The 288,358-nt window shown below is 40.9% G+C and overlaps 5 protein-coding genes across 8 annotated transcripts; 3 read left to right on the top strand and 2 right to left on the bottom strand.

The window, feature by feature from the left end:
• Positions 1–63,046: 63,046 nt before the first annotated feature.
• On the bottom strand, positions 63,047–218,028 carry col12a1b (collagen, type XII, alpha 1b). Its single transcript, XM_087852439.1, has 77 exons — positions 217,859–218,028; positions 217,061–217,176; positions 213,089–213,205; positions 210,852–210,995; positions 208,355–208,414; positions 206,814–207,077; positions 205,590–205,754; positions 204,214–204,387; positions 203,699–203,989; positions 202,378–202,980; positions 198,137–198,415; positions 197,533–197,808; positions 183,689–183,958; positions 178,819–179,085; positions 177,707–177,899; positions 176,128–176,252; positions 173,773–173,922; positions 173,367–173,486; positions 172,079–172,243; positions 171,753–171,899; positions 170,135–170,280; positions 165,613–165,742; positions 162,155–162,300; positions 161,077–161,203; positions 159,870–160,006; positions 157,224–157,353; positions 156,703–156,842; positions 154,600–154,732; positions 154,466–154,486; positions 152,042–152,181; positions 144,318–144,447; positions 143,474–143,613; positions 143,052–143,181; positions 142,103–142,242; positions 141,870–141,999; positions 141,646–141,785; positions 138,078–138,207; positions 137,009–137,148; positions 136,040–136,169; positions 134,861–135,000; positions 134,609–134,738; positions 132,241–132,380; positions 130,596–130,725; positions 129,884–130,023; positions 129,343–129,472; positions 125,471–125,613; positions 118,998–119,127; positions 117,191–117,333; positions 115,212–115,341; positions 112,932–113,051; positions 112,636–112,782; positions 111,859–111,975; positions 109,461–109,613; positions 108,228–108,302; positions 106,775–106,914; positions 102,863–102,986; positions 102,641–102,784; positions 102,207–102,371; positions 102,089–102,127; positions 101,858–101,996; positions 99,370–99,512; positions 97,585–97,694; positions 86,766–86,924; positions 84,789–84,866; positions 82,035–82,121; positions 78,843–78,896; positions 78,435–78,530; positions 77,539–77,592; positions 71,971–72,024; positions 71,815–71,868; positions 71,548–71,619; positions 71,427–71,462; positions 70,142–70,208; positions 69,845–70,030; positions 68,972–69,040; positions 66,176–66,346; positions 63,047–63,950 (listed from the first exon to the last, which is right to left on the bottom strand). The coding sequence occupies exons 2-77, from the start codon at positions 217,137–217,139 to the stop codon at positions 63,829–63,831; spliced, it is 10,680 nt and encodes a 3,559-aa protein (XP_087708565.1). The 5' UTR covers positions 217,140–217,176; positions 217,859–218,028; the 3' UTR covers positions 63,047–63,828.
• Positions 218,029–224,262: 6,234 nt separating this feature from the next.
• Positions 224,263–227,692, top strand: naa20 (N-alpha-acetyltransferase 20, NatB catalytic subunit). Its single transcript, XM_006793489.3, has 6 exons — positions 224,263–224,383; positions 224,952–224,976; positions 225,148–225,238; positions 226,021–226,156; positions 226,252–226,397; positions 227,406–227,692. Exons 1-6 carry the CDS (start codon positions 224,331–224,333, stop codon positions 227,489–227,491), a joined length of 537 nt encoding a protein of 178 aa, XP_006793552.1. The 5' UTR covers positions 224,263–224,330; the 3' UTR covers positions 227,492–227,692.
• Positions 227,435–235,015, bottom strand: crnkl1 (crooked neck pre-mRNA splicing factor 1). Its single transcript, XM_006793488.3, has 14 exons — positions 234,582–235,015; positions 233,194–233,346; positions 232,817–232,908; positions 232,448–232,606; positions 231,915–232,081; positions 231,189–231,367; positions 230,917–231,087; positions 230,463–230,654; positions 230,245–230,304; positions 230,055–230,135; positions 229,401–229,640; positions 228,712–228,813; positions 228,326–228,574; positions 227,435–228,161 (listed from the first exon to the last, which is right to left on the bottom strand). The coding sequence occupies exons 1-14, from the start codon at positions 234,627–234,629 to the stop codon at positions 227,784–227,786; spliced, it is 2,271 nt and encodes a 756-aa protein (XP_006793551.2). The 5' UTR covers positions 234,630–235,015; the 3' UTR covers positions 227,435–227,783.
• cfap61 (cilia and flagella associated protein 61) lies at positions 234,726–279,984 on the top strand. 4 transcript variants are annotated; one of them, XM_006793484.3, is made up of 25 exons: positions 234,726–235,085; positions 235,223–235,359; positions 236,451–236,601; positions 236,728–236,804; positions 236,988–237,055; positions 237,144–237,264; positions 240,508–240,640; positions 241,734–241,907; positions 242,121–242,263; positions 244,693–244,732; positions 245,911–246,047; positions 246,872–246,998; positions 249,261–249,338; positions 250,018–250,224; positions 251,866–251,994; positions 257,122–257,249; positions 262,914–263,006; positions 264,232–264,400; positions 265,518–265,689; positions 271,336–271,628; positions 272,569–272,896; positions 275,625–275,707; positions 276,266–276,477; positions 278,512–278,599; positions 279,333–279,984. In XM_006793484.3, the coding sequence occupies exons 1-25, from the start codon at positions 235,059–235,061 to the stop codon at positions 279,456–279,458; spliced, it is 3,441 nt and encodes a 1,146-aa protein (XP_006793547.2). In that variant the 5' UTR covers positions 234,726–235,058; the 3' UTR covers positions 279,459–279,984. The 4 variants fall into 4 exon arrangements, with proteins under 4 accessions (XP_006793547.2, XP_006793548.2, XP_006793549.2 ...); XM_006793486.3 differs by having other exon boundaries at positions 234,728–235,085; positions 242,181–242,263; XM_006793485.3 differs by having other exon boundaries at positions 234,727–235,359.
• A 2,058-nt stretch (positions 279,985–282,042) lies between these two features.
• On the top strand, positions 282,043–285,022 carry insm1a (insulinoma-associated 1a). The gene has a single exon (XM_006793490.3). The coding sequence runs from the start codon at positions 282,468–282,470 to the stop codon at positions 283,809–283,811; it is 1,344 nt and encodes a 447-aa protein (XP_006793553.1). The 5' UTR covers positions 282,043–282,467; the 3' UTR covers positions 283,812–285,022.
• Positions 285,023–288,358: the final 3,336 nt, after the last annotated feature.

Here is a 288,358-nt window from a genome sequence, read left to right as displayed (position 1 = left end):
TTTTAGGGTGAAGGCTTGAGTCAGGGTTAGGGTAAGGTTCAGGCAGGGACTTGTGATGGGTAGAGTCAGGATAAGTCTCCAGGAAATGAATGTAAGTTAATGTAATGTCCCCAAAAGTGATGGAAACACAACGTGTGTGTGTGTGTGTGTGTGTGTGTGTGTGTGTGTGTGTGTGTGTGTGTGTGTGTGTGTGTGTGTGTGCGCGCGCGCGCACGTGCATGCATGCATGGGGTTACGGTCAAATGTTGGATGTATTTTGGTGTTTTATTGTTCTGTGAAATGTTTGCATTGTTTATTTGTTGTTTATTTATTTGTTCATCCTTGTTGTACTAATACAACTTATTATAGAATAACTTGGAATTTTACTACCCTTGTCGCACAGTGTTGCCTTGAAGCAACAAACCCATATCTGTTTGGGGGGGGGCAGGGTGTCAAATTTTATGATTGATATATTATTAGGGACCCTAAAGCTCCCCCAAAATAGGGAGAAATATTTTTTTCCCAAAAAATTAAAAAGTCATGCAGTAGAGGGTTAAGTCAAAACTCGCTAGTACACCCGTGGACTTTGTATGAAAACCCTTGCGAGCGTAGATAAACCTGCTAACCTGAGTGTGTTTGTGTAATCCCAGAAACTGGAGAGAGGAGTGTGTTTTGGGAGTCACAGTGTGGAAACGGGAGTTTTTGGAGTTGCTACTTTCCCATATGGTAAAGATATATATAAATCTTATAAAGTTTGTATCTGTCTTGTGTGAAACTTGTATGAAAAGCATACAAGAGTGAAAACAGATATAAGATCCCTTGAAAAATTATATAATGAAACTTGTATGTTTTGGATACTTACTAAAACAATATATGAAAGTAATGAGAAAGTGGCCACTTTCATGAGTAAATCATATAAGTTTTTACTATTTCTTTTCCATATGGGTTTTCCCCTTTCATGGACATCTGCACTGTGTGTGGGATTCAGGAAGAATTTCCACAGGGGCCACAGTATTGGGATTTGTATATAGTTGTGTTTTTTTCCACTCACTAGTAATAAATTCACTGCTCATCATAAGAGTCCTGCATTTTGGGTCCTCCTTCACACTGTTACTCCACAGTCTGCCACTGACCGTGACAGAAAGGCTATTTATACTCAAAAGGGGAAGTGGAAACAGGAGGGTAACGAAATACAGCTGAACTGAATCTAGACAATTACACAAGGAGCTGAGAAAAACTGAAAGGAAGGCATGAGAAATAAACTTTCAAAGTAAAACAGGAAATAACCAAAAATATATAACTTCTACTACACTGTGGTTGTGTCCCAATTCAGGGTCTGCACGCTTGAAGTACGCGCACTACGCGTACTACGTACGGTGCGTACTATTTGTACGAGAAGTGCAGAAGTGAGAGGCTTGTGAAATGGGACGGTCTAGCCTCCGTCGCGCTGTTCAGGTTGCCTAGCAACCATGATACTAACCGCGAGAAACACTATATTCAGCTTTGTTTGACAGAAATGAAGGAGAAAAAAATGTTTGTTTGTTAGTTCATTTTTGTCATGACATCACTTTGATTAATTGAGTATCTGAGGCTGAGACCACAGGACTGTAAAACATGATTGTTGGGCTTCATTTCTGTACTGAACAGTCATTTTAAGATTAGTTAGTAAATAACAATTAGCTAATGTTGTTCATGAGACTAAAATCATCTCACTGTGGTAATGTATAATATTATATGTATTGTCAGATTATTATGATATATTTATATTACAGGATATATTACAGCAGTGAGCTTGAACTCTGGGTCAAAGATCCAAGTTGCAGTTATTTATATTTCCTATCACCTTAAATCTTCACTCAAAGACAAGTATCTTTGACAGTGTATATACAGATGTATTATATATAAGAGAAATATTGTTCGTTTAATACATTGGCATCATTACATTTGGCTCAATGCTTACATATATGTATAAAAAGAAAATGTACGAGCTGTGAAAACTGTTTCTGATAGAATGAAGAGTAGACTGATATATTAAATATTCCTTTATTGGGTGAGAAAATCAGACCATGTCATAACTGCTTTAAGTCATACAGAATAGATATCAGAGCCTTAAACAGGCTGACTTCTGCTAAATGGGTCAAACTGGGCAGAAAGTCTACAAACACATAACATCCTTATAGAATATGATGTAACACTATAGATCAACTTACCTGAGAATATAAAAAGCATATAAACAATTACAGCAATATGATGCAACAAACACAGCAGTGCTACTAATCCAAAATACTCAAAGCTTCATAGAACTGAAACAAACATTTATTTTTAGATCCATTCTGCTGCTGATACATACTTTAGGTTTCTGAATATTAAACTTGTTGCTGCCTTTCATAGTGTGTAACTTGAAGGCCCTGAGTACTTTCTCCCACACTGCAAACACTGGAATGATAAAATTATTTGAACATTACCTAATAAGACTGATTCAGGACAGACAATTAGTTATGTTAAACTTTCCTAGCAGTCCTTCACAAACAGGGAACAGTCTGTCTATTCTCTCCATCTGTCAGCTGCTGCTGGCTCTTCCTCCTCCTCTTCCTCACACACTGCTGAGTTTGTCCTGGTGGATCATCAGGGGTGCAAAGCCTCACAGATGATGTGCAGCAGTGGGTCCCTCAGTCTGTCCTCACTCTGGATACTTGCAGTTGTCACACATGGAAATCAAATGTGTGATAGGCTGCAGGATTTAAACACAAGTGTAACTTATAAATACATGTTCATACTTTTATTCCACAATCAGAGAGAAAGAAACAGAGAGAGAGTGCAGGACAGACAGACAGATGACAGTCTCAGGTGTACAAACTGCTACAAAACAGCACCAGAGAAGGAGGATTTAGTGTTTGTGTTATTACGAGTGCTAAACAAGAAGAGTTTCCAGATGGTACAGTGGACACATGTGTGACTCCTGTGATTAAAGCATCTTTCTTTCAGCTTAACGAGTGAACCGTCAGCATTGGAAACATTTTAAGAGATACTTATTATTCTTAACATCTTAACAGATACTCTGCTCCGTAACTATCGTAAAACGCTTCGACCGGAAGTAGACACCTTTCGCGCATGCGGGGTACCGATCGGGTTTCCGGTACGGATCGGGTCCATATTGCTATGATAAAGATTTAAAGTGGCAAATTATTGTTGTACAGATGGATTATGTGTCCAGTAAAGGTCATTTGCATACAACTAATCATTAACAGCAGACGCATGTTTAAACTTTTCTTCTGTTAACCATTACAAAACTACAATGACTGATTCGTAGTCATATCGTGATTTCTTGTCTGTTTCTTGAAGGAATTGAACAGGTGGACATCATGTCCTAGTCCTACGTTTTAAGCTTTGTTTCTAGTTACTATATTCAAGTGTAAGTTTCAGATGTTTATATTTTCCTCCTGTTTTCTGTTGTAGTTTTTACAGAGTTTTATCATATTACTCTGGTGATGAGTTTTCAGTCTTGTAATGTTATTCCTCCTTGGTTTCTTTCATGACTTTGTTATTTTAGCTTCCTGGGTGTTCCCTCTGCGTCATGTTTCAGTGGGAGTCTCTGGCTGTGTCCCAATTCAGGGTCTGCACGCTTGAAGTACGCATTTTAAGTGCAATTACGTCACCGCCACGCGTCGACGGCTGTCCCAATTCGAAGTGTATGTCGCTACCCGATCCGTACCGGAAACCCGATCCGTACCCCGCATGCGCAAATATTATGTCACCTCCTCTCTTTGCCAGCATTGCGACATTCAATATATTTGAATGATACGGTTAGCGCCCAGTTAGCTCCTAGCACTTCTCAACAGCTCTGCCTCCTTTTCGACTACCGGGACATTTAAACTATGGATAATCCGTATACAAGCAAATTTATGCTTTTCTCCTCAACAGAGAGCGTCCCCCGATTGAACAACAGCGCCGTAAAATAAGAAGAATGGCGCCTAATTACAGAATTAATAATACAGACTTTGTAATATGTCACGTGAAGATTCAGCAGCCAGATTAAGTGTTTACTGGCAATTGACAGTGTAAGCGGACATCATCATCACTATTCCAACAATCCTCTCCACACAGACAAGCATAAACACACTCGACTATCACTAAATCAAATTTAACACACGTTTGTAATGACGCTAATTCAGTTTACAATAGGGTTCATTCGCTCGGTCAGCAGGTGGCAGTATCCTCGTACACTGGGGAATAAACTGCCATTAAACGAACAGAAGAAGAAGAAAACCCCTGCACATGCGCGGTAGGGATCGGGTAGACCCGATTTGAACGGTCCGACTTTGCACATGCATGGTAAGAATCGGGGAGTACTGATCCTTAACTATCTTTTTATTTTTCGTTTTTGTCTACATTATATTGAAATGTTTCATTATTGGAAACATTTTAAGAGATACTTATTATTCTTAACATCTTAACAGATACTCTGCTCCGTAACTATCGTAAAACGCTTCGACCGGAAGTAGACACCTTTCGCGCATGCGGGGTACCGATCGGGTTTCCGGTACGGATCGGGTAGCGACAGGCGCATTTGGAGTATGCATTTGAAGTACACTGTCGCTACCCGATCCGTACCGGAAACCCGATCGGTACCCCGCATGCGCGAAAGGTGTCTACTTCCGGTCGAAGCGTTTTACGATAGTTACGGAGCAGAGTATCTGTTAAGATGTTAAGAATAATAAGTATCTCTTAAAATGTTTCCAATAATGAAACATTTCAATATAATGTAGACAAAAACGAAAAATAAAAAGATAGTTAAGGATCAGTACTCCCCGATTCTTACCATGCATGTGCAAAGTCGGACCGTTCAAATCGGGTCTACCCGATCCCTACCGCGCATGTGCAGGGGTTTTCTTCTTCTTCTGTTCGTTTAATGGCAGTTTATTCCCCAGTGTACGAGGATACTGCCACCTGCTGACCGAGCGAATGAACCCTATTGTAAACTGAATTAGCGTCATTACAAACGTGTGTTAAATTTGATTTAGTGATAGTCGAGTGTGTTTATGCTTGTCTGTGTGGAGAGGATTGTTGGAATAGTGATGATGATGTCCGCTTACACTGTCAATTGCCAGTAAACACTTAATCTGGCTGCTGAATCTTCACGTGACATATTACAAAGTCTGTATTATTAATTCTGTAATTAGGCGCCATTCTTCTTATTTTACGGCGCTGTTGTTCAATCGGGGGACGCTCTCTGTTGAGGAGAAAAGCATAAATTTGCTTGTATACGGATTATCCATAGTTTAAATGTCCCGGTAGTCGAAAAGGAGGCAGAGCTGTTGAGAAGTGCTAGGAGCTAACTGGGCGCTAACCGTATCATTCAAATATATTGAATGTCGCAATGCTGGCAAAGAGAGGAGGTGACATAATATTTGCGCATGCGGGGTACGGATCGGGTTTCCGGTACGGATCGGGTAGCGACATACACTTCGAATTGGGACAGCCGTCGACGCGTGGCGGTGACGTAATTGCACTTAAAATGCGTACTTCAAGCGTGCAGACCCTGAATTGGGACACAGCCAGAGACTCCCACTGAAACATGACGCAGAGGGAACACCCAGGAAGCTAAAATAACAAAGTCATGAAAGAAACCAAGGAGGAATAACATTACAAGACTGAAAACTCATCACCAGAGTAATATGATAAAACTCTGTAAAAACTACAACAGAAAACAGGAGGAAAATATAAACATCTGAAACTTACACTTGAATATAGTAACTAGAAACAAAGCTTAAAACGTAGGACTAGGACATGATGTCCACCTGTTCAATTCCTTCAAGAAACAGACAAGAAATCACGATATGACTACGAATCAGTCATTGTAGTTTTGTAATGGTTAACAGAAGAAAAGTTTAAACATGCGTCTGCTGTTAATGATTAGTTGTATGCAAATGACCTTTACTGGACACATAATCCATCTGTACAACAATAATTTGCCACTTTAAATCTTTATCATAGCAATATGGAACAATGAAATATTAGAGCTGTTTTAAAAGCTCAGTTCAATGAAGAAGCTCAACTTTTTCTCTACTGGTTCAAAACAAAGGATTCATTTCAAAACCTGCATTAACCTCATTTGCAGAGTTTACCTTTAGCAGTTTTAGCAGCTCTGTGACATCAAAGTCATACAGGTTGTTTCTTTGCTTTAGGTCATCTTTCATCAAAGACCGATACAGTTACTGTTTAAATAAGAGGACTGTGTGCGATTTATTGTGACAGAGGTAAAACAGCACCTGGGTCACTCCTGCAGAATCAGGTTGCTATTTTCTGACTAAACCGGTAAAAAATGAGGAGGAGACTATTTGACTCAATCTCAAAAGAAAACACACTGTGTGAGAATCTAATACAAGAAATCCTGTCTCTGGTTAACGCTTTCCCTGGAGGCTGTCCGGAGTTAAACGAATGTTTGCATGCACTTGCAGGCTGAGCTTTACTCTCAGCAGGATGCAGGTTTGGTGAGAAGAATTTCTTAGAATTTAAAAGAACAGCTATTTTGATACCAGATGCTTGAATTTACAACCTCATTAGAGAGTTCTTTCACCAGACTGGATAAAAGAGATCCTCTCTGCTGCTACTTCCCATTGAAACATGCTCAGACATTTTTGTGGTTGAGATGGTGTGTGGCATAGGCTTTACTAACATTAGATTGGGTATTTTCATGAGTTTGACAAAATAATCTAAAAGCTTTTGTTTCATTCTTGTAGCTCAGAGTTGGTCATTCACAGTATGATGCCTTTAAAATCACCATCACGCAGATTTCAAGAGTCATCTAAGCAAAACCAAGAAAACAGACAACTTTTCCCAAATATGTATAAAAAATTCTAGAGTATTACCAAAAATATGGTCATTGCTAATTAACTAATAAGTATACCAGTAACACCTGGAATAAAAGCAATTTGGTGTCTTTAAGTCCTCAAAACAAGTGACCTAAAATGATGACCTCAGGGTTAGCACTCGACAACGTCACTGTCAACATCTTCTATAACTGCTGAATTTTCTGATTTTCTAAAATCAATTTTTATTTATTTTTGGTTTCTTTTTCTAAACCTAACTGAGTATTTTAAGTGCCAAAACCCGAATAATGAACAGAATTATTTAAGAATATGCAAAAATGGTTAGTTTCATGTTGGACTCAAATTTTGACCAATTTAAGTCTCATCCAGCCTCCAAATTTGCTATGGTTTATTAAAAAATAATAATAATAATAACATTTTGCTGTGATGAGCTCACTGTTTGCCAGCTGGTCAAAGACTGCCGCAGGATTGTTGTAGCTTGTTGGACAGAAATGGTGAGGTAAAAACAAAAATACCAAAAAGAGATTCAGTTATTCCTGTTTTTACTCTCTGATGCTTTGATATGGGAAATCTATAAATTTGTTGTGTCCTTGAGTTGAAAACCATAAAACTCATTTCTAAAGGTTTCATTCTGTGTTGTTAAACCACCACCTGCTGTGATTGGCGGAACATACAGTTTTCATGCTTTCAACAACAGATGTTGGCTGCTGTATTAAAGGACAAAGCTGTTCATATTTTATATTGTTTACAGTCTGATTTGACAAAAACACCAACATTAAATGTTTCTGTCCATCTTTTATACTGTGTGGCTCTTAGCTTCAACTTCATGGTTCTTACTGAAGACGTGGATCTTTAAATTCGTCACACGCATGCAGTTTAATATAAAAAGTATGTGGTAATATTAACTTCTCATTGACTTGGTATTTTCAAAAAAAATTTATTTTTGATCTTTCATCTTTGCAGTGGAATCTGGTCACAGATTCCACTGCCTCAGGTTTCACCCTAACGCAGGTATATTATACTGTAAGTGATTATTACTGAGCCAAATAATTAGCTCGAGGTTAGCAAAGTTGAAAAGGCTTGAATGTGTTTGAAAGCAGCAGATTCCATATTACAAAAATGATGTGTCGCATAAATCTCACTGTAATAAAAGTAAGTTGTTAACTATTCCTGTGTTATTAATACATGAATTGCATTGCATACATGATGATTTGACTAGGGACTGAGCCTCCCTAAAGATCCGTTCCTAGAATTGCCCCTTAGATGCCTATCTTACCAAGATTGTGGAGACTTGTTAAATTGCTGCCTTAGATTAGAAATGACAAATTACAGTGCACCCTGCTTGGTTTACATATACAGCCGAATGTGATTATCAAAATCCAAATGTTCAAATGTCAGGGTTGCTTGTCCCAGTTTGGATTTTTGCTAGATAACCTGCTTTTGCTCCACTGTGCTGTTTGGTTTTACGTGACAAACAGCAGACTGCTCAGTTTAGACTCAGGGGGGGGAAAGGACCACCTCTTGACTGGGGCCAAGATTTCTTTCTTTGTTGCTATTTTTGTCAGCTGCCATTTTTGATTTCCAAGGTCAGGTATGGGTGCAGGTGGGACGCTCACTGCTGCACTCCGCCCTGATTTGTCCTCATAGATGTGATGCTGGACCAAAGATGCTTCACCAGCTCTCTTGTCTTGTGCTTCCATCTTGAGCACAGCCACGGCAAGTAGATTTGACAATTATTTACAGCATACAACTAATTTTGAACATTTTAAACAGCCAAGTAATGAACAAGAAACAGGAGTCTGCACTGTTATTTACAGTGGATTAACCTGAGTCGCCCTGTCCTGAACAGTTCAGCAGACAAAACAGTTTAACAAAGCGCTTTAAAGAAAAAAGAATCCTAGATTTGCATTGTTTTATTTGCTTGCTAACAACAATCAAGGTCTGGAAGGACCTCCACTGGGGCAGACACCTCCACAGGCAGTTGATCCCACAAGAGAGCACAACTGGCTGCATCCAGATAGGTTCATCCTCTGCCAAATTCCAGAAGGGGAGAGAGAGTACTGTGCAGAAGTCCAATCAGCCCTCCTTTTGTTAAATTTTCCTTCCAAGGAGCCGTTTAAAAAACCCGGTCTTGAGCAACAGTTTGTAGGCTTTAAGGACTTAAACAGTCTTTCTTTGGACATTGGCTTCTGGTTTGAAAAACAGAAGAATTTTTTTATTTACCCACGATTCACTGAAGCAGGAAAAGTTCTCCTAACTCATGTCATGTTGACAACTTTTGAATTCTATCGTCATTAATCGTAGCTTTTAACATAAACACATTATTTTTTCTCATTCCTTTCGTGGAATCTATGGAAAATGCCAAAGGCAACACAGCCATGTGTTCTCTCCAGGTACTCCAGCTTCCTCCCACAATCCAAAGACATGCAGTTAGTCAGGTTAGATTAACTGGAAACTCTAAATTGCCCATAGGTGTGAGTACGAATGGTTATCTGTGTCTATCTGTTAGCCCTGCTACAGACTGGCAACCTGTCCAGGGTGTGCCCTGCCTCTCATTCTAAGGCCCTATGACCCTGAAAAGGATAAGTGGAAGAGAATGGATGGATATGTGTTGAATATATGTTTGTGTTTTAACTTTAATATTCTATCCTCCCATGTGTCCTTGTATTAAGCTTTAGATTATAGTGTGTACTCTTTGAGGTTTTGGATTTGTGGTCATCTTTAGGAATTTCCAGTGATTCTCTAGTCTTGGAATGTTTTGCTTTTCACTTGAGATTTTTTACTTTTTATATTTTATTTATATTTTTGTGTTTTGTAACATATAATTGTTGTAATTAAATGTTCTTGTTTAGTGATTTTTGAATGTATGGCTCGTATTTAGACTTTGTTATTACAGATTATTTTCAGCATTAAAGCTTACTTTTTGTCAGAGGTTGGTCCTCATCTTCTATCACAGTCTGCAATATATTAGAAAAAAAAGGGATATTAATACCATCTGGAAGGAACCTGATTGGCAAAGGCTTAGCATGGCAATGACCCAAAACATGCTGGCAATGAAGTAAAAGTATACATGGAAAGAAAAACCACACAATGGACCACTATCAGTCCCAAACGTCAGGATTATTGATCCCAGTCACCTAAAGAATAGCTTTGAATGTCCTTCCGTAAGCCTGGAGAACTATTATATGCTCTGTACTAAATAGTCTATACTAAATTGTTAGATTTCAAGGTTGTTTGAATTCCACAAACTCTGTTTTAAATGCTAAATACACTTTATATTTTGCTTGAGAAGATATATAGCTATATAAGAAATCAATGGTGGCTAAAGACTACACTTTGTGTTTGAGCAACTTTTGCATTTCCACAATAACAAAACCATGACGATTTGTTTGATCGTGCTTTTAATAAATCTTTGTTTTTTATCCTTTTCTTTGGTGTCATGGTTTAGAAATTTATCTGAAAAGAACAGAGACTCACTCAAGCTGTTAAACCATCTAACAGGCTAATTAGCGAGTCACAGCTGAGCCCAGCATCCCTGTGTACCAGACAGTTACAGCGGCTGGCTGGTTCAATTTAACTTGATGACCTGCACACTTTGCATAGAGAGTTTCAGTTTCTTCCCCCTGGATGAAGGTTCCCAGCCCCAAAGCACAGAGCAATGTGGTGTAAAAACAGCTTTCTTCCAGCAGCCATCACTCAGATGAACAAATCCCACTTTGCTGTCCTACGTGATGCTGTGTGGATTCTCGGTTATTTATTTGCATAACGGATGGATAACTCAATCACTACTGTAGACCAAATGTACCCACAGCTACACGTAGAGTAAACCGAAGCTGAACCTGCTGGGTGGGGACTCCAGTTTGTGTTGTTTGGCCACTGCAGAGACATCCCTGGCAACTAAACCATGCCAGTATGGTTCACAGTGCTGCTGCGCTGCAGATGCTTCAATAAATTAAATGTATTTGTCACAGATGAAAGCATTCTGCTGCTGGTACAAAGTTTACAACTGATGACAATTTGTTCTTTCAGTCACTGGAACAAACTCAATATACTGACAATTATTCCAGCTGCTAAATGAACAGTACTTTTTGTCTTCCCTCCATCCTTTGATTGGCTTACTGAAAACTTTGATGATCACTGATCTACCGTAAATACAAGTTCTCAGAAATTGGTAATCCTTTGTCTATTTTTAGTAAGTTAATATGTGTATTTGGAAGTTTGGGGTTTCTTTAATATTGTTTTGTATCTTTTTGTTAATTTTTGAGAGTTTTTGTTTGTATTTTTTACATTTTCCTTGTGACCAATTCAAATAGAAACCTGCTTTTAATGAGTTTGTTGACTTTAAGAAATATAGCATGTCACCAGACTTGTGATTTAACATGAAACCTTTTGCAGGGTGGTTATCTGATCGTCACCCTTCGAGCAGCCTCACGGTGACAAAGCCAAACCAAGTTTCGTGTTTATTATAGTCTAGACACTGATCCGAGGTAACAGGATGATTTAAACTCAGGGATTTAAAAGATCGAGCCAAAACTCAGAGTGACTGAAAGCATCAGTTTCCTGAAGCCTTATCTCTCCTCGGTGCTTATCCAGCTGATAAAGTCTGTCTGCAGATTTCTGGAGCCTTGGATAAGCAGTTTAAATCATAAACCCTAAATGAACCCTAAGAAATTAACATCTTTAGTCTTTAAGCGTTTTTATGAGCACTTCCTTGGCAGCCAAACAAGATAACAATGCAAAAGTAAAAGCCTCCATTACATAAACTGCACTGACTGATTCTGCTGTTTTATTGTATATATGTGCTGCAGAGTTACAAGGTGCTGTGCAGTAAAGACTCCATAACATGCACAATATGACATACCACAACTTTATTACATCATAAAAACAAGCAACATAAACACATCATGAAGGCCACGTAAGTATTGTTTACATTGCAAGCCATAAAGTCAGTTTATCATATTATACAGGCTGCACAAGGAAACAGGTGGGTGGTTTTATCTACTTGCAGACGTTATTATATGACAATTTTACCATTTGATTTTTTGGGGCATGTATTAGAATTAGGAGTAGGTTCAGTTTTTTCATCGTCTAATTTTTCTTTCCCTGGTTCTCCAGAGGTGAATCTGGTGCATCTTTGGTGCATTCTAAAACTAATCAGTAGTTTTTAGTTCCTTACTCCAATCACTAAAATCACTACACTTAACCATGTAAAAAAAAAAAAAATTAACATATTTAAAAACAATACAATTGGTCTGATAACATTTGTGAGGTCTATGAGCTTTGGTCTCTGATATGAATGGTGAGATTGTTTGCTCCAAATTAGAACCTGTGACTTTTAAAAGTTGAAGGTTTTGCCATCCAGGAGTTGCTCATTCATTTTGTGAACCTCATCATCATGATCGTCACTATTAGTAAATATGAGATCAATCTGATGAAGTTATATTTAGGGACACAAAACATATGACAATGACTATGTTACAAACTGCCATGTGTTGAATTGTGATTAATCATGATTATACAGGTCTGTATTATGATCTCAGTTGTGTAACACAATTGTTCATCAACTTAAACATCATGCAGTTAGTGAACTTGATGCCCTTTTACACAGGATTTTACTGAACTTTAAATATACACTCAGCCATGTCACTGGGCACAGATTCAACAAGGTGCTATCATGTCAATATGGACCAAGGTTTCCGGTGATATTGACAGGAAAACATCACAGTTGTTGTGCAGTTTACATGGCTGCACATCCACAGTAAAAAACTCCAATTCTACCACGTCACAAAGGTCCTCTACTAGATTGAGATCTGGACACTGTGGAGGTTTTGGGGTAAATAATTTTTAGATCCTGCTGGAATCCTGCCCTTATGGGAACACAGTGGGCAGCTCATACTAAGGGGTCCAGAGAGTGCTAAGAAAATATCCTCCACATCATTACATCAGCCAACCAAACCATAAATAAAAGGCACAATGGATCCATGCTCTTTACGCCAAATTTTGACCATACCATCCGAATGTTGCAGCAGAAATTAAGATTCAGATAAGACAATTTTTCTCATTTTCTGTTGTCCAATTTTGGAGTGTGTGAATTGTAGCCTCAGTTTTCCTGTTCTTTGCTGGCATGATTGGCACCCAGCATAGTCTAAAATTTGGCTACAGTGTGTCCCAGGGGAGTAATTTCCAGGGAGGTTAAGGGGGTTATGACCCTCCCAATAATCAGACCCAACCAATATAACCCCGCCAATAAAATTATGAATTATCTTGCATACATAGACTGTGGATTTTCTTTTCTGCAGAATCTGCATATCTAATGAAATAAAGATGAACTGGGAAACTGGCCTGTTACTGAAGCCAGACAACATTAACCAGACAAGGAAAAATGCGGCACATTAGGAAAAAAAAAACCAAAAGGCAAAATGCTCCAACAAAATATCAAAACAGCAGGAGAAAGGGTGAAATAAAGTTGTGCAGTAATCTAATAAAACAGCATTAGATAAAAGGACTGAATGATATTTCAAAACCGGCATGATATCGATTGCTGTCAGAAGCAAAAAGTTTCCACTATTATGGTTGATAATAGAGCACAACTGTAGTTTCAATCGTTCAGCAGGTAAAAAAATGCAAATAAACTTCTGGAATAATCTCAAAAATACAAACCTCTCTTTTGACTTAATGAACTGCTGAGTTTACCCAGTCATTTACGGATTTACCTTTCGGCTGTAAAAGGCTGAGGAGGTATGTCATCACAGACACCCAAGTTTGTGAAAGTGATAACAAGGTGAGGTGGGATTTTGAAGGTATTGGCAGAACAAGCGAAACGCAGCTCAGGCAGTGGCTGAAGTAAAAACTTGGGTGTGGAAGGAGTTCAGAGAGGCCAGGAAAAAAGACTTCTTTGACTCCCTGGAAGTGATTCTGGCAAACTGTCAGGTGACTCATGAGGAAAAAGTGGTGCTCTACCTGCACTGTGTATAGTCCGGGTGGAGAGCTGCTGACTTCAACTGAGGGGGTGTATCAGAGCCCATGGAGATTTATTTTGTCATTAGCAGCCTCCTTAATACAGACACAAGGTATGTTTATGATGAAGATAAGGAACACCTCCTCCGGCTAGGGAGAGGGAAGTCTGAGCTTCTCTTAGGCTGCTGCCCCAGCGACCTGTCTCAAGATAAGTGGAAGATAATGGATTTTATGTAGAAGGTTACTTTATGTTGTAAAGATTTACAGTTGTATGGATTTTTAACTTACACACTGTTTTTGTATATACATCCCCAGCTCTTACGGTGAGATTGAGGGTTTATTGCCATTAAACCTGAAAACTTCATCAGTTAAAGTGTTATCCTTCATTCGGGGGAGGGGGTGTGGGGGGGAGGGGGTGGGGTCGTTACACAACCATTGCAGGAGCTCTGCTAGGGCTGCCCTTTGTCACTAATTCTGTTCATAATATTTATGGACAGAATTTCTAGGTATATTCTAGGTATATAGTTAATTGGTGGAAGGCTTCCATTTAGGTGATCTCAGAATCTTGCCTCTGCTTTTTACGATGATGTTGTTCTTTTGGCTTCAGGTAGTGGCTTTCACCTCACCCTCGAGTGGTTTGCAGTCGAGTCTGAAGTGGCGGGAATGAGAATCAGCACCTCAATCTGAGTGCCCACTCCAGGTTAGGGACGAGTTCTTGCCCCAAGTGGAGGGTTTTAAGTATCACAGATGCGAATGGCAGAAATTAGCTTTCTCTCTGAAGGGTGGATCATTCGAGTTTGGCCATCCGGGAGTAGCTCAGAGTGGAGGCGTTGCTCCTCCACATCGAAAGGGAGCCATTTAAGTTGGTTGAATTGATAAGAATGCCTCCTGGGTGATGTGCTCCTGCCCCAGGGCAGACCTAGGGCATGCTGGAGAGATTATATTTCTCAGCTGGCCTGGGAACGCCAAGGCGTTATCCTAGATAAGCTGGAGGAGGTGGCTAGGGAGAGGGAAGTCTGAGCTTCTCTTCTTAGGCTGCTGCCCCAGCGACCTGGCCCAAGAAAAGTGGAAGATAATGGATAGATGGAGTTTGAATCCCAGTGACTCTGATAAGGTCAGAGGTCAACTTTTCTGACAATTCATTTCAATTTGATTTGATTTATAAAGCATGAAATCACAACAACAGTCGCCTCAAGGTGCTTTATATTGTAAGGTAGACCCTACAATAATACATACAGAGAAAAATCCAACAATCATATGACCCCCTATGAACAAGTACTTTGGCGACAGTGGGAAGGAAAAACTCCCTTTTAACAGGAAGAAACCTCCGACAGAACCAGGCTCAGGTAGGGGCGGCCATCTGCTGCGACCGGTTGGGGTGAGAGAAGAAAGAAAGCATAAAAGACATGCAGTGCAAGAGAGCCAGAGATTAATAACAAGTATGATTCAGTGTAGAGAGGTCTATTAACACATAGTGAGTGAGAAGGGTAACTAAAGAAGAAATACTCAATGCATCATGGGTAACTGAGACCTTTCAAGTTTATACCATAAATAAATCTACTAGGAGGCTGAGGGTTAGTATTTTTAAACCCCCCAAAAAGGAGATTCAACTTCCTAAGATGAATAGTAATTAGAAGAAAATATCCTGAAGACTAAGTTTTTATTATGAATAGCTAATCATTCTTGGTTGTATCCAATCATAATCGTGTCCTTGTTGTTTCATCCAAGTAAGAAACAGTTATTCTGCTGTTTCTCTAACTTGTGCCTCCTCTCTCCTCCTGCCTGTGTTCTGTAAATTAACCTCAGCACCATATGCTAAAGGATGTCTCACATTGCTAATAAGAGAAGGAAAAGCTATACACAATCACTACAAGTGTCATGGTCCTGAGTCTGTCGACTCAGTGTTTTGTGTTTCTTTATGCTTTTGTTTATTCTGAGTATGTTTTCTGTTATGATTTGCCATTTGTTAGGTTTCTGTTCTGTGCCTGCCCTGGTCACACTGTCTGCTTGTGAATCTGTCTGTTTAGTTCAGTGTCGTGTCTGGTTCTCTGTGTGAGTTTCCTGTTTTATTCTGAAGGTCCCCGTCTCATGTGAGTGTGTTCAGTTTACTTTTCCCTGTCCCGTCAGCTCCGATTTCTCCCAGCTGTGTTGCCCTCCTGTCTCTCATCCCCTGATTACCGGTGTGTGTATTTAAGCCCTGTGTGTTCTCCTGCCTGTGTTCAGTTCCTCTGTCTGCGTCTCTCTGCCCCACACCCCGTTTCTTATGCTCTCAGGTTTGCCATTTAGTTTTCCCAGTTTAGGTTTCTCCAGTCGTTTGTCATTCCTCACCGCCTGTTCTGTCACTGCCACTTCTGTAAATAAACATCACTCTCATCACCAGTCTGCCTGCATTTTTGGTCCTTTTCCTCCTTCACCACACGGCTCGCCCCGGCAGCTGTGACAACAAGTACAGAAACTAGTGTTAAAATACTCTAGTCAGAGTAAGTGCTGATTCAACTTCAAGTAAAAGTGAAAGAATTCAGGCTCTGAACTCAACATAAAAAAGTAAACAGCAGCTCTTTGGAGGATATTTGTTTCAGGTAATGGCTGCCCAGCTAACTGGACCTCATGCCATATTAATAAAGTAGTAAAATGAACACCAGTACAAGAAAATACAAACTGTATTTCATCCTAAATTTAAATTCTTCAGTTTGAACATCTGGTATCCAGAACACAAAGAAAGAAAAAAGGGAATTAAAGAGCTATATTTGCTGTTGCCTACATTGTAGATGACTTCGTCTCCACAGCCAAACAGGTTCGACATGTGTGGGAAACCTAAGATCGGGTGTAGTGGTGGATAAAAAACAAAACAAAAAAACCCCACAGAAATAAGTAGCAAAGCATTTCTACTGTGACCTTCAGTAGATTTTGTGTACAGGCTATACTGTGCTGAGCTGCTTCTGGCTTTTGTGGATTTAGTCAAGTGAATTCGACAAGATAAAAGCAGATGTTTAACAAACCATCATGATTTCCCAACACCGGGCAGTGTAGAGCTGGTATAAAATGGGAAAACAGTGAGTGGCTCTAATCAGCATCATCAGTTTTAATTTAAATTGATGTCTGCTATGTAACCTAACACTGACGATGAAGAACACAGCCGCTTTGTTTTAAGACCGGCTGTGTGGCGGACAGGAGCAGGACTCACAAAGCAGAACTAAGAGACAAAGGAAGAACTAAAAGCAACTTTTTCAAGGTACAAATTAATGGAGGTCAAACACAGAACCCAAAACTATCAAATGTCGAGGGAAACAAGGAACACACGACGCACACCGCATGAAGGACAACACAACAAAGGACAAAGGAAGACTGAAACAACACACACAGTAATGAGGGAACATGCAACAGGTGGGAGAAAAGCTGAAACCAATTACTGAAGAGAAGAGAGAACAAAATACAAAGAAAAATAGACAGGCGGTCACCAAAATAAAACAGGAAATGACTGACACTGAGACCCATACTGAGACACACAAGCTTAACACAGGCAGAAAAAACACAGAGAAGACCGAGGGAACGGAGTGGTAACGCCAGAGGGGCTGACCTAAGGATTCAGAAACTAAGAACTAAAGGCATTAAACCACAGCATTGAATGGGACTGGTACCAGGTTTAAGGGGGGAAAAAACCCAAAACACATTAAAAGTACAAAACCAGAAAATCCCTCAAACATCACAAAACTCAAAACCAAGATTTTGCCCAGCAGTTTCATGTATTTAGAACAACAACATGTGAGTATCCTTCAGTTTCTTTTGCATGAATATTAAGAATAAGGATAAAACATAATTTAGCAACATGTTGTGTATCAATCCAATATTTATTTAAAATGACTGAGGACATCAATGAGCAGTCCTCATCTCCTCTTCCTCTCCTGTCTTACATTCATCATAGTACTATAAACGATGCACCTTTGTATGTGATAAGTACTGGCGATGGATACACCAATACGATTGCCTTTTATGTGTTTTTGCTCTGTTTAGGATTAAATTTTTGTTTGCTGTTAAGTGACATAAAATAATAGGTCCTCTCAAATTTCTTAAACCTAAAGTAATGAGGAGTACAATTATTTAGTTACAAGGGGCTAAAAATCCATAATTATTAAATGTTTTTGCATTATTCCTCTGACTTATTTAAACAAAACTTGGTGTGGGAGTAAGAGGCTGAATGTTACGGTACCACCTCAATAAACCTTGGGTGAGAGCGATACATCTGGTGCTTGGGAGTCTACACAAACTTCACGATATTCAGTGGAAAGCTGTTGTCTTTCATTCCTGTTAAATTAAATCAGCTATTTTCCTAACAGGTCTGGGGTCCGTTCCCAAAAAATGAATCACTGGAAACAATGAAGTTGTATTCGAAGTCAGCTTAAGTTCTTAATGCCAACTGAATCAGGTTTTCTCATATATGAGATAAACTTAATTCACATTTTCAGAGTTTTTGAATCAACTTTGACGCTTAAAGCCAAGAATTGGCTGAATGTTGTCTGACTATTTTAGAGGGAAAAGAAAGTTTTAATTGGAGATAAGTCCAACATGAAAAAAGGAAAAATTCATGTCTTTTGTCCTCATCCTTCCCTCACCCCCTGACGATTCACGCCTCCCTGAACCTGGTTCCACTGGAGGTTGCTTCCTGTTAAAAGGGCCGGTTAAAAAGTTTTATTTTCCCACTGTTGATAGGTGCTTGCTCATTGGGAATCATCTGATTGTTGGGATTTCTCTGTATTTTTGTGGGGTCTTTAACTTACCTTAGGCACCTTGGAGCGACTTTTGTTGTGATTTGGTGCTGTATAAATAAAACTTAATTAAACAGCACTGAAAAATGCAGAGACAGAAGGAACTAAAACTGCTACTACTAAAACAAAAAAGTACAAAAAAATTGAATCAGCACTTTAATTTATGTGTTATAATTCGGGAGATTCTTTGACTTTTCTTTTAGTGCCAACTCTGTAATCAGCTCAGTGTCTGCCAACCTTTCATTACACTGGCAGAAAGAGAACGGTTCCACAAATCTACAAAACCACTGAGAAGATATGAACACCATCTGGTAACAGCATACGAAGCCCCCACATGTGAAAGAATAACTCAGACATGGTTGTGAAAGATTTGCTTTCATCTTCTTTCAGCTCTAGGTTGCTCTTCTAATTTCCTTGATTTAATTTACATTAACACAGACTTTCACAGCCTGTTGGATTTCTTATCTTAACCTTTGATCTAATTTCAAACACATGCAAACTTTCCCCTCTGCAGTAATGTGATCTCACTCCTTATTTCTCGTCTATGTGCGGCACCTGTGTCACACATGATCCAAATTGGCGAACTGGAAATCCCAGATGGAAGTTTACTCATCGGGTGACGGCTGATTTGAGCTTATTTGTTTGTTTGCTTGAATTTATGATGACAGTTTGTTCAAACCCGAGGAATGAAGGCAGCTTTTCCTATCATCATATGCATAACTATGCAATGATGGAAGGTCTAAAATGAAAACTTCACAGAAACCCACTCTGGGTTCTCATCTGAGTAACCGGCAGGTAAGATGGTGGGGATTATATTTTAGTTTTAAACAGTCCAAATGCGGACTTTGTGTTCTTCTATAACATTGTTTCATCACAGGAATGACATTAGGGAAAACCCATTAAACATCTGTCTGATCATTTTACTTCCCACACATTCATCTCTCCAAATTTCCCATAATTTATACTCCTGCATTTTAGAAGCCTTGTGAAAGGATACAAACTCTAATGATGAAACCTCAATCAGCACGAGCCTACAACTACACCAGATGTGGATCAAATACCCTGCTGAAAGTAGTCTGAACCTAAAAAGAAACATTTGTGTGTAATTTTTTTATTTTTTAACAGCTTTTTTTCTTTTATAACTGCTTTATTTATTCTTTCATTTATAGTTAGTATGTTGACAATTTGTATGTTGTATTTTTCATACAATGCTTGGTCTCAGTTTTTCATAATGTTTGTTTTTATGTCGAAGCCGTTGTAAAGCATCTTTGTAGTATTATTATTATTATTATTATTATTATTATTATTATTATCCCTGCACTGAATCATACTTGTTATTAATCTCTGGCTCTCTTGTTATTAATCTCTGTCTTTTTATCCCATCTTCCTTCTCTCACCCCAACTGGTCGCAGCAGATGGCCGCCCCTCCCTGAGTCTGGTTCTGTCGGAGGTTTCTTCCTGTTAAAAGGGAGTTTTTCCTTCCCACTGTCGCCCAAGTGGTAGCTCATATGGCGGACACATGATTGTTGAATTATTCTCTGTATGTATTATTGTAGGGTCTACTTTACAATACCTTACAATTGAGCACAAGGAAAGCGGCGGGGCCAGACGGCATCACCGGCCATCTGCTGCGGTGCTGTGCTAACCAGCTAGCAGGTGTGTTCACTTCAATTTTCAACGAGTCCCTGGCTAAGTCTGTGGTCCCCACATGCTTCAAGAGATCTACCATCATCCCTGTCCCCAAAAACAACAAGCCCTCATGCCTGAATGACTACCAGACAGTTGCACTGACCTCGGTGGTTATGAAAGTGTTTGAGAGGCTGTTGAAGAAAACCATTTCCTCTTCCATCCCAGACACCACAGATCCGCTCCTGTTCGCCTACCGACCCAACAGATCCACTGAGTACGCAATCACCCATGTCCTGCACACCACCCTCAGCCACGTGGACATGAAACAGGGTAACTATGTGAGAATGCTGTTTGTTGATTACAGCTCAGCATTCAACACAATAGTGCCCGGTAGACTGTTCACAAAGCTGAGGGATCTACTGTAGGACTCAACAGCCATCTGTGTGCATGGGTGTTGGACTTCCTCACTGGCAGAACTCAGGTGGTGAGGGTGGGTAGGTGCATCTCCAACACCATCAGCACCAGCACGGGAGTGCCACAGGGGTGTGTCCTCTTGCCACTGCTGGTGGCGGACTTCAGAAGGAGTCAGCACAGAGACTACAAGCCCATTATCATTGATGGAGCTCCAGTGGAGAGGGTGCAGTCCTTCAAGTATCTCGGTGTCCACATCTCCTCAGACCTGACATGGTCTGCCCACATTCAGGTCCAGACCAAAAAGGTTAGGCAGCGCCTGTACCACCTACGACAACTGAGGAAGTTCAGGGTCTCTCCAGTGATCCTCAGGACTTTCTATACAGGCGCTGTGGAGAGCATCCTCACACAGAACATCCCATCCTGGTATGGAAACAGCTGTGTCAAGGATAAAAAAGCTCTTCAGAGAGTGATCCGTATGGCAGAATGCTGCTGCAGGACTGCTCTCCCTTCCCTATAGGACATTTACTTCAGGAGATGATGGACTAGAGCAACTCAGATTTTGAAGGACCCGTCCCATCCCAGTAACGAACTGTTCCAGCTTCTGAAATCAGGCAGAAGCTTCCGCACCTTCCGAAGAAGAACAGAGAGGCTCAAGAGGAGTTTTTACCCTCAGGCCATTCGTGTGTGGAATCGGAAATGGAATCGACAGTTATCAGTGAGGGGGGGGCGACCACCCTCAGGACAAAAAACAGCTTTTTGTGTCAGTTGTAAGTTATTACATTTATTCTACTGTACAGTTGAACATTTAAACCTGGGTGTTTCTGGGGGATTGACTCATTTTTGGGTCCAGCCATGAGTGGCCTCTAGAACTGCAGTTTTCTGTTGTTGTTGGGGTTTCTTTTTTTTGGCTCTTCCACGTTGGCTTCACTTTTTTCAGCGTGTACAGCGCTGAATCATAAGTTTATGAGAAGAAAGTGTAATTTTTTTCTGGCTTTTTTTGGAAATGCATCCGCAGTTGCTCCTGAGCTTTCCCCCCCAATCCTTTTATGTTGAAAACGTTCGGTCCAGTGAAGCCATTTGTGGTGGGTGTGCGGTGAGAAACTGAACGCGCTGTAAGTAAACCATGAGTCACTGACGGAGTGGTCGGACCACAAGCATCTCCACAGGTAGCGTGTTCACCAGTTTTGTTTGGGAGCTTTGGTCTCCACGGAGATTGCTAAACACCTGACTCGACTTGGGTTTACTCAGCAGTTCTGTGTTTAACTCGCAGCAGATGGGAATGGACTCCAGAGCAGTCGGAAACTATAACAGACTCAAATTCTGTGTAACTAAGCTTTGTTGTGTCCTAATGTAAACACGGCCATTTCCTGTAAATTATTCCACATGTCATCTGACACCTGCGGTTTATTTCCAGAAAAAGGTTGACCAGAAAAAAAAAAATTCTGAGCTCACAAAACACTTTGTCTCATTTGGGCCTTTTATCAGATTTCACTTTTCTCTGCAAAAGGCAGCTCTCTCCTGAATTTAAATTTATCATTTGGTTTCATTTATTCAACTCTTTGATTACAACGCAAGCAAAACACCAAGCAGGCCCAAAAGCAAATGCACTGCAGTCTGAAACACAATTTGCCTTTTTGCAATTAAAAGCATTTGAGTATTTGAAAACTTGGCTTGAAAAAGTTTCAAATTTCTTGACAGAATAGATATCTGTAACAGAGTTAAAAATGCTGATGTTATTGATCAAGCTGTGGATTTAAAGTGCCGTGTTGTGTTCGGTACTTCTTTGTGCAGGTTTAAATGAGTTTTCATGGATCAGGACAAGATTAAGTGTAGCTATCCTGCTCTCCTTGTGTGTGTACGCTACACAATTCAGCAGTAGCCTAACTCCACTTGAAATAACGCGCGAAGTCAGGATGTAGCGTCCAACTCCTTTTAATTAGTAAGTATTTCCTCATGGAGTAAAACTGAAATACAAATAACATAGCTAAAATTAACCTAGCATCATTAGCACAACAAAATTAGATTCCAATACACATCCATTAGCATTAGCACGCAACTACTAAAGTATTCATCTACAGCAAATATTTTCACAAAATATACATAAAATACAATCCTACAATTCAATACAGATGAAAACTTACAGACGGTGGTGTCGATGGCACAAACAAAAGGCAGATGTCGCCGGATCAAATATCTCCACATGTGATCCGCTAGGAACTAAACAAAACATGGCTGACTTCCGGTCACTTCCCGAAACTGGTTTTCAAAATAAAACGAATTTCAAAATAAAATTAGCTCACTGCAAAGAGCGCCTGTATTGCAATAAAATTAAGAGCGGAACACTCCCCGTCTGGTATCTGTTAAGATGCCATATATCAATATTCAGACCACAACATAACCTTTTCAGTCCTGGTTCTTTAAAACCATAACAACCTCCGTTATAGGCCTGAGGAACACTTTGGCCACTCCGTCTTTGACGACCCGGATCTCGATCTTGCGGACCTTTCCATCACCGCCGGGGAAAGTGTTTGTTACAAGAGCCATGGGCCAGTCGTTCCGGCATGTACTATCATCTTTCATCAAGACAACGTCGCCTCTTTCGATGTTTGGGCTGGTCTCCTGCCATTTACGACGAAGTTGCAGTGTCTGCAAGTATTCGCGTTTCCAACGATTCCAGAATTGGTCGGCCAATCTTTGCACTTGGCGCCACTGCTGTTTATACAGGTCCTTCTCAGTGAATGTCCCTGGAGGAGGTGGAACACTCTGCTTCTGAGTGAGAAGCATTGCCGGGGTAAGTATCTGAGGGATGTCAGGATCTGAAGAGACAGAGACAAGCGGTCTGGAGTTGATGATGGCCGTCACCTCCGCCATCAGGGTGCACAGGACTTCGTGGGTCAAACTGGAGGAGGGAGTACGCATCAGCATTGAGTCTAGGATTCTCCTTGCAACTCCTATCATGCGTTCCCACGCACCGCCCATGTGCGAGGAGTGAGGTGGGTTGAAATGCCATGTACATCCGTGATTGTTGGTGTATCTCTGAACTTCTGACTTTGATACAACTTTTTGGAACTCCAACTCTTTGCAAGCACCAACGAAATTGGTTCCACAATCTGAGTATAGGTGTTCAGAAGGACCTCGGATTGCAAAGAATCTTCTCAAGGAGTTGATGAACGAAGAGGTGTCTAAAGACTCTATCACTTCTATGTGGACTGCACGTGTGCTCATGCAAGTGAAGAGAACGGCCCAACGCTTACTCTGAGCAATGCCTCCTCTTGTGCGCCTGGCTATCACGGCCCAAGGACCGAAAATGTCCACACCAGTGTAGGTAAAGGGTGGTGAAGTGCTTAGTCTCTCTTGCGGCAGGTCTGACATCTTTTGTTTCTCTCTTTTCCCACGAAGCTTTCGACAGGTGACACATCCGTGAAGAACAGTACTCACGCATCGCTTGCCGCCAACTAGCCATATGCCAGCAGCTCGAATGGCACCTTCTGTGATGGTACGACCTTGATGCTCGACCTGCTCATGATAGTGTTTGATGAGCAACGTGGATACATGGTGTTTGCCTGGAAGAATGATGGGATGCCTTTCTTTGTCGCTTAAGTCAGCTAATGTCAACCTGCCTCCAACCTTTAGCAGACCATCTGCATCCATGATCGGGTTGAGTTTCGTTAGAGAGCTTCTCTTGGAAACATCGGCTCCCTTGGAGAGAGCATCTAGCTCTACAAGGAAAGAAGCTTGTTGCACAGCAAGAAGAATCACTGTAGTTGCCTTGGACAACTTGTCAGCTGTGACAGGTTTACGGCACCAATGCCAACCATTACATCCGTTGGTTCCTCGGCTGCTTGCCTTAAAAGAACAAACCACATGGATGAGTGTTGCAACTCCTCTCCGTATGGCCTTCCAGGAAGAGAATTTTGTGAACCTCTTACAACCCAGCAACTTGTCCTTTTGACTTGTAACACAGGTTGTAACTTGTGGTCGTATCTCAACATCTGCGTCAGGGTTGATAAGCTCAAAGGTCTCATGTTGCTCGTCGCTTGGCTGTGACTTGTATAGAAATGTTGGACCCGTGAACCAGTTGGTTCTGGTGAGATGTGAGGCTTGAACAGACCTAGAAGCATGGTCAGCTGGGTTATGCTCCGTAGGTACATACCTCCACTGATTCGGTTGTGTGGACTGGCGGATTCTCTGGACCCTGTTGTGGACGTACACATAGAAACGTTTGGACTGATTATGAATGTAGCCCAGCACCACTTTACTGTCACAGTAGAAGGTGACCACATCAATTTGGATATCGATCTCTTGAACGATAAACTCAGCAATTTCTACGGCTAGCACTGCCGCACACAGCTCCAGTCTGGGTATGGTAGGTTCAGTTGGTGGTGCAAGTTTAGCTTTCCCAAGAATGAAACCCACATGAACCTGGTCATTTGCATCTGTTGTCTTGAGGTACGCCACCGCACCAATCGCTTTGGTTGAAGCGTCTGAAAAGATGCATATCTCTTTACGACTGCCATTGGAACAGGAGGTGGTGGTATACGCTCGAGGGATATGAAGATGTTGCAGTTCTTGAAGCGAATTTTTCCATGTCTCCCAAACCTTACATTTGTCTTGAGGGAGTGGACTGTCCCAGTCGGTTCCATCTAAGGTCAACTCTCTCAGCAACGACTTGCCTTGAACGGTCACAGGAGCGACGAAGCCGAGAGGGTCAAAAAGACTGTTTATGGTGGAGAGAATCCCACGTCGTGTGAATGGCTTGTCACTGACTGACACTTGGAAGGTGAACGTGTCCCTTTTAACATCCCAACTCAATCCAAGGCTTCGCTGTGTGGGTACTGCGCTTCCATCCAAGTAAAGATCTTTAATGCCCTTAGCATGATCTCCTGCAGGGAAGGCTTCCAAGACGTCAACGCTGTTGGACGTGATCTTGTGCAGTCTCAGGTTTGACTCAGAGAGAGATGCTTGGGTTCTCTGTAGCAGAGAAATTGCCTCTTCCTCTGTGGATGTGGAAACAAGACCATCGTCTACATAGAACTCGCGTTCCACAAAATGTCTGGTGTCTGACCCGTACTGCCGTTCTCCTTCCTTTGCAGCTCTTCTGAGACAGTATATTGCTACAGCTGGAGAAGGACTGTTGCCGAATACGTGAACCCTCATCCTGTATTCAACAATGTCTTTGCTGGGATCATTATCTCTATACCACAGAAAGCGTAAGTAGTCTCGGTGGTCTTCTCTCACGACAAAACAATGAAACATCTGTTCGATGTCAGCCATGATTGCTACTCGCTCTCTCCTGAAACGAATAAGGACTCCCATTAGACTGTTATTCAAGTCTGGTCCGGTGAGTAGCACGTTGTTCAGCGAGATGCCATTGCATTGTGCGCTTGAATCAAAAACAACTCTGATTTGGTCGGGTTTCCTGGGATGATAGACCCCAAACATCGGCAAATACCAGCACTCTTTACCTTTAAGAAGTGGAGGGGCTGGTTCTGCGTGATTGTTGTAGAAGATCTTGTGCATGAAGGCAATGAACTGGTCCTTCATCTGTGGTTTACGTTCTAGTGTGCGCAGTAATGAGAAGAGGCGGTTCATTGCTTGCTCACGATTGTTGGGCAAAGGTGGTCTGGGGGGCCTGAAGGGAAGAGGAGCCACCCAACTATTCGAATCGTCCTGAAAAACCTCATCACCCATTATCTGCAGAAACTGTTCGTCCTCTATGGAGAAGGCACGCTTGTCATCATCCGCTGTTCTTGCAAAGACTGTGTTGCCGAGTGAGTCGTCGTCCATTGTAGTGCTACGGCAACTGTGTGAGAGTCCCTTGACTTGACTGGAGTTGACCGTTTGCTTGAGAAGGATGTGGCTCGTACAAGGTCTGAATAATGATGGTCTTCCGTCTTCCAGTATGTTCGTTTTATAACAGTGGACAATGGGCTTATGAACCTTTCCCAAACACACATCACCTACTAAGACCCATCCAAGGTCAAGCCTTTGAGCAAAAGGTGCATCACCAGGACCGTTGATTTGCTGCCTCACCTTGTGAACCTGGAGAATGTCTCTCCCAAGCAAAAGAAGGATCTTGGCATCATTATCAAGAGGCGGGATTTTGCTAGCAAGGCTCTTGAGGTGCGGGTGATGGAGGGCAGCTTCAGGTGTCGGTATTTCATCACGATTATCTGGTAAGTCGTCACATTCGATCAGTGTTGGTAACATGAGGCTAACTTCACCATTTACTGCTTCAATTTCATAGCCATTTGCTCTCCTGCCGGAGGTTGCGGCTAAGCCAGCACAAGTTTTCAGGGTGTAGGGGTATGAGCCAACTTTGATTCCAAATAAGTTGGAGAACTCTGACCTGGCTAGAGACTTGTTGCTCTGGTCATCGAGCATAGCATACATTTTGATAGCTTGTTGTGGGCACTCTTTAGGGTAAACCTTAACAAGACATATCTTAGAACAAGATTTTGACCTGGCGCAATCGCCACAAACTTCAGTGCACAGAGGGCTTGCAACTGGTTCTGGGATAGTGTCCTCTTTTTCCGGCTCCCCGCCGTCACCTGTTGGGGGACTTGAGGCCTTGGTGGACAGTTGTGGTGGACCAGGATGAAGAGCTGTGATGTGCTTGTCACTGTTGCACTCATCACATCTCAGGACAACTTTGCAGTCTCGTGCGAGATGAGATGTGGATGCACAGCATTTGAAACAAACGCCTTGATCTTTCAAGTACGTTTTGCGTTCTTCAATGGTCTTTAGCCTGAAACCACGGCATTTCTTTAAGGGGTGGGATTTTTTATGGATGGGGCAATGCTTGGATATATCCTCTCTAGGATCTGGATCACATTGTGGGGCATCAGAAACGACTTTGGTCGTATGCACTGAGACTGGGTTTCTTAAATTTGTGTGGCGTGAGATAGGCTTTTCTGTGACAGGACTGCTTCCAGAAAGAGCAAAGCTGGGATCGTTTCTTGTTTTAGCTTGATAGCAGATGAAGGAAGTGAAAAAGGAAAAGGGGGGATAACCAACCTTGTAGTCCTCTTTGTATTTTGACCCTTGGGTGATCCATTTTTCTTGCAGGTTGTATGGCAGTTTTTCCACGATGGGTTTGATGCCACGGGCGGTATCCAGGTAAGCTAAGCCGGGCAAGTAGCCATCCTCTTTTGCTGAAAGTAATTCCATCAATAGATCGCCAAGATCCCTTAACCTGTAATTGTCCTTGTTTGTTATTTTAGGAAAGCTGTCCAACTTCCTAAAGAGAGCACTTTCGATGACTTCTGGAGCACCGTAGCATTCATCGAGCCTGTCCCAGACCATTTTGAGTGCAGTATTTGGGTTGTCAATATGAACTGCTCTTAGGCGCTTGACATATGCAGAAGATTCCTTCCCAAGCCATTTTGAGAGTAAATCCAGCTGTTCACTTGCAGTAAGGTCCAAACCCTTAATGGTATTGGAGAAGGCAGATTTCCATGCTCTGTATGACTCTGGATGATCATCAAAGTGGGTTAAGCCAGTGCTCACAAGCTCTTTTCGTGCCAGGTACTTCGCCATGTCCATCATCACTGAAGACTCTGGAGGGTGTGTATGAGAAGTGCTGGGGTACTGAGGAAAAGTTAGCTCTGGTTTAGGGTAGGGCGTATTGCTCTTTTGTTCTTGCAGGAGTCCCTCACTGTTAACTTGGAGGCGAGCATTTATATCTGGCTGAGCTGATGGGATAGGGGTGTGAGCGGTTTGGTATGCATGCGTTACCTCGGAACTTGGTTGTGGCTGGAAAGGTGTGGGCCATGAGTCTTTCACAATATACTCATCTTTAATGATGTACTTAGCCGATGGTGGAGGGCTCTTCTCGATGGGATGCTCTGATATTGAGAGATTGACTGGTTCATTGCGTTGGTTAAGCTGCATAGTTTGGTCTCTGATATAGTCGCTTACACGTTCATGTGTACTCTGCACCATAACTGGGAGACTTTTCCAACTAGGATGTGCTTCAACCTCTATCTCTGCCGCTGCTTCCAAAACTTCTGCTTGGGCAATTGCGGCTGCAGCTTCCTTTTCCAGATTTAAGGCTTCGAGATTAGCTTCTAATCTTGCTTTGTCGACTTTAATGCTGATCTCTCTCTGTGCGAAGGCAACACGTGCACGAGCAGCTTCTGCCTTGGCTCTCGCGTGTGCTGCTGCTGCACTGACATTTGATCTACTTGAATATCTGGAAACTGAACCAGTGCTTTTAACTGATGCTCCGTCTTGAGGAGGCTTTGGCTCTTTAGGTCTTGCACCTTCGGGGTGTGCTTCGTCCATGTTTGTTGACATAGCTTGCTGTCGTGGAGTTGTTTTGCCAGCTGCTAACCGTCTTTTTACTATCCTGCTCTCCTTGTGTGTGTACGCTACACAATTCAGCAGTAGCCTAACTCCACTTGAAATAACGCGCGAAGTCAGGATGTAGCGTCCAACTCCTTTTAATTAGTAAGTATTTCCTCATGGAGTAAAACTGAAATACAAATAACATAGCTAAAATTAACCTAGCATCATTAGCACAACAAAATTAGATTCCAATACACATCCATTAGCATTAGCACGCAACTACTAAAGTATTCATCTACAGCAAATATTTTCACAAAATATACATAAAATACAATCCTACAATTCAATACAGATGAAAACTTACAGACGGTGGTGTCGATGGCACAAACAAAAGGCAGATGTCGCCGGATCAAATATCTCCACATGTGATCCGCTAGGAACTAAACAAAACATGGCTGACTTCCGGTCACTTCCCGAAACTGGTTTTCAAAATAAAACGAATTTCAAAATAAAATTAGCTCACTGCAAAGAGCGCCTGTATTGCAATAAAATTAAGAGCGGAACAGTAGCTTGTAATAAAAGTGAGGTCTAGACAGCGTTTAGTCAAAGACATTTCTTTAGTAATGCAACCCTGAAGTACCTACAGCAACAATGAGAGCTGCTTGAATTCTCCAAATTTGAAGTTTCTTCACTCATGTCTTTGCACACCCCTACTGCATCCAGTCATTAGCAATTATTCATCTCCGGCTCTTTCTGCCATAGCCGGCTTTTTGTCTCGTCTCCCTCCCATCACCCTCAACGGGTCGTGGCAGATGACTGTCCCCCTGAGCCTGGTTCTGCCGGAGGTTTCTTCCTGTTAAAAGGGAGTTTTCCTTTCCCACTGTTGCCAGCGGTGGTTCACTGCTGTTTTACTCCCTAAAAAAGACATTTTGAAAAAAATAAACAAATGTTCTTGTGACCCGTGGTAGGTACCTATTTAAAATAGGACAGAGCCGTAGGCGCACAGTCAGTTAAAAAGTTTAATTTTTAATACAAAATAAAAGTAACAATGTAACAGCAGCACCTAAAACCAATTAAAAACTTTACTTTATTAAAAACGATAAAACTGTATGATTGCCCGTGAGACAGGACAAGCGCTGCCGGGAACAGTTTAAGAAGAAATCGACATATCACACGTTAAAAAGGGACGGCAACTCACACGTGACCCCAAATGGGCAAGACACTATAGAAAAAGAGAGCAAACCTTCGGTGCAGTCTTCACTCAGGCCCACCGCTGTGCATGCAAAACGCCGCAAGACAAAAATGATTTGTTTTCCACGCAGTGCCTTCGCCGTCTGCAGCGATATACACATATAAAAAAGATAAAACACTGAAAACCATCAATATCTGCGGTGCCTACTGATACAGAAAAATAAAATAAAAAACAAAATCGACAGCCGCAGCAGTCACAGTCTGTCGAATTACACCAGTTTAAAACAAGTTAAACACACTGATGTGTCCGGTCCTTTGCCCGCAGCCAGAAATCCACTTGGCAAAGCAGCAGCTCGGTACTCTGTCCACAAGTTTGCGTCACACCCTAATAAATGTGGGTCAGTGGCGGTGAAGTCCACTACTCCCACAGGAACGCAATGTTTCCCACCATTCTAACAGAAGTTTAGTGGGACACGCATCAAGCGTTCATAGAAAGGAATTAAAAACACCAACTTGCCCAGCTTGGACCAAGCACTCACAGCTTCAGGTTTGCTAGAGGATAGCTAATTACCCACACCTGAGCTTATGAAGGGGCAAAGACCAGCTCTGCCCTCCAGGGGCGGTTCCCAGACTCAAGTCTCACCTGTCACATTCTGCTTTATGCCTCCAGACTTCTGACATGGAGATATGATCCCTGATGAACCCCCCAGTCCTTCTATCTCTGACACAGTCGTGCATTTCCACTGGTTTTTTTTGTTTGTTTGTTTTTTTGTTACAAAAACTGAAAACTAATGATATTGAAGCTTTGTGTCTTTGTGGTTATTTGCATAGATGTTCGCCATTGGTTGTTTTTGTGTGTTTTCATTCTTTCTAAGTAAATTTCTCAGGTTTAAAGCTTTTTCTTTTTTTTTTATTCTTTTTTGTGTTTGTCTGTTTGTTCCCAGTCATCATCATCTATTTCCATATTTTGTTGTTTTACATCTTTTTGCGTATTATGTCTGTTTTAAATCATTTTTTGGTTTTTATTTTAGTTCACTGTCTCTTTTGCAACCTTAAACACAAACAAACATTTCTGTGTTTGGAATATTAAATACATATAGACCAAGGCTGCTTTTTATTTCCTGTGTAAGTCAAAGTGTGCAGACGTTCTGGTTGGTTTTGTTCCTTCTTTCCTCTCCCATCAATCACCTCACCATCACACTTTGGATGACACGACCGTTTATATCAGGGGTGGGCAATTCCAGGCCCCGAGGGCCGGTGTCCTGCAGGTTTTAGATCTCACCTTGGGTCAACACACCTGAATCACATGATTAGTTTGTTACCAGGCCTCTGGAGAACTTCAGGACATATTGAGGAGCTAATTTAGCCATTTAAATCAGCTGTGTTGGTTCAAGGACACATCTAAAACTTGCATGGACACCGGCCCTCGGGGCCTGGAATTGCCCACCCCTGGTTTAGATTGCGTCTTCTGCGAAGCATAAACAGCTAAAAGTAACTTTCAATTAAAAGTTTCACTTGTAGTGAAACTACTAAATGTTTTTCTTAATTTCTTAATTAGGAAAACCTTTTAAATGAATTACTCGCTTTGCTTATGTTCAGCTTGTTTTAAAGTTTTCAGTTTTATTGTTGTTTTAACTTTCTCTGGTGTTACTTCTGCTTTCCAGATGTGTCATTTTACAAGCATTAATTTCACTAAAAGCAAAAGAAACAACATTTTTCAAGAGCGCTTTTGGGCCTCCATTTCAAAGAAAGACACCAATGTTACCATTTTATATTAATCTTATTACTTGAGACACATGTTCTACTTGGAAGTTTATGTAAGTGCTGTGTCCCCCTTGTTAAATGATGAGTTACAGGCCCTTCAATAATCCCATGTCCTTGCCCCAGCGTCTCCCGTATTGATTTTTTTTGTTTTATTTAAATAAGTTGTCACGCTCATATCACAGTACAGTTTTGCAGGTGCTCCAGACACCAGATATTTTAACACTTAAGTAATGATGACTCACTGTGTGGCCAAAGGCTTCAGTGTGCAGATTAAGCTCATCTTAATTTTTGTTTTTTTGGAGCCAAATAATCCAAACCATGCAGCAAAGATTAATGACTCAACTGTTACAGATGGATCATTTTAAACACTTTTTTGCATCTGCCCTCTGACTCTCGGTATCAAACACACCACAGATATTAAACAACAAATTGTTTTCAATTAGACAAACCTCAAACAATGTAAATGATTAAAATCATATTTTTCCCAGTTGAAGCAGAAGGCAAAAAATGGAAATGTCTTGTAAAATGAGGCTGCTGGCTGTTACACCTGTTACATCTGACTACATCATTACGAGTGAAGTCCAACACAGAGTGTGGAAGAAGATAAATCGGCTGTGTCTAACATCTGGAGCAAGTACAAACAAATCAAACTTTTAAGGTTATAAAAGGAAAACATGGGTAACATCATGCACACAATGTTCCACGTTCAAATCACAGATTTGTATGCTTTCACGTTTCACGAACAAATATCAACCTGTCTGTAATAGGACATTTAAAAATCAATACTACTACTAATAAGATTTATAATCATCATCATCATCATCACCTTTTGATGATTATTTGCAGTTTTCCAAAACATAAGCCAGAAAATGCTCATCAGTATCAATTAAATAACAAAAACTAAATTCCACATAGAGAAAATAAACCCTAAATGGACCGGTGTCTGTTTTAACATTTTAATTTAAACATATAACTCATCTCCTTTTAAATGATCATATCTGTCATTAAAATGACTTCTGTCATTGCTGCTTGTCATGATTCTAGTTTCTTGGTACCATTTCAGAGACGCAATATCTTCGTTATTTATTTTATTTGATTCTCGTTGCAGTGAGTTGATCCTCTGGCAGCGACGGATCACGTACTCGTTGTCCTCGAGTTTTCTTCTTTTTCTTGTAGACTGTTAAATCTGTTTTTCCATATTAACTTTGAAGTGAAGTCACAGTGAGAGTGTCAGTGTGAAATAAAATGTGGAAATTATTTCAGCCCAAGTGTGCCTATTAAATATTTTTGAAATGGTCGTCACTCCCGTTCTCACGCCTCGTTCTCACCTCCGGTTTTATTTTCTTTCTTCATGCTGGAGTTTTCTTTGTCACTGTCTGCTCTGCCTCTTTAGTTTCACCTGTGTTTGATTGGAATCAGGCCCTCGGAGCATAAAGCCTCTCTCTCTGTAGCCTTTCTCTGTTTGTTCCTGTTTTGGTTTAATCAACCGCTTAGATGGCAGCCATAGCATGTCTTTGTCCATTGGGCCTTCATGGGTGCTTTTCCTCACTGACTGACCCTTAAGCTGTGTTGTTCTAGGATAAAAGAAGCTGTCATTTCCGAAAGAGCAGCGAATAAAGGCTTGAGAAACACTGAAGGCACTTTATGAACAGAAAGTCAGGAAATATGGAGGAAGAAATGAGGGTGGGACAAGATATAGAGTGACTGTTGGAGTTGTATATTTAAAAAAGCCAAATGTGCCTCTTCTCAAAACCATGCAAAGACATAATTCATCTGTGTTCTTAGGAAAAAGGTTTACTGTGTGGTACCATCTGTGTATTTCATTATGGAATAAAGATGGTTAAAATTCGGAAACTCATTTACAGTGAAGTTGTCTAATGAGCATGTGCGAGCAAAGACAATATTAAACTTTAACCTGTAGGTCTCTTAATCATGTCCTTTTTCCCGGCTGGTTGATATTCGGAGTTTAAGATCAAGAAGTTCTCTCACAAGCTCTACTGTTGTCCCCTGATCTAATATTGCTAAACATTATAGTTTCACATCCGATACTTCAGTAATGTTGACGGTGAGCATACAGCTTCCAGTGGCGTTGGAAAAACTGCAGCGTATGGGGAAACGGTAGTACCAAGCGAGCCAATCGGTTGTTGCCGGCTGCATTTGCATGACGTAATTGCATCTCAAGGGAGGTGCGCATGAGGTCACGGTGTAGTGTTTCAGAAGGAATTTGCGGGTACAATTACATATGGTATGAACTTGCCACAAAAGCATAAGTCCCAGTGAAACATTTGACTGTTGCAGTGAAGAGACTGGAAAGAAAAGATGGAATAAATGGTGCAGCTGGATTTTTAGCCTCCTAACTCTACATTGATTAAAGAAACTGTTTAACACACTAAACATCGATATGACGGCAAAGGTTTGCTTTGTAAAGGGAGTAATACAGAGAAGAGTCACATGGTAAAACAAAGCAGAGAGCTGCTGCCTTAATGATGGTGAACTAGACAGCAGCTGGATTATAGCATGGTTTATACTGAATAACTACCTAACCTGATCCTGATTTATCTTCCTCTCCTCTTCTGCTTGTAAAGCATCTCGTCCTTCTCAGTTACAAACGCCACCTTCTGTGTTTTAAACACTTACTGTAGTTTACAGATGATGTTTAAATATTTCTGGTAGGTCTGTCACTTACAGTTGAATTCTTATGAAATTTGGGATATTGAAAAAACAAACCTGACCATAAGTTATACTGCCAGTAGTATTTGGTTTCATTCACCCGCTGTCGTCTCATTAGGAGGAAAGGTAGCTACAGGCATGTCTGAAAAGTCAACATCAACCCCCAGAGTGACAGCTTATGTTTCCAAAAACATTGGAGATGGATATTTATCTGTTTTCTTAACCCACCTCTGTGGTTTAAAGTAATTTTAACTTAAGGGGGTAAAAACAAAGAATTAGAGTACTTTAAAAAAATTAAAATAAAATAAAAACGAAATAAATGTTTTTACTAGAGCAGTGGCTCATCACTGGGATAGAGGCATATTGGGGTCAATAACACACTAACTACTTCAACTGAGAATAATATTGCGAGGTTGGCCTTGCATTATGTTCATTCCGGTGCAATGAATCCCTCTGTGTACACTTCCTACTACTTTTGAATATAAGCTTGGCTGCTTGCCTGTCTGTGTTCACCCTGCAACAGACCAAGGACCTGCCCAGGGTGTACCCTGCCTCCAGAAAAAAAAAAAACCTGCCATCTTATTTGCAGGAGTTCTAAGCCCACAGCAAAAAAAAAAGTCTTTGACTACCTGGCGAGACACAGCATGTCAAAGTGGCTTTTCAAGAACACTGGGGGAAATTAGTTTTGACACAAATGTTTAATGGACTCGAAACAAAGTAATCAACTGTTTTTCATTTCTCGTACCAAACTTTAAGAACAGAGGGTCGCTGCACCATTTACTGATACATTTCTTCTATGGAAGTCTGCAGTATAACACAAGATATCTACAGTCGTTCATCACGGGAGATCATACACAGCAGGTCAAACTTGAGTAAATGGTATCCCTCTTGGGTTGGGCTGAGTTTTCACTTAAAACAGTTCCTTCACCAGCGATCAGACTGAACTCTTAATGGTTTGTGACAAGGATGACCTGCACCACGAGGGCACACATGGTTGTATGGGCCATATCCCTCAGAGGTTCATATTTTTCTCCAGACTAAATCAACCTCTGATTTGTGGGAGTGATCTAACTCGTCTTCATTCATGTCAGCAAAGCTGAGCTGAAGGTTTTTGTCTTTTCCCCACAGAAACTTAAAAATGGGCAACTCCGTGCATGGCAGCTGCATTCATTGGTTTGAGGTGTCACAGGGTCAGCCTCTTGTCTTTTTGAGGGTATTCAACATAGATGTTTCAGAAGTAACAGTCCACGCTTGATTCATCACTTACAAAATAATTCTCAAATTTGTTTGTTTTAATGGAGAGAGATTGACAGAATATATAAAATCAATACCAATTTACAATAGTGCAGTTCCAAGAAATAGATATAATAAATGGAGCCATTTATATATATTTTTCTACATGGACAGAAGAGCAATGACCACAGCAGACCTAGGTGTCCTTTTTTTGGACACCTAGTCAGGTGTCTCATTGCCTCATTGCTGGTATTGGCAGTCTAAGATTGCAGTGGTTTCCCCCACACTAACTCAAGCGACATGGAGCTCTGCAGAGACAGACTACCCCTCCACCATGCCGGTGTGTCGCGATTGCTGTCATCACTCCAGGGTTCCGGTGGTGATGGCTGTTTGGCCAGGATGCATATATTCACCATGCGTCTTACCAAGCTGACTTTTTTCTCTCTTTAATAAAAATTGACATGTGAGTGGTCTCTAACAGCCGTATCTTACTGACTGAAATAATAACGGGAAATATTCAACAGAAAACATCTGAATCTTCATTGGGGATACTTTCACTGCTTCTGCACATCAGTGAGTCCCTTAACAGTAAATCAAAATGGACTTATTTTCACTGGACCTCAGCAGAGAAGAGAGGGCCATCCTTTTATCCAAGAGGCCCATTCATTTAAAAAAGTAAAAGTTTCCAGTGGCATGGTGTCCAGTTTGGAAGCACACAGTGCAAATTTCAGTGATCAGCGTCACTCACTGATTCAAGACGAACCAGCTGTGGACTTGTTGGCACGCAGTCTCATTATTTCCACTTTTAACTCGTCCTCAGCAAAGCAAATTTGACGTGCAACAGCCAAAGAAGCTCAGATTTAAGCATAATGAGCTTGTTGCTCTTGCTGAGGTGCCAGACATATGTACAAAGATCATAAATCATCACTGGACTGTGTGAAATACCGCTTGGATAAACATTTAAAAGTGATTGTATGTATTGTACCCTCACACACAGTGATCACATGTCCAACAGCTGGAAACACTTTGTGCTCCAAAGCTTAAATTCATTTGTACAAATCCTCCTTTTATTCTCATTTAAAAAAGACCCCCCTTGAGTCCGTCTCCAGTCAGTCCCCAAAGACTAACACGTTAAAATGTCCAAGTTTACACCAGAAATAAACATGTTTGAAGCCTGCTAATAAAGCTGTTTTAACCTCCTATAGATTATTTGACCCTTCATATCACCTGAATGGGATAATTCAAGCACCTGTTTGAATTCAATCTTAACATTATGGGTTGTTGTCAAGTTGCCAGGTTTTGGGTACCCATAGTTGTCTGCAAGGCCTCACCCTAGCTAACTGGACTCTCCCGGGCAAGAAGACATTTTGCCACGCCCACATGCCTTGTCAATTAAAATATGAAAGATGTTAAAATGTCTGAGGTGTTTTTCAAAGAACTCAAATGTTAGTATGAATACTGGTTCTAAATATCTGATTGTTCCCTTTAACTCTCATGGCTGTAATCTGAAGTACTTACTGGTTCAGCTGAGGGAAGTTCCTTTCATCGCGGCTCCTCATTGTGGTGGAGCCACACGCTAGTTTATGTCTACACTGCAGCTCAAGCAAAAAAATTCAGTCAACCACAGCAAAGCAATTCAAGCTCAATTTAACTTACTTTTCTCCAATTGTCATTTCACCTCACCCTCTCTGTTGTGGTAAGCCCCACCCACTGGGGGTGTCACTGTACCTTGGAGCAAATAAACAGCTTGAGTCAGAGTTGGACAAACGTTGTGAGCCCACATACAGAATAGATGCATTGGGGCGTGCATGCACACATCCTGAGTAAGAGCCAGTGTTGTGTTGAGGGGAAAATTTGGGCCAGTGAAAGTCAAATGCATCATGCATCTATTTAATAAACCATCAACCATACAAACCTCACAGTGAGACTGGTTTGTTGAAAGGATGTCACTGTTGGTGTGCAGAAACCACCTCTCTGGAAAAGTGAGACTAATCTGCATCAACCACCCACAAAACTGAGCTGCTACTAAAATCAAAGCCCAATAATGATCACGTTTAGTAGTGTTTAGTAGTACAATTTCAAAGAGGAAAATCCAAATTATAAAATGTAGTTTCCAGTGACAACTCAATCTTCAAATTTTCATGAACATCTCACATTAACATGCTGCTGAAAAGCGCTCTTATGGTCAAACCACTTGAAGGCAAAAAGAGTTCCTTAATCCCTTTTGGGAAACATAGGAGTCCACAAACTCAACCATTAGAATCAAAGAGAGGCTGAACATATTTACAGGCATCACATTTCAAAATGTTAAGAGCTTCTCCACCCATCTCAATTTGTCTCTCCCTGACAAGCCGTTATGGATGTGTTTGTGAGTGCTGCCGCTGCACAAGCGGTCCAGTCAGCACGGGTCATGCGGTGATGCTCTTAGATGGTGCCGAATGAACAACCCTGCTTATTTACACATCAGATAAACAAAGTGTTAACATGGTGAACTAAAAAACACCAAAAAAGTCAGGTAGGGAAGCTCGGCAACTGTTTATGCTCTGAAATGATATGATAAGCTAGAAGTAGTATTTGCATGACTGCACAGTGTGCAGCTGTGGGGTTATGTTCATGCTTGATTTGGCTGTTTGATCTGTCAAAACAACATCAGTCATGTTCATTTTTGTCAGTTAATATCAATATCTGCTCATGCAGTGTAATCCATCAGCCTGGCAATGAATCACGATTTTCCAAAAGGTAAAAATGTTCAGTTTATGTTGAAAACTGTATCATAGAGAGAACGCTCTGGTCAGTTTGTGATGTGAGTATTGATAATGTTTACACTGCGCTACTTGGGAGGATTTTTCCTGGCTCAGAATGCGATCTCACGGGACTGGTTCTTGTAAAATGACCGCAATCAGTCATTTTGATGAATTATGTATTCTTCCGTTACTTCTGACTATTTGTTAAACAAAATGCCTTTTGTCAGCATTACATGGTTGGGGCTTTTTGGTTTTTCTTTGGCTTCAAGCTAAAACCAACAATTCTTTGCATGGAAATTGATGATTGACACAAATGATGAACTTGAAACCAACTCTAACCTCCATCCTCAGAAACGGCCGTCTATCATAGTCTTGATGCCGACTTGTATCAGATATACTTACTACAAATAAGCAGGGTTAATGTATGCCTACCAAGAGGAAATTGGTGCTGTTTTAGCTGTTGTTGGTACATGATGGGGTGCCATTCAAAATCAATTGTTTCACTGCTATCCCCAGAGCAAAATACAAGGAGCCTAATTCTTAGTCCAGTCCTTAAAGGCAGTACACACAATCCTCAAATCTCCAGGAAGCAACCAATCCAGATCATAGTGAAGATGCCTCTCTTTACCTCGGTTCTCCCAGAGTCAAACATTTAATATTCCAGCCAGTAGACTCGAAGTACTCAAAACTTACTGAAAGTAAAGATACTCTAGAGTAGGTTGTCAGAAAGACTCATGACCTAGACTCATGACCAATACCTGGATAAGTTGCGGATTTGTGGATGGATGTATTCTTAATGAGGAAGACTGCTAAATCTGCAAAATGAGATGGCAAAAATCACCAAGAGCAGATTGCCAATGTGTCTGTACAATCACTCAACCCTGGGAATAGAAATATTGCTTTTGACTATGAGCTTTTTAGACACCTAATCAGTACTGCAGTACAGACTGCCTGATTACTTTTACCACATCAAATAAGACTTTAAGATTGATCTGGTAAATGTGAAGCTTATATTACATATATTTATTTACTTTGGACAAAATTAGAACAACATATCATTCAAGCACAGACGGTACGATCACTGAAAGGATTATATTACAGTATGAAGTCAGAAAGAGGTCCTTGTGAGTCACATCTGTGGGTACATTACTGCAGAAGGGAAAGGATGTAACATACCCTCAGATTTATTTTTCGCTCCTGCTGCAGAAAAGAGTAGTTTGGCCAGATGGTCACAACCTTCCATTGTGCAAATTTCCTGAATTATTATAATCTATTTAGTTCACTCACCACTTTTTAGTTAAACTGGAACAACATAGTGAGGGCCTCCCAGAAGTTTGACCTTTCAGAAGAGCCTCGAGGTTTACATAAAAAAGGACCCAAGCACATCCTCATGACGTAATGGGCAAAAGGGATGGATTTAATATCAACACCTTTTCTTTTTTCAAACTATTAATTGCATCTAATTTTAGCTCAGATTAAAGCAGATTAAAGAGCCACTTTTAGTGAGCATTGTGCCAGCTGCAGGTCTATTTTATGACTGCAATAACAAAGACAAGGAGGCGCCTGAATGCAACCCATCATCATGGAGACACTGATCAATTAAGGCCAAGAAGAGCAACATCTGGCATTTACTGCATCCAAACAGCTGTGTTTGTCCCACTTGTATTAAAACTCACCAGCAATGAAGCTTTTCAGACGAATCTGACTCTGGGTAGGAGTCATCTTTGCTTTAATCAAGTGCAAGCTTGTGTCCTCCATGAACAGAATGATAAATACTTGAGAGTAAACTCTGAAAGTGTACAGAGATGATGAAACTAAATAAAGGTTTAACATTTTCAGAGCCAATGTTGCTGCCATGACTTTTTTTTTCTCTGACAATAATATTGTCTCTTTAAATGTGACGTTTTTATGTGCCAGAAGTGAAAAATGTGGTTTGGCAAAAGTTGTCCTAATTTTCCGGGCTGGTCTCTTGACATTAATCTTTTCTTGACTGATGCACCTGCAGTTTGGACATCCAGTCAGTGATTTATTCTCTTGAGGAGTCGGTTGCCTTCAATTGGCTTGCATATCCACTGCTGATTGCTGAATTCTTTAGTGCTGATGATATTTCTGATAGCTGGCGCTGAACCTGATATGCCCCACCTTCTTTTTACAGTGTGGTTTTAGTTGTACATGTTTACATCAGTTTCTCTTGTATTGTTGGTGGAGATTTAGACTTGTAGAGTTTCCAGCCCAAGGCAGAGACATAAAAACTGTTTGCATAAGCACGGATAACAAGAAGTCTGCATTACGGAAGGATTTAAATCCCAAATGTAGTTATAAAGAAGACGGGGCATCTTGTTCTCAGCATTTTGAAGAATTTCAAACTGGTATACATCAAATTACTGAGAGGTGAATAACACTGACATGTTTTTGCAGTGGGGGTTTTCTCCACCTATGCGTTGGGTGGATTCATGTGGATGCTATCTCTCCCCAAAATACGACCATGTTGACATATACATGCCCATCTCTATATCCATGGGTGTAGCCATGTTTTGAAGACCAGAAAGCCAATGGTGACGGGTTATCAGGAAATGAAGGCTTGGCTTTCAAAATGGTCTATGCTTTACTTAGATTTATTGTTCCGGGGGTTTGAAGTGAATCTATTCTGCTCATTTTCAGCTCCATATTTTTTATTTAGTTTTATTCCACAAAAATGGGAAATATTGGTTTAAACTTGTTGGACAACCAACAATCCCCTATATAGCTTATTTTCAACTAAGATTTATCCTGACTGATTTTTAAAGTTTAGCTTAATCAGTTATCCAGGACTAACTTTAATTGGAACATGTTGGTAAAAGGTGAATCCACCAGATATTCCTTAACTTTTGTTCTACAAACCTTGCGGGGGGGGGGACCCCAGCTTCAGAACTACTCCATATTTTGATTTAATGTTTTAGTTTATAAAATCTGGAAGCCAGAACATAAAATAACATCTTCACATCATTATCTTTGCTTTTTGGAAAGAAAATCAGATTACAAGCATGTAAAACAAAACGCCAGCAAGGCCTCACACTTGAGAACACAGAGATGTCAGGCATTTTTTTTCCTCTTGATGAATGAATTAAACAATGAATCAGTTACAGAAATTGCAGCCAGGGTGCATGATTGATCACCTGATTGCATCACTGTGTTTTGGTATGCTAGAGCTTGGAAAACCAAGCTCTAGCATACCAAAACACAAGAACTAGGAAATGTTATCTGCAGCACACTGACTGGGATTTGCCAGAATTGGTTACAGGAAGTTAACGCCAGTGTGTACTGCCCTTATCAGATGTGACCATGAGGAGGTTTTGAGCTGCTGCCTCTGTCAGCTCCATCCAGAGACGCAACAGCTGGCTTCTCCTGGGAGGTCAGCCTGCGAGGTTTCCCTTTGGCAGCAGGTTCATGAGAGGAAGTGGGGATGAAAGACAGTCTGTGTTTTTTTGTTTTGTTTAGTTTTTTTCCCTCATACTACACATGGCAACTAAATCTTCACAATCACTGAGAGCGTGCTCAAGAGTTGAGAGTTTAACACAATAAACCCTTGAGTGTTCAAGCACTGACACAATCCAGCACGTTTGGATTGTTTGAGATAATATCTACCAGCCCTGTGGTCTACGTCTGTGGCTTGGTCAGCAGTGAATCATTGCCATTAGCTCAAAGAAGCCCATTAATCACATAAATTAGTCTTGTGAAAGGTCATGACATTCAAGCGGACAGAGGTGACCACAGGTGAGTCAAATCTAAAACTCAGACATTAATTAAAATAAACCAGAGTGAAAGCAAGCAAACTGTTATGAAGCTTCTTGCCCGTTTGTGTCCATCCTTAGATCAATTACAAGCTACACTTTGTGGAAACACAGCTAGGGTGAGAAGTTTGAAAAAGTTTTTAATAACTTCTAATAAAGTGTAATAAATAAAACATGCAAGTGTTTAAATTCATATTGACAGTTAGGGGCCAGGTTTCACAATGAGCTCACCCGAAACCCTGGCCGATTGGGACCCACACCCAGTTTCACACCTTGGCTCAGGCGATTAGAGGATCGTTAGGGGGTCCTTTTGTCCCTCTGTGGGGGGATACTCCCACTAGGTTTAAATCTGGGACTCTCCACCATTTGACCTTAGAACTGAAGAAGCTTCTTGGATGAGAGGTGAAACGTCTTCAAGCTTTTCTTTGCAAGCTCCTTTAACTACGATGACTTGGATGACTGAGAACCTTCACAGACAGACAGTTAATCACCACTAAGCACTAATTAGCAGATAAGTGCATTGTGCTTTTGCAGACTTAGTTTAGGGATGCAGCTTGATAACAATGTTAGCTAGCATTACCTGATGACTTATCACTCCTACCTTTTCATTTACATGTGATCACTCCTGGGTGAAAAACCACCATGATGGTCAGTACAGTAACTTTGGATTGGGCTGCATTTTGAAGCATCAAAGGGTGAAGTCACATTAGTCCCGTAGTCAACAACAGACTGTATATATTAGCTAAGTAGCAGAGCAATTTTAACTGACTAAACTTTGTTGAAGGTCAAAACCATTCTGTTAGAAATTAATTGTGTGATTTGTTTATCGAAATCTGCAAATCACTCAGTGGTTGGAGTTGAAAAATGTCCCGTCTGTGGCTGTAGGGTCAGTAGCCCTGATACCAAAAACATCTGGAAGTGACGTAACGCTGCTGCCTCCTCACACTCAGCATCACATTACAGACACAAAGATGTCCTGGAAGCTTGACCAACTTCACACAACACAGTGTTTTTTTTTCTCTTTCTCTTTTGTTTGGTTTTTTTTTTCTGTGTAACCCTTAAAAGTTGCATGATTAATACCACTCTGCTTTTAAGCCAAACCATGAAATTTACAAGACAGGTAGCAAAGCGGCACCCTTCTAATCTTCCACTTGAGCATTTTTTATGTTTTTGGCTTGTGATTAGTTCTTTAACTAACATTATTTTCATTAAGTGATTTGCCAATTGTTTTTTGTTTTTGTTTTTAAATAATGTTAAGAGAAATGTCCACCACCCATTTGCAAAAGGCCACATCTTTCTTTGTAAACTGAAAATCTTTGGGTTCATCAATCATACAGAGAACAGTTTAAAGAAGCGTCAACCAGAAGATTTGTTTTGTTTTTCTTGTTTTTTTCTGGGTGAAAATATGGCCAAAAAAATATTATAAAGAGTTCGAGAATAATTTTCTATCCATCAAATAACTGAATGGACTAACTGGTTGCAGAACAACCGAGACTGTCTAAGCCGGGGCTCAAACTGGCAACCTTCCGATTACAAGGCGAACTCCCAACTCTTGATCGTCCCGTAGTAAGTAAGTGGATTATAAAATTGAGTCTTGATTTCCATCCCATTTGGATCTCTGCACATCACGTGCACCTTCTTCTCTCACTGATTTTTTGCTTGTTCATCATTTTCTACTTTGATTTTTACATTATGGTTAGCTGGAGGTAAAAAAAAATCTACTAGGTTAGGTTTGTTCATAGGGAGCCATTTCAAGGAATACCTTTCAGTGTTCACTAGGAAGTATTTGTGTCACGGTCCTGGGTCTTTTGACCCAGCGTTTTGAGTTTTAGTTTATGGTTTATGTTTAAGCCCTTCAGGTTTTCTAAGTTCATTTGTTATCATGCCTAGGTTGCTATAGTTCTTTATTTTTATATTCCCCTTGTGTCTTCCACCCCTGTTAAGTCTTCCTTGCCCTTCATGTGTTTCATGCCTGTGTCTTACGTTGTCAAGTTCAGGTTGTCATGTCTGCGTCTTATGTTTCCTGTTTTATTTTGAAGAGGTCTTATGTTCCTGTGTTTATCGTGTTTAATTTACTCTTCCACTGTGACATCGTTATGTTCATGTGTGTCAGCTGTTCCCTCATGTGTTCCCACTTCTCTCATTAGCCTCCTGTGTGTATTTAGTCTGTGCCTTCTCATTCAGTCTTTGTCGGATCGTCTGCGTTTTCCCTTGTCATGTCCTGCTTTCAGGGTTTCCTCATCACTTGTGAGACACAAAAACATTAGCATCCGCTGTTCACTGCGTGGGAAGAAAACTTCTTTTTACAGTGAAAACCCCCCCCCTAAACTTCCAAGCAAGCACGACAGTACGCTGCCATGGGAATGTGAAACTCCCAGATCCTTCCACTGACCGCTATCACACACCTGCACCAGGGTAAACCTCCGCCTGCCTCACTCCTGCTATACAGGTGAAAATAGAGCAACAGGACTGCTGAGTCTTTGATTTTATTTATTTTCTGGTGTGTTTTACATGCATTTATTTGAAAGAGTGAGTGTAAACACAAAAAACTATTTTATGTTATGTGCTGGAATATGCAGAAAATAGGTTTAAATGTTAAACAAATTTCTTCCAGTCAGAGAATGTTGCATATAATTTAATGTTTGCTTCATGCGTAAAGTTAAAAGATTAAAACTAACAAAACTAGTTTCAAAAAGAGACTTTTTCATTTGATTATATTTTATGTGATGGATTATGCAGAAAAAATAGAATTGGGCTGAAAGATCTATTGCTTTATTACCTATTCAGGTTGTAAATCGTGTTTTTAAAAAGGTAACTAAGTAAATGGACTGGTTCTTATATAGCGCTTTTCTACTCTTCTGAGCACTCAAAGCGCTTTACATAACTTGTGCATTCACCCATTCACACCCAGCACATTGTTCTAAGTGCTTTCTAAGTAACATTCACACTCCGATGGATGCATCAGAGAGCAATTTGGGGTTAATATCTTGCCCAAGGATATTTGGCATGCAGACTAGGGGAAGCCAGGAATCGAACCACCAACCTTCCGATCAGTAGATGACCTGCTCTACCGCCTGAGCTACAGCCAAGTAACTTATTACTTTTGAAAATAAGTAATCAGTAAAGTAATGGTATTACTTTTTTGGGGGAAGTAATCAGCAATTAGATACTGATTACTTTTTTCAAGTAACTTGACCAAAACTGGTGGCTACATTGCCCTTCCTGTCTCCCAGCAAGTTTGTTATTTAAGTTCAGTTGATTGACATTCCAAAAGAGAAGTTTCTCCACGTGAAATTTGAGGTCCTCTATAGAGGACTTTGTCACATTGTCTGTTCCAACCTAAAAGACACGCCACAGCTACTTTACAATTTAATACAGCTTTTCAAAGCTTGTTTGGAAAAAATGCTGCTACTCACTGACATCCCTGTAAATTAAATTGTTTACCCTGTCATGTTTTTGACTTTGAAGTGGACGCCACGGGCTTAGGGGGATGAAAATTTTGCCCCTCCTGCAAAATTACTACACAGCAGAAGGAACTAAGATTTTGGATCACCACCATACGGGATTTACAGTCACAGCCAATTGTCCACACCCTCTAAACAAAGGTAAATTAAAACCCATTTAGGTTTGCCCCCCTACTGAAGAGAAAAAAACAAACTGACAATGTTGGAGATTCTGTTTACTTTATGCATGTTAACATTTTCAGATATTTTTCCTCTGGTAAAAGATTTTTTAGAGGTAATACGAACAACTTTCCAGAGCTGAAATTCTTTAAGCTTTATAACCTTCTCAGGTCAGACTCGTGCATGAGCAGCACAAGTCTGAACTGAGAATCCAAGTCATCCAGGCACCAGCTGCCAATGAAAGAGGGGTGGGAGGAAAAAGCTGTGAACCGGGCATCGGTGTGTTTATTTCAGGAGTGATTCACTAATAATTTGGACTTGGAATGGTGTTTTCCAATCCTCTGCATTCATCAGTAGGGAAGTGACTTTCTCCTTTAGTCATGGTGAACATGTGTCCTGGAACACTGTCACCACATTTGCAGAATCTACAGCAGGATAACAAGATACTGACTGTTGGGTTTACACTCCTTCGTCACTGTTGTTCATGCCAGTTTACAGGTTTAAATGTAACATACAAAGTCGTAAATGAAAACAAACGACTCACAAGAATAAAGACAAACTCTCTGGTGACGTCCTGTGGTGTCTGACAAAAGGAGGTTTGCAGCAGATCTTCTGGGTAATGTGGGTTGGGCTTGTTCCAGTGCATCCCGCATCTGCTTGATCAAATCTTGGGAGGCTGAAAGCCTTTGTGGTGTGGTGGAAGTGGATTGTTCCACTGTAGGAGATCGTTGCAGTGGTTGGTGTGCTTGCTCTGCAAAAGCGTTTACGTGGGTGGCATTTGACAACGTAACCTCCAGACGAATGCCAGGAGTCAAGGTTTCCCCAGCTAAATGTTGCATTGTAACAGGGTCCTTAAAGGCTGTGGTGGATCAGTGTACACAACAAAAAAGCAAAGCATTAAGGGAAAAAAAGGCTGAGGAAATGTAACTTTTAAAATCGTATGTCATATTCTTTTATTTTACAGTACATTATAAATTTACTGTCTGTCTGCATATATACTTGCTTTTTCACTTTCTCCTTTTTACAAATTGCTTTCTCTTCAGTGTTTTGTGTCTCTGAGGAAGCAGCTGAACTATATTGAACTCACAATGGTGACTTGGCCAGTAAGAGCTACCTCTTAAATAAGTACAAGGTGATCATCCAGCATTAACAAGTGAGGAAGGCATCGCTGTCTTAGGAGGACAGACTGCTATAGGGTTATGTGAAGCAGCAGCCACCTGTGGCTAGGGACAAACGTGTATTTGTTAGACAGTTGGCTAGTTGGTGGAGGTTGCTGGACTTGCAAGGCAAAATTGGTTATAATGCTGCACTTGTGATTAGGGATGGGTATCGTTTAGGTTTTATCTGATACCGGTGCCAAATTGGTACTTTTGAAACGGTGCCCGTGCTTAAACAGGTGAATAAAGTCCGGCGTGAACTTCCTCAACTTGCAAAAGATACTGCAAAGCGAGAGGTATTCTCCACTTCAGTGCTTAGAAGTGGCGGTGTCTCCTTGACAATTTATGCACCTAAAATAAACAAGACTGTGTGTGTTCTAAGTTCCATGCACCAAGACGTGATGATCGGTGACGGCAGAAAGAGGAAACCCAACATGATAACAGACTAAAACCACATGAAGGTATGTGAATGTGTGTACAATTTTACACCAGTGCTACAATGTTTCTGATGTGTGCTATACAGGCCTATAGAAAAAAACATATACTCATGACTCTCTCTCTCTGCTTTTACAGTGTGGTGTAGACGTGTTGGACCAAATGGCACGGATGTATTCCGTAAGAGCAGCAACACGCAGGTGGCCAGTAGCAGTTTTCTACAATATGCTGGACCTGGCGGCGGTGAATGCCTACATTTTGTACAAGGCATGTACAGGGTAGACAGGCAAAAGAAGATTGTTTCTGAGTCTTCTAGCTCAGCAACTTCGTTGCCGATTCATGCAGCACAAGGAAATATTAGCACAGAGGCAGGCTGCTGAAGCTGCTGCAGCTGCTGTGCCAGGGACTGTAAAGACAACGCAGTGCCAGGTGCAAGAGAGCTGCAACAGGAATCGCAGCAGGTTTACCTGTGCAACATGTCAGAAATTCACCTGTGCCAAATGCAGGGATGATGGACACTGGGTCTGCAAACGCTGTAAAGTTTGAAACACTTTGAAATAAAACAGACTTGTGTACCCATATATTGTGAATGTGCGTCTTTTGTATGTAGGTTGTAACACAGAGGTTTGGCCTGCCTTGGATCTGAGTAAACCAATGCCAATGTTGCGCACACACACACACATATATACACACACATATATATATGTGTGTGTGTGTGTGTATAACTAGACTTTATGCATATTATGTAAGGTGTGGCTATATAAATATATGTACAACTCTGTGTATATGTGTTTATGGACAGGCATGCAATGTAATGACAAGGATTGACAAGAACTAACATGATGTATTGTACGCTGCAGGTAAGGAAAGAAAGTAGCCTTGCAGGGAAGGAAAGACCTGAATCTCTCATGGTTGGGGGAGGGTGTCTTTGCACAACAAAAGCAGGAGAACAATGGAGCTGAAGACCTGTGAAAATCTCAGCGGGGTGCCAAGAGGTGTTAGGGTCAGGGGGAATTTACGCAAATTTGCGCAGGCTAGTAAATCTAGTAGTAGGGACTGCACCAGGGAAAAAAAGGCTCAGTAATTCTAGTGTTAAAGCACTTGTTGCAGGCTGCTGAGTTTGCATCTTTTGCTGTGAAGTACAGTCAGACTTTTGACCGCTTTGCCTTGGGCATTTTTAATCTGTAGCTCTGCTCTAAAAGAATGTACATACATGGGCCTGGCTACTATCCTTGGAAAGGTAAAATGATTGGCTAGAATCCAAAGTGTATGACATCTCAGTGGAAAAAAAGCACCGAAATGTGCGCTGCTTTTTGGTCTGGTTACTACCGTTTATGTCAGAACCGTGAGATTTTGGATCACCATGAGATTTTGGTGCCATAATGGCACCGGATACCGGTACCGATCCCTACTTGTGATTGCTTTAGTTGCTAGCAGATTTTTTTTGCATGGCTCCCTGGCCTGGCAAATTGCCCTCATCCCTTTTTAAGAGGGTGACCATCCAGGAAAATGGGAAAGGAAGGTGGAGCAAAGGAAAGGGAACAGCTGGGTGTGGAGTTAGTCATTCATATAAGTGTTTGAGACAATGCATAATACAAAGACTTTTGTGGAGCTCAAAGTTCATGTTTTTTTGTGGTTGCTGCGCAAGAGGTCCAGTGGTGGAGGAACAATAAAAGTTGGTATGAAAGTATTAAAATCAAACAATTACACTGGAAATTTTGCTAAAATGTTTGGATTATACAATGTTGTGATTCCCAGATGTCCAGAGTTAAATGTTTATAATTTGTAACTTTAACGCCTTTGTTGGTAGTAAAAATGGATTTATACTGACTTTTATGATTAGTAGGTGATCTGGAGTTTGTCCTGTTTGTTACAAGCTGTTTTCTACTTTGTTAGGATTTAAACACATTTGTGTGAAATTACACTTCCAAAGGTGATTTCATTACAGCAGGAGCAGTCGATCTGCCAGTCGCACTTTATGGAAAGAAGACGTAAAACTTTGACTGAAACTCCAAAAAACCTTAATGTCATCACTTTAACCAGATTTTATTGGCGAATAAAACTCCCAAGTGTTTACCTGCAGTGTGTCAGGTCTGTTTACGGTCTGTGTGCTGTGATCTGCCAGGAATGCGAGGCGTCTGTCAGCCTCTCCTCAGATTATGACAGGAGGCCATAAATGATAATGGACAAAAATATACAGCCATTAAACCTCTGCCTGTTTGTTTAATATGAGCATTTATTGGAGCTGGAGTGTTAATCCTATATGAGCAGTAAACTAAAACGTATAAACACGAGAGCAGGAAGAGAAGCCAGGCTCTGACCTTGAATACCCTGAAGCCTGGTGATGGTTCTGCAGAGGGACGAAACACTGGGGCAGAGGGAGAAACTGTTTACGTCCATGATGGTTTATGTGCTTAATGTCATGACGGATGAACATCTTATAATGTCTGTAGGAAAAGGCACAATAGGTTTATGCATAAGCCGCCAGGCCCTAACCCAGGGGTGGGCAACTCCAGACCTCGAGGGCCGGTGTCCCTGCAGGTTTTATGTGTCCTTGAACCAACACAGCTGATTTAAATGGCTAAATTAGCTCCTCAACATGTCCTGAAGTTCTCCAGAGGCCTGGTAATGAACTAATCATGTGATTCAGGTGTGTTGACCCAAAGTGAGATCTAAAACCTGCAGGACACCGGCCCTCGAGGCCTGGAATTGCCCACCCCTGCCCTAACCACTGCAGTGGATTTTCAATGAAATGACTAAGACCTAAGTGTATTACAGAGTTTTGGCTTTAGTTCAAGGTCCAGAACAGAAAAGTTCAAGACTCGTCATTTGAAATGGTGGAACTGTTTTGAGAGAAAATGATCATGAATGCATTTAACAACGCTATCTTTTTAGCCATTTTTAACTAAAAATTAGACATGGTGCTGAATCTTTTTGAAACATTTACATCTTTGTATTTTGGTGAAGAGACACAAACCTGGACTGTACCATCATCAGTCAGTTGAAAAAGGTGTGCCGAGGCAGGTTGGCGTCCTGTCTGCACCTGACGTGGGTTAATGTTATGGCAACGTGGCTGAAGCACCTGAAAAGTGACTGTTGGAAAAAGATGTCCAAACAGTTTGGCCTTCCCCAGGTTTACGACGACTGACTGCTCCTGTGGCCAACAGGGTGCCGATGGAAGCACTACTCCTGGTGGTGGAAGATGACGGAATAGGCAAAGGGGGAAGGTATGTAAGAAGGCAGCAAGGCCAAGAGAGGCAGAGCTGGTGTCAATGTGGAGGAAGTCCAATGGATGACCCAAGTCCAGATGTAAGATTAAACATAACCAAAGTTTCAAATAATGAGGTACAAGTGTGACCCGTTTGAACGAACCTAGAAGTCATAATGGATTCCCTTTCTCAGGAAAATCGCAAGCTCCAGGCAACTTCAATCTACCATCAACAGTGTCCCACCAGGCCGTCTCTACATGCCATCAATGCTCGCCTGCAAGCTGTGGAGCGTGCACCGCATCCATACATCTTCTAACTCTCCTGCTCATAGGCTCATAGTCTACATCCTTGACTCTAGCATCTGCATTTCCTCCTTCATTGGGTCCCCCTTACAATCCTCAGGTTGCAAGCGTCTTTACCTTGGAGAATGTTTGTGCATAGAAAAATAAATTAATTTGTCCTTTTCTCATTCTACAAATGTGAGGTTACTTCTAATGCTAACATAGCAGCTGTGCTCATCATCTGTTTAGAAATCTGTCAATTGGTGATGACCTAGTCGCCATAGAAATGCGATTTGCACATGGGAAACTGGTTTGCTTCATCTCAATCTTCTACCCAGTGATATATTTCACAAAGACATAGCAATGCTATATTTGGTGTCCGTTTATGAAGAGTTGGCAATTCAAATGACAGTGAAACTGCTGTTGGCTAGATGAGTAAAATGACTCTTCTCCTGCAATAATACCCTTTGATGCTTTCCCAGATTTTGTTTCTCCACATTTCTACAGTCACAACTGATCTTTCTCAGCTTTTCAACATCCTGTGCTTAGATGCAAATCCATCTCCATCAGTCATTCATCCCTTTTCAACTAATCCTGTCTTAACTGACCTGCTTGTATCCAATTTACTTCTACATGACACTAAGAGAAAAGGTTTAACGTCTTCTCTTAGATTCCTATAATTTCACATGGAGAACACCTCTCCTGACTCTTGGTTGGCATGTCACTTCATCCCATCCAAATTTCTACAGTCCTGTGCAATTCCAGCTTCTATAATGCCAAATAGATGGCATAGTAAAAATGTATATAGTTTGAAGCCTTTCTTGCATTGTAGTTTGTTACATCTTGGTCTGAACTGTATTCCAGCAATCAGAGGTTTCTGTATTTCTTAACCTCAGGAAAGTTACCGTCTTCTCCCTTTATCCCCATGTCGGAATCCTGGTCTACTCAGTACTTCAGTCGAGTGTTTGTCAGGTACCGTCTTTTAGAATAGGCACTGCTACTTCAGCAGCCATGTAGTGCATTTCCTTTTCAACAACTAGACTGCTGGTCATCTTCAGCCTCTTCATCAGACACCTCAGCTCAAAAATCCACAAACCTTAGTCACAGTAAGCTGACACACAGCTGGTGCTGGCATCCATTTCTCTTCCATCTTTGTTCACATTTCTGCTTCTCCCCCCTCCCTCCCACTCCTATTTTCCCCCTTTAGGCTGAAGGCCAGAGAGTCTCTGCAGTAAGGGCTCTCTTGGCCTCAGATGGCCTTCCAGACTTATCACAGACTCATTTTCTGTGTACTTTGGTCTTTCGCTATCTGGACTCATTCATGTTGTGTGTATTCTTTACGTTTTGGCTAATGCTGCAGCTAAATTTAGATGTTTTCATATTCTAGAGTCAAACTTCCATGCCACAATGAAACTGCTTCATTTGATTTGGATGATCAAACCACCTCAACTGGCTTTTTTACATACCCCATTGGCCCACCATCATTGGGGGCATTGGGTTTGGGTGCAGTGTAAACATAAAAATAAAACAAAAAATAATCCCAAAACTTTTTGTTGTTGTTTTTCAGCTTATCTGACGATTTCAAATTCAGTGTAGCTGTTGTTTTTGTTGTTGTTTTTTGGGGGTTGTGCTTGCACAAACAGAAAATGGGTGGATGTTCTTGTGCACATGATTTCCACATTTTTGTTCATCTCAGATCAGAGTTTACAGATAATTCTTCATGTCTTTAATGCTGTTCAAACTTAAGAGATGTGACATTTAACTGCTGTGTTTCCTGTTCTTTCAGAAGTAGAAACCTCATCCCATAGAACAGGGAATTTTACCAACTTCCTTTAGACCACTGGACTGCAATTCAAAACTAAATGGTTTTAAAATGACTTTTAAAAAAAATGTAAATTATTAAATTATGTTTTCAGTCTTACAAAATGCTTTAAGAGCAGTTTCCAACACCATATTGGTAAAATGCACGAGTCTGGATTCACTAAAAGAACAAAATTAACCGGTGTTGATTGAAATCTCTCAAATGTGCAAGTTTCACATTTCCAGGAATACGGTCCACTTTTCATCCAAACAGGATGGAACGGTGTTTTGGTTAGGGTTTATTTTAAGTAGTAAATTAATCAACCTTCTGGTTTTTATTTGTAGCTGCACGGTGGTGACTGACTCAGAATAAACGATGCATGTGTCAGCACTATGACTCACTGATGTCTTTTTAATAGGTTTTGGATGACAGTGAAGCTTTTAAGATATCGGCCTACACGCACACTTAAAATCCATCCCGAGTGTCCTTTTAATGCATGAGACAATATTAATGCCACAACAGAAGACAATAAACTTGTTCATATCATCTCAAACAATATATTCAAAATATTCTTGATCTGATCATTTCCTTCATTTTTTCTATCATGCTGATCGTAACATTTTACAGTGCAGGATGTTCTTTGTTTGACCTACAGCCCAAAACCTAAAGATGTTCAGATTATCATGAAAAAAAGTGTCAAAAGTGTCACTCTGAAGTTTACAAAGGATTGAATATATATTAATTTAATGAAGTGATGCTTAAAGGTCCAAAAGAGTCCAGTAGAGTCCACCTCTACTGTACATCACACCTTGTGTTCATCCTTGTGTTTATTCACAGAACCCTAGGCAGCACATTGGTGCCTCACAGCAGATGGTCACCGGGTTTGAATATGCCAATCGTCGCAGGGGTTTTGAAAAGGTTTTTACTTTTTCACGAAACGTTGTTGTTGCTAGGTGGACTGTGTGGCTTTACTGAACGAAATATTCAACTGATTATCAAAAGTAATATCTGCTGAACAAATAAGATCAGGAGATGGTTTTTCCTTTTTAATTCATTTGTTTTATTAGATTGAATTCATGAAAAGGTAGGATCTCTTTGCTATGACAACCACCAGAGTTGTTTCAGAGACCCTGAATATGTTGTTATCAGATGTGGAAGACGTGGGTGTTTTCCCATAAATAGAAATGTAAATACTGAGCCGACGTTTGTTAATTTCCTCTGGAGATCATTTGACTTTTCTTTGGAGCTGCAGCTGCTGATTTGACTCATTTGGTTAAAGTTCATTAATGACTATCATTCGACGAAACTCACAACACCAGCAGACGTTTTCTTTGGGCTCCGTTTCAGGCAGTTTTATTTCACTGATAAATTAACGGATTTTAGCAGCCATAACTCCTCAGTAAATAACACAGGAGCGCATTAAGTGTGGAAAACTGCATAATCCCTCCAGAGGCGCTCCAGCTGATCAGATTGCTGAAAGATTAACGTGGCCTGATTGGAAAAATTACACCAAAATGGCTCTTAACCTGCTTGACATTAACTTTATTTTTTTAGCAGTGAAGACTTTGTGTCTCGGGAAGGTAAGAGATAAATCGCACGGGCTGCCTTTTCGGATTGTGTTGTTGTGTTTTCCACATAACGCTTTTCACACGACGTAAACTGCATCTAGGTGCAAGTAGTTAATTTTTACAAACGTATAAAGCCTAAAGTTCATGTCTGATCAGCGTGTTTACAAACTTTTAGGACCTTGAGTAAATTAAACGCTCTTCAACCTTGTTTGTTTTAAGGTAAAACAAATTCGACTCACACTTGCTTTGGAAGCTTTTCCAGACACTAGCTTTAACCACCAAAAGTAATTCCTTATTTCCAAGCCATTTATGGTTAAACTAACAGGCAGACCAGCTAACAAGATCTTGTTTTTCTGTATTCATCCTGAGGATTTCTGCAGGTTTATTACAGAATTACAGCCCCGTTGCATGGGGCTGCAGGGCGTCAATGCATTAGCATATTTAGCTCATCAAAGCGTTAGCGCTGTGCAGCCCCACGCAAGAGGCAATCCGCGCTAACTCGCTAACGGAGATTTGCCGCCTTAATGCGGCTATGATATTAACGTCATTTTAACGAGATTAATGCTGACAGCACTAATATTAACTCAATAGGCCCAATTTAAGGTTTCCTCAAGTTCATTGAATACTTGCACTTACATCAACTTGATGATTTGACTACTACAGCCATCGTCAATCTGAAGATGGAACAAGAGATTTAACAGAAAATAACGAAAAGCAGAAAAGGTCTTATTAAAAGAAGTGATCTGCACCAAAATGCCAGAATTTGTTTTGTTACTGATGCTGAGGAGGTTCTCTCAGCTAAACTGAGGCAGAGGTAGCCTACTGTTTAAATTCCCTTTGCATACTTTACTGATAATAAGAGATGACTAGGCGGAATTTTAAAAAGTGAAGCACTGCAAACAATGAAACCCACTGAAACAGCAGAAAAGTCAGAGAAAGCTGAGGAGGAAGCAAGAGCACCAGGAATCCATAACAAGTACGGACCTGGAACTGATCTGTTATCTCGGTCTTCGTATAATAAGACATGTTAAACAGCTGTCAGGTGTCGTGTTCTGCTGTTAGAAGAAAACTACATGCACCATAGTGAGGTTTCCCTGATCTGTGAAGTCGATAAGTCATGCAAATTGATACATTAGCAGGGAAAGAGTGATGATGGCGATAGCTCAGCTTGTGAAATGCTTTTGTTCTCTTTGATGAGTTTTCACAATATTCCAGCGGCGGTGACGACATCTGGCAGTAAAGCAAGAGTCTGCATGCGTCCGAGCTGCTGCCTATTCAGAGACCTCAGAGAAATGGAGTAACACCTCCTCTCACTCCATGAAGAACAAAACCATCAGTCTACTGTTAAACAAAAGTTTTTGTGAATTTTATTAGACACTTTTGAACACCTGCTGACATTAGCAGCCACATCTAAAGTCCACTTTAGGCTGGGCTCTGTTTGTTTTTCTTACCTTCAAGTTTTTCAAGTTTATCTTTTCAAACTGAGCTATGGAACAGCAGAGATCTGTTTAAACATGGAGACTCTTTCGTATCAAACTGTTCTTGACCATCCAGGAGACTTTCAGAGTATCTCTCCACAGTCTGCAAGAAATCATTTATAGTTGTGCTCAAAAGTTTTAATATTCATCATGAGCATTATTATCATTGTAATTTGGGGCTTTAAAGTGTTTATTTAAACTGTTATTTTTCCAGGCTGGAATACTTGTACAGCATAATGATTTTGTCTTATACTTCCTTTTTCAATCTCATTACCATATAAAGAGGTAGATGTGAACCACCCCAACACTGAACAGGTCACTGGTGACCTGATGGAGACTGAAAGATTTCTTGGAGACTGTGGAGAGTTTGTCAGATAAAATCTTAATAAAACATTAATTTACCCTGAGTTTTCCTTGGAAAATTAGCAGTGACTCCTGTCTCTCTGGTAATGCTACGTTCCACTTACACATCATTACTTTACATCATTGCCTTGAACTAACCCTGTGATTTACGGGTAAGTCGCTAATTAGTTGCTGAGGATTTTTTCCTTGGAAAAATTACGTTTTCAAGATGCAGATGTGTGCCATTTGTTATAAATATAAGGGGTTTTTTTTGTTTGTTTTTTTCTAATCATCTGTCAAAATATTACAAATCACAAACAACTGTAAAATTTTGTCCAAAAATTAAAAAACAACAAGAGGGACGTCTTTTATTAGGTTGCACAGATGCCTATCAGTGCCTATACAGTTCAGCAAATACCAAAAAGTTGATTCTCTTCATCTGGATGTAGTGTTTTCCCCTCGATTCAATTTATATATGGCCCAATCACAACAACGGTTTTCTCAAAGCATTTTATATTAGATGGTAAATGTAAATGAAGTCTTGGATTTGTGTTAGTTTCAGTTCTGCGGTTTTCCCCTCAGAGTTGAAGCTTGTTCCCTCATCCAGTTTATTTCCTGTTGGATTCTGTGGGTGTTTACTCCCCTCATTTTCTTGCCCTCATTAGAGGCTGATTTCTACCTGTTCCTTGTTAAACCTCCCTCCCCGGTGTGCATTTAATCCGTATCTTTTTACTCAGCCTTTGGCCATTGTCACCCCTCATTTTCTCTTGCTGACCCACTTTTAATAGAGTCATCCTTTTTCTAACTTTTACTACCCAAAGAAAAAAGAAACAAACCTGGAAATAAATGTAATTTTGGGGTCTTGGTCTTTGTTATTTTGCCAATTAAGTAGTCCTTCTTTGGAATTTGAGCAGACAAAATCTTTTGAAGCGTGATTGGTGAAGAGTGCTACAATGTGGTGTCTACTTTTTGTCTTGGAAACCTAGCACTGTGTAATTGATAGTGGAAGTACTGTAGAACAAAGCAGCAGTGTGGAAGACTGTGTTCTTGTGCCTTGCTAGTGTCAGCACTAACGAGTTTTCCCAGAGGCTGAGCACGGTCTTTGTTCTTAAACGTGCTGTGAGCACACAGCACTCAGATCATTTATTAGCGTCACAGCCTCTCCAGTGTATTACTTTAGATAACAGACAACAGGTTATGTTCAGGGTTTCAATTTAAAGACGACTGGAAACGCCTCATTTCACCAATTCTTGTATTTATAGCATATTTTAAGTGCACTATAAAACATATACCCCCACCCCACTGGCACAGAATTTACAATCTGATAAACTGTACCTTACTAACAGGTAGAGTTACAGCAGTACACACTGTGTCACAGGAATGTGCTTCTATTCATTTGATGATGCAGACATGTATGAATGATTCTAACTTGCTGCCAGGTCTCTCTGACGTGCTGAAACTTCAGCTTTTGGAATACAGAACATGTATTAAGAATATCTACAGTGATTTTCACGTTTCTGTGATTAGGTTGTGGGACTGATTTTTTGCAGACTATCGCCTAGGAAATAAACACCAGCACAGAAAGCACACAGCCATAAATATGTCTGTTTTATACTCTGTGATAACTAGATTAATAATTTAATGCAGATTTCTTATTTTCAGTATTATATTTCACTGAAAAATTGCCTTTCCTACTGATTTTCTTTAGTAATTGTTTCATAGTCAGTGGAGCTTAACTTTTCTGAAACTAAGATTTAAAAAAAAATAAAAATCTCAACAGTTTCTCGTGGCTTTTTGGTTTTTACTTTCCTGATTTGTGCTTTTCCCACCTTCATTAGTTCACCTGCTCCTGATTCCCCTTCCTTCCCTGGCATGTATTTAGTTGGTGTCCGTTCCTTCAGTCCTCCTCAGCACTGTTGTTATCAGCCCTGCTGGCTCTCTGAGGTCCTCTGAGTAATGAAATGCTATTTTAACTCCTCCAAAGCTCAACACTCTTTTCAACATGATGGTTTTCTAAAAACATTAGTCTGTTAAACATCAAGAAGACTGCATAAACGCACTACAAAACTGAAATGGGGATAAAAATATTTTAAAGGTGAACCTAAAATGAAAATCAGTATTTGCAGTCGTGGGGTCCTGCCCAGTGTTGGACTTTTGACACAGCAGAATGGAAAACCTGATAATCGAGCTGACTTTATTATCATTTGTACCAGAAATTACAGAACTAAGTGAAGCTGGATTACAGTGACATATCAATTTTTTTAAGCACATTTGATTGCGACATGTGGAAACATATCAGTGTATTTGTACGGAAAACTTCTTCTCATTGAATATTTATTAAAAGTCTCTTTTGGACTAATCCAGTAAATCCTGACAAATCAACATAATAAATCTGTCCCACAAATAAATGATGTCAGCGGTTAATTCAACAGTCATTGGATGAAACACAAACTCTCGATCCTTAATGTGTGTCTGCTTTCATCATTTATGGCTCTGCCTGCTAGAAATACTACAAATTAAACTACACAGCGTCTCGTGTTTCTCAGCAGACAAACCTCTGACATAAGTAAAGCTGTTGACTGGAGAGATACCGGTTTGGTTTCTGAATGGCAGCAGCTGGCTAAACACCTCAAACTGAGGAAACTGTTGTAGCTGCCAGTATTTCCATGAGGTCATCTCTGGCCAGTCAACCTCTCCGGGTTTATGGTCCTGCTATGAGCTTGAAAAGGCGACTGGAGGATGAGTTTTTATTGCACTTAACAGCAACATAAACAGTGGTCTACTCTGTTCTTTCCGCATTAACGCTGCGCTCTGAACACAGCAAGGCGTCAAACGGATCTGGATTGAGCGTCCTACGTTTTCACCTCGCATGTTCCAGAAAGTTCAGACTTCTCTGGTGGAAGATGATTGAGACATCAAATACTAAGAAAAGTGGCATAAATGGGTTTTAAAACAATAAAATGAGTAATCTGGATGTCCTCATAAATATGATATGAATGCAAGTAGTAGTACAATACAATAGACTTGCCAGAGTTTCTCAAAGTCATTGTCTAGTCAGCCCAAGGTGTCACCAAGTACTACACATCCTTGTGGTTTCCCTGTGAATCAGTCCCACTAAGAACTGTTATATTCTGCCAGCACAGCCTTCAAGCTCCCAACTTTAGTGGTTCTTGATTTTGACATGCCATTGTGCAGAACCTGCTTTCTGTTAAAGTATCCAAGCTTAACAAAAAAAAAAAAAAAAAAAGCTCTGACATCACTTAGCAGAATAACCATGTCAGCATTTCCACTACAAACTCAAACGGAAACCCCTCATTCAAAGAACCGGAGAGCCTCCTTAAAAGTTGAAACGAGATTTATGCAAAGTTGCCTTAATTTTGCAGATTAATATGCGCTGCTAGAGATAACAACAGCTGTCCGTCATCTTCAGCTCTGTTAGATTTGTTGCAGTTTAATGCAGTAGAAAGTCCCATAGCCCTCTTTATTTGGGCCGCAAAGTGCCTGTTGAGTTTGTCACTCAACAGGTTGAGAGGAATGTGCATGCAGTTCAGTTTTTTCGTCTTTTTTTAAAGTCCCAGAACATGTTTTAAATTCTTCCACCATCAAAGGTTGTATTTGAGCCTTCTGCGAGCTCCGAGGAGGAATTTCAAAGCTGCCGATAAGCTTAACCGTGGGAGGGAATAAAGGTGTTCCGCCCACTTCATCTGGCTCTAATTAGACTGCAGGAAAGTGCATTTTCTGCAGCACTTGGTTTCCTTTATTTCCAGATACTTTTGTTCTGTGGTCACTGTTCTCAGTTTTCTGACTCAACAAGTAAGGAAAGTATGTAAGCTGCAGTTTAGTCTGTAAACCTTAGCCATGACTCTCATTTGCCAGAAAACCTCCAAACTTTATTTACAGCCCTGCTTTAAAAAAAATTGTCAGGTTTTTTTTTTATGATGAATTGTTCCAACCTGATTCTCTCAACATTATTCAAGTATGTCAGACACATTTAATCTTATGGAAATACTCTGATGTAGTAGAGGGAGCTTCCAGGATACGTGACATCCATTTGCAAGGAGATCATAACACAGGAAGCTTGCTGAACTGTTTGCACATTGGTTCATTCAGACATCACACAGACTGCAGGAGAGGTCACAATTTGGGCCATTCTAATCAGTCATTTGCATATATGAAGCCGTTAGGCTGGCAAAAGCTGTAATGTTTAAAGACTGTCCACTTGCAAAACGCATATTCAATAAATTTTATGTGCATATTTACTGCAAAAATGGTGCTTTTTGTGACCGACTGATGGCTATGATCTATTTATTCCTTTTAAAAATGTGAAGCAAATGTTGTGAATAATTAACAATAACAGAAAGCATAACTTATTTAGGCTCATCAAAAGTTCAAACTGTATTTATTCTCGGGCGGTCATTCCCTATGGGTTAAAACCTTTTTGAGTTTACAGTCGTAACTACCATCCAGTATCAATCAGATATTTGAGTTTGGCGATGAGCACTAATCAAAAGTTCAGCCAAACGCTGATTGTTGATTGGCTGGCTGTTGTTGTTGCCTTAGCTTTCCATATGAGATTAAACCACCTCAGCACATACAAGCTCTTTAAACATCCATTCTGATATATCTGTTGAACAAAACAAGTAATTATAAAAGTAATCACTAACACTTTTTCTATAAAAGCATAATTTGGTAAAAAATGCATTTTTCAGTGGCTAATCTGGCAGACAGGAGAAGGAATTTGTTTTTTGTAATCCAGCATTGGTTCTACAACCCTGAGTGCAGACGTGATGTTAAGTCCAGCAGCCATCATTCATTCTCTCCCCTTCAATAATTTAAACTGTCTTCTTGGGAAGACTATTATAACTGGTAGCTCCAGATGAGTCACACTCGAGTAGAGATGAACTCATCTGAACAGTCAAACACCGATGATGATGTGTTTCCATGGCCCAGAACTGATGTTTACAGCTTATAGATAATTAGTACCTCTCACTCGTGTGCTTGGCTATTAAGCTTCATGTTTGTGGCAATGATTCAGGGGGAAAATATCTGAAGAGAAAATAGCAGTGAATAAATCAAGGAAGTGAAGTTAGCTGATTCTCAAACGCTCCTGGCTTTGGGGTTGTAAAAAGTGAGTGTTCAAAGAAGCTGAAGAGAACAGCGCTTTATGACACTTTCCCCAATTTCCTGATTGCTATATTCTTGTCTGCTTTTCCAAGTTTCCACTCAAAGATGGAGGTCTTTGCCCTGAGGGAGATGAAACAGCTGGATTATCGGCTCCATCCCAGGCTGCTGATTCTGTTTTTAAAAAGCTTTCTGCTGAAACCAGGTCTGAGTCCCTGTTGGAGCTTCAGGTTTGGACAAACAGCAACAGTTAAGCTGCACATGTTCCTCTGGGGTTCATGGACACTTCAAGTAGAGGAGAATTTTGACTAACCAATAAGGGAATTGGTAAATTTGGAACCATTAAGCAGGCTATAGTCTAAACACCCCAGATTCCATTCTAATTAGCCCAGAAGGTCATAAATCAAGCCAGGCGCACACAGTTTTCTGGGAAGTGCTCATTTCACCAGGTGTAGTGTCTTGTGAATGGCCATAATGTACTAAGACAATGAGTGGAGACAAACTCATCAGAAAGAAATCTAGGCCAACTACTAAGAAACTTGAAGCATTTGCTCTAGGTACAAAGCCTTTTAAGACCTTTACAGTATCCTGAAGTTGGCATTACCCCTTTTGGTAAGCTGTGTCTTATTTTACAGTTTTTGTTGTAGTTAGTATAAACACTGCTCTAGAACTTACCCCCAATGTATATCAAAAGGGCACTTGATCCAGGTCCTAGAGTTGATCCAAGTCCTTGTCTACTCACTACTGGTACCCTTAAGGTTAATTACATGATCCTTGAGTCAATCCCAATATGGATAATTTTTTTAAAGTCTGCTAGATTTGCCTTCAATTGTCCAACTGGCGCTGTTCCACATGACTGAGATGCCCTTTTAATATTTGATCGAGAGAGACATTGAAACCAGTGCCTCTGCAGTTCTTGGTGGCATTTTCCAGTCTGGCCTGGCTAGAGAATATTTCATTTATTTACACTTTTGGAGCACTATGTAGTATCAAAAGGCACCAAATGTCAAAGTCCATGTATAGTCGGCCCAAGTGGTTCTAGCTGCTCTAACAAATCGCCAATCTTCAATTGCTCATCTTGTGCTGTTCCTGATAGCCCATGTGCCCTTCAAGTTAATCTGCCAAATCTCCCAAACTCGTTACCAAGTAACTTAGTAAAAGCAATCCACTTTGCTGTGATGTAAAGCTTAACCCTTTAGTTTAGCTCTTGTTCCTTGGCCTCACAAGTAACTTCACACTCTTTCCTACCCCTTAATTAGTCCAAATGCTCAAGTGAACCTATTAAACCCACTTGCTTTCCAAAACGTGCAAATTGATCCAAGTATCAGTGCAGAAACTCCTTTTTTGTTCCTCTTACCTTATGTCTACTTCTGCTTAGTCAAAGAGGCTTTTCCTTAAGTTGGCCCAGGTACCACTAATTATTGTGTCCCAGTTGGCATAGGCACTGCTGCTTTACGCCACCACTGTGTATCAAAAGTGCACCAAGGTCACTTAAGTGAATCAAAGCCCTTATCTACTTAGCCCAAGTAATCCTAACCCTTCTACCACATTGTACACTTTTGGTTGTTCAAAATGCTCCTTGAATCAGTCCAAGGACTAACTCTTCTTAGTGGGTTAGAGCATAAACAACTTAGGATAGAAGTTGGTGGCCAAGGTATCCTTCAAGTCAGTGTACAATAGGAAACCCAGTCCTGCTTGTTAAGAACTCAACCCAAGTCTGCTTTGGTGTGATCTGAAGTACACTTGCTTTATTTTGGCTTCTGTCCTTTAACATGAAATGAACACACCAAAGTGGATTTTCAGTAGTTTTATTGAAAAATGCCTCTTCTGTTTTCAGAAATAAATAAGAAAATAAGGCTGTGGAATTCACAATCTGCAGTTAAAACATGAAGCAGCAAGACCATTTCCATAGTCTTGCACGCAGGTTTTGACCGCATTTGATACGATGAGAATGACGATGACAAATATTCTGATTAAAACAAGATGAAATGTAGTGAACATGTACTAAATATACACCACAGACATGCAATTCCACCTTTGGTAAAAATTAGCTGTGACAGAATAAAGGAAAACTGATAAATATAAAGATACAAAATGAAAGCGGTGTTTAACTGAACTTCCTAAAAGATGAACTGAATGAGGAAGGTTATACTGAACATACTGGATGAAGTGTGAAAGCAAAACAATAAACATTTCATATGTGATGTCCTGACACTGAACATTTTCCTTCCTGCTGTACTATTGCTAGCCTTGTTACCATGAGTGCACTGTTGAACACTGCTAGTCAATACAAACTCAATGCAAATATGTTACAAGCAAAAAGACAAATGGTAAAGGAAAGCTCACAGGTTTTTGTAGTTTGTTTTTTGTCTATTTTAAAATTGTGCCAGTCACCCCCGAACATCATCAGTCTAAACCCTTCGCCTGACACAAAAAAGAATATTCACATAGATTTTAAGGCATTGAAATGTATTACCCAATAAATTTGAGGTGTCAAACCCCATTTTTATTTATAATTTCATGAACAAACACAGGTTAAGGTGAAGAAAATTAAACGGATAAAGAAAACGCTACTTGTCTTTATGATGTTAGCCTGCTGGTTGTCTTTCTTGGTAGTGATCTCTTTTGACGCTGGTTTTGCAACTCGCCGTCCTCCTCGGGGAACTGGACTACTTGGGTGTCAGGTTCAGATGGGTATTGGCCTGCTTGGAGATAGCATTTGGGCCAATTGGCAAAGTAAGTTGGCACATTTTCTCTTGATTTTTCTCAACATGCACAAGAAGAACTGGTTAAAAGTTGTGTTTCTTTCTGATTCCACCTAAACCACTGACACAGCTAGTTAGTAAACAGCAGGGGTGTGGCCAGTATTGGTGGGGGGTCATAGGTGGCTCGTGTGACACAGAGGGGGAAATGGTTGTCACCAATACAGCTACACAGCAACAAACTGGTTTGAGTTGTTTGTCTTATCATCGTAGTGTAATTTATTCATTCTTTAGAGGGGAGGTCTCAATAGTGAAGGTTTGCCATTATTTATCTTGGTAAACCAATAAATTTGCAGGCGAAATGAACGTTACTTCAAAAATACTATCTGCACTACAAAAAAGCCTTTATGAGACAGTTTTTATCACTTAAACATGGCCCGGGTCACCCAAGGCACCCTTTGGGCACGCCCCTGCTATACATTTCAGTGCATTCATATTCTCCTTTTTTGTTGGTAGAATTTCAGGTGTTAGTCTGATAACCACAAGCATTACCAGCAATCAATTCCATCACATACATTCACAAAATGCAACAAAACATGAGATCATCAACCACCCGACTAGAAAGAATTTGTGAAAGCTTTGTTAGTATTTTAAACCAGATGTAGTTTGGATGGGGTTTCTTTGTTGTTGTTGTTTTTTTGTTTTTGTTTTTTTGGGGGGGGGGACATGAAGACATGAAGTGGTGAATCTGAGCCTGAAGGGTCACACGTGTAGGACAGACCAGCATGACCCCAAGCAGTTTAAAATGGCTACAAGCACATGGGTGGGAAGACTAAAAATAACAAAAAAAAAAACCAACCAAAAAGACAATAGAAATAACACAATGTGTTCTGTCGGCGTTTGAGCAAGCAGCAGGTTTGTTTTGCAAGGCACAAGCTTTAAAACTACAGATGTTAAGACTAAATTTAGTGGACTTGATTCAAATATCATTTACAAGGCACAAATTAGTTTATTTACATGTCACATGGAGAGAAATGCTGTTAACAGAGTTGCTGCTGCTGCTGCGGGTGGTGATGCTGAGGTGGCTGCACTGGTTTCTCTGGTACAAGTCCACCTTTGTTAGTATTTGTTTTGGCTTGTCGGTGGTGTTGTTTGCTGCATGCTCCTCCACTGAACAAGGCTTCTTTGTTTGGTCTTTGGCTTCAAGATGCAAACAGGCCACTAAAGAGGTCGGTGCCATCACCGCTGCTGCTGGTGTTTTGCTCTACTGTCTGTGAGTCGTTAGTACTCGTTCCCTCTTTGTTGTTGTGATGTTTTCAGCACAGTTTGTTAATTGTTTCCTTTGGTGGTTATCCCTTTAAACAGCTTTAGAGCATATGAGTGATTCAGTTACAGGACTTTTTGTTTTGTGTTTTCAGATGGTCAGTGAAAGCAGCACAGGCGGTATAAAAAGTCTACTATGGTGAACCTGAAACGGGCCAAAGAGGATGGAAGGTGTCAGTCAGGTCAGAGCAGAAGACAGCAAATCAATAACCTCTATGTGCTTATTAGTTGACTACAAGTTTCACACATGCACTAATCCCCCCACAACAGAGTGCTCAGACATTTTGGGAAGTGCATTTTCTCCCTTTTTATAAACCAGAGTCAGGGAGTATTGGCCCAGCTTAGAATAAAGACTGGAAGCAGATTTAAGCTGTTGAGGTGGTTTGAAGTAATTGCTTCACATCAAGCTCAGTCTTCTGTTTCCAGACTACTAGATGTCCTTTTCCCCAGCGATACTTCCCAGCTTATCTTGAGGACTCCCGAGGAATTCCCAGGCCAGGTGAGAAATAGAATCTCTCCAACGGGCTCTGGTCTACTCCAGGGTTTCTGCCCAGTTGAATGTGCCCAGGAGGCATCTTTAGCATCTTTAACTGGCTCCTTGCTTTTATAAATTACTTTCTATCTTATACCTTTTTTGCTGTTTTAATCTACAGAGATTTCTGAGTTATCACAAAGCATGCATTGGCTTTGCAGGTATCATTTTATACCATGCCCTGTCAGAATCCATCAGCCTAACCCTTAAGTTTCTGTTTTCAGTGTTATTCTAAAGTCATCACATCCCGGACTCATGAACAGGAAAGTGCATCTCCCAAAATGTTGGCGTGTTCTTTTACTGTTGCATTTAATCCCAGATTGCCAAACAGAACTAATGTCTCTGATCACAGACAGGATGCTTTACATACCTATGTATCCCTGCCCATTGTAAGGAATACCGACACACTGAGAGGAATCGCAGTATCCAGGAGGTCCAGGAGGCCCACGGACTCCGGCGTATCCTGGACGTCCAGGTGGTCCGCGAGATCCAGCAGAGCCTGAAGGGCCTGGGGGTCCAGTCCTGCTCTCTCCTGATGGACCTGATGTGTTTAATTAAAAAAAAAAAAAAAAAAAGTTATCATGATCAGTAGCATTTCAAAGAGGGAGGAAATAGACAACACACCCATGTGTGTTCAACTGTCAGTGTTACCAGACTGCAATCACAGCAGGCTGAAGATAGTTTATGGAATCATATTTATATCATCCTATGTGCAAGAGCAAAAAAACATAATACCAGCAAATAATTCAGTTGCACTTGCGGAATTAAATTCCTCGTGCGTAAATTCAGCAACGCGCAGCCGTGCACACGACTGTGTCAGCTTTACACACGCTGCTACAGTTTCACGCTGTCACTGGTAGCACTCTGCACTCGGAGAAATCCTGCTCATTTGACGGTCTGGAGGAGGAGCCCAAATACGGAAAGGGTCCTAATGTGATTGGACACTTCAGGTTGCTGCATTAAACTCAGTTACACTGTGGCAGTGACAGAAATGCTAAAAATAAAGTTTTCTGAATTAATTATTAACAGTTATTTAGGCAAGTTCTGAAGCCTCTGCACAGATCAGACTCTCTTGCATGCACGAAGGCTTCTTTGTGCATGTAAAATGAAATTTGCTTTGCCTTGTTATGATATAAATATAATTCCCCAATAGCCAATTGCCACATGACCTTTGACATGAGGTGGAATAGTTATCTAACTCAGCTTCACACACTCCCATCCTGCATGGATAATAGGTTACAGTTACAGCTCTGAGACAGTCCTGATTAGGCCACAAGCCAGAATCATAACCAAGGATAACGGTCTCTAAATAAGAACTGTTGCTGGACGCCAATAATTAACGTGGTACAGACCAAGAACAGCCCTACATATAAGATAACTGGAGTCATAGCCAGGTCGGGGATAGATGATGGTTGGAGTGATTGGCTTTTCAATCAAGGTGATTTTTAGCTTATTCCATTAATACATGGAATGACATTTAGATTATTTGCACTCTTCCTCGCTATAGCTCCATGACATGGCTTTAGACACAAATGTGTGTGTAGTCACAAATTCGTGCTTGAACTGCTTCCCTTTTAGAAATAAATGTCCATCATCTCAAGACGATACAAAAACAGGAGCAGGTCTATCATCTTTTTCCCCCCTCTGGGTCTGTTTATTACTAAAAAAAAACTGCATTAAGGGGATTCACTTCAACTTCATCTGCAGCCCCCACCCCAGTGGTGCAGATATTGGAGATCACACAGGGGGATAATGGAATATCTGCAAATAGTTACCAAACCCTACATTCAAACTACATGGATAAATCACATCAACATAATGCAGCACGGACAAAGGTGGTAGCAACATGTCTTTTATTTTTATAAACTTTGCCTCAAACGAAGGGCGGGACTGATTCTCCAGTAAAAGCAACGTTTATAAAAATAAAAAGATGAAACTGTTCAAATGGTGCAGATCAAAGGCCGGCTGCTTTTCATTTTCTCAGATGTGAACGCTTTCATGAAGTGCGTTTTGCTTTGAGCCAGCGTGTTTCTAAGAATCAGAATTTTTAAAAGCCTTCCATGTGCTTTTATACCATTAGAACTAATAAAAACTACAGTTACACTCTTGTATTTGATGTAAACAGAGATGAGAACATTTTATGATATTGTTGTTAGACTACTGCGACTCAACGCAGCTGGAAACAAAATGAATTGAAAGGTGTCGCGCTGCTGCTGACTGTCCCGGGCACGGAATGAAATGATGTAAACTATGATGGGGAAAAAGAAGTAGGATGTGCTGATCCTCCCCTCCCCTCTGAATTTTGTCTAGACTTGGACAGAAAAAGATTGGAAAGTTTCCTGCCCGACTGTCTCCTCGGCGTCCTCGGCATGTCCTCCAGGCTGACTCACTGCTCTCCTCTCCCTCCTCAACTCTAACTGCTTCTGTCTGACAGCTGGGACCGTCACAAAGTGGCAGGGCTGCAGTCGCGGAGGATGGAGTGCGATTACATAAGCAGTTGCTAGTGAAACTGCTTTTTCAGGACCAAAGTTTGTGTTTTTCTTTAACAATGCTGCACCACCACCTGGCTAAATCACTACTTTAAGGGTAACTAAGCACAGTTTTAAGGAGCAAGAAGACATGGTTAACTGAGACAAATTCAAACCTCTCAGTGAAATATACTCATAGGAGACGGGACGGGGGGTATCTTGCTGTCAAATATGTGTCAACATAGTGTCATAACACTGGTGCCAGAGACTAACAGGAATGGCAGCAAACAAAGCTTTAAGCATTTGAATCAGCCGACATCTTTGAGTGGGTGGGGGTGGGGTGTGAATAAGGTGAGACACTCAATAAGATGAGTGACAAAGTCAGGTAAAAATCAAGGTTTACATCATCAAGGTAGATTGTTATATGCAAAGGCTCCATTTCCATCATCTTGGCTCAAACATTGAGTGTGTTTGGGTTGTTTTAGTGGCAAATGTGACGAGACAAGAGTTCTGTTTTGCTGAAACATAAATTATTTATCTTTTTTAAGCCTTACAAATCTGTAGGGGCAGTTCAGATGATGGTTTCATCAACGATGATAAATTATGGACTTAGGAATCAGCTTTGCCTGTTAACTTTAGCTGTCAGCGATCTCACCAACATTTTAAGTATTTTTGGTGTCTTGCTAAAGAGTGTGTACCTGGAGGTCCCCTCGGTCCTTTCGCTCCAACTACTGAAGTTCCTCGATCGCCTTTCTCTCCTGGGGGACCTGAAGGGGGGGAAAGTCAAGTATCATTAGGCTGGGAGCTCGGAGGTCTCAATCCTGTAGTTGCAGAATAAAATAAGACATTTTTTCTGTCTCCCCTTACATAAGAGCTCCTACTTAAAAGGTCCTCCCTGTGGTAGAACTTGGCTTTGGAACTTTTTTTTGCCTCTTCTGAAATATGTTTCCTGAATTTTTGTTACATAAAGTGAGACAGGAATGTCAGACTTCAAAAAGGGTCCTTAATGAGCAGAAGGTGAGGGTGCAATGCAAATACATTTAATTTCTGATTCTGCCCGGCAACATCTTCAGTAGTTATTCCGTTTTCTTTAATAAGACTGAACACAGGGATGAATGCACTAGCAGCCATGTTCATGATCATTTAGATCAGAGTTTTCTAAGTTTTGTTGAGTGCCAGTAGTCTATCTGGATAAATGAAACATGCAGTGTGCAGTGGCCATTCTCCTTAGATTACAATTTGCTGTTTGTGGATCAAAAAAAAAGATGTAAGTGTCTCTGGGTCATTAGAAGTACTTTTTTCACTGCAGTATTTTTACATTTTGGCATCAGCAGCTTTATTTGATTCGATCTGGACTGAAATTCAGATTAACGATGATGCCAGGCCTTTCTCGCATTCTGTGATGGTTTGGTGCGTCTTAGGTAAACGTTCTGCAGAGTAAATAATCACTTTGCTGCCTTCTGTGTTCCCATTTTAGAAATCATTTGACTTCATGTTTATTTTTCTAACTCCATTTGTTCATGATGTCAGCCTCTCCTGCCGTGCAGCAACTTCTCAGGGGTGGCTCGTACCTCTCTCTCCCTGCTGGCCGGGCAATCCGGAACTTCCGGGGAATCCGTTCCTTCCTGTGGCGCCCGGCTCTCCACGGGGTCCCTGATTGCCAGGAGGTCCAGGAGGGCCCGGAGGGCCTGGGTTATTGTTGCGGTACATGTTGCTGGGGATTTGATTCAATAACGAGTTCACCCGAGTCATTTGTTCTGCAACAGCAGGGTGAAGAGAAAGCAAGAACATTACAAACCACATCGTGAAAGCCAAGAGGCAGAGATTTCTAAATCCATGTCAGGAGGGGGAAAATGTGTTCTACGTACCTTGGACTAACTGTCCGCAAACCTGTCTGGCAATGGATCGCATCATGTTCTGAGGAGCAAAGTCACCCTGGGTGCAGACAGGCAGGATTTAAAATTGGAAAACAGTAAAGAATGGAATAGAATAGTTCTTTATTGTCATTGTGCACAGACTTTATATGAGTCAGAAAAATGTTTCTCTGAAACTTTTCAATGAAATGTGGCTCAATCAGGATTTTTGTGACCACCTGCTGCTTTTGCACTAAGGAGCATTTGCAACGGCTGTAATGACCCCCACCTTTATCTCAAAGGTTGAGGCTATAGAGACCAAACAGCAGTCTAGCAGGGGAAGAGCTGTCGAAAGTCCAAAGTCCTGGTCAAAAGGTTTGCAGAGTTGGGAGCTCTAACAGAAGCTGGCTACTCGTTTTTCTCCAGGTGGTTCAGTGAATTCATCCCACATGAAGCTTTGGATTGTCCATACCAAGTTCTACTTTAACATCCTAGGAGAACCTATTGCACAAACAAACTCAACAGTGGTGCGATGCAAATGGGTGCTCCATTATGGAGAATATGGGGTGCACTAATATGAATATCTCCATTCGTTCCCTGCTACTTCGCTCTTCAAAAAAAATTGAAATTCAAGTTAAAGGTTGGCAAACTGAAGCGGATCCAACATGCACTACCGATGGTGCTTGACGTCCTGACAGAACAGGACTTCCAGGAAGTGTTCCCAGTGTTGGAAGCACGGCAGCTCTGGACAAGATGACTACTTCGAGGATGGCGTCCAATTTCTGTGTGTATATTTTTGGTTTCTGTTGAATGTTCTCCCTTAGATGCCTCAGAGCATTTCAACACCTCAGCACTGATGCAATCCAATAAATGTCCAAAAAGAAAAATTCCTCGTCTCTCTCTGAACCTGAAGTTAAAATTGTCTATGTTGAAATCGGGCTTCAGACTAAAATTTAGAATGGCAACCGCACTGGATGCCAGATGAACATGCACATGAAGACAATCCAGAAGCAGACACATTTAAAATGGTGCAGTTTCTTTCATGGACTTTTTGGTCACACGTTGTACATCAGGAAAATACTCCAAACAACTCGTAATGCTAGGTGATAAGTTCCCAGCATTTCCTACTGTTTGCTCCATTTGTCATTTCTCAAGTCACTTATATGTAAATGTATTATTAGAAATTTCCTGAAACGTGAAACTGCACAGGGAATCTAGCCTCTTGTTTTCATCAGCTTGTTGTAGGATATTTTTAATATCATCACTTGTGGACAAAAACATTTGATGTAGGTTTACTCACTCTCTCTCCCTTGTCTCCCTTTGGACCGTTGGGACCCTAGAACCAGAGAAACAAAACTGTTAAGAACTCTTCAGGCCCAACGTGCTGCTCAATGAACACACAACCCTGCCAGCAAACTTACAGGAGGACCAGAGTCTCCAGGATTTCCTGGTTTTCCTGTGGTACCTGGTACTCCAGGAGATCCTGGAGGTCCCTGCAAGGAAAAAGAGAAGGGTAAGAAAAATAATGATGAGTGATGAGTGGGAAAGAGGACAAAGATGACTCTTGGGAAATATGCCTGCAAAGACTCGGTAGTACAAAGCTCTTTGGAAAGGCAATTAAATGCCTCAATTGTTCGCATGGTTTGCAGCTCTGAGGTGTGCATGTGTCAAACCATTAGACGTCTTACCATGGGCCCTGGGGCTCCTCTAGGTCCAGCTGGGCCTTCCTTTCCTTGAGGGCCCTGGAAATATAAGATCAGGACTGAAACCCTAAAGCCATACAGTTCATGTTTAAAGAATTCAGACCGCATGGATGCCATTAAAAGCAGCCTGGCTATACTCACCCTCACTCCGGCGGGTCCCAATGGGCCAACAGGACCAGGAGGACCACGAGAACCCTGCAAACATGAGAAGACCCCTCAGAAAAAAGTATTTTATGCTCATCATCTGTAACAGAAAGTCCACCTTTCCTCTGATTGACCAACTCGAGCTGGTTTGTTTCAGCGTCGTGCCGGACAGTAAACGTCTTTTTCTCCCCCCCTGCTCATTTGCTCAGAAACCCTGCTCACTATTTTTATTGTCTCTGGTCTTTGATGCCTTGGCATAAGATTTACAAGGAACATAATATATTCCAGAACCGTTTTATTGGCCATTATAAACCAGGACCGCATGGTCTGCAACTCATTAAATGCATGTTGCTATAGCATCTGCTCCAACATGGTCACCTGCAGCCTCGTCGCTCCAATACGGTCCACGTGGATTTTGTTTTACTGGCATAAAAAGCTGATTAATCAGTCTTACTCATGAGTCTGAAGCTCTGCATGAAGACTGCGGGTGAAGGGTTGAAGGTTTAATTCCCAATTGTGCATGCTGTTCCAGTGCAACAACACTTTGAGCAGGGCAGTAAATTGTTCCAGTCGTTTAACTAGTTGAGCTGACTGGAAGAAATAAATTATTGAATAAAGGATTTGAAGTAGGTAGCACTAATTACTCTTGTTTTTCCATCTAATTCGTTGTCTTTTGGGAAATTCTACTTACAAACACTGAATTAGTTGAAATAAAATAAGTAAGCAAGGGCTTTTAACTAAAGTCGTCATCACCCAGGTGGCGTTCAGTACCGATAAATAATTGGGGAAAAAAAACACTCTTTGAAACAGCGTGTTGAACTCACTGACACATTACCCAAGCACTACACCAGTGGCAGTTATATAATCTGCCTGTTTCATTCACTGCTGACTAACAACTCTGACACACACACAGAAAACATACCATACGTGTTGCACACTTTTTTAAGGAAATATGGATGTTAAATGTGAACATGGTGGCAAAACGTTGCCTACTGTTTCCAAGTTTTTGAAGGTGACCCAGAGTTTATTAAAACTCTCAGATGAGTTTTCAGTGACAAGCCTAACAAATTTTTACCAGAAATGATCTAAAAAAATGACAGTTTAATCTGTTATTTCAAGGCCTTCCATGTTCAACCTTGGACATGAAGCTCTGATTTCCAACCAAGAGTAGCAACTGTGAATTTTTGACATGATTTCATTCCCAACACTTGTCACATCCCAACACTTGCTCAAGACCTATTGGCACTGCATTTAAATGTTCCAGGTACCATTCAGCCTCATCTATCAAAATTTACAGTTAGGCCCATTCGCAACACTTAATCATAACCTTTTTGTGAGTAAAAAATAAAGCAGTGTCCAGCTGTTTCATAACCTTTCTATTCATCCCCTTCCTTTCTACACAAGTTGGTTGCACGTTCACACAAGACCAACTGCTCCTGGTGCTCAACATTACATCAAAGCACCAACAATAAGGAACATCTTATCTCAGAATAGTAACGGCTTTGATAAAACGGTAGATTTAGGTGTTTTGGCAAAGCGGTCATTTTTTTAAAACTTGGATTGGATCGATTCTTCACCACTCTACCCAGGTTTGGATTCAGTTCTTATTAAACACAAGAAAAGACCTGCGCAGGTACACGTAGTCCCTGTGATCACAAAGCTCAAACATCAGTTTAATACTGGTTTCATTTTTAGTCTTGGATCTGTATGATGTCAAAGAATGTGGTAATCTCACAGAAGCACCAACCAACCTTTTGTTTATGAGGGGTAATAATAATAATAATAATAATAAACTTTATTTATAAAGCACACTTAAAAACCAAGGTGTGGTGGGGCGTGGTCTGCGGTGGCGTGCAGGGAGGGCGGACGCACCTGCACGGCATCCGCAATCACGCCCGCCACGTTAAAACACGGAGACTCAGGTGTGTGTGTGGGTGGTGTGTGGTGTCGTGAATAAAATGTCCGAAAACACTGATCCCTGGACCCGCCGTGCCTTATTCCTGCCACACAAGGGTATGCCAAGGTGCTTAACAAGTAAGATAGAGAATAGGAGGAGGATAATAGAAATAGGACCAAAGCAAGTGCTAAGTATGCCAGCAGGTAGCTGTCACTGATACATAGGAAAGCAACAGGTACAGAGCAAACAAGAATTTAAATGAGCATAAAAGTGCATAATATAAAATCATGAAAAAAAATATTAACTAGAGGGAAAGGCAAGATTGAATAAGTGGGTTTTTAGTCGTGATTTGAACAGTGCAATGGAATCAGATGCGCGGAGGTCGAGAGGAAGGGTATTCCACAGTACCGGGGCAGCCAGAGCAAACGCACGGTCACCCCGGGACTTCAGCCGAGATCTGGGTTGGGTCAGAAGTAGTTGAGTGGCAGATCTGAGTGTTCTAGCAGGAGTATGTGGTTTGAGAAGTTCACTAAGATAACTTGGCACTAATTTATTAATAGTTTTGAATGTAAAGAGTAATATTTTAAATTGAATATGGTACTTTATGGGCAGCCAATGCAAGCTAGCTAGAACAGGAGTAATATGGCAAAATTTCCTGGTACCAGTCAAGAGCCGGGCTGCTGCATTTTGGACTGTTTGCAGTCTAAGAAGAAGAGAAGAGGGAAGACCGTAGTACAAAGAGTTACAATTATCCAACCTGGAGGTCACAAAAGCGTGAATAAGCTTCTCCAGGTCCTCATGTGGAACATAATGCCTAGCCTTAGATATAAGGCGCAGTTGGTGGAAGCTAGATCTCACTACAGCAGAGCGAGCAGTACACCCAAGTTACTGACATAGTCACAGGAAGAGCTAGCAAAGGAACCCAGGGCAGCACAGAGTTGGGCACGAGGGATTTTACTGTTGAACACCACAATCTCAGTCTTCTTATCATTCAAAACAAGAGAATTACTCAGGAACCATTCTTTGACCTCCCGCATGCATTCTTGAAAGTAGTGCAGGGACACAGCAAGGTCGTCAGTAAGTTCATAATAGATCTGTATGTCGTCGGCATAACAGTGGAAGGCGATATTCTATTTTTCAAAGATTGCGCCTAGAGGGAGCAAATACAACGAGAAAAGAATAGGGCCTAAAACTGATCCTTGAGGCACACCACAACAGACCGGAGCGGAGGAAGAGGAGAAGGTGCCTAAATTAACTGATAAGGATCTATCAGCGAGATATGATTTAAACCAGTCGAGGGCAGTGCCTCTAATACCCACAGTGTGCTCAAGTCTTAGTAATAAAATGTTATGGTCCAGCATATCAAAGGCCGAAGAGAGGTCCAGTAAAACTAGGACCATAGAGCGTCCAGTATCAGTGATTACAAGAATATCATTAAGAACTCTAACCAATGCTGTTTCAGTGCTATGCAATGGCTTAAAGGCAGATTGAAATTTCTCAGCAATATTGTTCGTGTCCAAGTACGCCTGGAGCTGGGAGAGAACTAGTCTCTCCAGGATCTTGGACAAGAACGAAAGCTTAGAGATCGGTCTGTAGTTTGAAAGGTCATAACAGTCAGAGTTTCTTTTTTTAAGAATCAGGTGGACTACAGCATGCTTAAAGGCCGAAGGAACACAGCCTGAGAGCAAGGAAAAGTTCATAAGAAATAGGATACTAGGTCCGATTACATCAAAACAGTCCTTAGCTAAACGAGATGGAAGAATGTCAAGCACAGTATTGGTGTTATTCATTTGAACAACTAGCTGCTTAAGAGTCAAAAGTGACACAGGCTCAAACTGGTGGAAAGTTGAAATGCACTCAGGAATGGTGAGAGGATATAAAACAGGGGGAAGGGAGGACTTAAGAGATGAGACCTTCTTTAAAAAGTGAATTTGAAATCGCTCACAAAGAGCCTGAGAATAAATTAAAGGCATGTCCGGGGAAGGGTTAACCACAGAGTTAAAAATTTTAAATAAGGTACGGGGGTTATGGTCATTGACCAGGATGATTTTGGTAGCCAATCAGATGGCCGTAATGGAGAGGCGTTGATGATTGGTTTCAGACAGAGGATGATCCGAGTAGCTGCATTGAGGCCCAATATAAGCTAAATATGGATTATTCTGAACTGTGAATCATGTAAAGCTACTCTGGTAGGTCCAAGGATAAAAATAATGACTATAAGGGGGAAAAAAAACATAATAGGTCCACTTTATTTGATTTACAACACTGTTTTGACAAAGCAACTAACAATTTTCCACCAGGTTTGTGCAGCCAAATCTCAATAGACCAAAAATAAATAAATCTGATGGTAATAATTTCCACATTGACAATTTGATGAGATTATCTTACTCCAATTTCAAGACAAGTAGAAAAAAACGTTTTTGTTTTGTTTTTTCTGTGTGTGCGTCTTTACTTATTCCAGTAGATAAGAAAACATAACGGATTACAGGGAAATTCAGATCGGCTGACCCAAGGAGGGGACTATGCTACAAACTATTCACTATATGCCTATCATTTAGGGTAACTTTTTATCTAACTGTTCAGTGGGGGAAGAATATGTTTGTGATTAAATCAGAAGGCAAGCATGGACAGATGGAGAGCCAAACATCCGTTCCAAGCTGCTGATTTCCTTGTTTTCTTTCAATCAGACTATAAACAAACTTTTGGTTTCCCCGAATTTCTACAGAGGAAGAGAGCATAAAGTTACCATGAAATAAACCACAATTATTCTTTAAATGATTGCTCCACTTTGTCTGAACCTTTATTTTTCCTGATATCTATTGGAAATAATTTGTCAACCATTGATTATCGTACAACTTTTTGCACGTTTTAGCTGTTAGCAGAACCTGCACTCAATTGGTTGATCACGCCTTTTCTGCAGCTCTGCTTCAAAAATGTTTTTGTGCAGTTTGACATGGAACCTTTAAGGTTGGAAGCTGCACTCTGTTTAAATTAAAGGTCGAGCTTGAAGCTATAAACAAACACCATTCCACATTTAAGCCAGGAACACCTGAGCAGGTCAACCAAACTGAGGCCGAAGATGGCCTGGAGAAAACCAATTAGAGGTTTTAGGCATTTCAGGGGCCTACTTGCTTATGGCTTCATCTTAACACAAGCACACCTTTGACCTCTGGTCAGTATCACGTTTCTTTACCTTCTGTCTGTTTGGCCTGGATTCTTCTTTTCAATTCAGCCTACACGAGAGATGCTTCCTTCCAGGAAGAAATGAAAGCACCATCTGATATCTGTAACTTAATATTTCACACAGACTGCTTTCGCTTTCATGCCAACAAAGTTAAGGTGTCACGTCTGTCTTCAGGCAGCTCATGCGTTCCCAGATAAAACAGTTTTCAATGAGAGGAGGATGTAGTGGCTGGCCGCGGGTTGACACTTATCCAGCACTGTTAATCAAGGCGACTTGTTCTTGGCTCGAATGTACGCAGAAACTTAATTTAAAAGTAATATTCAGAAACCTGCAGTGGAGGCACGGTCTGCCTCTTCTCTCTCTGAATTCTCCCCAGCTGGAAAAGCATCTGCGTGCAGCCAATATGGCCGCGTGCCAGACCAGTAGTCAAAATGTGAATTATCCCCAGTTTCCTGCTTTCAAACACAAACTGAGCTGCCCTTACTTTCTGCCCAGGTAAGCCGGAATCACCGGGGTCTCCCTTTGGTCCAGGACGGCCCTGAAAACAGAAAGCAACATCATTAATGAATGAAGACGGTGACTCGGAGGGACAGAACAATTAGAGATGGAGCTGTGACTGATGTAGATGATAGCAATATTAACCAGATTAAGACTTGCTAAATAAATCAAAACTCTTGTGCTTTCCACAAATTCCACCCTGTACGGATGTTGCAAGGAGAAAACCATGCTTAAAGACCAAAACCATTTTCATTGGCTATAAACTTACTAGTATTTTAAAGTTAACATGGGCATCAATAGGGACTGACTCCCCAGAGGACATTAGAGGAACTGCATTTTTTGGCACATCTGGAAACTCAGAAGTGAAATATAAATATTTAAACTACATTATGATTTATAGTTGCACAAGAGTTTTGAAGCTTGAAGGTAATGTAAAAAAAAAAAAAAAGCATTAGCTGTATCTCCCAGCATCTGAAATCAAACCTACAGCCTCAATCGAGTGGATGTTTTAATCCATAAAACCTGTTTAATCCACTGTAACCTTTAACAATATCGTCAGATTAATGGAGTACTAAGCAGCAGAAACTGTCCAGTACTTTCCACAAACCTCTATTTCGTGGGACCTTTCTGGAAAGTGATCTCAGTTTAATCTGGGTACATCTAATCTCTGAGACGGAAATCCAAGCTGCGATTTATTAACATTCAGTGATACTGACGTTCGGAGGCTTCTTGGTATCGCTTCTTTCCCTCAGACATGAAAGAATGTGAGTCCTTGCCACAGATACTCCCCAGCTTGTAAATTCTCTTTATAATAAATCACTAAGTAATCCCCCTCACTCTGCTCTGTGTGTGTGTTGATGTCAGGTGTGTTTACAGACTTACAGCTTCTCCTGGAATCGACAGCCCGCTCGGTCCTTGAGGGCCGGGCAGACCCATGGGCCCAGGTGGTCCAATTTCTCCCCGCGGGCCCAACGGTCCCTGCAAAATACAGACAAGAGAAATATTTAAACATGGGAGGAATTTATTGTTGATATCTCTTGTCCCAGTTGAAGTGTACTACTGTTGAAATATTTGGAAAAGGCCGGCAGGAGACAAGGAATGCTAATAGAACCGAGCCTTCATATCAAGGACAAGGAGAGCACAAACACTCAATCAGTAAGTGGAATCAGATGTGCTTCTCAAAGCTCTTGCACTTGTACCATCTTTTATTTTCTTCAGCCTGCAGGAAAATGTGAAGCAGCAAGTGTTGAAGGGAAATGCGATAGAGAATTTTTTTTCCCAGGAACTTACAGCAGAACCGGGCTCTCCTCTTTCACCTCTGGGACCTTTGCTGCCGGGGGCACCCTGAAAAGAAAAAGATTTTCTAGTTAACACAACAAGGATAAGAAGGACGCAAGAGATGCACGAAGTGGAAGTTAGTCTGAACATGCCACAAGAGAGCCTGTCTGGAAGAAAACCCTGAGGACAAATGTGAAGCAGAGTAAGGCCTTACATGAATGCAGTCACAACCCACAGACACTAGCCCCTAACAGCCTGTGTGGGAAAACTGCTTCCTCCCGAAGGACAAGAGATAGTTGGAGTTATTCAGCAGTTAACACAGTGATTCAGAAAGCACAAAGCTCACTTATAAAAGCTGCAGGCGGCAGGAGAGCCTAGTCCCTCTCACCTGATCAGGTTTTACAACACTGCGTGAAGCCGGATTATTTTTTTCATTAAAGCTGAAATATTAACTTGCAGAGTCTTTGCACGGTCTGTGTATGCATTTTGCATGCTCTAATGAGCATTTGATTTCTAATTTTAGTATATTTTGAGATTTTTTTTTATTAAATTTCATTTCAGTTAGTTCCCGGGGAGAATTTTCTGATGTCTGTTTAGTTTTTGTTTGTTTTTTTCATTAATTTCAGTGTTGATTTTAGTCTTTTTAATTATCATTGTGGAGGAGGGCTTAAGTCAGAGGTAAGATTTAGAAAAATCTGTGCAGGATACAATTTTAAAAAACTTTTTTTGAAAGCAGTCAACTCAGTCTTGCAGACATCCAGACTCTCAAAAACATGTCCAATTTTTTTTATATTTGTATTTTATCTTAATTTTCCAAGTTTTCAATCTCTTTTAATTACTTTCATGTTTTTTTCTTAGAAGTCTAGTTTTTATTTTAGCTAAATATAATAACAATAACCTTGGCCTGAATGCACAGTAAGCAATCATTAATGCTGTTGAAAGGGGGCATTTTAATCCAAACAATGAGCGTTGCCTCTTGAGAACCAATTCTGCTTTTCTTTATTTTCTGTCATTTTCAGACCTTTCATTTACGAGGGGCAGCCAGTCAGAAGAAAGTCGACTTGAAAGGAGAGGAGGCCCAGGATGAGATAAAGAAGGATTATTATTGAACTGTGAGTCATGCAAAGCTATTCTAATACCATCCAAGAATAAAAAAATATATGGTTAAGAATGGTCAAAGGAGCTTGCAAAGAAAAGCGTCTGGACTTCTTTAAGTTGCTTGAAGACGTTTCACCTCTCATCCGAGAAGCTTCTTCAGTTCTAAGGTCAAATGGTGGGGAGTCCCAGATTTAAACCTAGTGGGAGTATCCCCCCACAGAGGGACAAAAGGACCCCCTTTTGTCCCTCTGTGGGGGGACAAAATCTGAATCATGTTTACATGTCCAAAGTTTACATTCGATCAATTAAGAAAGAACTGGGAACATTTTAGTCAGAACTGAGATTGTGTAGCTAGAATTTGGTGGTGTCAGCTCCTAACTTCTAACTCTCCACCTTTTATTTTTCTTTCTCAGACTTGTACGTTTGTCAGAGTGACAGACGGCGAGTGATGAGACGTCACTGGAGGACGTTGGTCTGACAGATGGAGCTCGGTGTCTGCGAGCTGTGTGAAGTTTCCCTTTCAGAGAGAAATGTGGTTTTGGTTAATGAGCGCTTTGAGCTGCCCGAGCAGAGCCATGAAATGATTTTATGATTTAGCTGCCACCATCATATGTAAATATTTCGTGACTCTGCAGATAAATGCACGAAGAACATTTCCTCCTGAGGTTCATTTAAAAACAACCAACACCCCCCCCACACACACACACACACACATACATCTTGGCAGCTTTACGTTTATTTTCATGTTTTTTTCTGTTACTAATTAGGTTTTTATAAACAAACTAGTTTCAGATTTTGTATTCAACGTTGATGTAAATAATGAATTTCCAGCCTTGTATAGTTTTAACAGCATTTTCAGACCCTGCAGAAAAGCATTCTGTTTCAAGCTCTCAGTCCATTTATCGGGCGATTTAACGATGAGTATGTTCATCTTTTTTAAAGTGAAATCTATTTTAACTAAAAAGTATCTTCCCTGAGAAAAGTAATGCTGGGCTTGTATTCTGTAGTGAAACACGTTTCCACAGTGGTTGTGCTATCATGTAACGCATAAGTCAAAGCTCTGGCCTTCCTGGTTATTTATGGCCACTTATGCGCTGTATGTTGTACGAGGGAGAATACCTCGTCCTGAAGCACATTAACCACAGGAAACCTCTTTGCAATGCCTCATAAAATCTTTTAAGAGAGTGGAGAAAGTAAACTGTGGTGCCTGTCTGACAGCTGATGGATGAACCTACAGCAGCCGCCTCCTCCCTCTGACTGCTTGTACGTGAGGATAACAGCTGACGTTTCTCTATACATTCCTTTTTATTGCAGTACTCCCCACTTCCCTGCGCTGTCTGCGACTTCCATGAGTCTGAAAGTGTAAAGGCCTCATACCATTCTGTATGAATATCAGTGAGTTCTGCTGAGATAAGGTGGTCCTGAGTCTGTAAAAAGCTGCCCTGAGTGAAAATTGTTTGAAGCAGTAAATGATAAATTTAAAAACAAATGTGCTTGAAATGTAATTTAAAAGATAATTTAAATTAGAAACTGAGCACTGCTTTTACCATCATCATGACTGTGTTAGAGGCTAACTGGGTGTAGCAAACCACCTTTAAGGATTTTATACGTGTAGCCATTTGTGAGTGTTTTTGCTAACTTCAGCAGGTGTCTCTAAATGTGTCTCTTTGCTCACATTATCCTCATAAAGGCCTAAAGATTTCACAATAAAAGCATTATCTCTACTATATCTACCAAGCCACTTGATGCTGCCTTGCCCTCCTGACAGCTCTTTCCTCATCCTGCCATCCACCAAAGCTGATTGGACCACAGGACTGGGGCAGTGGTCCAATCAAACTGGAGCCCCAGAAATAGTACCTGCTTTTGAATGACCTTCCAATTCCTCCAGGCCCTGAGTTTCACAATCAGGGAGCTGACAAGTTACCGGCTGTCTGGTTCTTCATTTATAACCGATCGCACCGTAGAGACCTCACATGGCATAGGGCACCATCCACCTGTCCTACGCTCTCGATTTTATGCATTTCATTTGTGTACACTGGTTAACATTCACAGTTGTCTTTAGAATAGAAAAGAGCCCTACAAAAATGGATAACAGTTTGTTCTCACCACTGGTCCCTGAGGTCCTGGCGGCCCGTTGGCCTCCGAGGTGCAGGTGCAGGCGTTAGGAAGAGACGGACACTTCATCTCATCTCTCTGTTTGTGAAAGAAGAAAACAATTTAACTGTCAAAACAATGGTAAAAATGCAAAAGTAAGGCACGGATTGCGAATCATGCGAGGTCAAATGAAATTCCTTTTGAAATCGCTGCTGAACAGTCACACGACTCTCATTGCACAAAGACTCTGCACAGGATGTCTGCAAGTAAAAAGTCTTCCACGAGGTGTTGAGCAGAGCCAAAACTGTGCTGTGTGGCGCCCTGTGGTATCATTTATTGGTATCGGCTTCACTGACAAAGACAGTGAAAGTAAACTACAGGCTTCATGTAGTTCATATAAGCTTCTTACATGAACTTTCTGTTCACGAAGCTCTAAAATCCCATCAGTGTAAGGGAAGCATGGCCCATAGTACAACTGATAAGAAAAATCCTGTGTTGTGAGTATTTCTGAATAATGATGACATCCTTTCCTATTCACGCCGACTGGGAATGCTAACTATGATGTTCACAGAGTTGCTTGGATTTAAAGCATTTGCTAAACACTCATCTTGGACCCGATGTGTGGATATTTCAGCTCACGCAGGACTTTCACATGGATGTGAAACTCCTCTTGTCTGGGTGGATATTTCCACCGAGTCCTCGCAGATCGCCTCAGTTTGGATCATTTAACCAATCAAGCAGCTGTCCCTGCTCGGCAGCAATTTAGATAATAATCCGCTGGAGTTGAAGCACTTTTCAAAATGTTTTGTACATCCAGCTGCAGACATACTGCGCTCAAACAAAGCTCCATTTGTTGCTGCGTCTCTGGAGATCTCTGCTGGGACCGAAGTGAGAAACCGTCACACTGAGAGAGGGCAGCCGCTTAACCACAGCCTGAGCTGTTCTTACTGTAGATTTGTTCTTACTGTGTTCTTACACAGATTTTCACCCCACAAAGAGCTTGACAAACACCAGAAAGCATTTTCACAAACAACATTTGGACCTGCCCTGGATGAATGAGATTCATATGTTCTCGAGTTCTCTACGGCCTAAAAATTAAGATCTCCAAACACTACTGTTGTTCCTCCTTCTCTTTCTGATCACCATCTAACTGTCCGCCATCAGAATGAGGCTAAGGGAGGGGCGGTCCCTTCCTGTTAAAAAAGGAATTCTTCCTCCCCACAGTCGTCAAGTGCTGCTCACAGTGGATCGTCTGTTTGTTGGACTGTTCTCTTGCTAATATTCGCGGGTCTTCGGCATACAGTGTAAAACCATTTGAGAGGACTGATTTGTGAGTTGGTGCTCACTAAAGCATGTATTTGGAGTACGTGCAGAATGTGGTTTGGCACAGTCCTGCTGAAATTCATCAAGATTTTCTCCAAAGTCTTCTGCCATGTAGCATTAATGGTGCCTTCATAGATGTGCAAGTTACCTGTACTGTACCATACTTTGAACTTTGCTCAACAAGTTTTTGTCTCTTTAGTGGATAGGATGCAGCGTCTATGAACAATTTGATCGACCACAGGACTTTTAAAAAAATGTTTTTAAATTTTGAGTCCGTGTTAAAAGGGATAAGTCCACAAAAGATGGTTTCATTTCTGAATCTCACTCCTATATATATCTTTTTTCTTTTTTTCACAATTTTTAATTAAATAAAAATTAAATTACATGTCAAATCAATGTTTTTTTGCACTTCAGTTTCTTTGGAAACCTAGCTATGATAACGGGACACCCAGTTCATGTTGTTGTTGTTGTTGTTGTTGTTGTTTTTTAATAAAATGTAAGTACTGAACATAATTTAGCTTAGATTATTAAATAAATCAGTTTTTACGTTTAATAAACATTTTATTTTCCCATAATTCACTGTGCTTTTTTTTTTTTAGGCTCACACGCCACTGCATATCATATATACCCAGTTTATTTCCCTCTGTGATTCGAGCCGGTTCTGACTCTGATTACGAGTCCTCTGCTTTGATCTGCTGCTGGGTCTAAAAATCCCTTCAAAGGCAAATCAAGGTCACACTTCTCCCTGCTGAGTGTTACAGTACAAACACACTCGTCTGTGTTTTACCATCACTTTTAACTGTGACTAAATGCATCAATAAAGTTTTTGTGCATTTTTCCTTGGTCTGGTTTCTTTCAGAGAACCAGCTGGCCTGATAGCACCCCTTTATGAGATGATCAACATCCCCAAGATGCTCCATAGATGGAAAAAAAGCCAAAGACAGAAAAGTGTACACTTACAAGCCAGTGTGAGTTTCTGAGATATATGGGTCGTTTATTGCTGGACGTAGAAATTAAATTGATCTTCGTGTACCAAGACAACCTCACTACAACCTCTTCTTCACTTTCAGACTTAAAGAAAACCCAAAGTGTGCATGTGTCCAATCAGGCTGTGAAAACAGCAAACACTTTATTTTTCCAATAACTCAGATGGGTTTTTTGGTGTGGGGTTTTCAAGGTTGAATAAAAAAATTATATCTGGGAAGGAAATCTTTGCACCCTATCGGCCAAAACTTCATCAGCTGTTTCTATATTCTTTAATCCCAGTAGACGTTCGGAGGATATACTCCCCAGCACAGCTGATTATCTGGAGTCGAAGCTAGCGCCAGTTTATCGTCGTCACTCAGCTGCCGGTTTGAGGCTAAAGGAGCGACGGCGTGCCAAAGTGGGCACATGCTAAATATGTTAGGCTCAAAGGCTTTGTGGAGGTCGGGGTTCCCTTACCCTCGATGGGAGGTCACAGCATCTGTCTCGGCTGGTCCAGGCCAAGTTGCAGACAATGTCGAACATCTGGAGCTGGAACTGTGGAGAAGGAGGGGAGAAAAAAACAAAAACATGGATATGGCGTAGTGGTACATGTGTCTGTGATACACCCTCCACAGCTCCCAGAGGACATGCAGAAAAACAGCAGAGAATGAGGCACTGCCGAGTCCCATCAGCCCCGGGGAGAAAGGCTCGCATTACAACCCTGCTGATTGATTTACATGTGGCGCCGTGTAAAACTCATTTCACTGTCTGTTTGAATTATCTACAACCTCTCTGTATCCCCCCCCCCCCCCCCCCCCCAAAAAAAAAGAAACAACAAAACTTTAAATTAATTACAAAATGTTCAAAATGCTGTGGATTGTGTTCAGTTCGCTCTCTGCTCAGAGTTTGTTCAGTATTCAAACTAAATGTACGGCAACGAATAAGAATACTGCTGACAGCAATGCTACCCCTCAGCCTCCTAGCAGACACACCTCAGGTATCAATTTCAAAATCCTACATCGTTATCAAATCCACAAGATTCTCAGAAAACTGAGATTCAAACGATTTTTGGTATCTGCACTGATTGTGTCAATTTGAAAATATACGTGGCTACCTGCTCCAGTTATCACATTCACAAACGTAGGGGTGATGACAATACCCCACCAGCCTTTTACAGCTAAGGTAAAAAGCTGCACTGTTTGTTTTGCGCTGATAAAGTCAGCAGCAGCTAACATTTTATAATTGTGCTACTTCATTTTTCTCCACCTCAGCTTTCACCTTGGTTCTTGATTTTTGTCTGTCATTCACCAAGATAACACAAATCTACCAGGCTGAATTTCATAGAACGTGTTGGTAGGGTGGTTGCCTCACAGCAATAAGGTCCTGAGTTCAATTCCGCAATCAGCCTGGGATCTTCCTGTGTGAAGTTTGCATGTTCTCCCCGTGTTTGCGTGGGTCCTCCGGCTTCCTCCCACAGTCCAAAGACTTGCACTTAGTGGGGATAGGTTAATTGGAAACTCTAAATTGCCCAAAGGTGTGAATGTGGGAGTGAATGTGAGTGCGAATGGTTGTGTTTGTCTATGTGTTAGCCCTGCAACAGACTGGCAACCTGTCCAGGGAGTAAACTGCCTCTCACCCTAAAACAGCTGGGATAGGCTCCAGCACCCCTCACAACCCTGAAAAGGATAAGCGGAAGCGAATGGATGGATGGTGTTGGGAGGGTTGGGTGTCGGAACTAGTAAATAAACCCCAGTTTTAAGTTTTAGTTTTGGCGGAAATTTTTTATTTGTTATTCAGTTTTTTTGCCAGTTTAGTGAGAATTCAACACTGTACAATGCGAACTTGTGAGACTGCTGAACAAAGCATCTTTAAACAGAGAGTTCAAACACAGACACAGACATCAGCATGATGGTGAATGTAGTGCTGTAGAGAACTGACACTTACGTGGAAGCCTCACTTCCTGTTTTTTGTAACTCTCCGAGGTAACAAGTCTTCTCGACAGCTAGTTCAGTTAGCCACGTATTGCTAAACTCTTCTGTCACCCAGTTTATAAGCTGTGCACCCTGATTGTTTAATATCTAACTGCTGGTAAATGATTTAGAGTGGAAGGCGTGCATCAACTGAAGAAACCTAACAAGGTGATTTTGCATGTGAAGTATGTGAGCAGTAAGGGAAAGCAGGCTGCAAACAAAGGCTGTTTTTTTTGTCTGATGGCGTGTTAGAAAAGTCTTACTGTATCACCCAACCCTACTTTAAAAGTAGGACCAGAAGATGCTAAAGATCAACAAACTCTTATTGGTTACCTGGATTATATAAAGAAACAGATGAAATCTGTGTCAATTTAATTTGCTTTGAAATTTTTGTACTATTTGCAGTCAAAGTAAAATAGAGATAAAATCATTTGTCGGTAGATAACGTCAGTCTCCTGTTTGTGTGAACGCAGAGTTCACTTACAGTTGCCGATTCTCCTTTGGAGCCGATGGATTTGGACATCTTGCCCAGGACCTGGTAGCCGTCGCTGGACATGTTTCCAGCGGCCTTGATCTGCTTCTCGGCCACTACCTGGCAGTCGATGTTGAGCTGGACGTTGGTGGGTGAAACCAGGATGTGCAGCTTCAGACAGAAAGAGAAAGGAAGGAGAGATTTTATTGGCGCATTCTTTGTTCTACGACCATGTGCCATGTCTGGTTTTCATTCTCGCAGCCTGCACATTATTAGGTTTTGCCGAGCCCATGGCGGAGGCTGTGGATGAACAGGCTCGATCATGCAGAAGTATACGAGCGCTCACATGGAGGGAAAACAGCACTTCCCCTCTGTCCATTCAGAAAGAGGGGTATCTCCATCATGTTCTAAAGACATCCCTGCAGTGCTTTGGATTTTGACCTTTTAAACTCTTTCTTGTTACTGCCCTGCAAATATGAGTATTTCACAAGGAAACATCCGTTTTTCATTTTTCTTGTCCTTACGGGATCATGTTTAAAGATGTCAAATAAAAGGAAATCCTCAACTTTTATAAATGCTGCTTCCATTTTCCTCGTGACATGCCAAGAATGAGAATGTGTTGAAACTCCCAAATAATAAACCAAATATTTACCACTTACATTTTAAACATCCCATGTGTTTATACTACAGGTTTACTTTGCACAGGAAGTCTATGGAACTTTTGGGTAAATGGTAACCATCTTAACCACCACCACCGTCCTATCTCATTTTAAATAGTTCCAACCTATTTACAACATTATTATTAAACTATTAAACTCTGTTATTAAACCTTTTTTACCATGTCCTGACTCGAGGGCAGACGAGTCATCCTGCTAAACTGAGCAAACTGGAGGGCTCTTCGCTGACGCTGCACTCTGGTAGTCAGAGGCGACGTTAAAGCAAAAGCCTTCAATAATTACACCTAATCCACTTAATTACAAGCATCTACATAAAACTCAGCTGCTAATGAGCTCCTCAGCATTTGTTTAAGTGCAGCTGCATAGAATGTGTCTGAAAGATGAATGTCAGTCTGAGTTTTGTGCGGTTCTGGCCAACACCAGGGGAATAATGTGAAATCAAACCAAAAACCATTAGACCCAAGGTGTGAATGTGCCTTTAGGCACCGATGTTCTAACAGGTTTTTTTTTTAAATTGTAAAACATTTATTGTTTCACTTCAACGCGACACCTAAATATTTCTGACATTCATGCTACATTTTCTTACTTTTTGAAGCTATTAAACAGATTATTTTGAATTAAATTAAACTATTGTGGGATAATTAATAACCACAAGGAAAACGGCTCTCTCAGCTTTCATCTGTCCAAACACTCCAAGCGTTTCATTCAGTAACTTTTTGCTTTTCTGATAAATACCCACCACTGGCATCATTATTTATACCAGTGTACTGTGAAGTCAGCAGGTTTGCAGAGTTAAAGTTGTTCACTGTAAGCCAGAGAATTTTTAAAGGTACGCGTCGGTGTAGATGCAGGTCCAGAGACTTGTGAACAAATCGTTTTATCTGCTGAAAGATTCCTCCATCTAATTGAAATATTCCAGATTCAGCTGGAAATGCTCATCGAGAGGCCAAATCTACCCTGAATTCTTTCCTTCTATCTCACCGATGGACTTTGTACAACTCCAAACAGTAAAATAACTGTGGCAGCTTCGCCGTACACACAACACCACAATTTGCATTTCTCCTCAGTCACGTCACCCTCGCCGCATCATGTCGTCATTTTGTGGTGGAGCATCAGAGCCGCCTTTGCAGCGGCTTTTCATCGAAGCGAGTCGGGATGCATGGAGGGAAAACGTGACCTCTACAAAGCCACAGAGTGGCGGCGGCGAGGGCAGCTCGCTGCTTGTGGTCAGTCATGTTTAACAGAACGCAGAAGCACCGAGGTGTCCAAGAAACACTTCATGGAGGGAAACGCAGCGTTTATCTGCTTTTCATGAAGTCAGCAGGTACCATTAAAGCTTTCAGCATGTCAACGCTTTAACTGGACTCGCTCTTCTGTTAAATTTAAAGGATTTTAAAAGCCAGTAAGAGCACTGATATGATCACACTGAAGCTGCCAGTATTGAAACATGAACAGCTTTGTGCCAAAAGTGAGAGCATACAGTATTTCATTCTCTTCAGGCTGGAAAAATCCTCAGAGATTCAGAGGAAGGTCTGATACATGGTTCCTGTAAAACAAGAGCTGATGTATTGTCCTTGTGTGGATGCTGTTGTGGTTAATATCAGCTATTACAGGAAGGAGACCTGCCAAAATAAAGGCGCTGCTGAAGACGGGACTTCATGATTGAAACTGAAACACGGTTCCATAAAGCTTTAATTCCATAAATAATTAACCCTGTACACGCCACTCTGCAGAAACATGCGAGTGTATTTTATGATGATGTGATCTATGAATGTTTTGTTCATCTTTCTAAACATTAAACGTGTGCAATCTTTGTTTGGAAAGCATCTATATCATTAGTTTTATGGGTTTCTTTGAAGAGATTTGTCTTCAGGAGGTGCAAAGAGTAACAGACAATCCAGCAACCTTCCTTATTCTTTACAAAATACTCAAAGTTTGGTAACAGCAGTAAATCGTAGCAACGACAAGTCATGAAACCAGAGTGTCTGACTAAACGCTCTTCTTCCCTCCTTTACTTACGATGAAAAATGGACCAATTACAGCTGCCAGTTTACAAGCTCCTCTGCCATTGTTGGAAAGCCCCTTAAACCATTCATACCAAAGTCTGGATGTAACGTTTGAGCTCCAGGCTGACGATGTTTACACGAGCAGAGATGAAAGCGTGTGCCGAGGCCATACACGCCCTCGCTCTGTTCATCTGACCTCAGGTCAGCAGGACAAGTTCCACATTTATGTGCCGTCGCTGGAGTTGAATTTATTTCGACAGCACGAGGCACACAGGGACACTGAAGCCTGTCCTTATAAGGCTTTGAACAGCTGGGAATGTGATCCCTGGTAGTAAAGGGGTGAGTTCAGGAGTGTCCCTATACAAATCACTTTACTAACAACATCCTCTGTGGATGTGCTCAGTAATGCTAGTACTCAACTTTAGTGGGACAAAGCAGACAAAACTGCTTCTTCCATCAGTCTGTAAACATGCTCATTTCTGCTGTTTGCATCGAACATTTTAACATTAATGTCTGTAGGGACTGACTTAGTGTTGGAGCCTGCCTCAAGTGGCCATTAGAGGAACTGCAGTTTGAAGAACAACTCAGGTCCAGAGAGCTGAAAGCTGAGTTAATAAGCTGACTAATATTGGGCGAGTTAAAGCTGACATGTTGAAGTGAAGATGAAAAATAAGGCGCCATTCACTTCACGAACCTCAATAAAGTTCGGTGAGTACACAGTTTGATCGTTTTTCTTCTCCAGTCTTCTTTTTCTGCCATCATCCTGCTCATGGATGGTCCTACGTTACTTTATCCCTTTCTTCTGGTCACGACTTCAGCCTCGAGAACAGTAAACTGACATTTCCCTCCTCTGCTAAGGCAACATTCACTTCTTTGGAAAGTAGAAATGAGGTTTGTGCACATGTGCAGAGTTTCAAGATAGTTGAGATTCATAAAAAAAAAAAAAAACATGTCAGGCATAGCATAAAGAATATTTATGCGCTTTCCTTCCCTGAATTCAGTTTTATCCATCTGGCTCCAGCTGTATAATCTCTGAGATGTTTCTATTAGTCAGAGCATCTTTATTTCCTGTCGCGTCTTCCTGTCAGAGCTACAGCTACTGGCTGGCCCGTTAATCGATTTCTCTGCAGTTACTTGGCGCTGATTGTTCGATGATGGCCTGTTTATTCGCTTATGCAAATGTTGTTTGGGCCCGTCGGGGGGCAGCGGTACTTTAAACCCTTAAGGTATCTGCAACAGAGCTGACGCTCTGATGGATCTCTGCTGTTAAACACATCTGAGGAAAGATTTCAGGGATGTTTCCAGTGCTGAGCAAGCTGGTTGGTGAAGCGCTCAGAGGGGAAAAGGATTAGTGGAGTCTAAGCGTGGTGATGTGGCCGACGTCTTTTACTGACAACAGCTCAGTAAATCTGGTTCAGCAACAGCTGCGCTCAGGCTAAAGCACAATTTTAAATCAACTCCTTTCTCTGACAAGCTTTTAAATCTTAAAGTTTCTTCAGTTCAGCTGGTTTTAATTGCTGCTGCTGGAGAGACCTAAAAGCCATTGTGTTGTCCATGTGTCCACCACGCAGTAGAGCACATAGCCCCGAGCTAAAATTGACCCCTGACCGCCTCAAAGAAGAAGAATTTCCCCTCAAGATCCAGTTCTGCATGTTTTAAGGGTTTTTATCACACTAAGCACATGTGGGACTCTGACTCGGTGAATCTGCATTTTAAAAGACAATATTTTTACGCCTTCTGTTAAAGAAAAGCTGACTTAAAAGTCCAGGATACAGTCCACATGTATCCCAGCACCAAAAAACTTTTCAACAGAGGTTAAAGGTCACCATACAATCATGATAAAGTTGTGGCACACTCATTATCACCATTATCATGATCAACTGATTCATTATAATTAACTCTAATTCTAATTAAAGACTTTTTTGTCTTGGTTTGGGTAAATAGTGCAGTTCGATCACATGAACATCAGTAACCAATAGGAGTGCTCTCTCCATGCTCTCAGGCAGAACCGTGTCCGGTCGAGGCGCCTTCCCTTTTCCCCTTTTGTTTTCTTTGCCAGATCAAAGCCATGAACTCCTTCTGTTTCTGCTTCGTTTGTCAATTGTTTTTCTTCATGTAAATTTCCACCGAGCATGATGGGAAAATAAATCTCAAAAGGAAACTGACCGTAGCGTTGCAAGCAGTGGCCCTGCATGATCGCTGGCCTCTCCAAAAACCAAACTCTGACTCATCTTTAGATCTGAGATGGTGCCAGACTCCAGTCTTTCCAAACTGGCTCCAGTGTACTGCAGGCATGACAAGCATCCTGAAGTCAAGCTGTGTTTTCGCCATGTCTGAGCTCCAATTACTGATCACACAAGAAGAGCTCAGCACTGGGACTGTGGTGATGGGAAACCTTTATATTTCATCAAAATTCTGAGACTTGCACCAATGACAGGGGAGGTAAAGACATCTCAACTTTGTGGCAAGTTGAAGACTCACCAAATACCATAAAGGATATTGCAATACAGAACTTGACAAATAGAAACTTAATTACTATACTAGCTTTGCCAACCACTTATTCTCCAATTCAGATATATATATATATATATACAGTGGGGCAAAAAAGTATTTAGTCAGCCACCGATTGTGCAAGTTCCCCCACTTAAAATGATGACAGAGGTCAGTAATTTGCACCAGAGGTACACTTCAACTGTGAGAGACAGAATGTGGAAAAAAAATCCATGAATTCACATGGTAGGATTTGTAAAGAATTTATTCGTAAATCAGGGTGGAAAATAAGTATTTGGTCACCTCAAACAAGGAAAATCCCTGGCTCTCACAGACCTGTAACGTCTTCTGTAAGAAGCTTTTCTGTCCCACACTCGTTACCTGTATGAATGGCACCTGTTTGACCTCATCATCTGTATAAAAGACACCTGTCCACAGCCTCAACCAGTCAGACTCCAAACTCCGCCATGGCCAAGACCAAAGAGCTTTCGAAGGACACCAGGAAAAGAATTGTAGACCTGCACCAGACTGGGAAGAGTGAATCTACAATAGGCAAGCAGCTTGGTGTGAAAAAATCAACTGTGGGAGCAATCATCAGAAAATGGAAGACATACAAGACCACTGATAATCTCCCTCGTTCTGGGGCTCCACGTAAGATCTCATCCCGTGGGGTCAAAATGATCATGAGAACGGTGAGCAAAGATCCCAGAACCACACGGGGGGACCTGGTGAATGACCTGCAGAGAGCTGGGACCAAAGTAACAAAGGTCACCATCAGTAACACACTACAACGGCAGGGAATCAAATCCCGCAGTGCCAGACGTGTTCCGCTGCTGAAGCCAGTGCATGTCCAGGCCCGTCTGAAGTTTGCCAGAGAGCACATGGATGATACAGCAGAGGATTGGGAGAATGTCATGTGGTCAGATGAAACCAAAGTAGAACTTTTTGGTATAAACTCAACTCGTCGTGTTTGGAGGAAGAAGAATACTGAGTTGCATCCCAAGAACACCATACCTACTGTGAAGCATGGGGGTGGAAACATCATGCTATGGGGCTGTTTTTCTGCCAAGGGGACAGGACGACTGATCCATGTTAAGGACAGAATGAATGGGGCCAAGTATCGTGAGATTTTGAGCCAAAACCTCCTTCCATCAGTGAGAACTTTGAAGATGAAACGAGGCTGGGTCTTCCAACATGACAATGATCCAAAACACACCGCCCGGGCAACAAAGGAGTGGCTCCGTAAGAAGCATTTGAAAGTCCTGGAGTGGCCTAGCCAGTCTCCAGACCTCAACCCCATAGAAAATCTGTGGCGGGAGTTGAAAGTCCGTGTTGCTCGGCGACAGCCCCAAAACATCACTGCTCTTGAGAAGATCTGCATGGAGGAATGGGCCAAAATACCAGCTACTGTGTGTGCAAACCTGGTAAAGACCTATAGTAAACGTTTGACCTCTGTTATTGCCAACAAAGGTTATGTAACAAAGTATTGAGTTGTATTTTTGTTATTGACCAAATACTTATTTTCCACCCTGATTTACGAATAAATTCTTTACAAATCCTACCATGTGAATTCATGGATTTTTTTTTCACATTCTGTCTCTCACAGTTGAAGTGTACCTCTGGTGCAAATTACTGACCTCTGTCATCATTTTAAGTGGGGGAACTTGCACAATCGGTGGCTGACTAAATACTTTTTTGCCCCACTGTGTGTATATATATATATATATATATATATATATATATATATATATATATATATATATAAACTAATCTATATCCTATTTATTCAGTTTTTACCACATGTTCTTTTTCAATGAACCCCAAGCCTTTTGCACAGCTCCCAGAATGTGAGCATCATCACAGGACGTCAACAGCCCTCAGCCTGAGTGTCAGGAGAAGTTGGCTAATGCTGTCATGGTCCTAAGTACGCTAAAGAGGCACTTAGAAACAAACCTTCCTTCTAAAAGAAACTTGACCTCCTGCAACTCTGAAACACAGTCAAACTGAGTAAAAGTATCTGATAATGCAAAGGACCCAGATTTCTAGTGCACTGTGCGGATGTGATGCTAATCCAAAGATGCTTCATCAGCGTTATCAAGATAAGAAAAGAGCAGACACCCTTTTTGCAGATACAAATAAAGTTTTGTCTTAAAATGTTTGGCTTTCTCTTCTGTGTGCTTTGGCTACAAAAAGCCTTTAAATGTGAAGATTCTGGAATAACTTGTCTGTCAGACTGTAAATCCAGCACACAAGCAAACCCATCTGCAGATGCAACTAATTATGATGCTCTGGGTTTTGCCTCAAATTTCAGGACACAGCTTCACATCTGCAGATCAGCCCTTTTTTGTGTTTTGCATTCATTTTTCATATTGCCTGATGAAGGCACTTTTCTTGAGTCCGTGCCACCCCATCCGTTAGCATATCACAGCTTTTTCACATCATCAGTTCACTTTCACACAACACGATGCCAAGGTTAACATTGTGAGATCCGCCTCTATCTGACAGGTGCTGGCGCTCTGGTCCGGCTGAAGCTAAGGGATGGGTAGCGTTTACAGTGTTTTCTGCTTCTTATTAGCTCGCATCAGTTAAATCCTTTGATACATCTCCCTCTGAAAATCCCTGCCATCTAGCAAGTGCAGAAACAGCCTGGGTTTCCCTTCTTTTTTCCCTTGCATGCAAAGAGTTATTAATTTATAAATATACACTGTTTGCATATTACAGAAATAAAATGGGTCTGATACACTCCCACAGCTCTCCAAGCCACCATTTGGACACTCTGAAAGAAAAGAATCTACTTAAAAAAATTTAAAGCAGAAATCTGTGTGGTGAAATGGTGACCTCCTGAACTCCAAAATAGCCAGGTCACTATTTATTTTTTTTAAAAGTTTCCTGTTACAAGTTTCTGACCTTTGCATTCACATCTGTTAAATCATTAGGCTGGTTCCTGTGTGTGAGGGTGCAGATTTGGCATGAAATCTATAGAAGTCTGCTCCAAAACTGCAACTTTTTTCTTTTTTCTCTATGACAAAAAGAAAAAGGAGGAGAAAAAGGCATTTCTCAGTATTATCAGATGTAGTGAAGATCATCTACAGACTAAAATCAACCACACACTCCACTGTTAGTACAGTTCAGAGCGAGAGGCTTTAAAGCCTTCCTGCTGACACTCTTATCCCACCCTGGGAGGTAAAACCGCAGAGCTGTGGTCGGCTACCAGAAGAGGTAAAACTGAGCGCTGCCTCCTTAAACTCCTCCTGGTCCCGCCTCCCTGCTGGCACTCTTCAGCTGCACTGATGTAATTGTTTAATAGAAATAGCAGTGACCCAGTATTTTCCAGTCGAGCGTCCCAGCGGCGACTGCAGTGCGCTTTTAAAGATCTCCCCCTCTAAGAGGAGCTTATGGATGAAACTCATGAAACTTTAAGATATTGTTGAAAGGACTGTCCACACCGCTTCTCCCAGCAGTGCTTCCTGTAAATGTGTTGCTATCAGCACCATGTCTCAGACCTAATCTAGAGCATGAAACACAGTAGCTCTGAGTGGAAACTGTCTTTAAAGCCCAACGCCACACTAAGAAAATCTCTTACATCAGGTTCGAACTGCTGAAGTGTGATGCTGATGACAAATCTGTCTTCGTTGGTGGGCCTGAAAGTAAAAGGGTAAGCCGAGGCGCAGTAATCGGCTGAGAATCCAGGAGGACAAAAGCTGTCCAGCTCTCTCAGGCTCTGCCTCATCCTCATCACTGTCTGCACAATCCTTTCTTTGTATTGTTTAGTTTATGCTCTCAACAGTTGCAAAGCATATTTCATCTTATTATAATTCAGTCACTAACACGCATGTTGTGGCTTGGGAGTAAGGTCATGATGATGAGAGGAAAAATAAAGAGGCTTGTGCTGCATTCGGGTAAAGGTTTTTTGGGGGGGTTCTTTTGGCATCTTCTCCATGCCCTGCGTTTGCCCTATGTTTCATAACGTGAAGGTGGTGGTGTTTGCTTTAAATTTTCAGATGCGGTGCGTGTCTGTGTAAAGTTTGTTGGGAGCATGTGCTTTGTTCTTTGTTCTGTTTGTGATTTTAAACTCCTCCTCGTGTGCAAGTGTAGACATCCACTGATTAGGATGAGCCAGAAGGAAAAGAGAGCCAGACAATCCAGCCGGACTGGCTTTTGTCTTGCGGGATTCTCAGACCAGATGTGCCAGATCAGTCGATTACGTCATGATTATTCTGCGGGGAAAATTTGCAGATACAGATATATCTAAAAATGCTGTACATAAAAGGCATTGTCGTCACCACAGAAGGCTGAACCTCACGATATTAACAAATACAGCTGGTGGCATTTCTTATCAACTGTCTTATGGTTATAAAACAGTTATACACCAGTACAAAACTGACAATGATCAACCAAAAACCAACATTTTCTGAGCAGTGTTACAAAACACAAAGTGACTATGTCCCTATGGCCCTGAGATCAGAGGATTCATTGCTGAGTAGAAAAAGTAAAACATTTTTTCACCATTTCTTCAGGTGGTTCGTTTGCTAGTTAGAAACCCAACTATATTACATTTATTATCATGTACGTATCGTACATGTGCTGGCACATCAATCATCCGGTTACTGCATTTTTTTTCTTTTCATCTACAACCTACATATTTAATCTACTCTCTCTTCTCTGATTGGCTGTCAAAGTTCATCTACACACAATCAAACACGCTCTCTCCTCCACCAGCACCGAGATTATTCCTTGGTTGTTGTTTGCAACGTTCTTTACAAGTTATTGGTTGAGCTAGGATTCACCCGCAGTCCTGTTATTTCAGTAATGAGTAAGTTCAGAAGCCCAAATCCAACAGCCTGCTGAGTGGTTGGATCCTCGATTGTCCAGGAAAGGAAGTCTGAGAAAGTTCTTTCTGTTTACACGTATGTAGCATTTTCAGTGGGAGAAAGATGACTTCTCCCATTTCATTGACTAACTGATGGACATTTTTCTGAGCCAGCACATTTTGTTAGCGTTTGAGGAGTTGTCTTTTTAATGTTTAGCTTGAGGCAAAAGGAGTGTGTGTAACTCAAATTGCAAAAAAACATCATCTCAAAGGTGAAAATAACAGTTACTTAAGAGCCACAGGAGAAGATCCTCATGAATGATCTCATTTGTTTTCAAAGGAGTTTTAAAGATTGAATAACAAACCATCCCACAAAGCTACATCATACCTCCACCTAATCAGACCTGCTCAGCTCATGTCAGGCTGTCTATTGATCATTTTATAACATCCAGGAGACGCAGATGGCGACCATGTTTGAAGTGCGTGTAATCGCAAGCAGTTGCTGCTCTGCGTTTTACAACCTGCAGAGGACCATCTGTTCATGTGAGCCAACATAACTCCTCAGGAACACGTCTGCAGTTTGCGTGTGAGGTGCTCTGGCTGTAATATACAGCATATTTGGAATCTCAGGCATGTGCGGGTTCTGTATGACCTCGAGACGTCCAGCGAGATCAAAGAGGAGCGCTTCGATTCATGTGTCAAGCCTCAGTCAAGCCACGGACCGAAAAAAGTTACATAACTCAAACATTAAAGACAAATTTGGCTTCATTCTCCTCAATTTCAATATGCAATATGTTAGAATTCACATGTGGACAGTCTCCACTGAAAGATTAATGACTTCTGCTTACCTTGTGGAAGCTTCCATGGAAGATCTTCTTCACTTCCCTCGTGTCAAATGTGACTCTCTGTAGCTCGCCGCTTTCGTCTTTGTTGTAGAATGAAACGGTCTGGCTGGATGCTGAGCAGGGACAGAAGAATAAATTACATTAGAATTAAGTTGTAGGAATACTCAGGTTCAGTCTCAAAAGAAATCTGCTCTTGAGCTTTTCAACTGGACTCATCGAAAAACAGTCATTCACACTCACGTTCATTTCTATACAAATGACACCCCATTTTATGTATCTATGAAAACAGATGACACATCACTACAGGCATGTCTTAAAGACATAAAGACTTGGATGACCTGTAATTTTCCACTTTTAAACTCAGACAAAACTGAACTTTTTTTTGTGTTTGTCCCAAAAATCTGTCTGTCTAACCAGATATTTTATCTCAGTTGCCACCACTCAAATCTCTGAACCACGTCTAATCAGATACATTACTGATAGCTTCCAGTTCCACTTCTTTTTGACCAGGATGTGTAATTCAACTCTCATCTTGATCAGATCTCTTGGATTTGATCTTGGCCGACATTTTTTCATCTGTGTAATATTGCCAAAATTAGAAACATCCTCTCTCAGACTGATGCTGCAAAACTATTCCTTGTATGCACTTCTAGGCTGGACTGCTATAATTCCTTATCATCTAGATGTGCTGCTTTCAGCCCATTGGGAGCACCAGGGAATTCCTGCAGTCCTAAGAATTTTCGCCTGCCATGAATTTTAGAAGCAACATTATAAAAGTTAGAATGAATGTAGATGGACCACTCATTCATCATATCTGTCACAATCTCCTACAGGCAATATATTAATGATACAAAAAAAACACTGATCCTGTCTGAAATGCTGTAGCTTATTTTTAACTTTGGTGTGTGTGTCAGTTATTTCAAAGACTTGATTTACGCTCTAGTGTAAGCCAGTTGTTTTGACGAGTACAACTCTGTGTGTTAGTATGTGCTATTATGAGTTTTTAAGGGTGTAGCCTTAGCAGACCTTGAAAAGTTGGGGGCAGAATGGCTCCTGGCTCTGCTGTTTCAGTTCACCCATTATTTAACCTGAAATATGTGCTAACCTCTTCATATTTTTTTTATTGTTATGATGGATTAGGTTTAACGAAGCCAGATAAGGAAATATATCCTAGATATGTTGAACTTGCTGTTTTAGTACAGGGCAGTTAAAGTGAATATAGTCTGTTTCTTACAGAGTTAGCACAGCTTCATTAGTGACAAAATACTTTACCTGAACCTGCCAAACACAACGACTGACACGACTTTCATATGTTTGAGTTTCTGTGGAGCTGTCAAGAGAAAGTTCTCTCAGCACAAACATTGGAAACAGGAAGACCAACTTTCGTTTTGTTGGTGCTTTGTTGTGCAACTTTGTGCCAGAAGGTTTCTCTCATGATGTCAAACCTTTAATCATGCACAGTTATAATTCATTGTAATAACTCAAGAATACAAATGTTTGTCACTGGTGGATTTTTGTTGAAATCCTGCTGACAGACAGAAACACAGGCTTTACGAGAGCCAGCTGAGCTGCTCGATGACACAACAGTTGTGTGGCGAAGGGAGTCTGCGATCAGCTCAGACCGAAGCAGCCAGAGGGCACGGCCAGCTCATTACATTACAAACTCTTCTCTGTCAGCGATCAGATATGACGCAGTGAGGCACAGCTGCTCCACATCACACATTTCCTTGCTGCTTTTCTCTGTTTTCACACAGACAGCACAGGATAAGAATAGAGTGCGATACTTACGGTCAAGGGTGACGCCGGTCTCTGGTTTGTGATCTTTGCTCGACACCTGCCAGATGTCGAAGGCCTCCTTGGGCGTGTCGGGCAGGAGGCGGAACATCATAATGATGGTGTAGGCGTGGGGAAGACCAAGAGGGTGGATGTCTCTGAAAAAGGAAGAAAAAAACATAACAGCGCGTCCGGACAGAGCGAGGACAGGTTAAACACAGCTTAAACCTTAAACAGAAGTCTGGCCTTGGGCTCAAGGATATATAGAACAGCTTCACAGAGGCTGGAAAGTAACACGCTAGATTACATGATTTTAAACACAAGGATTGTTTTTAATACTTTGCAGTCAGTGACTGCCTGAGGTATAAAACCCATGAACATCAGAAAATGCTGCGTTTCCTCCCTCAAGATTCACGCCCAGGCCTTTACTGCATCTGCCTTCAGTTGCTGCTTGTTTGTGGGTCTCTCTGCATTCAATTTTGTCTTCAGTAACCAAAAGCTGCTCTATTAGGTTGCGATCAGGTTACTTATTTTTCCAGTTATTTTGGAGCCTATTTTAGAGTAAAACCTACTGAATAAAAACAATCTGTATTTCAATCACATCTTTGTTCTTAGATTAAACATCCACTAACACAAACAATGTGCTATTTCCAAGTAATGATAGACACAACTGTAAAAATAACATGTTGTCTGTTAGCAGTGATTTTAATAATTTTCCATCCACTGGCTCTTCTTCCTCTCCTTTTCACATCGCTGCAGGATGTTTCTCATTTGTCCCTGTGATGTCACTACACATTTTGTTAAGCCAGTTTTGGTAAACAGTCAAAACCCAAGCTGTTTTCCATCTCGCTGCTGTTGCATGTGATATTCTAGGTATGGGACGCCAGTGCTGGGTGGTGGCCAGTTTTAACAGCCTAGTTTGCGGTTGCGTCTGCACTCAGTGGCCTGATGGAAGCTCACAGTGTGAAACAGCTACAGAAAGAACTGAAAAGCCGTTTTATGGGCAGTCTGTTCTCCGTCATGACCTGCAGCTCAGTCTGACCCCACAGCTGGACTCAAACAGTTTGAATGCAGCTGGTTACTTTCGTCCCGTTGGAGACGAGAACAACATGGAAGCTTTCGAAAGACAGCAAATCTGGAGAAACTCTGGGAAGCTCCAGCAGAAACTGGTAACTCAATCAGGCCATGTCACAGAAAACCTCGGAAACTTGCATTTTTGAAAGAAAAGATTCAGTTTAAGATGCACATTAAAAACTCAAACACACATTCTGACCAGTCAGCACTGGTATGAACACTCTGCTGATCCCAGCACTGCACAGACAAAGCCGTAGACTATGAAGGAAGTTCAATACACTAGTTTCACAAAACCTCAAACTTCAGTCAGATATAACAAGTATTCTGATGGTTGTTATCAGCTTCCTTGTTAAGCTGGGCTTTCTACTTCAGGCTCCAGGTGTGTCTTCACAATCCGAGTGATCCGGGTGTCACTGAGGCAGTCCCAAGCCATCCAAGAGGTACAGTATAATCTCTCCAGCGTATCCTGGGTCTGCCCCAGGGCCTTTTTCTGGTGGGATAGGTTTGAAATCCCTAACCTAGGAGGCACCAGTATCAACAGGTAAATGGACAGCTTTGCTTTGCACTCAGCTCTCCCTCTCCACCACAATACATTGATTAACACATCAACACAGACGCTGCTTCAGTCCGTCTGTCAACCTCCCAACCCACTCTGCTGTCACTCATCAACAAGACCCCAAGATATTTAAACAACTACTCATCCCTGACCTAGAGTGGGAACTCCATCTTCAGAGGTGCGGATTTTCATCCCAGCTGCTTCACACTTGGCTGCAAACCACCCTATTTCATCACCTAATGAGGCCAAAAGTACAACATCATCTGTGAAGACCAGAGTCCAGATTCCGATGAAAGCGGAAACCTTCTGCCATCTGTCTTTTTTTTGTGACAAAGAGCAGGGCTGGCAGAGACCAACTCTAACTGGGAACGGGTCTGACTTATTACCAGCAAAGCGAGCTAAGCTCTCACTACAGTTGTACACGGACAAATGGCTCATAGCCATAGGTCGGTCACCCCATACTCCCGAAGTGCCCACCACAGGATGCCCTGACAGATGCGGTCGAATGCCTTCTCCAAGTCCACAAAACACATGCAGACTAGTTGGGCAAACTCCCACACACTCTCACACAATTTTGAGAAGATAGAAAGCTGGTCCCACATTTCACAACCAGGACGAAAACCATTGATCCTCCTGAATCTGAGGTTTAACTAACAGGCTGACTGTCCTCTCCAGCATCGTGGTATAGACCTCAAAGGCTATACCATGGTGCTTTCAAAGTCTATGAAATAGAGCTCAAAGTTAAAAGAGAAGGTGCCCAAATAAAAATGAGTGACAAAACCTTAAGAGGTTTTAGACTGTAAAGAGCAAAGGTAAATGAGGAGTAATGTGAAACATATGGGCACATATAAGCCTGTGACCCGTGAGACTCACGTAGTAGGCTGAGTCAGGAAGGCGTTCTTATGAAGTCTGTATGCTGTGTAGCTGTTGAAGGAGCCGGGTTCCATGGAGACGCCTTTGATGTAACTGTAGGTCTTCTCCGTCAGGTTGAATGCCTCCAGCATCCTGAAGCCTGAAACAATCAATCAGGAGCTTGCCTTTAACTGCAAGATCATCCAGACGAACAGTGAATAAGTCATGAATTTCTCTAAAGTTTGTATTTACCAGGTGAAGTAAATCCATTCACAAAAATTAAGGGGCACGCTGTGGACAAAAACACACAGAAATTAATTAACTGAAACACATGTTAAAGCAATGTTTGTCTTTTTTGTTCTAAACTAACAGGAAGTTGCAGTTTCGCAGATGAAGGTGATCAGGTTTTCTTTGATGGTGTTGAAAGCGTCAAAGTCGTCCACAACAAAAACGTGTCTCTCGCTGGGTTTGCTGCCAATCTGCTGCAGCTCGATGAAATCCACGTCAGCGACACCGATGGCAAAGACGCTGTAACCTGAGGACGTCACAAACCAAGGCAGTCAGAACACAAACAGACTCTTGGCTTATCGGCTTCATTTATTCTTCCAGTAAGAGTCTAAACAGGTAATAATATCCAAAAATGGATACAAAATATTACTGAAAATTCTATCCAGCGCGGTTTCATTAATTCTGATGAGAACCAGCTGCTTCTGTTTGGTCTGTAAACAGTCTGTTTACAGCTGTTTGTAACAGAGCTCATCTGGGACACACTCGCATGGAGATACACGTTTGTGTGACATCTACCTGCGTGTTGGAGCCTGGCGGCGTTCTTCTTCACCTCATCCTGAGAGCGTCCATCAGTGATGGCTACCACCACCTTGGGGACATTTCTCCTCATCCCGTTTTCAAGAGAGAAGGCCTTCTCATAAGTGTGTTTCAGCGCCTCTCCTGCTCAGAGGAAAACTGTGTCAGATCAGCAGATGCTTGTTTGGATCTGTACCTGTGGCCTGTAGCATGAGATCAAACCTGTTTTGGTGTTTCCTCCTCGGTAACGAATGTAAGAAGGCGCGGCCATGGCGAGGCCTTTGTCCTTGTAAGCTTTCAGCTTGAACTCGGTCTTAGCGTTGTCGCTGTACTGCACAAATGACACCTGGGTGGAAAATAATGAGAAAATTAGGGACTTATCATCCTCTCTGTCACATCAACCCTCCTTCACTGCATCCATGAACTTCCTCGGTGGTGTTCCACATTAAACTTCCTGTGGCCAGTACATCCATTATCCCCTCTCTGCAAACGTTCAAATATCTCAACTTCGTCTCTTTGACTTGCTGGTTCAATAAAGTTTAACAGGCACATTTCCTTCCTGTGAAGCAACTGTGTAACCCTCTGAGCTACTATTGCTCCTTTTAACAATATGATCTGTGATATTTTCTTGTTACTCGACATTTCTCAATACAGTAGTAGTCTTATACATATTTGCAAAAATGTCATGTAGGAAAATAATGAAATTGATTTTCAGGGGTTTGTTTTCTTGTTTAGGTTTGATTAAAAGTCTAAATGTATAGCCTTGGTCAGCACAGCAGTGCCATCGCTCACAGTAAGAAGGTCTTGGGTTCAAATCCAGCAGATGTCCTTCCCATGCCTGTGTGGGTTCTCTTCGGGTACTCCACAGTCCACGAACATGAATGTTAGGTTAACATGTGATTCTACATTGATAGCTGGTGTGAACATGATTGTGAATAGTTGTGTGTCTCTGTGTTAACCCTGTGACGGTCTCCTAATCTGTCCAGGGTATACGCTCGGCCTCTCACCCTTTGACAGCTGGGGTAGGCTCTGGCTCCAGATAAGCAGAGATGGATGGATGGGTGGAATCTATGGCATCTATGGCAACTATACATCACTGCACAATCTACAGCATGGGTGGGGAACTCCAGGCCTCACGGGCCGAGTCCTGCAGGTTTAAGATATCACCCTGGATCAACACACCTAAATTAAATGACTAGTTCATTACCAAGTCGCTGGAGAACTTCAAGGCATGTTGAGGAGGTAACATAGCCATTTGAATCAGCTGTGTTGGATCAAGGACACATCTAAAACCTGCAGGACACCGGCCCTTGAGGCCTGGAGATTCCCCCACCCCTGATCTACAGGATAGCCTAGTGTGCACTTACCCCCAAAAAGTGGTCAAAGTGCAAAGACTGAGTTTGGTCTGACTGGGAGTGACATGAATTATAAACTTCATGGGCTGAAACTGTGCATCTAGCTTGCTCACAGTGCTAAAGCAATGAGAAGTATTGGTCCAATGTCGATGTGTCATTTGTGTCGACTTGATTTTGAAGTCTTTCCTGTCTCACTAAAAGTAACTGTTCAACACTTATGAGCTACAAGATCGACCCGATCAGCCGACTTTCACTCGTGATGGGAGAGCAATGCAGACACTTCAGCGCATGAGTGTCAGTGTAAACAGCATTACGCAGCACAGCAACGGGGGAATAAGGACTTTCAAACAAGCTTAAGATGGCACTTTATGTATAAAAACACTGAATAACTTGACTCAGAGAACACATCCAGTTAAGGGGGTCATTTTGAAATTCTTACAGAAAGCTGTCCAGAATTTAACGGGTTCCTCTTGTTTCACTTCCCCACAAACTTTTATGAAATCTCATTTTTGCATAATCTTGTTGACAGACAAAGAAATGACTCAAGAAATTAAAAAGTAAATGGGCCAGTGAGGGGAAAAAACTGGCCTTCCAACAAAATTATTTGGCCACCAGACATTGGCTGGAGTTTGACTTTGTTGTTCAGATAAGAACTCGCACATGCTTTTTTTCCCCCTCCCACAAATGCATCGCAGACAGACATTTGGCTACAGCATCATTATACAACACAGAACATACATGTTTCTAATATCCGCTTGCTTCTCTAAAGAAAATAAGCACATGCACTGCTGTCTCCCCTCGCACACAGTCATACACTGACCAATTCTATACATCTACCGGTATTTAAATCAGTGGAGCAGCTTACAAATCAGTCTTCTCTCATAACCATCTTTTATGGATTAAGAAACTAGTATTTTTGGTAATTTGGCAATGAAAATCCACTTTATTGTGCAGCAAACAAAATGTTTTCTCATCCAGATGGACAAAGTAGTCTTTGAGGACTGTCAGAAGAAACTGCCTTAAGGGATGCCAAACAAGCTAATAATATAAACCTAATGGATTTAGTTTTTTAGTGAAACAGATGCTTGGCTCTGTGGCTAAAATATAATACAAATAGAAGCAAAAGAATCCCAACGAATACTATCTTAGACTCAAGGATTGTTCATTTTATCCTGATTGGGGATATGAGCCATTATAGCATCCCGGGAGAAGACGAGGTTTGTGTCAATGTGAAATAATTAAGACAGCTACAGAGGTTTTGGACCACATCGGGCTTTTGATCATATTTTTATACGATGCTGTCACACTTGTCAGCATGAATGCACCTTTAAATCCAGAGATCCCTCTCTCTGGAACAGGCTTATATATAATCACCGATTCTTTAAATGCCTGCAAAACTCGGTCGGAAAAAATTCTGCATCGCCAAGAAAGCTTTTATAGCCTTTATTTCATTTGCATCTCCCTCCTTCTTTTTGTTTTGTCTTGTTGTCGGCTGTTAGTGATTACACTTGATTGAATTCTCGTATTAGGGCGGATGTTTTATAAGACCCCTGGCCTCCTGTTGAGGTGAAGTTCTTTTATCATGAGGTTTCCATTGTGAAAATAAAAACAAAACCACCACTGGATGATGCTGGGGTACGGAAGTGTAATGCATTCACTCGAGAGAAAAAAAAAGGTTTCTGAATTAATGTCAAAGGAGCTTGCAAAGAAAAGCGTCTGGACTTCTTTAAGTTACTCTTTCTGAATTAATGAGACATCTTAAAATCCACAAAGAGCCTCTCATTCACTGCAGAGCTCAGCTTCATTCACGGCATTGCCTCTCCAGCTCAGTTTAAGCCATTTTTATTTGGGTCTGGGTTTTAAGCACTCTCACATACTTGCTTGTTCAGCTGCTACTCAGTGCATATGAGAACGTCTGGCAGGATTTTGGGGGATTTCATTAATTCAGACAAACAGAAAATGTGAAATTTTATTGAATGAATTATTTTCTTGGAATCAGATCAGAAAAATAAGCAAATTTCTTTTTTATTTTATGAAAAGTTTTTGAGTGTCTCCTCTAAATGATCTTAACTTAAAGACTTTTTAGCATCACCATCTCCATGAGACATGCTAATTTACATCCCTATGTAGCTAAGACACCTTCATGCACTGCTAGTTAGATGCAAACTGCATTTCATTGGCTTGGTACATGTTCTCTGGTTCCAAGAGTATTTAAAAGTAGAATAGGAGGCAGAGCCTTTAGCTTTCAGGCCCTTCTTCTGTTGAACCAGCTCCCAGTTTGGATTCAGGAGACAGACACAATCTCTACTTTTATAATTAGGCTTCAAACTTTCCTTTTTGCAAAAGCATATAGTTAGGGCTGGATCATGTGACTCTGAATCCTCCCTTAGCCATGCTGCTACAAGTGCGGGGGGGACTTCCTGTGACACACTGAGCATTTCTTTTTTACTCCTCGTCTCTCTATTTTCTCCTTTTCTGCCTTTTCACCCCTCAACTGTCAACCACTCGGAGTAGATGGCTGCTCTGACTACTGCAAATGGTGCAGTAGTGGTTGATGTGAGGGAGCTACCTGAGTGGAGGTGCAGTAGGTAGAGCATGTTATAGCCCGCATTGGCCTTGCATGGCCCATTTGACTTCACAAAGATTTTGCACTTTTTATTGCAGGGTCTCACTATAAAAATCACTGTGAGGTAACTGTTGTATAAATAACACAGAACTGCACCGGATGCACTACTCCTCCCTGTCAGAGGGAATAACTGTCAGTGTTTTCAGCACAAACCTGCATCCCTGAGGGTCCGATGACATCAAAAGCGGCAATCATGTCGGAGACAAAGTGCACCACCTTGGTGAAGCTCTCCTCGCCGATACTCCACGAGCCGTCGATAAGGAACACCACATCTGCTTTGGCGCCTTTGCAGACTGAGGCAAAAAAAAAAAAAGAGTCAGTGAGTCCACAGGCCAGTTGTTGCATCATAACATGGCATAATTAGCAAGCTGGAGCACATTAAAAAAGTCAGCTGACAGTGTGCAACAAAACAAAACGCCTGAGACAAATGCCGTGATAGAACCATTCGCGATAATTATGGGTTCCACTGATAAAAAAAAAAACAGGCAAAATAAAACCGGGAACATTTGGTCTGCATAAGGACCAAGCTCTCCCTAATGCGTTCCTCTCACATGAAAACGAATTGGGCGAAAAGCTTTAAATAATCTTGGCCTCGTGTGATGCACCCCTCTTTATCTTCTCCGCCTGCTCTGAGCTCTATAAACAACTTTCACACAGCACCAAATGAGACAAAAAATTCTCTGGACTGCACTCGCTTTCTTTTTCAACACCTGAGCTGTTGGTTCTTAACGGGCGCGCTCCCCCGCGGGGCCCACATGTGGTGGCCATTAATCCACCGCTAGTCCGAGCTGGATCCAGGAGGACTCTGCGTTCGCAAAGTCACCGTCGAGGATTTTCCAAACACGGCCGAGCTTGAATGAAAGGACTTGATCTGTTCAGTCCTGTGAGAGTTTCTTGGGGAAATATTGGGAGATGATTCACACAGAATTGGCCCAGTGAGAAGCCAACAGATGGAAGCCTTATTAACCCAAGCTGAACTCTTATTTTGTAACTTTTGCTGTCAAAATTCATTATTATTTGTATTTTTTATATTGTTTTATTAGGAAAAAAAGGCAAAGACTCTGGAGACAGATTCCAAAATGCACCTTTAGTCTCCAAACATCTGAGATTGCAAAGCAGCGCGCAGGCCTAATGAAACAGCAGAGTCAGCAGAAGCAGTGAGACTGGGGGAAAACAGGATTTACTAGAAACGTTTGACATGTAAAGCAACAGTTAACAGCTGCTGGTGTTTGCTAAGACAGTCACAGAACAAAAGCTGCTTCTTCTGAGCATGCCCAGTTGAAAGGAGACCCAAAAACAGGCTGGAGAGACATCCCATCTACCTGGAACACCAAGAAGCTAAAAGGGTGTGCTGAAACTGAAGTTCCACTAATGGCCACTTGAGGTAGACTACAAAAGTCCTTAGAGTAAAGCAGAACAAAAACCATGTACACAACCTGAAAAATTTCGACCTCTATGATGTCTGTATGCATGGTGAGTTTTTATAAAGATTTTGTCTTTCGGTACCAGACTAAAAAAAAAAATCACTCTCATCAACCAAAACACAAGAATGCATTTCAGATTCAGCTCGCCTTCAGTTGGATTATGGATGTCATTAGAGGCTTACCTGCCCATCCAGGGGGGATGGTGGGTGGAGCTGTTGGAGTAGGCGGGGTTGTTGGGTCTGGAGTTGGCTCCTGCACTGTGAGAGACAAAACAAAACAAAACAAAAAACCAAAAAGAACTGTTATCAACATATTTGTAATAAATACAGAATCGGCGTAAACACGGCGCGTGATGAAGTCATTGTTTTGGAGCCGCACTGCGAGATGATGCAATTTGCAGTTGGAATCGTGCTTCATGTCTCAGACAGCACGACTGCACTGTGAGCGGGCGTGTCGGAGCCACGCAGCTGTTACTACGATCGTGTTCTCTGTGGAAAGGTGGGCCGATCCACTCAGGACGTGTTTTTATGTGTTTTTCCGATGCAGATGCTGTTGGTTTGTACTAAGGATACATGAAGGACAGATTAATGCGAATTTAAACTCATTTTGAGTTAAAACATCAATATAAAAAACTTGAGGCAGCTGAAGTGGACAATGTCACTCGCAGGACATTTGGACCACAAAGTATTTTATCACTATTTAAAGAACTGATGAAATTATATTTCCAGATCAAAAACCCTGATGCTTTAATTTAATTATTAAAGTGCAGGAAGTTATTCTTGTTTGTCGCGCTGCTCAAACTGACCCAAATTCAGGATGCGGTCTCATTCAATGAAAGAAAGGCAATTTTAAAAAATCAAGGCTTCAGATGTTCTGCCTGATTAAACTACACCTGTTTTCCGGCCCGAGACCACGCTGTCTTGAAGTTTATATATTTTGATTTTAAATTTGACTCGTTATCTCCAGTACATTGTTGTTCTCTTCTTTATGTTTGTTTCATGTGTTGTGTGTATGTGTGTGTTTGTGTATTCATATCTTTCTGGGGACCAATATCCTGGTCCCCACAAGTTTCAAGGCATTTTTGAGACTCAAAATGTGAATTTAGTGACAGGGTTACAATTCGGTTGTAGTTAGGTTTAGGCATTCATTTTTCATGGCCAGGGTAAGGGGCTAGGTAAGCATTATGTCAAGTAGATGTCCCCACAAGATATAAATACCCGACCTCTCTTTTGATGGTTGTGCTCCTGCCACTGGTTTGATTCTCTGAATAAAATACTGCACTTTACGTTTTCACAGCAGTGAACCAGACCAGTCACATTTCAAACACACTCTAGTTTTTGTGCATTTATTAAGGGCAGAATTCTCTAGATTTTCTAGAGTTTTCCTCCTCACTGCAGAACTTTCTTAGTACTTACAGGTCCTCGCTTTGGTGCTGACTCCTGGGCCTTCCAGATTTGGCGTCTGAACGAAGACAGTGGCGGTGTACAGAGCATCGGGGGAGAGTCCGTCAAAGCAGTACTGAGGCAGGCCGGCGGGAATGGTGATTTCATGCTGTCCTTTACTGGATGCTACAGAGGAATCAAAAACTCATGTAAACACATCACAGTACAGTGGAGTGGTCTTAAATTAAATGATGGACTTTTCTGAACATGCTCAAAAGCTCCATCGAGGTTTAATAAGGTTCGACCTCCCGATCGGCTCATTTAGAGTTTATTTCCAGGTGCTGTGGGCTCAGTGTGATTGATTCCTGTCAGAGGGAAACACTGACTCATGTTCTTCAGTCACAAGTTTTTTCGAGATGGCTGAATCGTCATGCACTTGTAAAACACACCAGTGACTTTTACACAGTTTGGACCCTGAATCATGTTGAAATTTTCCTGTGAAGAAAACTAAGATTTTTACTCACTTCATACATCTCCTGAGTATGACAGCATTAATAATTATTACTAATGAGTCAAAGATTACTTCCCCAGGTGCTTATGTTTCTGGCTTGTAAATTAACACCAAAGCCTGCTGGATTGTGACGTTGGCACTCTCTGTGTCCGTTTCAGCCTCATGAGGGACAAAGGAGGTTTATTCTGCAGCATTTTCATGGTTCTAGTTCCATTTCAAACCATCTGTGTTTGTATTTGAAATCAATTCCATGTTAAAGACAGTCTGGTCCAATCACTTCACCAACACTTACAAATTAATATCCCTGTACATTTTAGTATACATGTTGGGTAGTCTACCACTTCTAATATTGCACCTCTTGTCCACTGACAGCTGGGATGGGCTCCAGCTAAGACCTTAAGACAGTGGGTGAGCATGTTCTCTGCTTATGCACACAAGCAGTGAGCCTCAGAGGACTGCAGAAAGTTTCCAAAAGAGGAAAAGTTTCTTTGAGCACGTCTTAAACTACCTGAAAGCCCTTGCAGGATTTATGACCTCACAGTCACTGACCAACCACACTTCATGACTGTTGTCTGTAGTTTAGTGGACTTTTTGTTGCTAAACAAAGAAAATAAAGATTACTTTACACACAGAGCACCCTGACCCTTCCAGTGAAATGTTTATCTCTCCGCTTGTCTCGGCTGCTGATAAATTGATAATAAGATTTTGTATTTACTCTCAGCGCTTCTGCGAGAGCAAACAAACAAAACGTGTTTATCGCACGGGCGTTTTGCTGTCCCGAATGCACTTCAAGTAAGTCGGATTCAACGCTCCCCGCAGCTCCGCTGCTGCAGATATCTTGAGAATATGCCCAGTAACATCAACAAGTTGTGATCGATCATGTAAATTATTTTGTGAAAACACGCACACCTCTCAGAGAGATCGACTCCAGAACGGTGGCCCTCTTTCATCAGGAGCAAAGATGCACTCAGGTCCGAGCTGAGAGTGCATTAGCAAAATAAAAGCCCTCAGACTTTTCAGCAGGATATCAGATAGCCTAGAGTCTGAACCACATGTTCCTCTTCTCACCACGGATGTTAAAACATGGAGGCAGAAGACCCGTGCTCACCGTTTTTCCACCCACTCATCTTACCGCTGGCTCCGACCGCTGTTTGCATTTCCACTTGAGAACAAACAGTCGAATGATTTGTTGACTTGAGCGTCTGCTGCGTCTCACTGGGACGGCTCCTATGGTAGCGGTTAACCACCATCTGCCTCACGCTAACGGACCCGTGTTTGTTCTGGCAGCTCAAACGTCTAATGACTACCATAAAGATATTTAAACACGGATGCTCTATCTCCACGTGCGAGTATGAACCAGATGGACCTCGGACACTCCAAAGTCATTGAAAAGGATGTAATCTTTGCAAACAGAGATGGAGTTAAAGCTTGGTGGTCGGGCGCCTTCAGTCTCGGCCAAAACGTGCATCTTTTTTGATCAATATCCGAAAATAGGCAGCCTGACCTTAAACAGCCTCAGGGAGGAAATTACAAGAAAACGTTTGAGTCAAAACAGTCTCTGCAGCATCTGCAGAGATGATCTCATCTTCAGATATATTTTCAGACATCTGATGGGAGTCTCATTGCACACTTTACCACATGCATCAATTTAAATATGTCACTCTGAATCAGGATCACTGGCAGATAGAGCCACACCACAAGATTAATGCATCTGCAGAGAAATGAAATATCAGAAACTTCTGATGAAAATCACTGCAGGTTCTCTTCCGTGATCTATCCGAGGACATGTTACACAACCATGTGGTTTTGGATCATTTAGAGACTTACATAGAAATGGTCTAAGTGCTATTATTATTACATTACTATTATTACACACAAAAGCTGATTATGATATTTAAAAAGTGATGTGAGGTGACTTACGGTCCGCTGGGTTGAGTTTAATGCGGTAAGACGTGGCCGCTCTGTGTGGCGTCCACTTGATGCAGAACTTGTCGTGGCCGATGGCGTAGGTCTCAATGTTGGTTACGTTCAGGTAGACTGAAAAATAAAATCAGAGTTTAAGCACAGTGGAGGTTTAGGCTGTTCATATGTCGGACGATTCATGTTTTTTTAAGCTCTTTTAACAACTGATGAAAAATAGAGATTCTCTACGAGACAGGAACTGTTTAGCTAAACAAAACAAAACAAAAACAAACAAACAAAAAATACATCTGATAATCTGTTAGCTGCACTGCCTGATGGAACCAGGTGAGTAACTGTAGGTAGCGAGAAACTTGACTGGTATTTCACTTCATGAGCCCATTTCTTTTCAGGGCTCCTGGTGTAGCTGTTTTGTTCCACACCTGAGAGTAATTACTGTCTCCGGCCCAAACAAATCATGCCAACTTAAAACAAAAAACAAAAAGAAAAAACACCTGAGGCCAATATAACCAGAGTAAATAGTAAACAGGTGTGAACATGCCTTTAAGTCCAAATCTCAGTCAGCCAGAAACAAATCTGAGCAACTGAAAAGACATCAGATAAATCCTGGGATTCTCTCTGGTCTTAAGTTAAAGTGTCAGAAGTGACTGGACGTGAAAAATCAGGAAGGGTTAACGAGAGGACGCCAAGGTCCAGTGAGTTTTTTAAGGAACAATTATGAGTGACATTTAAAATAAATCAGCAGTTTGTGCGTCTAATTACACTTCCTGTACGTACGTGTCGTCCCCTGGCCAATGAGTGGCGCGCTCACGCCGCTGGTGTACTGTGCCAGCACTTTGACGTCGTAGGTGGTTCCAGGCTGCAGGTTGGTCAGAGTGTAAGAGCTCACGTCTCCAACGAAGAAGTCGATGGGCTGGTTCATGCCTGGAAACACAGAGCGGAGAATGAGAAGTGAGTGAGAAACTGAAGAGAAGTAAAAATCAGGTGACAGCTTTTAGGAACCAAGACATTATTCACAATGTGTGTGCAGAGAAACATGCTTGATTAACCGCAATGGTTTTGTTAAGGCTCACCTGCAGGGGTGTAGATCAGCCGGTATCCCTGGATGGGTGCAGACACCGGGTCCCAGGCCACCCTGAAGCGCGTGTACCACTCGTCCGAGATCCGGAGGTTTCTGGGACTCAACATGCCGACTTTGACACAGAGGAGGCATCGAATTTTAGACATGGTAAGCATCAACATGCAGGGCTAAAACATGATGCTAATGTGCAAGTACCAAAAAACTGCAGTTCCTCTATTGGCCACTTAGACTGGCTGCAAAAGTGACTCAGCCAGCTTAAACTCTCCAACTTTCCTGATGAGCCTTGAATCGCAAGTTTCAAGTCATATTTAATAAAACTTAAAGCTAATTTAGTAAATTATGGCCCCATAAAGTCAGAAAGGAGGTTTATTGTTTGGGTGGAGAGGGGAGAGCAGCAGGAGAATTTCTGGCTTTTTTAACTAAATCCACTGCAGCTTCATGTGCAACAAAACAGAAACAGAAGCACTAGTGAACTTCTAATTTGTAGTTTTGAATGACACAGAACTTTATTTTGGCTGTTTTTCTTTCCTTTAACTGAACCGTAAATATCAGCCGTCCACACACCGGGGAGCGTTTTACACCTACTGTGGCAAAATTTTCAGTGAGCTCAGAGTTTGGAAGCTGACACGCCGTCTTCTCGCTGCTGTTAAACGCTAGAACAACCCCCTCGCCTTTCATTAACTTGATACCTGTAGGTTGTTTAAAACCACAGAGCATTGTTAAAAAAAAGGGGGACATTTTCTCAGTAATAATAAAAATCAGCCTCTTCCTTTCTGGCGGTCAGGAATGAGCCGCCTTAAGTCAGGTTATAAAATTCATCCTATGTAACAGAGGTGTTTAGATTTGGGTCTTAGTCTTGTTGAAGAAACCAGTTGGTGTGTGTCCAGAATTGGATGGATGCCTGAAAGAGCCTCACACACACATTCTCATTTTGATATCTTAGTGAGGACATCCAATGACATAATGCTTTCCCTAGCCGCTTAGCCTAACCCCCAACCATCAAAAATGAATGCCTAACCCTAACCCTCAACCTAAACCTAACCATAAAATAAATGTAACCCTGACAATAAACCACATTTTGAGTCTCAAAAATTACTTTTGTCACTTTTGTCCTCACAAGTGACTGTTGGTCCCCACAGTAATGTTCCAATTTTTGGACCCCACAAAGATATCGAAACAGGTACATACATACATACACACACACACACACACTCTGAGTGTCTGCTGTTTGTATAACTAAGCCTACTGCTCACTGATCGAGTGCTCTCCCCTTTAAGTCCAAACTCTTCACACTAACACATGCAGACCCTGATAACTGACGCGCACTTAATGTATTTATTTTCTCTGTTACTCCTCTAACTCACTCCTAAGTGCTACTGCGGTTTCTGCGTTTAAGCTCCTGGGTTCAGTGCCTCAAAGCTGAACCACCACAAAAGTTGCTGAGGTGCTGGATTACATCCTAAATGTACTAGAATTGTTTGTAACACAATGCTGGTGGAGCGGATTGTGAGGTTTACCTTCCACAGACGGTCAATATCTAAAAGTAGGAAATATAAAAGGGGGATTTTTTTTTTTGCTACTTTCTGATAGATGGTTGATAGACTTAATCAAACAAGATTTATTTCACGTTTGAATACAAGTAACGACAGAAAGTTTAAAAATTTATATCTAAGGAGAACTCTGTAAGACCAAAGATGGAAGCTGTACACTCTCTGCCCGCAAAGAGCCAATCAGTGGCCGCCACAGAAAACATCTGAGCTAATCACTTTGTTTCGACACAGTAGACAAGCAGCAGGTATATCTACTTGTTACTGTAGAAGTGATACAGGTAGCTACATCTGCTCTGTTAATGAAACAGCCATGTTGTAAGGCTTCAGCATGTGTAGCAGACATACAGAATAACCTGCAGGAAAAAGATTTAAAAACTTTATTTTGGGTAAAACAAAAACTAAATATTGAGCTTTCTGTTTAAATCAAACTTGACTGTTGATTCTATACGTGGAGTTTTTACATACTGCTGGCTCTCATGGATCTCTCCTTTTTAATTTAGTTGGAAGCTTTTAAATAACTTGAAAGATGGCTGCTGAGGGGTAAAATTTGCCTTCTAGGAGTTTGAGAAAGCCTGTTGTTTACTACAATCGGCCCAGCTATGACGCCAAATGTGCAGAAACCCTGTGACAGCTGCAAGGGATTGTGTAATATCACAAGACAACCAGCATTTCTGAAAATCTGCCTTTGCTAGAAAACTAGAGGTCAAAGAGGTTTTTATTACTTGTACGTCCGTTCCCGTTGAGGGATCCTCCAGGCCCCTCGGCATAGATGGCCTCCACAGTGATGTTGTATGGGGTGTCCGGGAGCAGATTCTGAAGCATGGCATTGTTTCTGTTTCCTAAAACCAGAGTCTGAAGATCCAAACGGCACAGAGTCAGAGATTTTCAGTAGCCGAAGAAGAAAAAGCATAAATCAGTCAGGAAAGATTTACATCAAGAGCGTCCTGAGTTGCTTTGCTCTCTGCACATCTGCTGCACATGGTATGTGTAATTGGTGAGCGGAGCTGACCCAGTGCTCCCAGTCACAGGAAAAGCTGCCACACCTGCTTTCCACAGAGTTCCTTCCACACACGTCTGCACATGTATGATTTTGGAGATTTCTGCTTCCTTTTCTCTCTTATTCAGTTTTTGGGGAGTTTTCCTGTTTTCTAAATCAAAGATCTAAGAATAAAGGGTGTCATGCTATATACAGAGAGAGACTATAAACTGTGAAGTGAAGATGACTCAAACCACACATCCTCCTTGCAATAAAGTCAAATTCTCGATTATTTTACTTCCTATTTTTTATAGATTTTTATTTATTTATTTTTTTTGCTATCTTAACCAGTTTACTGAAGTGCACTGATTAAGGCCATAACCCTATCAGAAAGTTTTCAAGTGACAAGAAGAGTCCTTTTACCAGGATGGACTTCTTTTTGCAACCAAAGGAATCACCCCCTGCTGGCCAATATAAAGAATGCAGGCTGAAACAACTTCCTACAGCTATGCCCTTATATCTTTTATATACAGTCCATGTTCAGTGGTGAGTTTTGCTCCCTGTTTAAATAAAAGTAAAATAATAGAAAACCATTTGGATTCATCTGGAATTTGAATCAAGAACCCAAATATTAGTTTAAATGTGAAACGGTCAATAAAATCAATTAATCAAAGTTAAATTTGGGTAAAATTTTATTCCAAATTTTAGTGCTAATAAATTTGGTTTGTGCAGTAAGATAAAGAGAAGAGCCTGAAAAATACAAACACTGTTGTTGGTGCACAATTTTACATTTTAGCTTTAATATTTTAGAAGACTACTTCTCTAATAAACAGGAAATAACTTCTTCAGCCTTGTGAGGCAGAAAATTGCTTCTCGGTGGAACACGAACCTTCCACATTATTTACAGATGCTAAATTGATCACTTTGCATCAGTATAAATAATAGTCGTGAGCTCTTTGGTCAGTCCCAGTCTGGAGAACTCCTTTCATCGGCGTCCCTCTGCTGCAGTTAGCTGACTCACTCTGAGCAAGTGTTAGACTAACGAGCAGAAGGGAAGCACAGCTGGGCCGTCTCCGCTCTCCACCATCGTTCCAACTTATTATTCAGAACTATTAATAACGCTATTATGCCCCAAATTATACAGTTTGTTTAACTGAGCCTGTAATTAGTCTCTCTAATCTGTGATTTATATCCTGAATGAGACAAGGGAATCCTGAGATGTGACTTCACCGCATAGTCTGAGGGGGACGTCACAGCGAGCTGTGAATGGCGAGGGTTTGCGGCCAGTTTATCCAAAACAAAACACATCACCACCTGAGATTAATCCCTCTTTATGGGTTAAACAGAGAGTAAGAAATACACTTGAGGTTAGTGGGTTTGATGCATTTCCTCCAAAATGACTTCACCAAAATGTCTCAGCCTCTGAGGTAGTTTTTAAAAATGTTATCATCAGTGTGCGTAGTTTAGTTTCTGCAAGGGTAAGACCAGCTTTCCTTCAGACAATACAGGCAGGTAATCAGAGTGCGAAGGAAAGTATATTTACCCCCAAGCAGGCCACTAAACCATTTTGGAAATGTGGCCATCACTAATGCCTGATTTTACATTTACTGACTGGCTCCTTCTCTGGGACGACTGCTCTACTTTAGCACTGTTACCAGTAACATGTTGATGTTATCTGAGATCATTTGGTATTGTGAACGTCAATGAGCTTGAAGTTTCACTTACAGACTCTGTGATGGGGTCTCCAGTCATGGGTGCATAGGTGATCTTGTACTGTCTTACGGGCCCTTCAGCGTGATCCCAGCCAATGGTCAGGCTGCTTGTGGTGGCGTCAAACACACGCATGTTCCTGGGACCAGCACGGGGTACTGCACCATATCAAACAGAAGCAGTGTAGGAGAATTTCTTTTAATGTATAAATAGAAATATATTTTTCTAATTCATGAGTAAAAGATTATTTGATTTCTATAATGCTTTAAATCCTACTATAACTACACTATATATATATATATACTCACTTAATCTCTATGCCCATTTCTAGTTCTGAAGTTTTACTTTACTGCACCCAGAGTTGAATCCTCATTTACATATAATGGTGCCCACGAAGGCATTTAGTTATACTAGATTATTTATCTTTAAGGGCCCCCTCCCTGAAAGCCCACTTTTTTCTATTTTTTCAGAATAAAGAAAGGAATAAATAAAATGACCAAGGGAAGAAAAAACATTTTAACTAAACTCGAGAATCAACACAATAACAGACCTGTGAAAAACTGAGTATGCCTCATGGTTCAGTAGTTTTTTTTACAGCAATAATGTAAAATATAATTTATCAGTACAGGCCCTTCCACACGAACTGGACCCATTAACATTGTTGAGGACTTCTGGCCCTCTTTTCTTTACAGCATTGATTCACTTCATTGACTTTTGTGAGCATTTGTTTATGCACATCTTTCTTTAAGGTCCCACCATAGCACTTTGATCAGGTTGAGGTCTAGACTCTACCTGGGCCATTTCTTTTCTTTTTTCAGTCATTTGTTTCCATGCTTGTGGTCATTGTGCAGTTTGGGTCGAGCATTAGCTGTGGGACAGATGGCCCGACAGACTGGGGTGAATTTGCTGGGACATCCACCCCTGATAGGACTGTGGCATTGAGTTAACACACCTGAATGCTCCAGACCTGCCAAACTTCAGCTTTTATAGAGGTGCTCACACTTGCTGATGATCAATTATTCAAGTGCACTTAAATATCAGCATTTGACTTCTTATCCTCTATTATTCTATGGAGGTAGTGAGGGTGTACCTATGTTAGCTGGCTAATGCTAACATAGCTTCTGTAAAGTTGTCTGTTTCCCTCCAAATGCCATGGTTTGCTTTTAATATCTAAAAGACGAAGGAGACTAATAAACCTGAATGCATAGAATATCCCAGTTGCATGACTACTAAAATTAGAAAAACTAAATTTAAAGTTTTGCATATTAAACTTTGTCCATCTTTACTCTGCATCTCTAAGGTGCCAGTCATATCACTGACTTGTTTCCAGGTAATCCAAAAAGCTATAAAATGTTCACGCAGCTGTTTCTTCTTAGTACCACCTGCTTTTCCAGCCTTTCCCAACTTTTTTCAGATGTATTGCTGCCATAAAAGTTCTAAATGAGCTAAAGATTTTTATGAAATTGTAAAATATCTCAATTTAAGCATCTGATATGTTTTCTATTATGGTTAAAATACGGGCTTACGAGATTTAAAAAAATTATCACATTCTGTCTTTATTTACATTTTGGGTTTTGTATAAAGGATATTAAATAATTAATTTTCCATACAAGGCTCATTTGTTCATTATAGTCGGAGTTTTACGATCATCACCAATGATATGATCCAATATTTGCTAAGAGGAGTGCAGTCAGCAACCCGAAATTTAAATCTGCTTGTACTTATTGTGTTTTGCATCACTGCATGCTACAGATGTAAACTATTGCGAGTAAGTCATGTGATTCTACACAGCATCAGAATGTGACATTGTCATTGTGCTTACATGTTTTGCCATTGTCCTTCACCGCTGATCCCTCGCCGTCGGCGTACAGAGCGGTGACAGTGACGGAGTAGGGAGTATCCGGTATCAAGTTGTCCAGGAAGGCGTTGTTAATACTTCCTGAAACCAGAACCTTTTTGGAGAAGAAGCGTGGGAGTCAAAATATATATTGATATAATCATCAACGAGTGTCTGCCTATTCAAATGAGCCTCTTCACGCATTACATACAGATCTGGCAGGAGTAATATACATAATGACCTCAGTGCTCATCTTGCATCCAGTGTTCGGCAAGGTTTCTTCTGCCAAAAGGTTCCTCAAACACTAACAAAGGCTTGGAAGGTGAAATGCTAAACAAACCATCGGTCAGTGGGAGACGTGTTCTAACAACACGAGTGACTGCAGACTGTCACTTGTCACTGGGATTATCACATCATCTATGCTCAGCTCTTTAGCTGGTTTGTGGGCCATAAAAGTCTCTGCCGTTACATCATGGGAAATATATCTTCTGCTTGGACTCGAGTTCCCCCTCATCTTGGGACTGGTTTGGTTGCAGCAAATGTTTTGGGCCGAAAGGTTTTGGCATGTTGGACCATGAAATAGGTTTCACAGCGATGATGTAGTGGCTAAGATCCCACAACTGGAAGCACACATACACACCTACACATGCACAACTGTTAGCCTGGGGTTAAAGCCCACCAGTAAACTCTAAAGTGAGGACAATGGATTGGACACGGTCCTTTTAAAACATTATAGTCATTTCCTGAAAGCAGTACTGCTCTCGAGGGCTGGGATGCACTTCATTGGCTGAAGTAAACCTGAATGATGAGGCCGAAGTATGCAGTTGTTCTGGGTAACTGATGGTCTTTTGAATGGGACACATTCATTGTTTTAAGAAGTAGAGGAAAACTGAACAAGCCAGTGATACGGCATTTATAGATTTGTAAGTAATTCAAGACGAAGCCCATGAAAAGAAGTTTCCCAGGATGTCATTACTGATGCTTGAATTCTGATGTATGTATATAACTGCTAAAACCTAATAACAAAAACTTTTAAATGTTCTTTCACAATGCTAAGGTTGTTAATCCAGCTTTAAATTATTTTACTTTTATAGAGGCAGAGATTATTATTGATCCAGAGATCATAACATGTCACTGAAACTGAGCTCCTTATAGAGATGACAGGGGGAACAGGATGGCAGGCAAAAAAAAAGATCCCAAATAAAAACGTATCTCAACTTTCATGTAAGCAACTGTAGATATTGCCAGTGGGAGTGAATTATACCATTTATAAAATATGATGAGGGAGATAATTACAGTACAGGGTTATCTCCCAATCATCAGCTACAAAGTGATGACCAATAACATCCTAGAGCAGGGGTAGGGAACGTTAGTCCTCGAGAGCCGTGGTCCTGCAGATGTCAGATCTCACCCTGGGTCACCACACCTGAATCAAATGAATAGTTCATCACCAGGCCTCTGGAGAACTTCAAGACATGTTGAGGAGCTAATTTAGCCATTTAAATCAGCTGTGTTGGATCAAGGACACATCTAAAACCTGCAGGACACCGGCTCTCGAGGCCTGGAGTTCCCTACCCCTGTCCTAGAGGATGTCTAAGGAAGGCATCTAGTGCACTTTCATAGGCAGTTGTGATCCCATTAATTTCTACAAACAGATTTATTCATATGAATATGCAGAATCTGTAGTCAAGGAACACGATTTTTGGTACCAAAAGCTTTTTGGTTTCCAATTTTGATGTACTGATTAACCTGTATGTGCAAGCTTTGGTAGCATGAAGCTAAACATTCTGTCTGGAGGGATGGGATTTGCAGGGATGCAATTCAGAAGCATGAACATCATCTGATTCCACTTTGTCAGGTTTTATTAGCTAGTCCTGTAATGGACTGGTGATCTGTCCAGAATGTACTCAAAGACAGCCAGGACAGACTCTAGCTACATGGATGAGTGCTTACCAAATGGATGGATGATTTATTAGCATTTTTAAATGATGACCAGCAGACAGAAACTGAAATCTTGGTTTGGATACTTGCTGGCTAAACAGGGAGCTCTAAACAACCAGTTCGCCAAAGACCAAGTCAGCAAACTAGCCAATGGGTTCGCATATTGGGATCCCTAAAGGTAAATAGACGTGTTTCTTAGATTAATAGTGCTACAGCACATACCGATATTTTAAACAAACATGTGCTTCCAGTTAATTCCCAGTCAGGTGTAGGTGGCTGCTGTCATCCAGCACCTTCAAACCTTCTGTTATCACCTAACATCAGTGCTGGACCTTACTGATATTCTTCAATGTGAACAAACTGCAGGCATAGCACTGAAGTTTTGACCACAGCTTTAGATTTGTGCTTGGAGGACATAAAAATCACATCTGGAAATAACATTAAAGCATCCACATAGATTTGATCTTATTTTTTTCCTTCTATAGAGCACTTGTTTAATGCAAACCACTGATGTTTAACCAGAATAAAATGTACTGTTAAAGAGCTCTGCTTCTCAGTTCTAATAATAATACTGATAACATACTCAGAGGAGCTTCAGCGCGTGAAATAACAAATCTGTGATGTAAAATTCGATAATTTAGACTGAATTAGTCACCAAGAGTTGTAAATCTTTGTACTTCTGAACTCATCTTTGTGTCTTCTTTCTGTGGCCAAACCAACTTCCTCTCAGACCAAAACAAAATCAAAGTTAATTAAATGAAAGTACAACAACAGCGAAAATAGAAGGAAACAGAGACCACAGGGAATAATAAACTATACAACACTAACTTCACAGCATCTTCAAAGCTGATTCTAATCATCAAAACAGCCTTGTTAGATTACAGCCTTAAGGCCCCCAGGACCTCTGACCGTAGGAGCTGTTGGTGACGTCAGTCACAGATGTGTCCGGCATGCAGTGTTTCCAAACTTCAGCCACAGAGTTCAAACTTTTTGTGGGGAAATTAAGCTTCTTTTTTTCTCTCCCTGAGACCCAGACATTTGCACTGGTGCATTAAATCAGTGCTGATGGAGACGTATGAAAAGCCGACAAGTCATGATTTCCATATTTAAGAGCATTACCATAATTACTGCTGTGCAGACATCTGCGCAACATCACCACTTGGTGAAACAAATAGGAACGAGCGAAAGAGACCACTTGTTGTTTCCATGAAACAGACCGGCCCAATGAAAGCAACACTCCCGCTTTGATTTCACTTTTTTTTTTTAAAATCAGATGTAGAGGACACAGATAAAAATGACTTAACTACCAAAATTACAACAAACAAATACAATAAGTTTGGTTATTAAGTTCACATCCAATATACAGGAATAGTGTCCAGTTTAGAGAAAAGCCAGATGTATGGTGATGTGATGTGAAAGACATTTGTTTGTACAAGCAGAAGTTAAGTCTTGTTTAGGGATTTCCATTCATGTCCTAAATAAATAACATTGAGTACCAAGCTAAAAATAACAACAAGGTCAAGAACCAGCCTTTATAGCCAAGTCAAGACTCTTAGGTCAAAAGACTTTCTGAAGAAAAATCCCTGAGTCAAAAACAACAAGTGGCCAGATGTGTCTGGGCAGGAGCAACAAAAGCAAATACAGGAAGAAGGTGCTGTGTTGTGCACTAGTGGAGAATTTACGTTTTATTTCTTGACTAATTGCTAGCTGTACAGACCTCCGCGCATCTATATTTACCTCGCCACATTCAGAAGAAAAAGCATATGTATCTACTGGAAGTTTTTTAGCTCAAACGTGGAACGTACACCTGGTAGTTTGTTTGGATTCAGGTCACGTTGAAACCATAAACTTACAGCTCTGGAGTTCATTTGGACCTGCGCTAAGACCCTTTGGAGGTTGTGGTCTTGGTTGTTTTGGACCACACCCAAGTGTGATTACCGTGTTCATATCTGCACAAATGAACCACACCAAGGGGGAAAACTAATCGAGTTTGACTAAACACTGCAGGTGTGCAAACAAAGAAAGTCGAGTAAGTGTCACGGGGTGGAAAGGGACAAGTTTCTAGGGTATTTTACTATGCATGTTTTGCCGCGTTTTACCTGTTTTAATATTTTAATATTGTACATTGGTTTATTTTTATGAGTTTTACTGCATGTTTTTATGGTATTTATTTGGTGACTTGTCCTGGAAAGACTCCGCCCCTACCTGATTACAAACCTGATCACACCTGGGAGGTCCCAGAGGCCAATAAGAGGGCCTGGCAGACCACACAAAAACAGGCTTGAGGAAGAGGCTTGAGAAAGAGACGTGAGAGACGGGCAGGAGTGAGTGGTGTCAGGCGGCAGCGCCGCCTGCAAGCCCGGAGGGCTGGTGGAGCTTGGTGTCAAGCACAGAGGAGGATACAGCGCCAGTGTTGTGCCAAAGTAGGTATCCCCGACAGAATTTGTTTCCCCTGCGTCGGGAGCACACGCTGGACTGTCCAAATCACGGACAAATAGTATCCCACATTGTTGATTTTTAGTTTACAAACACTTCTTATAATGACTAACTACTCCTGACATTTTTGAGATGTTAGCTCTTTATACAACAAAGTTATAGTGGGATACAAATAATATCAGGCTGATCCTGCCACAATTTGTCCCCCCTGTGTAAATCACGGACAGACAGTATCCCACATTGCTGATTTTTCGTTCACAAACACTTCTTATTATGACGCATTACTCCTGAAACTTTGGAGGATTTAGCTCTTTATATAGTAAAGTTATAGGAGAATAAAAATAGTTATCAGCCAAAACGTTAATGGTTTGTTAAAAATAATCCCATCTGATACCCGTGAGCAATAAATATATAATTTTCTGTTGTAACCCTCAAACTGAATGGTAATGTAACAATACTAATTTTTCACTTTTTCACAAAATGAAAACATCAGTACTTCTTGGTGCTCCCAGCACAGGGGAAACAAATTCTGTCGGGGATACCTACTTTGGCACAACACCGGCAACCAGAGACGCAGAGCGAGCGGTCCGATTGCTGCAGCAACAGGAGGCCAGAGTACGCGTCTGCAGAGAATTGGAGGCGACGAGACGGGCCGGTGCCGAGTGGCAGTTACAAAGAAGCGGCGGGCGGAGTTGAGAGCTCTGCCCACCCGGGGTAAGTCTCTTGACTTTCCCCTTTTAATGATTCAAAGCTGCCTAAAAGAGTAGTAACTGCCGCTGCCTCCCTCCTTTAGCACACCGGGCACAGAACGTGGAGAGGAAGGCGAGGACGCCGCCGGGTTCCCCTCCTGCACCGCTCCGCTGGATTTTTAACCTTTAGTGACTCTTATATCGTGGCGGACGCCACTGGACTTTTAATGTTGTGTTTTATTGATTTTTATTGTGTTGTTCCCTGGCCAGGGTTGTTTTAATCCATTTTACATTTTTAACTATTTAAATATAATAAATTATATTTTAATTTTACAGTTTTAAATTCGTGTGCTTTCCCTTGGCGGCTCCACTGCTCTGTCCGTTTTGGAGGAAGGTTGCCCCTCCTTTAAACGAACACTGAAAAACATCACCTTCGCTCCGTTACATAAGAACAGCAAAAATACAATAATACAAAAGTCGGATCAAGAATTCCCAAGTCCTTAGTTGACATCTAACACAAAGATATGCCAGCCCAAGTAAGATCAGCAAGTCAAATGTCAAGAATGGCATTTTCCAGAAGAAGAAAGCCAAAGTGAAGTCAGAGACTTTGGGTTTGGTGTCCTAAACAAGCTATCGAATAAAACAGCATGTTCAGAAATCTGAATTAAAGACAAAAATCTCGAGAATATAGCTGATTTTCCATTGATGGAAAATGCAAAACACAAAATGATTGGATTATTACTTTATATTTACTTATATATCAAGAGAAAGAGCAAGAGAAAGTGCAAACCCACGTTGGTAAAGCCAAGTCTTTTTGTGACTGTGTCGTGTGCATACCTCTGCTAAAGTATAAATATACGCTGGATTTATAAAGGTTAATTATCTTTTATGTATTACATTCCCTTAAATTTTGGTTTTGGACTACTTTTTGGAAAAAAAACATGATCTGTAGAGATGTGTTGAATTCTGGGTAATCCTGATACTTCTTGTAATTTTATAAACTATTGATTAAAAAGAAAAATAGCTGACCGATTAGTTGATATGGAAGATAATGATTATCAGCCATAATCTCTCCTTTATCTAAAAACAAACAAAAAAACCCAGGATAAGATCATTCATTTATTTTTTCAGTGTAATTCCACTTATCTCAGGAATTTCCTGGAGGCACATCATATCTAACAAGAGCTGACCTGCAGCTTTTGGAATGTGATGACTTAAACTGGGAAAAAATATTATCCAACCTCACTCTTTTATGACTGTTAAATCACACAAGAGGTTGTTATTTTTGTGTCTTCACATTCTTCACTTCTCATGACCAGACAGAGATTTTCCTCCCCTCAAGGAGAATGCTTCTAATGACAGTTTGTGTTTTAACTGCAGAAAGCTACTCACCGACTCAGATGGGCTTGCACCGGTTAGGGGGGCGTAAGCCACCCGGTACTGCTGAACCTGGCCCGTGGCTGGCTCCCAGCGCACATTTAGGGTATTGGGGGTGGGATTGTACACCTTGATATTCCTGGGTGGCATGCGTGGAACTGCAAACGGGAGAGAGGTGAAGAGAACGAGGGAGAGGTGTTAGTTTTCCTCACTTAGCAACACAACATCAAAACTAAAGGTTTGTTCCAAGTACATCTTACTTTATTGCCTAAAACTGACGGGACAACTAATGGATTTAGAAGAGATTACATTCCTTTAAATGTGAGTGTCAGTAAGTGAAGAGCGGAACAGAACAGGGAGGATTGGATCCTTGGTTTAAGTTTAGAGTTAAAAAGCAATAAACTTTTTCAAAACATTCTTCAAGCAGCTCAGAAATGCAGTAAACTTCAAATTATTGTATTCTGTTAGAAGTGCAAATGAAACATACTCATCTATATTGACTTCTTTTCAACAGGCAGATGTTATAGTTTGGGCTTTGGTCTCTGAGTTTCATCTTTATGTTTCTTGTAGTTTTTTTTTTTTTTTTTTTTAATGTCCCAGGTACGTTAGCATCTTTCCTTTTCCATTGTCTCAAGTGGCTTTAAAACCCAGTTGGAACTTTTTACTCTTATTTTGCAAACTGAAACTAATAAGCAGAAAGCTCTAGTCCGAGCCCCCTCAATACTGCCTTTTTCTGTTGTAGGTAGGTGTGAAGGGGAAAATCACACTACGCTGTGCAGAAATGTACTTTATGCCTTTATTTAAATGTAAGTAGTTAATCTGGATTTTTGTTTTTGTGAATTTCTGTGTATGTAAACAGCAACAGATTTGTAATTTCCTCCATATTTATCAAAAACAGGCTGCATGTAATGGCCAACTTGATTCCGTTTAACTGCAAACTGATAGCACACTGATGCCCGATGCAGATGTCCACTCCTCCATGAGTCTGTTTCTGACAGAGGTTTTTTCTTCCCACTGTTGCCTCATAGGCAGTCATCTGATTGTTGGGCTTTCTCTCTATTATTGCAGGGTGTTTACCTTACAATGTAAAGCACTCTTAGGTGACTGTTGTTGTGATTTAGTGCTATATAAATAAAGCTGAACTGAACCGATGAGGTTGAAGTGGTTGAACAAAGTGGTTGAAGACCTGGTGCCTGCCTTTGAAGCAACCGCTTCAAAGGCAACGAGCTCATAGTTCATTGGACACAATCACAATAATTTTGGTTGGGCTGTGGTCTCCAACCAACTTTAGGATTAGCAAACTGAAAAATGATCAGTTGAAGTCAAAGTTACGTTTCAAGTGTTTTCCGACTAGAAACTGAAACCCTTCATTGGGCTTTCAGACCTGCTGGTTTATGGCTAACTTTAGCGGTTAGTCTGTTTGTGTTATTGTGTGACTGTGGTGTTCTAACTAAACTAAAATAAACATGTCACAAAGGGCTGTAAGACTACAACTTATGTGGTGAAATGTTCCGAAGCGTAGCCTTTACATAATCAAACAAGATAATAACAATTGCATTGTTTAAGTTATTTGAATCATTTCTAAATTCTGTTAATCGTGTTTTAATTTGTGTTTATTTTTAGAATGTGATTTACTTTGTTGGTAAAACTGGTTCAATACAACAAAAAATGTATTTTATGAAGAAAGAATCTGTAATCCAAGAATTAATATCATTGTGAAACTACGGGATTGAAATGAAATGCTGAGTGCAGCACAAATCTGCAGGACAGTCAGTTTACAATGTCTGTGTAGAGAGAGAAGTAGCACAGATTTGGGTTTATGCAAAAGCCTCTTTTAAACCAAACCAGATGTGTGTATCCCCCGGTATCTTGAGCTCTAGCCAGTAAAAGGAAAACTAGATGCCTCCTCCTCGATAAGGTAAAAACCTCCAGAGTGAAACCTTCACAGTCATTGTTTTCTGTAAAGTCTGTCATCCAGGGACAAAATTACTCTGTCCTTCAGAGAGATTATGTAATCTGTAACATTTAATTTGCTGTTTCTGTCCAGACCAAATGTGACAAATTTCTCCAGGGAGCAAAACAGTAAAACTGGGCCAAGACTGGTAATAAAACTTCATTAATGTCACCCTCGGGCTCATATTCTCTGATAGTGACTCACTCTGAGGTCCGATGTGTCACTGCTGCTGCTGTGATAGAGAGGTGGTGTCATGTTCCAGCACGCAGATGCTACTGGTTCGCTTATTGCAGCAGCCAGCATGTCTGTATAAAGTGCTTGTAAATGATCGGAGGACTTAAACAACCCTTACAAACTGTCACATTTTTAGTCCTTGCTGTCTCATATTTCAGCTTTAACAAACAAAAAAAGTCCAACCGGGTATTTGTGGATCGGTTTCTGGGAATTCAACCCGTGAAACAAAAGGAGCGTCGCCTACCTGAACCTGAGTCACCAACTTCTGCCTGCCACAACCAGTATGTGTGTGTGACAGCTAACCATAATAACCCAACCGCGGAGGGATGGTAAGGGAAAAAAAATTCCAAGATTTCAACACGACACCATTTCTAAGCAATGAAACGGCGAATAAAACACCATGTACACCAAAAATGAGACAAGGGTTGTGCAAACCCTCCCCCCCCACAAAACTATCCTGACAGGACAGAAAATATTCAGTTCCAGTTTGGCTGCTGGACTCGTCTGTGGAATTGTTTCCATGCCTCACTCCAGTGGCATCACATGTCAAAACCCCAGGATGCATTTCTGCTGACAGAGCGTGGCATGCCGTGTGGGCAGAAACAAACCCAAGGAACCCAACAGGACATCAAACCACAGAGATGCAGACAAACCAGCAGTTCTGCAAATGCTTGGAGGACTGAGTCTGGGAGGACAGATTCTTCAAACGGTAGTTTTAGAGTTGTTTTCTTCATTGCTATCAATCACTTTCTTCAGCTTCTCTTATGTTCCATCCAATCCTCCAGAGGTGTGTGTGTGTGTGTGTGTGTGGGGGGGGGGGGGGGGGGGGATTTAAAGGTTCTGGCAAATTCTGCAGATTGCAGTACCTTTTCCACAAAGGTTTACCTAGAAGATAGGGTTTCTCTATAAAGTAAAATAATGTATCTGGTGTCAAACTTTAAAAAGAAGCTGTAATTTGTGTGCAGAGTTGAGGGGGTTCATGTGCACTGCAGGCCAGCAAACACACTAAACCTGTGTCTTGGTTGCATTAGAGTGGAGACATAATAAGATGATGATATTATCCTTTATTTATCTCAGCAAAGGCATGAATGTTCTGTTTCTACTTAAGGTTTACTGACAACTCTCCATTAAAACCACGACCTCTGGCCTTTGTTTGCTGCTGGTGATGGATTCAGTCTTGCTCAAGCGAAGCTCAGACTTCATCGCTTGTGCAGAATCCCAACAGGTCAAAGTTACACCTTCAAAGCTCGACTCATTGGCTTCTGACCTGCGGCTCAGATCAGTTTTCCGCGATCAGTTTAAAAACCAACATTCGCTGATGCTGACATTTTTTAAGCAACTTTTTTTCCTCTTCAAGGAAGAGTGTTTCTTCATCCAGACCATTAAGATACCGACAGCAGTTATAAAGTGCCCCTACTGTGCTCATTTACAGCCTCATAATTATTAGTATTTAGTTACAAAAATGTGCAGCAGCACCTGTTTAAAATCATTCTGGAACATTTATATTTTCTCTCGTCTCTTCCAGGCCGCCCCAAAAAGTCCTAAAGCCTGCTCTGACTGACATGTCTGTCAAACGGCAACATCTGGAGCTGCAGCACTGCCACTTTGAATGACATCTGTTCTGTTTCTTAGTAGTTTGTGATGTTTACTGCAGATAATTCAAAAACCTGATCACAGGCAGGGCGTTCTAACGACTTACGTGTCTTTCCCTTGTCTGACTGCCGGAGACCTTCTCCTTCAGGGTAAACTGGGACCACGGTCACAGTGTAGGGAGTGTCTGATAGCAGGTTCCTTAGGATGGTGTTGGTTGTGCCGCCGGACACCTGCTCCTGTTCGTACACAGAAACACAGCTGTCAGTCAAAAGAAAGCAGAAGTGGCGGATCTGAGGAGGATCAGTCTGGCACTGATTCTGCAGTAATCATCCACAGAAACAGGAAAATTAGACTTTGGTGAAAAACTAGCTGGACCCCTTGTACAGAACATGCAGAGTGACATGACAAACATGACACTGGTTGAATCAGAAACAGCATTAAAAGCAAATGCCGAAGTGTAGGTGGGCTGCAAGGCAGCTTGCAGATATGTGCAGCAACTTTGGGCAAATTAAAGCAGATTAAACAATTCCTGATATGCAGAAAAAGGTATCTGATGAGCTGATGTGAATCTGCTTTGCCTGTCTGAGCTAATGCCCAGTTTTCCTTTGTGACACATGACAGGACAGGAAGTCAGTGTGATCTCTAACCATGTCCTCGGCCCCTCCGGACGCGGGCACGTAGAAGATGCGGTACTGCCGGACGTTGCCCTCCGCCGGTTCCCAGCGCACCTTCAGGGAGCTGGTGGTGGGATCACTGACCTGGAGGTTCTTCACTCCGCCCAGAGCCTCTGTGAGCACAACATGATGGTTACATTTCAGACCAGTTTCCTCGAGTGTCAAATGTCACAGAGAAGCAACATCTGCTGAGTTTCATATACCTCTTTAGCTAAACCTCCTGCAACTGTCATGTTGGTTCTTGATATATTAAAGCTAAGTGTTCTCCTCTGGCCAGTATATCTACTCTTACAGAGTAGTTTTGGTTTGGGATGTTTGCCTTCTCTAAACTAAACTTCTGGTCTTCAAAACACCCAAAAAAAACTTTTTTTCAGAAATCATTATCCAGTTATTTAAAAAAAAATCTAAAACCTATCTGTGAAAGGTTTTATAAAGGAACTACTTTCTTTCTTTCATCTTTATCCACCTCCCAAAAAGGTGTGCAGCCAGCTTACATTACAGCGCACCTTTAAGGTTTGCATCCTGTCATGAGCATGAGGCTCTTTTTATGGATAGATTCATAATTTCTACTGCAAAATATAGTTGGTGAGTGTAGTTTTGTGGAAAAAAGTAACTCCTGTATCAAGTCTGTGGATTTTTGAGTCGCAGCCTCGTGAATCCCAGAAAGAGAATTTGATGCACTCACTGGTCTTTCCGTTCTCCGATGCTCGTTTTCCCTCCGTGTCGAGGTAAATGGGAACCAGTGTCACTTTGTACTCAGTATCTGGACGCAGCTCTCTCAGCACTGTGTTGGTTGTAATCCCAGACACCTGAGTCTGTGAAGGGAAAATTAATAAGCAAATATCAGCCATGGACGGGTGACTTTAATGGGATTTATTTATCTCACTGGCTGGGGGTGAGAAAATGATCTTACTAAACTTACTAAACCAATACTTCTGGGACTGAAGCAGCTTTTAAAAGAGATTTTTCCCGCAAACCAGCCACAGACGTTGGCATCTTTGGAAAGTTTGCAGTCCGTGGCTCCAAGCAAGGCACTTATATTTTTAGGTGCTTTGGACCACAATTCTCAAAATTATACTGTTTTTACTTCGGGGTTTTTTTTCCAACCAATGTCCATCATTTACTGCCATAAATTTCTAAATACAAAAGAACCCCCACTCTCATGAGGGCTGCTCATGAAATCCAGAATGAATGGGGCCATACGGCGCTGCTCCAGCTAAAAATCTCTTTGCATGGGGTAAACGTTTTTCTTTAAACAATCTTCATGTTGTTATTTATTTATTTATTTATTTTATAGATTTAGTTCCACATTGAGACTTCCATGAGCTATTTCACGACAGCTGCTGTTTGGAATTTCTGTGACGGTGAAACTAGAAACTAAAGGACATTCAGTGTCTCCTCATGGTTGACTGCTTCTGAATGGTGCAGGGAGTCCCTCACAAAAACAAAGGAGCGATCTGTGTTATTCTGAAGTATAACTTCATCATCTCAGATTTTGAATCGAGGCAAGGATTAAGCCCTCTCCTCTTGTCTGTGTTTGGCTGTTTCAGCTGTAACTCAGCTTCCTGGTCATCTCACTAACAGATATTTGGGGCCAGTCATTGTCTCCATTTCTGGTTTTAGACACTTCTTCTTCACATGGGTGCCTTTGAACATTTTTAATAGTCAGGTTTCTTATTTATTTTTATCCTCTCTGGCCACCTCACTCCGAGATGAAGAGGTCAGCACAGCTGGATTAACAGGAAGTGCACAGGCTCCCTGATGATCAGCTCTTCTCTGTCTCCACTTACTCATTTGTTTAAATTTTCCCAGAACTCTTGAAATCACACGTAGCGTGAGAATGAAACTAGCATCATTTATTCTAATACTGTAAAAAAAAAACAAAAAAAAACAGAAACACGCACTTCGATGGTTTTACGGGTTTGGATAAACTAACTTGAACTCTGTTTGCTCACGTCAGCTCGTCGCAGTCTCTCATTCTCTGCTAATGTTCTAGGCATCAACTCGCAAACAAAGACGCTATAAAACTATAGAAGAATTAAGTGATTAGCGGCACATAAAATATCCTGTGGCGTTTTAATTTGTGCTCCCAGTGAGAATTCTGATTGTGTTTTTTGTGTCATGAAAGGAAGATGCTATAAGGCTTTGATGCACTCGTGTGCTCCCGAGAAAAGTCTGAACTCAGCTGAATTTAGTCAAATTTGATTCATCTTTCATCATAGCAGGTTTGACATTCATAACAGAAATAATTTAAAAACCCACAGCTGCTAACATTTATGAAAACCTGACCTGTCTTCTTTGATGGGATTATGAGATCAGTAAAAGCTTACCATGCTCTCCGGTCCTCCAGCGGCGGGGACGTAGATGATCTGGTACTGTCTGACGTCGCCCTCGGCCGGGTCCCAGCGGACCCTCAGTGAGTTGACGGTGGGGTCGGTCACCTGGAGATTCTTCACTCCGCCCAGAGGCTCTGAAACAGATGGGACACATCACAGCCTGACACGATGCGGGCGGGTGGAGTTCACCTCATCAGGACGGACCAGATGTTCCAAAGCCAGGGAGGCTGTCAGTCACAGAGGAGTCTTCTTTCCTTCCTGTGCCTGTCTAAACTTTCTGGTATTCCGTAAACAAACCCTATTAAACTGTTTTTTAGACATTAAAGAATTCCTCCAATAAAAAAAAAGTTTAAATAACTGCTGCAAATAACCCTTAGCATTTGTTTTATCCTGCAGGGTGCTCCAGATGGATGCGTTTGCCACATCAGGAGTGTCCAGATGTGTCAGACTCAGGGAAGTTGCCTAAACTTTCTGGCATTCATTTGCAAGCCACAAGCGTTCATATAAACAGGGACTATTTTCTCGCTGTCTGGCTGAAAACATCAGACCTTTAAGGTGGTTTTTCTCATGATTTGACTGCAAACCTTACATTGCTGGCAGGTTTTCCACACAGCTGGTAAAAATGATGGTTTAAAAAAAGGACATTATTGGAAAGAACACTTAAATAAAAGCACTTTTAGTTGGTGGTGTGTGCTATGAGTCAGCTTAAATGGTCTGTATTTATATAGCGCTTTACTAGTCCCTAAGGACCCCAAAGCGCTTTACATATCCAGTCATCCACCCATTCACACACTGGTGATGGCCACAGCCACCCTGGGGCGCACTGACAGAGGCGAGGCTGACAGACACTGGCGCCACCGGGCCCTCTGACCACCACCAGTAGGCAATGGGTGAAGTGTCTTGCCCAAGGACACAACGACCGAGACTGTCCAAGCCGGGGCTCGAACCGGCAACCTTCCGATTACAAGGCGAACTCCCAACTCTTGAGCCACGATCGCCGCTTACTCTTCATGACTCTGGCTGTAAGTGTCAGATGGTTCTGGTAATGCAGGACAGATAGAAATCGAAGGCAGTACCTCAAGCTTATCTGTAAAGACTTTCTGCTAGAAAGCATCAATCAAGTTTTCTATTGTTTTTAAAGAGCAAAAAGAGCAAAAACAGCCTCAATCTCACGGTGAGGCCAACACCATTTATGTGTGATCAAAACATCGACCTCTACTGATATCAGAAGAAAAGATCTTTAACAGAAGACAAAATAAACTTCTGAGAAAGGCAGAAGGTGGTGATCGCATATTTGACAAAACTGTCATCTGTCTTCACTGGCTGTGATTCATTTGGTCTTACTGTGTAGTGAAAAGTGTGGTAAACCCACAAAAACAGAGGAAAAACTCATATATGATGATGGGAAACCCAGTGTGTCAGTCCAAAGACACGACACAGGCGATGTGGGGATGTTACTTATGGAGAGATGGGCAGCAGTAGCATATTGTTTTACTTTTCATTCATTTTCTGTTTTTTTCTGTCTCTGTAAAAATGACCTCCTCTGTGTCTGTGAGTGTTTCTGTCATGTGCTGTGCTGTAATAAAAATAAAGTTCAAATACAGACAAAGATCCTGTAAATAAATAAGTCTTGCAAACAATAGCACGAAAAGAATCAATTTAATAGATGCAATAAAACACGCGTTCTTTGGAGAGGGCTCTCGAACGCACCATCAGGGACAGATTATCAAAGCAGTCCAAACTAATAACTGCATAACCGCCGCTGGATGGTGAATATGAAAACATGTGGGATCGCTGGGGAAATACTCAGAAAGGGCGGGGCCTAAGTGGAAATGGCTAATAAAAAAAACCTGCCTTTTGATGCTCATGCCATCAACGGTTGCCCAGGTGGACAGGCCAAAACCTTCCTACGGTGCAATAAACGTCTGTCAGTGTGTTTTATGTTGATGTAGTGGTTCCATGTTGGTGCAAAGAAATGTCATGTGATTTCCTCTGCAATCGAATTTCCCCACATCTGTCTAAAACGACAGAAATCCTGAAACGTCTATAAAAATTGGATGTAGTGACATCACCCATTGGTTGTTAAGTCCTGTTCAGAAGCCTCGAGGTCATCATTTCCTCCAGGTCTGCCTGCAAACACTGCTAACATTGAGGATTTAAAATGCCAGGACTAAAACCTCCAGGTAATGCCATCTTTTACACAGTCTGTGGTTTAAGAAAATCCCACTGTTCCTTTTTGGTCCTGTCTGTCTGTCTGAAACAAGATTTGGTCATCTGACTCTTTATGGAGCAACACACACATGCCTCCAGGAATCTAAAAAATGCTGCTCCCCTTTGTGAAAACCCTGAGTGATCCACTCACTTGTCTTTCCCTTCTCCTCCTGCCTTATGCCCTCCACGTCTGGGTAGACTGGAACAACCGCCACCTTGTACGCGGTGTCGGGGTCCAGGTTCCTCAGGATGGTGGTGGTGGTGCCACCAGACACCTCCTCCTGTTCAACAAAGTGCCAAAGCCTTCATTAGCAGATTACCTGATTACTGTTACTTTTACTGGGTAACTGAACCAAGATAAGACCCTGAAATTGGTCCATAAAACAGTTTGTTTGTTTTGTACCATGCGTTCTTCTCCTCCTGGTTGGGGCGTGTAGAAGACCTTGTAGGTCCGGACGTTGCCCACTGCTGGATCCCAGCGCACTGTCAAAGTGTTGATGGTCGGGTCGATCACCTTCAAGTTCTTTACTCCACCCAAAGGATCTGAGAAGGAGGAAAAGGCACTTAGCGCTTACATGGTATATAAAATATCCCTGAATATTTCCTACCTGCATCCAGCCCTAGGGACTCATGAAATATTCTTAGATTTAAACGTGAAATGTCTTTAGATTATTCCCAACATCAAATCAAGTTCATGCTTGATTCAGGAAAGATGCTGAGCAAGAAAAACACTGTTTAACTCTGAGAACTGTGATTTCTATAAAGGGTCATTAGGACTCCAGCTATGTCTGATTTAAATTAGCTGGATTGTACCTTCAGTGTGGCCTCCTTTTGCATCTCTAGACACTGGTGGTATTCATAAATCACTGCCTGACTCTGATGTCCAGGTTCACTGCTGTCGTTGAGAGCATTACAAAGACCCAGAAACCTAACAGCAGCCTTTCAGGCCACAGTGTCCGAGCCTGAAGAGGGTGCATGCGCTCAAGATTTAGCATTAGTCGTTTCTGAACATTCCCCTTCCATTAAATTCAGGTGAATGCTGCCATGAAGGGAAAATCAGGGCAATGTAAATGCAATGACTGCTGCTTTTTAATGGTGGAATTTAACACAGGCTATGTCGGTGATAAATCTGATATAAGTCTGTGATTTGTATGTGATATATGTGTGTGATATATCGGGTTTAGTCTTCAACGCTGGCACAAAAAGAAAAGGCCCACTTGGGTTTAACAGTCTGACTAAGCTGCCATTATTTTAGTGTTTCCATTTAGCCTTGGATGTTAAAGAAACTTTGTTAATCATCTGAAGTACTTTCATTATTTAGGATGATTTCAAGTAAACTGCTGGCTTTCCCACAAAAACCATCTGACAGAAATCTTCAGTTTTATATTTATGTCTCTGTTTTTCTCTCGTCACTTCATATTTTAACATTTCAGAGTTTCCAACTGTAATCAGACATCTTCATTAGGTCTTGGGTCCATGTAGATGTAGCAGCTCATTATTTTTCCTTATAAATAAAACAAAAAATTGAGTAAAATTACTTCAAACCACAAGTTTTAGCTGTAAATCAGTCAGCAGGACTCACTTGTCTTCCCATTTTCGGACATGGGCTTTCCCTCCATCTCGGGGTAGACGGGCACCAGGGTGACAGTGTACTCTGTGTTTGGATCCAGGTTCTTGAGCACCGTGCTGGTGGCGGTTCCAGGAACCGAGTCCTGAGTTGGGGGGAGGAAGAAACGACTTTGAACTGGATGAACTCCTTGATCTGGAGAACAAATGAGCGCTTTGGCAGCCGCAGACAGATTCTCAGAATGAGCAATGTCACCGTTTAATGTTTTCTTGGACGCAGCTTCACTCAGTATCAGGAACAGTTAAGACTCTGAGATAAAGATGGATTTCTGCACAGGGCTACCACTTTAAAGGCTGTCCTGGGACAGGATGGAGCTTCAGACAGAAAAAATGAGAGCAAGTCTTCCTTTGCATGCACTCCTTCAGGTCTATGCTGCACTTTCAAAATTCTACTTCTTCTTTGTCCATTTAATCTAATTTTGTGTCAACACGCTGAGATAATGAAATAAAAAAAATCATCTTATTTTACGACATCTTCTGACATAACCTTTGGGGTAATGAAACTAAACAAGATATCACCACAACTTCACATAAAACAGTCAAACTTTCTCCTGACTCAGTAGATCTCATTTCTCTGTCAAATGTTTTCTATTATTTGCAAGAAAACATCATTTTTTTAAAAAAGGCAACAACCTCATCTGGTGGTTTTCATCTTTTGATATCGTGATCTTACAACTTTTCCCAAGACAAGAACGCTCTGGTGTGTAACTGCCTTGGAAACGACCTCACGCCACTGACTCGACGCCACAGTAAGAGCCAAAAGGGAAAAATAATATCTGCTCACATGGCAACTTGATCTCCCCTTAAAGACGAGACTTCTAACTTTGATTCGTCAGAGGTCCAATTTTACACACACAGGAGAATTTTGCACTGGCTTTTTGCCCACAAGGATTTTTAAAGTAAGAAGAAACTTCCACATCCTTACCACATCCTGCTCTCCTCCAGCTGTGGGCACCCAGATTACAATGTACTCGCGCACATTCCCCTCCGGTGGCAGCCAGCGGACGTTCAAGGTGCTGGTGGTGGGATCGGTCACCTGCAGGTTCCTCACAAAGCCCAGTGGCTCTGAACAGAAGTACAGCCAGAACAGGAAGTCAGTCAGTGCCTGGATCTGAGTGACATATCTTTAGTGTAGTCAGCGGTTAAGTGGTTTCTGGTGATAAGTTTTAAATCTTTAAATAGGGAACTTTGTGAAGCTGCAAAAACGTTTGAAAGAGAAAATCCTGCAGTATGCCCTCAGTCTGCACCTCTGACCCTGGAGTAACGACACTCGATGGAAGACTCTACAAAGTACGTTTAATGTTACGAATGATATGTCGCAAGTACTGTCCTTAAAAATGTTGCATGTGAATCACTGATCGCTATGGTAGATCTACCATCACTGTTCTAACCTGTGAAGATGGCAGACTGCCTTCAGATTTTCCCGTCAGTGACAGAAAATATTCCGTTAACGTGATGTCTAGTCTGGACTGGCTTGAAGGCCGGGATCAGCATTGGCCCGGCTCTCTGCTCTTTGAACCCATTATTTCCAGTGGTTTGTACCTTGCTTCGTCATTTTTTACTGCTTTTTTAAGCTTTCATTGCTATTCACTGTGACAAACACCCACATGGCCAATACAAACGAGGCATCCCGCCAGGTGAGGGAGGCAAAATGGAAAAAAATGAGATATTCTGTGTCTTTGAATTTGTTTTGGCCAGGATGAATGCCCAACTGGAAGCAGGTCTCTATTTAACATGTTATAAGATAATACATAGCTCAGGTCGGCTATGTGTTCCTCTGAAAATATTGTAATCTGCTAAAAATGTTTCTTATTGATGTAATGTGGCAAAGAGCAGTAAGCCAAAACTGAGCCAGTTTTCCTCCTCAGTCAACTTTCAGTTCAGCCAGACTCTGTTTAATTGTTTCTTTAAGGCTCGGGTGTTTTTTAATGTCCTTCTGAGCACATTTCTAAACATACTATGGGTGTCACATGACCTCAAGCCTCGATACTCACTTGTCTTGCCAGTCTCAGACAGGCTTGGTCCGTCTCCCTCGGCGTAGACGGGGACCACGGTGACGGTGTAGCGGGTGTCCGGCAGCAGTTTATTCATGATGAATGTGGTGGTACTCTCAGACACGGTCTCCTACGAAAAGATGCATCAGATTTATCCTGAAACTAAATACCAGAGAGACCATATGTTTGACCTCAACAAGGTCAAAACACAAATAAAAGTCTTCCTGAGAAAGCATCTGAGTCTCACGAAAACAGTAAATTGGCTTACCTTAAAGCCTAACATGGGAATTTTTAAAAGCTGAAATATTTCTTGTGTTTTAAAAAGGAAAACAGAAGAATTGTTTTTAAAGCAGAAGAATCTTCTGAAACAACCTCTGGATCATCACAAGGCCTTTTCTACAGTGGTCCAGTTTTTATTCCGCTTTCAGGAGTGGTTTGAAAAACATCTAAACACTAGACATATTTGTACGTTCCTCAAGTTTTTTATTTATTGCATTTTCTGAAATGTTGCTTTAGTTTCCTTGTTGTTGTTGTTGTTTTCAAGGCCACCATAGACCAGCAGAAACAAATAACACCTTTAACACCTGTTTCTCTGGTAAATATTTCTTCCCAGTATTTACAGTTTATTTGACATTTTGTGTGTGTCACGCAGTGGAAAGTTGTGTTTTTTGTTTTATCAATCTGTGTATTGATACATGGTGTTGATTTTATTTGCATGATTTTATTGTGATATTTATATTGCATGTTTGTTTACTGATATTTATATTGCGTGGTTTTATCCTCATATTTATATTATGTGTGTTAATGTTGTTGTACCATATTCCTTTAATCCACTGTGGACTAAACAGACAATTGTAGGCACCTGTGAGGTGGGGGCGTTCCCCAAGGTGGCCTATCAGCCACCAGATTGGCCTGTTAAAGGGGATAGTGAGCGCAGAGACAAGAGGAGCGATGCATGAAAGGTGAGCAGGAGAGAAAGAAACGCGTGTAAGCCCGCACGTGTGTTGAAGGAACTGCTGCCTGACTGTGGGGGGCCACGAGTCGTTCGGCAATCCAGTCCCAACGGCAGGAACAGCAACAGTGGGTGGCGATGGCCGCAATTCACAACAGGGCAGGGGTGCCCCTCTGCCTGCATCTGACGGTGCTACGAGGGAGGCTGTGTGCAGGTGTGGGGCGAGACTGTGCGGCGACGCGCTGTCAGGAGGAGACAGGTCTACAACAGGAGCCCCCTCCTTGTTCTTCTGGCCGGCGTGGTTTCCATACCGGAAGAGAAATTCCTCTCCTGTTTCAGATAAGGAACATTCTCCTGCATGTGGCTGTACTGTGGGATTATGGGACTGGGGGGGTAATTTTAGCATATGGGAAACATTTTTTTAGCTTTGTTTTAATAGTGTATAGTTATTTCTGCTGGCAGGGTTTTTAGCGCATTGAGAACACTGTTTTTATTGTATACGGGGGATTTTAACTTGTATTTGTGATTCTGGCTGGTTTTTTTATGGAAATAAATGGTGGGTGTTCAAAGCCAGCTTAGTTTCTGTGCCCTGAGTGCTGACCCGCTCACTCCCCTTCCTCTTGTATGTGAACGGACTTGGAGGTGAAGATCTAGGTCCACCAGTCTTAGCGGCTACATGTGCGCAGCATTTTGGTTTGTGAGACAAAACCACGCGAGCAGCAGTCAGATTCTTTTGGTCGAGCAGTTTGAAATTCCTTTGCAAAACTAACGTTGACGTGCTAATTGAGGGGTGAAGGTTGTGTAATCGACAACGATAAATGAGCCGCTTCTGAGGAGATAAACCCGAGTGGCCAAATCATCTGTCGGCTGCGTTCGCAGCTGTTATTTAGTGCTGATGGCACTGCAGAAATATAAAACCCACAAACATGTCATACAACAATGCGAGCTTCACGTTGCCAGAAAGGATTTAGACGGTTCTGTGTGGCAACTGCATGACGGGATTATCCTGTCAAAAAGCATGACATCACCAAATCTCTTCTGAGAGCTTTGATCGCTTTGTCTTTTTTTAACTTCTGCTGAGCATCTTGGATTTCTTTTTTTTTTTTTTTTTTTTTTTTGTGCCGTTTTCTGGAAAATTGATCAGACTTTTTTATTACAAGCTTTAAAAGAGTTTTACCAAACTCCCTCCAGCATTTTGTCGAGTGTAAAAACACCTCAGGGGCAGAAAAAAGGTCTGTCAGTATCGCGTGATGACAGCTTGTCAAAGAGCGATGATGCTGTCAGCAAAAGGAAAAGAAAAGGGTGAACACGCTGATTAGGACTGAGATGTTTAATAAGCTAATGTCAATCTAAAAACTGCTCATTTCAGAATCTTCACCGACTGACATTAAACCTCAGGCAAAGAGACGAAATCCAGGAGGAAGTGCTAAAAACTGCAGTTCCTCTAACGGCCACTTGAGGCTGGCTCCAAAACAGTCATTTCCCATAGAGTCTCATGTTTAAACTTCCAGCTTTACAGCGGAAATAAACATGTTTACAGCCTGCTGCAAAAATGATTATAGTCTCTGTGGATAGTCTCCCTTTTCATAAAAACTGCACAAGGGAGCTTTTTTTAAAAATAACTTAACTATAATTTGAATACTGTTTAACACTTAAACTTAGAGCTGTCGCTCCTCTGACTGACAGGCCACTGCATTTTTCACACCAAAAGTTTGTTTACTCTGATACAAATCAGCTGAATAGTTTGCAAATGTGTAGCTTTTAGCCATAATTTGGTTTCTTTTCACACACCAAAATCTCCAAGTGATCCAACATGTGTCGCTACAAATTGCATGGTTTGTAAGCGGTGGTTGATCTGGGCCAACTACTGGAGGGTTCAGAAGGTGACAGGGTCTCAGAGCAGTTGTGGTTCAAACCCGGGTGCGATTATTGTGTGCACATCTGCACAAGGGAACCGCACCAAGGAGCAAAACCAACCAGAGTTTGACTCAAACAAACTTTTTATTTTCTGAGTTCACATATCTGCTAAGATCCCAGTGAGTACATTTTGTTATAAGTATGAGGGTCCATGTGACTGCTTGTTTCTTTTTGACTGTGCAGACTTGCAGTAGTTTACATTACAGTGCACGAACTATGCACATTGGATGTACAAATTTTATGACTTGCAGACCATCCGAGATGTCTGTGCTTCAGTTTTGGTGAATTAATTTAAAGTATTTCACTTGTCTGTTACTGTGGATGCAGATTAATAACAAAGCTGATGACTGTTTTTTCCTCCTGTGTAGCTCCCTCTAGGATTAATAAAGTTTTTCTGATTTCTGAACTTGTCCTGCTAACGCAGCTGATCATGACTATGATTGGCCAATTCAGTTGGGTTGTTTCCTTTCATGCATTTCTTTTCAAATCGAGTGGAAGAGACTGGATCATCTCATCTCCACCACCAAGTGTGTTTGACACAACCCCCAGAGCGATCAGGGCACACCATGTCAAAAAAAATGATAATCCACAAACAGTGAATGACATTGCGTGGCTACATCCATTTACAGCCTTCTGCAGTCTTTAGAACAAATCAGTTATCGGCACTTAATTCATAAATTCTATGAAGAGAGCACTTACTTTAATCTCCAGGCCTCCATCCACAGGAACGTAGATGATATTATATCCCTGAACGTTGCCATCAGCAGGATCCCAGGTCACAGTGAGGGTGGTGATGGTCGGGTTGGTCACACTAATGCCACGTACTCCGCTCAATGGCACTGAGGGCGCAAATGTGATGAGCGTTTAAATGACAATGAGTTTTTACATAGGGTTCATTTTAAAAATCTTCTACAGTGACCTACATGTCTTTCCATCCTCAGACTGGCGTTTGCCTTCCCTGGCAGGGTAAACGGGTAACACCGACACCGTGTATGGAGTATCGGGTATCAGGTTCCTGAGGATGACGTTTGTGGTGCTCGCAGGAACTTGTTCCTGTTTGGCAAAATTAGGAAATAAAATGTTGCTTAAATGCTTCAGGCTCATAATTGGTTGTTTCCTGGAGAAAGGAAGCGGTATGGCGTGCATGGAGCCTCACCATCTGCTCTTCCCCACCGGCTTTGGGCACATAGAAGACCTTGTAGAGACGAACAGCTCCGTCAGCAGCATCCCAGTTCACATTCAGAGAAGTCATTGTGGGGTCAGACACCCTCAGGTTCTTTACTCCTCCCAGAGGTCCTGAACAATAAGTGTTTTTAGATTTAGACCATGTGAAGAGCCTGAATTAATGATTCCAATCTGTCGTGTTTCCATCATGATTTCATTTTGTTTTTCACAATAAGAAAAGACGAGGGGAACGAGGCTATTCCTCGATCTATAAAGTGAAGGTGTTATTCATTTGTGCTGGTGGTTTTGGTGTTGTTTCTTCTTTTTTACGATATCCTTTCTTTAATGAGCACAACTGACATCTGCTGTTTAGTGTCTCCATGTCTCAAAACAACCTCCCAGCAGACTAAGCACAGGGCAGAGAGGACACTCGTGGGTTCTCTGCAAAAACTGGTAAATCTGTTATTTCAGGTCATCTGATATTTCAGTTCTTGTTGTGTTTGTAATCATTTTCAGGGCTCAGGAAGGAATTCTGTTTGAGCCACAGGGTTTCCCCTAGATATATGACCCCATAAAAAAGGAGATTTGGAAGCACGTGTAATCTGATTGGTCCAATTATAACTTTATGTTATGTTTGTTACATATGAATGGAGCACAGGGCTCTGCCATAAAAAAAAAAGCACTGATAGGATATCAGCAATATAAATATCATCTGTGAGAATTATGCTGCCAAAAAACAGACAAAAACACAAATCAGGTTACAGAGCCTCCCGATAAAACTGCACCTGTCCCTGAAATGGTTTGAAATTGATGTGGTGTATCAGTGAAGATGGACTCTGTGTAAAAGGGTCCTGACAGGGTCGTAAATTCTTTGTAGTTGTACGGATACCTAGAAATATCCCCAGAGGTGTTTTTGGGGGGTGCGGGGGGTTCAAACTTACTTGTCTTTCCATTTTCAGACATCCTCTTTCCATCTCCTGCAGCATAAACCGGCACCAGGGTCACAGTGTAGAGAGTGTCGGGCTGCAGTCCTCGCAGGATGGTGGTGGTTGTGCCCGCGGACACAGTTTCCTAAGTTTAGCAAGAAAATACACAAATTAGCTGCTCTGATGCAAACATATAGTCAGAAATAACATCAAGCTTAGGGTAAATCCTCCTCGCCAGCTGTGAAACACAGTAATTTATCTCTAGTTGCTGCATGTAACAGGGGGCAAGAGTCAAGTCTTTTTTTTTACAATATGTATTAGATTTCTTTATAAAAGTTTAAAATGGGTGTTTAAAGGCCTAAAAGTTTCAGACATGATCAGGCAAATTGGTGAGTAATTCAAAGTCACGGCTGACAGGAAGCTGAGGATGGTCCTACCATGCTCTCATCTCCTCCAGCAGCAGGAGCATAGATGACTCTGTACTCCTTAACTCGGCCCTCGGCGGGCTCCCAGCGCACATTCAGGGTGGTCATGGTTGGGTTCAGCACCTGCAGGTTCCTGACTCCGCCCAGAGGCTCTGCAGGAACACAAACACAGGTGAAACAGGGCGAGCTTTCTCTTTTCTGTCCTTCATCTTTTCCTGGAGGATTGCGATCAAAAGCTTCAGCTAGCTCCTTTCAAAGCCAATGAGTCACTCTACGTCAAGATCGTTCTTGATCTTTGACAGCGTTTCTCTGGGAGAAAATGCTCCCCTCAAAAATGTGACTGAAAAGTTTTTCTGTGTGGGAATACAGTTTTTAGAGTTGAAACAGGGTAGTTGTTGCATTCTGCACAAAACAAGCTGCTTAAAGATGTCACTTGCAATAAATTAAATCATGCTTTTCTTAATTTTTCAGGGGATTAAAAAAAAGTGACACCTCATAATGATTTTTTGATCTTTCTATCGCAAAATATAATATGATGGTGTTTTTTAAAATGTGTTTGATTAAGATTTTCTTCTAGATATGGTTTCTTTTACTGTGGCACATGCGCTTTTGTTTAGCCAAAGGCCAGAGATAGCAGGGAAATGTACAGACTCCTCCTAAGTAAGGTAAGACAGACTCATCGGCTTGACTACGTAACCCCAAAAGACAAATTCTGAGCCAAGAAAATGCTATTTTTTCTTTTTTGTTTACTAAAAAATTCTGTACAACTGAAAGCAACTTGTATTCATGCAGGAAGCAGATTTCACTATAGCAGATATTTAATGTGAAACTCTTTGTCTCTGGATGTGAGTCTTACTGGTTCTTCCTTCTTCTGAGATATCTTTGCTGATGCCGGTGGCATACACCGCTGCGACGCTGATAGAGTATGGCGTGTCAGGCTCCAGCTTCTGCAGGATGACGCTCGTCTTCTTCCCTCCAACCTGCGTCTGTTCACAGGAAACACGTTGGCAGTGAGACTCGTGTTCACATCGGAGAAACACAGTAGTTTATCGGAGCTTAGTGACAGGTGGCTGACTCATGAAGAAGAACGCCACAAATGGCAAACACAAATGAGAGAAACATTTGCTGCCAGCTGTGAAATAAAAAGTCTTTTTGTTTTTGTTTTTAATGTTTGTTATATGTTTTAATGTTTTGACATTTAACGGATCTCAACTGGTCATGGCAGATGGCTTCTTCCCACTGTCACCAAGTGCTTGGCTCAAAGGGGATTGTTTGATTATCGGGATATTCGTTTTATTATTGTAGACATGATGAGCATTTAGAGGGAGCATTTGGGAAATGTTGTAGAAAACACCTGCATTGATTTTAAACAAAATGGGAGCATTTCCAGGAAGTGACAGACGTGACGGTGATGTAGCCGCTCGTTGTTTAAAGGAGTTCAACGTGTTCCTGCCTGGAAGTATAGAGCAAACACACTGAAAACTCATTTGTCCCAGCTGACTCTGATCTTTTAAATGACTCTGTATGTTTTTAATGTTGCTGGGGGGGTTTCTGGATTTTGACAGCTGTTTACTTGATGTCTGTGTGATTTCTGCTGACTACATAACAAATGAACTCTCAGAGATAATAAGGAAATCCCAGTTATTTGCTCCTTAATAGTTCTGATTACTATTTTCGTGTCTCTGAGACAGAAAGACGAGTACATGCCAATGTGTGCTCCTCTATTTCTGCCCCTTAAAAGCCACAAGTTGGCTCCACACAGTTGGAGTGGATGGATTTATATGTATATTTCTTTGAGTCGTGTTGGGTTACTGCATTCGATGTTCCTCTGCAGGAACACGGATCACATGAAAATAAAAGCATTTGGGGAACAATGTGCCGTGAAAGACAATTTACTGTTTACTGTTTGCAGCTGGTCTGGATCAGATATTTGAAGAGTAATGAAAAGCTGCACACCTCCACCTCCTTATCAGCTTGTCTGTGTCCTGCCTTCGTGTGGAAAACTACCACAGCATGAATCACATCACAGCCACTTATGAAACGATGGAAAACTTATTGACTGACTTATTTATTAAATCAACATGAGTTTGTTTGCCTGCGCTGTAAACAAACACCAGCTGATCTTCTGTGGCGAATGTTTGATGTCATCTGCAGTTACCGCCACTGACCACAGGTGTCGCCACACCGGCTAAAATGTTTCAGCCTCTAAATGCGCGATCATTTATCCGGATCTCGAATCATCAGCCCTCTAAAAATTCAAGCAAAGCCCTTAAGTGTGCAGTGGCTCCCAGCGTGGCATGTTTTGGAGAGGCATCCACTGGTTATTAGGATAATGTCAGCAGAGTATTTACATCATTTAGACTTCTTTCTCTGAGAGATTTGAAATCTAGTAGACTGAGAAATCCTGAGCAAACAACTCTGCAGTCCATCACACAGTGGATGCAGCGCTGTAAACACATCCACAGAGGGCATAAACAGTTTGTGGTAGCTAAGGGATAAATTACTGGAGGCATCACATCCCATTTACATCAGTATTTTAGGTATTTGGATGTTTCATTTTATTCTGGGAAACATACAGAAGGTGAGTATCTTGTTTAGAGACAGTGGAGTGTGTTAATAAAACAATCAGTGACTCTGTGGGTACTATACTTGATATTTTTTTTTTTTTTTTTTTAACCAGATAATTATTATATGAGGTAACTTCGCTGCTCTAACCCAGCACTCAGTAAATGAGCCAAATATTCATCTAAAGTCTCAGAAATAAGATGACACAGAAATCATTTGTCTGAGCTTTTTTGTGAAATATGCCACAAAAAGTTTTTTATACGTGCTTTTTCTAGTTTAATATTGCACAGTTTTGGCTTGTCCAACAAAGGATGACTTGCAGCTAGAAGGTTAATCCTGTGTTTTCAGTGTTATGAAGGTGGTGCCATGGCAACATGCTTCAGATGTAACTTACTCCAAGCCAGGTTATGATTAAGATAAGAGATCAACGGTTATGAAATGTACCAGTGGCTTCAGTTTGAAAACTGCTTTCTGTAATAATTAATATATGTTTGAATTCTTTTTGTATTGAATTATTATTTAATTAATTACACATGTAAACACAAATTTAATGGAATAACAGCTGTAATCTGTCAAATTCTCTTTAAACTGCACAATATGAAAATTTGATCTAGTCCAACCAGCAGTCTATGCTTGTGATTGGACACATATTGTAGTGCCACCACCTTTCATGTAAACTCTGATGAATGGACTGATGAATGATGGGTTGACTTAACGAGTCGATAAGTCCCTTTGTCTGATGTTTTAGCCTGATATTAGATTAAATGGATTAAGCCTGAGAAGGAAAAGATATCCTTGATTTCTCTGCAGATTTCTTTATTGGATTAACCTTCTAGTTCTAGTAATGTGGAGTTGTGGCTCTTGTGACATTACGGAGTTTTGAATTGATCATTTTATTTTGCTTTTGACTGGTCTAGCGTTGGCCTCTGTGTCCCATTTTATTTTGAAGGTGAGATTTCTCTGGTGTCTTGGTCTAATTTGACTTCCTGCCTTCCGTTGTGCTCGTCTGACACTCCCTGATTGATTTCACCTGCCTTTAATTGTTTCCTCAAGTGTTCTGCCCTCTATCTGCATTTTTGTCCCCGTTTTTGTATTTTGCATGTGTAAAGGGCAGTTGGATCATCCCATTGCTTATCACTGTTCAGACTTCAGTCGTCAGACCTTCAGAGTTTTCACCCCAGTATAAAGCTCACTATTTTCTCTACTATACATATGAAAAACAGCAGCCTTAGCCCAGAACTGGACTGACGAAGAAGCCCCGTTTTTTCACCCAGTTCCCAAACTTGAGAGGAAACCCTGAGCTCATCCATAAAACAAACAAGCGTCTCATCTGGTATCACATGACTGATGCTAAGAACAACAAGGCTGCACGACACCAGATGCTCTCGGAATTCTGGCGCGCACATCTGATGCAGCGAGTGGATCGGAGCTCTGTTAGACAGATTTGCAGCGCTGACATCATGCCTCGGCCGTGACACGTTGTTTGGGGGAACACTGTCATAACATCTCAGAGACACAGCGACCCCCCTCTAGATTCTTCTCATACTGCTCGCAGCTTCTTTTCAACTCGTTTCCACTGCTAATGATTATTGAGTCAGCGTGTGGGAATGCAGTGTCGGCGGTCAAACGTGGGACTCCTCAAACTCACCGTCGTGCTGCTGGATGTTGTCACCAAATAAAAGCTAAAATGCTCTGTGAGGAAGGAGCCTGGAAACATGTCTGGCGGTGTGTCACTGACCTCCTTCAGATCATTGATGTGCATCTCAAGATGGAGGTGAAATTTAAAACAGAATCCAGCTCGTACTGTAAATCCAGCTGGTTTTGTTTTTGTTGTCAAAAGCTTTTTAAGTGAGCCAGACATCAAATTACAGATCGCTCCAGTGCAGTCGGAGACCTCGAGTCTCAGACTCTACATTTTACTCCGTTTAGAAATATATTTCTCTTTGTACATCACTAAATGAGTCTACAGATTAAAGCTTTACATTAATTATACTACTCACATTCCAGTTTATTAGGTACAACAAAGTCGGGGTATTTTTTTTTTCTGGTTTCTCTCACTAGCTTGAACTACCGGAGTCACTTCACCACTCTCCGTGTGTAACAAACAAAGAGGGTTAAGTTGACGGAGAGCTAAATTAACTCGAAGAAGAAGAAGACTTGCGAGGAACAGATAATTAACTGAACTGGTACAAAATGTAAATTGAATAAAAGGGGCACTGGTCAATGCTTTTGGCAGATCTAATGTGATATATGCACATTTATATGGTGCTTGTGTTTTTGTTGGCTTTGTTGAGCACTGAGACAGTTTTGTCAGGTGAGAAGAAGCTCCTGGGATGAGAACAAACACGTCCACGTCTGAGTGCACGGTCCTCAGCCAAAAAAGGGTGGCGTGGGAACAAGTCATGGCCTCCAGGGGAGGATTTTAAGCACCTCAGTCTGGAGCAGGAGACTGAGAAGGATTGGGACCGTGTTTGCAGAGATACTGACAGTGGTCTCCTGTAGTCTACACTCCCACCCGCACCTATGAACATGAGTTGTGGGTCATGGAGCTCAGAGTAGAGCTGAAAGGGTCCAGCAGAGGTGGTTCAGACATCCTGGATGCCTCCAAGTTGTTTTGAGCTTGTCTAACTGGGAGGAGACCCGTGGACAGATTCAGGACGTCCCTGAAAGATCGCGTCTCTTGACTAGATCGGTGTCCCCCACATGAGTTGTAGGAGGTGGGCTGGCAGAAGGAGGCCTGCTTAGACTGCTCTAATTCCCCGCCTGATTTTTTGTGTTTTTTGTTTTTCAAATGTATTGTATTTCAAAGCTTTATTTACTTATTTAAACTAATTATTCAGATTTAGATTATAAGTGTAAAAGAGTGATCTGCTGTATTTCTATAGAGACTACCAGCCAGCATATGAAGTGATTAAATTAGCTGCAATATTCAACAACTTCAGATCCAGTAATATCATGTACATGATTCTGCACAAAGACTGCTTTTACTTTGGGTTTTTTGAGGATAGTTGGATCCTAAAAGGTCTTTCACTGCTAGCAGATCCTTTATTCTTGCTCACTGCCTCTTTTTTATGTAATACTGCCTGTGTGAGGGCACAGGATACTGCACAAGAGCCAGAAAATCATTCACAAAAATTATAGCCAATTTTCACTCATGGTAGATTTTGATCCACCTGTGTCTTGTTTAAAAAAAATCCCCGATTCACCCTGATTTGCAGTCATTTTCACAGATCTTAAACTAGAGATGATGATCTCCTCTCCTGCACAGTTTACTTTACGGTTCACAATTAAACATTTATTCAAGTTGCATTACACAGGAGGGAAATCACAAAGCAGGTGCCATCAGTTTAGGCTCATTTATCAATAACAAACGAGATTCTCTGACTCAACGATGACTAAGAACGACGATTTGACTTTTATTAGAAACACATCTAAAGAACTCAGAGATTCCTTCTTGGTAACGATGTGTTTTATGTGTGAGAATGAGAAAGCCTTTGTCTCTTCAGTGCCTTTAGTTTCTCCTTCTACACTGTTTTATGTCGTTTTTGCTCAGTTTTATAGATCTTGAAGTCCCATCTCAGGAGGTAGAGGAAACTTCCCATCAAATCCAGCAGTTTATAATTGATTTGTTTCTATATGTGCTTTGGGGCTCATTTCGCTGACTTTTCTGACAGATTTAAAGCTCCACATCATCTTCAGATATTCACTGATTTGTCAGCAAGTGGCTGAAGCAAACCGGAGACCTTCCCACTGGTCAAAAAGCAGCACAGCTGGGAACCTCCACGCCCCACAGCAGAACAAACCTTCGCTTTGTAAGAGCGCGTGGGGAAAGTACACCTGGGAAAAGAATTTAGTCGTGTTGTTCTTTCGATCCCTCGACAAACAAACAAAACAGGAGTGGGTTTACAAGACGGCAGAGAGGGACCCGTTTTCTCATAAATGTCAAATTTACTAAACAATCATTGAAACTCGTCCATTTTGGGTGTAAAAACTTGAATAAACACTTTAGACATCTCTGAATTCGCCTTTTGTTCAGAGTCAGTGAAACAGCTCCAGCTATGGTCTCCTGATACAACAAAGAGCCAAGTGGTTATATCATAGAGGCCGTATTTCATGTGAATTCTGCTGCTTGGTGCACATTTCCTGCACATTAAATGATCAACTGAAGCTGCGATACCGAGGTTATATAAACTCAGTATGAACTTGTACTTTCTAAGACTCAGAGACAGAGAAAAAAAAACCCTAACCCTTTAAAATTGAGGCCTAAATATTCAGAGATAATAACCTAACAATGTCAGTGGTCAATGACAGCAAGACCTGAAGGGTTATGTTTGGGAGTGGTGTTCTGTTATTGGACTTCTGTGCGAATTATGTTGTCCATAACAAACACCATGTTTGAATATCAGGGTGTACATAAGTGTATGTGGCACCAGGATACTCTAGGCTACAGGTCGATGAACAATTTTGTAATCGTATCACCGGATCTGCTGCCATATGTTCTCTGAACACTTGGATAAAGGGCCATGCTGTCAAATGATTACCACCTGCTGGTGAATTGGATCAGGTGGCGGAGCAGGATGCTGGACAAACCTGGCATACCTGAAAGTATTGTGAGGTTGGGCTGGGAATGCCTGGCAAAGGCCCCGGTCCATAAGGTCTTCAACTCCCACCTCCAGCAGAACTTTAAAAGCATCCCGAGGGAGACTGGGGAAAGTGAGTCCAAATGGACCATGTTCAGCACCTCCATTGCTGAAGCTGCTGCAAGGAGCTTCAGGTGCAAGGAGGCAACACCAGTACCAGATGGTGGAAATCTGAGGTGAAGGGAGCTATCAAGCTGAAGAAGGAATCCTATCTATCAGGATTGGTTAGCCTTTGGGACTTCAGAAGAAGCTGATAGATGCCAACAGGCCAAGTAGAATGTGGTCCTCCATTTTTACTTAACCTCCTAGGACCTGGAGTCCACATATGTGGACATCACATTTTGGGTTATTTAGACCAAAATATTCAATTTTGCTCTACAAGGGCCTGATATCCACTTACAAGGACATTATACTGCTACTGTTCTATCAAAATTTTAAACGAATATCCTCATATGTGGCTCTCATTTTTCTTAAAAACAAAAATAAGATAAAAAAAAAAATCTGGTAATTCTTTGTTTTTACATTCATTGGGCCCCAATATGCCCAAATATACAAATTAAAAATGCATGCCGTGGAAGAGTTCGGGTCTTAGGAGGTTAAGAAACAATTCACCAGCCTATGTCATAGGCCCAGCCTAAATGAGGGCCTATGTCCTCATTTTATGTTTGACAAAGGTTTTAGCAGGTAAAGGTGAATGGCTTGGGCAGGAATTGAGCTGCAGTTTGGGGAGGGCCTCCAAGGGGACTGGTGGCGGCTCCCAGCCTGGCAGATCTCCATGTACTAAATAGAAGTGAAGACGTTAAATAATTGAAAACGGGAGGGAGGGTGGGGCACGTAAACGAGAACGAACAGCTTGTAGGCCTGGGGGAACCTATATAGATGAGAACCGGAAGGAGCGTGTATGGAGGCGTGGTTCCGCTTCTGAAATTCCGATACTTAATCTCCAATTAATGCAGAAGAAGAAAAAATGCCCTATGACAATGGATGGATGGCAGCACTGGGACAGGTTAAGAAAAAGGTTTGGATGGACTGCTAAGTTTAACATGTCTTGAAATACAGGTGTCTTCATGTACACACAAAAATATGTCAAACTGTGAAACTGATTGGAGAGGAGGCAGAGGTCCAGAAATCCCACTTCTTTCTGACCTAAACAGTTTTCATTTTCAGTTCTTCCAGTTGATCACTTCAGTCAGTGCCCTCTGGAAACATCCAATGATTTTTTTAAACAGAGATATTTTAATGTGCTCCCTTGTCATTTTCTCATCCTAACTATGATTTAATTTGTGCAAACTTCCTAAATTTATGGCACATAGACACCCTTTTCTAATGTATCTGTACACTGATGATGCCATCATATTCTCATACACAAACTTACTATGAGGGCCTCGCCTCCAGCGACTGGTCTGTAAGTGATCTTGTAATTCTGGACGGTGCCGGGGGCGGGCTCCCACTTCGCCGTCAGTGTGGTGGTGGTGGCGTTTAAAACTCTCAGGTTTTTGGGCGACGCAGGAGGCACTGGAAGCACACAGGTATGTAGAGTCAGATAAACAGCACCTGTATATGTGTGCGTGAAACGATCGGTGAAAATGATTATGATGATGTTGATGAGGAGGAGGATGAAGATGGCAGTTATGATGATGTTCTCACAATCCAGCGGGTCATGGAGCTGGAAGGGTTAATTTTAGGATGAGAGCAGCAGAGTGATGAGGTTTAAACCAGTTCAGAGTGGAGTTGCAGGTCAGGAACGTCTTATTAAATCACTGGTCTCATAAATATGGAGCTAAGTTATATATTTTTACAAAAGGAAAAGTCCTCATGCATAAAAAGGATTCTAAAATTGGACACAATAACACAAAAAACACAATTATTATGAAAACAACTTTTATAACTGATGATTCTAGGCAGGAACTATGATTAATTTGGCAGACACTATAGAAAATTCTGCAGTTTCTAACCAATGCTTTGGGGGAAGTAATCACACATTTTTAGATTGCAAGAAATAAAGCAATGGGTGCTTAAAAATAATTTGGGATGTTAACGATTAGCTGTTTTGCAACAACCTGTCTTTGGGGTTATGATAATGCATTTGTTGATCATAAAAGGACACCCTGAAACAAACCAGGGCCCTGAAATTTAGACATAATAATAAATATGACAAATTTGTCGATCATTCATATAAGTTTTTTCTTTTTGAGTAAAGAGCATCAAAGCACATTTTTGGTAATGAGAGTGGGTAAAGTTTTTATTTAAAAATCAGATTTACTTCACTGACCACCATCTCCACTACAGAACCTCTGAACAACATTAAACTGATGACGAATATGTGATGACATAATAAAATGATGTTATAATGTGAGATGAACATGACGGCAGGAATGACAAACATGTTGGGAGGATGAAACAGGAACGAGGACACTCATTCACAGTGATGGAGGTCTGTGGAGGTTGACGTGTTACTGGTCAATTTTCACACTTCTTGCATTTGAAGCCCTGAATTTGCGTTCACACCACAATATAGTCCATGTCCGTGTTGCCCCAAACCTGGGGATTTTTTTTTTTTTTTAAATTGTTTATTGTTTAAATCTTTTGGTCTGATATATCACTTAAATAGCTTCTAATTATCTTGAAAATTGTGTTAAAAAACTGCAGTGGTTTAAAATATTTCAAGTTATATTGTAATTTTTAAGTTTTTAAGCAGATACTGGCTGCATGATAGCTAGCAACATTAGTTAGCTAGCGATATTAGTTAGCTACCAAAATTAGTTAGTTAGCAACACTAGTTAGATGTGTTATTTATTCTATTGAAATGTATTGCTTATCATATCTTATCTTTTGTAATTATCATAACATGACATAAATAACTCTTAGATTTTGTTTTTTGCCTTGCACATATTTCTATTTTATATATGATGACATTTAATACCACAGTGCTTTAGTTACTGCTGTGTAACAGAACAATGTGTTACCTACTGCTAGAAGTTAAACCAAAAACTTGCAGAGCCTCCTCACACTGACTCTGCTATGAATTAAATAAACAATAATGACAAAACAACAACAACAAACAACATAACAATAAAACAAACAAAAAAAACAAAGTGTAGACTTCAAGGATCTGTGAATGACTTCTCTGTGAGACTTTCTCTATAAAAATGTCACACTTGCAAGCATACTTTGATGATAGTATTTTTTAAAAGATTCTTTGAAAGGCCATCATATTTTTTACATTTCCATTCTTCACATCCAATACAAATTGGTCTATTACTTACTACAGCAATAGAAACACAGAGTGAAATACAAGACCACCAAAATCCATTACAGACTTTTCTTTAAAATCCTAGAACTGTGTATTTGATTAGTAAACAACAGATCTCTGCAAGTTGGCATGATTTTACCTGATATTCAAGTCTTGTGTGAGTTATTCTGCTAGGGTAAAAAGTAAAACTACACTCTAAGTGCACAAATGCAAATGTTTAGCCAACAGAAATGACTTTTTTTCTGGTTGATATGGTTTTGAATCAGTCAGAGCTGAGCCTGCAGTACATTCGTGATAATTTATGTCAACCACGCAGCTGTGACGTGTCTTTTTTGCTGAACTCTTTGCTCAGGTTTGAAGTTGGAGAGTTGTGGTGTGAACGCACAGTAAAGCACTAAAATGCATAGACATGCAGTGAAGGATGACTGAAAGAAAAAAAAGAAAGTGTGTTCTCATTAACATCGTCCTGTATGACCACGTTACCATTCCACACACAAATCATGAACAATACAATGAAAAGGAAGCTGTCCTTCTCATACGACATACCGGCTGGTATTGACTTTAACACTAGAAAGAGACGTTGAGAGGACAACAGTGTTATTTTAAAGTCATACACATCTGTGAAAGTAAAACATTGGGATGATTTGTTGGACGCTGATAAGAAGCGGGGGTTTACTTACATGTGCGTTCATTTCCCATCAGATCTTCGCTCTCTGACTCATCTGGGTAGATGGCCGTGACGGTGACAGAGTAGTCGGTGTCAGGGTCCAAATTCTCCAGAACGTGGGAGGTTTGGTCGCTATTCAGGATATCCTAGTAACGGGTAAAAACAGCACATACATATGTATCTGTGTGTGTTTATTGCTAACCAGAAGATGTTCTTGGCGCTATGATGTTAGCCTTTCAAAGCAAAAACCTACAAGACTGAGCGCACAGTGAAAACGACAGCTCTTTAGGTCAAAGGTTAAATCTGTCACATGGAGAAAAAGTCTGCCTTTGTCTGCCACAGCTTTCTGTTTTATGTTGCCATTTTACAAAGTTTCATAATTCATAGCTTAAAGTTGGAACTTTAAGGCACTGACTTCATCTCATTCACAGATTTTTGTGCTGATGTGCATGTTGGGCCCAAAAACAACTTTGGAGGGCCGAAGCTTAAGCAGTGGAAAACAAAGGGAGCATTATTATTGCTGTAGTCGAACTGGATGTTTTCACTTAATCTTGGCAGTTTTGAGGAGTCTGTGAAACCATAATGGATTGTTCATGAGATTTTTTTCCCTTCGGAATGACAGGGTAATTTTGGATTCAAACAATGACATCTTCAGTTTCATGATTGTAACGTAACCAACGCTCGCTGGGCAGAGATCCACACGTTGGTGGTTTTATTCTAGTTGAGAAAATCAGAGCAGCGAACTCAGCGACTGCAGGTGTGCTCGAATGCTGCTTCAAGCTCACGCTTCGGTTTTAATCAGAGAAAGAAAACTCTGCTAAGCTACAGGCAAAAACACTCACAAAGCTCATTGATTGGTTGGACATGGATGAGACAACTGAAAGCAGATGTTTACCGCTGCTGCAGACAGACCGCGCTGTCCAAGCAAAGCTCATTTGCATATTTTGAGACAAAGTACTAAAGCGGGTTTATTTACCCAGCTGCTGATAACAAATACAAATGTAACATGAAAAAAAAAACTAATTCTGATATTATAGAAGTTAACATGCCAGGTGTCTTTGGCCTCAGCCAGCTGGCGTAACGTTTCAAGATCCTTCACCTTCTCACAGCACACGGTTTGTTTGTTTTTGTCTATTTTCCATCTTCTTTTTCCTTTCACCCTAAATTAACTGTGGCAGCTGGCTGTTCCTCCCCGAGCCTCGCTTTGTTGGAAGTTTCATCCTGTTAAAAGGCAGTCCCCCACCATCACCAGTTACTGCTCACTGGGCATCTTCTGGCTGCTGCTATTCTCTCGCTAACATTTTAGGGCCTTTACCTTGTAGAAGGTACAATGTAGAAAACCTTGAGGTGACTGTTGTTGTGAATTCATGTTATAGAAATTAAAAATGTATTTAAATGAGCTGAATTATCATGAGATATCTTTAAAAATGTGTTCACCTAATGCATAGGTTCACTTATCTCTCTTGAAAAAGAGATGAATTGGTCTGTGAGGTAAAGTATCTGCAGAGACAAACACATGGCTGGAGCTACACCATGAAAATGTGCAAAACTTCAGCCAAGAAGATCTGAGATGATCCCAACCACAAGACAAGGTTAGTTATTATTATGTTACTCACTATGAAAAGTAATTATCCTAGTCTGCTATCTTAGTTAAGTCCACAGTTAAACTGTGCGTGTCGGGGTCATCATGGCCATCATAGTTTACATACTGAGGTTTTGAAAGTGTAGCTTAAAGGTGTGCTACACATGAACAATGCCGACAAAAAGCTGCAAAAGCGCAGAATGACAACTGAATAGCATTCTGGACTCACGCCTATGAAAACAAAAGAAGTAATAAAGCACTTCAGTGTGTTGAAAGGATGAAGCCTCAACCAATGCACTAGACCCTTAGATCTGAATAAACAGTGTTATTGGGTGGTTTACATGTCATCTTTTAACAAGCACATACACACATGCAGTTTGTTCTGGAAAAAGCTTGAAAATCTGATGTCGCTGCCAATTGAAACTCTGTATTCAGAGATGGAAAGAACTTCTTCTGCTGCAGTCTTTGTCCCAACTCATTTGAACACAGACATTTTTAGACATGGCCAGGCTGGTCGCATCATCGCCCACTTACCTGCTGGAAGTTTGTCTCCCCCCTTTTAACCCAGCCAACACGGTAAAGGGACACGTCGGGGCCTCCGTGTTCCCACGTGACTCTGAACGAGGACTGGGTCACCTCAGAGAACCGCAGGTTCTTGGGCGCAGGAACAACATCTGTAAACGTGGACCGAAATGAGACAGAGGATGTCTTAGTGATGATGCAACAGCATGTGAAGAATCCCTTTTTTATATTATTACATAAAGTTAAAGATATAAAAATACTTAATATTAAATTATAAATATAACCCTGCACATCATCTAAAGACTTTTTAGTGTAGACCAACCTTCATGTGATTGCCACTTTCCTAAATCAAACCCTGATTTTGTTTCACTTCATTTGTTCAACCAAAACTTAACCGAGTCTGGTTTCTTGTAGAGGTGGAGGATGCTCTGTTAGGATTGTTCCTGCTTTTGCTATAACCAGAATTAAAGCAGTTGTTTCTCCTTCTTTAATGAGTGCAGGATGACCAAAAAATATAAAATGTAGATTCATACCTGTGATGGCGCTGCCGAGCATCGGGGTCGCGGGACCGTCGTCATAGATCGGGGTGACAGCTAGATCATATTCTGTCTGGGAAATGAGGCTGGACAGCACCAGGGTGGTAATGTCGCCATTAACTTCGATCTGCCAAAGGCAAAATTTAATTATTAGTGACCCTTTTTAAAAAAAAAAAAGGTTGGACAGCTACATTTAGATCCACAGTCCTGAAATACCCACAGATTTTGCAGTAAATAAAACGTGGGGGCATTTGTAGCTCAAAAGATAGAGAGAGCTGTCTACAAACTGGAAAGTCAATGCTTTGATCACCAGTTCCTACACCCTGCAGGAGGAACTCTCCATAGACTCTAGTGGTAAAATGTCCAATATTATATACACATCTACAGCCTGAGACAAAAACATTTTTGATCTCTCTAGGGAGGGAGATTTGTTATATTTCACATCTACTAAATGGACCTCATGGCTTGGGTCACTGTTTGGTGAACTTTAAATGTCATAATCCTCCCCAGATAGATAAAAAAAAATTACTAAATAAGACTTTTATTTGATTATATGTGGCCTTGAGTTAACAGCAGCGCCGTCAGATTTATTGTGTGATGTAGTTGAGATGTTTTTGAAAGTAGGCTTTGAGTTTATGAGTCAGATTCACCAACTGAGATGAAAGCAAAGAACGTAAAAGACGTGCACTTGTAGGGTCAGAGAATGGTAGGTCATCAAATAAATCAGCGAAAAGCTTTGACATATTAAAGCGCAGAGACAGTCTCCACAGTCAGATTTTTCATTTCAGCAGAGAGTTAAGTTAACTCAGGCATACATCCAGATGTGTGGGCTTCCTCTATAGAGACAAGAAGCCTTCAGCACTAATCCTTAAGAGAAATCGAGCTGTTTCGCGTCATCTATCAGAACCTTCTGGAAATGTCAGGTATCCACGGACGGCACCGTCAGCTGCCGAGTCATCCCAGACTGTTTGTCGTCTGCTGACATCCAAATGAGAAGTTATGAGGACAGAGTGGAGCTGGGATGATGGAGTCAGGCTGGGCTGGCTGCAGCAGCCAGCGTGCTTCTGCCAGCAGACTGCGTTTCTCATAAGCACCAGGCCAACAAAGAGGAGCTGCAAGGTCGGCCGTAACTCATCACTTTCCCAGAACGAAGATATCTCTGCTGAGTAAAACTTCACCCATACGAGGCTCTCTGTGAGGCTTTATTGTTCAACGCCAACCCTCAATGACCTTACAAACAATACAAGCACTTTCAAACAGACGCAACTTTTTATTCGATGAGGGAGTGACAGCTGATACGTGCCAATGGAAAAAGATCACAGCTGCACTTACTGAGCCTGATTTAGAAAAGTTGGACGTCACGCTTCTCCTCACACATAACGTCCTGATCGATCAGACTCCGTCGTGTGTTAAAGACCTCTTAGTATCATTTTATCCCTGCAGACCACTTCGCTTTCAGACTGCAGGCTTATTTGTAGTTGTAGAGACAGACGGCCTCTATACTATTACAATTAGACTTTAAACTTCTAGTTAGGGCTGGCTCAGGTGACCTTGAACTGTACCTTCTTCATGTTGCTATAGGCTCAGGCTGCCGGGGGACTTCCCATGATGCACTGAGCATTTCTCCTCCTCTCCTCTTTAAGTTTGTGTGCTGATGCTGATTCTACTGGGAATCTTCTTCCTGTTAAAAAGGGAGTTTTTCCTCCCCACTGTTTGCAAGTGCTTATTTTCTTAATGTTGTAAGGTCTTCACCTTATAATATAGAAGGCCTTTGAGAGCACTTTTATTGTGAAGTATGACTATATGAATAAAATGGAATCATATTGAATTAAAATAAAGACGTCCAATTTAATGCACTCGGGAAACAGACAGACATCAGTTATAGCCACTAGGTGCCCTCTCACCGTCCCTTTATCGTCCATTCTGATCAGTGACTTGGAGATTGTGTAGAAGAACTTTGCGGTGCAAAAAAGTGCATGAACTCTATTGTTGGAATCAACATTCTGGTTACATTTGTAATTTATTTTAAATTAAATCCTGATCTTTTCCTGAGCTTAACCAGGTAGTTTTCATGCCTTAACACAACTAAAACAGGGACATGGGGTTAAAGCCTACTTCCCCTCAACCTCCTTAAGCTGATTTTTGCTTCTTCTTTCAAACGAAAAACTCATTATTTCCTTCAATGAAAAAACAATCAGCACTGAATAAGGTGACGACTTAGGAGGCCACATACTGGTGTTTTCTATGGGACTGACATGAATGGGAGGCATGCTGGTTCTTATTTTATCACTGATTAATCTACAAATTAATATTCAAATCAATACACTGAATTAATAGTTTTGTCCAAAATCTAAGCCCATTCAGTTTATAATAAGTTGAAGCAGTGAAAAGCAGCAAATCCTGACATTACAGAGCTGAAACCTGAATATATAATGTATGTGCTTAGAAATGACTGTAACTAATCAATTATTTTGCACTTTCAAACCCAGAAAGTGTAATAAACCACGACCATGAAATATATTGATCATAACTCCACCCATAATTAAACAACTGCTGCATTAGCACTCCCTCTGAGGTTTTTCATGTATTAGTCATGTAACCCTGCAGCGGAGCTAGCACACTATCATAAAGCCACAGCTGTACCTCTTTCACTTCTCCTTCCTCAGGTTTGTAGGTGATGATGTATTTGCGGACGGGTCCAGGAGCAGCATCCCAGTTGAGCCTCATGGTGCTGTGAGTAACGTCGCTGATTCTCAGTTGTCCGGCAGCCGGCCTGGGCACTGCAGGAAGACAGGGCAAAGGAAACGTTAACCACCCTGAGTGAAGCTCAACAACATCTCCTACTCTCAGCATTGTTGTGAAGACATTCAAAGACACTGCCGCTGACGCTGTGAGGCCAAAACTGAAGAGCTGAAAAACAGACAGCAGCTTCTTTTTTCTTTTTTCTTTTTTTAAAGAAAGCGGTCCTGCTTTGGTTTGTAGTGCATCTGTTTTCTATCGATAAGTTCTCAATCCAAAATTTCGGAAACGAGATCCAGCTCTTATAAAACAACAGCTGACATGAAATAAAACTCCAAAACCTCTTACCTTTCCTAAAAACCATTTCTGAGAAAAAAATGATCCAGGATGGAAGTTCTGATTTCAAGTAAACACTTTAGAAAAGTGGTGGGGAGGGATTTTAAATATTTGAATTCTTTCTGAGACAGAGGACCGCTTTAACATAGTTGAGCTCTTTGAGGTAAATAAGAACATGACCAGTGTACGATATGAGTTGGCTACTAAACCACTGTAGTTTACTAACCTTTCTTGTTTTATTTGTGTGGTGCTTTGCACTAACTAGTAGATATCTACTTCTATTTCTTTGTTGCTCCTGTAAAGTTTATAGATATAGTTTCTAAGAAATCTAGAAAGCTAAATATGGACATTTGCGGCTCCAGAAAATCAAGATGATGATGGATATGAAGGTAAATTGGATGATGAACTAATCAGCAGCACATTGGTTCAGCGGTTAGCACTGACTCACAGACAGACGGCTCACGGTCGGACTGAGGCTGACTGTTTTATGCTTTTGGATCACTGAAAAGAACTGAAGCAGCTTCTAAAGACCTGATTCTTCCTTCAGCTAAAATACTGCTGCTGGACAGTTTTTAATGAGTTTCTAATAGCATTTTTCTTCCATCGTGACTACTTGACACCCAGGCTGATAGCTACACTTCATCTATCTTCACCTGTCCAGTGTTTGGCTTGCTGATGGAGTTTTAATCCACCGACATTACAGGAGCTCTGCCCCTATTAAATGTCCTCAGAGATCACATTTTAAACAGTTAAAAATCAGTTTAACGTTACGTACAGGTGACTCCCGTGCCCTCCAGAGGCTCGCTGGTGGCTTCTCCGTACACAGCGTAAATTCTGATGTTGTACGCTGTGTTTGGTATCAGCTGCTCCAGCTGGGTACTGGTTACATCTCCAACACGTAGCTGCACAGGGACAGAGGTGAAGGAAAGTGACCGTCGGAACTCGCATACATTGAAACTGGAAGAACGGCTGAACTTGGTGTGCACAGACAAAAGAGTTGTCAAAATATTTTTTTAGCATAAATAAAAACAATCAATAAGTAGCTAATAGTCCTAATGATAGTAACTTTAACAATGGCCCAGGTAAGAAGTAGAATACATGGATATAACAGAGGGGTTTTGTCTCATACACTTCGGGGTCACCATTGGGGTCTTTGAACATAAGCCGATAACCTCACTGATTATTCATTAAACCTTTCAATATGTATCTTCTTCTTTTAAATCACACATTAAACACAAAAAAGCAAGAAAATTTTGAGAAATTTGATATAAAAGGGTCTTCACGAAATTGTATGTCAAATAACATGTGCTGCAAAGTAAGTTAATGCTCCCCTCTACTTCACAGTTGCCGCCTGATTTCCAGTAAAGACCACCTCACTGTACATTTAATCATCCTTTAAATTTTCCTCAGCTGTATAATCGCAAATGTAGGTTAACACCAAAGAGGCATTCAGTCCCATCTGTTCTGTTTATATCATCTTGATGACCTCAGGCCATGAGCTAATCCTTCCCATTACCAGCGTGTCTGAGGGCTCTGCTCTTCGTAGGCCTGGCCTGAGCCGGGCTGCAGAGGTCTACTTCCTCATTGTATCCACATCTGGAAGTAGTAAGGTGATGCAAGCAGAAGCCGGCTAATATCAAATAAATGTGGAAAACCTCAACACGCAAATAAAGAGATGTGTCAGATTTGTGCTGATCTACGTGCGAGCGTCCCTGTGTTGTGGTGAATTTGTGACATTGTGGGAACATTATTAAGTTTACTTTCTCACATTGTTGGGACTGGGATCATAAATACAGTTTGCAGACCCAAACCATTGTCAGGGATAAAGTACTGTAACCTTGGTGTTCGTGTACCTCACTCTCCAGCTGAGGCTCGGAGGCATTGATGGATTTGTACAGCAGCATGTAGCCGGTGGCGCCGACTACTCCGTCCCAGCTGACCCTCATGGAGACTGAGGTCTCATCATACACGTTCATGTTCTTCACTGTGTACAGCGGCACTGAGGGGACAGAAACAGTCAGTTTAACACACGGCACAACCACAGTCTTCTTTGGCTTTGCTAAACAGTAACAGAGTGGACAAATCTCTGTGTTTGTTGGTTCAGCCACAGAAATTAATTCCCTTTTTCAGATTTTCTGGATTAACGCTCCTTGACCTTTTAGTTATAATATACAGAGGTGGTTTTGGTACAATAACAGGATAATGACCCCAACAGACCCAAAATGTCCCAAAGTGATCTTAAAGCTTCAGGCTTTTGATGGCTTCTGTTTTTTCAAGATATTTTTCAGGACTTATTTGTTACTTTTTGTTGGATGTCACATAAAAAAATCTAACCAACACACTTCCTAGAAACACAGAGATATAGAAGATAAAACCAGGTTAACACAGAAAGGTATTTGCTGAAGAAATCTGGCTTCTTGGACACACAGATGTCAAAATAGTTTAAAATTTTGAATGTTCTTTTATTTGATAAAAGATTAATAAATACATTATTTTAAAAATAATAATAAAAAAAAACAGTGTGCTCCTAAATCCTGATCTTAAATAGTGCATAGTTAGAATTAATAAAGTCCAAGAAACTGCAGTTCCTCTAATGGCCACTTCAGGCTCTGAAAGCCATGTTAAAAAGTCCAACTTTACTGCAGAACTGAACATGTTTACAGCCTCGGCTTTAGTCTCTATGGATATTTTCCCTGCATAACAACTGTATAGCGGGTGAACTCATCCATCTGGAAACTTGATTAGGAGCACGGCCACTTTAAATTACAGGTATCCTGATACATTACAGGCAGCTCTAGCTGATTACTGTCTGCTAGGCTCGTAGACAGTATAAAGGTGGATTTTCCCATGGAAGATCTGCACTGGCTTCACATTTCAGACCGAGAAGCTATATTCATTATTCAGGTCTATGGTTTGGCCTCACCTCTGCTGAACTGGACTTCTGATGTGTTTGAGCCTTTTGGAGCATTATTCTTGGAATTATCTGATAATATGGCTCGCTTTGTGGTACACACTGTTCAAGAAGTTTGGGCTTTAGTCTTGACGAGTGAATATTTTATCAGGCTACTTAACACTGACCAGCAGGGATCTGTGCACCCGCACAGTTTATGGACGCAGCTTTCTAACCAAATTAACTACCTTTAGCTGAAGACTTAGCACCCAAGCCTCTCATCAAAATAAGGTTACTTTTAGGACCAAGAAACAAAAATGCTAACAGGCTTCAAACCAATGGGAGAAGCTGGCTATATCCGTCTTTTATTTACAGTCTATGGTAATCGCATTAAAACCCAACCTAATTTTTTTGTATTGGAAAGCGAGAAGAAAGGAGGATGAGTATTTCACACTTTTGCTTTGAAACTGGATGTAAGCTTTTAAACACCCACAAATGTGTGAATTTTGGCTTTTTAAGAGTGTGGCTTTGCAAAAAAATCCCACCTCCTTACTGTTTTAGCACTATGTGACATCATGATATATGTCACCCCCACCCAAACCCACAGACCCCAGACCTTTATAGACACTGTTTTAAGAAGGACATTATGACCTAATCGAGTGTTAGTTTAAAAATTACAGTAAACAAAGCCACAGTAATCTGACAGCTGCTGGCCACCGTAAAACCGACAGCAACACAAGAGCCAGTTATTGTTTTATGACAGTGAGAAGCCGCTTGTTGTAAAAATCAATCACACATTTTAGCACAAATAAAGGGAACTTTAAAGGACAAATGAACAAATAAAATCACTTAGAGCTGTGCACTAAACACGTTGTTAAACTCTATCAGTTTATCTAAGATACATGCAACGACCGCAGACCTGATTAATTTTAACAGTTGCCCCATTTTTCCTATTTCAGACTAACATCCGCTCTCAGGATTGCATCATGGGACTGTGTTAAACATATTTCCACCTCAGATCAGATGCTAAATATATGTAGTATAAACACAGATGCTGGACTAGATATGAAGGCGGTCAGATGACTTCCATGGATGTGTGTGAAACAGGATAATGAGCGGAGAAATCAAGCTGTTTATCTCAGAAACCATATGGAAGAAATAGAACGCTTTCCCACAAATGTGAAGCACCACAATGCGATGATTCTATCGGCCTTCAAACCTCCTCTTTAATCATGTCTTTGAACTAAGAGGTTTAAAAAAAATCAACAAGGATGAAAACTCAGCTCTTCTCTCATTCGGTCAGAGCCGTTTTTGAATTTTGGAGAGCGGAGACACAATCCTGCTCAAGCCTCTGAGGTTTAAGATAGGCTATGAAGCTCCCAACACTGTTTTAGTGCTGATGTTAATGCCAGAGGAAATGTGTTAGATTTGTATTGTTTATTGTCATTTATGCTTAGAAATATTTAACCATATATGCTTAGAGGTGTATAATCGATTGTGTAGTGATAGGATGTGTGATCCTTAATAGTCTGCAAAGGCTTTGTGCGTATTCCAGAGTGTTCTGGCATTCACACCCACATTCTGGGAGCATGGGAGAGGGCATACCTTCTCTTATTGTTTTATGGTAGGATAAACGTGTCTATATCTGTTTTAGTCTAAGTGCCTTTTGTTTAGATGAACTGCTGGACTTCCAGACCAGCAGGGTTAGGGAAGTCTTTATGGGGTCACACTCTGACCACACACACACACACACTTACACAACGCACAGGCAAGGTACTCTTTGTTTGTATGTAGATGTCATATGTTAATGAACCTATGTATATTCATGTAACCTCAATAAAAGAGCAGTGTTACGGGGGAGCGGACGAGAGTGACTGGGGTCAAGCGAAGGAATGGCGTTTGTCCAGTTCTCTCCCGTGCACGAGAAACATGAAGAACTTTGCCTACTCGTGTCTTGCTTTGCTGTGTAATTAAATTGTCCTTAACGTTCCAGCGAATAGGTTTATGCTACAAACCTGTAGTCTCTCAGAAAGGTTTGTAAAAGCAGACAGTGCTTGATTTTATACACCTGTGGCAACGGGACTGAAAGCACCTGAATTCAAAGAATAAGCTTTGTTTCTCAGTACTTTTGCCCTTATAGTGTAGCATAGTTAGATTTAGGGCTGGGATCATCACCAGTGATGACCATCATGAGATCATTATTAATGATTTACAGCAGGGGAATCAAACATAAGGTCCAGGGGCCAGTTGAGACTTTTATCTGGAGTCTAATATTGGACTTTTGTGCATGCGAACAGGCTTTTCGCTGTCTCTGCCCCTCTTCAACTGTCCAACCACTCCAACACCCGTGAAACATAACAGCAGTGCACACTACGTCCGGCACAGAACAAGAAGGTACACAGGTGAAGAGGAAATACTCACATGTGGTCTCAGTGCCCTTCAGAGGCTCGCTGTTCACCTCGCCAACCACAGAGTAAACATTGACAATGTACTCGGTCAGATGCGACAGTTTCTGCAGCACTAAGGTGTTCACGGATCCGTCGACCAGCACCTGAAATAATAAAGGACTGGTTATCATTCCGTAGCTGGTAAATTTCACCTCAGAAAGTCAAAAAACAGAGTGTCTGGGATCAAAAACCAAAGAAGCCTCTCTTCGTGATGTCATTAAAACTTTTATCTGTCTTTTCACCGTTGGATAATTGTAGTCTGTTGAGCCTGAATCTATTGTGCTGGTGGGAAAGTCTTCGTGCGGGATGTTCAACTTGGCTTTGAAATGGCGTCACATTCCTGCACTATTCTGCTGGAAAATCAAACCCAGCCGAGAAATAACAAACAAACACAAAGAGTCTGCAGCTTCTCAGACTGGTGGACTCTTCAGTTTGGTAATCTGGAAAATATCTCCCTCTTATCAAGTTATTTGTGTCTGTGATTGATTAAGCTCAACCTGTTTCCAATGGATCTCGACCACAGTTTTTCTTGACTCTACTGGTGTGACCTTACCTTAATCTTTATTGAATCAGACACTCAAGATTATCAAAATAGGATGGGAAACAAGCTGATATATTCTCTTTATTTATTTATTTTTTAGCACAAACTTTAGATTTAATTTACTGGAAGCGACCATAAAGATATATTTGTTTGCAATATGGAGCCAGGATTATACTTGCTTGCAGAGCAGTGAACCCTTGCTCTGGTAAAGCCACTGTGATCTGTAATGTGCCTATAATACCTATAAGATCTCTCAGTATGTTCATCTGCTTTGTAACAGATGAACATACTTCAATACATTAAAATAAAAAAAGGTTTATTTTGCAATAGTTTTGCTGGTCCAGCCCACCTAAGTTCACATTGGGAAAATGTAGCACATTAAATAAAGGGAGTTTCAGCTGATATGAACACTCACGTTACATACCATGCTATTGTGGGTTAAAACTAGCTGATAACGACTAATAATATATATATATATATATATATATATTAGGGGTGCAACGATACTCGTATCGATATTGAACCGTTCGATACAGTGCTTTCGGTTTGGTACGCATATGTATCAAACAATACAAAATTTTTAATTTATTTTATCAACTTTTCTTCTGACGATGCTGTCTGTGTTGAGAGCTCAGTGGATCTGCGTTCGACTACTCCGCCTAGGCTGTACTGTCGAGCGCAGATCCACTGAGTGCAGCGCAAGCTAGCAAGACAGAAGCTAAGCTCGTTGCAACATGGCAAATTGAACCTCCCCCACCCTCATTTTGGCTTTTGGAACTATTTTGGTCTTCATGTTGTAGAAATGTTTAGCTTATTTTAGAGTTTAGAAATGTGTTAACATAGAATGTAGAATTATTGTAGAGACACTGACACTGCCCTCAATGTAATAAAGGCCTGACTGTGTCATGAACTTAGGAGTAGATTGTAGGAGACCCCTCCCCCAGTTGAACTGTGAAAGGTCTCAACATTTGTAACTGGATAACTGTGGTCTGGAAGGGAGATGGGTTTTATGACCTCTAGGGAGTCACCTACACCCACAGTGTTTTAACTGTCACGCACACTCACTCACGTGCACACACATACATACAGGTATGCATACACAGTCACACACGAGCACTCACATAGACACAGACACAGAGTTTGCAGCACACCGTGGGGGGAGGGGGGGTTTATGATGGGGTCGCCTCTATAAAGCTGGCTGTAACTAACAAAGGGGTGAAGATTTTGCAGAGGGACACACCGGCCTCGTCTTCCCTTCTAGAAGTGCATGCTTAGATGAATAAAGATGAATAAAGGTTTTGTGAAATAACTACTGAGTTCCGGTGCCGTCTCTGGATGCTCGAGGAATAAAAAGAACCGGGGTGAAACTGATTTCACAACAATGTGAAGTATGAGCCTGAAGGTAAGCGCGTCATGGACAAAAGTAAAACAGTATGTTGGATGTGCCACGCAATGCTCAATTACATGGGTGGGAACTAGTGCATTGGCGCAGTTTGCTCGTTAACGTGTTGACGCCGTCCAGCCCCACGCGCGGGGCGATCCGCAGTAGCTCGTTAACGGAGATTTGCCGTGTTGTGGCGTTAACATCATTTCATAGTAATGCTGACAGCACTAGTGGGAACACAATGAATATGACTGCACATTTACGCCAACATCATCCTAGTGCAAAGACAAGTGGAAGCAGGCAAAAACAACAAGCAAGCATGCTACAAACTTTACCCGAGTCATTTAGACAGCCGTTAGCACATGATTCTCCTTATGGGGACCTGATATGTTTAATATGCTGCTGAGAATATAGCCCTGAAGAAGCGTATAGTATAGCTTTTATTTTGGAAAGAGCCATTTCTCTGTAATAAACTCTCTTTTCCAAAGATGAGTGATTTCTCAATCAGATAGATTTTTATTTTTTTTTACTTTGTTGTTTCAGCAACATTAAATTTAAAAACTGTACTTTTGAGTTTAAATATATATTTATAATTTTAATAAATGACGAATTAAAAAAGCATGAACATTTTTTGTATCGAAAAAATATCAAACCGTGACACCAAGGTATCGAACCGAACCGTGAATTTTGTGTATCGTTGCACCACTAATAAATAAATAAATAAATAAATATATATATATATATATATATAAATATATATAATCGTTCAGTCTTAATGAGATCATCAGATCAATCCAGCCTGGTCAGCAGCTGAAAACCTTTTTCTTGCTTCCAGCTGTTTATACGAGTCTTTCCTTTGAGTTTTTAAAACATCTGTAGCTTTATAGCTTTAACCGTACAGCATCAGGAACCATACGAGCAACTCCAAACACAGCGGTAATCTTCTTAATCGTGTATTATTTTTCCTGACACAGAGATCAGATTGAACAGGACCCAAGAGTAAAAGTTTAGACATTTAATATTTGTACTGGGTTTTCATGAATGTACGTGTTTGTTTTTCTTGTGTCCTGCTTCCTTCTGAGCTGTCACAATATCAGTCCTTCGCTTATCATAATCCAAGGACTTTATGTTCACAATATTGGAAATTTGAGTTATAATAATAATAATTTTAGAGTCAACTTTACTTTGTGTACTTTTTTTCTTCTTTCTGGCAAATGATGACACTCTAAATATGAGACTCTGTAACCAAACCTTTAAAAAAATAACAATTACATAGTTTTGTTATAATGATATCAATCCTAGCATCAGGTTTTCAGAGACAAATCCCACTGAGCTGCATCGATTTTTAGTGTCTTTGCCTAAAACAGCAGCTGCACGGGTTGATCGTACATTTTTAAGACTTTAAAATTAAGCCAAGAACACACTTCACTCACCGCACAGCCCCTTCTTTGTCTATTAATTTAACGCATTTCTATTTTTCCTTTTGAATATACACAGTGATATACGAGTTCCACCTCTTGGCAGCACGCTATGGCCTCTGTACTGACCCTCCTTGTAACGGGCTGAAGTGGGTGTAAATCCCAGCAGATAAGGTCTGCACTAATACCCAACACTGTATACATTTTTGAACAGCAGTCCAATGTAAACATGTTAATGAAGAGTGGCTGCAGGGGAGGCATCCTGGCTCAGTGTGAATCTATAACATTAAACCAAATAGATGGAGTGAAATCATTGCAGGCTCTGCCTGACCAGAGCCACTAAAGGGTCCAGTAACGTGATTTTAAAGACACAACTGACAACAGATCACGTCTAAACTCAGCGTAGGTTCAGTAAACCAGCCAGGATCCACATTTCAGATCCTGGGGGCCACCTAAAGTGCAGTTTTGAATAAAAGCCAGACCTGGGTGTTTGGAAACTCACCCGAGAGTCTGTTTCTCTGTGAGGGAGGGCGGGAGGGAATTTAGCGTTAATTAGTCTGTTTTTGTGCAACTGTCATTATCTGAAATTTACAGGAAGCTGTGGTTTTGGTTTCCTATAAACAAACAAAAGAATTATCTAATTAGCTAATAGGAGCCAAAGGGAATTAATAAGAAAACAAGTTGCTGTTTGATATTCAGAGAATGATCCAACAGCTGGCAAACATAAAGTTTACCATCACAGGAAGCAGACTGAGCGGATTCTTCTAATGAAGTCCTGTAAAATACTCCAATTATCTGAAGGTCTTTTGACCATTTAGAGATGGAACAATAGAATGGATACCAGACAACAATGACATAACCGACTTTATACCGAAACCAGGTGGAGGATGCGAAGAGGAAAAAATAGGGTACTGTCTTTCTCCTCATTTATCCTCATCATACCTTTAAACAGTGTGTTATGTTAGAGATTGCTTTAGATCATTTTCTTGGAGCGTATCTTTTGACTTTAATTTCCTGTTTCCTCATCTCTATCTCCTTACTTTAGTTTTTTTTTTTTTTTTTTAAATCTTATGTCAATTAAATTTTATTGTGACTGGTATCTGACGAGTTAAACCTTGTTGCCTGGTTTTAGGGAGGGCGAGCTTCATCTCACCTCCTCAGTGGGTCCCCCGGCCGCCATCACGTAAGTGACACGGAATTGGTCCACGGGACCGTCGGGTGGAGTCCAGGTAGCGCGGAAAGAGCTCTGTGTCACCTCCGAGGTCACCAGGTTGGTGGGCGCCGCCACTGACTCATCATCTGAAAAGAAACAAACGGCACAGATATTGGGATCCACAAATCTGCCCTCGCTCCTCTAACAGTAAAGCTCCGGGCCGGCTGGTTCGTTTAAAAACTGGTTTTCTCCGGCTCAGCTGTAAATTGTTTCCTCTTAAAATTGATTTACACACATAAAGTACGTCCACTACGAAAGTTTCCATCAGATGCTTGGATGTGTCGCAACGTCCTTTGAAGGTCTGAAATAATTGAGACTGTCAGGCAGAGCTGAGTCAAATATATCTACAAATCTATCATTTTTTCTTTTATCTTTCAGCCAAGTCTGGATAATGTTGATGTGTGGATAATAAAACACTCAAAGTAATCTCTACTCTCTACTTGTCAGCAGCCATTAGTTTCATCTCTCAAGCTGTACCAATGAAGAGAATGTCTTTGATTTAGACTAAAAGTTTTTGTCAACAGGCTCAGGTTCCTGTAAAACCTGCTGAAAGCCTGTGGGAAAATAAAAAACAATGTCTGATTGTCCATGTTTAAAACTGTTTGTTTTTTTAAACTGTGATGTTTCCACCACCACAGTAATTTTAAAGAATAGTTTGTACAAAGAGCTGTGAGCTGCTATTTACTTGTGAAAATGTACAGAGCTTTAAATCTTTAGCTAAAGCGTACCATATCGCCATGTTCTGCGGCATTTTCATGAGCAGGAATAAGAAGTTTATGATGAAATTGTGATATTTAAATCACACTGCTTTGGACTTTCTGCTTCATTTGTTTTAAATTCTGCCAATGCATACTGTATGTGTTTGCCTTGTCATACCAAGCCGCATTTCCACTAGTGTCCACTTGAGGCAGATTTAGACTGAAAGTCAGTCCCTATAGACTGCCATGATAAAATGTCCAACTTTACAGCAGAAATAAAGAGATTCACAGACCGATACAAAAAACACCCCAGCTTTGGCCTGTGGATGTTTTTCCCTTTCGTAACACCTGTACAGGTGGTGAACAGAATAGAAAAGCCTTATATTGTCATTGTACGTGTACAACAAAACTTTGGGATAAGTCGATAACGAATGTTTGGATAAGTCACCCCTTTGGATTTTGTTAAGGCTTAAAGTTAAGGATGTGGCCATTATGGCTAACAGGATGGTGCAGACACAAGCACTCGTAGCTGCTAGCCCTGCTCGGCTTCACCTACGCTAATTCAAATCACTGAAGTGGACCTCTAGAACAGCTTTGTGCTGTTGGCACGTCTTGGAGCATTTTAATGGAATTATCTGCTGTGCGGTTAATTACACTAACAGACTGTCCCAGAAGTCTGTACTTCAGTTTTGGTGAGTTTGTTGCTCATAGCAATACTTAGTTTATGTTTAGGTCCATGGATGCACCTCAATAACATTAAATAATTAAGATGACCTGATTACTCACATATTTTATCTTTTAGTTAGCGCTCATTAGCAGGTATCTGTGCCAGTGTTCTGAGCATGTGGCATCTTCCCTACCTGGGCCCTTAACACTGTTACACAGGTTTTCAGAGAGTTCGTCAACAATGTCCAGCAGGAACTTGAAGTCGTTGACGTTGTACATGTGAATGTCATCTGGGTCAGAGGCGATGGACCTCAGCTCATTCTCATCAGCGTTTTTTACACCTGTGAGAAAAATAAACCATGAGTTTGATGAAGGAAGATGACTAAAGTGGCTGCTGGTTGATCATTTTCAGCCCATTCTAGTAAAGTTAGGTACTGCTTCGCTGCATGCAGGTAGCAATCATCTAAAAGTTCAAACGTGTTTTAATTTCCTTTTCTTTAAACCAGTGAAGATCACTCACCAATAGCATAGAGCTCGATGTCGCTGTCTCTCAGGTTCTGTGAATTTACGATGACTTCATCCTGGGATTTTCCGTCAGTGATCAGGACGCCTATTTTGCGGGAGTCTGGACGCAACCCCACGTTGGGTTTGAAGTTGTTCTGAAGGATGAAGTTCAGAGCCATTCCTGTACGACAGTGAGGAAGAAGTTTCAGTTATGTGTGCAGATCACAAAGCACTGCATGCTGCTTTTCTGTTGTTTAACCCCTCTGAAACTAACCTGACCCATCAGAAAGCTTACAGCTGGATTATGTGATACTGAATATGTCCATTATCAGAGAGAGGAATCGAGAACTGGTTCTATCTAACGACCCCACTTATCCGTTCCTCTTGCACACATGCCACAGTTAGCTGATTTCAGTTCACGTGCCAGAGGTGGAAAACAGTGCCACAGTCTAAGAGTGTTGATATGGACATTACTTTTATTTTCACTGGACAAAAGGACAAGAGTGTGATGGTAAAATGGAGACTGCATCTAGGACAAACAGCTGTTAAATTATGCTGCTAACACAACTTCGACTCTTTGCAAGCATCTGCACAGACAGCATGCTAACACTAAGCTAGCCAAGAACTCAGAGTGGAAGCTGAGTGAATTCTGACCCCAACTCAGCAGGCAGATGCTGAACTTCAACAGGTAACAAACTGATGAGCAGCCTTTCTACCTATTCACTGTGATCGCTTTAAAGTTAAACCCCTCATTAATCTATGTGTCTGTCGATGAGTGGTAGGTTTGGATTCCCATGGAAGACCATCATCTTATAGTAGATCAGCTTTTCCTTCCAGCTGTTCAATGCTAAGCTCAGCTTCTGCTCCCAGTGTTTTGTCACTATTAACTTGTACTACTTCTGCTTATATCTTCTCGGAGCTCCTTCTCCTTCAACTGATACAACTGAGTAATAAAATAAAAGTCTTGTTGAATTATTACCGTCTATGCTTAGTGTGTCTCGCCTCGCTCTCACGCTCCATGCTGCATCTTATTAACTTTGTGTCTACTCTTTCCGGTAGTTTGTCCATTGTCTTCCTCACACCTGTCTGAAGTTTCTTCCTTTTAAAAGTGAGCTTATCGTTCTCCACTGTGGCTGAGTCTCACACCAAGGCTTTGGCCCCAGTATATAAAGTGCTTTGAAATTATACTTTATACTTTGTATACGTTGTGATTTGCCACAGTATATAAAAATGAATCAAATTTGTCTCCCACACTGGCACCCAGGTCAGTGAGAGCTGGGCCAAAGTACTAAAAAAAAAATCACCTGTCATGGTGTTTCCTCCTTTATATGGCAGGTTGGCAACAGCATTCATCAGGGATTCTTTGGTGGGGTGGGCGTTCAGGTGCCATTCAGTCTTTGGGTCACCGCTGTACTGAGCCAGACCTGCAGAAAATACAACACTAAGGATACAGCAACTCTGATTTGGTGTAAAACAGCTTATTTCAGATACAGAATGGGGTTAGATTGAACTGTTACTCACACAAAGCTACTCTTGTAAATTCCCAAAATTAAAATATGGATCTAGAAATGAGCACAATATCTTCCATTGAGGTTTAAAGATACCATTAAGGGAGGTTAAGGTTAGGCGAATACCAAGAGACACCTGTCTGAAGGAAAACAACCCTCCATGTGACTCATGTTGTTATAGTAACAATAGTGAAAGCTTTACCAATCTGGACTCTTTCTGGGCCGATGTCAAACACGCTGACCATGCGACCAATGAAGCTGCGGATGGTTTTGAAGTTAATGCGTCCAATGCTCCAGGAGCCGTCGACCAGCAGCACGATGTCGGCCTTCGCTGTGGTCTTACACTGAGCGTCTGTAGAAACGGTGGTGTTGGGAGGAGAGGAGGTTAGTCAGACACCTGGTACACAACAGATACCAACCACAAGTGTCTGTTTAGTCTTACTGTGCGAGAGAAAAGTGTGAAAGAGTGAGAGGAAATACATCAGGAGGAAAGAGGAGTAAGCAGTACATCACGAAAACTCTCACAATCACAAGATGCTTAGACAACAGATTTACATTATGTAACACAAATAATTCACACGTTGTGTAACAGCTGTCAGTGCAGAATTAAGAGCTCTCTTCATGGTCTTTTTTTCTCTCTGTGTCTTTCTTCCAGCACAGCAAGACACTCTGGGTGTTTTGTGCTGCTGTAGTCTCGGCAGCGATTAGCCTCTCCCATACTGTGATCTACGAGGCCTCCTGCTCCCTGAAGTTACTGCGCATTCCTGCTCCAGCCACCTGTAGGGGGTGAAAAATGGCTGCTCGTCCATGTTTTTAGGACGACACGCCCAGCAGTTAAAAACAGGGTGCCTGTGTGTGTGATTAAAAAGATGAGAGGAGACGAGCAACTTCATTTCTTAGCTCTTTTAGCAGGCAGCAGAAACAGATGCTTGATGCTCGAGTTGGATGCTTGGCCGCGGTCTGTCTGAGTTATACCACCGCCAGTAAACCACGCGCTCATGTCCCGGTGCCGTTTATTAATAAAAACAGATGTCATAAACAGAGGCAGCTTTCATAGGTTTCTAATAAGCTGCAGACGACTGTTGGAATCAGTGTCTCTGAGGAGGAGCAAATGAAAATTCAGCCCAGTGTGGCTGTGTCCTGCCGAAACCTGTAGCAGCTCCGAATTGTTGTTGCTTTTGTGTCTAAGCTTCAGTTGAAGGAACCGTGTGGTGTCACTATAAACAAGATGCCTGAAAGTTTCAGAAAATACAAATAACTATTTCTGGAGTTGAGATTATTTGCATAAAAGATGCTGTTTGTTTACAAGTAAACAACAGTAACATGAGTCTGAACCTGTATATCTCCACTAAGGCTGCGCAGCATGCATGAGTTGAGATCCTTCCAAATTACTTTGAAATGTTTTCTTCAGATTTACATGATGACTCGAAATTGTTCTTGGTTCAATCTGATACATTTTTGTGATGACAAAACTTCCAGTTGTTGCTCCAGTTGTTGTAATTTCGACTGTAATCCTGCTATTAAACAGGCAACTCGTCCAGAATTGACAGAAAACCTGCCCTTTTATGTTTGCGATGACACACACTTCACCCTCACTTTTTCTCTCACTCTCCTTTGTGGATGCAATTAGCATTGAAGGTTAACGTTTCCATTCGACAAATCCTGAAAAGATGCTTGGAATCACGTTTTCTCGCTTCAATGTCAGATTTTTCCAGTTTTGTGTAAAGAGCAAAATTGAAAAAGGATTAAATTTAATGGACAGTAAAAAATAATGTTTCTGCAGCATATTAAGGACGCATTAAAGCGTCCTTAATAAGCTCTGCCAGACCATATGGACCTGTCAAAAACACTGAATTAAAGCCTGCTCTGTTAGAGCTGCAGTTCAGTAAGCAAGGATCTTGGAGTGGCCTGGCGCGTTCCCTGCTCGGTGGGCAGTCGGTCACCGTGTCTGCTCCGCATTACAGCAGGAATTTCTGCTGCGGATCAGCACCTCCTCGGGGTCTGATGGGAAGCATAACATTTTCCTAGCTGCATACATCCCTCCAGCATCGAACCCTCTGGATCATAAAAAAGTCTAACTGCAAACAGAGATCTTTGAGACACCTTAATGGGAAATATCTACTTTTGCATGACTAAAGACACATTTGGTCAGCAGGTCCTGAGCTCAGTAGTTATCTGTGGGAGCTAATGAAGATATATGCTTATGGCAATGCCATTAAAGCTCAGTGCTTGCAGCATGTGAGGGGGTCATTTGTGCAGTTCATATATATATTCATGTCAACACCTGATCGCATGTAACTCTGCTCTACATTACACTCCTACTAACAGTAGGGAGGTGAGAAAATGTGAGCCAAGCATCTCTAAATAATTTCAACGAATCGTAATCATCTGTGCCGAGTTTCAGTCCCACAGCGACAGAGATTTCAATTCCCTGTGATAATATATAAATCAACGTTTTGGCACTAATCTGAGCGACACTTTGACATCAGAGATCAGAGAACGTCTGCCCTGCAGGCCTGCTAACGAGCGCAGAGAGAAGTTTGTTGTCGGCTTTTACCAGGAAGAGTGACATTAGGAGATTCGGGTTCATCCTTGAGAGTCGTCTTTTCCTCTCCTGCAAGAGGCAAACTCTCTCCTCCATCAAACATCCCAAACACAGCGACAGAGTACTTTGTTCCTGATCTGAGGATAAAGGGGGAAAGAGACAAACCGCTAAAATCATCAGCATTGCTGCTTCCCTCAGTTCTAAGCAATTTTGTACAGCATAAACAATCAGATGACATCATAGCTGGTGGAGGGTGTGCTGAAACCTAAATGTTTGACTGCAGTCAGATTCGCAGCACTGATTCAAGAATAAATGTTAGTTTGAAAGCATAACAAAGCTTTATTTGATTTATTAAGGGTTGAATTCCAAACTAAGATGTAACTTTACCCCTCGAATTTCAAATTAAGAGATTCCCTTTGAAGGAGTTTTCTCTAAAAACAATGTGTTTGTGTTCTGTGTTACTCAGACAATGCTAATAGCTAGATTTGGGAGGTTTTACCTGCCTGCTGTGATCAGAATATAATTTGAAATCACTGCACACAATGTAGACTACAAAAGTTTCTTTTTGGAAAAGCTTTACAGCTTTTGCTACTATGCATCAACCTTGTACCATGTATTCAGCTAGCTAAGCTGCTACCTAAACATTAGCACTGTTTATGTGTTTAACACATATACATAAAGTCTAAGCACAGAAAAACAACTTCCCCACATCAAAATGAATGATTTTTGTGTAAACATTTACATTTCTATTAGTCTTTGTGCAATCATGCTGTAATAATTCAATTCCATTTAATTTTATTTATATAGCACCAAATCACAACAACAGTCGTCTCAAGGCGCTTTATATTGTAAGGTAGTAATATAGAAGAATACTGTAAAAAAAGGTCCTGTACTGTATCCAGGTCCCTACAGCCTTCCAATAGGAACGCATAACCCTAATCTGTATTTTCATAGCAAGTTGTTAGAATCAATATCTAACATGTATCTCTTATCTTTAACCACATTAAATATTTTTTTCACCACAGCAGATGATCTGCCTCCATCTCCAACCCTCTGCATGTTCTCCATAAAACTTGTCTTCCTCTTTTCATCCTTTCATCTCTACCATACAAAGAAATATTCATAAGTTAATAGACATACTGCTGTCTTCTCTGGGCCGAAGCTCATTTAAAATAGAAAGAAACAAAGAGGAAAACTTTTCTGTGGTCAGACGAATGAGAATTGGAAATCTTTTGGAAAACATGGACACCGTATTCTCCAGACTTAAGAGGAAAGAGAGCATCTGGCATGCAGTCCAAAAACCTGCATTTGAGCAGCTAGAATCCTCTATCAGACAACAATGGGACAACAATCCTCTCCCAGACATTCAGTAGCGGCTCTCGTCAGTTCGCAGATATTTAACTGCAACTTTTCCTGATACTGCTGGGTCAAACTACTTTTCTGGACCAAATCCTATTGTTGACAAGTTATAGAATTTATGAGTTATCATAGTGTCCATTTAAGCCTTTTCCTGTTGACTGTCTTCTATATTTGTTGTTTCCTTTTAAATGAAATCTTCTGTGTATGCCATAAAATAACTCTGAAAGCTTACCTGAGTTCCTCTAGAACAACTGTGTTATCGTAGGGGCCAACAAGGAGCTCCTCAAGGTCAATATCATTCCCTGTGGGGTGAAAGGTGACTTTGTAGCCCCTGACATCCCCAGGTGCTGGATCCCAGGACACTCTGAAACTGGTCCTGGTGGGCTCTGAGGTCTGAAGGTTCCTGGGACTCTTGTACGGTGACACTGAAATAGAAGAAATCAGCAGGAAATTCAGGACAAACTCACCTAGAACTAAACTCGACACAACTCCAACTCTTGGTGAAGGTTTTTAAGGATCAGCCACGCCACATTCAAGCCAGTTTCTCATTAGTCCATAATACAATTCCTTGAACCCCGTGTCGACCGTTAGGAAGCCCAGTGTCATGCTGTGTATTAGTAATGCTAGCGTGTGATTGAGCACGTGTTTATCTGTGATTTTAGTGTTCTCGTGAGGAGGTGCTGCAGCACCTGTGGTGTGAAAAATACTCCTCTTAACAAGTAGTTTAAACTTGAAGTCAGTCCATGAAATATTTGGTGGGAAAATGAGAAAAAAATCCGCTACTTGGAACAAAGAAACATATTTTTTTCCAACGCACTGTGACTTGGTGTGAGGTTTCTCTGAAAAAATGTGAATAAATCTTTAAATATACCAGGTTTATCCGCTGCCTGGAAAATACAGACAATTCTTCAATCTTAAGTACTGAGGATTAAACCCTGGAGGCTACACATCCTCACACATCCTTAGAGTGGGCCTCAAATTTACTTTTTCTCATTATGTAAAAGCTCCTTTAAAATTAGAGCAATATAACATGAAAACTTTCTTACAGGAGTATTTTTTCTTATAAAAAATGACTTTAAATGAGTGACTATGTGCCCATTGGATCCAGCACCTGAGCTAAACTCATCTGATCTCAGTAGACTTGAACTTTACTAACTATGGATAAGCAGGGCTACTACATTTTAAGTGTAATATAAGAGGCCACTCAGCAGCAGATTTTTTAATTGTTCAGTTCCAGCAGCGATCATATTTTTAGACCGAGCACAGGTATAAACGTCTTGGCTAAGATGGACATGTTTCTGCAGTGTGCTGTCTCTCAGAGGGTTGAATTATGGACCAACGTACGTGTCGTTCCTACTCCTTGCCTTGCTTTTCCTTCCCTGCGCTTGTAGATGGGCAGAACGGTGACATTGTATGTGGTCGCGGGCTTTAGATTCTTCATGATGGTAGAAGTGGCCTTCGCAGGGATTTTCTGGACCACTTCTTTGCCTCCATTGTGGGGAACGTACTTCAGCCGGTAGTTGAGCAACTTGCCCGGCGCCGGCGTCCACGTGACTCTCATGGTTTTCTCTGTCTCGTCTGACACTCTCAGTCTTTTCCCATCAGCAGAGGCTGAAAACATAGAATGCACTTTTAATGCTGCAACAGCATAATTCAGTATTGTTAAAGAGAAAGTAGTTGTACCAGTTCCCCTTTAAATTGTTCCTGGGGAAACCTAAACAAAGTATATTTGACTTATCCAGGGTTTGTTTTAAAGTAGAAACTTGCAGGGCTGAAAAATGCTCAAATCTGCAGTTCCCCCGATGCCCACTTGGGGCTGGCTCCAAAAACAAGTCAGTCCCCACAGACTCCCATGTTAAAATCTCCAACAGCTGAAATAAACACATTTACAGCCTGCTCCAAAAACAGTTTTGGCCTCTAAAGCTCATTTCTCTCTTTATGACACACGTATGGAAGAAGATTATTTTTTCTTTACTTGCCCCGTTTCTATTTTATTGACGTTTAAAGTTGAGCAAAATGGTAAATGGCTTATGGTTATGGTATCACTGCCTTTTGGAACAAATTTAATGCATAATCACAAATATTGTGGCTTATTGTGGCATTAACTGAACTAACAGCCCTTCTACTAAGTCTATGCTTTAGTTTTGTTTAAGTGAAATTCTTGTGTTTCTAGTGTTTTATTCGTGCTACTTAGCAATAATTAGTTTAAGTCTATGGACACAGCTTCACTCCACCATCTCCTCTAAACACGGTCCCTTCTGGCTTCATAAAAACTCAGCTGGTAATGCCATTATGTTAAAATCAAGGGTTCAAAATAGATCCTGCAAATTAGCGGGTGACATCAATGTGAGTTTGTCCACCTCGATGTCAATATTTTTAGACTCAGGCCTTTTTATCCAGGAAGTCTCTGCACGGAGCCAGGCTCTGTTTTAAAGGCTGCCAATCACAGCACACACACTGAAAAGGCAATCCCATATCATGTTTTTAATTAATTATTTCATTTGATTTGTCATGCACCTTAGTTATTTCTGCTTTCTCCTTACTTTACGTTCCCACTATTATCTTTCCCAGTGTTCATTCCTCGCCTCTTGCGTGTGATCTTTGACCTCTGCTGTTGCCAAACTGCTTGTAAGTCTGTGTGCTTTCTTTATTTTTGGAACGCTGGATAGTTTCTGCTCTTTGTCTTACTGCCTGTCCTCAGTCTGCACCAGCTGTTCCTCGGAGTCCGACCTCTGTTCTATTTACTAAAACCTGGATTCAGGATTTTTACCTGGTAGAGATTTTGTCCTGTTAAAATTGAATTTAATAGAATCTGATAAAATTAAATTTACTTGATTGGTATACATTCACTTTATACCAAGCATATTTTCCTTAATGATTAATTATTAAATTAACCTATGATTTTATACATTTTAGCTTCATTTTACTCACAATTATTGGGTGAAGGATCATTGTTTGAGTCTGTATAGCTAAAATTGTGATCTCAGCTGGACTTCCCACCAGGCTTGTTTCAGAAACCAGACCCAGCTTGATATAAATAATAATGCACAGCCACTCCAGCAGAGTGCAAAAAATAAAAACCAGACGTGAGAAGCATAGGTTCACTTTCAGCCTAAAGCTCTTTTCATGTAATGTACTTTTTGCCACATTTCATGTCCTTCAAAAACACTCAGCATTGCTGCCATAAAGCTCACTCAATATTTCTTTATCTGAACCATTCTAGCAATCATCTCTTCTTTCGGCCACGTGAGGTATCCCTCTGTATTCCCTCAGTCGTCGTTAGCATTCATAACTGCGGGCCTAAATGTTGAGTAATACCATCAGCTACCTGCCAGATGTAATTGGCTGTAAATTAGGCTTTCACCCAGAAGTGATCGGTTGGGAGGAAATGGTAACCACATTTTCCTTTTTGCTCCGAAACAACAGAGAAGCCCTGTGAATTAAAATTAAGTCATTCTGACAATACTGCGAGCGATTGCAAAAACTCTGTGAGGAAATAATATGTATATTTAATGATCCCGGGGAAAGTTTTTCAAACTACTTGATTTCACTCTGGAGGATTTTTATAGGTGGAAAAAAATACTGAATCCAACTTCTCCGTGTGTTGATGGATTTAAACAAATCTAAAGCAGGAGATTCAAATTTTCTGCTGGAAAGATGCAGAGGGAGAACATGAAGTAAGATGCGATAGTTTATCTGTGCCTTCTTTGTTTCGGGTGGCCCGTGTGTGTGTGTATGTGTTTAATTTCCCATGTGTGCAAATGAAATGAGGGACGCGTTGACATTTTTAGAGAGTGCCTCAACTCGGACACAATAAGTGAGTGTGCAGTTCACAGGGCACCCACGCTGTAGTCGTGTTATTGCTGAGAATGCAGCACAAGCAAAGCTGTCACCGCGCTGTAGCTTCGCTTTAAATCTCGGCCTAAAAATAATCTACACTGAAAATTTTAATTTAAATTTGGACGGCTTTCACCAACCAGGAACCAGAAACCCGTTGGAGACTGCCAACTGTATGATTATGTAAGAAATAGATTTTGTTTTTCCTGACAAAAGGAAGCATTGAATCTGTTTTGGCTCACGTTCACTTGCAATCAGAACAGCGAGTTTCAGCCAAATGTCTGAGAATAGTGAGGACGTCCTTGACTTCCCCTCTGAGGGTTAAAAACACGGGTTCGTGGCCTGAACGCTGCCTTTTAAACATCTGGACCGATGCTAACCAGATGATCTCAGAGTAACTAATCACTGTGATCTCAAGCAAGGCACTTTAACGCCCAAATAAAGATTATTTATTATTCAAAGACAGGAGGATACACAGGTGAGGGTAAATTTCAGGTGATAAGAACTGATCTCAAAATCAGATCTGCTTCTGCCAGAGAGAAGAAAAGTTTCTGGAGTCCTTTTTAAAAATGTATAAATTGTTAAACACGACTGCTATCCCCAAGCAGCCCTCATGTTGCGCAAAGATGACTTTTTTGGCACCAAATAAAACATGAACTACATCTGAAGTAACTCATTACTCACCTTATTATACAGACTACCCTAAATAGTGAGTGTGCCATTGTAGTCTTCACCCTATATATGTTTAGAGTTTAGCTTTACTCTAAACAGTTCACTTAAAGTATCCCACAACGTACTAGGAAAAGTAATGAAGTCCAGCTGATGGTCACTGCCCAAGAGGCAGACACACTGTGATGTGCCAAAAGCTGCTGATCTTGTTTACCATGACCTTTATGGTAATTTCATAACTTATTAAATCAAGTCATTTATTCTTGAACTCTATTCAAACATTTGACACGTCTGGCTGCTTTTGTTGCACAAAATGTTTTACAGGTAAAACAATGGTCTGAAGCGTTTTCCCAGTATTTCCCAGCTCCGTATTTGTTTAGTGTGACATGGGTTAGGGTGAGGTGTTAGGGTGGACTCAACATGAAAACACTTGGAGGGTTAATGTGTGTTAACAGAATATTGGACTGGGGAACTTGGGCCCAAAGATGCTCTAACCCAGAAAGAAGACACGTTACAAGCTGCACTAATGATCTTTTCTTTTCATCACTCTGCTGCCAGATTTTGTGAGTATGTGCCGCTGACAAACAGACAGCTCAAGGGAAAAAAGCTGACCCCCAAAAAATGCCTTTTGTATGTTTGTGGCTTGTAACAGAAGGGCCAAATATTTACTTGTGTGACTGCGGGAAGTGAAGCTGCAATCATCAAGACATAAAGCTCATGTGCCAATAACTGCAGTTCCTCTAATGTCCACTTGAGGCTACCGCAGTTACCTTTGTTCTGTATGGGTTATTTCCTTCTTTAGAGCAGACGTGTAAGCTGTGAGTTTGGAAACTGTCAAGGCTTTTATAGTATAGTTATAAGTTCAGGAGTCAAAATTCAAAGAAACTAGAATCCAACAGGTAGTCTCACTTTGCTGCATCCACCTTTTATGTACATAATATGCTCAAGTCCCACCTCTAGCCCCAAGTGGGCCAACGCCCCCCTCGCAACTAAGATTAAAGGTTTAATTATCACCAAGATTTGCTTTTGTTAGTTTTTCTGAGAAGCTGTAACTGACGACATGTTCATCGGCACCAGAGGTGTCAGTGGAGTTAAGCTAATCATCTGGCTGTTTTCCTTCCAGAATCACATACACCAGTGTCAAATGGAAATAAGAGAATATATTGACTCTTATATAAAGTGCTGTTTCACAGAGATGGTTGGGACGGTATGATATGCGCTCTCCTAAAGCTTTTCGTGGTCTTCTCTGAGTGGGACGCTTTCAAATCACACTCTGGTCGCTACCTAATGTCAGATGTCAGACCATCTTGGCGTCAGTAGAAAGGGCACTGCTGACTGTAGGTCCCACCTTCCTATTAAAAGTTGGGTAACACCATGATGTTCAGGCAAGGCCACAGCACTTATGTCCAGTACTCTATCAAGACTTATTCCACCATGACAAGTGAGACCACACGGGAAGGTTTGCTTTCTCTTTGCTAACGGTTGGTCCAATCTGTGATCTGGTTTTTGTTTTGAGAGTCAGATCAAATAGAAACATATGTTTGCTCACGGTTAACATTTATTTTGTCTGTTCTTTCACAAATACTTCCTGTAACTGTCATTGATTATATATGAATTTGTTTATTTTTTCAGCTTTCATCCTTTGGTGCATGCATGCATTTTCTCTTACTGCTAAAGATGAAAGACTGAAGAGTTTATTAAGTCTTACCATCTGTGATTTCTGATCCCGTGACTGGCTCGCTCTCTTTGTGGTGGTAGGCAGCGACCACAGAGACTTGGTAAAGTGTCTCTGGAGTCAGACCTTCCAGCACGGTGCTGGTTTCATCTCCTGGCACCGTTTTTTCTTGGATCTCCTGGGAAAACATTGACTTCCACTGAACACGATACGTATTCACATTCCCAGGCGCCGCTGTCCAAGACGCCACGAAGCTGGTGTCAGTTACATCGCTGGTGACCAGGTTTTTAGGAGGACCCCCCTCTGGAAATAACAGTTAAGCAGAGAATTAATCAAAGGAACGTAACACAATAACTTATACTGTGTATAAAATATAAATGGCGACGTAATGTTGATTCCACAGTTTTAGTTTTTGACACCATAGCTGTTAAATTTCCTCTCAAATCACAGCAGATGTTTTCAGACTAGACTGTGAGCATTTTTTATACTGTACAGTCACATTGGCAGACATGTTTTAATGTTCTTTCCAGTATTTGTGACTTCTTTTATTTAAAACCATCCTGCCTTTTAAACAAAGGGACCATACTGGACGTGCTGCCAGATCGAATTATTTTTCAAAATGGAAACTATTAAAAGGCAATCGAGTGGACCGATCACCACAGCCATAAAGGCCTGAGAGGACGGCATAAACATATGTGAAGAGCTGTCCGGTGCTTTTTGTTCATATTTTGGGGATATTTTGAGATTTTTCGGCATCATTAGTGAGTACAGAGCATTGGATAGGGGAAAGAAGAAAGACATAAAACATGTCGGGAACCGCATGAACTCAAAGCGTCCAAGCACCAACAGGAAATCTTTTTAATGTAGTTCACTGGATGTCTTTGCTTCATCAAATCATCACTATAGTCCTCCTTTTATTGGAAGATCTTCTGCTGGACGCTTTGATATCTCACTTTTTTCAGCTTTTTGCTGGCTACTCTAGAGTTAATGGTTCGTGAATGTCTCTCTTGTGGGTTTTATGAACCTTTAGAACAATTTATCAAACAGAAAAATTCCTTTTTCACTCCATATTTTGCCTTGTTCCCATGTGTAACATATGTTATTAATATTTCTAGCCCTCTCCGACTTTATTAGATTTCTATTAATTATTACGTATTGGATATAAATCAATTACATTATATTTTTGGAAGCCTTTAAACATCAGATCCAGATGAAAATCAACACTTCTGATTAACGCTGGCACATTCACAGTTCCTTTTCCTCTGTTGATCATTGACCACTGTTTATGTCCTGAAGGTGAGTTCAATATTATTTTTAGCAATAAAATTAATCAACCAATAAAGGGAAATTTTTCAGTAATTAAAGCTGTCCAAATTCTGCTTTGCTTGTGGAACTGTGGAACATTACAAGCATAGTTTTAATTACTGGATACCTGGAGATTTGTTGCGGATACTCATCTGTATCTGAATGGACTAACTTGAATGTGCAAATGTGTCAGAGATAACACAACAGTTTCAGGGTTTTTCCAGATTTTTGTTCTTGGACTCTCCTGGAGGGGCTTTGCGTCAGTCATGTTTCAAAGTTAACCTTAATTATCTGTCAAAATGTTTTAGCCCCTCCCCCACTAAGCCCCATTTTTCTTTACTGGCTGCCCTTCACAAACAGAAGGTTTGAACAGCAAATGGGTGTGGCTTATTGCCAGAGGACTGTGAATGAGACGACCAAAATAAAACACGTGTGAGTGAATATGTCTGCAGTGAGTTTTTACAGAGATCATTTAAAGAGGTTATAAGACACCAGTTCTGTCCTAAAACTATGAAAAAGGCAGATAAATAAACATAAATGGAGGTTTATAGAGTTACGTTAACCTTTAACTCAGTTTGCATTGTCACACTAAGCATCGTTGTCCTTACATCGTGGCAGATGGCTTCCCCTCCCTGAGCCTTGTTCGTCCTGTTAAAGGGGAGTTTTTCCTTCCCACATGCTTCTGTGCTTCTGATTGTTGGAGATATCTCTGTGTTATTGTAGGTCTTTACTTTACATTATAAAGGACCTTGAGGCAACTTTTGCTGTGATGTTGCACTATACAAATAAAACTGTCTTTCTTCCCCACTCCCCCTGCTGACCTATGCATAACTGGGCCCATGCATGCTTTCGTCAGCTTGACTCTCTCACACCCTCTCTGTTTTACACTAATTTGCTCATAAAAAAAGCGCTCTTGCACTGTGCAGTGAGGTTCATTGTTTTATAGGATTTCCAAAGAGGCAGCAGTCACTGAGGAAACGCTGGATTCCATGTGTGGGCGAGGTCAGCGATCAGAATATTTGCGTACCATGTCTGAGTTCGACTGACGAGCACCTCTTCAACCAACCCAGGGCAAGGCATAGACTGATCCCACCAGTTAAACAAACTGAACTTTGGGGATCAAGTATGCTGTGGCATAAACTCAGTGCTGGTAGAAGTGACATGGACTGTAAAACTGGTTCATGTTAAAGTTTTCAGATGTTTTAAGACCTTAACTCAACTTCCTGACAGGTTCAGTCACACACAATATACACACGGATATACACAAACCCCAAAAATCTACTTTGTGTTGCCTCTCACTGTTGGGTTGCCTGACTCGTGCTGCCTCTTGCTGACATACAATCTCCTCTTCTTCCATCATTCACAAATATTTCCAGCAATCTGCTGTGTCCGGATAGGAAAGTGAAAGAGGGAGGGCCAATATTAAATTATAGCTCTTCGTCTGTGGCGATGAAGTTTCCACAACAGGATAATTATCACCAAATATTAAATCCAGCTATATAATCAGCGCAATGAGCGTGAAATAAATCACATTCAAGCTTTTTTGCCAGTCGATACAGATCTCTGGAGAGAAGGGAGGGAAAAAAAGGAAAACTCCGTGCTCAACAAATATTTACAGTAGGAAAAATTGTTTCTGATCTCTATTCAAAAGAAGAAAACAATTCAGAATACATATTTTTACATCTAATGCTCAAAACGTGCATGTGCAAACTCAAAATAATTAGAAAACATGAGAAATAACTCAAATTAAAAGGGAGCCTGGATGTTATTGAGAGGCAAAATGATGGCGGAAATATAATTTTTATCGTCTTTTTAAATGTGCAAAACATGTGGCCAAACAGAAAGACAAGCTCTATTAGTGAATTAAGTCACTAACAAGTTCTCAGGCATGTCAGGACAAACAATTTAACAAGACTGAACCAGCAGATTGTTCTGTGCTCACAGCAGCATGGGAAAGATGTACAAGGTACAGATTACCCAAATTAAGGCTTTTATTTTGACAGTCTGCATCTTATTTCAATCAATTTTTATTTCTGAGAAGAAAAAGGTTCTTCTGTCACTACAAAGCTTAATTTTCAATCCTCTGTGTTTTGAAGGTTCACTTTTGGAGAATCTTCAAGAATGTGAAATGTGCCGATGGAATTCAGGAAAAACTGTCAAGCGTGTACTTCTTAGTTTATTTTTAACTGTCACTGGTGCTCAGCTTCAGTCACCCCATTTTCACTGCACTGCACCTCTGCCATCAGCAGGAAGCTACCAATGCTGCCATTTGTTTTATCTTCCCGGAGGAGCTCTGGCTCGAAAAATTGGAAAATAACAGCCGTCACATGGAGTGTGGAATATCTGGACACTCTCAGACATCTTTTTCCACAGTCCATCAAAGTAAATCGGAATAAAACCACAGAAATTAAAGACAGTATTGCTGATTTCTACCACTGTCTATCTATAAACTATCTACAAATCAAAGTCAAGCTGCTTTCAGCTTTTTTCAGGGAAGTTCAGAGTTTGGGGCTAGTTTGGCTAGCACCTTCGTCACTCATAGCGTGAACAGAAATAGCACCTGAAGGCCATGTGACTGAGGTGGGTCTGAGGTCCTCTCAGGTCTGGCCTCTTTGTGCTGTGTCTGGGACTGCAGTCACAGTGGAAAGTCTCTGGGATCGCTGCCTTGTATAAACTTGGCTATTTGACATGTTCCACTGCAAAGTGTGCAGAGTCACTGCAGTTTCATCAGGGCAGCCTAGGTGGAGATAAAAACTTCACTCTGGTGGTGTTGCTGGTGCTGCTTCATATCACAAGAAAAAGTCTGTCTAGCTCACTGAATAAGAGAGGAACTGCCCTGAAATTAAGTTTCCACTCCGAGTGACTGGGTTCACATTAAAGGGCCCGTGGTGTCACATGGCGTGTACATAAAGCTGATTCAAAACACCACAAAGAGAGTAACTGACAGGGAGGTCATATTTCTCCAATATTAGCTTCTCTCTATTGACTCTCTGTTAAATCCTGGATCTAATTTAACCCTGCAGGGTCCAAGCCACTTTTTTTTTTCTTTTTTTGGAGCAAAGACTGTGAAAAGACCTGGTGTGTTTTTGACAGACTATAAAAGAAAAGATTACAGCTGCACTGAGGATATCTGCAGATCACTAAAAGACAAAAGTAAGTTTTGGAAATCTTAAAATGAGAATGTGATCATGCCTCATCATCACTGAATTCATTCAGTTTCAAAATCTGACACAAATGTATTTCTTATTTTGCTTTTTAAAACGTATCCCCCTTTGTATTTTCTCATTATTTACATTCCCATTCCCATTCCCATTTCAATTTCAATTTGCTATTTATTGATTTCCCCCTTTTCAAAATTAATTTATCTGTATGTTTATTTATTGTCACAGTAGTCTGTCTGGGAACTAGTGTGTTGTGTTTTTGATTCGTTATATATTTGGATTTGTTGGTTTTTATGGTTTTGATTCTCATTATTGTTTTCTGCTTATGTTATATTCTTAGTTCTAGTCCTTAGGTTTGTGTTACCTTGCCTTCCCATGCTCCACATCTCATGTTTAGTTACTTTTGTCTCTGTGCTCCATGTTCGCTCTGTCTTCCCCGTCAGCCGTGTCTCCTTGTCAAGTCTGCGTCTCTGTGCCTGTCTTGTATTTCCTGTTATACTTTGACAGTCTCCTGTGTCCTGTGTTTTCAGTTTTGCTTCCTCCCCGTCTTGTTATGTCAGATTAGTCCCAGCTGTGGCTCCCTCCTGTTTCTCATCCCCTTGTTACCCCCTGGTGTATTTAAGCCCTGTGTTTTCCTGTGTGCTGTGCATGTTTTGCTGAGCTCCTTGGTACCCAGGTTACTTCTGAGTTTTTTTCTTAGCTTCTAGTTTTTAGGTTTTCTTTTCCTTTCCTGTTTGTATTATATGGGTTTGTTGGCACAGCATTAAAGCTGCCTTCCTGAGTTCACGCCTTAGTTTCTCGTGAGTGCTGCATTTGTGTCCTTCATCCTGTCTGCCACACTGTCACACGTGACATTTATGTCTTTATTTTTGGCTGTGTCAGTCTCCTGTACAACAAGTCTAATAGAATCTGATAAAACAGGAAAATAAGTCAGAACCCAAATCATCATTAACATTCAATTACAGTTAAAATACTTAAATGCTTAAAAATGAATGCATCTGTTTTTGTAGGTTCTTTTAATATAGATTATCTAGCACTATTTTATTTAATATTTATTTTATTTGTATATTTTTAGTTTAATATTACCAGATCTCTTTTCTATCTGTTTCCAGACACTTTCATTTTACTTACAGGCAGTTTAAAACTTTGTATTTATTTCTTTGCCTTTGTCTTTTTGATTTCTATCAGGTTAATACTTGCTGCATATTTTTTTTCTAATTACTATCAGCTGGTCATTCATCTATGAAGGACTTTGAACTGCACTAATCTGCATGAAATGTGCTATCCAAATAAAGTTTGACTGATCAACTGATTAATTTTAACGTCTGGAAACTTTGTTCACAGCCAGTGTGACCACAGCAAACCACAGCAGGTTTTTTTCCCCCCTTTTTAAACTTTATCACCTCAATTTCTTTAGCTAAAGATGTTTGTTCCCTCTTTTATAGCAATTGTCAACCAAACTCACTGAACAAAGAACACGCTGGTAGACTAGACCAGAACTTAATCTCACCTGAGGCACAAAAGCTGCAAAGAAAGAAGAAGTCCCCTGCTGAAAGCTGAGGTCATTTTCACAGGTTACGACACATTTAGTGTCCCAAGCTGATGCAACTGCCAAAGAAAAGAACTTATTACGAGAATTAAACCTCTATATATGTATTTTTAGATCTTATGAGGCTGAAATTTAGAGGTTTATGGAAGTCCAAGTTGTGAAAATATAAAAGATCATCCTTAAAAGTCATTAACATAAAAGCAGAAAACAAAAACTGTCTGGAAAATCTCTTTAAATACACCTCATCATCCCCATTCTTGCAGCTTTTACTGACATTTGTTTTTACTAGTTTGGAGCTTTTTTTCAGTGCGCTGTGGAAACCATTCAAATTGAATTATATAACTCTGGATATGCACAGTCATCAATCTGACAAAAAAGCGACATTCGCTTCATATTAAAAACCGTTTTCCATCCTACAGCAGCATCAGGCTCCCCCAGTTCCACAATCAGGAAGTCCTGGTCAATGTCAGCGTGCTGGAGTTCTTCCAAATGCAGGATTGAAGCAGAAAGCAGCTGCAGCTCCTTTTAAATATTAGCTGTGGACAGGCTTATATCACACAGCTGAGCAAGATGGGCCACACTTACGCAAACGTCTTTAGACTTTATCCCGAGATCTGCTGTGTGAGTGTTTGAACAAGTTCGAAACAATGAAAACAAAGCCTCTGTGCAGCATTCATACAGTAGGCAGTAGTTCGGCTTGATGGATCACAGAAAACATTGTGCTGAATCTGGCTTGGAGACAAGTTTTCCATTTTAGCATCCATAAACGTAAATCTCCAGTGCAGAAAACAAGGTCCTGATGAAACCTAACATGGGCTTTAACTGTACAGTTATAGTTTTAACGTGATTTTAACGTGGGTAAAGGCTCACTGCTGATCTGAGAACATTAAGCCTACACGTGCAAAGGACGCAAAGGTAATGATCGCCCTCCTGCCAGCTGCTGATGTGGGCTACAACCGGGAGAGTCTGGAGCATTACCGCTACAGTTACTGACAGTTTTCTGAACAAGCTAAAGTTCACTCTGTGTCTTTAATCTTTCACACACGAAAAACACAACCTCAGCTTCAGGCCCAATAACATGAGAGAAGTCAGCTGTGAGCTTTGAGCACCATAAACAGCTAAAGGAGTGCTGAGCACTGGCAGCAGATATGAGCAAATATCACTTGTACCAGTTGGAAAAAGTTGTTTTTATTAGCTCACTAGGTAACAGTGTTTATGCCCTGGTTGTGGTGAAATCGACCGCTGAAGCACCAGTCACCCAAGCCTAGAGATATGTCGGTGACCACCTGGTAAACACCCCCTGCAGGGGACATATATATGTTTGCAGATAAGTCAACATCTCCCACCTGAATTACAGATGACTGGAAGAATCTGCAACTGAACAACGCAATCACAGGGAGGAAATTCCAATAACCACTCGCTAAACCAGGAAGGGAATATAACCTCCAGCTGCAGGTGGCACAGGCCTAAAATAAGGAAACGTGGTAACAAAGAGGCAGAGATGCTGGCCACACAGTGAACTTACACTAATGTCTAAACAGTTAGTGCGCACAGCACTACATCCTCAAAGAGACACAAGCTTCCTTTTTATGCACAATTAGCACCTGACCTGTTTTACTGATGGCGAACGGGCTAAAAATGGTTGTATTGGAAGATATCTAGGGTTTAAAGTACTGAAATAAGAACAAATAAATAAATAATAAATAATAAAAAAAAGTCATGCATCACTTAGAAAGAAGAAATGTTTTTACCTCATAGTCCAGCAGACCCAGACCTTGGCTGTTGTCCTAACTGAGTGAAATAATACGAGCTTTGTCAGGATGATTTAAAGTTCAGCTTATCTTGTGAAATAGCTGTGAGTTCAAAATAAATGTAATCATTATTTCTGAATCAAGCAGCGCTGTATCACATTATTAAAAATCTCAGTTGGACTCTGTGAGCGCTGAACTCTCCTTTACAATTTACATCTTAACTTGACCTCATGACTTTTTCCATCATGGTCTAGGAAATATGTTTAGGAAAAGATATCATAGGGAATTTTTGGACTCTACATCACAGTGTGCCAGTATGCACCCAACAACCTGAAGCATCAGAAAAAAGGCATGGCACAGCAACTGGGGAGGCATCTGGAGCCTTTGGACAACACTATTAAATTCCAGACAAGCCCTCACAAGGTGCAGAGAAAGAAAGAGAGAGAGCAACAGCGCGAGAATAACACGCAAGGTTGAGAAGGAGAGAGACAGACGAGTGGAGCTAGACAGAATGGGAGAGAAATGGTGAAGACAGACAGAGAGACAGGCATGAGTCAGTCTTCCCTGCTCCTCCTAACCTTCCAGCCTTGCTCTCAGCTGGCTTACATTCCTGTCCGGTCTTGCTGCTCCTCATCTCCACCTCTTACTCTGGCTGGCTGCTGCTCTGTCCACTGCTGTGTTACTGTAAGTGCTTTGGAGAGCACTTACACTCCACTCCAGAGTCCAAACATGGCTTAAAGTGGACATGTTCAGCTTTTCCTAATGTTCAGTCTTATGTTCTGCTCCACAGGTAGGCGTTCACATTAAAAATGCCCAAGGTTTGGAAATATAATGTCAGTGTATGAACAAGTAATACCCATGAGCCAAAAATCAGGTTTAAAACAACTCAAATTACTCAAATTTTTTCTACTCTTGACTCTGTATGATGTCATAAAGAAGCACAGAAGCTCCTCCCATATGCTTTAAAAAATCTTCTGTTTGCCAGGGACAGCCAATCAGAGGTTTAGAAAATTTAAGAAGAAGTTTTATGCTAACATTTTTTATGACTCAAGAAAAAAGATTGGATTTGAAATCCAGTGCACGGTGCCTACAACTTTTAAAGTATTTCATCTGTTTTAAATTTATTATATTGGTTTGAAAGATATTTCAGGTGCTTGCTGATGTGTGTAAATTTGCTATATTAATAAACTAACGTGACTAAATGGCTCACACAGAGTATGAATTGAGGGAATTTTTGCCTCTAGGAAAAATGTTTCAAGCTGTAATCAAAGTTAAACGCTGTGTGTTTAAACCTTTGGCTCACCAGGATGTAGCTCACTTCTATGGCGTTAAGCCTCTACAGGAGTATGCCTGATATAAAACTCGTCCATAAATTCTGACCATGCTTGCAGGTCTCTGAGAGGGCCATCTGCATGCAACCCCAATGTATATGTGCCGACAAACATGCACAAACATGCAAAAACTGCGAATGTGTAAGCAGACCTGCGTGCAGGCAGGTTTCCTAACTAATGTTAAAGTACAAAAATATTCCATAAAGTGGAAAAAAAAAACGTGTCAGGAGCGTCAGTAGAAGCTAGTGGAATAATTTCAGCTGGTGATTCTGTTTTCACAACACAGAGTGATGCAGTTTATAAAAATAAATAAATAAATATGTGTCGCCCAGCACAGCGTTGAGTCTATTCACATTTTTGCAGAACCTTTTTATATGATGATGATGGTGATAATAAAATGCTATTTAATCGCTCCACAGTCTTATAGGCTTTTGCAATACAGCCTAAGACCAGATTTTTGACAAAATATTTTCAAATTTCCTCTGTTCACATCTTTAAATAGACTTGTCTGCCACTGTAGCTTGCAAAATCTATACTTTGCATTTGGTTTGAACACCTCATATGCCCTTAAAACCAGATTCACTAAGGCCCACGTCCTCCTTTTAGGTTTGAGAGTGTTTTAGTAGGTAAAGGTGAATGCTTGGACATGAACTGAGCTGCGGTTTGGGGAAGGCCTCGAAGGGAACGGCGACGGGTCAAGGGCCTGGCAGTTCCCCAGGGGAGGGAGGGTGGGGCACGTAAACGAGAATGAACAGCTTGCAGAACTGAGGGAACCTATATAGATGAGAACCGGAAGGAGCATGTTTTGAGGAGTGGTCCCGCTCCTTAAATTCCGATACATAATCTCCAATTAAGTCAGGCATATCCATGTGCTTCAAACAAGCAGGCTGTTCTGATACTATGGTTTCACGTAAGATTCAAAGCTGAATATTATAGTTCAAACATGGAAAGCAGGACCCTCTCAAAGGTCAGAGCACACATGAACAATATGAAGCACGTTATTTAGCACTTCTGGGTTGCAAAGAGGCTTGCAGCAGCAGCAGCTTAAGCAGCTTAAATAGTGCACCCTGATATATCAGGTTTATCGAACTGAAGTGTCTCATAAGTCATCAGCCAAAACAACTGAAATGAGCTTTAAATGAGATCAGCTCTACTTAATGACACACCAGAACTAATGCTATGCTCAAATTCACCCAACATTAGTGGTATTCATAACACAGCAGAGCAACCACCTGATCTAGTCTAAATAATGTGATGCAATGCTGAAAGCTTATTATGACTTTTTTGTCAAATAATGCCAAAAACATTACCTACATTCAGAATTAAAGTTGTTTTGACTTACCATATTCTTAACAATTAACCTAAGTGATATCAGAAATTATGGGTAAAGTCACAAAAATAATACCCAAGAGGTAAAAGAAGCAATTTTTTAACACTAACAATAACCCTCTATGAAAACTGGAAGGCTTCCTCCTCTCCCCTCTCTCATGCTCTGAGTGTTTATTATTTCTCTCCAGTAACAATAATTCTGACCTCCAAGCCTCGCCGGGTATTGAAAATCAGATCATTTACAATATTTTGGAGCAAAAGAGCCTCATGTTAAACACAGACTTCCATTAAATGTTTGTTTTAAGAGTCCTTGTTATGATCTGGTTCTCTTCCAACGTTTAGTCACAGCAATTACGGAAAACCTCAAACATTAACAGTGGCTGTTGGGCGGTAATAAAAAAAACATTATCGGTTAATCTCGGGGGATCGGCACATCGCGGCTGTGTGCAAAAGCTGACACAGAAATCGTGTGCACCTTTAAACAGCCATGCAGTTTATTTTAAAGACTCTACATTAGCTATACAGACCAGAATGAAGATAAGCTGGAATACAAATGTGCATTAATAAATGCTAATTAAGATGAAAATTAGATATTTTGTCAGGTGAGTCTGATGTTTTACCACCGAAAGTCACTTTTCATACAGAGATTAAGTTTTGCTTTTTAGCCAAAGGAACTTAAAATAATCAATGCTTCAGATATGTACGATCCAAGTTTGTGTAAAATGATAAGTCAGAGAATTAGCATCAAGTCTACTGAGCTTTTTAGCCTGTTTTAGTTTATGTTTTTTTTTTTTTTACCTTGATGGCTGCCTGCACAAGTCTAACCACCAGCAGAAGCAATACAATGCTGATGATACACCACAGACTGCTCTTTGTGTCTGACATCTGATAGTTTATGCTGCCATTATATACCCCGAAGATTCAGGCTCCAGTTACACCGCTAACCCATCAATGTGTTTACCCTATCGCATGGTATCCATCACTCACACTGGCAATCGCTTTAATTACATAGAACATGCTCAATTTCCATCTCTAATGGTTACTCTACCTCCATGCACCATGATGTCCCCCATTGGCTGGTGAAATCTCTCTGAGGATTTTTGCTGCCACTGTGTTGGTGTTTTTAAACTATGTGTAATAAACGAGGGGTAAATCTGGGGGTAGAGACCTGTCAATCACGAAACAGACCAACCCTAAAGCACACACAGCTTTATAGTCCTTTTTGATTCTAATGGAGACCATAATTTACTAAACGAACATCGTGTTTTATTAAATGAGACTTGAAACTAGTAATTGAGACTATATACTCACAAGGAAAGTATTTACTGAGGTCATAAATCAACAGAGAACATTTTCCCATAGACTTCTTTACCGCCTGACTTCTCGTTGCTACCTGTGTGGTTTAATTCAAAAATAAAGTGTCTACACTCTGTGTTTGAGGGGGCTTTTTTGTCTGAAAAACAAAGAAAAACAGCTTTTCTCATGGAAACAGATGAAAGAGACAAACAAACAGACAAAAAGGTGCATGTGTTGTGGCCCATTATTCATGCATCATGTGACTGGAGGAGAAAAAAACTGGATGGGAAACTCTCTGAGCCGGAGGACTACTTGACTAAGACTCCACTGGAGCAGCGCAGAAGAAAATTGTTTTTACTGGGCAGCTACCAGCATGTCAATTAGTCAAAGAGACTCTAGAAGTGAAGTATGTTTCAAAATTTCCCCTTTGAAAAATAACTGTTAAAATAAACCGTGAGTCATGGGCAGAGCTTCCTGCGTGTGCATTTTTCTTACTGTAGATGTATTTTTAAGCAAAAACTTTCCCCTGATATCAGTCAGGAAAACTGGGACAAAGAGTTAACTGACTCCTATGTAACTGTGTGCTGTGGGAGGTGGGACAAACTGCTAACAAAAAAGGAAGAATGTATGCAAAACCTCAAGGCTCTGCATCGATTTATAGTTTTGAGGTAAAGTCATGTTCTAATGGGAACAATATTATAAGCCAAATGAGGGGGAGAATAAATCCATCTGAGGGCCAGCTGGGCGTTTCATGTCAAAGAGGTGCAAGCTGGGATTAATCCTGTCCCATTTTATAAACTGTCAAATTCCAAAAAAACTAACAAAAATCAGTCGACTCAGATGAAACGCAGCTGCACTATGTGAAGGAGCTGAAAGGACCAGGAGGTGAAAGGTAAACGCTAAGAAAAGCTGTTTCCATGGCACCAAGAAGTATGATTTGTTTATTTCCAGCCTCTGTCTTCAGTTTTGGATAAAAGATTATAATCTTAAGCATCTTTGGAAGACTCGTCGTTCCTCTCAGTAAATCCGCCTGTGCTCGAATCTACAAAACTTCAGAAAAACATCTTCGGTTTGCTTCCTGTCTTTGTTGTTTATCGCCTCTGAGTACACCATGGTCCATTTCTATCTCTGAGCTTATGTCTGTTTTTCATTCCTTTCCCTGTAAGGCTGCATAGATCTGACGAGGAGTTCAACAGGAGGCAGGCTGCGCTAACTTCGCAGGGCTCGCAGGGGTCAAAAAATGTGCGCACTCCCACACTCCCGGGCACCGCGATGGCTTTAAAAAGGCACTTAATTCTATCAGAATAAAGTCTAATTTATTCCCATTCTTTAAGTCGGAACAACAGCTTGGACCCATTAAGTTTTAATCATCCCCAAATCCTTTGTGATTTAAAGGTGCAATTAGATTTTCATAGTTTTTAAAGTCCCCTAGCACCAAGTAAATGATCACGCCATGTCTGCAGGCACCTGCCAGGGATCAGAACCGGTGACTCAACGAGCCACTGAGCCAACTACTTGGACTTCTGGGGTCAGTTTGTCCCGAAAACAACAAAGATTTCCTTCAACTGAAGCTTCACTCATGTAGCTCTTATTTATAAGAACACCTGTTGCCCATTAATAGTTAACCCTGTGAAGCCTTTTTTTATTTTTTGTTTGTTTGTTTTTTTCAGTTTTCACACTGTTACATGGAGATCTATGGCACAGCATCAGGCTCAGCTAACTGAACCGTTTCCTGTTCAGCTTTAGCCTTGGCACTGCAGTTCCCAAGATGCTTTGGCTCAGGCAGACAGGAAGTGTAATGCTACCACAGAGTTTTTAGTATTTGCTGGTTCCTCTTGTGTTCATATTTGTTTTCATTTGGTTTTTAATCAGGAAGCACATACAATGACGTTCATCCCATAGTGAAAAAGATCCCATATACCAGATTTAGCTGCTAGCTAATTTACCTCTGCAGTCTGTGGGTACATACACCCAATATTAAATGGGGCTAATGATCTTTTTTCTTTGGTACCCGCAACAATCTACTCTTCCTTTGATGCAGCAGTGTCTAAAAGTGTACAACTGATATTAAAAAGGTTATTGTCCATTAACTTTTTATTAACTATAGTTTATGCTTTTTTATGTTTTTGTTGCATATGTCGATAACCCCACTTGCCTTCTTTGGTAGTGCCCACAGTCTGTAGCGGCGCTCCGGGGCCGGACGGGTATTCGGGAGTGACGGTGACACGGTAGGTGGTTTGAGGCCGAAGCTCGTGGAGCACGGTGGTTATCTCCCTGCCAGTGGTGGTCGTCTCCATCCTCCGGCTCTCATCGTCGACCGGTTCATAGTTGAGTCGGTAGCGAATGACTGGTCCGGGAGCTGCTAGCCATGACACTCTGAAGCTGTCTGTTTTCTCTTCAGATACTCTGAGGTTGCTAATTGGGCCTTGTTCTGTGACACAAGTGAATCAGACACCCTCAGCTTTAACTGCATATCTTTACTCATTCATGCTGCCACTGTCCAAAACCTGAGCCTATTGTTCTGCGGTAACCTGCAGCAACCAACGTTGTGAATCAATCAATACACCTTCCAGTTCAATATTACACTTAATCACTTAATTTGTTCTATCACAAGTTTGGTCTTGGTATTAAAATCAGTTTTTCAAAAGTTACATTTAACTTGTTTATATCTGTACTACACCTTTATGTTGATTAACAAAATATCTTAGCAGTGTGGAAAAAGAAAAGCATAAATACATTTTTTATGCCAGTATAAATACCTTCTAGCGTGGTCTGATAGCCAGTCACAGGCAAGCTTTCCCCTTTCTCGTAGTGGGCGTAGATGTTGACTTCGTAGCGAGTGTAAGGGTTGAGGTAGGGCAGGAAGGCAGTCAGGGAGTTCCCGGGCACAGACATGGACACAAAATGCCCGTCGGGGTCATCTGCCGGCCTGAACTGAACCAGGTAGGACTCAACATTGGTGGCGTCCGTCTTCCATGAGGTCCTAAAGCTTCTGGAGCCGATCTCTGAGAAGGTCAGGTCCTTTGGCGAGATCAGTTCTGGAGGAGGAAGAATATTTTTTTTAACTTAACAGGGTTCAGCAGCTAGTTCCTTTTTTGGCATAAAGAGTGTCTTCATTACGAATTAAGGAGAAGAAGAAGAAGGTTAAATAATTAAAATAAAACAATACAGCACATTGCTCTGAGAAAAAAGATGATTATTCTCTGAAAGAAAATTATTGTATGTGTAAACTCAGACGTGAATGGTAAAATCATCAATAAACTGTAATCACGCGATACCAGCCTTAACCTCAAACTTAACATTTGAGGTTAAGGCTGGTAACATCACCCCAATTCTGAGGCTATCCTCGCACTGCGAGATGGATTTTCTTAGACTTCTATATAATCTGACTTCTTTCTTTAACCAGAGGAGCTGCTCCCTGCAGGTAATTGAGATGAATGCAAGTTTAAGGTTTTCAGACCTGGAAGGTAAGCCAATATTTTATATAAAGCCTTTCCAAAATAACCATATTAAGTAATGCCAGCATTGCATTAGATTACATTTTGGTAAGTTTGCAGGATTGCTGAGCAGTTCTGAAATGATGATCATGTTACAGAAGAACAATTCATTTTACTAGAAAGAGTAAAATGTTACATCAAAGTCAGGGTAAAGGTGTTATCTTAGGTTATTAGAATGAAAATGTAAAGTATTCAAATCATCATACAAAACTGTTTGTATGGTATCCATCTCTGTGGAAATTCTTTATAGCATTTTTAAATCTTGATAACTTTTTTTTATCATGATTTGTGCTTTACCAGAAGTTAAAATGCAATTTGGTGTTTAATTCCAAAAACTAAACTGACTGACTAAATGTGGAACAACTAAGATATTTACAGGTGGTTTGACATCTGTTTTCAAAATGGATCATCAGAAGAAATACATTCCTGCTCTGGCTCTGACATTAAACTGGGCTGACAAAATATGTGTCTGACATCTTTGATATAGTGGGAAAAACAGCATCTTTCTCCAAATCTGGCTGTTAGTTAAAGGTGATTCATAGTCACATGCTGCATCTGTTAAATCAGCCCCAGATGTGATTACCTATGAGTGTCCCCTGCCGTGAAAAGGGTCCCTTAGGAGTCCTGTTGTTGCAGATTTCAAAGTCCACACTAGGTGAGCTGCCTGATATTTTGTTTTCCCACTAGGTCATTTGAGATTAGACCCACCACAAGCAGCCCTGACTAATTTATTCATTGAAGTTTGCAACTTATCTCCCTGGTATTGATTTTTCAGACACAATGAACACATTACTTCAAGCAGCTGGCCAACAGGCTCAGATTTGCATCATCAATCAGCTCAGTCTTTCTAGTGGAAAAACTAAAGCAGTTCTACAATTCGTATTCTCTGGAAGCTCTCTTTTTTTTCTTCCTGTCTAATAGACAAAAGTAGAAGAGAAAGGGCCGACCTACAAGGCAGTGCCATCATTCAGGATCGGGAGGGCCGAGACCCGCTACCAGGGCTCTTTAAGTTGGGCTCCTGCACATTCTCTTTGTTGACATAAAGTCAGTATTATATAAGGATTATATAATTGGCAATCAAAGCTGGTGTGAGTCACATTTAACACTGCCAGACGTGGAAGCTCGTTTTGGCAAACACTGAGCGATTATTATTGCCCTTTTCTAAGAGGATGAAACAGCATTTGTGCTTTAACCTCTTTGGTGTTTAAACCCAACTAGCAGACGTTTTGGGGTGGGTGATGACTTCAGTGCAAAGAACTGCACTTCAAAGGTTTGTTTATGTGACAGACAACACACCTGACAGCTTGCATAGACTTTGTGTGGTAACACACTGAGTCATCTGCTGCTTTGGCTCAGTTTAAACATATGCAAATACATCTCTGCAAAGGACTATTTGACCCATTTGCCCATGCAGAAACTCTCCTTGTCCTTGAAAGATCAAAAGGTGGGCATGTGTTTTACACGTTGAGGCAAAAAAATGGTTTTAGCTAATAAAGACATGCTCAGAAAATGGACATGAAAGTAATCATGTCCATGTGGATGGCTGATGGTACAGTTATGTACTCTCATCGACCTCACAGGGGGGTAAAGTTGCAACCGACTGCTGCTGTGGTTAATTGTTAAAATGTTGATTTCTTGACTGCACGTGTAACAATAACATTAGTTAACTGGTAGATTTAGAACTTGAGCTAAAAACAAAAGATTTCTAATTATTGTACTAAACCCATGGGTTGATCAAAAGCATTGGCATTGTTTTTAGCACTGTATGCAAATAAATGAAAACAGCTTCAGCTGTTTGGTGGTTAGGAGGAGGAAGCTGTTGTTTGGTGTGGAAAACCTTGAAAGACTAACAACATGTGTTGAACTTGTTTAAAACAAATAAAGTGAGAAAGCAAGATAAATCTCAGAAATTAAACCCAAAATAGAGACCAACAGGATGCTGGACTTGTTTATAGTTTTTGACGTTGTACTTCTTTTTCACTATTGTGTGAACACTGAAAACTATACTTCCTCAACAAATGGAAATGTTTGAAAGCAAGTTGTATAATATATATATTATATATTATATATGTATGTATATATATATATATATATATATATATATATATATATATATATATATATATATATATATATATATATATAACTAATGAACTGTGGGCTGTTTTGTACTCCATGATTGGTTCTGCTACCTCGTGCCAACAATTAAGCAAAGTTTATTCATAAAGTCCTCTGAATGTAATTTAGCAAATGTAAAACGGAATAAACGGATAAAGATCTGTTTCTATCCATCAACATAAAAAATATCATTGTCTGCAAAGGAAATCAGAATTCAGAATTCATCTAAAACAGTATAAAACTTGTGTGAAAAAAGTTTTCGGGGTTTTAAAAAATATATATCTTTGTATATTTTGCACTGAGCGTTTTAGCTTTTGCACTGTACTCAAATGTGACAGGGGCTGATCTGATCTGAATGAAGGTGTTCAGCTCATGAATCCTGAGAACTGAATCCTCCAGTGTAACTGAGAAGCCTCAGAATTAATAGCCAAAGAGGTAAAAATGCGCTGAAATCAATCATAAAGTAGTACGTTTGTTGCAGACTGGTGATTTCAAGACCGAGATCAACAGTGAATGGTTCAAACCTTCAAACTTAGTTTTCACAGAATTATAATGTTGATGCTGGAGTATTGGTATACAGTTCATAGGGTATACTACAGCTTGCCATTAAAAGAAATCCTATAATTATGATGCTGAATAGCCTTAATATGCTCTTGATTTCTGGCTGTAATTGAAAAAAAAACTTGTGCAAACAAAAGTAAGTTCCCTGACTTCACGCTGTACGTCTTGGACATTGCTTAGATGTCCTTTTCAGACTTTCTATTTAAAAAATTTTGTGTCCAGTCACTGTTTTATACTATCAATTATTATAGATTATAAAAAATGAAATAAAGCAGATATCCTCAATCGAAGAAAGAAAAGAAGAGTAAGAATGTCAAACCTCCAATTTCTGACTGTTTCCCATTCCAATTAACTTTCTGAATTTATTCTAATCTGCAAGTTTATAATGCAGATAAAAGAGGACAAAAGTTCACATTACTTTAAAAGTAATCAGTTGCCAAATTAATTAAATTACAAAGACTTCTGTGGTGTTTTGTTGTTGTTTGTTGTTTCAACCATGTTTGATAGGGATTCAGTGTGTAAAACTGATTAACATCCAGCATTACAGTTAAAGCTAGGATGTACACAACTACATAAAGCAACATGAATTAGATTAAAATGAGTATTGCTTTCTTTTTTTTTACATAAATAACACAGTCCAAATAAAGACTGAATTAAAAAAATCAAAAAGCAGAAACATAATATATGTATCCATCAAAAGATGGATACATATATATATGTATATTTATCCATAACCCTAAACACAAAACACAAGCACATTGGTCAAACAAAGCCCAGCATAGCACAATGTCATCTGCATAGAGGATTTTAACCACATTACTTACGTCTCTGGAGGATGTTGCGGAGTTCCTGTTCAATCCGGAGGCAGATGGACTGAATGAGTTCTTTGGAAATCCTCTGGAAGGCATCAAAGTCTTCTACAGTGTACACATGGGTCTCTGCAGGTGGATTAGCAATGGCCTCAAGCTCACTTCGCACAGCATCCTTAACACCCACAGCAAAAATCTCCACATCAGCATTTCTCAGCCTGGTGGCCGGCTCTTGGAAGGCATCAGAGGATTTTCCATCAGTGATGAGGATGGTGACACGAGGAACATTGGCACGCGCTCCTCTGGCAGCCTGGAATATCTTCTCCTTGACATAAGTCATGGCCCTGCCGGTGTTGGTGGAGCCGCCACGGTATGGGAAATTTCGCACAGCCTTGACCACGGCATTTAGATCGTGGTGAGTGTTCAGGTAGAACTCAGGGTGAGGATCCCTGCTGTACTGGACCAAGCTGATCTGAACTTTGTCAGGTCCAATGTCAAAGGTATTGACCAACACTTCTAGGAAGGCTTTTACTTTGGCAAAATTTGCCAGACCAATGCTATAGGATCCATCAACCAGAAGGACAACATCAGCTTGCACATCCACACCAAGGGAACACTCTGGATAGAAAGAAAAAAAAAAGTTGACTGTTAAATTCTTTACTGTTCAGTGACAATGATATCTAATGGTGTTTATTCTTGTAGAAAGTTGATAATGAGCTAAACAATGGTGGTGTTGAGAAAGTCTTAATAGCATGTGCTAGTCCTCTAAAGATAATACAACATTTGAACAACAGCAGTGCACAGTTTCCAGTGTGGCTGCAAGTCACACTGAGGCCCCCTGGGGTCTAATCAGGCATAATACTAGCTCAAACTCTATCCCTCTGCTATCAGAATTTGTTTTTTTTAATTGCTTTCCAAAGTCTTGGCAATCATTGGAGAAAATAAGGAAGTATTCTAACTAACAAGCATTGAAATCTGTGAACATTTATTCCAAGAATCACTTTTTTTTGTTTTTAAGATATAAAATTAGTCTTCAGGACTAGAGCTAGAGGTGATGACTTAGACATCACTGGCTTAAATTTGGTCAGCTTTTTTATGGACCTCTTCCCAGAACTTTTTGATTGTCACCTGCAATTTGTTTAGTCTGACATGTGAGCTGATACAATGTTTCCAGGTTTCTTTGCATTATTTACAGCAGAGCGTTGAGACAGTACAGTTTGCCAGAGCCTGCTTATTAAACCACTGATACACTTATAGACATTTTATTCATTAATCTATGCTGGTAGTCAAAGAGAAGTCTCTCTATAAACTTTTACTTTCATTGTTTGGTACTCACCCAGTGAAACTCTAACTGGCAGAGTCTTCTGCATGGCCGTGATGGGCTCGCTGGGTGTCAACCCCTTCAAGGCAAACAGAATGATTTGGTACTCTGTATCTGCCGAGAGACCTCGGACCACCACCGAGGTCTGGCCTGCGCCCACATACAGTTCCTGACGCATGCTGCCAGCCATCATAGGGATCAGCTGAATCTTGTATCCGGAAACATCTCCGATAGAGGGGTCCCACATCAACCGCATGGACTTTGAGATTACCTCCTGGACCTGGAGATTGGAGGCTGGCTCAACAACTACAAAAATCAGAGATGGAATCACAATTATAATGTCATATATTTGGAAAAATTAAATAAAAAATAAGAGACAAAAAATAAGAGTGTATACTGCAATCTACATCAAACTACAGTTTCAACCATATTAAAGGGTAAAAACAAAGGTACAAATGGCAACTTCAGGAGAATGTTTTTTTTAACAACTCAGACTAGGCATGAAAGTAGTAGTTTTAAAGATGTCTCACATTCGTCTCCACTGACGACTACATTGAGCTGATCTTCTACACCAGCGCACATCCGAGTAATGAGCTGTTTTTGCACATTCTTTATCATGTCGAAGGTGGCCACACTGTAGATGTGACTGCCGTAAGGGGTAGAGGCCATTAGCCTCATCTCCTCTTCATCTGCCTGTTGGATACCTACGGGGGAAAAAGACAAACCACAAACTCAAAGCTGTGGTAAAAGCAGAGTGGATGGTTCTTCATGAACATGTGGAAATTGTTGTGGTTTTCAATGCCGGCCAAATTTAGAGATGATTCCTCATTTTGAGCTAAGCTGAGGCGACACCACTGAATTCTTAGCCATCCTTGTAAACTCACTGGCATTGGTTGACGAGGTAACGGGTGCATTTGCTCCAGTTCTGTAAATACTGGATGAAATGAGCAATCTGTAACAAAGTTAAGCGAGCATTTATTTTCCACGTTTGCATATTAAATGCTCTCTTTTCTGTTCCACATTGGTTGGAAAGTCTGACAACATGGGCAGTAAATATGAAAAGGGTTTATGATGCTATACTCCTCTGTAAAACTTTGACACTGTTGGAAGAGTTGTACCCATGCATAGATTTAAGTTTGACTAAGACAGCTGGTATCCTGTGAACTTTCTTATTGAGAGAGGTACTTACTAATAAATATTTTTATTGCTTTTAGACAGGGTCAACTATGATATGGGTTAAAGTTCTTTCATAAGTGCCTATTTGGTGGGGCTGGGGTTTAAACCCAACAACTTTTTGATAAGAGGCACTGAGCAATTACCATTACTTCCTGCACCATTCAGTGTTTCTATAAAACACGTGACCGTAGACCCACAAAAGTTAAGAACTCATATTTGCCAAAAGAAGCCATGTCACTGTAAGCTTTGCCTTAAGACAACTCCACCAAACTCCACCTTTAAGAATCCTTTTAAAGCTCGGATAACCTCCAAAAACATGAATGGCTAGCCCGATAAGTTGTCTCTAGGGAACGTAACAGGAAGTTTACAGTGGTCCTCTGACAAAAACTAAAAACCATTAGTGTCTCGCTAAGCAGTTTTCTATCATTGATCTGTTTCCACTGACTGCAAAAGATGAGCTATAAGTCCTGAACCACCAGGCCTCTTTAACTCCATAGCAACATCCCAGTGGTGTTTCTTCGTCTGAGTTTGTGGAAAGTCTGAGCGAAACTGGAGCATAAACACACATAAAACCTGCTATCACTTGCTTGTAGGTTAACGATGTAGGAATTTAACCTTGTTCCATTACTACGTCACCACAGGTTGCTTTTGTTACACACCCCTGCTAAAAGCATTAAATACGAATGGAAAATGTAATGTGGAGTGCAATAAAATTGCTCTGGCTGCATACCGAGGACAAAGATCTCCACCCCCGTGCTCCGGAGCTGTTTGGCATAGCTCGCCACTGGATCCTCAGATTTGCCATCTGTGATGATCACCAGCACTTTGGGGAGACCGTTTCTGGCGCCGGACGCCTCACTGAAAGCATTTCTCAAAACGTAGTCCAGAGCGTCACCTGGACCAATGAGAGAGAGAAGAGTTTTACTTCACTGGGTGTTCTTAGATTTAAATTGTAGAATGATGAGGAGAAAAACGGCTATTTGATTCAGGAAATCTTTTTGTAGACCAAAACTCAAACTCAGCAATAAACTGAGCAGCAAAATCAGAGATATCACAGAAGGATGAAACACAGCACATAATCATGATGAGAAATCCACCACCAAACCTTTTGACATTTAATACTCTGAGGTACCTTCATTGATCATGCGCTCCTTCAAGTTTGATATAAACTCCATTTTTTCTTTCTCTTTTCTTGACAAAATTTTATATTACTTGTAATTTTCTTGATCTGCCTTCTGAACATTTCATATGTGGTCTGTTTCAAAATTTGAGGATATAAAATGAGCATGGTCTTAGAAGGAATGGTTCAAATTCAGTGGCACTCCTGGCATTTCTGATTTCATCTTGCACTATTCAGGCACTACTTCACTCTGCATACAGTTACTGTGAGCTACTTTGCACCCCACCTCTAATCCAGCTCTTCCATTTCATGCTGTATCTGACTTAATCATTGTCATTTCTCTTATTATCAATGCCTGCTCTGTTTTGTCAGAGGGTCCTGCTGCTGCTCTCTTTCCATGTACACCCATGGAAGGGCGGGGAGGTCCCAGATCAGAGTGATCTCGCCAAATTTAAATGACTTCACTTGCAATAACAATCCCGTTTTGACTCAAGTGGCCCTGACAAGGCTGCTTTATTGCCTTCTCAGCAAGTTAAACTGTGTGTAATGTGATTATAATTTTATTTCCCTGTACTTTAATGGATGTGTTTTTAATTCCCTTACATCCCAGAGATTTGCCTGCATATTTGTCAAGTGAGCCAAGCGAGACACACGTGAAATGAGCACTCACCTCACAAAAACAAATCACTCTTTAACAGCCATGTATTAAAAAACGATTATGCTTGCTACCAAAGATAAACATCCCCCTTAAAAAGGGTGTTACTGATTGAAAATGTCCCAGGTCAATTTAACTCCACAGAAAACCCAAAGAACTGAACAGCATCAACAGATCACCTGTGTTCGTGTTGCCTCCTTTGTACGGCATTGAGCCGATGGCCCGCAGAAGCGCCGGTCTGTTCTGGTGTTCGTTCAGGTTGAACTCAGTCCTGGCGTCATCACTGTACTGGACCACGCCTACCCGGGTTTTTTCCTCGCCGATATGAAAGGCTCCGGCAGCCGCAGAGATGAAGGAGCGAATGTATTTGAAGTTTGGCCTGCCCACACTCCAGGAGCCGTCCACCAAGAACACCACATCGCCAATGATGCTGGCAGAGCATCCTGCAAAAAAAGTTCAAGAATGAAAAGGAAGAAAACGCTGAACATTAAACAGATTTTAAAGATGGTGTGATTTATCAGAAAAATTTAAATTTTCTGCCGCCATATGTGAGTAATAGCCTTGGACTTTAGGTTTATTCAGTGACAGTACTTTCTCGATAACGTTAATATTCTTTGTTGAGACAAAAAAAAACCCACTCAGTCTTATTTTAGATTAAATAATGAGTTTTAAAGCCAAAACTGATTTGCATTGTTCCACTTTTGGCTCTCTATTTGTTTGGTTAATGCTTGAAATTAAGGCCTGAGGGTTAAACTAAGATGTCAGTAAATATCCCACTCATCAAGTTGAATCCTGTACATGTGCCAGAAAAAGCATTTGCTAACAAGTGACTCAATGAAGCTTCAGAAGTTGTTGGCTACATCAAAGATCATCACGCCAAACAGCTCAGCAGTGCTGGTGTTCAAGTCCTGCCACTGTGTAGACCTGAATGTGGATGTTTCTTCTGATTTTTGGGTTCTTCTCTCTAACGTTAGAACAGTAGAACCTTCAGCTTACAGTATAAAGTAGCATACTTTTAGTTGCCTAATCCTAAACTTTTAAACAGACCTTAACCACTCAAATTTTACTTGGGGGTGTTAAGATGTTGGATTTACTCTCATTCACTTTTCTCAGCTCAGCATGTTTTAAAGTCATTATTTTTTGTTATTTTAGACACTGTTTGTTGAACTACACTTCATTGTCTCTCCTCTGCCCTGCTTTCTGGGAGTTTCCTCGTGACTTTCCCCTCATGAAGAGAAGGAAAATTCTGCACAACCTCGTCATCGTGTGCAGAACGGGGGCCAGGGCAGCAGTGGCAGCAGCAGCGCTCTTGTAAATCAGCATCTGTAATGGTTTCCACTTCTCTCAGCACTTCGGGGCTGGGTTCAGCTCACTCCCACAGCTCCAACAGCAGCAACCTCCCACCACACCTATGACCCCCGCCGCACTGAGCATGTGCAGCTTCCTCCGTATTGGCATAACTGCTCGGCAGGGAACCAAATCGATGACCAAATCCTTCAGAGATTTATGGGGGCCTAATTTTGATTATTGCTATACAATGGGGTGTTTGTAGAGCCTTCCTTCACTGCTAAGCTCACACTGATGAACACCGCCCAGAAGAAAACCCACGAACAAAAAGTCGAGGAGGTACAGCAGTGGATTTATGACTCATCATTATCTGAGTAGGAAGTGAAACCCCTGGTCAAACTAAGGTGTGTAATAAGTGAACAAAAGTACTCACTGACTGAATCTGAAGCATCTGGTTTCCTGGAAGTTCCTCTTCTGCTTCCACTAGATTCAACTGAAAGACAATGAAACAATCGCGTAATTACAAAAGTCTGAGACAGTTCATATCATCTATTGTGCTGAAATTATCCTCAGGAAACCCAATATCTTTACAGTGATGACATGTTATGAATCATTTTCTGTCACTGTTTTTCTTCATCTGAAGGCAGACCTCTGAAATCAGCCCAACTCTTGTGTTTTAAATTTCCCTACGTAGGATTTATCCTCTCGTCAGAGGGTTTCTTGAGTGATTTTTTTCTTTTTCTCGATGCAACAAACTTCCAAATGAGCTCCCAAATGGAGAAACTGTCAGGTTGACGTCATAGTTTGTGTAGGATTTCCAGCATAGCTCAAGCTCAGAGGGCTTCTCAGATCATCAGTTGTCCCCACCAAAAACTGCTGCCATGATGTCAGTGATGACCTCAGTCAAAGCCTGAAATCTGGGTCAGTGTCTCATTTCATACTTTTGCTTGTAAACATCATAAACATGGTTTAGGCCTATTCCTGGTTTGACAATCTGAAACATTTCCTTCCTTCCTCTGAACACCAAAGTGCTTTACATTTTATTTACAAGTTGTTATCTTTAAATGTCTTCAGTCTTTTCTATTGGTTGATTTTTAACTACAAACCTCTCCTTGGAGTGGTTTCCTCTAACTGCTGTTCATGTGTGAGTAAAAACCATAATCAGTATGACTTTATTCCTCATTGTATTTTACAATTGTTTGGTCCGAAACAGAATTAGGCAAAAAGGTACTTTTTGCAAATTCTTTCTTCCTTTTTTTTTAATGTTCCAAAATGGTAAAAATGTCTTTATATGGTGTTAAATGAATCTGAACTAGGGCCAGGCTTAAAAAAAAATATCTAATACCTCTTAGTGCAATAAGATGGTGCAGTATGTTAATACAAACATTATTTTAAGGTACTTTTTCAAAAATGACATTCTGCAAAATGTACATAGAAATTTCACCAAAAGGGGCAATGTTTTGAAATGTGTGCTGCTGTTATCCTTTGGTATCTGCCCCCTAGTGGTGAACATTTTAGTAACATGTTAGTAAGGGTGATTCCAAAAACTACCTTTAATTATGCTGTCCCTATCTCCTGGAAAAATCTGAGTTGATTACTATGTGGGAATTTAAGTCAGTGTTATAGAACTGAGAAAATAATACTGGTAGACGTTGCGTCCACTGACTGTAGTGTTTGACAGTTGTATTTGTGTGTTCATGCTTATATCAGTTATCTTTTAGGCCAGGTAACTCTTGAAAATAGGTTTTTAATCTCACCAAGACCTTTATCTCAATAATAACAGGCTGTAATAATTCAAAAATGTCTTCAGCCAAGTGACCAAAGTGAATAATGAAATTTTATCTTTTGGTGCTGGAACTGTTGATTATGGTAAAGTAATATAGAGGAAAAATGTTGATGGAAATCTGTGGTAGACACGCTACAGGTTACTGTTTTCCAAGTGCAGAGGAACGAATTGTTTTTGAATTGCAAAAGGGTCAGAAGAAGCAATGCCTACATATAAATTCTCATTGCACAACTTAATGTAGCCATTATATTTGCACAATACAATTTGAGCTGCTCTTGTGTCTTTTTTCTGTAATTAGGTAGTGGTAAACTGTTCAAAAAAATTCTGTAAATATTAAAACCCCTCCCTTCTGCATTAAAAAAAACCCACCTTTGAAGTCATGTTGTTTGTGTTGTTCCTCGTGCCTGTTTTCAATTGTCTTATTTTTGCTTTCGAATTTATGGTATCAATGAGTAAGCCAAAGACAATTTTCTGTCTCTCCTAAGTAACTCTCAGACTAATAACCAGTAAAAGCAGCAGTTGAGAAAAAAGGCTCACAAGCATGATTGTTTGGTGGATTTTTTCTAGAACTTCTGACCATATCACATGGTGTTCACCAGCAGAATGGAAACTGTATACAACTGGAATCTGTCCTGGCTGGTTTCCTGTGCTGCAGATTTGCTTAAATCTGTCAAGTCAGACTTTTAGTCTACAGTTTTTAAACTTTGGCAAAGCTAAAAATTGTCTTAACTGACTCCAAATGTCATGCTAAATGGACCTTGTGGTGAGCTTGCTTTGTGATTTACTGTTTCCAGGATAAAGAATTAAATACAAACCTATTTTTAAGTCAAATTAAAGCAATTTAAATAAAGAAATACATTTGAGGTTGTTTCCTTGAATGACGAATAGTCTGCTGTACTGAAACACCAAAATACTGAAACTAATGTAGAAACCGAGCAATGTTATTAACATATACTGGTGAAAGAGCAACACCTGGCAGGTGTTTCTCTGTTATCTTCCACACTCGGTGTTAGTTTGTGGGCCAACATGCCATCCTGACTTCCTGCCAAAAACTGACCAGCTGCAGATTAACCTCACAAGCTTTTTATGGGACATCTGGCATTGATTTCCACAAGCACACAAATGCAGAGACACGGTGACTCACGTGTGATCTGGCCGGAGATGGGCAGACTCTGCTCTGATCCAGAATATGCAGTTATTGTTACGGCATAATCCACATCTGGAGTCAGGTCTGAAATGGAGGTCTTAGTGGCAGATGCAGGCAGAGTAAATTCTTTTGTTGGTTCTTCTACAAGAATGCACAAAGTCAGAGGGAAGTTATTAGGAAACTATTACATGACTTGATTTCTCCAAGAGTCAATACAGGGCTTCAGAAAAACCTGATTTCGACTGCTGACCCGGGGACTGGAATAGCTATGTAAACACACAATAGTATAATTCGATTTGATTAAAAAAAAACTTTCTTTGTTACTATAAACCAAAACACACATTATTTTAACCCTTTAATTCCCCTGAAAGTTCCATAAGATGAATGCTAATTATTTGTTAAAAATATCTTAGCCTCAGTTAATAGAAATGAACAATATTAACAGATTATATTTAATGTCAAAACTTTCTCTAATATTTCTGTGCCTCTAATAACTGAAACTGTAAAACATACAAACTAATTTTCAGTTACTTTTTTATTTAACAAAAAAGAGAAACGTAAAAATATTTACTGTTATATATTAGGCCTATTTCTTGACAAAACATATCAACCTTGGTGTTTATCAGTTACCCATCCTAGCTTATTTATTCAGTATTTGTTTTTAACATCGTTTGAAACTTTTCTAGGTTGACGTTTTTGTAGGTTGACTTTTTTTTTTTAAATAAAAATGACTCTCGTTTTGCTATCTCAGCAAAAAAAAAAAAAAAAAAAAAAAAAGCTTACTGGCTAATCTATTTGCTAATTGACATGAATAGAAAGGCTAAGTTAGCTATATGGGCAGTTAGTCAAGGTATGTAACTGTTATTCTTATTTCTTAGTCAATATAGAAGTGCAAGCTACAGTTTTGGAGTTTGGTTAGCTAGCTAATAGTATGTAGCTGTTACAACTTGTTGTTGATGAATATACATATTAAAGCTAATATTAGTTCTGTTAGTTAGCTCGTTCAGCAACAGCAATGATATGTCACATTCACATCATAGCCTCATCAATTTAGTCCTTGTAAAGCCTTCATGTTGAAAAGCTAATAATCTCAGTACCTGTTTCTTGTCAGAAAAGATCTGTTACTTAGTACACTTTCTTAAGATGGCTTTTCAATAGCAATTGCCCATAAATAACTAAACATTAGCTCTGTTAAATAAAAAAAGTGTTTCACTTACTTTTACTTACATGTTTGTATTTAAATTGATGCTAGTTTTGTTAACTAGCAACAGTACGTCCCTTACCTGTCAATGATTTGACAGGTAAGGGGTTCTGTTAATTAGTGTCTGCGTTTGATCATATGTGAGTGGACGTTAATTCTTTTAGTTAGTAACAGCACATTGCATACCCCTGTGAGTGTTTGAATGTTAGTTAGGTGTAAATGACATATTTTTACTATCTACATTTGACTTTGTGTAAGCTGATGTTAGCTCTGTCAGCTATTAAAAGTATGTCTGTGTTTGATTGTATACAAGTTGATGTTAATTTTAGTTAGCAACAATAAGTCACTTACACCTGGCAACATTTAAATATATATAAGCTAAATTTAGTTCTATTACTCAGTGTATGATGTTAGTGCTATTTTTCCATGCATAAGAAGAAACTTGTTCTCACGTAAGTTTTACTAACAATTTTTGAAATTATATAGAATACAGAAGTCTTAGTTGAGGACATTTTACTGGGTTCTAAATGATGATTCTGAAATATAAGTTGGTGACTGTCAGCATGCAAACTAATGTTAGTTCTATCAGTAAGTTAGTATAATATAGTACAAGTATATATACTCTAAGGCTGTGCTTCGTGAAGATGTTGAAACAGCACATGGTCTTTCTGAAAGTGGTGAGTTATTTTGGGTAAAGTCTTGGATCATTTGAAATAATAGCTCTTCTTTTTAAATCTATGCATAAATATCTCAGCTATTACATAAAAGGTCTTACATGTGCATGCCTGAGCTAAAGTAACACAGATTGCAGTTTGCAATGTCAGTGCTGGCAAAGTTCAGCGCTGGCAACCGATGATAAGATTTCTCCATTCATAATGTTTTTCCTTTTTTATCATTAGAAGCTCCTGGAGCTAAACTTGTGTCTGCAGAAACCTTTAGATAATTGCGGTAAGTGCTGAGTCCTGTCAGGTTGAGTGAAATCTTTATGACACTTGTAATGTTACAGGCATGACACGACAGAACCTGCACCAACCTGTGTCTGAGGTCACTTCTATTCTGTAACCCTGTATCCTCGACCGTGGTCTCCTCCACATCATTTCCACTGAGTTCTCACTTAAAATCCTAAATCTTAAGTCTGATGGAGAGTCCACTGTGAAGAAAAAACATCAATGTAGTTAGCACTTTATCTTTAAGAGCGAACTGTATTGTAGTGATCATTATAAAAAAGGACCAACAGTCAACACTTCCAAGGTGAAGTTAGACAAGTTCACTGTTGGTGCAAACAACACAAGACGCACCAAACTACAAATGAGAGGAAAGCCATTTTGAAGACAAAAAAATGACCTCCGTTTGGCTCGTGTGGCTACAATCAACAACTCAGGCAACAGACCAAGACAACAAACACAACAAACACAACACAACGGTATCTAAAACTTAGGAGGAACACAAAAAGGGTTCATATATGAGACCAGGTGAATTTCGGGCCTGATCACGAATACGGAAGCAAAAAACAGGTCAAATGAATTTTAAGAGCAACAAGCGATGGCATGTATTTAAAAAAAATGCGTTTGAGGTCTTTTAGGAGTCTTTATTCGACTCGTGTGGGGTTTACCCTCCCACCTTTTATGTAACATTTTAAAATCTTTGTTGATTGGTAAAACCATATTTATAAAATTAAGACAACAGCATCTAAAATGAAAAATTCAACATCAAACACTTAATCAATCATAAATGGTATTACTGACACCACTGTTCAGCCACATAGCTTTATTGTGAGACTTTTTTGTTTTTATATCCTGACATTGCTAATTCAATCTTATTAAATGAACTTCATTTTTTTTTAAATATTGTATTGATTCAGTTTAAATGGGGGTCCTAACGAACAAAACCTTTAAGGAATTAAAATTTGAATGATGACTGTTTTCTAATTAAAATTTCACTGCTATTACCTGGTGTTTAAATTTGAACATTAACAACTCAATATACAGTATTTCCCAACTACATAATTACATGGCGATCCCTAGAGTGAACAGCCACAATAATAATGATAATAATAGTAATAATAATAAGATATAATTATATTTAAAAAATATTCAAGGGTTTTGGCCTGTGTTTGCTTCCGTACCTCTCATGGATGCAGATAACAACGCCTTTTAAATATTTTGAATCCTGAAATGTTTGTGGCTGGTGATGTCATTTTTTTTTTTAATTTTGAAAATCACCAGTCACAATCTCCTCCTGTCAGCTAACTCCAACATGGACTGACGGACATCCAGCAGTCTGTCCATGACCTCAATCCAACACAGGATGTTGAATTGACCAAGAAAGTGCTGATTATACAATGGATAAAGACTGGAGTCGTCACTCTCATTGTCTCCATTGCAAACCTCATAAAAGAATACACAATGTCAGTGCAGACATGTGTACATCTTTTTCTTATGTTTCCAAAGAATCTACACCAGAGGTTCTTAAACTATTTAAGTCTAAAAAAAAAAAAAAGCATCCATAATCTACCTTTGTTGGATATTTACCATAAAGTTAAGACTCCAAGAATACTTCTAGGATTCGGATCATAGTTTAAGAACCACTGGTCTTTGTCATGTTAACCAGCAAACCAAAGTGACATGGAGGATAATAATTATATTTATTCACAGAGCATGTCTCTAAACGTATGTTATCAACTTCTTTCCACAAGCAACAAAACAAGCAGATCATGCACGTGTACATGAAAAGTTGTTGACAACAACTTAGGACAATGGACAAAAAGTTTCCATGTACACGAGGGACCACAGACTGTTTTTAAAGAAATATTTTAAAATGATATTCTTCAGGTTGGGGTGCTTATTTATGATGCTCTAGCTTGCTATCAAGATAATACACAAAGATGTTGACTCTAACTTGGTACTACAAAAAAGACATTCAGTCACGATACGGCTTTAAATAGCTGAATATAAACACAACTGTCTGTCTGGCTCAGGCACAAAAGCAGAGACAAATCTGTTTCTATAACAGGAAGTGTAACTTTGTTCCTGACAAATGAGAATAACGGTTTTCAGTAATTTCTTTCTTGTCAATAAATCCCACACAAAGCTCCCAAGTGGTTTATATTTTTCAAAGTGATTGAGTAATTTCCAAAAACAGCTGTTCAAAGCTGAAGATTTTGGCGAACATACAGGAGAGCACACATTTGGGACTATATTTAGAGGCGGATTAACACAAATATGGTGCCCATGTTTGCCAGAATCAAAAACTGAGTCCATCAGTCTTCTGAGGTCTACAGTGGAGCTCTATGGCAAATAGAAATATTAAAGAAGGTGACTTATTACCAGAAGGAAACATCCGCTGTTAGTTTGGGCTTTTTTGTGGGATTGGTTGACTGTAAAGAAAAACAGGTGGAACAAACAGGTGGAAAAACTGTGTCTAGTTCTTAATCTTTTCATGCTGCAGGAAGTTTATCAGCACATGTTCGCAGCGGGTAACCTGAGCTCCGGAGTTTGTAATCATCTCATCAACCTTTCCAGCTGCACGGATTAAATAAATCTAAATACAGATGATCTAGCTACAGTTTATAGATTAGCCGGGATTTCTAGACCACCAACCAGTTGTTTTTAATGTTAGTGTGGGGGAGGGGTGAAGAATATCACTGTAAAATATTGTCGTGAAGCCAAGACTGGGGGGTCAAGGCTTGACCGGGGAAGGTTACAGGACGTTAAAAATGGAGGAACCACCAACCTGGTGAATCAATTCAAGGGCCGCGTGGGGGAGGGGGCCGCTGCTTCTGTTTCTGAACGGGGGGTATCACAGCCAAAAACTACCCGACAAACTTCAGCTTTTAATCCAGACACACACTGTTACCATCCACACGCACATTCATCCACATTTTAAACACATCCAGGGCTCGGTTCTAAACTGATTTTATTCTGCAGTTCTTGCCCTGAAATGTGACTGTTTGGAGCCGAGCCCTTCCCGTTTGGAGGCTTCTTCGTGTTCAAGGTGTTTCAGCCTTTAAGTCCAGCCCTAACATCAAACTATTGTGGAATATATGTGACCCATTACTGTGCCGTGACCCCTGAAAAGGCAGCCAGGGGCCCCGTTGGGACATTAAAGACAGAGAGGGGGTCTCAGGAGGTCAGAAGGTCTCTTGGAAAGGAGAGAAGAAGAAACTTTCCTTCTTTCTTTTTTAACTGTGCTTTCTTCTGCTTTTATTCTGGGATGATCCAGATTTCAGTGCAGCCAGTTGTCTCCTGTCCTAACCTCTGAAACCTCTGGAAAATAACGCGAAACTCATATTTTGTCTTTCCGTTCCATCGGGAGAAAATACGTAGGGAGGAAACTTGGCCACGTGCCGCCTGGGCTTTTTCCTTTTTTCCTCTTCTACTTTTTTAAAACTGGAGGAATGTAATCTGTAGTAACAGGCAGTCGGGGATTTTGAGCAACGGCGCCTCCTGGCGTTAAAAACTTAGACTGCATTTAATTTTAATCACTTTTTTTTTCTTTCAACATTTAAGAACAAGACTGCTTTGGTTTTCAATTACAGGAAAAAGGTGATGATATTCTCACCATATATCTGATTTGTTTTTTTTTGTTAATCACCAACATGAAGCCACATCTAACTGCACAATTAAATCTGAGCTGCATTCATGCTCTCATTAAGTTGAATTTCACGGTTTAACATGCTTCGAAAACAAAAGTAATAATAAAAAACCCTCCCGTTTAGAAACTCAAACTCAATGTATTTCAAGCTGAGGTCGTTTTTCTCTTCAAACAGAAATTCTTGATGGAAAAGTGAATCACTGGATCACAAAAAAATCATCAAACAGAAGTTAAAATCAGAAGATCAAACAAATCAATCCACAGGTACACATTTGCTTCAGTGATTTTTTTTATTCATTTAGACCAAAAGTGCAGCTACACACAGAGGGCAGAGGAGAGACAGAGGTGAGAGGAGATGGAAGAATTCAGATGTGTTGAATTAAAAGATGTGGAGGAGGAGGAGCGGCTTTACCTTGCTCCTGGGCCTGAGAGGAGGACAGCAGCAGTGCCAGGACGGCAGCAACCGCTGCCAGAGAGAGCCTACTCTTCATCTTCAGCTCCGCTGGTCTCAGCAGTGCATGAATGAAACTGCGAGAGGAACCAAGGAGGCAGTTAAACTCCCTCAGGGCTTCACAAGACTTAATCCTATCTGAACGAGAACCTTGGAGCTCATTAATCTTCATTCAAATCTATATCAGGCTGAAAAGTTATCAGAATACTCCGCTTTGGAGAGAGGAATGAGTCTGAAAGTCATCCTGACGCTTGAAAAAGTTCCACAAGCAGCGACAAAAGACTTACACGACAGACTTCATATGTATAAATGTCTAAATCTCGCCAAAATCTACATATTGAAACTTTTAAAACTTCCCACAAAAGTCCCACATAAGCAAATCATTAGCTCATCTTTCCCCGTCAAATTCAGTTTTTCCACTTTCTAAAGGAGCTCGAGTTATTGTTGCATTAACTCTGCAGACTCCAATCAAGTATTTAATATCTCCGCCTGATGAAAATGACCCACTCTAACGGGCACAAAGTCTTTCCACTTGATCTTAATGGCGAGTTATGCCGTAGCGCCGTGCGCAATTACGCACGGCAATGTCGAGAAATAATCCAGGCATTCACAAAATAGTCCAAATAAATATAGAAATGAATGGAATATTATTGAATTCAGATAGCTCAACTTTTAAACCTGAAAAAGCCTGTAATAAGTCGTGACAAAAATAATCCCCCACAGATGGTACCAAAAATGTAAAAACCATGCACGACTGACCTATAGAGATGACTGGCTGAATTTTAGTTTTGCTTAAAAAGAAAAAAAAAATGAAAAGGATAAAGGCTTCGCTGTAGACCCCCAGCCCGACACAAGGGAGAGTGAGGTGGTACGGAGTTGAAGTCAGAGCGCTCCGCGGATTTCTGCTTCCCAGACGCGTCGGCGAGCCTCCTTCCAAGTGGGAAGAGTCTCCACACAATCTGCTACTTAACAGGGGGGCTGCTCCCAGCTCTGCCTACCCCGCCGCGAGCTCTTACGACATCCAGTCGGGCCAAAAGTGATGTGTAACCTCTGAAAATGCAGCACGGAAGGACTCACACACTCGGAAACTTTTACATAGTTTTCTGCATTCCTTTCCGGTGATGAAGGGCTTCTGTGCGTCTCGGCCGCAAGGAGACAGCAGCAGAGCGGGGTCGCGGGGGATTAGTGGGGGGAAACTGTCAGAGGTTTTTACCCACTTTAAATTTTGTGAATCAACGGGAAAATATTACACAGTCTAGTAAACGAAACCCCGCGTCAGTCTTTTCCTTTTTAATCTGGAGTCCAGGGCCGGAACTGAAGTTTCTGGGGTCCTGGCAGGAGCTCACTAAGCTGGAGCAGCTGCTTCAACTCAGTTCCACTCTGTGATCTGAAAGGTTACTCATAATATAAAGAATATACATGCAGTGTCCTAAAGGAAGTCCAGATATTTATTATATTTTTTAAAAGGACAGGATGTAGATTTTACTATAATAGCTCCAAAGTTGATCTGGGGCTTCCAGCATTCATCTGTTTTTAAGGTATCCAAAATAAATTGTTACATTATCAAGACTCTACTGTATGATACTGGCGACTCTGGTGTGCAGAGGCAAAATGACCCCAAAATTATTAACTTCCCCCAAATGATTACATGTTCATACACTCCACTTAGACCATCATTGATTTTAGTCTTACACAGAACCCTATGAGTCCGAAAATATTAGGGCACTGAGGGATGGTACCACCAATACTTCCAACTGAACCTATAATTCGGTACAGTAGATACTACAAAATACAGTAACTGACAATTTGTCAAAGCACATTAAAAAAATCCACCCTTATTTCTAAAGTTTCTGCTCCCAAAATTTGTAAAAGTAACTGTGAAATTGCTTGGCTGTTGTAATCCTTTGTTATGGGGCCTCTTTAATTATTATTTTTTAAACCCAATTGTCAAAACTTTCTCAAATTCAACGCAGCAACCTGAGTAATGATTTTGTGAACTTATTTGTGAACCTATTTTCCAACTTTTAAGGGTATCAATTAAATTATTTTTTGCTATATCTCCTCCAAAAATATCCAAGTTTTCACAATTTTAAAGGTACAGTGTGTAAAACCTCACCAATGGACAAAAGACTGCAATCAACTGAGTTCTGTTTTTTTTAACTCCTCCCATTTCAACAACAACAGAATCCTAACTACAGTGGTTGCTGTAGGTCAAACAAGTCTGGCCACTGTTCATCTGTAGTGAGTGTAGGCTGTCAGCACACTGTTTACCTCAGCTGTCATTATGCTGGGTTTCCACATCAATTTACTCTGGAGTGTGCTTTTACATTTTGAATAAGAGTCGATGATTAAGAAAAGCTCAGTTCTGTCCAGTGATAGCAGTAAGGTGTCATTGGAGGAGAGTGGGGATGTCCTGAACTTTTCTGAATTAACTCTCATATAATGTGAGAATGCAGTGTATATATGAGGAAAAGTGTGATTTAATAAAAAATATTAGCTGGCGAAATGTTAACTTACAACCAGCTGTTGTTGTTGTTGCTTAGCTGGCCCATAGCTGTCTGCAGACGACAGGGTTGAATGTCTATTCTCCTGACAATAAGTACTTTTGACTATGTTGGCAATAAATGATCATGAGCTGAATGTTGATGGAAAAAGACTAATCTCCATGTCCACTATTTCCATATGAAGGAGTTATTATTTACACTCATCCAACTCACAAAATACACGAGAACAGCATATTTTACCTTATGTTTAAATGTTATTTTGCTGTTGCTACTGTTATTGTATTATTGTAAGGTGACCTTGAGGGTCTTAAAGGTGCCTATAAATAAAATGTATTATTAATATTGTTATTAGTAGTAGTAGTAGTAGTAGTATATTTTTCTAGTTTGATTAACGATAACAGACATAATCTAAAGTTTTTATTTGATACCAACAACAAACTTCTTCATCCTCCTCACTCTGCTATCACTCCAATATATTCTAATGACTGCGAAAAAATTCACTGGCAAGATCAACAGTATCAGATCACAGCTCAAGTCTGTACCCGTTTAACCACCCAAGTCGCTCACCCATTTCTGTTGTCTGAGTTCAAACCATTTCTTCAATAGCTCTTTTGGATATAGTCTCACATATCTGCACTTTACCCTGTCAAACGGACATTATGCCTCCTAAATTCATTAAAGAGTTTCTCCCTGTCATCTCCTCCAGCTTCTCTCTATTGTCAATCAGTCCCTTTCATCAGTCAGTTCCAGATTACTTTAAAACAGCCGGCATCTGTCCTCTACTAAAAAAAACCCTCCTTAGATCCCACTGTTTAAAATAATTAAAGGCAAATTTCCAGACTCTCGTTTATTTCCAAAATCCTTGAGAAAGTTTATGCTTGTCGGCTCCTTCAGATTGTTGAAGGAAACAACATCTTTGATAAATGCGGTTACAGACATTATTGAAAATTACTAACAACAACCTTATGCGCTCGGATGAGGGTGAACATTCCATTTTAGTCCTGCTCAGCTTATCTGAAGCCTTTGATACTGTTGATCATGCTACTCTTATTAGCAGACTACAAAACTGGGTTGACATCAGTGGCACTGCTCTCAAATGGTTTTCTTCATACTTATCAAACAAATATTTCAGAATTCATATTAATCGATGTATATTGTAATCTGTAATGCTTGTATGTGGAGTGCCACAGGGCTCAATCCATGGACCAGTTCTGTTTCTTTTATGTTACTGCTGAGCCAACAAATTGATGGTTTTATTGGAATCTCCTACCACTACTATGCAGACGACACACAGTTATATTTTTCTGTCGAGCTCAACAACCTCTCCTGTCTCCTGTTTTGCTTTTGTTTTTTGCCATTATTAATTGGATCTATTCTAATTCATTCCTGTAGACCTGAGGTTCCAGTCCTCAGCCCAGGCAGCTAAGGGAGGTAGTACAACGGCCCCCTCACCAATAATATACAATCTTGGTATCACTTTTGATCAGCACCTGAATTTTGAAAATCATATCTCAAAGATTACCCAGTCTTGTTTCCTTCATTTGAGAAATATTGTAAAAATCAAACTTTTAATGTCAGTAAGTCATCTTGAACTTTTAGTACACACTTTGATTATTGCAATTTACTTTTCACGTGTGTCTCTCAGTCCTCCAAATGGTAATGGCCTGCATTTGTATAGCATTTTTCTAGTCCTCAAAGCTCATCTTCAATAGGCAGCAGCAAGGCTGCTAACAAAAACTAGCTGGCAGTCTCATATTACACCTATTCTTGCATCCCTTCACTGGATTTCAGTGTAATTCAGGATCTACTATAAAATTCTGTTATTAATTTATATAGCTGCTTATTTACCTGAGCTTCTAACATCTTATCCATGAAGCAGACCTCTCAAAGACCCCTCTAACCAGGGCCTTCTTTCCCTCGCTGTGATTTTAAAAACAGAGGTGATCTGTGCTTTTGAGATTGTAGTGCTCAAACTGTGGAACAGCCTTCCTCAGTCAATCAGATCGGCCGACTCTGTTATTTGTTTTAAGCGAATGCTGAAAACTCTTTTTTATAGAGTTTCATTAATCCGTTCCCTTCATTCGTTGCCATAGTTTGAAACCATGTGTGCATGTATGTGTGTATGTTGGAATAAATGTTTGTCGGTGAGGCTGATTATGTGTGTATTTATGTGTTTGTATGTTTTAACATGTACATTTATCTTCAGTGTGTGGCTCTTATTTGAAATGTGAAGCACTTTGTAACTCTGTGTTTTGAAGAGTGCTATATAAATAACGTTGTTATTATTATTTTTTATTTATTTATTTATTTTATGTTTGTTTTAGAGCCTTGGCTTCAGTTCAGGGGCTATATAGTTTGAAGGAGCTAATTATGGGCTTGATATTTAGAGTAACTTGTAAGGTTTACTACATATGTGGTCCATCTCTAGGCAACTACCCAAAACGTAATTAGACGGAATGATGGCATTCATCTCCTCCACGTGGAAGCCACGGCAACATGGCGGCTTCCACAAACCTGCTCCTATGTATTTTTAATAGATTAATTCTAAGTTTACAACTACACATCAGTTTTTAAAAGATGTAAATACACACTAATAAATTGATATTTATGAGGATACAAGCTTTTTTCCTGTTAAATAACAAACAAAAAAAAACAGAAAAAGACTCACTGTAACTTTAAGATGCAATAAATCTTAACTCACAACTAATCTAAAGGTAGTTGTAGAGCCCTCAAATGTATACATGTGAGTTTGTAACAACCCTAGCTGATGAAAAACTAGGATTAACATGTTACAAAAAACTTTTGTTTCAAACCAATAAACAGTATGACGAAAAGGCAAAATAAGAAAATCTGTTAGATTTACATGTCACATTGACAGACGTGTTGTATTTAGCATATGTAACTAAACAAAAATGCCGCTACGTTATTTAAAGGACCTTTTTATAAGAACTGAAGTAAAACCTTCACCAGGAGGGGGCAATGTTTGACCAGTGTGTGTCAACCTCCTGCGTCATCTTGTGGAGCAAATTGGTATTACACAAAAGTACAGCCCAGCCCTAGTTTACCTTCATTTGGTATCTTTTAGACACAAAGGTTAAGTGGTTATTTTTACACAATCTGTGTCTAGCTTTTGTTCGGTTCCACTGTGGTGGCCTCTTTTGACACGGGAGCAGCTGAAGGTAGAATTTATTATATTTGGTTACTTTTAAACTATTTTAAACAAAAGGTACAGGAATGGAGTGCAGCAATGTTGTTTAGAAATAAATTGTATTGTGTTATAACCTTAAAGTCTATCATACCACCATTTTTACAATAAAATCAGCTGTTAAATCATGTTCAACGAAATGAAGAATGGACTATTTAGCACCTTCTGGAGGCTGAGAAGCTCTCATCAGCTCAGGAGCACTGCAGCACACACACATTTCCAACCACCCCTGCTGCTTATTACTTAAATATTTCTCCAGCATTAGTGTTATTTTAAGCAGACATGTAGCATTTACTCTCTTTGTCTCTCTCTCTGTGGTTTTCAGCACTGTTCAATCACAGAGTTAAAGTGTTAAATGATCTGTGGTGGGTGTGGGCTGATAGCAGAACTGGCCTGACATGCTCGGGTGAATTAAAACAGACAACAGAGAAGAACCCACCCAACAGAAACTGCAGATGAACGTGAGGTCCGTGCCAAGAGAAACATGTATTCTCAGAAGGTTTCTCATAGTGCTCCCTGCTGGATTTTCCTTCCTCTTATTTTTGCACATATACATGAACACTCCAAACAATATCTCATTATTAAGAAGATTAAATGTCTCATTAATCCTTGCACACAGATTACAGAGGCTTCACTGTCAGTCTGTCCTCAAGTCTCTGTTGATTTATTTGGATATGGCGCCCTCCCCTGGCAGAAGAAAGAATTTTTTTGTCTCTTTTGTTCGAAGTTTTCAAATCAGTCAAATATGAGAAAAGCTCCCACATGACCACCCCCAGAATAAATAAGAAAAAGAATAATAACTTTACTGAAGTATATTTAATGCAAAATTTTACATTCATATTATGAAGATTTTCTGAGTTAAATGCCCTCAAAGTACATAGGAGTGGGCTGCAATGCCACTGCTGCAAATGCATAAGGACAATGAAAAACAACTGAAAAATAACTTTATGCTCCGTTAAAAACTGCAAATAAATATTAGACGCAACCCAAGAGTCACAATGCAAAGACTTAATCTTGCAGTTTGTTTTTATATGAGTATCAGTATCCTAGTTTTACAGCCGAACTGCACCCGTTTAACATCTGTGATGCAGAGGAACTGATACTCTGGATGTTTGACCTGCTCTTTGAGAATTCACTGCAGAAAACTTCAAAGTGCATTTTGGACAAACGTTCGAGGGTCATATCACCATGTGGGAAGCTGGCTGAACAAAAGTTAAAGCATATGAAAGGTCTTTTTTTTTAAACATACATTCTGACACCAGGCTCATCGTATAAGCTGCCATGGGTAAAAATACTTTTCAAATACAGTTTTTATAGCATGAAGGCAAACCTTAAATATACTGAAATTAATCAGCTGATTATGCGACGGTAAAATTACAAACCCTTAAAAATCTAGTTTTTGTCAATAGTGTAGTACCTGCCTTATCCCTTTGGGGACGCTGCTCCTTTTTTATCGCCTCCTAAATGTAGCCGATATCTCGTTGTCTCTATGAGGTGAAAGGTCACGCTACAGTGAGCCAAGATGACAACTCTGCGGCCGTTTACATGCGATGATTTGTTTAAATTCAACAATATGTGAGTAGGGTTTCGTTCTTTTAGCACATGATCTGTAATTTAACGCTGTTTCTGGTGTGACTGACGGTGACTGACGGGGATGGATGCAGGTTGTGTGTTCGGTGTGCGGCTGCGCCATTCCTGACCAAACTTCATGCAAAAATCACATCATTTAGCGACTCGGGTCATACAGACCTCAACACTTTCAGCATGTTGTTAAACAACCTTCTACGTTTAATAACTGAAAATTATAGTTTTGTTAGCAAAGCTGCTACATACTCGGCACACCGAGACCATGCAGGATTAAGAAGAAGCTGTGTATATATATGTTTGTGGAATTAAACAAAGTCTGTGGGTGTAAGTCGAGCAAAGACATGCCGAAATTTCCTATAGACACAACGGAAGCATTTAGGCTATTTACGTAACTTAAATGCCCATATGTGATGCTAAAAATTATAAATTTGCCGTTATTTCTGTTGAGTTTTGTTCGTTTCTCTCCATGTTAGAATAACGAAAGGGCTTGGTAGGAAATGGATAATTGGATGTGAATGTTAACGGCTCATTGATGTTTTTGTTTTTTGTCCATCAGAAACCTGGATCCTCTCACAGAGACTGTATCCTTTACCTGTGCTCTGCTTATTTAAGCTTCAGGGCCCACCTGTGGATGGCATCCACATTTAATTACACCAATGCAGTAATAATAACGAGTACCTGACATTATAAAAGCGTATTTTAAGTGTGTTTCCTCTTACTCTGGATAGTTTTCTTTAACCTTTGACCTCCAGTATGGGATCCCGTTTTACCTGCAGTACCTCGCTCACTGGCCGGAGTACTTTATTGTTGCTGAGGCTCCTGGAGGAGAACTGATGGGCTACAGTAAGTCCTCCTGCCTCCACAGGGGTTAAGGCCATCTTTTAACTCTCGAGAAACCATGCTAGCCTCTAAAATGACATAATAATAAGTCATACAGGAAAATACATATATTTGTATTTACCTCATCTGGGTGTAGTTTGCGGAGGAGGATGGGAGTGTCGGTCTACATATGTTCTGCCTTGTCCAAAATGTGTCCATTCCCCCTCAAACTAAAATCAGAACAAAACTTCTGTGCAGAGATGACACCACAAGGGCAGGGCATGATTCTGATCCTGTTTTGTTTCATATCCAACCTGATTCATGTGCAGCTTTTCCATGTACCACACAAAAATAGAAAGGTCAGAGCAGCAGCAGGTCATTTTACAGGGAGGCCTTCAAAAAGCCTAGAATAACAGAGGGCTGATCCATGGAAAGATGAGCCCTAACCTGACTGCTCTGTGATGCTGTGAAACTTTCTCACACATTTATTGAGTTTTAAACGTCCAAAGACTGCCTCCTTACCTGTTCAAAGGTTTGGAGACAGGCTACAGATGACTCCTCCAAAGGAAGTGTGTTATGGATGACTAAAGCTGTTTATGCATTGATTCATTTATTTGGTGTACAGCATGTGGTGCCGTTTCATTCTGACATGATTTAGACACTGAAGGTGGCGCGCTCGAGCAGACCTGCAGCTATACACAGGCCTGTTTGAACAGAGGGTGCAGATTTAGAACAGATCCTGGACAGTTTAAAATAAATCCTATGACTCTCGCCTGAGTCTGAGGTCATGTGGAACTTTCTTGCAGTTATGGGGAAGGCGGAGGGATCTGTGGCTCGCGAGGAGTGGCACGGCCACGTCACCGCTCTGTCCGTGGCTCCGGAGTTCAGACGGCTTGGCCTGGCCGCCAAACTCATGGAAATGCTGGAGGAGATCTCAGAGAGGTTCGTATCAGGACTGGGATGAAAACTGTGCGAGCCTATCCCTCACATTTTCAAATCTCTTGATTTTTGACGTCTGTGACTTTGACCTGTTGTAGGAAAGGTGGATTCTTCGTGGATCTGTTCGTACGAGTGTCCAACCAGGTGGCAGTGAACATGTACAAACGTCTGGGCTACAGCGTGTACAGGACAGTCATAGAGTATTACTCTGCCAGCAATGGAGAGCCAGATGAAGATGCTTATGGTAAGATCGCAGCAGAGTCATTTTATCTCAGGAAGGTTTCTAACTGCATCTGCAGCCAATCAGAAAGGAGCTTCCTTTATTGCCTTCCCCAGCTGTTAAACTCACAGCTGATGTGATTTGCACAGAGACGTTACCATAGCAATGAGCAATATTAAAACGATCCAGGAGACTTGAATTGGTGAACAGATGTACGGCAGCTTTTAGCATCATCATGAATTATTCTGACCTCTTACTCTGGATCACCTAAGCAGCAGGATGCAAACAACTGATTTTTATGATCTGCATGAAGCAACATGTATCTGAACTGTATTCAAGTGCATTTGACCCCCAAAAGTGCCTCAAACCACCAACCAACTACAGGTTATCTACTAACCTTGGAGATAGTCGATGACATGCTCTACCTCCCGAGCCACAGCCAACCAAACTTGTGTTTTCAAATTGGTAAGGACTTGAATATCTCTTATGTGACAGATGTTCCACATGGGGGTCTGTCTCAAGTTCAACCTCTCTTGAGAAATTTGACACTCGTTCAGGTTCATCTCCTCTGTCAGTGCGCCCCAGGGTGGCTGTGGCTACAATGTAGCTTGCCATCACCAGTGTGTGAATCTGTGTGGTAATGGGTGGATGACTGGATGTGTAAAGCGCTTTGGGGTTCTTAGGGACTAGTAAAGCGCTATACAAATACAGGCCATTACCATTAGCCCCGGTATGCTGTACAGTGTTCCATCATCAGATGTTTTATCGTTTTCCGATTGCTGTCAGTCTGACCGGTGTGACAGATGTGGATCATAAACGTCGGTGCACTGACAGAATACTTAAACTTTTAATTTAACTGCTGACGTTAGTTTTGACACAGCTGAAACAACAGTGAGAGACTCTAATACAGCCCTGTTCAGCTCACCGACAGCTCTGTGCCTTCTGCTCTAAACTTAAAATAAATTTACATGGTTTTTATTAATTTACGAAGTGTGTAACTAAAGGACAAAACCTGCTGCCTTTCTCCTTCAGACATGAGGAAAGCTCTGTCCAGAGACACGGAGAAGAAGTCGATCATCCCACTGCCGCACCCCGTCAGACCCGAGGACATCGAATAACAGCAGACTGTGGCTCTCTGACACTCGTACATTGACGTACATTGATAAACTGTCATTCCTCAGAGAGCCACTGGTCCTACAAAGAGTTTCATCTACTGTAAATATTAAATGAACATTTAGAAAAAGAACACGCAACACGTGACTTTGAGCCGATGTTTGTGTAATCGCACAAAGAAAACATACAATAAAGACTCATCCTGAGCCTCCAGCTTTTGTGTTTAAAAAATTAAAATAAAAAAAATACTAGAAAAATCCAGACTGTCCGCTTCCCTCGAGTCACTGAGCGGGGAATTTACTCTTTATCTTCCTCGCTGCTCCTGCTCTCTTTCCTCTCTCCACCTTTCTCCTCCTCCTCCTCCTCACTCTCGCTGCTGCTGCTGCTGTCGTCGTCGTCTCGGTCATCGTACGTTTTCTCCTGTTCCGTCTCAGCCGCAGTTTCTCTGCTGGACGCAGTCGTCAGCCGATTCTCAGGAGAAGCTGCCGCCTCCACAGACTGTTTAGTTGTCTCTTCAGCTGCCGGCGGACCGTTTTCTGGAAGTGTCTCGTCGTCTTCCGTGATGACCTGCTGCTTCTTCCACATCTTGGCCATGGCGAGCAGCTTGAGGTTGGGCTGATTGGCGGCGTCCTCTGGAAAGATGTAATCGTAGTACTCCTCCCAGCCAGCGTCCGACTGATGGGATGGAATTATTTCAGGACAAATAAGAACGATCCAATTATTGTAAATTAGGTTTTTAATTAATCCATTAGTTATTTCTGTGTATAAAAACATTCGGTATTTGAGAAAACATTTCTGGTGGCTGTCACCATCCAGCTGTGACATTGTCCATCTCTTACCCCATCCTCGGCTGTCAGCTTCCTCCTCTTCTTCACTTTCTCCGGCAGCAGCTTCCTCACCCGCTCTCTAGTGCTGTCTGTGCCGAACTCCTTCTCGAAGTCTCTCCAGGACTCGAGCAGCATCAGCCTCTCCTCCTTCTCCTCGCAGTTCCTCATGCTCCTATTGGCCTCCTCATAGATCTGCCGGCACTTCTGCAGTCGGTCGAGGCCGTCCACCGACAGCTCGAACTTGGCGTAGCTGATCCAAACCTGCAGGAGAAGAAGACGGTAAGCACAGAGCTTGATGGCTGGCAGGTCACACGAAAGACATAAAATATTTTTACTATAGACAGTTTGTTAGACCGTTCGTTAGATCTGGGATCAGGTTTGTGGAGTGCAGCTCTCACCTTGACGTGCTGAGTGCGCTGCAGTAGCCTTTTGTAAAGGTTTCTGGTGTTTTCAAACTCTTCCTGCTCAATCTCAAAGTCGATATAGGACTTCCACAGAACCTGAGGGCATAACAGACACGAGTGCACTGAATTCATCAGCAGGGCAACAATGTGAAGCGTGAGATAAGAAGTTGAACATATTTCAGTGAAAATGAAGCTACAGGAAGGTTTTTAAAAGAAATTAAAATAAAGGATCATTTTACAAAATGTTAAGATTTTTAAACCGAAACCTAGCTTGACTTTGATCTCACTTTGCTTCATGAACACTAATCCAGGATTACATGAAGCTGCTTATCAACTGTTTAGTCTGGGTTCCTGTCCTATTCATCTCCTACAGTACACTGTAGGAGATGAATTACTGTGACAGTAAAAACTGATGATGAAATGTGATGTTCACAAAAATCACAATAAGAAGCTTTAAAAACAGTCGAATAAGTTCCAAACCTCACCACCACACTTGAGTGCGTCACTGTGACGCACCCACTATATCTTATTCACCAGGCTTCTTCTCCTCTTCCTTCACATGACCCCTGATTTAAAAGTATTCCAAAAATAGGTAAGAAGGCATTTCTTTTCCTCCCATCATTAAAATGCTATTTAACTTTCACCACCAGGGGGCAGCGTTTGTGCGAGAGGTTTCCAGTTACCTCTGGCATGTCCAGCCGTGGCTGCCCGATGGCGAGTTCGAAGATGGCCCGAGCCCGCTCGATGTCTCCCAGGATTGTCTCCAGCTCAGCAAACTTGATCCAGGTGGTGCAGTTTTCAGGGGTGAACTCGAGGTATTTCTCGTACAGCTTTCTACAGCGGTCGAACTCTCGCAGCTGCAGCTCCAGCTCGATGTAGCCCTTCAGCAGTTTGTTCTTCGGGCATTTCCCGATCGCCGTGCCCTGAGGAGAGAAATACTGATGAGAAGAAAGCGGACACAGACGCTGATGCCATTCTTCCTGTGGAGCCAGTGAGTTACACTCATCTGACTGAACTCGGCATAGAGCGAGAGGGGCACTGAAGGCGAGGAAGAGGAGATGCCTTTGTTCTGTTTTCTTTTTACAGACTCGTTCCGTTTTCTTTCGCCTGATTTTAAGTTTTGCTTTTATTACTTTAAAAGACACTTTTTGCTCTACCCCCATCCTCTGCAAAAAGACTGATACAAGAAAGCATGAACGGAAGCTCGTTTTTTTAAAAAACTACTTATTACTTATTAAGTCACCCAAAATGTAACATAATACAGCACTCTGTGCGTTCAGTTTACATCTGACTACACAACGTGTGGTGCTTTTGCACGTGCATCTGAGGAATCTTACCATGATCTTTCTGGCTGCCTGCAGGTTCTTCTGTCGGATCTCAAACTGAGCGAAGAGCAGCCAAATCTTAGCAAATGTGAACTGAAACAAAACAACGATAGTCGCAATCAGGTGAGAATAGCAAGAACACCTTTACTGTAATGCATGAGTGGTTTCACTGAAGAGGTGCGGCCTTTAAATTGTAAATTACCTTCTTGTGGGGGATGAGTTCCAGACAGGCCTGATAAACCTGCCTCGTTCTCTCGGGATCCTGCCATCACAGAGTTTTGTTTAATCGCACACATCACTGTCAGACGTCTCGTTTTACATTTCTTTACAGCCTGGTTATGTCTGTTGCTTGAGAACATGATTCAGATCTGTGTCCTTTACTTTGTTGGAGGTTAACAAGATGCCGAATGATGGACCCACCTTGACCTCGAGCTCCTCATACAGACCGTAGTTGATCCACAGGTAGATGTATCGCCTCCAGTGTCTCTTCTCCTGGATGGGTGGGATGTTGGCGATGGCTCTTTCATAGACATCTCTCACCGTATCTGCGTCGGCGTCGCTCTCCACCAGACGGAGGTAATCGAACCAGGCGTCGTAGTTGTGTGGATTCGCCTGGGATTATGAGTGTATGATTTATTTTTTTAACATTTCACTTTCCCCGTAACTTTCCCAAACAGCAGAGTAGGTGACATAAAACCTGCAAGTTAACAATTAAGCAAAAACCCCAAATACGAAGCCTATTTTGTTTCTTACACCAGTACAGAGAAAACAAACCAATCAGGGCGTTAAATCTGTAGACAAGGAAAATGAACCCATCTTCCTCCTTTGTTCCACTTTCTACAGATTTCCAGACGTAATTCCTTAAAACTGATACCTTAACTTCCTCTTCATACTGGAACCTTCGCTTGCTGACGATGACATCCTCGATTCCTCTGCGGTCTCCAAACTTCTTCTCAAACATAGTGTAGTTTTTGAAGAGCTCCTGTGCCTGATGTTTAGGGATTCTGTCCAAAGCGTACTTATAGATCACCCGGACTCGCTCGAACTACAACGGTATAGAACAAAAGTAAATAAATACATTACACAATATGATCTCCAACAAAATGAATGCAAGAAAGAAGTTTGAGAAGTCTGAGCTGCACTCGCCTCCTTCTGAGTCTCCTCAAACCTGGCGAAGGCCACAAAGAGGTTTTCATCTACATGTTCCTCCCCAAAGAACTCCACCGCCCGCTCGTACACCTTCCTGCCGTGGGCGATGTAGCCGTGCTTCTCTTCGAAGCGAGCGTACTTGATCCAGTTTTTCACCTCAGGGTGAACGATGACAAGTGCAGCGAAGTTGAGGCAAACGCACCATCACAAAGGTCGTGAGATAAAACAATCAGAATAAAATAATAGCATGAATAAAGTGTTCAGCAACAGTAAAGACAGGTAGATGGAGGTGGAGGATGAAGAAAACTGAGGAGAAATGCTCCAACAGAAGAGATGGTTCTGTGTGGCTTGAGAAGACCGACCACACAGAGAGACGGGGAACCAGGTGAGGCAAGGAAAAAGCATTCCTCAAGGTTAATCAGTATTTTAGGGTTTATTCTTCCATCTTGAAGGTGAGTTGATAAAAAGTGATGTTATACTTTACATAAACATATAAAGAGGAAGTCTGACAGCAACCTTTGTTGTCCTTCAGAGAACATAATTTGTAGCTTTGAGAAGAAAACAGTCCTGATAATAATGAACTCAAGCTCTGTGGGACGACTCAGACCATCATCCTGATCGTGCTTTTTGTTTCTGTATTTTAAAGTTTTATTATATTGTTTGAATTTAACTGTGGGGAAACAACCAGTTCCCTGCATGTTAGTAAAAGCAACAAAAGGATATATCGCTCATAAATGGTGCGGGCTTTCTCCACCTCCTTGTAGCGCAGCTCAAAGTTGATGTAAGAGTGCCAGGCCTGCTCTTCAGGCTCCCATTCCATCCATCGCTCAAAGACCTGCCTGCAGCCGGCGATGTTTCCCAGCATCTCCTCCATGTAGGTGTACTTGTACCTGTGCAAAGGAACAGCATTCAAAATATTACACACTTAATGAAGAAACACAGAAGATTTAACAAAAACAGACAACAAATGCACAGCAAAGACTCTCCATCAGAGCTGTACAATCACAAGCAGACTCACACTCACACGATGCACTTTTCAAAGTTTAAAACACATTTACGTCAGATTACATCTCAGCTACTCTATTGTTAGATAAGCGTCAATAAAGTATTAGCCAACAAATGCATTTATTTAATCTTTAACTACAAAAAAGGACTGAAAATTGTGACTGTGTCACTTGTCAAAGCCTGCTGATATTTTAGAAAACAAAACAATCAAGAAATAAATAAAGCAATTAAATGATTAAATGCTGTCCTACCAGAACTGGTTGACTCGTGGGAGGATGGTGATGGCTCTGTCCCAGATGTTGCGGGCATGGTTCACCTGGCGGCTTTTCATCTCCATCTCGGCGTACTTTAGCCACAGAGTGACGTTGCGATGATCGACATCTAGCGCCCGCTCGTAAATGGAACGAGCTCTGAAACGAGATTACATTGGTGAGGTAAAAGTGGACCATTCAGACACATGGGCATGAGAAATATTTCTAAAAAGTTTACTAAAATGTTAAAAGATGTGAAGACCAGTTCTACTTATTTCAGTACGACCAAGACTAAGATGTTTGTGATTGGACCCCTGCGAAGTTGTAGCCATTTAATATTCTGACTTTCAGCAGATTTTGCCTCAGTACCTCTGGATCTCCTTCAGACTTTCCTCCCATTGTGCGTATTTGATCCAGTTACTGATGACAGTCCGGTTCTTCCTGATGTTGTCCTCAAAGCTCTAAAAGAAAAAGACATTCATCATGTCCAAAAACTATAAAAACATATTTTTGTGTGCTGGAAACGTCTCAAATTTTCCTGTTAGATTAAAACTACAAACACATTTGTTTAACTAAACACGAGTATTAGAGCAGAAGTAAAGCCAGAGAGCAACACACCTCAAATATTTTATGCTGGCTTTTTAAAACATAAATAAAGGTGGTAAAAAAAAAATTTGCAGAAAGGGCAGTATGAGTAAGAGCAATGTGAACACTACCAGCAGAGAAAATATGATGGAAGCGCTTACCTTCCTCTTCCTCAGTTTGTAGTCATTGAGCTCCTCCTGATCGGTGATCTTCTGTTTCGGTGGTGGTGGCAGGAGTTCGAGCTCTCTCTCTTTGGCTTCCCTTAGCAGCTGCTCTGCAGTGATCTGAACCTCTGCCGGAGCTTTATTCTTCACCTAAAACACAGCACAAAATACAATTAGCGTGAGCATAAAGTTGGTCTTTCTTCTCTTCCCCTCAACTGGTCATAGCAGACAGCCTCTTCCTGAACCTGCTTCTGCTGGTTCCTGTTAAAATAGAGTTCTTCCTCCCCATAGATACCAAGTTCTCCTGATTGTTGGAGTTTTTAATCGCTTATGTTACCTTACAATATAAAGCACCTTGAGGCGACTGTTCCATCATCATCATCTTATTCTTCTTTTGACTCCTCCCTTTAGGAGTCACCAATGGCTCATTTATCCCCATTTCACCCTATGCCAGCATCATCCTCTGTCATACCAACCCTCTGTATGTCCTTCTTCACAGCATCCATCCATCTTCCTCTTTTCCCCCTGCCTGCCAGCTCCACCTTCAACATCCTCTGACCAGTATATCCACTAGCCCTCCTCTGCCTCTAACTTTGTCTTCAAAGTAACTGGTGAGAGCCGTCTCTGACCTTCAGCTCTGCTTCCTCTAAGTTTCAGTCTCCAAACCGTGCATCACTGCAGGTCTCACTATCATCTTGTAAGCTTTTCCTTTCTCATTTGCCTCTATCGTGTCAGAAATCACCCCTGACATTCGTCTCCATCCTGCTTGCACTCTCTTCTTTACCACTCTTGCGCACTGTCCGTTGCTTTGGATGGTTGACTTCGGATACTTAAACTCATCCACCATCAATTCCTCTACTGCTTTCAGCTTCACTGGTACACCCGTCTCCCTCTCATTTACACACATGCATTCTGTCTTGCTTCCATATACCTCCAGAAACTCCCTACTCTCAATACAGATCACACTGTCGCCTGCAAACGCAATCACAGTCCACTCCTTCACATACTATTACTATAATAGTCATTTTTGAGAAACTGCATACATGTTTAAACACAGTTCTAACTTTAAAGACACAAAGGAACTCAAATGTGCCAGATTTTAAATCCTAATATAAACAAGAATAAATTAAGCACACGTAAAACACATGGAAGCCAAAACAAAGCAGAGCGTGGTGAAAGTTTACAGCTAATGTAACTTGTGTGAAACTCAGAGCACAGAGCTACCTATTAAGCAGGTAAAATACCCATAAAACTACTACAGTGTAGCACGTTTTTGTGAGTAACTTTGGCCGTAAAAAGATGAGATTAGATTTTAGTTCTGCTTCGTTAGCCCGAGTTCTATGTTAGCATTAGCCCGGAGCTCTGATACTGCTCTGTTCGCTTACCTTGGCCACCTTCGGTATCCGCTGTTTCCCTGCCGCTGTAGACGCCATTCTGATGGCAGGTTTAACCAACAAACAACGTTAAAAACCTCACTTAAACTGTCCCGACAACTACCGAACGGCGCAAACAGACAGCGAAACGTTTCCGTCTCACCGAGCGCCAGCCACCATGACAGTAACCACAATGCCCCGCGTCTTCTTCTTTTTCTTTTGTTCAAAACGCAGACGTGTTGCTGCCATCTACCGTTTGTTCGCCAATACCATTTTGAATAGTTTATATATACGTTGTCCGATATAGAGAATATATTCACTATAACAGACTTCAGTTGAGTTTATTTGTCCAGTTTAAAGAAGTTTTGATGAAGACTAAAAACTCGTTTCTAGACTGATTTTAGTTCTTTAAAAGGTTGCTTTATGACTTCCGGTTAAACCGCGGGAGTCCTGGCATTACGTTACTATGGCAACTGGTTTGGTTTCTTTATGGGTGAAAACAGTGAGCTGAATTCAGTTAAGTTTATATTTACCTACTATTTCACCTCCTTCTATCCACCAACCTGATATTATAGTTTATTACAAAAGGCCGTCTTTTGTCTGCTTTAGTTTTGTTATTACTATTTATCCATATAATACGGGTGACGATGCAGACTGTAACCTCAGACAGCGCCCGGGAGGAAACCGTGACCGTGAGGAGAAGCGAGTCCGCGGACGCTGAAGAGATAGACGGCCTCATTAGTCCATCTGCGCAGGCGGTGTTTGGAAGAGTCAATGTTATTCGTCTGCTGTGAGAAAAGTTTTTCTCCTTAAACATCTCAGCGGCAGAGTTTAGACCGTAAACTAGATGCTCTCTGCACACAAACACACCTACAAGCTGAATAAGTTGTTTTAAACACTGTTAGATAATTTTTTTGGAATTATGCAGTCTCTAAAAAGATTTCTATCGTCTCTTTAATATATAGCTGTGCTATAATATTACTATTGTTCTGCACAGACTGGTGTTTTATTCTTGTCTTAAGTGTAATGTCTAAGCAAATGTGAACAAATAAACAAGAATAGATATTAAGTGTAATATCTATTCTTGTTTATTTGCTCACATCAGTTTTCATGCTGAGAACTGTAGGAGAATTATAGTGTTGGAGGGGATGGGAGTTAGGTCTCGAAAATCTCTCTGCGAATGATCGGTCAAAGTCAGACTACAACTGTTTGCAGAAAGGTTGCCTCCTATCAGGCGACCTGTGCAATCGCCTGGTGATCAAAAGCGATTGTGAGAGCTTCAGGCAATGATTGCTGATTGTACCACAAGTGGCAATCATTAGTTTTTTGTTTTTTTGTTGTTGTTTTTTTGTTTGGGGGGGGGGGGGGGGGGTAACTTTGTAAAGCTCTGGGTTAAATTTTTTTTTCTATTTTTATTACGCAGTTGAAATTTTATGTTTTTCATAATGTCGGGTAACATTATCAGAGAATGGTGGTGTGTGGGCTTACGCCTCTTGTATTTTAATTTATTGTATCAAAACAATATTGCCACTCAAAATTTTGATTCCCCCCCCCCTCTAAGGGCAGTGTGGTGTCTGCTATGGGGGCTTATACATCCCCAAAACACCTCACCTAGGAGGTATTCACACACTTTAACCACCTCAACTGGTGCTCTTCTCTCAGCTCTCCCACTTCCACCTGACGGTCATAGCAACTGCTTCAAACTATTTCTTTCAGTTTTCCTTTGGAGGATCTAAGAGGACCAAGTTGCCTCTGAAAACATGTGGTTAATGCCACTCTCTCATCACAGTTATGTGGTGATTAATGTAGACATCTGTGCTCTCAGTTAATTTCAAACCCTTACAGAGACCATCACTGAACTTTCTTGTCATGTTTGTTCAGAGAGAAAGCTAACCTGGCTGTGACTCTGACCAATGAAAAAGGCGACATCCTAGGCCACGCTTCCTTCTTTGATCACCCTATTGGAGATCTGGTGGATCAGACGCAGTGGGAAGCTTTCCTGCAGGAACACTTCAGTGTTGGACAATGCACAGTCTGTACCTTTCATTCACTGATTTTAACATAAGGTTTTCATTAAGTAGAGACAATTAACATCTGTTGGAAATAATGTGGCCAAGAGCTCACACCTGCAGTGGATTAAACTGTCGTCTTTCTGCAGCCTTTCAACACACTTTTCCTCCACCTTTTTGTGGCACGGCCGAATTTCACCACAGCAAGTGTGAAAGAGATAATGAGGTATGATAAAAAAAAAAGCCCTTTAAAAAAAAAATCTCTGTATCATTCGATGAGATTCATATATCAGTGGAAGGGAGATACTACAATGCACTTTGATTAGAAGCAAGCACAGTATGCACGTCCTGAAAGCTGAATGCAGTATGTGTAAAATGATCATTTTTCTTGATGCGCTTTGTTTTGCAGGGCCATCTTTAACGCCGTTACTGAGCTTGAATACGTCTGTCTGCTCAGCCCACACGTTGGTAGTTTAGGTGATTTAGATTTAGCAAGTTAAAGTCTATAATTCACTTAAGCATTAATTTCCAAGAGGCTCATGCAGGTGTTTTTTTGTGCTTGCAGAGCCAGAGCTGGATGAAATATTTGAGCCGTTGGAGCGTCTGACCGACCCCGGGCCTCAGTGCTTGGCACTGATCTGCCACAGAAAAGCTCACTGTCCCCGGCCTATTGTCCGTACAGCCAGGTGATTTCCACTGATTCCTTCCCAGGCTACTAAACAGTAGAGTGAATAAAAGAGTATAGATGGATGTACTATAAATAAACATTTATTCACTTGAATTTTGATGTAAGATGTGATGAAGAACTCATAGGAACTAAGCTTCTATGAGCACAGCAGTTTATTTCATGACTGAACTTACAATAGGCTGTTAAATAATGCTTTATAAAGAGTTCTGGCACAGAAGATGCAAGTTTAACCAAGGATGTTTTTAGGAGTGGTAAACGTAGAACTGCCAGAGAAAACAGAGAAAATGCAAAACCCAGACAGAAGGAACTTTAGGAGAACAGTGGAGCCAGCTCGTTACCTTTTCCAGTGACAAGGGGAAATTAAATAGCTTTCCTGATCCATAAATACTTGCCTTTGTTAAGGATTTTTCTAAACCTGTCATAAAGTGCATCTGACAAGGAAACAACTTTATAAGTAGATAAAGTTGATATAACTTTACAGCGCTTTGCTATATTATTAGCAAGCTGTGATGGAAAATTCAACAGTAATTACAATGAGGGTAATTACTGTAACTACACTAGTTTTGAAAAATGTGCATATGAGAATTGTGACTGTTCTAATGGTGCATCACTTTGAACTGAGGGATGGTATTATTTCCTTTTTTCATAAACTATCCTCTACTGAAGGACGTAATAAAGGAAGCCCTGAAGCATGTTTAATTTTTCATAGCTGTGTTAAGCAGGGCTTATACAAGTTTGTGGGCATGGACATGGGCAAACACAGCAGAGTATTCCTTCTTGTTACACTTCTTTGAAGTCTACCTGGAGGGCGCTTGCGTAGTTTGTATATTGTAAAGGTACTTGGATGTCTGCCCAGAGGCTCACACTCACTGCCTGACAATGAAATTTACATCACTCAGACACAAGCAGACCCCAGTGGACTCACAGATGCAATATCTATCTATCAAGAGAGAGGCTTGCAAAAGTATTCGGGCCCCTTGAACTTTTCCACATTTTGTCACATTACAGCCACAAACATGAATCAATTTTATTGGAATTCCACGTGAAAGACCAATACAAAGTGGTGTACAATCATACATGATTTTCGTTCCACTTTATTTTTAACAAATAAATAACTGAAAAGTGGGGTGTGTGTAATTATTCAGCCCCCTGAGTCAATACTTTGTAGAACCACCTTTTGCTGCAATTACAGCTGCCAGTCTTTTAGGGTATGTCTCTACCAGCTTTGCACATCTAGAGACTGAAATTCTTGCCCATTCTTCTTTGCAAAACAGCTCCAGCTCAGTCAGATTAGATGGACAGCGTTTGTGAACAGCAGTTTTCAGATCTTGCCACAGATTCTCGATTGGATTTAGATCTGGACTTTGACTTTGTCATTCTAACACATGGATATGTTTTGTTTTAAACCATCCATTGTTGCCCTGGCTTTATGTTTAGGGTCGTTGTCCTGCTGGAAGGTGAACCTCCGCCCCAGTCTCAAGTCTTATGCAGACTCCAAGAGGTTTTCTTCCAAGATTGCCCTGTATTTGGCTCCATCCAGCTTCCCATCAACTCTGACCAGCTTCCCTGTCCCTGCTGAAGAGAAGCACCCCCAGAGCATGATGCTGCCACCACCATATTTGACAGTGGGGATGGTGTGTTCAGAGTGATGTGCAGTGTTAGTTTTCCGCCACACATAGCGTTTTGCATTTTGGCCAAAAACTTCCATTTTGGTCTCATCTGACCAGAGCACCTTCTTCCACATGTTTGCTGTGTCCCCCACATGGCTTGTGGCAACGTGCAAACGGGACTTCTTATGGTTTTCTGTTAACAATGGCTTTCTTCTTGCCACTCTTCCATAAAGGCCAACTTTCTGCCGTGCACGACTAATAGTTGTCCTATGGACAGATTCCCCCACCTGAGCTGTAGATCTCTGCAGCTCGTCCAGAGTCACCATGGGCCTCTTGGCCGCATTTCTGATCAGCGCTCTCCTTGTTCGGCCTGTGAGTTTAAGTGGAGGGCCTTGTCTTGGCAGGTTTACAGTTGTGCCATACTCCTTCCATTTCTGAATGATTGATTGAACAGTGCTCTGTGGGATGTTCAAGGCTTGGGAAATCTTTTTGTAGCCTAAGCCTGCTTTAAATTTCTCAATAACTTTATCCCTGACCTGTCTGGTGTGTTCTTTGGACTTCATGGTGTTGTTGCTCCCAATATTCTCTTAGACAACCTCTGAGGCTGTCACAGAGCAGCTGTATTTGTACTGACATTAGATTACACACAGGTGCACTCTATTTAGTCATTAGCACTCATCAGGCAATGTCTATGGGCAACTGACTGCACTCAGACCAAAGGGGGCTAAATAATTACGCACACCCCACTTCGCAGTTATTTATTTGTAAAAAATGTTTGGAATCATGTATGACTTTCGTTCCACTTCTCACGTGTACACCACTTTGTATTGGTCTTTCACGTGGAATAAAATTGATTCATGTTTGTGGCTGCAATGTGACAAAATGTGGGAAAGTTCAAGGGGGCCGAATACTTTTGCAAGCCACTGTGTATATATATATATATATATATATACCTCCTTGAGCAAAAGTGATCATTCCACAGCACACCTGGTAAAGTTAAAGCTGAATTTATTTTCTTTTTGGCCACCAGGTGGCAGAAGAACTTTCTCTCAGTAGTAGGAAGTGCAGAGGGAAGCTCCACATGTTTCTTTGGCAGACTTTTTGCACCAGATACCCTTCCACAGACATCCCAAGGGGATCTGGGGCTGTAGTTCTTTTGCCTGTCACGTGAATGCGTAAACCACTACACTACATAGCTGCACTGAAATGTTAGAAATGAACTGCTTTATCAAACTTCCACAAGATACTACCTTCTTATTTGTGTCCACCTGATGAATTGTACCTTTTACAGTCTTACATGATATGGTACGGTTGTTTTTTTCCTGTGTTGTGTTATCTTTATGTGTTTTCTGTGTCGTTTTAAAAAAATGTAGATCTGTGAATGTATGAGTAACCGGATCTGCCTACAGGTGCAAATGAATAACATGAACCCAAAGCTAAATCTAAATGTAAAATCTCAATCTATGATCTAAAAGTGGATAAAGAGTGTTTGTACAGCTGATGACGGGTGACGATAACTGTCAGGCATCAGGGAGCCCGTTCACACTGCACAGCAGAAATAGAATAATAGAAATAGTACATTGACTGGTGATCTTTTTAAGTGTAGGTGTCTCCATTTTTCCGTTTTTCAGGGTTGAGGATCACAATGAAATTATACCTCTGTTTGATGAGCAGACAAACCTGCTGTCTATCAGTCACCAGCCGTTCTTCCTTGCAGCGCTCATTGAGGCCGAGGCCGAGGAGCATCACACCGCGGTTTGCGAGGTTTGTTCCAAGTTAAAGATTTTTTTCTACTCTTAATTTTGGGTTAATCCTTAATTCATCCCCTCCTGTGTGTGTGGTTCTAAGCGTCTCATGTGTTTCATGTGTGTCTAAAAATATTGTAATAGCAGCTTTGTGATGACGAGTGACTGTCAGAAACCCCGCTAGGGTTCGTTCCCTCGGGACTTGGGAGACGACAGATCCTCCTCTCCCCTCCCCGCCCGTTGGGCCGACATGTGTTTGTGGCAGCATATGGCAGATACAAGCTGATACCCAGCCAAAGCATGCTCTCACTGAACATATTGTGTCCAGACATCTGAAGCATTTTGGGCTTTTTGTCTGATTATGTTCAGCGCAATCCAACATTGTCCCAGAGGGTTTTTTTTCTTCAGTCCACCACACGCCAGAAACTGTTTGTGAAGCTGCAGAATGTGTCGTTCAGTTATTTTCAGCTTACATCCTGTTTAGATGGTCTGTTAGTGATAAAAGCTTGTCTACTTATGATCAGCAACAAAAACCAGCAAGACAAACTCGGTAGCTGATGCAGATGTGCACAGAAAAAATGCCATTTATTTTTAGTCCTGTTGAAGTTGAGAACAGGAAATGTGAAAGTAGTTATTCAGTGAAGTTTTAGGTGTTTTTTCAGATGCTATTTGTAAAGTGAGGAACCTCAGAATTATTTCTAAACCTAAATATGAAGCACGTCTCATTTATTGAGCGCCTGGTGAATGCATTCAGGAACACAAGTAAAAAAATCTAAAAACCTGATGAAATTTCTGTTTCTGGGCAGCACCTTCTAGAGATTATCTACACACATCAGGGTTTCTCCTGGCTCACAACTGGTCTTTGGGGTCAAGACAGAAAGCTTAAGCTACGAGTCTGTGTTATCTTATTAAATGTAAGACTGACCATTCTTGCGGTCATTTGATAAAGGTAAATCAAGCCTCAGACGTAGACTTTTGTGTTGGCAAGAAACAAAGGAGGAAAAACAGAGGAAGCCAGGAAACCAGAATAAAACAGGAAGTGATAAACCACTGAGAGAAGAAGAAAGCAGTGCTACATTAGTATGATCATACAGCATGTGTTTCTTCTGTAGATTAATGGAGTCGCCGTTGGCTTCATCTGTGCCAGTGCTGATGTCAACCTGAAGTGGCTCCTTGGCAGATTTGAGCTGAGTGAGTTTGACGGTTTGATCAGAGAGCAGAAAACAAAACATCATAAAGTTCCTGCTCAGTCTGATGAAGATGAACATAGGCGGTCTGCAGAGCAGGTAAATAAACCAAACCTATCTCATATCTGAGAAATGATTCAACTTTTCTTATTGCTCCAAAACACTCCTAAGATGTTGGACAGCAAAATGTGATCACTGCTCAAAACAATATAAAGATGTGGAAATTAAGATGAAATGAAAGAAGCACCCTTCTCTCTTTGTCTATCTAATCCTTCCTTTTTTATTTTTATTGCTCGGATAATTTAAGAACAGATGAACACAGTCGTACTGTACAGTCTGAAGTCTGTTTGTGTTTGTTGTCACACATCTCAGCAGGAGGAGGCTCAGCCAGCTTCAGAAAAATCCAACACCTTCTGTATTCAGATCTTTGTTATTAACAAGAATTATGAACTGAGGTAAGCTTTCAGAATAAAGCTGACATTTAAAACCTTAAAACTGACAGCAAATACTTTAGATAAGTGTCCTGCGTGTATCTAAAACCTGATGTATTACATCATTACTCTGAGCTCCACATCAGTGTGGCTGAGTTGCGTTTGAATCCTCACCTCATTCCCCTTCTTCCTCTCCAGGAAAGTGCCCCATTTCCCTGTGCTGGCTCTTTTCAATGAAGGCACAAAGCCTTCAGAACTAATCTTTAAAAACACTTAAAAACCTTGTGATTAAGCGATCCACTTCTTTATCACCATCACAGATAACCTTTTTTCCTCCCACATGATTCAAATGCAACATTTTCTATCCAGCACACTGCGCTGAGCATGCGTGTTTGTATGGTTTATATACTACCAGATGGGGAAAAATATGGCGATATTGGGAGGATGTCGAACAAAATGCGGTAACTTGCAAAACAAAGAGACAAGCCATATCACCATATATGTAGAGTGTTGCAATATAACAAAAAAAATTATTGTGATATATAGGTTTTCTTCCATCGCCCAGCCCTACTTAAAGTTGACCATTTCCATTTGTACTGGTGTCACAAAAAAGTGCCGTCAGAGTTAATTCTTTTATAAGACATTCTACTAAACCACTGGCAAAGGACTTTTTTACTTGATGCTTTTAATGTCTGCCACTGGTCCCACACATAAACATGGACACACTCTGGATCTGGTTTTGTCACATGGTTTACCTGTTTATAACCTTAAAATGTACTTGCAAACACGAGTACATTACCCCCGTTCTTCCCTCTTTACATGGGTTGCCTGTCTATTAGAATTTTTTTTTAATTTTATTGATTGCTTTTAAAGTTTTAAATGGCCAGGCCTGCCTACCTGGCAGAGCTGCTACACCTATACACTCCACAAAGGTCTCTCAGATGAACTGACCAGTCACTCCTTGTTGTCCCCATGTCAAGACTGAAAAACCGGGGGGACAGAACTTTCGCTGTTGTGGCCCCCAAAATATGGAATAAGTTGCCCCTCCATATATTAGACTGGCCCCAACACTTGAAATTTTCAAATGACTTTTAAAAACGGGGGGGATTAATTTTAATCTCAGAATTACGTGCCAACTTCTTTTTTTTCCCCCAGTGGCCCTAATCCTCTTCTGTAAATTTCACCTTTGAACATGGATTTCAACAATTTCAGTATTTCATTTTGATAAATTACCATTTTAACCTGGTTACAAACCAATAACTTGATCAGTTAAAATAAATAAAGCAGTTAAAGAAAACAGGCAAATGTAAAATAAAAAATAATATTTTTAAAAACCCACATGCACTGACTACATCGATAGGCTAACACATAACAAATTGTGTTTGTTTATATATAATCCATATTCATATGTATCATATTGATAACAACAATGTTGATATTGGTAAATAAAAAAATATTACATTTATTAACTATGTCAATTTCCTGCACCTGTCATAGACGTCCACATGATGTGGACCTACAGTAATTAGTGTTTTATATGTATTGTAATTATATGTATGCATGTGTGCATGTGCATAGATATACATACCCTGTACAGCACTTTGGTATGTGAAAACCGTATTTTATAAGTAAATTATTATACTGACTTATTTAATTTACATATGTTATCCTCCCTGCTGTGTTCTGTGCATCGCTCCTCAATTTTTGTCAGCTTGTTGTGTTGCCTGCTTTATTTTTCCCAACACTGTTTTCTGATTTTCTCGTGTTCATTTTTGGATTTTAGACATTTTGTGTCACTGCGATTCCTTTTGTGTTTGCTTTCATCATAAGCATCTAAATTTATGTACAATTTTAAGTCAATACCTGAAATTGTAGTATAAAAACACTTTAAGTCATAATCCAGATATAATAAAATGTTTAGTAAAGAATATTGGCTATGTAAGTGATGTGCAGGCCATGGAAAAGTAAAGTAAACACGGCAGCTAAAGTTATTAAAAGGTATGAGGCAACTTCTGCAAAATTCACAGATGTCGACTGTCAGATATCACCGTTTAAAAATGGGGAAAATATTCAGAAATATTCCATGTTTTAATTAAAATATGTTTCTCACTTTTTGGAGGCTTTGACTCGGCAGCGCTGGTGGCAGCCGTCCAGAGCTACATCAGTCATATGCCGCGTTAAAGCAGGGAGAGTGACTGTTAGTTGGCTCCCGCTGAGCCCCCCTCACCGCCGCCTTACCTCCCAGCTGTTACTGAATATGGAGTCGAGTCGCTTCCTGCCGAGAGTGAGCACGTTATTAATGAGAGCAACGCTTAAAGTGACAGAGAGCTGAAGGCGAGAAGTCGTGCTGGAAGCAGCGGGCAGATTGGTCGGACAGTTGTTCCACCACAGTGATCACCAGTTTGGCACAGACTCGTAGTTTCACTTAACTTCCTCTTCCTCTTCTCTTCCAGATCAGCGGACTTTATTCCTTTTCTGTTCCAGGTTTTCCCCGTGAGTATCATCTTTGCAAGTTTAAAGCTCTGTCAGATGTTCTCTACATTATGTCAGTGACCCCTGGTTTTTCGCTAGACTTGAGAGTGGTTCACATGCCTGAAAATGTTTTTTTTTTCTTTTTTGGACATTAAAGCTTTTTTTTAACACGTGAGAATTAACTTTCCAAAAGTTACAGGCAATTAAGATGTTTAGTTATTTATTTTTTAAAGGTTTTTTATTTTTATTTTATTTTAGCAATTGTTCAGTTGATTTGTAATTGATGATGTGGAAAAACAAAAAAAAGGGCAGGGAACAACTACAGTTGGTAATCAGAGAAACTTTGTCTGGGAGTCTCCTAGTCAATAACTCCGGGGCACCCACACAGTGTACTTAAGAGGTGGCTATACCAAATGTAGCAACTAACTGAGCATTAGCATTTTGGCCACAGCCAGTAACCAGCTAACCCTCAGTTATGCGCTAACACTAGTTGTCAGCTTCCATAAACTATATGGGTCCAACCCACAGGCACTGCTAATAAGTGCTAATTAGAAACAAGCTAGTAAAATACTAGAATTTCACTCAACAAAGCGAAGTACAAATTTCTTAGATGGTCTGTTCCGAACAGAAGACCAAAATCTCAAGGCTGCTCGGTACAACCTGCCTTAAAGTTGTGCTGTTTTGATGGCTAGGCCTGGAGAGAGAAGAAGAATCAATTTGATTTGGGGTTTTTGATCATTAAAAGCTGTATATAAATAAAAATTGTATTACGTTCCTAAAACAAACAGAAATCACTGCATGGCTCTGATAGGTGCTCCACAGTTGGACAGGCACTGTAACAGGATGTGTCCATTGAAACAAATCAGTTCATGGAATTTCTTCTCTCCTAGATTTTACACAATCAGCTGTAAGTGACATTGTTGCAAAGTCGAACAGTTTAGAAATCACAGCGACTCAGTGACAAAGTGGAGGACCATCTAAAGTTACAGTGCTGAGCTGTATATTGCATAAAAGTCACCAATGCACTGCATCCCAAACCTTCTCTGGCATTAACATCAGCACAAAACTGCACCCCAGGAGCTTCATGCCGAGCATGGTCATGCAGCTCCTGTTGGTGTAATTTGTAGGTGGCCCAGTGTTTTTGTCCATATATGGATTATTGTTCAGTTGTTGATGTGTGTTATCTTTGTTTGTGTCAGGACCAGAACTTCTGCGTTATCACAGTTCCAAATCTGTCCACTGAGTTCCCCCTGTTGCAGAACTTTATCAGGGTGCCGTCAATTCCCACCAGCTTGTCGCAACATGAGCTCTATATCTTTCACCGCGATGGAGTCAGGTAACTCTCACAGCTCAAGTTTTGTTTGTTTCCCAAAATGACAAATGAACAACACCGATAGTGTATTTGAACCTAATGACTCTGTCACTTTTAACATTTACATTTCCTCTAATATCCACTGGTGTGGTCTTCTGCTTCAAGGTTCAACATGTTTTGCGTTCAGAGACGCTGTGCGGCATACCTTGGTTATATTGAGTGGTTATTTGTATTGATTTGAACTCATTGTATTAAATTACTGTTGCCTTCCAATCAGTTCGAAGCAGTCTGGCCAGTCTGACATCTGACAGCTACCAGACAGTTTAACTCAGAAAACTGAAGTTCACTGTATATTTTCTCTTTTTCTGACATTTTCTGCAAACCCTAGAAATGGTTGTGTGGGAAGACCCCTACTAAATCAGCAGTTTCTGAAATACTCAGACCAGGCTGTCTGACACAACAGCCATGCAACATTCAGTGACTTAACCACATTACTTCCTCCATTATGAATCTCTTTTTGAACTTCAGAAGGTTGTCGTGATCATTTCTGCAGCCCTACATCCATCATGTTGCTGCCGTGTGATTGGCTCGTTAGATACTTTGGTTATTGTAAAGTTGAACTTCTGTACCTAATAAAGTGGCTGAGTATGTTTAGTGAAATTTGAAAAATCATCCATGTACTCCTGCAGTGCTGAGCCCAAGAGATCAACACATTCTTTAAAACAGCATCGATACAGAGCATGAACTGCTCAGTCATTTATAGTGATTATACCATGAAATCATTTATGAAGGCTCAGAGCACTATACAAAGCATTTCCACAGACTCTTTAAGTGTTTTTTCTCCACAGGTCTTTGAGCGTGAGGCCAGCCGTGGCTCTGGACCGCTCTGCTGTCTCTGCTCTGGTGAAGGATCTGAGTCTGAACGAGTCTTTGCTGCAGGACCTGGACCGCTACTACGAGACTGGCTGTGACCGGGTCAGCCAACAAACACTGTTATTAACACACCTGCAGTCAGATTCACAAAGACAGACCTCAGCTGTGCTTTAGATCAGACAAATACTCACACATTCAGATTAGGGCTGGGTATCGTCACTGATTTCTAGAATCGATTCAATTCCGATTCACAAGGTCCCGAATCGATTCGATCCACGATTCGATTTAATTCGATTCGATTCGATTCGATTCGATTCAATTCGATTCGATTTGAATCTGGGAAATTTTGACAGTCAGAAATATTATAATTCAGATCAGTACATTTACATATTTTTGTATCTATAAAAAGGAAGCTGACACACGCAAGACTTTATCAAAGGTGTGAGCATCACAGCAGATGCCTTTGTGTCAAAGTAGCTGAAGATAAAACACAGAAAAACATGAAGGCGATTTTCCTGGCCTGGGATTTTATAAAAATATTCTGCAGTACATCAAAAACGAAAGAAAACCATCAATCAACATATGAACATTACCTCTGAAGTTACAGCGGTTTTATTAGAGACAGGGCTAAGCGTTTTGCATTTTGCATAATTCTAAAAAGTTTAAATTTGTTCAGTATTGAACGGCAGAAATTAGGTTTTCTTTTCGGAAGTATATAAAACGAAAAAAAAAAACCCCATCGGCCGACAGTGCTGTAAACAACGGTAGACTTGTGCGTAACAAGCAAGCCAATAATGCAGAAAACAGTACAGAGAGAGAGGGGGGGAGAGCGAGAGAGAGAGCTGTGCATCGTGGTTGAAGCAAAACAGTAAAAGTAAGAGTGAATACATGACGATGTTTATGTGAAGTGTAGTTTGGATCTTCTTTTGCTGCTGGTTCAGTCTGTTTGGAGGGAGATAAAACTAACAGCTTTAGAATCAGCGCATAAAGGGCATGAACACAAAGCGCGGACCTGCCGACAGATCAGAATCAGCGAGCTGTCGGCTTTCAGCCCCGACCGTGTCTGTGCGGTCAGGTGAGAAAGGCGACATCTCACTGATTCTGATCCGCGGGTTGCGCTGTGTGTTTAAGTCTTTGTGCAGAATCCGTGTTCCTGCTCTCATTTACTGTCTTAGCTGTTTGGTGGTTGTTGAAATTTTGTGAGATTTCACCAGAGATTCTGGCATTTCGGGCAAAATAAATTTATATTAAAAAATCGATTCAGGATTTTAATGAATCGATTTTACGTTATCCAAGCCAGAATCGATTTTAATCGATTATAAAAACCCACCCCTAATTCAGATATATCTGCAGAAAATGAGTTTCAACTACAAGTTGAAACAACTCGTAACAAGTTCTATTTAAATAAGACAAATTTGTATTTTAAACAAAGAGGAACATCTACTTCATCTCATCTGTGAAATCAAAGAAAATTTTTTGTGACTCTGAGATTAGCTTATTATGTTTGTAACTCCTGATTTTTTTCAGCCTTTGTGTAACTCTCTGAAGTAAAACTAATTAATGATGATCCTGAAGTAGTAGTATCTGCTTTCCTTTCGTTAAAGATGCTCCAGTGTGTCCTCTGCTAAAGGAAGCATAAAAGCACCTTTGCTTACTCTTTAAAGAAGTCAGACAGCTCTTATTACAGCTGCCATGCAGATACTTCAGGGTCATTTCATTCACTCCAAACCTTTCTTAAACTAACTTGACTAACTTGACCGCAGTTCCAAAATTTAGGAAACATGGATGTTAGACAGGGAATGTTGGTAGATAGTAGGAAACAGGTAAGAGGAGCAAACAGGAGGTAATACAGGTGGAGGCAGGCAGGCAGAAAACTCCGCCCTGCACACCAACACAAAAACCAAGAGTTAAAAAAACAATATCATAAAATCTGAAACACATCATGAGATAAACAAAGTCAAACAGGACTCCAAACCCAGAGACGTCAACAAAGGGTTAATATAGTAAATGTAACACTCTTTTTGCTCCCCTTAACTTTAAAAAATGAGATGGTGATTAATTTGGACCGTCGAGTGTAACTGGAGCGGTGTGATGATTGTCTTGGAATAACGAGGAATATCGGCTCGTGTGCCAGGGAACAGATTGGTGAGAATTCAGCTGAACGGATTTTCCTCTCTGACTGACACCCCAGCTGTCACTGCCGCAGCTCCAACACTGATAATTACTTCTCAAATGAGAATGCAGCCACTTCATGTGTATTCATGGCACTGGTCTCAGCTACAAGTAAAGTGCACTCTGCTCGTGTGTAGTTCAGTGGAATCACGGAAATTTGATGTGTTTTTGTTTGGTTCACTTATTCCTCAGGATGCCGTTCCACTGCAGGCCTTCGTCGCCCAGGCAGAAGCAGAGTTAGTTGGGATTGTCATCATCAAGGATGAGCAGGTACTAGAAGTCTGGTTTATTAGTAAAAGTGTGAAGTGTTTGACCATTTAAACCCCCATTCTGCCTTAAAGGAGCAAAAAGATTTCTAATAAAAGGTAAATGGATTTGCCAGCGAGCTGTTTTGAACACTGGCCTGGCTATTCACTGCTTCTCTGTCTAAAGAGCTGTGCTTTATATGATTAAAGTCTGGAATTTTTTTTCCCATTAGGAATTGTGCTTCATGTTCATTTTTATGCTCCATCGATCTGCCGCTTTTATTTGTTTTTATTTATTATTTTTAATGCTAAATGGCCAATTAGGACACATTGTGGACATGGGATACTTGCAAAAAAAAAGCAGACCTTCAACAACAACAGTAAAAACAATTAAACAATATAAATAATTAAGAAAATATTCTATTAAATAAAATACTAATTTGAAATAAGATAAAATAAACAATAAATAAAAAGACAATGTACAAATAAAATTAATTAAAGTTATATTAATAGCTTTAATTAATTCTTAATATTGTAGCTATTATATGACATGGCATACCAATACTTTATCATGGTCTAATAACACAGTAATAGGCAACAAAGGCAAAAGAACTGCAATAAGCAAAATGTAAAACGTAAAAGTAGAAAAACCTAAATATTTGTTCCGCTGTCGTCAAGCTCACATGAATCTGTGTCTTTGTCAGGACATCGAGTACATCCGTGCTCACTACAACATCGAGAGCTTCATCTACTTTAGCCACCATGGCTACGATGAGCACGCTCAGATACTCCACTTCGTCCTCAAAACCACCGTCCAACACTTCTCCAAGAACTTCTTTAAGGAGGTTCTCCGGCAGGCTCGCAAATCCTGCCTGTACCTCCGAATCTACCCCCTCTACCACAGCCAGGAGGTGAGTGCACGGGGCTTCCAGGTCCTTGCTTAGCCCTTAACCACTGGGCCACTTCCAGCTGGGGTGCAAGGCTGCTCATTAGTGTAACAAACTAACGAGTGCACGCTGTAAAAAGTGTTTAAAAAAAAAAAAGACAAATCCATTTTACACAGATCATGTGACTATAAAACCCCAGTCTAGGTAGCAAGATAGTGCATGCACAGGTAGTCAGTAAAGGTACACAATCAGTCTAGACGAGGGGTGTCAAACATAAGGCCCAGAGGCCAGATTTGGCCTGAGAGTCCGGCCCACAGGTTGGCTTTGGAAAAAGAGTGCATATAGATTTTTAAGTTTTAACCGTGTTTTCATAAGCCAGCTTTTAAAGACCACCTCCCCAGTTTCATTCAAACTTCCTGTTTTTTCAGTAAATGCTAAGGAAATGTCTGGGGTTTTTTTTTACAGTAAGTCCACAGTAACAAAAAACAAAAGAAAGATACAACATTTTGTGTAAATTAATGAAAACTTTACACTTTGAACTACTAGAACTTTTTCTCAATTTTGCACATTTACCATGTAGTTTCACAGGTTCAACCCACTTAAGATCAAAGTAGGCTGTATATGACCCACGCGCAACATGTCCTCATGTCCTCAAACCGTCGGTATGTCGGTTTGTTATGCGTTCTGAGGCATGAGAGCCCTTTGGAATGAATCTATACATGTAAATGTGTTTTACATTCTGATCATGAATTACTTTGGAAAACACTATCTGATAAAATAGTCCAAATGTACAGTAGGACATAATCATTGGCTGAATGCTCTCTGATGTTAATGGATTTTCAAACATTTGATACATTTGCCTTCTTGTTTTTATGACAGGTGGTTTAATAAATTCGTTAAGTAATTCGTTAAGTAATTCAGTTTGTATTAGTTCTGTGTTGGATTATCACTGATTACTTTGACTTAAGTCACAGAAAGCCTGAATAAAGGCAGAGTTAGATTAGATCATCCCTGCAGCAGGAAGGGAAAATAAGCTGTTGAAAGCCAGGAGAAACAATTTTTTTCACAACCCTGTAAAAACATAAATAAAACCAAATGTTTTTATACTGAGTTTTATTCATTTAATGGTTTCCTCTAATTCAGCAAACTTTTATTTATGGAGAGAACAGGTTGGATATGGAATTGTGCTCCGTGGCCGTCTAACTTGATCAGAGAGACGGGTTTGTGGTCGTGTTGCGCCTATCAGCAGGTCATTTTTTACAGCAGGCTGCCGGTCCCCGAGGTCGGGGCAGCAGGTGTCGACAGCGCTGCCAGCTCAACCTCTCCACGCCATAATAAGAAATTTCCTCAACGTGTAGAGACCTCCACTTTCTCTGCTAATTAACTTCCACAAACAAGCACCAGATTGGGGGATCGTGATGTGAAAATGGAATAATGGCAGAAGATAAGCAGAGAATTAGCTGTGCTTGGGCAGCGTGTGTCAGTGGTGTAACGCTTGTATCAGCTAACTCTTCACCCGAGCTCGTTATCACCACGTAGCTTTCCAGTTGCAACACCCCCCACCCCCCCCACCCCCCAAAGCCCCAAACTGATTGCTGTTTAACCTCCGATGGGATTTTCCCTTTCTGTGCTCACTGATTCCATGCCCTCTTTCTTTGCACTCAGAATTCCTGCATCCACCATCTGCATTATGTCCTCAACTGCGCCGTCCCCGTCTGCCCACGACGCCAGATCATCTACCCGCTGGAGGAGCTTGGCATCAACGCCCCATCTAGGCGCCTCACAGAAGACCAGGTGGGCACAGCAGCAGCAGGCTGACAGGAAGCCTCCTGCCAGGGAGTTTAGATGGCAGGGAGCACAGCATGGTGCACATGTGGCCACCAGGCGGTGCTGTTTCAAAAGAGTTCAGACAAACTGTAGGTATGCAGGAGAAACTCACTGCTGGAGGATGAAGTGCACAGTTTGATGGAATGAACGTTCATGTTTTAGAGATGCTTCTGAACAGCTTTTTTCCCCACACCTACAACAGTTTATCACATTCACTTTGAAACAAATGTTTTTAAACTACTCTACTGAGGACTAACTACAAAAGTTCTCCCACATTCATGTGCAAAAAAGCATGATGGACTAATCAGCACACAGTGTTTGGCTCAGAAGATGAGATTTAGTTTTTTAACTTTTAGGGAAATCCTTTGAGGATTTAACTGTCTCAGGCTCAAAGCTGGGTACACAAAGACTTCTCAGGTAAAACCTCACAAAACACATCCAAACTGTTAAACCTCCACTCAAAATAACAGATGATCATTCAGATAACACCTAGAACCAGTGAAAATGTAGTGTGTATTTCCAGTTGTGCTCCAGTTTTACAGTTTTACTGATGAGATGAAATGAAATATCAGGATACAGTAAAGACCTGAGATTGTGGCTGCAGTCCTTCTTCCTACTTCTTTTTCCTAATTCACTCATTCAGATATGAAAAAAAAGTGTTCAGCCCCACTGTCACCCTGAACTGGATAAGTGGAAGGAATGTATACTAAATCTTTGTACATTTACATTTGCTTGTATTGAATAGCTCAGAAGACTTTATAAGTGGTCAGTTCCACATTACCCCAACATGGTTATAAGAAGCATGAATCAAGTAAACCTTATGTTGTTGTTATAGAAACGTGGAATGAGGTCATTTCTTTTGTTTCTTGTCATTGTGAGTCCATGTAAACAAACATGCCGTGTCACAGATTGCCCTTCCGATTACTTCACTGCCTCTCAGTGTTTCCATCCATTGCTGGAATCAACCTCAGACATCCTCCGAACCGGCATATATTGATTAAATTACATCAGAGAACTGCTTAAGATCGGACTTCTGTGTTGTAGTTTTCCTCCAATTTTATCTTTGTGGTTCGCTTTCTTGTGTTTTAGTGTTTGAGAATGTGTTTAGAGTATTTTAGGGAAGGACAGATTGTGTCTGACTCAGTGAAAAGGGTTTAAGGTTTGTTGAATGAGTGGCACATTCTGCCGAGAACATAGATGATTTGGGTCCAAGAATGGCACTAAGGTTTTTGGTATGTTTATTGTTCCAGCATCTTCTGTGGCTTCAGTCTTATAGTCTCAGTCTTCTGTCTGTTCATGTAATCCCAGACTGACTCCATGATGTTGAGACCATGCCCTGAGGGGAGTCAGACCATCTGTCGCAGGTCTGTTCTTGTAACTAAACATACAAATGAAAGGAAAACCAGCACAGAGTGTTTCAGGCAGGTGTCAGGCCATCGCTTTCCTTCAGATCAGCTTTGATGCTTTTTGAAGAGTAATACTCACCTGTATGTGTGTCAGCTCAGCACTGATGATAATAAAAAGCTGAGATTAATTATTTGAAAGTGAGAGAAAACACTTGCATTATCTTCCACGTGCAGTGTATGCTGAGCTGTCACCTGTTGCCTGATTTCCACTATAAGTTGATTAAGTAAAGGGAAAAAGTGCAACAGAATAAAGAAAATGAAGTGACCGATGCTCAAACTTTCCCCTCAGGAAAGTTTGAGCATCGGTCACTTCAAAATGAAACTAACAGCCTGGGTTTTAGTACCTTGGTTTGTCGCTCTGTTTAAGGCATATTTTCTTCTGTAAATATGAAGTGCCGCTTCTTAAGATGACTTCAGTAAAAGGTGGAGAAAAGCAGGTGAAAGTAGCCTGTGTGAATAAGGGCATGGTTTCAGCTGTCAACCATGTTTGGGGCTTAAAGCCTGGCTGATTGGTTTTAACATCCTGCACTTCAAATATTTACCCCATGTTCAGCAGCGCTCTTTCCACCTGAGGCGTCACCATGTACACTAACATGTTCATTTCACTCCATCACCCCCCTCCCCTCCCGCCAGCCCCATGCCAGTCATGATTTCCACGCTGCCTGATAACAGCTTTGACTCTGAGATCTTTGTCCCAGCCTCCTCCCGATGTCGGCCCCGGGATGATTAATCAAATTTAAAGCACCTGTTCCCTCTCTGTCAATACGGGATCATGTTACGCAGTGCCGTGGTCATTGTGTGCGGCAAAGGTGAGGCACCTCCAGCGCGATAAGAGCGGCTGCACCTGCTCCACCTCACATGCAGATGAGACGAGAGCTTTGTTCATCTGATTACCTCATCTGGTTAATTCCTGTAGTATTCAGAATTATGCATCTAGGCATTTAATTTTTCCAGTATATGATAACATATGAAGGGTTTTTACATATAAAGTAAAGCTCAGTTTCAATAAATGTCGACCTACAGCAGCTGCGTGAGACATCAGCTTAAAACACTGTTGTCTTATCTATTTTAAAAGTTAATAGAACAGACAAACTTGAGATAATAATATGAGATGTTTTTTTTCTTCAGGGTAAAGGCTAGTCTAAATGAACCAGAAAACGGTCATGACATGATCTTATCTTCAAAATTAAGGCGCACATGATACCGGCAAGTCAGTGACATCACCAAAAAGCTGTCACAGACTTTTCAGAGCCAGTGTGCTGCTCATTTCATATTCATTTACATATTCAAACAGGATGTCCCAGTTTATATTTATAAATGTAATATAATTTAGAGAACAGTAATGCAGTCTGTTCATACTTTTTCTTAATCATCTTTCAGGTAATAAAACTTGCTTAAATTAGCTTTAGACAACTTCTCAGGAGTAGTATGTGGGAAATTATTGGACCCATGTTGGTTTTTTTGAGTGACCGTATTTGGACCAGAGAGTGGAGTTCATCTAATTCTGACAAACTTGTTATCAGTCTGCATTCATAAACTACATGGATGTAACACACAAACACACACCTGTCTGATAATTAGTGCAAAATAGCAAACCTGTAAAATACTGGAGTTTCACTCAGCAAAACAAGCACAGGCTCAGTTTGCAATAATAATCAGTCATAACAGCCATACCTCCATACCCATAACTCCAGTATCCAGTTATGACAAAATTCCCACTGGGAAGTTTTTATGCATAAAAGCATCCAAAACACTCTTTTTGCACCAGTTTTTAAACATGCTTTTTTAATACTGGTAAATCATCTTAACCCAGACATCTGGGGATCGAGTCACTTTGGAGCTTGCCTCATGTGGTCGTTAGTGGAACTGCAGATTATTGCATGAAATTAATTTTGTTTTTTAGCATCAGTGGTTGCTGCATGATTTAACCTAGTATTAACTGCAGCAATCACACAATATACATAACATATCGACTCTAAGGCTACTTTATCTCCAGTTAAGCAAAAAAATAAAAAATAATGAGCCTGTGCATTCAAAATTAAAATAAAGACAAATTGACTTTTACTGCTTACATAAGTTCCTGAGATGAAACCCTGTTTCCGACATGCTGTACAAAGACCAAATGAAAAAAAAGAAAAATACAGTTACACCCATCTATTTTGGAGCACATTTTTCAGGTTTTAACTGTACAAAAATATTCAAATAACATGAAAGTACACGCTCTCAGCTTTAATTCGAGGACCAAAATGTGGCATTAATTGTTTAGTAATCACAGACATTTTTATAAATAGTCTGTACTCAGAGGCTCGTGCAGCTGGAATAATTGCAGAATGTGGTTTGGCATTGTATTGCTAAAATTAAAATTACCCGGAGGGCTGCATACACATGGTTTAGCTTCTGCGGGATAGTTTTAATTCACAATCATGTTACTAATTAGTTGTTCCATTAAGTGTTTTTAAGCATTACACACCTCTCAACCTTTTTTGAAATATGTTGCTTCAAAACAAAAGCTTGGTATATACTAAATTACCAAACAAATTCAAAATCAAACCCGCAAAGTTTAATTTTTGTGACTTTTTGATGCTGGATTTTTCAGTGTGTGGCTTATTTATCATATAAAATAACCAAGGCTTCTTTCGTTTTCCTCCCACAGTCAAACCTGTGCCAAAACACCTCTGTGTGTGTGACAGATGTTGGGCTCACATGCCCTCGTGGAAATTTATTTAAATATCACACAAAAGTTAATTCCACCCATGCCCCCCCCCCCCCCCCCCCCCCACACACACACACACACACACACGCACACGTACACACACACTTTTTTTCTTTTACTTTTTTTTTTTTTTTGCTCAGTGTTGTTTTCATTCAATAAGGTGCATTGTGGGGCCAATCTGTTTAATTATAGAAAATGAAGGCGACATTAGCTGCCTCAGATCACAGTGAGAGGAGGCGAGAGAGACGATTGGCCTTGGAGAATTGGGAAATTGGAACGGCGTGTTCGACCAATTCCTGTGGGACGCTTTTGTGATTGTTGGAGAAAAGGGTTCCTTAACTCTCAGGTCACACATTTGATCTCTTCCCATCCCTGCGGGCTTTCCGTTTTGGCTAAAATTAAATGTGCTTTGCACAAAATGTTATTCATGCTACTTGTAATTATACGCTTATGCAGGGAGGCAGGAATCTGCATATTTTGGCAGATTGCGTGTCAGCTCATTGAAATTCTTCTTCCCTTGAAAAAAGATGTATAAAAAGTTCATATGCTGTTGGAAATTTGCAGCATTTAATGTAATTTCCTTTTTCCTTTTACGCAAGAAAATCCCTTTGCTTTGAGCCGTTTCTGCTCAAACGCTTGTGAACTTTTTTGAAAACTGATGAAAAGCATGATTGATGGCGTGTCCATTAAGTTTCACACAGCGCAGACGTTTAGGGCCTAAGATTCAGCACGAGTCGCGCTTGAATGTCACAGAGTATAAAGAGAAAAGCTGAAAGCTTGCAGGCTGATGAGGCGCCCTGATGAAATCTGCTGAGCTGTGAATGGGAGAAATTGGACAGGTCATTATGTAATGATAAGTACATTTGCTGCATTTATTTAATTTCCTGAAAATGGTGTCAGTTGTTCTGGGAGTGATGTGTCGCCTCCAGATGGGGGTAAACATGACAGACCTTCTCCTCTCTTTGTTTTTCTTAGGCGCCGTTTGCTCTCAGCCTCATCAGCAGAAAGTTGACCATGGAGCCAAAGGTCACCATTAATACCCGGATTGTGCTGGTGGGAGCTTCGGACACAGGTTTAGCTTTCCTCGAGGTGCTTTGTTCCTGGTGAGTCTGCCTCTGAACTAACTCCAGGATTGATTGCAGCTGTACTTTCTAAATTTGTGGCAGGAGTGACAGCGTTTTTCCTGTTTCGCTCTGATCCGATTAGCTGTTTGGTGTCCCGGGGCAAAAATTTGCTCAAGCCCTTATTAAGCCTCTCACAGAAACCTCTCACCATCTGTGCATTGTGTATGCACCTTATCATCTCCAAGTCCCCATCAAGCACAGAGCACACAGCTCTGCTGCACACGGCACACAGCTTCATTAGCTGCTCAGAATCTCACCTATACACTCAAAGTGCTCCCAAGAGTTTCTGTCTGTCGGGTAGTTTGTGGTGAACAGGCAGATGTAAATGTGCCACGTACAAGTGTAACCAAAGCCCGATGTATACAATATTGTTCCTTTGTGCCATAGAGTGCCACTGTTGCCACCAACGTGTGACATTTTCCTTCATGAATCATTATAGTCATATTCAATCTGACCATACACACCAGCCGGTTCCCCAAATACTCACAGGATCAAATATGGATTAATCCACCTCTAAAAGTAGTTCCTGATAAATTTATCATGTTTACTCATGTTTAATAAAAATTGATTGAACTTTTAAAGTTGCTCTTATGGCATTGATTAAACTGCTAAAATTAATTTGTGTTTAAGATTACATATTCAAAATAGGTCGCAGTGGATGTGTCCATATATGTCTAATAATGAAAGTCTGTGTAAATGGCACTCAGAATCATCAAGTGGCGCAACCTGTAGTACAAACACTTAAACATGCACCTCGTGTTTCTGAATCAGTAACTGTCTGCAGACAATGATGTCTGCTATAAGCACGAACAGGTCACACTGCATGTGGCAAAGAAGAAGAACACGGTGATGATGCAGGTGCTGTAATAGAGATCTGGCAGATGTTATAATGAAACGTGTTTAGGCGCCCGAGTAGCCCAGAGCCTCTCGCTCGAGCTTCTGTTTCATTTCTTTATCGCCTTTCATGCCAGGAATCCAAACCTCTGGAAATGTCACTTGACTTCAGCTCAGGCGTCTTCTGTTTGCCTCTGTCCTCGCTCCCTGAGATTAACTGCTCCAGCAAATAATAAGAAGCAGAGGGCTGCTGATTCAGAGCCAGCTGATAGCTGCCAGGCAACCAGGGTTGTTGTTTTGAGAGAGCGAGATCTCTCAGCGCTCATAGAGCCGGTGAGGCTGGCACTGCGGCGGTGCCGGGGCAGGCGCACGCAGCTGTCTGAGGCCTGGCATTCAGCGGGGCCAGAGCCGGCCCCCTTTAATTAGCCACTCCACTGTTTCCTTCGTCAGGATCTGCTGCAGCGATCTGTGTTTGCTGTCACTAATGAGTTGACTAATGAGGCAGTTAGTGTCTACTGGACTAATGGTGAGGCGGCAACACATTTAGAGGGTGAAAGATGGGTCAGTTTCGGCCTGCGAGGGGCCCCCCTTATCAGCCCTGCCCAAATGTCCACCCCCCTCCACACCAACACAGATTTCCTTGTGCTCATTGAGTCCAGCCCCCCCCCCCCTCCATTACTGGCTGGGACGGGGTCAGGCAGATAAAGAGCTCTGCGGCGGGTCAGCCCTCTGCTCACCGCGGTCAGACTGCAGGGTCACCACAGCTGTCTGTCACCGGCAGATAACAGAGCAAATCCAGAGCTGCTGATTTTGTCGCATCCAGACGCCAGTAATGGGCCATAATGCCTCAGCGCTGCAACAAAAAATCCATCTTCTGGCACGGATTGACAAGAAAGTTTGACTGTGGTCGCTGTCAGATTGTTGCTGTGTTATTGTGTTGTTGTTATTATTCGCATGTTTATGTCAGAAAGCAACGCTTAAACCAATGCTGACACAAAGCACGGAGGCATTTTTATCTGATCCAGCTATAAATATTGTTTGCTGGGAAATGTGTTTATTATGCTAATATCTACAGGTCAGTAATGTAGAACTTAAAGGAAAGAAAAGTTACTTTAGGTGATTCATCAAATCATTTATATTTTTACCTTTTTGTTTGTTTGTTTCTTTCTTCAGTAGATGGAAGGTCTCTCAGCTTGCTAGTTATCACATCCCAAATTACAGTTATAGCAGTAACTTTATACCCAAGCCTCAATAACACAAGCATTTTTTATATGCCTAAATGCTTCCTAGCCTAACATTCACATTTTAATCAACATGTCAGGACTAACTCATAGTTCAGTATCTTTGGCATGCTAACAGGAGCAGCCAGGGATCAAACCACCAACCTTCTGATTTGTAGATGACCTCTTCTACTTTATCATACTATTACCTGCTCGTTAGTGTAAGTAATGTGGTGTCCACGAAGAAAAGGATCAGTATTATTGTGAGGACCAGAAACCGCAGAAAGTCAGTGATGGGCAAAATAATCACTGCCAATGTGAAGTGTGCAGATCCCGAGAGACTGAAAAATGTAAATGAAAGTGATGGACACTATTAATCGACATATGACAAGGTGGTAAATACATTAGAGTTTTAGTGAGCTGGAGATTGAACGCCTGCTAGCAACTAACTGCCAGTGACAGAGCAACTTGCTTGTCTTGTGTGGATGCTGATTCATAAAAACTGGAATTTTGCTTATTTCGCTCATTTTTCCACCCCCATAGGTTGGCATTTGAGTACCACCCACTAAGATGGAGCAGCAAGGTTTATGACTAATACTGCAGTCAGCCTACAGGTGTGATCTGAGACCAGCTTTACAAAATGTGCAGTATAATGAGTCATTTAATGAAAGCATTATATACAAACCAGCAACTTTTGGCTCACGTCAAAGTGCTAAGCAGATTTTCATTCAGCTGACCAGGTGGTGTCTTTGGAATCAGCTTCTGTTTATTATCTCCGTGGAGCTGTGGTGCAGGATATTTAATAGTACCTGTAATATTTTACAGGTAAAATAAGCACCCAGGAAAGTCTGTTTTTGGTTATTTGGCTGTAGTTCTAGTCCTGTAACAATCCTGTATCCCAGATATAACCTTAAAGTACCTCTTCAATATGAGGAACCAAGCACAGCCATCGTGTGTTTACCACATGCCTCACTGCATGTATCTACTGCTATAACTGCTCACTAATATGAAACAACAGCCTTCCCATGTACAATCGGTTTAGCAGCATTTTGGTGTCTGGTGTTGTCAATGTGCGCCGCTGGGCGTTAATTTAGCAGGAAGCAAAGATAAGAACAGAGCAGGAGGTGATCAGAGTGTCAGGGTGATAAGGCTGGACGCTGCGAGGTACACACACACACTTTGCTATTCACTGAGCGTAGGAGCTGGAACTGCTGTTATCAGCTGTGTAATGTCCTGTCGGCCACAACAAAGGAGGCCATTTGCATCACAAGAGATGGTTTATACTGTCAACAGTAAACTCACAAGAGCTCAGACGGCTCCGGTTTTTCATGCTCAGGAACCACAAACGCATCAGCAGGCTGGAGAATGTGCACCTGAGAAGGTTTACGCTTTGTAAACATGGCTACATTGGTAAACAGAGGGATTTTAAAAGGTTTATGATTTATGTAAAAGCACCATAATATGTAATCTCAACAGTGTACTGAATTTTGAATTAAAGCTAAACTCCTGAGCTGCTTTTTTTAGGCCCGTGTAATTTACGTTTGTCAATCTTTACAAAGCCCGCCCCCCCCCCCCCCCCCCCCCCCAAAAAAAAAAAAACAAAACCAAACCAGACAGTGTGACAATGGTATAAATAGCTGTTTTCAGTTTAGTACATTCAGATCTGTTATAGTTTCTATTTTGTAGAACTTGTTTTCTCGTTTGGACCATGGTGTCAGGAGTCGGCTTTAAATCAAGCTCAAGTGTATTAAAAACGCAGTGTCCGCAGTAAATGAGCTGCTAAAGGTGCAGGATGGGCTATCATGACAACGTTTCAATGCACCGCCGTTTCAGTTCATAAAACCATTCTGCTATGTTTGTGTTCTCAGGTTAAAGGTGGATAACAGTCTGTTCAGACGCAGGCAACATTTTTCAGTCTAATATTGGCGTTGCAGTTTCAGTGTCTGCATACATATTTAAATAACCGGTTAAAAACCACGACCCATTATACAACATCCCAGTTTCAGTGTTACTTAAGTTTAGTTATAGTTTAGTTATTGTTAAATTGGTGTTAAGCAGTTTTGTTACACTTAGATAGCACAGAGGATACTTAAATTAAACAAAAGTATACTAGAGGTGTGCTACGAGGTGTCTTTAGCTGTTTGTGTATCCACAAGCGAATGTCAGGAACATCTGTCAGTCAGTGGTGACACACCCACACAGACCTGAGAAGAAGACTGATTAGCCTGAGTAAGTGAAATATGGAAAGGTTGTTATTCCTCAGGTGTTCAAGACATTTAAACATTACGATAAAGGTAGCTTTGAGTGCTGTAAACTAACTTTCTGGATAAATAATGTTGAAAGAGTAGAGAAAAAATAAAAAAGCTTCACTCTTGTCAAAAGTAAACATGTTAATAGACATATGCTTATAGCTCAGTATGCAATACTCAGTGCTTGCTGCTATTGTTATCCAACCACTGCACTTCCATTTTGCTGCTACTCGGCATCTAAAATGTCAACTGTGTCATTGTATCCTTGAATTTCCCAACTGTGGGACCAATAAAGGTTTTGTTGTCTTAGCTTATCTATGATTCTTTACCTGGCCTTATATTCCCGTAACACAAAATCATCACTATATTAAGTTATGACTTTTATTTCATATTTTCTTCTTTTTGTGGCTAGCTTTAGTCTGCTTTTCTAAATGTTTTTATACACCTGTGGACAAAATGGAAATTACAGTCTTCAACAGTTTACACACATTTTCTGAATCTTTGGCTGATTTTTTCAAAAGTCTAAACATAAAAACCCAAAATGCAATTCAAAAATGTTATTTTTTTTCTATTTCTTTTTTTTGTGTGTGCATCAAAACGGCCCACACACACCGGCATATAAATAGCTCTCCCTGCCAGCCAACAACACAATGATCTGTTCAACACAATACACTGCTGCACACTGATCAGCAAGTTCATGCCTTATTCATTTTCACAAACATATATCTGCACAAATATATATATATATATATATATATATATATATATATATATATATATATATATAAATGTAAAGACTGTAATAACTGGGCAGCATGGCGCCTGCTGTTCAGTCTGGCCAAACCACCTCTACATCACAAGCAGTGCTCACTGTGGCCGACAAGCCAAAAAAGAATATTCTGGAGAGAATGCTTCTCCGCATGCATCCTCCACTGTTGGAGGACAAGGGTCACACACCTTCCATAGCCATGCACAAAGAAGCCCCTTCAGTCTGGTTTAGGAATAGGGAATGTGGTGGGAGGTAAAGAATAATAAATCGTGGCTGGCCGATGAATCAATTGTGAACCAGAGCAGCCTGGTAAATACTATCAGATGGGGGTGAATAAAGTCCCAATGATTGAAATAAACAGTATAAAAAAACACAAACTGTATAAAAATGTACAAAGTGTTATCTAGAATTTCCAGTTTCACACACTTAAAGTAGTAACATGAGTTTTATGTTTCAGTGATTGCGTTTCCAAAAGTTGTGAAGTCCTTCCCAGCGTCCTCCTCTCACTGTGTGTTCACGGCGTTATGTGGAACAGCACTCATGCTTTTCGCTGCTGTTTGTTCTCTCACAGCCCTCACCTGAGGTTCAACAGCCTGACCCTCATTTCAACACACGGTTTCCCTGGCGACTACAACCACGAGGACGCTGGATTTCTCTCCACAAGGTGAGTGAACAGAACAACATGCACATGAAAATGGAAAACCTTGTCGTGCCATCTTGCATTCCCAAACATGTTGGATATATATCGACATACCATCAGACAGCTGGAAAAGCATCAGAGTGTGTGATTATTTTAAGTGTAATTAAACTCAGTTAAAAACAGTGTTTTAGAAGGAAAAATGTAAACGCAACATGACATTATTATTATTTCAGAATATTATGAAAGAAACTTTAAAAGCAATGCTATTTGCCACTATGTGAGGCAACCTCTTTCACATTAATGAATCAGACACATTTGCAGATTCTTGTACACGTTTTCAAGTTTCAAGTTTTATTGTCATGTACAGATAAACACTGTAACCACATTTATCCATAATGAAATTCTTTGGCTCGTGCTCCTGAGCTTTACATGAGCATATAGAGAGTGTGCAGTTATATTGAGAAGAAAATAACAGAAAATAGCAGTGGTAGTAAAAAAAAATAAAATAATAATAATAACAACAATAAAAAGGAGTAGAAAAAAAGTATTAAATATTAGAGAATTTAGTTGGTATTTACATTTAAGACAAGTTGGTATTTACAAGTTTGTGCAAGAGTATCTGCAGGTTGTACAAAGTTGTGCAGTGAGCATTTAAGTAGCATTTGTTGAAGTGACAGTGTGCAGAGTCCTGTAATTGTAGTGAGTGTGTAGTGGTGTGTATGGAATGTCAGCAGTTCAAAAGTCTGATGGCTTGTGGGTAAAAACTGTCCCTGTGTCTGGTAGTATGGGTCTGGATGCTCCTGAACCGCCTGCCGGACGGCAGGAGTGTGAAAGGCCTGTGGCTGGGGTGGCTGGGATCAGAGAGGATCCGCTGTGTCTTCCTCATGCAGCACTGTCTGTAGAGATCCGTCATGGCTGGCAGTTCAGTCCTGATGATGCGCTGTGCTGATCTCACCACCCTCTGCAGAGCTTTGCGGTCCAGAGCATTACAGCTGCCATACCAAGTGGTGATGCAGCCAGTCAGAATACTTTCAGTGGTGATTTTCAACCGTGATTTCCACAAACATTAAGAACATTTGTACACATTTCTTTTTAAATTGAGCCGAATTCTGTGCCAGAGACCGGCCAGCATATTAAAAATACAGATTTCTAACTGAAAGTGCATCATCATCATTGTGGAGGCTTGTATTAGAAAATTAGCATTAAATAATTCTATTAGTTTAAGTTTCTTCTTCTCATCTTCATGCAGTCATGCCTACAGCAGCAGAGACTTGGCCCAGATCCCAGTGCGTTCCTTCATCAGTGTGGTGACGGGGAAGTTGGTGGGCATCAGAAGGAAGTCCAAATACGTCCTCTTGTCCAGTGGGGAGAAGGTGCCCTACGACCACCTCATACTCTGTACTGGCCTGCAGTATCGGGTGAGATGATTGGTTCTTTTAATGTGAGTTGTAAAAAGTCTTTCCTCTGACTGCAGAGCTGTTGCTGCAGTGTGAACAGGGTGAAAAATATTTCCGACTTATGTGTGCTGTTTGGTTAGAGAAAATAGCAGAAAACATCTCATTACAATGCAGTCACATCCACCTGCACCACCCCCACTACACACACACTAATAACCATGAATCAGAATGATCAACTTTTTTTATAAATTCAACAAAAATTGAAGCATGAGCTTTAGAGAAGTGTTTTTAATCATAAAACAGTTGTATTTCACTGCATTAGATAGCAGAGGTGTCCCTAATAAAGTGCTGTGTTTTCAGTAGTTTTTTTTTTTTTGCTTAAGCATCAACAGGATTCACAGACTACACTCGAGCCATACCTGAGTTACAAAAAACAATAACATAATATGACGTCCTTGTGTCATCGATGTTCCTTTGGCATTATAATTTAGTTCTAACTTTAAGAGGAGAAAAAAACTATTTATAGCTCTTTAAAGCTGACACAGAGGACACAGCTGCAGCACTTAGACAGGTAAAATAACAACAAAATGTTTGTTTCTGACCTGAGGTTAAGAAATGGGCAGGAAAAAGACAGGAATTAAAACTATAGACAACACACAAGAAAAAGCCAACTGTCAAAGTAAAACAGGAAACATACAAAAGACAGAATAAACAGGGAAAGTTTAACCAAGAAGGCACATACATGAGAGAGGGGAGAGAACAGACTGGGGAGATTAATACAACAATGGAATGAAAAACAGGGACCAGAACTCAATGATTTAATTTAAAGCTCACAAAAAATAAAAAACATTGTCAGCATGAGAGTAAAATCAAAACAGTGATCCAAATCAATAAATATAAAAGAACCAAAGCTCACGAACATCCCCACACCTTCGGACCATGACAGCAGGTCTGTCACACTGTCTTGTTATATGATTGTTGTCAATGCTGAAGGACACTTTGCACATAATGGTGACACACAGCATTCCTTTCATGATGTCTCCTTTTAACTGTTTGCTATTGTATGACTGAAATGTAAGAAGTTAAAGAAATGAATTTAATTTGTTTTGTGTGTGTGTGTGTGTGTGTGTGTGTGTAGGTACCGTGTCCCACTGGTGTAGATGTGAGCCAGCCTGTCACAAACAGCCAGCTGCACTCCACTCACAGCAGATACACTGGGCCCGTGCCCTCCAACCTCTTCACCCTCAACGACCTCCACGACTGCATGGCTGCTCGCCGCTGGCTCTGTGCCAACTTTTTGGAGCTGGAGGGTAACTGGAAAGCCTCGCCTACACACACACACACACACACACACACACACAGAGAACACCTAAAATTAATCTGTAGTAGTATGTCATTACTCAGCCAGTCGCTGCTGAAGTGGCCCGGTATAATTAGCAGCTAATTAGCTGCAGAGAAATCTTTCATCTCCGTGAATCAGGTCGGCCTCTTCCATCCATTTTCCATTATCATATCACTTTCTGAGAGCCGGGCTTTTCAGAGCAGGGAAAATGCACAGTGTCATTAAGCAAAATTAATCTGCTCTCTGAAGGAATTGTGCAGTGATCTAGAGTGAGGCTTTTATACATACTAATTAGCTGATTCCAGTCATAAAGGAAAACCATTAATACATGCAAATTGCAGAGACAGACCTTTGCAGATACCATGTTTATTTCCATATTTTAATAATAACAACAGAAGGAAAACAAAGAGTGTATGTAAATCTCTGCCTTCGACTGCAGGGAAGTTTCTCTGATTTACCACAAATCCAACAAAAATAGAAAAAAAAACATTACAGTTGATCTTTAAACATTTTATTATCCTGCTCCAGCAATGTTCATGCAAATGGTATCATTTTTAATATAACATGCTCGGTTCATTTCCACCAACACAGAGATTATTAGCACTTCACAAAGATGTCAGCAGGGACAGTTGTTTATATAACTAATGTGTCCTGCATGAACATGACAATTAATATTTACGAAATGAGCATGTGCAGCTGTAAGCTATTAAATATAATGTTTCCTTTGTTTCCAAGTAACAAAACAACATATTGTGATATTTATGAATTCATGAAGCCATATGAACATGTGCAATGACAGAAATCCTAAAGCTGACATGCTAACTGAACGTATTAGTGTGTTCACAAAATTAGGAAAAACACATCCAATGAGAGGGAAAGACTGCATTTAACGGGATCTATTTTTTGTGCATACTAATCGATGTTTGATGACTGAGGGTCTGTTTACAGTGTCTTTTGTGTTGTTTTGGTTTTTTCTCAGAAGCAGGGAAAGTTTTAATTTTTTTTTTATGTTTATGGTCACCGAAAGTTGAACATGTTTGACCTTCTGGGAAAACCCAGCTGTTCAATCACAGTTTAGGAGGGGCAAGACAAAAACTACATTGTCCAACCATTGAATGCTAAGCAACAATGGAGGAGACGTCAGTACTGCCTGTAGCAAAATTAAATCCCCAAACTACCAGAGTAATTATACGGAAGATCATGATTAAAGTGGCATTTTGTTTCCCTGTGGGTGTAACAGTTAAGCAGCAGTCAGGTGGAGTGGAGTTCATGCAACACTTTACTTTTGTGGATATCGTGTATCATAGCAACCAAAGGAGCTCAGCTGATAAAACACTCCCAACCACTCCTAGCTGCATTTTGTGTATTTGTGTGAGATGGTCAGAGTATGTGGTAGTTTTCCAAAACAAACTACTGTGTTTGTGTAAGCTCTTTACTGTCAATAGCAATGATATTAGCAGCATGTGATCATGGCTTATATAAATCTAACTCATCTTACCGCTGCTCTCATTCAGTACCATGGACAGAGGCCATGAACAGCAGCCCGTGAAAGCCTTCAACCCCTCCTGTGCTGATAAAACTAGACAAGAAAGGCATTTCTGAACTTGCCTCAGATTATACTAAAAGCAGATTAAATGTAGCAACTTCAATTCAGTTTTAATTATATTGCAATATAATAATATGAATATATATAAATATATAAATAGAATCACAAAAACAGTCACCTTGAGGCACTTTATATTGTTAGATAAAGATTCAACAGTAATACAGAGATAACCCCAGCAATTTGATTCTGTATTTAACAGGAAGCCAATGAAGAGAAACCAATATAGAGAAGAGAAATATGCTTTCTAGTCCCTGTCAGTACTCTTGCTGCAGCATTTTTGATTAACTGAAGGCTTTTCAGGGAGTTTTAAGGACACCCTGATAATAATGAATTGCAGTAGTCCGAGCTAGAAGTAATTAATGTATGAACTAGTCTTTCAGCGTGACTCTGAGACAGGCTATTTCTAATTTTAGAGATATCATACAAATGGAAGAAAGCAGTCCTACATATGTGTTTAATATGTGCATTGAAGGACATATCCTGGTCAAAATGACTCCAAGATTCCTCACAGTGTTACTGGAGGCCAAGGTAATGCCATCTAGATTAAATGTCTGGTAAGACACTAAGATTTTATAGGGCCGAGTACAATAACCTCAGTTTTATCTGAATTTAAAATCAGAAAATTAGAGGTCATCCACGTCATTGTCTTTAAGACATTCCTACAGTTTAACTAATTGGTGTGTTTTTTCTGGCTTCATGTATAGATAAAGTTGGGTGTCATCTGCATAGCAGTGAAAATGTATGCTATGTCTTCTGATGATATTGCCTAAGGGAAGTATGTATAATGTCAACAGAATTGGTCCTAGCACTGAACCCTGTGGAACTCCATAATTAATCTTAGTGTGTGAAGAGGACTCTCCATTTACATGAACAAATTGGAATCAATAAGATAGATATACAAACCACTGCAGCGCAGTACCTGTAATACCTACAGCATGCTATAATTGTTCTAATAGGATATTATGGTCAATAGTATCGAACGCTGCGAAGGTCTAGCAGGACAAGCACAGAGATGAGTCCACTGTCAGAGGCCATAAGAAGATTGTAACGTTGACCAAAGCTGTTTCTGTACTGTGATGAGCTCTGATCTTCTGCAGAGGAATGGCTTATTTAAAGAGTTTCAGTCAAGTTTCAGGTAGCGCTTTACAACTACTCTTTCAAGAGTAGACTGGCCTATAATTAGCTAAGACCACTGGGTCAATGTGACCTTACTTTGGTTTAATAACAGAGAGACAGATGATGGAAAAAAAGCTACCTCAGATAACACAGTAGCATTAGCTGTTTTTCTTCACAGTCCAGGTGCAGTTGAATAGCCTTTGGAAGGTTCATGACTGAGTGAAGTGACCCAGAGGTGTGGCAGCCACAATAAGAGCTGTTTGAATTCTGTTGTTACTAAGGAAAGGTGCTTCTGTGCTTCCTTTATTACCTCCTGCAGCTGAACCATCTTTCATGACAGGAAAGGAGATAATAACATCCCATAATTCATACTGACACATCATTCCACCGTTCACTGAAACCATCAACAAAACTGACAAGTCACACAGATCATGTAAATGTTAATTAACATTGTGTTTTTTATTTCACGCCATAACCTGCTGATAAGCTTTGATTTTTCGGCTGGTAAAGCCAGAGCTGAACTCAAAACATCACGCTTCTGTAATAAGATCTGATTTTGTCGAGATGTAAGTCAAGATTATGAGCAATATTTATTGATCAAAGTGCGTTTATGGTTTGCTGTAGTTCAGGTTTTTTGTATTTCCAGCCTTTTTTCACATTAGGTTCAGGGCTGTTATTTGTTACTTTTGCTCCCTCTTTTTTTTAAAGTTTTAACCTCTGTAATTAAATTATATTTTCACCGGTGACCTGCATGAAACAGGAACAAAAACTGTAAGAGTATTCAATTGAACATGATTTGGAAGGCATCGGTTAACTCGATGCCTTCTAAGGTTGTATTTCCATATCACACAATTCACTGGTCAGGTCCACTCTCTGAGAGGTCTTAGCTTAGTTTGAGTCCATCCACACAGTCACAGGCTCACTGGACAGCAGGCAGTTGTTTTGATCTGTTATTTATTTGTTACATTTGCAAAAAACATATTTGCAAACTGAAGATAATCATATAAATGCCCCCCCCCAAAAAAAATCTTTTTTAAGCACCCGTTCTCTCTTTTCAAAAAAATTGTATTGTTATTTTAATGAAAGGATTTTTCACTGTTAGCTTAGTTTTAGTATAACTAGGAATACTCTGTTTACGTGAGTTGCCATGAATTCACGCACATATAAAGTTTCAGTTTGTGCTCTCTTTGTCTGTCGGACCTTTGGAATGAAGGTCCTGCGGTCGAGGTGCTGTCCATTACAAACAGCAAAGCACGAGGAGCTGAAGTACAAGGAAAACTCATTCAGATGCTCTCATTTGTCCTTGTGTATCTGTGGTTCAGAGTTCAGCAAGCCGAGGGCCTCTTGTAGAACAATGCGTAGCTTTTCCCTTCGTTTCCAAGGCCGTTTGTGAAACCTGAGCAGACTGAGCTATTGTCTGTAGACTGGAAAACATTGGTTTGAAAAAGAGAGATTATTTTTATTGTATCTTTGGACAATAACATCTGTTGTGCTCACAATCAGAAAAACATACAAGAGCTCCTAAATGGAGAAAAATGCATGTAAATTCATTTTTTGTTTTCAGAAAGCTGTTACTGCAGTTTTTTGTTTGGATCTGAGTCCTCTCATGCATCACGTTTCATGTCTGTCATTAATGAAGGGACAGCGGCTGATTTTTCACAGATTTCAGAGTGGAAGGTAACAACTGTGCCACTATAAGCTCTCAATAAATGTTGTAGTAATATAAAACTTTGTAGGTCAAGTTTTGCTGAGTGTGAATACAGCAGCTAGTGTGTGTTTTATGGATAGTTTCTTGCCTTTTAACAGTGAGGTCTGTCATGTCATGAAGAGCAGCTTTTATCATTTAAACCATAGGTGTCAAACTCTGGCCCGCAAAGCCATACCAAATTACTATTAGAGCTGGCCTACTGGTATTATACAGCTAATATATATATTGTTTAGTATTAAGCTTTGCTTGTTCCATATTCACTTTTCCAGCAAAACTTATTTGAGTCCATAAGAAAAGATTCATTCTTATATCTGGAGGAAGATTTTTTTTTCAATAAATATTAATGTTAGCCCGCTTTGTTCCAGTTTTGAATTTTGGCCCACTCTGTATTTGAGTTTGACACCCCTGGTTTAAACCATCGCTGAGACAATTTAAGGACATAGAAAAAGTTTTCCGTGTTTTTATAATCTCTCAGTTGTTTATCCCTGTTTGTTTTTAAAGCCTGCCGTAGATCTGCTCCACAATATGTTAACATCATATTCTCCCTCCAAGTCCAACCTCTTGCATAGAAATAGAAGCTGATCGGGCTTCTTCTGTTATTGTTATTGCCGTCTAAGTGAAGACCACTTCATGCCCAAGTCCACTGTCAACATTTCAACAATGATTTTTGTTTTATTCTTTTATTTTTCTCTAATTCTGTGTTTGTTTATTTTGTTATTTTTATATTATCAGTTCATTATATTTCTCTTTTATGTGATTTTCATGATTTGGTCATCATCATGTTTTGTGTTTCTCTTGCAGTCATGTGCACTGCCTTCTCTGTTGGTCCTTTTTGCACTTTGGGTTGACTCACACAGTTTTCAATAAAAATACTGACCAATATTTTGGTGCTTTTACTGCATCATGTGAGTATTTGTGAAGTTGGTTATTTCCTCCTGTGTGCTACATGTGATAAAAAAAATTCCCGACCTGACTGTCCTGAAGCCGTCCAAAGTTCACGTAGGAAAACGGCCAAGTACTCATATTTATGCAGGTGTATCATGCGGCTTAGTAACATTAACCAGTAACTTTAACCATTAACCACCTCACATAAACAATGAATGTTTATGTATGTTTTTTAAGAGGAATTCACTTTTCTGCCAAACCTAACATAGGTTTGTGTTTCCTTGTTTGCGTCTTCTCAGATAATGCCATCGTCTACGGAAACAACATCGACATCTACACCACCGTAGAGACTCTGCTGAGCCTCGGCATTTGTGGATCTCGTATCCATCTTGTCCTCTTGCCTCCTGAGCCAGGCGTCTCCAGCTTCTTGGACTCATCTGTAGAAAAAGCCGTGGCGATGGCCATGGAGAACGCCATGGTCCAGATCCACCGTAACTGTGTGCTGGCCCAGTTTAACAATGGCAAACAACCCGACCCGCTTACATCGGCATCGTTTACCACTGATGCAGAGCCTCTCCATCTGCAGTGTGGAGTAAGTCAGAATTTCTGATGCTTTCAAAATCCACCGGATGCTTTCAGTGCTCATCCAGACGGGTTATTAATTCTTACAAAAAGAAATGATATCCAAACAATGGTGGGTTACTGGCCAAGGTGCCTGGTAGAGCTGGAAAAGCTTGAGCGGCTGAATTCTCCAGATTGTGGCTCTTGGTTGGATGTTAATTTCCCTCCTGGAAGCAAACTGTGTTTGTCAAGCACAAAATGATGTTGGTGTGTTTCCCATTTCCATGACTTCCATTGTCTCAGAAAGAAGATGATTCTGCTTCTGGGTTTGTGTTGAATTTTCTTGTTAAAATTATGCTGTGTGCAAGGTCCTGTTGTCATTAATCTGTGTGTATTTCACATGCTGTGGAAGACAGACACGCAACTATTTAGGAAAACAGTGAATGCAAAACCCCAAAGTACCTATAAGTTTAATAAATTACAATTTTATTCCACCTCCAGAGTTTTGTTTTTTCAAAGAACATATCATGGGTTTGTCATCGCAGCTTCATCACTCAGCCCTCTTGACTCTGAGCAGCTTGTGGACTTCAGGATGAATAATCATCTGTGTCAGTATTTAGTTTCCTGAAAGCCTCACCACTCGAGAGCCATCTTATATTTATCATCTTAATTTGGGAAGTTTAATTTCAAGCACAGACAGAATATGTTAAAAAATGGATGTGTATGTTTTGTGTTTGCAAAGTGAAGCTGTGGCTTTTAACCTGCATTCTTTGTAGTGGCCAGCAGGGGTCGACTCCTCTGTTCTTACAAAGACTTGCCCCCAGTTTGTTCCCCATCTGTAGCTCGTATTTATCAGATATATATACATAAAAGAAGAAAGGTAAAAACATCAGGTAAATGTTGGATCGTGTAAAGTGTGAATCCAATAAAGATTCCACCTCGAGACACGATGGCTCTTTTTGTCCTTTCAGGTGTTCATCAACCTCTCCAATAAAGGAGTCGACTACGACGCCTTCAACAGCTTCAACAAGTCCTTCCTGGTATTTGATGGCAGGCTTGTCATAAACTCCAGCTTCAGAACCACCAATTTGTCCATTTGGGCTGCCGGGCCTCTCACCAAATTCTCCCGCCGTTACTACATAGATGAGTGGACACATGCCAACTTTAACTCCAAGGAAGTGGGCCAGGACCTGGCAGCCATGATGCTGCCCCTGTTTGATCCAACCATGGAGCCTGCCGAGGCGCCTCCACCTGAAACAGATCGTCTGGTACTGCTGTACAAGCAGGCCAAGATTCAAGGTCTGATTAGAACCGAGGTTTAGTTTTGATTGATGGATAATTTTATTGTAATATGTTCAGTATTTCTGAAGACTAGCTTCAGAAAGCGGTAGCTTTAGCTTTAACTTAAGGGAATTGCCTTAAAGGCAGAATAATTTTGAAGGATTATTTTCAGCCATGAAACATGCAAAGGTGAGTAAAATTAAAAATATGGGGCTGAAAATAATCAGAATGGGTCAAATTAGTCTTGAATTGAGAAGAGTTAACAACAGCAAAAGATGTATTTCCATCTGCAGTAATAATAATAATAATGTAGGGGAGACCGGGGATAGTTTTAACGTGGGTCAGTTGTAACACTTCCAATTTCTCCAATCAGGGCTAAGTTTCAAATGATGTGACTCATCCTGTGCATGCCCAACTCAGTTCTGCTATCACATGTGAAAAATCAGCACATTTTGTCAAACACAGACAATTTAACACGAAAAAAAGTAATTTGTATGCCAAAAAGTAAGTTTTTCTACTTTGTTTCAATTTCTAATAGCATTATCTGCTTTGCAGTTAAACTCATCAAACTTAAATTATGTTATTTGTATGTCTATGGGGATATATTCTGTGTAGGTCTTTAGTGCTAATGTTTTAGCCGTTGGCTGTAATGTTAGCTAGTTCATGGCTATAGGAGTCTGGGTCAGTTGTAACAGCAACAGTCTGGGTTAGTTTTAACAATAATGCAGATGTTACAACTTACCAAACTATTACTTTAACTTATATTAAACAAGTTGGGGCAACTACATCAGCAGAGAGGTTCACTGGTTGCTTTTGTATATGCGGTTAATGCCATTGGCAACACAATTCCTCCACTGTTTGTGTTCCCACACATACATTATGCAGACCACTGTGTCAGAGATGGACCAGTAGGAAGTATTGGTAGTGGAAATAAATCAGGATGGGTGCAAGAAACAGATTTCCTCATCTTTCTGAAGCACTTTGCAAACCACACCAAGGTAAGCCATGATAAAAAGTAAAGGAATTGTGATGCTGGTGCACAACTACATTTTTTCAGCTTCATTGTTATGTTCAAAATTGGTGCAAGAGTTGTAGGTTATAATACCCACTGAGCCAATGAGGCCAAACTCATGGAAGACCAACCAAAATTAATGAAATATTCAGTTGCAGAAAATTCCATAATTTGTCTTTTTTGGGGGGTTGGAATATGTTCAAAAGCTAGATTTCTGCATTCTGTCACACACACACATAGCTACATAAATGGCTCTAAGTGCATTCATGTGTTGAATAAACAAAGATTACATGTTAATGTTTTGTTAGTACCCTTATTTCATTGTGTTACATTTCACCCCAGGATATGTTACAACTAACCCAGACTATGGGGTTAATTGTAACATTTCACTCTTTGTGTTTGAGACCATACCATGCAATGGATAATTGTGCTGCAGAAAAAATAGCTGCACTATTTAATAGCCGAGACATGTAAATACTTTGCATTACATTTTGAATCCACTACCTTAAAAGAGCTCCAATTTACAGACAGAAATGTGAAAAATGTTACAACTATCCCCGGTCTCCCCTATACTTTTTTGACCCCCGTGGCAAAATTACTCTCTCTGAATTTGACCCATTCACCCATTCCCATATATATACATCAGAATTCTGAGATTAAAGTCAGAATTCTAACTTTTTTCTAAGAATTCAGGAAAAGAAGAAGAAAAAAGACGTGCCCACTTTTTTTCCCCCAGTGGCCCTAATCCTCTGGTGATGATGTGACGTTAAAATTCTCACTTTTGTGGTTTCGTTTATTGGTTCCCAACAGGAGCCAGCTCTGCCAGTCTATTTATTATGGAAATGAATCTTCTTGGGAAACTACAACTGAACTGGTTTCTCAGTGGGCCCAGAAGAGCTGACCCATCTTAAAATTCCTTCACATTCATGGGCAGATCTCAGCTTTGCATATACTTTCAGGGTTTGTCGCTTCAGCTCGATGTTCTCCTCGCTGTCCTTCCTCCTGTCCATGCCTGTTGTCGCCTGCTTTTATCTGAGAGAATTCGTACCGCCAGAATGTTTTTCATTATGTGTTTGTGAAACATTTTCCAATCTTTCACCCACCCACCCAGCGCCGATGTTATTGTGGCGGACACTCGAATTATAGCTGGCGTAACAATGCCGCATTGTGCCGCAGCGCATTCACCGAGCGACCAAGGCCACTCGGCGGGTTACATAAACACAACAGCCTCTCTACTTCGCCCTCCTCAGAGAGATGAAACACACGTGAACTTTTCAAAGGGATCTCAGCGTTCAGGGAGCGCACAGGCACTATATCAGCGCCTGTTATCTGAGTTCATTGTCTCAGTTGTGTTTTCCTCAGTGGGTGGATGCTAACAGTGAAATGCCTGTTATGATGTTTTTGCTGCTGTCCAATTTTCGAAGCCACAGAATTTTTCAGCACTGAAGCTAATCTTACTGGGATATCTCCCGCTGATAAGACCACAGGCTTTTCACTGCAGTGTTTTCTAAGTGTTGGTTTGTTAGATTATAAATAATATTTATCCTGCAAACAATTTTCTGATTAAATGCTCGTATTATAAAATGTGCATCAGAAGTTCTCTGAGGTAAAGCTGAGGTATTGTGAGTACTTTATGCTGTTATAACAGCTTGGTAATACTCATGGAATAACGGGGTAATAAATAAATATCTGGACATATCTTAACGTGTGTCATGTGTTTTGCTCTCTCCTCAGGTGGTAAGCTTCCTGGAGGATATCACTACCTGCATGTGACCAAACCATCTCCAACAGACCTGACAGGCCCTAATGTTAAACAGGTAAGCGCTCACTGCCCAGGAGTTCAATCTCTGGGTGTTTCATGTCAAACATGTAACCTGGGAATGATTATATTTATTAAGAAATTTAATTCCTGATTAACACAACATGTTCTGAACCTTTTTTCAACTTAAAACTGAAAAGCAAAATGAAACAAGAAAGCAACGGGTTTCTTCCTGTTAAATGGGAGTTTTTCCTTCCCAGTGTCACCAAGTACTTTCTCATAGGGAGTCATCTGATTGTTGGGGGTTTCTCTGGATTATTGTAGTCTTTATCATCCAATACAAAGCACCATGGGGCGACTATTTTTGTAATGTGGCGCTATATAAATAAAATTGAATTGAATTGTGGTATTGAATACAACACACCTTTTTCTTTTTTTATTGGTTAAAAATTAATGTGGCTGTTAATCGACTTTTGTTTTTCAGATTATTAATCAGCTTCTAGTGTTTTTAGTTGATATTATTTTTAATTGACTATTCAAGTATTTTGATTTGCTTTTGAAGATTTACATTATAACTTGGAACCAGAGATCAGTGCTCGTGTTCCTCCATCCAAAGTTACAGGACAGAGCGATTGTGACGGGACAGCCGGAGAGAGGCGACTACTTCTGCTTGCATCTTGACTGCTATGAGCTTGTGGGGACGCTCACCTGCTTGTCCCTGAAGCCTCTCCCCGTCTCCAATTACCTGAGTCTCTACATGAAACATCAGCAGCTGCTGGGCCAGCTCCTGAGCTGCTACCAGGAGGGCCTGATCCCTGATCTGTACAGGTGGGACAAACACTGACAAATACTGTTTTACTGAACATCTGCCCATATTATTTGTATACGCGCTAGCCTGAAATATATAATGAATAAGTAAAAGCATAGCAGGTCAGTTTTAATTGAATTTATATAAAAACAATCCCCCAAATCCTTTTTCACCAGGATTTGTGCACCTCCCCCAAAAATCTACACCTATGTATACACACAAACACACACACACCTGCTGGTTACTGCAAAGTAACATACAAATAAAATGCCAGATTTTCCAAAATTAAATCACAACCTCCCTGGGTGGTCTGTGCAATACAGAAAGTCATATTTTGTCATTTTAAGATTCTATTAAAATGGCTAAAAAGGCCCCAACAGAACCAACACCATTCAGAGGTGTTTTACATCAGGCAGTAAACGCATATAATTTCTACTGGAAACCTTAGACTGACTCGTGTTTGGAGCCAGCCTCTGGTGGTCATTAGGGGAACTGCAGTTTTCTGTATTTTCATTTTCTGCCCTCAGGTTTGAAGCCTGTTTAACCTTTCAAAACTTCATTTCTTTTCCTGCTTACACGTGAAACTTTGTTAGTTTGAAGTTCTTTTTGCAGCTTTAGTAATACTGTGGTCACAGCAAGGCTGCTGGGATTATCTACATGACTGCAGGTAGAGGACAAACCAAAAGCGAGAGCTCTTCGAGTATTTGTTGTTATCTTTAAGTGAAGAAGAAATATTTCCTCCTCCAAACAAACACCACTATCCTCGAAGGTCGTTTACATTCTGCTGCCGATGTCTTTTAGCAAACCACGGTTGTTCTTTAACTCTCATGCTTATACTTTTTAAGTATAGTGCCCAAACATAGTCAATGGAGCCTAATCAGCTGCTCGCACTGTAAAAACAAATCCTCACAAGGACAGAAATAAAAATCAGATCTTTTGTCCAATGTTTTTGCTCGAGTCTTTGTCAGGGCTGATGCAGCAGCAGGCGAACAAACGGCAAAACATCCCATTAGACTGGCAGAAATGAGCAGTTTGGTGAAGAGCTCAATGTCTGGTTTCAGTATGTTGTCGACAGAATAATAAAGCAGCTTCGGCAGATTGGTGTTTCCTGCATGGTTATTGTGTTTTATACAGCATTTCTGTTGTTTTGTCCAGCCCTCTGCAGGAGTATAATTTCAGGTATGCATGTAAGTGACTGCAGAAGAACTCACACTGCTGTTTTTCACTTTTTGATGTGTGATTTTTGGCACTGAAACAAGGCAGACGGCAGGTGGGCAGCTGTGTAAAAACAGATGTTTTCATAACTGAGTTCTGCACAGAAACAAGCCGCTTTGACGTCATGTAACCGCTGACCGATCACTTCAACACACGAGGAAGATTCGGGCCTCCGCTGCCTTTGTCCTCTCACTTTGTGTGTGTGTGTTTGTTGGCATGACTTTCCAGTGAGTAGGTATTTGTCAAGCAGTGGGTGACCTGCTTCTGAGGTTTCAACACAAATGACCCCCAGACATGGACGGCTATTGTCCCCCCACCACCACCACCTCCTAATCTGTTTATGCAGCTCCCCAATCTGTCTTTGTGGTCGGTCCAGGACGAGACAAAGCTGGAGCCTCGCAACCACAGAGGCCGATTCCCCATCATGCTGCTCAGTCAGCTGACTCGTAAAGTCATTGTGGAGGCTGACGGAGCATCAGGAGCCGTTAAGATAATTGATTGACCGTGTGGCGGCTGAGGCTTATTCAGCCGACACACTTAGGGAAGCTTCTGAAAGTGTGCGTGTGTGTGTGTGTGTGTGTGTGTTTTTATTTCAAAGCTTCACTGAGCTTTTATGTAAACAGTCGGTTCACACAAAGAAAGTTTCCAGTGGTGGAAATTAACCTCTACATTATGTAGATGCAGAGCAATGGAATCAGATTCTGATTTAAACTTCTGACATAATCTAGATTTGAAACAGTTGTTATTGTCAATGTTATAACTCGGGTGCACCCTTTTCCCTTAAAACCTCTGGTTGTTGGTACTGAACCGAAGCACTGATGTAAAGGTTTTCTCTCCAGTTTCTTCACACAGAGCAGCTGTTTGGCCGTTTTCCACGACAGATTCTCCGATTTAGAGCAGGAGCTTCAGCAGACCCTCAAACTCAAGGTTGGTGCTCCACTTCTCATCTCCTACATCACACTTACGCCCCTCTGAGGGTTAAACTGTATTGGTTACGATGCACGGTTAAGGCTTTGCACGTGGCCTTTGTGAAGGTGAGGAATTTTGAGACTGAGGCAGGAACTTCCACGTGGAGTCCTGCTGCCCTGCCAGCTGAAATCAGATTGTTATTGCTGTCCATGTGAAACAGTCGTTCATGTTTTCCTGCAAATTTCCAGACTGAGGCGTGTTTTAAACTTCTTAAAGTTCTGTGTGGTAACATCAGGGATGTTTTCTCTATTGAGACGTTCATCCAGTGTTTTGGTCAGAGCTCGGGTGAGTCTTTCTTTCTTTTGTCTGAATAAAATCATTAAGATCTGCTCATCAGTCACTCCTGATCATCCAGCAGTCAGAGCGAGCTTGTGCCTTTGCTGTTGCTACACTGAAACCCTGGAAAGACATCCCAGATGTCCTCAGACAGATTGTAGTGTCTTTTTTAGGAATTTTAAATGTGCTGTAGAAATAAAATTTAGTGAATGAAGCATTAAGTACTCGGTTGGATGGAGTCAGTTACATGTCTCCTCACATCAGTTCTCCACAGCGATCCCACCTTCAGCGCGAGCTTAGAGTTCTCCGGCACACTTTGAGTCGGGCACCGATCAGAACCTGCTGGTCTGTGGAAAAAAAGAAGCTCTCTCAGTGCAGTGCTGAGATTTTACTCTCCACCTGTGTGTCTCTGCAGGACCTCTGCCCTCCGGACCAATTGAAAGACGAGAACAGTCGAGCGGCTCTGAGGAGCAGTGCTGTGAAGTATCTGAGTTACAACCGAAACCTGCTGCCCATGTTCGCCTGCCCGGGCCAGCTCTGACCTCACGCCTGTTAAAATACTAAAACAAATCAGACTCTGTTTGAGGTGTGGTAACTGGTTTATATTGTGTATGTGTCACTGGATACCTCCAGTCATTTGAGCTGGCTCAGGAACGCTGTGTCTGCTATGTGTAAATATATTATCATATCAGATCTTTAGAGTCCTGGAGGAATTTTTTAAATCAGCAGCTCAGCACAAAAACACAGTCAGGAGTCACGTGACATTTTTTAGTCCTGTTATGTTCAGAGAAAGCAAACAGACAGTCAGCGTCTCCAAACTGGATTACTCACACCAAAACACTGATTAACACTACTGATTTGTTTTCCATCAAATGGTTAAAAAGTGTGTGTTTTCTTAGATTGCTTCGATCAATCAACATAATCCAAAAAATTTCCATCAAATAAATGTTATTTTAATTGTTTTCAGAGATAGAGAGAGAGAGTGGTCTAATCCAGTAAAACTTTCTTTGTGTAAAAGTTCTGGCTAACTTTTCATGCTATTACCATTAAATTAATGCTTGCATTCATTTTTCTTGTGTGGACATCTGATAATTTCCTTTTTAATCCTTAAGATCTCTCATTAATCAGAGTGCGAGCGGTGTTTTGCACCAGATGAGAACGAGAGTCTGGCATACTTTTACATTCCTGTTTTGTTTTTTCTTCTATACAATGTGCCAACTGTAAGTGTGACTCTGCAGGAGTGTGACCAATCACAGGGCCCTATAGATGCTGCACATGAAAGTGGATGTGTGGCTTTTTGGAAGGAGGAGGAGGGAAAAGGAGGAGGGCGTCACTCTACAGCTGTATGCTAATGAGGCTGAGCTGAAGCCTGTCGGGAAAGTAACACACACACACACTCTCACACACACACTCACTAACGCACACACAGAACATATGCCTGAACCCGCAAGCTGAGAAAACAGCACACTGCTTGTGTGGAAATATGAAGTCAGATTGTAGGACATGAAACGCTGAGTGACTTTAAGTGTCAGCTTCACTGCGTGGATATCACAATGCGCTGTCCGTGATAATAAACACACACTGTACACGGCGCTCAATGAGGGTTTTGCAGTGTTTGTATAGATGTTAGTTCATTTTGTGCGCTGACCTGTTACTGCTAAACAATTATCCACCTGCACTCCCTGTTATTATGAAATGAGCATTATGGGTGAAATAACCTATAAATAAAGTTTAACTATTTTTTTTTAAACACAGCTCACACTGGATAAAAAATCTCACTTTTAAAAGATGTGAGCTTTTTTGTCAGAAAATCGAGTTTTTTTAAAACATTTGGAGGCATGTGCCTGCTTCTACCCGAGGAACATTTAAAAATTAAAAACGATAACATCTGATTTAAGAAAGTTCTCGAAACACGTGGATTTTAAAGGAACACACATTTAAACTGGTTATTTTGAATGTTGTTTTAGGAAAATGTGGATTTAAATATTTGTAAGAGACAGACTGGCGGATAAGATGTAGATTTTATCATAAAAAAGACCAGAACACAAGAAACGACCCGTGTCCGCGTGTTTATTGAATGCTCTCAGTTTGGACACGCCAACAGTCAAAATTTGAAATGGGTTAGTGAAAAAACTTTCCGGACATCTCTCTCACATCTTCATTTTACGCCAGAATCTTGCACCTGTCAAACGTGTCCTCGAGCCCTGCACCGACAGACCTCCCATCATCCCTCACGGTGCAGGACAGACTCACATCCCACTGACCGGGTCAGACTGGACCTGCGGGGTTTGATGTGGTTTAACGGCCAGATAATCTCGCTTTGCCCCATTTGGAGACAGAAAAAGCGCGCTGATTACGCGCAGCACGCGCCGACAGTATCTAGGATCCAGATTGCTTTTTTTGTGCCGGGGGGGTAGACCCCCACTTCTTCTTCATCTTCCATTTTTTTCAACTGTGCAATTTCCTTTTCAATCAGGACGGGTCTACAGCTTGCACAAGCGCGACCATTGTGATGCAAAGCAGGACACCCTCCGCTCGCCATTAATTATGTATGCGTAAAATGACGGATTCATAAGTCCGGAGTTAACTGTCACGCCAGCGCACATGCTGCAGGGCCACGGTGGTTTCAGATCTGTCCCTATTATTGTGGATGTTTAGTTATTTGTCCGCTGAGGTCGAATTTCAGCTCGCTTTCGTGTGCGTAAAAGCCGGACTGCAGATCTGATCTCGGGGAAGTTTGTTTCCCCGGAAGTCTTTGAGTGTCTTAAACATTCTGAAGGTTTTGAATGGAAGCAGTTAAAGTCTGGAGCTGCTTTCACTGACATTTGCTTAAAATGATGTTGAGCATTCGTACTTTATTTCCCTATTATGCGCATTTTAGCCCTTTGAAGTTTCTTCTTCTACCTTCCATTTTTTCTGTATTGTTATTTTGAGCCGTTATGTGGACGGATATGCCCCCTTTGTGGCCAAACCAGAGACCCCACCACCCCCAGAAAGAGACACATAAAGCCGAGGCACGTGTAGATTTCTATACAAACTCATCAGACCGTAAAAGCAGGAGACTCCTGGCGTGTGCCCGGGTCGAGACGAGGAGGAGGGAGAGTGAGTGTATGTGTGTGTGTGTGTGTGTGTGTGTGTGTGTGTGTGTGTGTGTGTGTGTGCGTGTGTGTGGTGGGGGGAAATACAATAAAACCCTCAGGTACATCTGCTTTGCAATCTGCAAATCCGCCCTCCTCCTCCTAGCTTCCATCAGCCTCTCCATCCTCCCACACCCACTCCCCAAATCCACAGGGGACCTCGGCTCCTTCTGATTGGTCGGGGATGAGGCAACGAGGGGGGGACGGGAACAATGTCATCATGTCGCCTTAAAAAGAGTGCAGCTATGTTGTGGTGAAAGGACCTCGGGAGGAGAACACGGGATCAATAGCAGGAGGAAACAAACAAACAGAGAGAAAAAGGACGCATCAGATGGTTTGATTTTGTGCGCGAGCTGCTGAAAGTGGTTTTCTTCTTCCCGCAGCGCCCAAAGTGCCTTCAGCTCCCCGCAAACATGCCCAGAGGATTCCTGGTAAAAAGGAACAAGAAACCCAACCCGGTGTCCTACCGGGTCCGCTCCGAGGACGAAGAAACGGACCAAACGGCGGCTGATGCTCCGCCGCTGCTGCCGCCCTCCTCCTCCTCCTCTTCAGCGCATCTAGTCTCCATCCCGGTGCGCGCGCGGACACCTACGCCCACCTGCGGGGCGGCGGCTACGGCTCCGGAGCCGGATGCTAAGCCCGTGCAGTTCGGGAACCCGGAGGCGGTGTATCAGTCTCTGTACAGCCCCACCCGCCCCGTCAGCCACGAGCACGACCGCTCCTACTCCGAGGCCCGCTTCAGCCTCGGCTCGCCGGTTTCCGCGGAGTCTTTCCCCACACCGGCAGCCATCACTGCCCTGGATCACCTCTTCGCCCCGGTGGACCTGAAGATCGGCTCCAGCAACAGCAGCCGCCCCGAGAGCAGCTCGTCATCCGCCGGGACGCTCCCCGCCGCTGCAACCGGCGGCTCCAAGCGCTGCGCCAACGACGCCGAGCGCAAAGGCAAGCCGCCGTCCAAGAAAACCAAAGCCATCCGCAAACTGCACTTTGAGGATGATGTCACTACGTCTCCGGTTCTCGGGCTGAAGATTAAAGAGGCGCCGGTGGACCAGAAACCTCCCCGAGCGCCACCGGCCGGAGGAGACCACGTCCCGCTGGGGGAGTTTGTGTGTCAGCTATGCCGGGAGGCGTACGCAGACCCGTTCGCTTTGGCACAGCACAAATGCTCCAGGATTGTCCGGGTTGAGTATCGGTGTCCCGAGTGTGACAAGGTGTTCAGCTGCCCGGCCAACCTCGCCTCTCATCGGCGCTGGCACAAACCGAAGCCGCAAAATACGCCGAGCGACAAGGTGTCCGCGTCGAAGACGGCCTCGGATGAAGCAAAGGATTCTAGTGACAGGGACACACCCAGCCCCGAGCCGTCCGAGTCCGGTTCAGAGGACGGACTGTACGACTGCAGTCAGTGCGGGAAGAGGTTTAAGCGCCAAGCCTACCTGCGGAAACACCTGGCGTCGCAGCACGGGTCCCCAAAAGCGGCGGAGGAGGAGGACGCGGCGGGCTGCGAGCAGAGCGCGGCGCCGCTCAACCTGAGCGCCTCCTGCTGCCACCTGTGCCCCGTGTGTGGGGAGAACTTCACCAGCAGAGGCAGCCAGGAGCGGCACATCCGCCTGCTGCATTCCTCACAGGTGTACTCGTGCAAATACTGCCCCGCAGTCTTCTACAGCTCACCGGGACTCACGAGGCACATCAACAAATGCCACCCGTCCGAGAACCGGCAGGTGATCCTGCTGCAGATGCCGCTCCGCCCCGCCTGCTGATCCCGGACTGTAGACTGGCACACACCGGGAATCAGAGTCCACCCGCGTGTTTCTTTTTGTTTTTAGGAGGATTTCAGAGTTCCACTGAAAAAAAACCCATCTGTACCCTAAAGCACACTTCCTTAAACTGAGTAACAGATGTAAAGAGGTTTGTGAGAAGTTGTAACTCTGGGAGTAATTCTGTTTTACTGTAGCTATAGATCTCCAAAGGACAAAACCACACCGAAGTCCAATCTTCCTCAAAGACACGTGAAAAATTTGCTTATTTGTGTCTTTTCGAGTAAAAATTATCTTCAAATAATTCACATTTTCTGTGGAAAACAGAGAGCCAAGCATGCCCTCACATATCCACTCACACGCAGCTTGCAAGGTTTCAGTGCCTTGCTCGAGGACACTTCAGCAACCTCTGGGTGTGTGTGTGTGTTTGACTCCTCCTGGTCTGTAACCCACACCCACGCCCACCCCAACATCACTAAAAATGATCCTCAAAGCTCTTTAAAAAAAAAAAAAAACGTTAGACTGTTAATTTATTTTTCTAGCATCTCTGCACAAGTGCTATTAGCTCCTAGACCTAAGAGAGGAGATGACCTGTAGAATATAAAGCAGACTTCGCAGGCCTGAACAGACCTTATCTCATCACTCTGATTAGCTTTAACATAGCTCGTGGATCTGTGGATCAGTAGCTGTCGACTGAAAACAAAAGAGAGTAAAACTAGTGTAGCCGGTAATGCCTTTGGATTAGAGACTCCTGCTGTAAAACTGCCTTAAACTGACCTGATTGTTTTTATTTATCACTGGCTGAGCATATGATGATAATTATTTTCTACAAAGCCTTCTGTATTACCAGTATACAGTATATCTAATCTTTTTTCTATTTATTTATGTATTTATTAAATTATTTGTGTAAGTTACTGCTTTGTGTGGTCGAACCTGTGATCTGTCGTTGTGTTTTTCATCATGTAGCCAAATCCTTTTTATTTCCTTTAACTTATGTGAGGGCGGCGTGTTCATGTGGCATTATAGCAATCAGTGAGCCGCTCCTGAAGACAAACCGAATGCAATCATGTTTTAATTTATTATTATGATGATGGTTATTTATTTTGGTTTTGTTGTAACCCTTAGCTCTTATACTGCTTTGGATGTTTCTGCAGTATTTTGCTAAATGTCCAAATAAATAAATAAAAAAAAAAAATAAAGACCAAACTGAGAAACAGCTTTCTTTGCCTTCTTGTGTGTTTTCTGCAGGTAACAGCTTGATTTACACCTCAAGTTGTGGCTTCTTGAAGAAAATGAAACCAAAATCCCTCCAGCTTATCTCCTTAAATGATGGTTCAAGTGTCTCCTCTTCAGTTACATGCCAAATAATTGAATTCAAAGGGTTTAAACAAGCAAAAACAAGGAAAAATGACAAGTTTCCATTAAAGTAAATTCAAATCTTTACATTTTAGAGACCAGGATCAGTGGTTTTGAGATGATTTAAGATGATTTTTCTAAACACGTAAATCAGAAAAAATCTTTCAAAAACAGTTGTACAATAACAACATCACTGCTATCACGTCACCTGTGACCTCTTTAGGTTTTGGTTGTAGTTTTTAAGAAACTGAAAGATCAGAGCTTTCAAATAACTGTTTTGTGCATTTTGGTCTTAAAGGTCTTCTGTCCAAGATGACTGAAAAGACTTGATGTTGACCTTAATTTAATCCTGGACAGGTTATTGATAACTTTATGGATGTTAAGTGGCTATTTTACAGGTATTATGATTTCACTTGTGCTGTGTTTAGTTCAACGAGGGACGACTCACACAGGGACAGCACACAGCTTGGTTGGTAAAATCCCATCTGAGCCCAAAACTATGGACTTCTGCTTTAACTGAAAGTGAAACCAAAGGAAAAGTTATGCCTGCAAGAACATGCCTTTACATTTCCGTCTGACTCTAACTGGCATAATCTGCAAAGTGAATGCCATATTGGATTCAGTAAAACTTAAAACTACCAGATGAGACCATAAACTCACTGAGAAGTTTTTCTCTAAAGTCACAGATTAAGGAGCTGAAAACTGTTTTCTCACGCAACTGGATGTCTTTTTTGTCATTCTGTTTGAAACAATGAAGGGTTAAAGAATCGCTGCACATAACATTACGTACTGAAAGCTTTTTGCTCATTTTACAGCACAAAACAGCACATTTTGACATTTTTATTTCTCTTTACTTCTACTGTGCAATAAAATCAAACATATTTACAGCTATGTTTAGTTCCAATAACACCATATCCATATGGAAGTCAGAGGTCTGAATAACTCACTCACATTCTCACCTGGTGTGCTCATGTGTTCTGGGTTGGTACTTAGCTCTGACTTTAAAAAAAATCCTGTGAACACTCCTGGTACTTGGCTGATGAATTGCACTTATATTTTACAGTATTTTTGCAGTATTATTACAGTGCACTGACAATATAATACTATACAACAGTAAGAAAGCAGTAGTTTAGAGTAGAACGACTGTAAAACAACAGTTTAATCTCCTGTAATTTGAACGTTACATTTCTTACAGTTTGTTTTATTACCGTTTAAAGGAAATGTTTCACTCCCCTAGATTAGTTTTAGTTTCTTATATACAAAATCTTAATTATTTGTATATAATTTTATAGATTAAACTACCGAAAAGTATATAAGCCAGTCAGATGAGCTCCTGCTCAAAAAGTCAACATCTGCACTGTATCCACCCAAAAACACAGACATCAGCTTGATTTGTGAAAACGTAACTACATTTTTTTGATTTTTACACTTCATTAAAGTCTTCCACCCCTGCGGGTTCAATTCAGTCTTCAGGGTCATTCATCAAACGTCACTACGACCCTGAAACTAGAAGCTGGATTAACCCCCCAAAGGGGTGTGTGTGCCCCTGTGAACCCCAACTGTACATGACATTATTTCCACAGATACCAAAAGCACACTAATCAACACTCAAGAGCTGAAATAATCAGCAATCAGGCAATTAAATTAGAGAAACCTCACTGAAAAACTGTTTTACAGGGGGAAAAAATGCCTGCAAACCGTTTCCTGGATGGAAACATTTAATACTTCTGCATTCTTTAATCATAATATTAAAAGACTTCAGGAATGTGTTTACTCAGATATAATGTACATTTTCTTATAACCAGTTAACGCTCACTCCAGCACCTGGAAAAATCTTCTTTACTGGACTTCAAAAATTAAAAAGCAACATGTGGCACATAGTAATTGAAAGCGTATGGTTCTTCTGTGGCTCAATTATCAGCATATACATTTGCAGAATTTGAGGGTAAAGTGCAAGATTTTTGTCTCTACAAGCATTATGGCTCTCATTCGTTCTACTGGGCAGTTATGTTTAATCCTCTGCAGCAGGGTGTCGAGCACGTGGAGAGAAACAGAGCAGTGGCAGCCCGCCCGTCGTTGTGACTCAGGTATTTCCTGGTGTCCTCAGGAACTTAACTCTTCCACTCTGTTGCTGCTTTGTGCAAAAGCCCACGTCTATCTGCTTCTCTATTTATAATATTTAAGAATCCAGATGAACAAGAGAGAGGTAAAATTAGACACACCCAAAGATACATCTTAAATTTGAACAATATCCAACTATCAGTGGATCTCCTCGCAGCCAGACAAGATCCAAACCCCTCACCTGGAGGATCTCAGGAGGCCTCGAGATCTAAGATGCCTCATCCCCCTTATCTGGCTCCTTTCAATGTTGAGGACTAGCAGCTCTGTGCTCCTCACCCTACCTCTAACAGAGAGCCTGGACAGGAAGCTAGTTTCTGCTGCTTGTACACACGATCTTACTCCTTCAGTCACTGCCTGCAGCTCGCGGTCATCACCGACCGCTGTAACGTTGTTCGTTTGGTAAATTGACCAGCTTCTCTTTTAGGCTTCTCTCTCTTTATCACAAAAGACCAGTACAGATTGGTAAGACACGTCTCGCATTTGAACAATACTTTTTTGCAGGACAAGGTTCCCCAGGTTTTCTGTGCATTCGTTCCTTCAAACGATCACAGAAAGGAAACGTGTAAAGACAGAAAACAAAGGCTTCGTCGGGGCTGAAGAGAGCTGTGATTTTGAGGCATTTCTCCTTAAAAATGATTCATTAACGCTTCCAAGCTGAATACAGGCCAGATGATGTATTTTTACAAGCATCAGTCCCAATTATGCATCACCTGAAAGCACAAAGCCGCTTGATTGCTGTTCACTGTCTTCACTGTAAGAGCCCAACGAACAAATTGCTCCCAAGCTTCTGGTCTTTGTTAGTAAGAAATAGGGGATGAATGCTCAGGGTTAAACAATAATTCACTTATCACAGTGGTGCACATTGATTTTCTGTCAATTGACATGTCAGTTAATCTTTCTGTACCAGTTTCTTTGTGGACGTCTGGGGAAATAATAAAAAGGGGGTCACGAGGGGCCCTAGAAGAAATCTTTGCCCCTCAGGAGGTAAATCCAGCCATGAGTGGAAAGAAGAAAATTGATTTAAGAACTACAACAGAGCAAAGATTTACTTTTCATTATGCTCAGTTTATATA

The sequence above is a fragment of the Neolamprologus brichardi genome, chromosome 15 (genome assembly GCF_056152115.1).
Source record: "Neolamprologus brichardi isolate AB-2024 chromosome 15, ASM5615211v1, whole genome shotgun sequence".
NCBI classification, from domain to species: Eukaryota; Metazoa; Chordata; class Actinopteri; order Cichliformes; family Cichlidae; genus Neolamprologus; species Neolamprologus brichardi.
This window is presented reverse-complemented; position numbering and strand designations above follow the sequence as displayed.

Coding starts and splice junctions, on each gene's coding strand:
- col12a1b (XM_087852439.1), bottom strand. CDS start 217,139: ATGAAGAGTAGGCTCTCTCTGGCAGCGGTTGCTGCCGTCCTGGCACTG. Junction 179,086..183,688: donor GGGATCAGAAATCACAGATG/GTAAGACTTAAT, acceptor CTATGTTTTCAG/CCTCTGCTGATGGGAAAAGA. Junction 84,867..86,765: donor CCAAAGGAGAATCGGCAACT/GTAAGTGAACTC, acceptor CCTTCTCCACAG/TTCCAGCTCCAGATGTTCGA.
- naa20 (XM_006793489.3), top strand. CDS start 224,331: ATGACAACTCTGCGGCCGTTTACATGCGATGATTTGTTTAAATTCAAC. Junction 225,239..226,020: donor AGGAGAACTGATGGGCTACA/GTAAGTCCTCCT, acceptor ACTTTCTTGCAG/TTATGGGGAAGGCGGAGGGA. Junction 226,157..226,251: donor CTGGAGGAGATCTCAGAGAG/GTTCGTATCAGG, acceptor GACCTGTTGTAG/GAAAGGTGGATTCTTCGTGG.
- crnkl1 (XM_006793488.3), bottom strand. CDS start 234,629: ATGGCGTCTACAGCGGCAGGGAAACAGCGGATACCGAAGGTGGCCAAG. Junction 231,368..231,914: donor CCGCACCATTTATGAGCGAT/ATATCCTTTTGT, acceptor ACTTCGCTGCAC/TTGTCATCGTTCACCCTGAG. Junction 228,162..228,325: donor AGCTGACAGCCGAGGATGGG/GTAAGAGATGGA, acceptor CCATCCCATCAG/TCGGACGCTGGCTGGGAGGA.
- cfap61 (XM_006793484.3), top strand. CDS start 235,059: ATGGGTGAAAACAGTGAGCTGAATTCA. Junction 237,056..237,143: donor CCCACACGTTGGTAGTTTAG/GTGATTTAGATT, acceptor TTGTGCTTGCAG/AGCCAGAGCTGGATGAAATA. Junction 257,250..262,913: donor CTCGAGGTGCTTTGTTCCTG/GTGAGTCTGCCT, acceptor GTTCTCTCACAG/CCCTCACCTGAGGTTCAACA.
- insm1a (XM_006793490.3), top strand. CDS start 282,468: ATGCCCAGAGGATTCCTGGTAAAAAGGAACAAGAAACCCAACCCGGTG.